Source organism: Nymphalis io, chromosome 11, assembly GCF_905147045.1.
Source record: "Nymphalis io chromosome 11, ilAglIoxx1.1, whole genome shotgun sequence".
NCBI lineage: Eukaryota > Metazoa > Arthropoda > Insecta > Lepidoptera > Nymphalidae > Nymphalis > Nymphalis io.
In genome coordinates, this window is record NC_065898.1 from 1,147,130 (window position 1) to 1,435,487 (window position 288,358).

The 288,358-nt window shown below is 34.2% G+C and overlaps 4 protein-coding genes, 1 long non-coding RNA gene and 1 pseudogene across 13 annotated transcripts; 3 read left to right on the forward strand and 3 right to left on the reverse strand.

Moving 5' to 3' along the window:
• LOC126772028 (odorant receptor Or2-like) overlaps positions 1 to 2,682 on the reverse strand; it is a 3,539-nt pseudogene extending 857 nt beyond the window's left edge.
• Positions 2,683 to 33,083: 30,401 nt separating this feature from the next.
• Positions 33,084 to 33,995, forward strand: LOC126772029 (uncharacterized). Its single transcript, XM_050492206.1, has one exon. The coding sequence runs from the start codon at positions 33,084 to 33,086 to the stop codon at positions 33,993 to 33,995; it is 912 nt and encodes a 303-aa protein (XP_050348163.1).
• A 9,708-nt stretch (positions 33,996 to 43,703) lies between these two features.
• On the forward strand, positions 43,704 to 49,604 carry LOC126772030 (uncharacterized). The gene is made up of 2 exons (XM_050492208.1): positions 43,704 to 43,821; positions 48,901 to 49,604. Exons 1-2 carry the CDS (start codon positions 43,704 to 43,706, stop codon positions 49,602 to 49,604), a joined length of 822 nt encoding a protein of 273 aa, XP_050348165.1.
• Positions 49,605 to 51,918: 2,314 nt separating this feature from the next.
• On the forward strand, positions 51,919 to 55,419 carry LOC126772031 (uncharacterized). The gene is made up of 4 exons (XM_050492209.1): positions 51,919 to 52,036; positions 53,424 to 53,616; positions 54,305 to 54,522; positions 54,716 to 55,419. Exons 1-4 carry the CDS (start codon positions 51,919 to 51,921, stop codon positions 55,417 to 55,419), a joined length of 1,233 nt encoding a protein of 410 aa, XP_050348166.1.
• Positions 55,420 to 59,261: 3,842 nt separating this feature from the next.
• Positions 59,262 to 199,218, reverse strand: LOC126771576 (Ig-like and fibronectin type-III domain-containing protein 2). Of its 4 annotated transcripts, none has more exons than XM_050491529.1 (30): positions 199,061 to 199,218; positions 191,712 to 191,734; positions 143,373 to 143,405; positions 112,089 to 112,150; positions 100,588 to 100,654; positions 79,514 to 79,768; positions 78,587 to 78,733; positions 78,086 to 78,302; positions 77,518 to 77,690; positions 76,727 to 77,060; positions 75,578 to 75,731; positions 75,108 to 75,268; positions 74,507 to 74,720; positions 74,221 to 74,346; positions 73,397 to 73,577; positions 72,894 to 73,028; positions 72,333 to 72,511; positions 71,945 to 72,083; positions 71,541 to 71,676; positions 70,724 to 70,925; positions 69,991 to 70,096; positions 68,626 to 68,766; positions 68,031 to 68,209; positions 64,428 to 64,595; positions 62,896 to 63,019; positions 62,310 to 62,511; positions 61,640 to 61,812; positions 61,160 to 61,332; positions 60,957 to 61,040; positions 59,262 to 60,882 (listed from the first exon to the last, which is right to left on the reverse strand). In XM_050491529.1, exons 5-30 carry the CDS (start codon positions 100,652 to 100,654, stop codon positions 60,691 to 60,693), a joined length of 4,362 nt encoding a protein of 1,453 aa, XP_050347486.1. In that variant the 5' UTR covers positions 112,089 to 112,150; positions 143,373 to 143,405; positions 191,712 to 191,734; positions 199,061 to 199,218; the 3' UTR covers positions 59,262 to 60,690. The 4 variants fall into 4 exon arrangements, with proteins under 4 accessions (XP_050347486.1, XP_050347482.1, XP_050347484.1 ...); XM_050491525.1 differs by having other exon boundaries at positions 75,108 to 75,274; XM_050491527.1 differs by lacking the exon at positions 191,712 to 191,734 and having other exon boundaries at positions 75,108 to 75,274.
• A 2,378-nt stretch (positions 199,219 to 201,596) lies between these two features.
• Positions 201,597 to 214,523, reverse strand: LOC126771704 (uncharacterized). Of its 6 annotated transcripts, none has more exons than XR_007669558.1 (4): positions 214,471 to 214,523; positions 213,879 to 213,988; positions 212,708 to 212,787; positions 207,949 to 208,051 (listed from the first exon to the last, which is right to left on the reverse strand). It is a non-coding gene; the product is annotated as an uncharacterized LOC126771704 (long non-coding RNA). The 6 variants fall into 6 exon arrangements; XR_007669557.1 differs by having other exon boundaries at positions 213,879 to 213,983; positions 214,471 to 214,519; XR_007669560.1 differs by having other exon boundaries at positions 213,879 to 214,005; positions 214,471 to 214,519.
• Positions 214,524 to 288,358: the final 73,835 nt, after the last annotated feature.

The window sequence follows — 288,358 nt, forward strand, 5'->3', positions numbered from 1 at the left end:
GAGGTTTTAGCAAACCTATCTGGGTACCTACGAGGATTGCTTAAATGCGAACTATCAGTTATTCGACTACCAAACATCAATACTTTGAATTTGGACGCTTTGAACGTTAGAAATATATTCATTACACATTTAACACATTAATATTGATCATAGTTTGCGCGATACTGCACATAAAGGCGAAAAGAAAGGCTAACATTTCTAACAGTGCCAATGTTAGTCTACCTGAAAAAAAGTTAGCTTATGGTCCAATGCCTTACCATAAATAATAAACAAGTCGTGTGTAAAATGCCTTCCCGGTAATAGTAAAGGTAGTGCAGCGTACGATATGGCCAGCGTTACGAAGAAACCCCATGTCAGCATGACTCTTTTTTTAATCTTTAGAAGCCTTTTTTGCAAGTTATCATACAAACGAGTACCTGGTATCACATTCCGGTCGCATTCCAGGTATCTTTCTACTATATCTTGTACTGTTTTCCTAAAATGATAAAATACTATGCATATATATATATATATGTAATACAATTGACGTATCACAGCAAATGCCATAATCATTGAATTAAGACTACATATGCTATAAGATGAATTATTTGTGTTTTATCAAAAATAATAAATGATTAAAAACCTCATAACGATTAAGAGAACAGCAAAGAACTGCTGTACGAATTTGTCAATAATGCTTCGATTCATGTAAGTTTAGATTTTAATATAAGGGGCTATCCGTTATATTACGTCAAACGTTAAGGGCGGGAGAGAGTAAACAAAGTGTCCAATTATTAAATTACAATAAAGGATATTGTGACGAGTCATAAGCTTCGCAACGTAAGTGCTAAGACTTCAAACCTCAACTAGAAAGAAAGACTAAAAATATTTGCAAGTCTTACAATATTATCATAAATAAGCCGCAGTTAACATAAGCCAATACTAGGGGCGGTAAAAGAGAAATAAATTCAAATAGAAATATATATATGAATAATTATTAATTCAGTAATTTTTAAATATAAATTTCCAAAATTGATTATATGTCACATTAGTAGGTAGGCACGTAAATTTGATCATGTCTGACAAGGAGGAATGCCTGAAAGGCGCATAAACATATTTAACGCATGAATTTGTCATGTGATGTCGGAAATACAACCAACCGACAAAAGAATTCTTAAGGAGCCAGTGTGCCATACCACGTCTTTTTATGTCAAATAAATAAAATTAGTATATTGTTGTTGTGTCGTCGAGTGAGCATGGCATAATAAAAAGTAGATAGTCTTTACATTAAACTGGTTCATTTAAAAAAATAAATGAACTATGTACAAACTAGCAAAGGAAAATTCTTAAATCTTATATATTAAACCCTTAAAAAGCGCTGCTCAAGAATTCAATTATTACTATTATTTTTAATTTATGTCAATGTAAATATATTAATATTACTTGTAAATTTTCATGAATATAAATTTAGTGATACAAGTTTCGCTTATAAGTCCGAGCGAGAAGACCACAGCTGCCGCTGTGAAGTCACCCGTCTGTCTGCAGCGGACGAACACGAACCAAAACATGGAGAAAATGTATATGTAGATAAAGCAGACTGCAGCTATGACTACGAGTATGTAGCTCACGAATGGTATACCTTGAACAAAAATGTTATTATACTACGTTTCCCTTCGTGCTTCGCATTACTAAAATGTTTCAATGTATTATGTCAAAAGCATACAATCAATTGCTTATATCATTCGGATGTGTCGGAATTATTTTGTTATTAATATTTCTTGGATGTATTTACGATTACCCTCGCTTTTTTTGTTGCGATTTATTTTAATTGGCTTTGTATATGGACTTTGTTTTTTCATTGACGACTGGTTTTGCTGTTTGATAGTAGTTGTTTTATAAGCCATCATTTTGGAAGTAGTGGAAAAATCTATCAATTTAAAAGCGGGCTTGTGGAGGATACCTACCGGCTTCACGAGGAAAACGGTGGCCTTCGTAAAGAAGTCGAGACACTGCAATTAGAGCTAAAAACCCACCGTCGTTAGTCCGCGGAGATGCGAACAACGGTGGCAGCGGCTAACGATAGGCGGCCAGTTCCTTCACGCAAAGGTGCATCATCCTCTATTAGTAGCCAAACTGAAATTGGCCGCCCTTCGAACGGTTGCCTGTGATCGTTGCAGCCAGAAGCGCAAGAAAAGGGTGTTACGTACGCCCACGTCCTGGAGCGAGCCGAGTATTGAGTAAAGTTCTTCAGGACCTCGGAATCTGTGTCCGACTCAAAGTCCGTCGCTCTGTGCCAGGGCGACGTTCGCTCGGGCTTCGAAGGTGAGATCCAAGAATAACGTAGTGTACTTAAATTGTGATGTAAGTTTATATTTGAACAAAATATGTGAATAAATGTTGTCGTGTATATGCATGTATTTCTTTGATTTTATGTTATCAGAGCCTGTAAGTACTAATACTAGAACTTATTTCACACTATCTAGCACGCACAAGAAATATCACGTATTTTTTTTTGTTTTTACGTTCTTTATGTGTAATAAAGTTTTTGTAAATCTGAAATGACTAAGAAATAAGCCGTGACTTACGTTTTTTATAGTGCTTGTCGATGTCGATGGTTACAAAGCGTAAAAAAAATGCGACATTTGAGAACATTGTCGGTAGATCGCAATGCTTCAGTCCAAATTCACCCAGAGAGAACTTCATAATTTCTTAACTTCTATAAATTCTATAACAAATGGATTTAAAAATATTTATCATTTTGCATTAACTATTCCTTTTTTTTCAGCTTTTCACCGTCCACTGCTGGACGAAAGCTTACAAGGACGAAAGGTGATTTTTTTTTTGTTTAGTATAGGTAGGCGGACGAGCACTTGATGGTAAGGGGTCACAAACGCCTATAGAGATAGACATTGTAAGAAATGTTAACTATCGCTTTCATCACCAGTGCGCCACCAACCTTGGGAAATAAGATGTTATGTCACTAAAATAAAAATGCTACTTTTCCTTTATTTAGCGCACAATATCTACCAAGAACACAACAATACCAAGTACTGCTGTTTTGCGGTAGAATATCTGAATATCTAACCTACCCAGACGAGCTTGCACAAAGCTCTAACACCAGTAAAGAATAATATATCTACCTGAGTCAAACTACACTATGGTATATATATTATAATAAATATGACAAAAAAAACAAATGACTCCTGCTCCAGCTTCTTTCACTATAAGAATTGTGGAAAATCTGGTTGAGGCATATGCAAGTATATCCGGTATTTTAACGTATAAAATAAATTTAATTTGTAAGTAAATCAAAAGTCAGACTGTATATGAATGCTAATAAAAATAAAAGTAAATAAATAATGAAATTATTACATTATATAATAAATATCCTTCGATTGGTCTTGTCTTAAGGGTTTGTGTTCGAAACGACACAATACTTGTATATAAGGCGCTTTAATTGCCTTACGTCAACTATTATCGATGTTTAATTATTTCCTGTGAAATTGCTTCAAGCATATTAATGTTAGATTAAGCATTCGAAGACTTATATAGAAATAGCGGCCATGAAACGGTTTTTACCGGATATATCCAGTGACATTGAGTAAGTTTCATATTTGTGTTTTTCGTTTTCTTTTTATATATTATATACATAACTATCGAGAGACTTGAACGGCAACTACTATTTTATTTTCAAATAAATAATAATTGTTAATCTTAGTAAAGGCCTTTACGTCTTTTAGAAAGTTAAAAATTTGAACTGTCTTTGGCTGATGTATTTTATAATAAAAAGAAAGTAAAGCAGTCGAATACAATTAGTTTATTTCTAATTGGTATAAATAGTGATGGTAATTAATATAAGAGGCTTAGTTTCTATTCAAATTAAACATAACTAGCTGTGAAATACTATGTTCCATTACTTGGATAAAAAAAAGTAATTTTTAACTCATTTCTTCGTCCTATTTAAGAGTATTTATAATATATTTATTATTTCTGGAATCCATAATTCATCTACGTTCTGGTAATGAAAGACACCCAATCAAAAATTTTAAAGCATTTAAATTGCAGATTCTTCAAATATCTTTATTTAAAATAATAATAATAATAATGTCATTCTGATCAATCATGATGAGATAGGTAACCGTGGCCGAAATGATCAGAATGATCATATCTATTATTTTCACCTATCTCAAGAGAGATTAGCCAACTACGCATAAGATATTATAGTGTACAAGTGTGTGCGCTAACACAGGTACACTCTCTATTCCCTAACTCTCAAAATCCGATGGGACGGTAATCCGACACGACCGGAAAGAGTTCTGGTTAATAATTTATATCGTTAACTTAAAAAACATATTAATCATTTGTTTTAACACAAATTATTTTATTATTACAACGAATATTATATTATATTTTGTTTACTAATTTAATATACTTTTGTTATTTTCCGACAACTTTCACTGTTTTAAAATTTGAGTCATTTGATATTCCATATTTATATTTACACACGTTTGCTCGCATGTGTTTATAAGTTAAATATGTGTGGACACTTTATTGTTCACGTTGTTTACGAGTTTTTTTCTATGTTTGTACTGTTTGTTTATCAAATAATGAAAAAAAAAACATATCGTAAAGATAATGTTTGTAATAATAGACTGGTGTTGAACGGAATCATATCGTGCTATACTAATAATCTTCAAGTGCTTTTCTTTCATAAATATTAGTGAAGTCGTACACGTTCGCTTCAAAGGGTATGAGGATTTAAAATAGAGCATACTCGTATACGAGATTGCTGCGTACAAGAGCTCCGCCATCACCAAAATTTAACTTTTTTCAAGAATAAATCCTATAATTAATATTAAGTCAAAATTGTGTTAATAATAATATAACATGACATAAGTTTTATAAAAATTTATATTATTAACATTATTATAAAACATAATTGTTATATATGAAATAAAACGAAACTTCCGCTTAGTTTTGTCAGTAGTTAGGTTGCAGGAGTTCTCCCCCACAGATCTGGCTCGCTACGAGCAAGCTACACCTAAAAAAAAAGTTTGGTGTCTAGTTGGGGGTTTTGGCACACGCCCGATCGATTGCACTCGTTCGTTTTCACGTAGCTTGCTCCGTTCAAAAGTTAGCAAAAACCATTTGGTGTGTAATTAGGAGCCTAATGAGCTTATTGTCATTACTAATGAGGGCTGGAATCGAGATAAATAATTATCTCTTTAACAAGTTGTTTCAATCTTCACACAAACCTTTTAGCACGTAGAAATTTAAGTGTATTTTATATAACACAAAATTTATTTCATCAAGGCAACAGATACGAGATAGTTCATTGAATTCAAGTTATATAATTTATTTTAAGAATCCTCGTGATAAAACACAAATTCGTTATGTAGCACGTCAAGTTTCTCCAGAACAACAGAAGTACTTGGAAGATCGTATAAAGATGCTACAAAAGAACCTCATGGTTACAAGGATATAGGATACAGGATACTATGATACAGGATATAGGATATTTGTCGTATAAAAACTAAAATATTTCCTTCAGAAGATAGGTTGTAACCCTAAAAATTTAATTTTTTGGATATTTTAATTTTTATTAAAATATTGTATTTATTTTACCTAACCTAAACGGTTTATAAAATAAATAACGGTTATCGAATCGGCATTCATTGTTTCAACGTTTATTATCTGTGCGGTTTGAGAGATGGCAGCACTAAGATGATCGGGTCCTTTTGATCGTTGAGCAGGCGCCGGTCGCTTACCGACGCCTGTCAGTTTTAAACGATTAAATATATTCCTTTTTGTAAGTATATTCGTTGAATATAGTGGATTATTGGCATTGAATATATTGTTTGTACATTTCGTATATTGGTTTTTAAATTCGTTTCAGATTATATACAAAATTATACTAACGGAGGGTTACTAAGTCATCTTTGTAAAATTTATTTGAGGGGTTCGGGTTACCAAACCGTAAGTAAAACACATTGTATTCGTTTAGTCTAGGCAGATTATTTGTTATTTAAGTTGTATTTAATCGATTCTTCGTTTAATCTTTTTCCAGTCTTTGTATATATCACGCGGTTCATTATTCATTTTTATTAATTTCTTCATATTCTATTCAAAAACTGAACATAGGCTTTGTCAATGTACTAGGTGACCTGGGTCGAATCCTAATGTGATTCAAATTGTTTAAGAGCTTTGTTTCATTAATTTAAATATAGTTCTTGCTTTCTAATATTATTTTATTGCTAATTAAGCAATAATTTTTCATGTTTTGATACTTTAAAAGTTAACTTTGATAACCTCAATTGTCTAGGTTATTACTTGGTTTTATTGACTTATTTTTCTTTGTACCTGTGTCTAGGGCATTCTTAGGACCTTCTTAGTATGTGTGCAAGATAGGTAATAAGTTGTTTTGTTACAGGGAGTGTTTTTTTTCTATAATTTTATATATACTTTGTATATTGCATTACAAAGTAATATAATATTGGACTCAACCGAGGAATTGTTGCTGATTTGGAGCTGTTGGAGGCTCTGCTGTTTTATGGAGGAGAGGCTGCTTGTCCAGTGGCCTGCTGTTGCTGCTGGTGCTATTTGCTGCTTCGTACTGCCTTTATTTGCTTCCTCACTCATTGTGACACTGCGTTCAGGGTTTGCACTATCCTGCTTATTTATTTATTTAAGTCTACAACTAACTTATAATATATTATTGTATAAATGTTAACTTAATTGACCAGATACTGTCAAAGGCCCACCCCCTGATATTTTATGTTGTCAATTTTATAATGTTTATGAGGAGTTTTATTAATGTAACGGTAACTTGGTGGAACGAACCCCTTACACACAAGAACCCCGTGACAAGGTGTTGTACAGTGTATGTACCATCAAAAGGGTTTAAATATGATAAACATCAACAAATATCAATCATTTACAAATAATGCAATTTAAAGACGTATAGAGATTTATTGAGTGCTCTGCATGTCCTTAAACTGAAATATAGAAAAGCTCTTTTGGAATTATGTGATGAATAAATCGTATTTGTGAATGTATTCATAACGTTCTCCAGGGAAAAGTAGAATTGAAAGAGAAAGAAAAGAAAAAACTAAACAAATATAGAAATATACTTCGAAAGTTAGTACGAAAAGGAACGAACCATTTAAGGAAAAAAATTATAATACAAAAAGGGGGTGCATTTTTGCCGATAATTTTAGGTTCTATTCTAAATGGCTTGGTAAGTTCATTAATTTGAGGAAACAAAATGGATAATGCTAAAAAAATGTTGCTGATTGAGCCAAGCTTGCTAGAAAAATTAAAACAACATAACACAACAGCTGATACTCCACTACCACATTTGGATTCAGAAATGCAAAATATATTGTATAGTGACATAGAGGATCGGAAAAAGTGTATTTTGTACTTACAACCTCTTCAACGATACTTAAATTTCATAAAAGAAGATCGACAACCCCTTCACATACCAATTTTAGATACTACTGACGTGGATAATCTTGTAAAACATGAATCCAAGGTGAATAATAAAAATGAAAAAATTAATGCTACTAATGCAATCTCTTCTGAAGCGTCAATGAAAGAAGTTACTATTGAAGAAAAGCAAATTGCAAAAACAAAATCATTTTACACGTCTAAGTACATACTGAGTTTAATTCCCAAAACCTATTCAAAAAAGGGTAAGTTGTTATTGGATTTTATCTCGCTTAATGAAAATAAAATATTCTGGGATGAAACCGGTACAGTAATTATAGATAATCAGAATGGTCCTGGAAGCAATATTGAAGATTTAGTAAATGATTCACTGAGACCACTCAAAAAAAGTGATCCTATAGGATGGGAAAGATTTGCTAAAGCTTTAAAGGATATTAAAGTATCACTTACATATATTGGTAACCCATCACGACATGAATTTATCAACCAGTTGCAAGCAAAAAAGGCCGAGGACAACAACACTTTGATGGGAGAAATATTTTCTACACCGGTTAGCAGCAACAAGCAATTTGTCAAAAAAATTAAGAACAAAATCGACTGTTAGAAATTGACTCCATTTTAGAAATACATCGAATTTATTACGATACATCCAACCCTGCTGGTTATAGTAGTGTTGATAAATTAACAAAAGCAATGAAGGGTAAAATTAATAGATATGATGTGAAGAAATGGTTGCAATCTCAAGACACATATACATTACATAAACCTGTTCAAAGAAATTTTTCTAGAAATCAATACATATTATCTAATATAAATGAGTTGTGGCAGGCTGATTTAAGTGATATGAGAACTTACTCTAAAGATAAAGGTTTTAATTATATTCTATGTGTTATTGATATTTTTAGCAAATATGCTTATGCTAGACCAATCAAAAAGAAAAATTCAGAAACAATTAAAGAATCTTTTGACAGTATTTTCGAGGAGGCCAATGCAACACCTACACATGTACAATCGGATAAAGGTACTGAATTTGTTTCTAAATTAGAATTTAGTTTCTTTTTGTGCTGCACAAGATTTCGGTGTGTCTGCGGTTAATTGCTTGCACCCATTTGAATGTTTGTCTGAAGAGCAGAAGAATAAAGTTAATGTAGTTTATAAAATGTTTGAAGATATTTCATCGGAGAAAAAGGGTTTAGGTAGGACACATTTTATTTCTCATAAGATTGATACAGGAGACGCTGCGCCCATCAAGCAACGATATTATATGATGTCACCAGAGAAGCTTGCAGAGTTAAATCGTCAATTAGATGAGATGTTAGCTATGGATGTTGTAGAAAGCAGTAACAGTCCGTGGAATAATCCTATCACCATGGCTCCTAAATCTGATAGAACCTTACGCTTTTGTTTAGATAGTAGAAAATTGAATGCAGTTTCTAAGCATGATGCTTACCCACTTCCTTATATAACTTATATTTTAGATGATTTGCGTGATTCTCGTTACCTTTCATCTATTGATTTAAAATCTAGTTTTTGGCAAATTCCTTTAGATTCTGAACCAAAAGAAAAAACAGCTTTTACTGTACCGAATCGTGGATTGTTTCAATTTAAAGTTATATGTTTTGGTTTAACTTCTGCTTTCGCTACTCAGCAAAGGTTAATGGATAGTTTATTTGATCCAGAATTTCGTGGCAAACTATTCATTTATTTAGACGATATTATTGTAATTAGTCGGACGTTTGAGGAACATATAAGTCTTTTAAAACAAGTTTTTGATCGCTCGAAGTCTGGTAATTTAACCATTAATTTAAAAAAGTGTTGTTTCTTTCGTAAACAATTAAAGTATTTAGGTTACATAGTTGATGAACAAGGCTTAAGGACTGATCCTTAAAAGATTAAGTCAATTATAGGTTTCCCAACGCCTACTTGTCGTAAAGATGTTAAGGGATTCCTTGGAACAGCTTCATATTATAGACGGTTTATTAGAAATTTTAGTAATATTGCGGGTCCACTTAATGCTTTAACATCTACTCGTAAAGATGCATTACCATTTCATTGGTCACCTAAAACAGACGAATCTTTTAATAAATTAAAGAATGCTTTAACAACTGCACCTGTCTTAGCTTATCCTAATTTTTCCCAACCTTTATTGTTCATAATGATGCTTCTGAGTTTGGTATAGGTGGTATGTTGACTCAAAACATCATCTATGTATGTATATGAAGAACATCCAATTGCATATTGTAGTAGATCTTTAAGTAGTCCGGAACGAAATTATTCAGCTACTGAACGTGAAGCTTTGGCAGTCGTTCATGTTGTGGAACATTTTAGACCTTATTTGGAAGGCAGTAAACCTTTTAAAGTTATTACAGATCATGCTAGTCTTAAGTGATTTTTAAATTTAAAGAACCCTACTGGTCGTTTAGAGCGTTGGGGTTGTCGTTTATCACCTTATAATTTCGTAATCGAGCACCGTCGTGGTTCCGATAATGTTGTACCAGATGCCTTATCACGTTCTGTTCCCGTTTCTAGTGTTGTTTCTATTTCTACCAAAGATTCTTGGTATAATAATATTTTTATTCGTTGTAAGAAGCGTCATCAAACTTGTCCTAATTTTCAAATAAATAATAATAAACTATCGTTATACTAAAAGTAAAACTTCTCTTAGTAGTGATTTTGGTTGGAAGGAGGTAGTGCCGAAAGAGTTTAGGGAAGATGTTATTCGTTCCAATCGTGATTCTTCCTTAGCTGCTCATCCTGGTATAGAAAAAACTTATAAGAAAGTTGAACTTCGGTTTTATTGGCCTGGCATGTATCAGGATGTATCTGATTATGTGTCACGTTGTAGCATTTGTAAAGCTTATAAATGTTCCAATCAAGCTACACCTGGTTTGCTTGGTAGTGCTAAGGTTTGTTGTCGTCTTTTTCAGTGTATCAGCATGGATTTAGTTGGTCCACTGCCTATGTCTCGACAACAAAATACTTATCTGTTGACTGATCAGGGTTCTAATCCTTACCAAATCTGAACTGAATAATTTTTTATAAAATTTGTATCTTTCTTGAATACATTAAATGAAACTTCTAAACTTTAAAATAATGTCTTCTAAAATTAAATTTGAATGTTGTTTACGAAATCCCAATTTAGTAGAAATAGTCAAATATCAGATATGTCTAAGGAAATATCATTATGCTTGTGTTAGTACCATTAAAACATCATATGCTGAACTGACAGAGCATTCCAAAATCTCCTGGCTCTGTCCGACTTGCTCGAGACCTAAGAGCGATAATACAAATACGCCAGTGAGACAACCGGCGAGCAATATCTCACCACAAGAATCAAATAATATTACGGTTAGGCGCATACAAACAAGCAACGCTAGCAATGTATTAAGTGATGAGACATTAAATGAAGTACGAAGCATCTTTCGAGAAGAACTTAAATGTATAATCGATGCATTTAAAGTAAATATTATGAATGAAATAAATGGAAAGATCAATGAGGTACTCGAAAACATGTCTAGCATAACATCGTCTATTACTTTCATGGAAAAAGAATTTGAAGAAGTAAAGCAGGAAATGAACAGTAAAACACAAATTATTAAGTCTCTTGAGAATGAAAATAAGTTGTTACGTTCTGACATTTCAAATCTTCATTCTAGACTCGCATTACTTGAACAACAATCTAGGGCATATAATCTAGAAATACAATGCATCCCAGAATTCAGGTCAGAAAATCTTGTAACTACTGTAAAACAAATAGCTAACACCGTGAAATGTAACTTAAACGATAATGACATACAAACTTGTACGAGGATTATGAAAATCAATAAGGATAGCCCACGCCCAAGATCGGTTCTGGTGAAATTTAGTACAATAAGAACTAGAGATAGTTTTTTGGCGGCTGTCATATCATTTAATAAAAAAGCGGGCAATAACAAAGAAAAACTGAATACGAGTCACCTAGGAATTAGCGGGGACAAAAAACCTGTTTATGTATGTGAACATCTTCCTCCTGACATAAAAGCCCTGCATGCTGAAGCACGTTTAAAGTCAAAACAAATTGGATACCGCTATGTATAGGTGAAGAATGGACGAGTATATATGCGCAAAACTGAAAATACGGAATACGTTTATGTAAAAAATTTTGATATTCTTAAGAATTTATCGTAATATTAATTTTGTATGTTTTCTTAATTAAAAGAGTTGGTAATAATTTGTAAAATACGATTCGTTATTATGTTATTATCAGAATGTTAGGGGTATAAATACTACCTTGCAAGATGTAAATCGCGAAGTATTAAGTAATAATTATGATGTTATTATTTTAACCGAAACATGGCTTAACAGCAATGTCTCTGATAATGAAATATTTGATGATAGATATTTTATTTATAGGCGTGACAGAGAAACATGCAAGTACTCTCATAAGAAAACTGGTGGTGGTGTCCTTATAGCAATCTCAAAAAGCTTTCCATCGCGTCGGTGTTTTGAGCTGGAGACCGATTGTGAGGATCTCTGGGTCTCTATAGAAATCTATTCTGGGAATCACTTAACAAAAATACACTTATGTGCTGTGTATTTTCCTCCTCCCTTAAACCAAAGCTTTTTAGAAGTATTTATTGACAAGGCAAGTAATATAATAACTAATAATTATGGCGACCACAGCGCTACGGTAATTATTGGAGACTTTAATTTACCCGGATTAGCATGGAATGAACCAAATACTGTGCTGATCCCTGACACTCATTCAAATGACTCATCGCTTAAAAATATATTTAAAGAATTTCTTGACTTTAATTCGCTATATCAGTTTAACAACGTAAAAAATATTAAACACAATTTGCTGGACTATGTTCTCTGTGACCGGGACATGATGAGTGTAAATGAGAGCTTATCTCCAATACGTAAAATCGATACATTCCATCCTCCTCTAGATGTAATTATAAAAATACCTTCGAAATCTCCATCTTCAAAAAATAATTCAAAAAACAAATATCAATTCTTTAAAGCCGATTATGACATCATATTGGCATCTCTTAACAATGTTGATTGGCTTCAAGAATTCAAGGATTGTCTCGATAATGTTAATGAAATGGTAGATAGGTTTTATACCATACTATATACAACTATTAATAAATACGTCCCGAAAAAACCTGTGTCACTAAAGTCTTATCCATCTTGGTTTACACCCACCTTAATAAAATGCCTAAAAAGAAAATATAAGCTCCATATTAAATTAAAACAGTATAACAACCCATTGGATAAAATAGAATTTCAATACCTAAGAAAAGACTGTAACAAATTGATCAAACATTGTTATGACAATTACATAACGATGATTGAAAATGCAATCTCGAAGAATCCTCGGTATTTTTGGACGCATTTCAAAAACAAGCGTAAAAATTCTAGCGCCTACCCTACATCGATGGTCTATGGAAATGACGAAGCAAAAAATAAACAAGATGTTTCGAATCTTTTTGCAGCGTATTTTTCCTCCGTCTATGTAAATTACAACACATCAAACTACTGTGCACCTGATCCCAAAACTTATGTTGGTAATATATACCTATCACAAGGCGACATCGAAAAAAAATTAAAGAGGCTTGATCATAATAAAGGCGCAGGACCAGATAACATGTCTCCCTACTTCCTTTCAATGTGTGCGTCTACTTTATCTTTTCCATTGTATCTCATTTTTAATACATCTTTAAATACAGGAATATTTCCACAAGTTTGGAAGGAGGCGAGAATTGTACCTGTGTTTAAAAGCAATGATCCCGCTTCCGTCGAAAATTATCGTCCGATATCAATCTTGTCAGCTGTGGCAAGGGTCTTCGAAAGTCTTGTACATTATAATTTAGCAGATTATCTTAAATCCCATATAAATAGTAATCAGCACGGATTCGTATCAGGAAGATCTACTAATACCAACCTTGTCACCTTTGTTACAGAAACAGTTAGAGCTGTAGATGAGGGTGAACAATTTGATGCAGTTTATACAGATTTTTCGAAGACTTTTGATACGGTTAATCACTTTATATTATTGGAGAGATTGAGATCGTTCGGTATAACTGACACCTTACTAAAGTGGTGCACCTCTTATATTAACGCACGCCCATCTACAGTAGTTATTGATGGATATCAGTCAGTTCCATACATTGCACATTCAGGAGTACCACAGGGATCAAATCTAGGTCCAATATTTTTTAATATATTTATAAACGAGTTACCCTTAATATTTAAACACGTTAGAGCCTACTTGTATGCTGATGATTTAAAAATAACAAAGACTATTAAAACTCACAATGACGTGACAATAGTACAGGAAGATATTGATCGCCTTGAAAACTGGTGCAAATTACATAAAATGAAATTAAACATCAAGAAGTGCTACCATATTCAGTTTACACGAAAAAGAAACACTATAGAAAGTGCGTACAATATATCTGGTATTTTTTTTTTTTTTTTTTTTTTTTTATTTAAGTTTACAAAACTGACTTACAACTAGTGCATACAAAATAAAATCTACGCTAAACAGAGTGTTAATAAGTTGCAGTCTTCTGGATGTAAACCTAGCATGCTTTAAAAAAACATATTTAACAAGAACAGTACTTGTGCAATTACTAACTAGTTAATTATTTAATTATTACATAAACTAATGTGATTTTGTTTTAAGTTTATTCTTAAGAGAACCAACAGATTCACTAAAGACATCTAGGTGTTGACGACTACAATTCGCAAGCGAGCAAATACGGTAAATTGGCGAATGTTGACCAAGATTTGATTTGACATCAGGTAGGCTAAATATTTTACGATTATGTAAACGGCTACCTTGACGCGGAATGTAGAAACTAATTTTAGCAAGTAGATCAGGTGCATCAATATATCCGTGCAATAATTTGTATAAAAAAAGAAAGTCAGCAGCTTCTCTTCTATATTTAAGAGTTTGCACTTTATAATTAATTAGGCGTGCATCGTAAGAGTTAAAATTCTTAGCATTTAGATCTGTGTACGCTAAGTAATATAGAAAACGTTTTTGTACACGTTCTATTCTATCAGAGTGCACCTCATACCCAGGACTCCAAGCAACTGAACAATATTCTAGGATACTCCTTATTATACTATTGAAAACTAATATTGTCAAGCTTGGATCTTTAAAGATTTTCATTAATCTTAACACCAGACCAGATACTTGCGAGGCTTTTGATATGATGTAATCAATGTGATCTCTAAAGCTTAAGGTGTTATCTATTATCACCCCGAGATCCCTTACACTCGTTGACTCCGTAAGGGGCGTACCGTCGATGTAGTAAGTGTGTTTTAGTGGTTTTCGTTTTCTACTAAATGTAATATGAACACATTTATCCTTATTTAGAGTCATACGATTTGCAAGACACCAACAAACAAGGTTGTCGATGTCACTTTGCAGGATTTCTATATCCTCTGGTGATTTAATTTCCCTGTATATTTTTAAATCATCTGCGTATATTTGATATTTGGATTTAAGTACTTTTCCAACATCATTAATGAAAACAAGGAAAAACAAAGGTCCTAGGTGTGACCCTTGCGGTACACCAGAGGGTATATTACATTCGAGAGATTTAAAACCTTTCATGGCAACTAATTGGGATCGATTCTTTAAGTATGACTCACACCAACGTAACAAGGAACCATGAATACCCATACATTCCAATTTGGTTAAAAGAATGTCGTGGTGGACTAAGTCGAACGCTTTTTTAAAATCCAGATATATAGCATGTACCTCATTATTCTTATCCACAGCTTCAGAAATATCAGATATGTAACTAACTAGATTAGATGTTGTGGATTTATGTGGACAAAAGCCATGCTGGTATGAATCAAAGTAAGGTTTTAAATGAGAATACATCTTTTTTTGAATTAGTGACTCAAAAACTTTCCCAAAAGTAGATAGTATGGATATTGGTCTGTAATTAGTTATATTATTAATGTCTCCAGACTTATGAATTGGTGTTATATAAGCAACTTTCCATTTAGCTGGGAATATTCCCGATTGAAGTGATTTATTATATATAGTTGTAAGAGGGTTAACTAAAACTTTAGCACAATTTTTAATAAATATAGGTGGTATTAGATCGGGTCCCGCCCCTTTATTGCAATTTAAGGATAGAAGCTGTGTTTTAACCTCATGGTCTGTTACAGAACATTTGGCGTATGTGTTATTAGTACATTTAATACTAGTTAAATATTTTGGGTTGAAAGGTGGTAACTTATGTGTGGTATCATAGATCGACTGAAAATTATAGGAAAAAAGATTACATATTTCCTGTCCTCCTGTAGCTTTTCTATCATTTAATATCATTTGATTGGGAATCGACTTAGAATTGCATTTTCTGTCTTTAAAATATTTCCAAAAGTATGTAGGGTTGTTACGAATATGGTCTGATATATTTTTTTTGAAGAAATCATAGCATTCAAATATCATTTCGTTTGAGCGATCTCTTAGGAGATCATAAGTGTATTTATCCATAGGATTTTTATACTTCTTGAATACTTTATGATATTTTGATTTTTCCTTAAGAGTACGTATTAGAGAACGTGAATACCATATGGGATGCTTGCCATCACGGGGTTTGGATTTTGGGGTATTTTTGTAAATAGCATTTAGTAAAGTTTCATAAAAAACTTCTATCATTTCATCTACAGAGCCACAATTTTTCCATAAATGTGCCCAATCAATCTTTGAAAGTTCCTCAATAACAGTATTATAGTCGCAAAAAGCAAAATTATATTTAGGTTCAGTGTTACTTTTAAGATAGTGTTTTTGAGTAGAATACTGTAGGTCTATTAATAAGGCTGGGTGATGACAATCAAGCGGAACTAAGGGTTTTTCTTCAGATACCGTAAGAAAAGATGGATGTGAGCTAAGTACTAGGTCGAGAATTCTATCGTTATTATTAGAAATTGAGTTGCATTGATGTAGGTTGCAAAAAAATATTGTGTCAATAAATAAAGAATCCACATTATTGTTTGTACGTACAGGTATTAGACTACGACTGTAAGTGCTATATTCCCAGACAATATTGCTCAAATTGAAATCCCCAATCACCACGTTTATTGTGCCGTCATCTGTATTAGAGTTAATAACTTGTGCAGTATTTTTAAGAAAGTAATTAAGTTCCAACTCCTTTACTGGAGGTGGAATATAGACACCACAAATATTAATTTGAGTACTTTGACCTATTTTAAATGAAACCCAAAGATCTTCACATACAGATTCCCAAGTGATTTTTCTCAGACTCTCAAACTTTTTGTGTATGGCAATTACAACACCACCACCATCTTTCAAATAAGATGAAGTTGTACTACGATCGCGCCTAAATACTGAATATCGAGTGTCAAATAATTCACGATCAAATATTGTATCATTCAGCCAAGTTTCCGTAAGAATAATGACATCATAATCACAACAGAGAACAGATAAATAGAGGTCCTCAATCTTGGTCCGCAGGCCCCTCACATTTTGATAAAAAAATTTAATATTGAATTTTAAAACTAAAAAACACAATAAATGCTTACTCAGGTAGAAAAAATAAATAAAAAAGAAATAAGCACAATAATATAACCAAAAAATTACTTTAGACTATTTAAAAAATCGTTATTTCTTATTAAAATTGCAGGTGAATGCTTATTTTTACGAATATAAATGCGGCTATTTCGGATCCAGACAAACTCGTATTTCTTCTCTTTTGCGACGAGTCTCGTGGCTGCATGAAGTTTCTTGTTCGTTGGGGACAAATGTTCACTGACGTATATTGATTGCTTATCACCCGCGATGCCTAAATGAGTCGAATTGAGTTTGTTGTTTTCATTCTTTTTGTTGAAAATTTTTACCGCTGCAAGTATAGTATCACGGACGCGCGGGCTGGTTAATTTGACTATGATATTGCGAGAGCGCTTCGAGTCAGAATCAACCTTAGCAACGCGATGGAATTCTTTAATATCACTATCATCTATGTCACACGAAACGACTCTAGTGAGTTGTTTCACAATAGTAAGCAGGTTTTCAGACTTATGCTCCGGAACACACTGTATTTCAATATTACAGTCTCGAGCACGTTGCTCAAGCTGTTCCATAAGGCTGGCGACTTTGCTAAGTTGCGCACGTAGAGATGTGCTTTCTGTTTTTAATTGAGAGATATCTGTTTTGTAACGATCGTTAATGAGTTGTTGTTCGTCAAAATTATCAGATAAAAACTGCACTGTATTAGTTACTTGATCTAACTCCTTTCGCATTATAGAAAATTTGGAGTTTAAATCTCGCACTTCACCGCGAATCTCACTTAATTTCGTATTGAAATCGTTTAGGCTTAATTGTTGGTATTCAAATTTTTCATTCATTTCTCTACGAAGATTTCGAATTTCTTGAAGAATAGCATCTTGGGAGTCTATGTTACTTACTAATGAAACTGGTGAATCTATTTCAGATTCTTTAATACTCTTGCCATGATCGGAAGGAGAGCTTTTATTCCCTGTTTTTGATTTCGGCCCTTGACATATTGGGCAAACCCATTTAGCTCGGCTCGATTGTGCCTCATTGAACTTAATACAGTCCGCATGAAAATGACGGTTACATGATGTATTTGAACATTTAACTCTCTTCTGAGTTACAAGTAAATTATTGTTACATGTGTAGCACACAACCATACTTATAAAAATAAATAAATAGAAGAAAAAAAAATAAATAGAAGGAAAAAAAAAAAAAAAAAAAAAAAAGCTCGGTGTATTCAGGATTTGATCTTGGTACCCTTCGATGTCTTTGAATATTATAAACAAGGTGCAAACTATTCGAGATTTAGGAGTTATTTTGGACTCGAAGCTTCAATTTAATACTTACGTCGAACACATTACAACATCCGCATTCAAGTCTTTGGGATTCATTTTGAGATACTCTAAGGAGCTACATAAGTCATATACATTCATAACTCTTTACAACTCCTTGGTTAGAAGTAAACTGGAATACTGTTCTGTTGTCTGGAGCCCTCAATATAAAATTCATATTGATACAATCGAGAGAGTGCAAAAGAAGTTTTTAAAATTTTTACATTATAGATTTAATTACTTGAGGGGCGAACAGTACCAGGACCGACTTAATAACTACCACTTACTGTCCTTGAATTGTCGAAGAAAACTATTAGATCTAACGTTTCTACACGAATTATTAAATAATAAAATTGATTGCCCACAAATCCTCTCTATGATTGGTTTTAACGTGCCTTTCAGAATACCTAGATACAAGTCACCGTTATTTGTAACAACTAAACAAAAAACCAACCTAGGAAAAAAATCACCAATAAACAGACCAGCTAGGACGTATAACGAGCTATCGACTGGTATCAATGAACTAGACATCTTGCATGATAGTAACTACTCCTTTAAAAATAAAATTGCCTCACATCTAAAACACTTTGCATAGAATATAAATAAATAGTTATGATGTTATGTTATCTGCTTTTTTCTGTGTTTTTTTTTATATGTTTTTTTTTTTATATCGTGAATTTTTTTTAAATACTTGTGAACAATTTTTTGACACCATTACTTTGTTACTTTGATTATTCAATTGAATTCTTATATAGTTTTATTAGCTTTTTTTCCTTTTTTACAATTTTTATTTTTTTACATAAATTAAGATAAATCCTGTATTTTGTAAGCATGTTTTTTTACGCAATTGAATATCTATTATTTTTATTAATGTAACTCTGTTAGTCGATGATTGCCTATAACAAATTGCATGCTGTAATTACCTGTAAGTAAAAGAACAATTGAAATGTATTACTAAAAATTACTGCTGTATACGAATTATTGTATCTTTTGTTGGTAGTTCTAAAATAAAATAAAAATAAAAAAAATCTGTTCGTTGTAGTGTGCTGTTTTACTAAGTATTGTTTACTTTTTCTTTTGAGACGTGCTACTGGCAAGGTTATAGCACAACATCTTGAAGATCATGTTTTCTTAATTCCTGGTATTGCCCAAACCGTAATTGCTGATAACGTTTCGCAGTTTGTAGGTAATGAATTACAATCGTTACTGTCTAAGTATAATATTCCGCAAATTCATTTTGGCCCTGTGTATTGTCCGCAATACAATACCGTTGAGCGTTATAACCGTACTGTTATGACTGCCGCTTCTTCTTTAGTCGGTATGATCATCGCACGTGGGATGTTAATATACCGAAAATCCAATTTGCAATGAACACTTCGGTGAATGATGTAACTTCGTTTACTCCTTTTATGTTAGTTCACGGTCGTGAAGCTATCGTTGATGGTCAGGTTTATGCAGATTTTTCTGAACTTGAGAGTTTGTCGTTTGGTTTGCGTAGTGAGTATGTTGATAAGTTAAGTACTGTAAAAGATGTTTTTGTTAGTGTTAAGAATGAGTTGAAGAAAGCTCATGATAAAAATGTTAAGTATTTTAATAAGCATCGTAGGGATATTAGTTTTAAGGTTGGTGATTTTGTTTGGAAGCGAACATACAAACAAAGTTCTGCTCCCAATTATTTTTCAGCTAAGTTAGCTCCTAAATATGAGCTCTGTAAAGTTATTTGTAAATTATCTCCTTTAGTTTATGAACTAGAAGACGAAAAAGGTAAAAGACGAAAAAGTTCATTGGAAAGTGGCATGTGAAGGATTTTAAATGTGCTGATCTCGTTGACTAGCTTTGTTTAATTTTGTTATGAGTTGTTGGTATTTGTAAAGTCCGGGCTGCTGAGAATATTTGAGTGTAACATTTGCCCTGACGGTTGGTATATTTGATTGGTTTTGTAATGTCTTCAGGTTTCGTAACATAAAAAACAAGTCCGGGCAGCTGAGATTATTGAGAGTGAAACATCTGCCCTGACGGTTGGTATCTTTGAATGGCTTAGTATCGTCGTTAGGTTTAGTAACATAAAACATGTCCGGATTGTATGGAGTTTTGATTTGTATGATTTGTCCTGACTGTTGCTATATTTTGGAATGACATTGTATTATTTGTAAGTTTTGTAGTGTAGTGTATATACAAACTATATAATTATTTAAGTTTTGTCTTATTAGGTTAGGAAGATTAAATCTATGGGCCCAAGCAGAGACATGGTACCATAAGCTTTATTTTTATTTTTGTGAGGATAGTTTTTTAAGTAAGTGAATATGGTTCACTAGCAAGGAGCTGTAGAACCATCAGTAAGATTTGTTAGTTTTAAGAGTAAAGTGCTGTAGTCAAATGGACTAGCATCTTTTCACCTGTTTAAGTTAAGATATTGGTAATGTAAGCTATTATTTTTAAACTGTTTACATGTATTGAACTTGTTCACAGTCTCAAAATCATATCGTTTGTTGTTTTGCTATTAGACTGCAAACATGATTATTGTTTTCAGTTATAATTTTAGATTGAATATAGTGGATTATTGGCATTGAATGTATTGTTTGTACATTTCGTATATTGGTTTTTAAATTCGTTCAGATTATATACAAATTTATACTAACGGAGGGTTACCTACGTCATCTACTTTGTAAAATTTATTTGAGAGGTTCGGATTACCAAACCGTAAGTAAAACACATTGTATTCGTTTAGTCGAGGCAGATTATTCGTTATTTAAGTTGTATTTAATCGATTCTTCGTTTAATCTTTTTCCAGTCTTTGTATAATATATCCTATTACACGAGCTGAAGTTAAAGTTTTAACTATACCATCAAGTGTTCAAGGAAAAACTCTTGATAACTTTTTCCTAGGAGAAGTACCTAAAAGATGCATAGTTGGCTTTGTGAATAATGCTGCATTCAATGGTAGCCTCACAAAGAACCCATTCAATTTTGAAAACTATGATATTAATACGTTTTGTTTGTATCTAGACGGACGTCAAATACCATCAAAAGCTTTACAGCCATCATTTGAAAGTAATATTTATATAATGGTCTATCATACATTTGGCATACATTTTCTTAATGAAGGTAATGGGATATTTTATATTCAATAAAGTATATCATTTGAGGTGAGGTGGTCGACCACATGAATCAAAGTATTGTCCAAATCTGTACCGGTTTCATCCCAGAATATTTTATTTTTATTAAGCGAGATAAAATCCAATAACAACTTACCCTTTTTTGAATAGGTTTTGGGAATTAAACTCAGTATGTACTTAGACGTGTAAAATGATTTTGTTTTTGCAATTTGCTTTTCTTCAATAGTAACTTCTTTCATTGACGCTTCAGAAGAGATTGCATTAGTAGCATTAATTTTTTCATTTTTATTATTCACCTTGGATTCATGTTTTACAAGATTATCCACGTCAGTAGTATCTAAAATTGGTATGTGAAGGGGTTGTCGATCTTCTTTTATGAAATTTAAGTATCGTTGAAGAGGTTGTAAGTACAAAATACACTTTTTCCGATCCTCTATGTCACTATACAATATATTTAGCATTTCTGAATCCAAATGTGGTAGTGGAGTATCAGCTGTTGTGTTATGTTGTTTTAATTTTTCTAGCAAGCTTGGCTCAATCAGCAACATTTTTTTAGCATTATCCATTTTGTTTCCTCAAATTAATGAACTTACCAAGCCATTTAGAATAGAACCTAAAATTATCGGCAAAAATGCACCCCCTTTTTGTATTATAATTTTTTTCCTTAAATGGTTCGTTCCTTTTCGTACTAACTTTCGAAGTATATTTCTATATTTGTTTAGTTTTTTCTTTTCTTTCTCTTTCAATTCTACTTTTCCCTGGAGAACGTTATGAATACATTCACAAATACGATTTATTCATCACATAATTCCAAAAGAGCTTTTCTATATTTCAGTTTAAGGACATGCAGAGCACTCAATAAATCTCTATACGTCTTTAAATTGCATTATTTGTAAATGATTGATATTTGTTGATGTTTATCATATTTAAACCCTTTTGATGGTACATACACTGTACAACACCTTGTCACGGGGTTCTTGTGTGTAAGGGGTTCGTTCCACCAAGTTACCGTTACATTAATAAAACTCCTCATAAACATTATAAAATTGACAACATAAAATATCAGGGGGTGGGCCTTTGACAGTATCTGGTCAATTAAGTTAACATTTATACAATAATATATTATAAGTTAGTTGTAGGTGAGTTGGCATCGGTTAAAGTTAAGTGAAAGACTTAAATAAATAAATAAGCAGGATAGTGCAAACCCTGAACGCAGTGTCACAATGAGTGAGGAAGCAAATAAAGGCAGTACGAAGCAGCAAATAGCACCAGCAGCAACAGCAGGCCACTGGACAAGCAGCCTCTCCTCCATAAAACAGCAGAGCCTCCAACAGCTCCAAATCAGCAACAATTCCTCGGTTGAGTCCAATATTATATTACTTTGTAATGCAATATACAAAGTATATATAAAATTATAGAAAAAAAACACTCCCTGTGAACAAAACAACTTATTACCTGTCTTGCACACATACTAAGTGGTAAAAGAAGAAGGTCCTAAGAATGCCCTAGACACAGGTGAAAAGATAAATAAGTCAATAAAACCAAGTAATAACCTAGACAATTGAGGTTATCAAAGTTAACTTTTAAAGTATCAAAACTTGAAAAATTATTGCTTAATTAGCAATAAAATAATATTAGAAAGCAAGAACTATATTTAAATTAATGAAACAAAGCTCTTAAACAATTTGAATCACATTAGGATTCGACCCAGGTCACCTAGTACATTGACAAAGCCTATGTTCAGTTTTTGAATAAAATATGAAGAAATTAATAAAAATGAATAATGAACCGCGTGATATATACAAAGACTGGAAAAAGATTAAACGAAGAATCGATTAAATACAACTTAAATAACGAATAATCTGGCTCGACTAAACGAATACAATGTGTTTTACTTACGGTTTGGTAATCCGAACCTCTCAAATAAATTTTACAAAGTAGATGACGTAGGTAACCCTCCGTTAGTATAATTTTGTATATAATCTGAACGAATTTAAAAACCAATATACGAAATGTACAAACAATACATTCAATGCCAATAATCCACTATATTCAATCTAAAATTATAACTGAAAATAATAATCATGTTTGCAGTCTAATAGCAAAACAACAAACGATATGATTTTGAGACTGTGAACAAGTTCAATACATGTAAACAGTTTAAAAATAATAGCTTACATTACCAATATCTTAACTTAAACAGGTGAAAAGATGCTAGTCCATTTGACTACAGCACTTTACTCTTAAAACTAACAAATCTTACTGATGGTTCTACAGCTCCTTGCTAGTGAACCATATTCACTTACTTAAAAAACTATCCTCACAAAAATAAAAATAAAGCTTATGGTACCATGTCTCTGCTTGGGCCCATAGATTTAATCTTCCTAACCTAATAAGACAAAACTTAAATAATTATATAGCTTGTATATACACTACACTACAAAACTTACAAATAATACAATGTCATTCCAAAATATAGCAACAGTCAGGACAAATCATACAAATCAAAACTCCATACAATCCGGACATGTTTTATGTTACTAAACCTAACGACGATACTAAGCCATTCAAAGATACCAACCGTCAGGGCAGATGTTTCACTCTCAATAATCTCAGCTGCCCGGACTTGTTTTTTATGTTACGAAACCTGAAGACATTACAAAACCAATCAAATATACCAACCGTCAGGGCAAATGTTACACTCAAATATTCTCAGCAGCCCGGACTTTACAAATACCAACAACTCATAACAAAATTAAACAAAGCTAGTCAACGAGATCAGCACATTTAAAATCCTTCACATGCCACTTTCCAATGAACTTTTTCGTCTTTTACCTTTTTCGTCTTCTAGTTCATAAACTAAACGAGATAATTTACAAATAACTTTACAGAGCTCATATTTAGGAGCTAACTTAGCTGAAAAATAATTGGGAGCAGAACTTTGTTTGTATGTTCGCTTCCAAACTAAATCATCAACCTTCGGTTTAAAGACATTTATTTATTTCTCATAAAGAACACAAAAGTTCACTTATAATAAGAAATTACAATAATTTTGCCTGAGAGTACATTTAAAAGTCTGCCTTATGAATTATATACAGTGAGATAAAATGTTGCGGGTAGGTATATTACACAAACATGTTTGGGTAGGGGTTACATTAGCTTATAAATTATTTTGCACATATTCCATTACACGTTTTTTGAATATAGAAAAACTCTTACTATTAATGATTAAGTCTGAAAATTTATTATAAATTTGAACTCCTTCATATAAAATGTTTTTCTTTCTATAGTTGGTTCTGGTTTTTGGAAGTTTTAGTTTATTACGTTTTCTAGTGTGGTATGTATGTGTTTTTTTATGAAAGTGTAATTGTGAATGTGTTTTATTTGTTATTATTTTTCTAATCAACATGCAGGTTTTTAAAGTGTATAATTGATTTATATTAAGAAATTTTGTTTTTTTGTATAATTCAGCGGATGGCGTCATATAATCATATTTATAAAGAACTTTAATAATTTTATTTTGTAAAGTTTGTAATGGCTTTATGTTAGACTTCGCAGCAGTTCCCCATATTTCAATAAGATATTCTATATGAGGTTTTACTAAAGAATTATAAATAATAGGGCGAATTTTATTAGGTATACATAAGGAAATTTTACGTAGTGCTCCTATCAAAGGGGATATTTTATTTTTAAGATGATCAATGTGGTATTGCCAGGTTAACTTGCTATCCATTATAAGACCTAAATATTTTTCATGATCAGTTTTATTTATAGGTTCGTTAAAAATTGTTAGTTGGTCATGATTTGGTATATTTTTATTTTTAGGCGCGAAGATCATATATGATGTCTTTTTGGTATTAATAGTTAATAAATTAGACAGAAACCATTCGCTAATAACATTTAAATCACGTTGAGCTACGTAAATTATATTTTTAATGTTATCACCAAAGTAAAATAAGCTTGTGTCATCCGCGTAAAGAGTTACATCTCCAGACAAATCAATTGTACTAATGCTATTTATATAAATTAAAAATAATAGCGGTCCCAAGATAGAGCCTTGTGGTACTCCATATGTTAACGTTGCGGGCTTACTTTGAAATTTTCCGATTTTAACAATTTGCTTGCGACGATGTAAATATGATTCTAAAATTTTGATTGCCGAACCTGTTATACCTTCTTTATGTAGTTTTTGTAATAATAAATTATGGCTGACCGTGTCGAAAGCCTTTTTCAAATTGATAAAGATACCTAGAACGATTTGCTTACTATCCAACGCGTTTTTAATTTTGGTGACAATATCCACAGTTGCTGAAAGTGTATTAGATTTCGGACGAAAGCCATATTGTTGACTAAAAAAGAAGTTTTGTTTATTGAGGTAATTATAAAGACGGACATATATTAATTTTTCTAAAATTTTTGACAAAACTGGTAAAACAGATATCGGCCGATAATTCCCTGGATCTGTTTTACTTCCGGATTTATAAATTGGCGTAACTTTAGCAATCTTTAGACTTTCGGGGAATTTTCCTTGTGTAAGACATTTGTTAAAACAGTCAGTAAGATTATCTAGAATAAAGTATTTTATACACTTTATATCTTTTACTCCGATGTTATCGATGCCTTTACTTGTGTTTACGTTCAATTTGTCGATTATTTCACTAACCTCTTTTTATGTGGTGGGTGCAAATGACTGAATAGTGTTATTTTGTGAATGTGAAAGACTGGAAGTAAGTTTTTGATGATATGATTGGGGTATTTTACTTGCTAAATCTGAACCAAGTTATTTCACAGTTATTTCCATTGATTTATATAAAGCAGTATAATCAGTTGCCAAGTATTCATGTGTCTCTCTTTTCTTATCAACTTTAATCTGTTTGATATCTAGGTAAATCTGCTTATGGTCAGACAAGGGGGTATCAAGGAGAGCCATGTGGAAATTCACACCTTCCATATTTGTCAAAACGTGGTCTATAATAGATTTTGTTGTGTGTGTTTCTCTTGTACAAAAGTCTTCATTGAGATTGTTAAGCATATCCAGCTTCATTTATCATGATCTTATAGTTATTTGTATTATGGTCATCACTTAGCAGGTTGATATTAAAATCTCCAAATATTAAGCATCTACGTTTTTTCTCTAGCTGTTGACTGTAGCTTTCTATAAAATCTTTTGTTTTTGTATTAGGTGGTTTATATATAGCTCCAATATTAATTGCATATTTTTCTATATATATCCAAATGTATTCGTTTTCTTCTCTATTAATAACTTCAACATTTTCATGCATAAGACAACTATGAATATATATAGATACTCCTCCCCCAATCCCACCCTTTCTATAACTATATATGTACGTATAATTTGGAATCTCAAGTAATGATGCATCTAAATCAGACTTTATCCATGTTTCAGTAATCAGTATTATATGTATAGTGCTTTTTATTGAGTGTAGTATGCATTTTATTTCATCTAATTTATCAATTTTTACAAGACTTCTTATATTTGTGTATAAAAATTTCAGTTTCTGATAGCTAATATTAAGTTCTTCGTTGTATTGACTATTTATTTTGACAGTTTTGGTCCCTGGCGCGTACTGTTTTTTGGGTTGTACTTTACAATTTTTTGGAACATCATTTACATATTTTATAATAACGTCTTTTTCTCCATTTTTTTGTCGGGATATCAGTTCATCTTGTAGTTTATTCATGTGTTGTTGTTGACACTGAGTTTGATCAGCGTAAATTCGGATTTTGTCTAATTTATGTTTGCGTTTATTTTTAAGTATATATTTTGCAGTTTCCTTTTTTTCAAAGCACACTTTTAGAGATCTATCTTTATTAGATGATTATTAGGCTTGTATTTTCCTAGCCTAAAGACTGTAGTAGGGTTTGGGCAGTCCTCATAAATAGTTTTAATTATTTTCATAGCTTCATTCTTGTCATAATCACGTCTGATTGTGCTATTAGGACTTTTTGTTTCGGGAATCCCTACTAGTATGACATTTTTTCCTCGCTGAGAGCGCTCTTGTAGCTCTGAAATGGTTTCCTCGCATGACAGGGGATATTCTTTGGGATAATCAGTTTTAGAGTTATTTTTTAAATAACAAATATCATTTTCAAGAACATGTATTTTTTGTTCTATGGTATCAGTTAGTGACTTCATTTCTTTTAAGTCGACTTTCGTTTGGTTTTGCTCCAATAAAAAGGATTCTAAAGCAGCATTATTAGACTTTAATTCATCTTTTATTTCTTTTATTTCCTTATGTAAGGATAAGGAACATTCCTGGTGCGTTTTTGTGAAATCTTGAAAAAAAGACATCATCTTCTTCCGAAATTCGTTAATCAAAGAGGCACAATCACATTCGTATTTCCTTTTTCTAAGCGTGATATTGTAGTCATCTAATGTTCGTAAATCCGGTGATGACCCACTTCCGCTATCGCTTATGAGTTTTCCGCTAACGCTTAGTGATTGTGAACTCATGTTTACTTAGATTTGCCGATAGCGTAATGAGTCACAGCTTGACGAAGCGACAATTGAGTGAAACGAAAAATAGCAACTTACTCGTTTACTCGGGGGGTGAGGGGAGCTGCATATATTATCAGGATAAAACGCAGTAAGTCCTAATAAGCGAGGCTGACGAATTGTGTTCTTTACGTTGTTCTAATTAGGTGCTAACTTCAATGTCTTGTCTTTTTAAAAATTATTTTATTTTTAGTATAATCGGCAACACGTCAAAGCGGCAGACTAAGCATTACTAAAATTAAAACTAATATCCCTACGATGCTTATTATAATACTTAACATTTTTGTCATGAGCTTTCTTCAACTCATTCTTAACACTTACAAAAACATCTTTTAAAGTACTTAACTTATCAACTCACTACGCAAACCAAACGACAAACTCTCAAGTTCAGAAAAATCTGCATAAACCTGACCATCAACGATAGCTTCACGACCGTGAACTAACATAAAAGGAGTAAACGAAGATACATCATTCACCGAAGTGTTCATTGCAAATTGGATTTTCGGTATATTAACATCCCACGTGCGATGATCATACCGACTAAAGAAGAAGCGGCAGTCATAACAGTACGGTTATAACGCGCAACGGTATTGTACTGCGGACAATACACAGGGCCAAAATAAATTTGCGGAATATTATACTTAGACAGTAACGATTGTAATTCATTACCTACAAACTGCGAACCGTTATCAGCAATTACGGTTTGGGCAATACCAGGAATTAAGAAAACATGATCTTCAAGATGTTGTGCTATAACCTTGCCAGTAGCACGTCTCAAAAGAAAAAGTAAACAATACTTAGTAAAACAGCACACTACAACGAACAGATAAGTATTTTGTTGTCGAGACATAGGCAGTGGACCAACTAAATCCATGCTGATACACTGAAAAAGACGACAACAAACCTTAGCACTACCAAGCAAACCAGGTGTAGCTTGATTGGAACATTTATAAGCTTTACAAATGCTACAACGTGACACATAATCAGATACATCCTGATACATGCCAGGTCAATAAAACCGAAGTTCAACTTTCTTATAAATTTTTTCTATACCAGGATGAGCAGCTAAGGAAGAATCATGATTGGAACGAATAACATCTTCCCTAAACTCTTTCGGCACTACCTCCTTTCAATCAAAATCACTACTAAGAGAAGTTTTACTTTTAGTATAACGATAGTTTATTATTATTTATTTGAAAATTAGGACAAGTTTCAGGACGCTCCTTACAACGAATAAAAATATTATTATACCAAGAATCTTTGGTAGAAATAGAAACAACACTAGAAACGGGAACAGAACGTGATAAGGCATCTGGTACAACATTATCGGAACCACGGCGGTGCTCGATTACGAAATTATAAGGTGATAAACGACAACCCCAACGCTCTAAACGACCAGTAGGGTTCTTTAAATTTAAAAACCACTTAAGACTAGCATGATCTGTAATAACTTTAAAAGGTTTACTGCCTTCCAAATAAGGTCTAAAATGTTCCACAACATGAACGACTGCCAAAGCTTCACGTTCAGTAGCTGAATAATTTCGTTCCGGACTACTTAAAGATCTACTACAATATGCAATTGGATGTTCTTCATATACATACATAGATGATGTTTTGAGTCAACATACCACCTATACCAAACTCAGAAGCATCATTATGAACAATAAAAGGTTGGGAAAAATTAGGATAAGCTAAGACAGGTGCAGTTGTTAAAGCATTCTTTAATTTATTAAAAGATTCGTTTACTTTAGGTGATCAATGAAATGGTAATGCATCTTTACGAGTAGCATGTTAAAGCATTAAGAGGACCCGCAATATTACTAAAATTTCTAATAAACCGTCTATAATATGAAGCTGTTCCAAGGAATCCCTTAACATCTTTACGACAAGTAGGCGTTGGGAAATCTATAATTGACTTAATCTTTTAAGGATCAGTCCTTAAGCCTTGTTCATCAACTATGTAACCTAAATACTTTAATTGTTTACGAAAGAAAACACTTTTTTAAATTAATGGTTAAATTACCAGACTTCAAGCGATCAAAAACTTGTTTTAAAAGACTGATATGTTCCTCAAACGTCCGACTAATTACAATAATATCGTCTAAATAAATGAATAGTTTACCACGAAATTCTGGATCAAATAAACGACCCATTAACCTTTGCTGAGTAGCGGGAGCAGAAGTTAAACCAAAACACATAACTTTAAATTGAAACAATCCACGATTCGGTACAGTAAAAGCTGTTTTTTCTTTCGATTCAGAATCTAAAGGAATTTGCCAAAAACTAGATTTTAAATCAATAGATGAAAGGTAACGAGAATCACGCAAATCATCTAAAATATAAGTTATATAAGGAAGTGGGTAAGCATCATGCCTAGAAACTGCATTCAATTTTCTACTATCTAAACAAAAGCGTAAGGTTCCATCAGATTTAGGAGCCATGGTGATAGGATTATTCCACGGACTGTTACTGCTTTCTACAACATCCATAACTAACATCTCATCTAATTGACGATTTAACTCTGCAAGATTCTCTGGTGACATCATATAATATCGTTGCTTGATGGGCGCAGCGTCTCCTGTATCAATCTTATGAGAAATAAAATGTGTCCTACCTAAACCCTTTTTCTCCGATGAAATATCTTCAAACATTTTATAAACTACATTAACTTTATTCTTCTGCTCTTCAGACAAACATTCAAATGGGTGCAAGCAATTAACCGCAGACACAGCGAAATCTTGTGCAGCACAAAAAGAAACTAAATTCTAATTTAGAAACAAATTCAGTACCTTTATCCGATTGTACATGTGTAGGTGTTGCATTGGCCTCCTCGAAAATACTGTCAAAAGCCTTACCCTTTTTTGAATAGGTTTTGGGAATTAAACTCAGTATGTACTTAGACGTGTAAAATGATTTTGTTGATGCAATTTGCTTTTCTTCAACAGTAACTTCTTTCATTGACGCTTCAGAAGAGATTGCATTAGTAGCATCAATTTCTTCATTTTTATTATTCACCTTGGATTCATGTTTTACAAGATCATCCACGTCAGTAGTATCTAAAATTGGTATGTGAAGGGATTGTCGATCTTCTTTTGTGAAATTTAAGTATCGTTGAAGAGGTTGTAAGTACAAAATACACTTTTTCCGATCCTCTATGTCACTATACAATATATTTTGCATTTCTGAATCCAAATGTGGTAGTGGAATATCAGCTGTTGTGTTATGTTGTTTTATATTTTCTAGCAAGCTTGGCTCAACTAGCAACATTTTTTTTAGCATTATCCATTTTGATTCCTCAAATTAACGAACTTACCAAGCCATTTAGAATAGAACCTAAAGTTATCGGCAAAAATGCACCCCCTTTTTGTATTATAATTTTTTTCCTTAAATGGTTCGTTCCTTTTCGTACTAGCTTTCGAAGTATATTTCTATATTTGTTTAGTTTTTTCTTTTCTTTCTCTTTCAATTCTACTTTTCCCTGGAGAACGTTATGAATACATTCACAAATACAATTTATTCATCACATAATTCCAAAAGAGCTTTTCTATATTTCAGTTTAAGGACATGCAGAGCACTCAATAAATCTCTATACGTCTTTAAATTGCATTATTTGTAAATGATTGATATTTATTGATGTTTATCATATTTAAACCCTTTTGATGGTACATACACGGTACAAAACCTATCTTCTTAAGGAAATATTTTAGTTTTTGTACGACAAATATCAATAGTATTCTGTTTCAAATCTATGACTAAAACCATGAGGTTCTTTTGTAGCATCCTTATACGAATCTTCGAAGTATTTCAGTTGTTCTGGAGAAACTTGACGTGCTAAATAACGAATTTGTGTTTTATCACGAGGATTCTTAAAATAAATTATATAACTTGAATTCAATGAAATATCTCGTTGTCCTTTGCCATGATGAAATAAATTTTGTGTTATATAAAATACACTTAAATTTCTGTGATGACTTCCTTTTGTAAATATGTCAACGATACGACCATCAGACTCTCTCATAAGGTCATCAATAATAAGTAGTTGTGGTTCCTTCCCATCAAACATACTAAGATCGGGTATGCCTTGGAAGTAGGTTACTTGTTTGCGGTTGTATAAGGGCCGCATTTCATCATAGCACCAAGTAATTTGATGAAAATATGTATTACAAATTTCTTTCATGTATTTAATAAAGTTTGTAACGAATACAGATTTTCCACAACCACTTGGACCAGCAACTATAGCGGTAAATGGATGATAAAAATGAAACATCGTGAACATGTATGTCTACGTGCTAAAAGGTTTATGTGAAGATTGAAACAACTTGTTAAAGAGATAATTATTTATCTCGACTCCAGCCCTCATAAGCAATGACAGTAAGCTCATTATCATCAACCTTGTTTGTTGGTGTCTTGCAAATCGTATGACTCTAAATAAGGATAAATGTGTTCATATTACATTTAGTAGAAAACGAAAACCACTAAAACACACTTACTACATCGACGGTACGCCCCTTACGGAGTCAACGAGTGTAAGGGATCTCGGGGTGATAATAGATAACACCTTAAGCTTTAGAGATCACATTGATTACATCATATCAAAAGCCTCGCAAGTATCTGGTCTGGTGTTAAGATTAATGAAAATCTTTAAAGATCCAAGCTTGACAATATTAGTTTTCAATAGTATTGTGGCGAGTGCACAATGCGTCTAAACGCAGCACAAACATCACCTGATCAACCACGTCATGGATCAGGTGATGTTGCAGTGGTCTGATGTATGTCGTCACACGTATGGATACGCCCCTTCGGCAATATGGTCGCATGCGCATCTATTGTCCTCGCAGCGACGTCACACGCTTGACCACACCCCCAGCAAGATGGCCGCATGCATCGCTTTTGTTTTCGCCTAGGAGGAGGTCCCAAAAGTGGCAAGCACGCGTGGTGGTCATCGTGAGAGGGGAATGCCTATATAAGCGCTGTTGTTGTTGTTTATTTTTAATAAATTAATTATTTCAACTATTTTTACTGTGCGCTCTAATGTAAACATTGTTGACTTGTCACAATAAATAATTCTTAAAGTCTGCCGGAGTTTTTAATTGGTGGTTAAGTTGCGATCCTCTTCACTGGTGACCCCGACGTTTGAAGAACGAAGAAGAAGAAGACCTTTCAAGATGTCAATGCCGGACGCTCCATTATCACGTGACGCCACAGCCGTTACCGCCCTTCCGGCCACTGGAGAAACGATGCGAGTTGGAGTGAGAGTACCTGTATTCAACCCAGATGATCCAGAATTATGGTTCGCACAGCTCGAAGGCCAATTCACCCTGTCCGGCATCCGAGAAGACTCCACGAAGTTCTATTACGTACTAGCGCAACTGGAACCACAGCACACGGCGGAAATAAGGGACCTGGTCGTAGCTCCACCTTCCACCGGCAGGTACGACAAATTAAAAGCCGAATTAATACGGAGGCTGTCAGCTTCACAAGAGCGTAAAATAAAACAACTGCTAATGCACGAGGAACTCGGTGATAGAAAGCCCACACAATTTTTACGGCATCTACAACACCTAGCTGGGCCAACTGTTCCAACCGATTTTATCCGTACCATCTGGTCAAGTCGACTCCCAACGCATTTGCAGACGTGTATAGCAGCGCAGTATACGAAGATGAGCCTTGAAGACATGGCAGAGCTTGCCGACCGTATCAACGAAATCGTTCCAGCAACATTGCAAGTGTCCGAGCAAGTAGCCGTGCCAGTAGCCGGTCGAGTAGCCGGGCAAGTAGCCAGTGCATCTAGTTCCACTCTAGGAGTACCAAGTACTAGTTTCGAAAGCCTGAATCAGACCGTAGCTGAGCTGAGCAAGCAGATGGAGATTCTTAGCATGCAACTTAACCGAAGACAGCCACGATCCCGCTCACGATTCGCCATAGACAGATCGCGACGACATTCCCGCGCACGTTCCCGCTCACAAACAAATAACTACCCGTACTGTTGGTACCATTATAGATTCGGCGAGCGCGCACGCAAATGTATTCAACCGTGTAGCTACAAGAAGATGGGAAACTCTCAAGGCAGCCAGTAGTGGCGGTAGACGACTGCCTTACAATTTCGGGCCGCCTGTTCATTACGGATCGCAAGACCAAAGTGCAATATTTAGTTGACACCGGTTCAGACCTCTGTGTCTTTCCAAGATCCGCTGTTCGGGAACCTAGAAACAAAATGGGATACGAATTGTTCGCTGCAAATGGGACTATCATTTACACATATGGCTTCCTCCCCTTAACGCTGGATCTAGGACTTAGGCGCGCTTTCACGTGGCGTTTCGTCGTAGCAGACGTCTCAAAGCCCATCATCGGCGTCGACTTTTTAAGTTACTATAACTTGCTAGTCGACTGTCGCAACCAGCGCCTCGTTGACGGTGTTACCACACTTGCTGTTGCACTCCCGAAACAACGTTCTACGGAAACAATTTCCTCAGTCCGTACGACTTTAGAGGATACATCTTATCATCGCCTGCTTAGAGAATTCCCAGAAATCACTCGTCCTGCTGGAAAGCCGCACATCACCAAACACTCTACGGTGCACCATATCCGTACCACCGATGGACCACCGGTATCTAGCCGCCCGCGACGGTTAGACCCGGAAAGACTAAAAATTGCTAAGCAAGAGTTCGATGAGATGTTACAGAGTGGCACAGCAAGAAGATCTGACAGCCCATGGTCCTCACCGCTACATTTAACTAAGAAGAAAAACGACGGGTGGCGACCGTGCGGCGATTACAGAGCCCTAAACGCCCGTACAATTCCCGATAAGTACCCTATCAGGCACTTGCATGATTTTACGTGCCAGTTGACAGGCAGTACGGTCTTTTCAACCATAGACCTGGTTAAAGCTTATCATCAGATACCAGTATACGAAGACGACATTCCGAAAACCGCTATCGCCACTCCTTTCGGGCTTTACGAATTCCCGTTCATGACGTTCGGTCTTCGTAACGCCGCACAGACCTTTCAAAGATTCATGGACGAGGTACTGCGGGGCTTAGATTTTTGTTATGGGTACCTGGATGACATTCTAGTCTTCAGCAGCAGCAGTACCCTTCATCAAGAGCATCTCAAGTTGTTGTTCCAAAGACTAGCAGAATATGGAGTTCTAATAAATACCAACAAATGTACTTTCGGCAAAACGCAAGTCCAGTTCCTGGGCCACAACGTGTCAGCAGCAGGAATACAGCCGTTAGAATCGAAGGTTGAAGCCATTCAGAACTTCCCGGTACCCAAGACGCTAAAAGAATTACGAAGATTTTTAGGTATGATCAATTTTTATCGCCGTTTTATACCTAATGCTGCAAAAGTTCAGGCACCGCTCAACCAACTCCTCGTTGGGCCTAAAACAAAGGGATCGCAGCCTATTAACATGACGCCTGCCCTATTAGAGTCTTTCGAACTGTCTAAAAAGCAACTTTCAGAAGCTACGCTTTTGGTCCACCCAGATCCTCAAGCAGAACTGTCCATACAGACGGACGCTTCAGATACAGCAATAGGTGCTGTGCTGCAACAGTTCAAGAACAATGAATGGCAACCCTTAGCATTCTTTTCGAGGAAGCTAAGTCCATCACAGAAAAAGTACAGCCCATATGACCGAGAGTTATTGGCAGTGTATGACGCAATTAAACATTTCAGATTTATGGTGGAAGCTCGGACATTTTGTATCATCACGGACCATAAGCCACTTACGTTTGTCTTTGCTAATCACCGAGAGAACAGTTCGCCACGCCAGTTTCGCTACTTGGACTTTATAAGCCAATTCACCACAGACTTCAGATATGTAGCTGGTAAAGAAAATATTGTTGCAGATGCCCTTTCGCGTATCGAGGCAGTTTCTATACCCTTAGATTACCACTCCCTGGTCAAAGCACAAGAGGCGGACAGCGAGCTACAGGACCTGCTGAAAAATGGGTCTGCGCTTAGGTTGAAGAAAATACGATTAGAGTCAGAGCCAGCTCTTCTGGTATACTGCGATGTCTCTCAAAGTAATCCTCGACCATTCATCACACCTTCATATCGCAAGCAGGTATTCGATTCGCTCCACAATTTAAGCCATCCAGGAGCCAAGCCTACGGTCAAGTTAGTTACAGAGCGCTACATTTGGCCTGGTATCCGCAAAGACTGTCGACAATGGGTAAAGGAGTGTCAACAATGTCAGCAAAGCAAAGTGACCAGACACACTCAAGCTCCGCTACAAGCCTTCGAAAGCCCTTCCGCACGTTTTCGACACATCCACTTGGATTTGATAGGTCCTTTACCTTTATGTTTAGGTTACAGGTACTGCCTAACCATCGTGGACCGCTACACAAGGTGGCCAGAAGTCTACCCACTACAAGACATCACCGCCGAAAGCTGCATTGCTGCCCTTTCCAGTGGTTGGATATCACGGTTCGGGTGCCCCGAACACATCACCACTGACCGTGGCCGGCAGTTTGAGTCGGGCGCTTTCAAAGAACTGGTCAAGCTCATCGGTGCCAACCATCATACCACAACGGCATATCATCCGACAGCTAATGGTATGGTAGAAAGACTACACCGTCAATTAAAAGCCGCAATTGCCTGTCATTCTACTCCGAACTGGGTAGAAGTGTTACCTTGGGTATTACTAGGTATACGCAGCGCATTCAAGGATGACATTAAAGCTTCAACTGCCGAACTTGTCTACGGGGAACCACTGCGGTTACCTGGACAGTTCTTCTCATCAGCACCCCCAACCATCGAGGACATCACCGAATTCATTGGTAGAATCCGAACACACGTCAATAAATTAAGGCCACAACCATCATCTTGGCACACAAGTTCTAATCAAACTTTTTACATACCAAAAGACCTTAGGCTTACCTCGCACGTATTTATCCGGCAGGGTCCCCATCGGAAACCCCTTCAAGCACCTTATTCAGGTCCATACAGGGTGCTGCGACGCGAGGAGAAAACCTTTGACATCGACGTACAAGGCAAAACGCAGCGAATCAGCATAGACAGACTGAAACCAGCTTACATACTCGCTGAGGACCAGACAGACCAGAATATCAAAGTTCAGGAGAAGTCTGATGCCATCCCTGCCAGTAAAACCAGGAGTGGTAGAGTGGTCAGATTCCCAAACTACTATCGCCCGTAGTCACGGTCTCGGCGGGGGAGTAGTGTGGCGAGTGCACAATGCGTCTAAACGCAGCACAAACATCACCTGATCAACCACGTCATGGATCAGGTGATGTTGCAGTGGTCTGATGTATGTCGTCACACGTATGGATACGCCCCTTCGGCAATATGGTCGCATGCGCATCTATTGTCCTCGCAGCGACGTCACACGCTTGACCACACCCCCAGCAAGATGGCCGCATGCATCGCTTTTGTTTTCGCCTAGGAGGAGGTCCCAAAAGTGGCAAGCACGCGTGGTGGTCATCGTGAGAGGGGAATGCCTATATAAGCGCTGTTGTTGTTGTTTATTTTTAATAAATTAATTATTTCAACTATTTTTACTGTGCGCTCTAATGTAAACATTGTTGACTTGTCACAATAAATAATTCTTAAAGTCTGCCGGAGTTTTTAATTGGTGGTTAAGTTGCGATCCTCTTCAGTATAATAAGGAGTATCCTAGAATATTGTTCAGTTGCTTGGAGTCCTGGGTATGAGGTGCACTCTGATAGAATAGAACGTGTACAAAAACGTTTTCTATATTACTTAGCGTACACAGATCTAAATGCTAAGAATTTTAACTCTTACGATGCACGCCTAATTAATTATAAAGTGCAAACTCTTAAATATAGAAGAGAAGCTGCTGACTTTCTTTTTTTATACAAATTATTGCACGGATATATTGATGCACCTGATCTACTTGCTAAAATTAGTTTCTACATTCCGCGTCAAGGTAGCCGTTTACAAAATCGTAAAATATTTAGCCTACCTGATGTCAAATCAAATCTTGGTCAACATTCGCCAATTTACCGTATTTGCTCGCTTGCGAATTGTAGTCGTCAACACCTAGATGTCTTTAGTGAATCTGTTGGTTCTCTTAAGAATAAACTTAAAACAAAATCACATTAGTTTATGTAATAATTAAATAATTAACTAGTTAGTAATTGCACAAGTACTGTTCTTGTTAAATATGTTTTTTTAAAGCATGCTAGGTTTACATCCAGAAGACTGCAACTTGTTAACACTCTGTTTAGCGTAGATTTTATTTTGTATGCACTAGTTGTAAGTCAGTTTTGTAAACTTAAATAAAAAAAAAAAAAAAAAAATTATGCTCCTATTTACACACCTAATGGTTTTTGCTAACTTTTGAACGGAGCAAGCTACGTGATAACGGAGTGCAATCGATCGGGCGTGTGCCCCCAACTAGACACCACATTTTTTTTTTTAGGCGTAGCTTGCTCGTAGCAAGCCAGATCTGTGGGGGAGAACTCCCGTATCCTAACTACTTTTGTCTCAGATATTTATTTATGTATATCAACCTTGTAACAAAAACACAACGTTACATACCGTATTTCCCGATAGGTACAATGTTGGTGTCTTCAAATCCAGAGTAAACAGGTTTCTTATTGGCAAGCGTGTTACATCTTAGACCGTGCCGATGCTTAACATCAGGCAAGTCAACGGTCAAACGCTGGCCTATTAATTGTAAAAAAAAACACTATCCACAATTATAATTAAAAAAAAAACAAATCAAATTAAATATGTTTATTTGAGTAAGCTTTACAATAAAGCGTTTTTGAATAGTTATCATTTTAAGTCTACCAATGGTCCGGCAACAGTATTGCTCTTTTTAAAATAAATCAATAATAACTGATGGCAGATAGACTTTGTTTAAGCTCGTCTGGGTAGTACCATCCAGTCATCAGATATTTTACCGCAAAACAGCAATACGTGGTATTATTGTGTTTCGGTTTGAAGGGTGAGTAAGCCAGTGTAATTATAGGCACGAGGGACATAACATCTTATTTTTCAAGGGCAGTGGCGCATTGGCGATATAAGCGATGGCATAGTTGTAGCCTATCCATATTATAAAAAAAACCTAATTTACAGTTTGGGTCGTGTTCAAAATCACTGTTCCTGATCAGTCTTCCATTAAAAACCAAGCTCAAATCCCAGCTTCTTTATCCAAAAAATATTCTTTTAATGTTTCGCCCTGAAAAATTAAGTTAAATATTATAAATTGCTTATTCGTTCTCATAAAAACATATAATGCCGCTCATTATCTCAGTGGATACATAATATTATATTTATAAGGTATTAAATACAATAAATACGACAGTCTTACAACGAAACCAAATACATTTAAAATATACCAATACATGAATACTGGTCTGGTGGTTTAAAATGTTTTTAATTACAAATATATATAACGTAGCAGGTCCTTGAATAGTTTCTATTTGGATTATATACTAAGTTATCTCGTCACTAGATGTCATCGCTATTATGTAACAACGCCATTTGTAAGGACTCAATTGTATTTATTTATAAATTAAATAATATAAAAGGATAAGAACAACAAAATAAATACACACACATTCCCACATTATACATTCACAAATACATACATAGTTTATATTAACTTGAAAGGTCAACTGTCTTGGGCGTCGGGGCCATTTGACACTAACATATTTTTATATTAACTAATAATAAATAATAGAGAAAAGAAATAGTTTGACAGGCATGATATTGTATTGAAAATGTTTTGTTTTATGTTAGAGGAGGGCAATCGGTCATAGAGAATGGAGGCCCTCGTTTAGATGGAAAGGGTATCGCTGGTATTTTAGTGGGTATTACGATGTTAGTGGCGCACACGGCACCTTGGACACCGGCGAACCCCACGCACCCTCCCCACTATTCCCGCGGGGGAAAAGCGTAATGTGTTTTCCCAGAATTAAAAAAAAGCGGCATACGGCCAGGATGCTTGAAGGAAAGTGATGTACATCGGCGGTCTTGTATGTACGTTGCCGACATTTAAGGTATGTGAAGGTATTTCTTGCGGGGTTCGGTCGGGTATGTATGAAACATCATCTATAAACCTGAGTAAATCAAGCTTGTCTGTTTTAAGTTGGGATATTTAATAAGTATATGGGCTTAAGTAGAATATAATGCAACTCGTTGAAACAATTCGCATTCGAAGATGACGATAATGTCCTCCTGACCGATTACGGCTACGGTGGCCTATCTGAAGAGATATTAGCCAACTGCGCAGGACATATTATAGTGTGTGTCTGCGCCAGGACGGGGGTATTCTTTATTCCCTCACTCTTATAATCCAATGGGACGGCAACCCGACAAGACCGGAAAGAGTTCAGGCGCAGGACCAACGTCTTTACGTGCTTTCCGTGACACGGGACTGTACACAAAAGAATGAGTGTACACAATTGAAAGATATATTAGATGTGTTAACTTTGAATACGATGCAGCATTCTGGTCCGGTGTCGTTATTTCATATAACAAGAAATACAGAAATATGTTTGAAAGAAACAAAACAAAAGCTAAGATTGTATCTGGAAGATATTCTTTTCACCTTAAAAGAGAAATATTTAAAAACAACAAACCAGCGCGTAACACAACAAATTACATGAGGAAGTATATTTTAGTATATACAGTTTCTGCCGTCGGCTTCACGCACGTCTATAGGTAGGGCGGCCTCGGTGTTAGGTAAAATTAGTCTCTGTCTTTGGGGCTCAAGGTTGCTGTGTAAAAAAATTCATCAAAATTTGTTTATTCGTGAAAGCGTAACAGACATATGGATTTACTTTCGCATATATAAAATTAGAAATTGAACATTAAAGTATATTTTTTTTAATAAATTAATCTCAAATTCCTTCAATGGTAGACGGAAATGAGGGAATGCCACCATAGTAATTTATTCATGCTGTTTGGTTTTACAGAACAAACAAAACGTGCAAACAACATGCAATAACATAATTCTACCGCTCTGCATCAATTATATGTAGCGCTATTTTTTTGTTATCAGCTTTTCATATTTAGTTGATATTTTAAAGCTAGAAGTATGGACACTTTCGCTAGTTGATATTTTATTTAACATATTTTGTATAAAGACGTTGCTTAAAAAATCCGATAGCATATCCGCCACAACCGGAAATACTTAAGTGTATACCAATGGCTTTACGTGCTTTCCGTGGCACGGGACGGTAAACACTTCCAACTTATAAACAGCGGTGAGGAGTTTACCAAAATTTTAATAATCTTATTATTTCATTCTGTTTTATATTTAAAATAATTTAAATGAAATTGATTTGATTTAAAAATCAACTTCTGAGCTCTGGGCTCCTACTATAATTACGTGTTTTTACTGTTATTTAAATACCTTAAAATTATCTCTACTCTAAATTTACCCTAAATTTATAACACACTTACCTAATATTTAATGAAATAGTGTTATCTGGCTGAGCTAATGGTGCAACTCATAGAATATGCTAAGTTGAAAGGGTCACATGTGCGCCTTATCGAGGTAATAATTTCTAATATATTAGACGCATGTGGCAGAACAGCCTTGTTCTCTTAGGATAGTGTGATTTTGAACTTATAAGTTGTTAGGAATACTTTAAAACTATAAAAAGTACTAAAAATGTCTATGAGCAATATTGTTCATAAGATAATATTGACAGTCCACCACAAGGAAGAACCTATGAGTTAGATCGGTTAACTCAGTGACACTTAATACGTAAATAGTATAAAGTTTTTTTTAGAATACACGTAAAATAGACGATATAATTATTTACACTAAAGCGTTAAATAAATACAAATAAAATTAAAAATAGTTGCTGTCCAAATCGTGACCGGTAGCAAGAATGCTAGCAGCATTTCCTCTTTGAAACGCAATTCTGATTCTCCGAGCGAATAGTGAACCAGCCATGTCACCAGCAGAGGCCATAAGACGGGGTGTAATATTTTTGATGAATGATGATGATGAAAGAACCAAAGAAACAAACACGAAATACTAATGATAACAATAATATAATATCAATTATAATATGTAGTTGTAGCGCATATTAAAAACGGAATAGCGTCACCAAACAACGATATTACTAGAAGTTCTTTTATTACTTCTAAAGGTATAATATAAGGAAAATAGTTATTAATAATTACGCTATTGTTTTTGGAATATCTGCCAATTTGTGATGTCATCATGGTTGCGATATGAGTGTAATGTATTGACGTATGTATAGATTGTGTGCGTTTTTCGTTTGTATTATTGTTATTTAATATAAAACAAAAATAAACTGTCAATAGTTAAAATTGGCGATTTTTAAGTAAATTTAGTACGAATAACGCCTGGAACAATATTTGGTAAAATACCAAATGGACTAGTAACGTTTATTAATTTTTCCCACAGTCATTTTATCCGAATGTAATGGACTGGCCTTACGAGTATAATGTACGGTGTACGGCGTACATTTTACTTTAAAAACTTTACAGAAATTATGGGGAAGCGTTTACAACCTATGCCAAGCATTTTAGACGAACGGCTTAAGTTTCGCCGGCGAATTCAAAATAATGGAGAGATTGTACCAGACTATATAGAAGTTCCTGTAAAACCACTTCTGGGATTATTTGTGGTGCAACAATACGATATGCCCACATAGTATAACCATGTTCGCAATAAAGTTCATTAACTTCTTCTGACGAGAATACCTCAAGCCTTTAACTGTATATAAACTATTACTATACTGAATACATAGACATTCAAAGTTGCCGATTTTATATGATCGTGTGTAATTGGAAAAAAGTCTACTTATTGAATGTAACTAATTACTTTAATTACATCATCTCACTTCGAATTTAAGCATGTCGATAAGCCAACTGCACAATTTTTTCTTGTCGATTCATATTCATGTTATGTCAAAGTGTATTAGGATAAAAGCATAGCCCCACCTTTTCAAGCGTGAGGCGGCCATAACTGGAATACATGACCTTAAAACAAATAACGTTAATGATTATAGTTTGTGATCAGATGCAAATAAAACCACGTTCAAATATTAGTAGACTTTTATTATGACGTCACTATAAACTAGTGGATATATGAACTAGTGTGACATTCATTTTGTATTTAAGAAATATATAGTGAGACTATTTGTTGTATTTTTATATTACTCTTTTTTAACAAAGATATTATTTGTACCAGTAACTACACTGGCTTACTCAACCTTCAAACCGGAACACAACAATATTAAGTATTGCTGTTTGGCGTTAGAATATCTGAAAAGTGGGTGGTACCTACCCAGACCGGCTCGGTTCAAAATAGGTTTAGTAGATCCAGAGATTAACCCCTACAACCTCACAAACTTTACCTCTTTATAATATTTATAAAATTGTAATTAAAAGCATTAGTTATCCAGTGACAACAAAGTAAAATAGTAATAGGTACATTTAATGTTGTATACAAAAGGTAACATACATATAGTCAAGAAACGATGAAAGAATTCCCCAACTTTTTAAACCGGTAAAAAAACTTTAAACGCTTTAATCCGCTGTTAATTTTATATAAACTAGCATAAAAAAATTTGATGTATCATTATTATACATTTGATTATCACAATATATACGTGACAATAAACAATAAAATTAAAAACGAAATAATTAATCATTATCATTTAAGTATCAAAAATCGGAGCGCTTAGATATATTGTAGGTGTCGCAATGTAATGCAATTTAAAACACAACGAATAAAGAAAATATGAATTGCAATAAAGTATATGATTAATGTTTCTTAATTAACTTTAAGATTAAGGAGTTTAACAATGAAGCTCACTCTCGGTAAATTTGGGCTGAAGCATTGCGACCTGCCGACAATGTTCTCCAATGTCGCATTTTTAATGCGCCTTATTACCATCAACATCAACCAGCTTTACGCCAAAAGTAAGTTCCGGCTTATCACTATTTTATTATTGAATGTCACGAGTCATATCAAATATAAACTTTATTCCACAACAGGAACTCAAGGCAACAATCTAAGACAGTTGGAAATAATGTTACACAAAAACTGATTATGCTGTTTAGGGTGATAGTCGGCACTTGCAATGAATTTATAAATGCGGCACGATTTTGAGTTAGTTAGTAGCTATAGCTATCGATGCGTAGCTGGTATACCAAACAACAACAATCTATAGAAATCTAGCACTAAGAAAGAAGACATAACTGCTGACGTAAACATTAAAGATACTTGACGTAGTGTTTAAGAAATGGTCTCTATTGCCGAGGTCTTTAATCACTTTGTTAGTATTTATTGTTATTTGATTATTTTCCTTCGCAGGTATTCCCTTGATTTTCTACATATCGACTGTCATTGCGGGATCGATGTACTTCTATGGCTATATCTTCACCACGGCCTGGCTGGTGTTCTTCCGATACGGCAGATCAAATATAGAGGCAGCATCTGTAGCCCTTGCGTTTGGCACATGCAATGTTACTTGTATAACTAAGTTTATTTACATGAAACTGTACGCGTAAGTTCATGGCAGTTTAGTAATAATATATAAACTCCTCGCATTTATTGTTAATTAAAAATATAAAATAAGCCTGTATCGCTTTCAAATCGAATGTCATGAATCTAAACGATGAAAGGACATGGCCAATTTCTGTATGCATAGGTATCAATGCTCATCAATAAGTTATGGTGTATGTGACGTGAATTTTTGCACATTTAATTGTTATAAATAAAACCGTCAACGAGCTCGGCATAATAACAGACTAGACGTAAAAAGTTTCATAATTTTACTAAACCTTAAATCAGATTTCTGGCAATAAGTGTATAGATAATTATTTTGCTATTAAAAAAATTAAGGGGCTTTAAAATAGCGAACAGTTGTAAGCTATTACAGTTAACTGATGTGGTTTTTAGGTATTAGAAAACAGGAAATAAAATAAAAAGATATAGCTCTCAAAAAACATTTACTATTTGTTACATTATTTAATATTCTTCAATTGTTATTAACATGTTGTCTAATCATCCTGCTGGAGCTTGAATGTTGTTTTGGTGTCTTGGCCAACGTACCGGATTATAAGCCACCAGAATTAAAAGGAACCTAATTAAGTGGTAGATGGTATTAGTCCGTAGAGACAAGCGGGGGTCAAAATTATTAAAAACTAATTGCAAAAATACAAACACAGTCATCATCATCATCATATCAGCCGAAAAACGTCCACTGCTGAACAAAGGCCTCCCCCAAGGATTTCCACGTTGGCCGGTCTTGCGCTGCCCACTCCAACGGCTTTTCGCGACTCGTTCTAAGTTGTCGGTCCACCTTGTAAGGGGCCTGCCCACGCTGCGTCTTCCGGTTCGTGGTCGCCACTCGAGAACCTTTCTGCCCCAGCAGCCGTTGGTTCTGCGACCAATGTGCCCCGCCCACTGTCACTTCAATTTAGCAATTCTTCGGGCTATGTCGGTTACTTTGGTTCGCCTGCGGATTTCATCATTTCTGATTCGATCTCGCAGAGAAACTCCGAGCATAGACCTCTCCATTGCCCTTTGAGTGACCTTGAGCCTTCTTATGAGGCCCATTGTGAGCGACCACGTCTCTGATCCATAAGTCATCACTGGCAACACACACTGGTCGAAGACTTTCGACTTGAGACACTGCGGTATTTGGGATGAGAAGATATCGTGTAGCTTCCCGAACGCTGCCCAGCCGAGTTGAATTCGACGATTGACCTCTTTCTCGAAGTTGGACCTACCTAGTTGGATGGTCTGACCTAGATAGACATAGTTGTCTACAACTTCGAGTGCAGAATTTCCAACCTTGACTTGAGTGGGTACAACATGGATATTCGATATGATTTTCGTCTTGTCTATGTTCATTTTTAGACCCACTTGTTGGGAAACCCTGCTGAGGTCATCGAGCATAGTGCCGAGGTCTTCCAAGGTCTCAGCCATAATTACAATGTCATCGGCAAATTGAAGATGAGTGATGTACTCGCCGTTGATATTGATGCCAAGTCCGTTCCAGTCCAAAAGCTTGAAAACATCTTCCAATTCAGCAGTAAACAGTTTCGGAGATATCACGTCTCCCTGTCTTACACCTCTCTGTAGTTGGTTAGGTTTTGAGTTCTGATCCTGGAGTCGGATCGACAAGGTGACGTTCTCATACAAGCATTTTAACTCCCTGATATATCGATAATCAATTTGGCACCTCTGAAGAGAATTCAGCACGGCCCAGGTTTCGATCGAATCAAAGTCCACTTTTTGATAGTCCACAAACGCTAAGCAAAGTGGCTGGTTATACTCCTCAGTCTTCTGTATAATTTGCCGCAGCGTATGTATGTGGTCTATGGTGCTAAAGCCTTTCCGGAATCCGGCTTGTTCGGGTGGCTGGAAGTCGTCAAGCCTTTGCTCGAGACGATTCGTAATGACTCTCGAAAACAACTTGTAAACATGGCTCAGCAGTGAGATGGGCCTGTAATTCTTCAGAAGGGTTTTGTCACCCTTCTTAAAGAATAGTACCATCACACTTCTGTGCCATGCCTTTGGCATTTGACCTTTGGCTATGACGGAGTTAAAAAGCCTCTGAAGAGCCCTGAGGATCGGTGTACCACTCGCCTTCAGAAGCTCGGCTGTAATACCATCATCACCAGGTGCCTTGTTGTTTTTGAGTTGTTCGAGAGCCATTCTAATCTCGAAAAGACTTACGTTCTGATAATCTTCAGTGTAGTGTCAGGTTAGTCTTGCTCTGGGATCTGTAGCATGTCTAGTGACAGGTGAATGAGCTGTCGTGTACAGCTGACCGTAGAACTTCTCAACCTTTTCCAACAGCTCAGATCTTGACGTGACTATTCTGCCATCTTCAGTTTTCATCCTTGTCAGTTGACTCTGCCCAACAGACAGATCTCTGTCGAACACTTTAGAGCCTTTGTTCCGCTCGATGGCCTCTTTAATGCGCATCCGTCATCAGTCCGAGACTTTGAAATCTGTCTGTTGATCAGCCGATAGCTGGCAGCATCAGCTGGGGACGTCAGAATCATTTTCCGTCTTTCCTCCATAAGCCGTAGGGTAGAGGCAGAGATCTTTTTAGTTTATTTTGTACGGCTGGTCTTGAAGGTCTTAGACCTAGCCGTTCGGACAGTTTCCACAAACCTGTCGTTGTTTGTGTCCACTTCCTCGCAGTCTGCTAGGCAATCGAATCGGTTTTAGAGTTCGAGCTGAAAGGCTTCGGGATTTCGGATTTGAAGAGGTGATCGCCCTCTCAGAAATAGAGAAGGTTACCGGATTTCATAATCATCGTATCCTCCCCCTGTCTTCGGACTTCGGATAATCCGACGATATCCCAGTGTAACCTGCTCAGTTCTTCCTCCAGTTCGATGATCTTCTCGTCGGTCCGCAGTGTACGCGTGTTGTATGTTGCCAGGGCCAGAGGTCGTCGGTGTTGGTAACACGAAATCTGCCGGGGATTCTTCGCACCCCCTGCCCCGCCGTTACCACAGCTGTTACCAAGGCTAGGAATAGCAGGGCTGCCGGGGACTAGGGGCAGTGCTTTAGTTGCGCGAATCATTGAGGGGATATGCCATAATCGCCACGCTTGGCAGACGGGTTGGCGATCGCAGTAAGTTAGTCATAGTACTCAGAGAGACGCTGCTGCCCGTTCTCTGGTGTATATTCCCTCGGGTCGACTTCTACGCCCCCCACGGGATAAGATAGGGTGGTGATATTCGTCGCTGTCACCACACGGCTAACACAGTACGCAACGAAAAATCTGCAATGACTACATTGACATTTGACATAGCCAGAATCGTGAGAAAAGTAAACGCGTTGCGTTTTAAGTTGAGTATGTTTTTGAATCTAAAACTATCTTACGCATCAACATTTATGCAAAGATGCAACAAATACCAAAGAAGACATTTTTGTATATATAAAATGTTCCTAATAAGAGTCGTCAATGTAAGTTTTCTATTTATGTCTATTCGAGTAGTATGTAGTAGTAGTAGTAGCATGGTCTTGAACGTCCATTATTTTATTTATTTTTCTCGATTGTCCATTATGGTGGAATTTGACAAACGGAACTTAAAATTATTCTTGTGATTACATAATATTTTGAAATAAAATCTGCTAATTTCGAGGTTAAAAACTACATAGTAATACATTTTTTAAATTTTTATTATACAATATTATATATATTATGTATGTGTACATGGAATGTACCTTTTGGCCTGCTCAATTTGTAAAGGAATTCGTTACGGAAGGTAGGTGAGCACTGAGAAACAATTTTCCAAAATTCATCTCTTAAGGAAGTTTAATGTCGGATGAAAATTTGTATGGAAATTTTTCACTTTTGATGTTAGAAATATGGGAATTGGTATTAAGGCTATGTTGATGAATTAAAGATTAGGTTTTAATATTCGAACCTTTTAGTGGGTATAGGATGAGTCGATTGTTTTGCTCTTTTGTGTATATTGTTATTGCAAAAACATTACTTACCACTTACCTAATACAATAAAAAAAATGTGAAGCTTGAATTAAAACTATTTCATTTCTGTGAAATAACATTTCATTCATTATTTGATTAACTAATTAGGCTGCCAATTATACATCCGTTTTAGTTTGGCATTTTTAATGTATTTTACAATGAATATAGAAAAGAAATACAGAACTTCGTTGATAAGTATTTGGATTGCGACTCTCATGTAACACCCAACACAAGATTTGCTAATAACCTGCGCAAGAAGCTGAGAATCATTAAGAGACGTGCAACAGTTATTTGGGTGCTTCTCGTCTCCGATGGTGTCATTTACCTCTCAATACCATTTTTTATTCCTGGGAGATGCTTTATTGTTGATGTCTACATATATTACGGTAAAAACATAAGTAAAAATTATAAAATTTAAATAGAAATTTAAAGTCGTTATTATGTATTTTTTTATTAATAACAATTATGAAATTCAATTAGTAGCAAATGCATTACGGAGCTAATGCACTTAGGTATACTAATATTGTGCATGTTTTCCCAGGTCTAGAGCCGATGTTGGAGTCACCCAATTACGAAATAGCAAATTTCGTAACGATTTTGGCCATTGGTTTAGTTGTCTACATATTGGGCAGTGTCGTGGTATATATAATAATTATCGTTGGTTACAACGAAGCCCAATTATATGCTCTCAGCGAAGAACTAATAAACGTATGGGATGATGGTCAAATCTTCTACCAACACATCAAAAATAGAATAACAGCTGATAAAGTACACGCTATAAATATCAAAAATCGAATAATTAATGAATACGTCAGGATGTCTCTTGAAAATATCACGAAATTTCATATTACAAATATTAGTCTTGTACGTGAATTGGATTCCAATATGAGAACAACATTAGTAATTGAATATAGTTGTAAAGTAGTTTCAATAATAGCTGGACTACTTGGTGGTATAGAAAATACATTTCTCCAATTGCCGTATACGATTATTCAAATATTTATGGACTGTTTATCTGGACAGCGGCTGATAGATGCTTGTGATCAGTTTAGAGAATCTGTATATGCTTGTAAATGGGAAAACTTTAATGCAAGTAATCAAAGAACTGTATTTTTGATGTTAATGATGTCACAGAAAACTTTGACACTATCGGCCGGTGGAATGGTGAAACTGGATTTTATTTGCTTTATGAATATAATAAAGTCAACATATTCTATATATACAACTCTAAAATCAGCAGTATAATAATTGTTACATAAATTAAAACAATAGAATTTAAAGTTTATTTGTTCTGTTTTATAGCTAAATAATTCAATAGAAAAACAGTTTTTTTTCCGACGAGCATCCAGTGGATATTTTATTATCTTTTATTTCCTTTCTTTCAATTTCCAATTATGTAAATGTTTTTTATTTACAAAATAACAGCGGAAAACTATTTAAAATTTACCTTCTTTTATTACTTAAACTAGGTGCCCTCCTGACTGATTTAGGCCACGGCAGCGGCAACTGTGCAGGACATGTTATTGTGAACAATTGTGTGCACAAACACAGGTGAACTCTCATGATCCGATGGGAAAGCAAATCTGACACGACTGGAAAGAGTTCAGGCATAGGACCAAAGGATTTACGTGCATTCCGAGACACGGGAGTGTTCACACTTCCGTCCTCCAGACTCCAGGCTGCTACTGAGAATTTCTCGACGGAAAACCATTTACCGTTCGCGTTTTTATTGCTTTTTTCCCTCTTAATATAAAAATTTTCATAGGTTTTTTTTTCGAATCTGGTCTGCTTCAATGGAAGGCTTAAAAAAGACGTTCCTCAAATATTAACCCTAAATTAGGATAATCTAGTGAGGATGAGTGACTGAGTTCCCGGACTCGTAGAAGCTGGAATGAAGTCAGGTTTGTGAACGAGCTGTTTGAATAACTTAGCTGAATACTGGTAACAGTAAGCCGATTATGTGTCAATAAATAGCTATAATGAAAATTTTACAAAATTTATATATAAATATTTAAGGAAATATGTTGTGGGCTTGTTTTAAACGAAGATTTTTTTTAATTACAGTAAATAAATGAAACGAAAGCATTCGCAATTTAAAAATCTCATTTGTTTAACTCAGACAGACGTTTAAGAGATGTCCTTAATTTATTTGTTTAAATTCATTAAAATGTTACTTCACCGACTTAAGATTTCTCGAAGGAGCGTAAAGTGATTCTGTATTAACAAACACAAAAACTTGATAGGCGTTTGTTAATAAATTATACAATTAATGCAATACTTATAATAGTCAAAGGACACAAGCCTATCGCTTGACCACATTGATATTAAGCAAAGACCGCAAGTTAAAATCTGGGCAAGCAATAATATGCTTAATATGTGCTTAATCTCGTACATGGCGAATGAATGATATCGTCACGAATTGCATAGGTGTCAAATAAAGCTTTGCACATATTTATCCACCAACGTGCATTAGAGCAGCATTATAAATACATAAGCTAAAAGTATTATCTTAAGAGGGAGTCTCAGCTTAGCAGTGGGATATTTTGGGGCTATAGACTCGTAGGGCTTAGATTTATATTAAACTATTGTATATAAATAACTAGAACTAGAATCATTAGTTATTACACTTACTTATTGATTGTGAAATTAAAAACTACCACCGGTTTAGAAAAGGAATACCCTGATCATAATATAAACTATAATAAAAATGTAATTGATGCTATCATAATGATGATGAAGATGTATGAGTAAAACTATTATTGGGGGATGAATATACAATTTAGCATAACTCGTTACATTATTATAAGTCTTATCACATTTACATTTCAAATTCAATCGTAATTATATTAATTACCATATATCAGGTATTCAAGGATCGTTTAATGCTATACTAATACATTTCGACCAATTCACTTTAATAGAAAATAAATCGTTGCCAGACAAAAATTGTCACGATATAATAGCCGTCAAAATATTATCTGTTTTTATAAAAAAGTTAGTTATTCAGTGATAACAAAATAAAATGCTTATAGTCGAGGAACAATGAAAGAATAGCCCAACTGCTTAAATTTGGTAAAAACCGATATAAGCAGTTATTTATCCATGTATATACTTTTTACGAAATACCACTCATTATGTGATCTCCTAAAGTATCCGCCCGATTGACGATTGACTTGATATTTGTCACTGTTACTCCTTTCCGGCGTAGACGCTCACTAATGATGGGCTTAACGCAAATCCTTTCCAAACACATTTTTCTTCTTATCTCCCCGTACGAGGCCGGGACGATTAGCTTGTTTTTATATAACTTGCATGAAAATTTTGATGTATCATTATTATACATATGATTATCATAATATATGTAACAATTAACAATGTAATTGAATACGAAATAATTAATCATTATCATTTAAGTATCGGAAATCGGACCGCTTATACATATTGTATGTGTCGCAATGCGATGCCATTTGAAACACAACGAATAAAGAAAATATTAACTGTAATAAATTTGTTTATGATAAATGTTGCTTAATTAACTTTAAGATTAAAAAGTTGAACAATGAAGTTCTCTCTCGGTAAATTTGGGCTGAAGCATTGCGACCTGCCGACGATGTTCTCCAATGTCGCAGTTTTATTGCGCCTTATCACCATCAACATCAACCAGCTTTACGCCAAAAGTAAGTTCCGGCTTATCACTATTCTATTTATGACTGTGCCGAGTCATGTATTATACCGTTCAGGGTGATCTCAGTCTGTACTTGCAATTAATTTTTAAAAGGAAAGTTAAATATTGACGAGCCGGTTGGCGTGGTTGGTAGATACTCGCCTTTCACTATATATGTATATATATATACTATATATATTATTAATATTAATATAATATATATATATTATTAATTATTAATATTTAAATAAATATATATAAATATATATATATATATATATATATATATATATATATATATTTATTTAAAACCATTATATATATATATATATATATATATATATATATTCTATATAAGTATGTATTTACAAAAGTAAAGTAGCATATGTAGTATATCAGTTGTCTGGTTTCCATAGCACAACTTTTATTTATTTATTTTTTTATTTATTTAACACTTTTTGCACAACATATACATAAAATGAGAGATTGGCAGCCACTTTAACTGAGACCGATACTCAGAGACATGATCAAACTTTCGCAGACCAAAAATAAATCTTATGGCTATATTTTGCAGCCGTTCTAATTTATTTAGGAGGTCTTCAGTTAAATCCATGTAGCAAACATCAGCATACTCCAGTATTGGTAAGAGGAACGTATTAGCTAAGCTGATCTTTGCCTTGATAGGCAATAGGTTTTTCCATCGCCTTAAAAAACCAATGATAGCGAAAATCATACGACTCATTTCAGCAATTTGAGGTACCCAGGAAAAGAAAGCATCAAGAAGTAGTCCAAGATTTCTAACAGTCTCTTGCATGTGTAATATTTGGCCCTCAAATAAGATAAGAGGTACATGTTTATCTTGGACCCTCGTCAGAAGCTTATGACTGCCAAATATAGCCACTTGCGATTTGCTCGGGTTCACTTTCAGACCGTAAGATTTACACCATTCAGATGTGTTTGCCAAATCATGATTCAAGGTTGCAGCTGCCTCATCGATACTGTCTAAAGGAGCGGTAACGTAAATTTGTAGATCATCATGAAAAAAGCCGAGATGACCCAGTGATTACCACGCGTGAATCTTAACCGATGATCGTGGATTCAAATCCGGGCAAGCGCTAATGAATTTTCATGTGCCCAATTAGTGCTTATAATTCATTTCGGACGCTGAAGGAAAATATCGCGATGAAACCTGCATGTGTATTCTTATATAATTCTACCACATATGTATTCTCCACCAAGCCGAGTTGGAGCAGCATTGTGGAATAAGCTACAAACCGTCTCCTCAAAAAAGGAGAAGAGGTCCAATAGTGGGACATTACATTACTGAATCACATTGAACAGTTGAACACGGAAAATCACTTTGTTAGTATTTATTGTTATTTGATTATTTTCCTTCGCAGGTATTCCCTTGATTTTCTATATATCGACTTTCATCGCGGGATCGATATACTTCTATGGCTACATCATCACCACGGTCTGGCTGGTGTTCTTCCGATACGGCAGATCAAATATAGAGGCAGCATCTGTAGCCCTTGCGTTTGGCACATGCAATGTTACTTGTATAACTAAGTTTGTTTATATGAAACTGTACGCGTAAGTTCATGACTGTTTAGTAATAATAAGCCTACCAATTAACTCCTCACTCGCATTTATTGTTAATTATAAATGTAAAATAAACCTAACACATTCAAATCGAAATCTAATTAATAAATTATCAAACATGATTGATTGAAATATAAGGCACAGCCGCTGGCGTTTAACAGGGTGAAATTTAGTAATGGAATTCCTTAAGGAACGTTACCTACGTGGTAGAGTTTTTTGCGAACCCCGTCTGGGTAGTAACCACATACTCTACCGCCAAATAGCAATATTTTGTAATTTTATGTTACGATTTGAAGGGTGAGCAAGCCAGTGTAACTAACATGGACAAGACAACAGGGACATGCTCGTATTATCTTAATGTCCAAGGTTGGTGCGCGTTGACGATGTATGGAATTGTTTATATAATATTTCGTACATTGCCATCGCCATGGTCTATTGGCGGTGGTGGCCTATTGCCGCCTACCTAATACTATAAAATATATTGTTTGAATGAAAACTATTCAACTTCTGTGAAAAACATTTCATTCATTATGTATTCGTTTTGGTTTGGGTCAGTTCCCGTTAATAATTTTACATGATCATAAGTTTGTTAATTTATCTTTGCCATTTTAAATAAAAATAAAATGATTAAAAAAATACCTAATTTCAATTAAAATTTAATATTTTTGAATGAATATAGAAAAGAAATAGAGAACTTCGTTAATAAGTATTTAGAATGCGACTCTCATGTAACACCCAACACAAGATTTGCTAACAACCTACGCAAGAAGCTGAGAGTCGTTAAGAAACGTGCAACCATTATTTGGATGTTTTTCGTCTGCGATGGAATGGTTTACCTCTCGATTCCATTTTTCATTCCTGGAAGATACTTTATTGTTGACGTCTACATTTATTACGGTAAAAATATTAAAATTAAATAATTTAAATAGAACTTTAAACAATTATATTTTTTTATTAATTACATTTATAAAGTTCAATGGAATTCAGTTGATGTATTTGCTATTTATGCCTCTAGTAAATAATTAATAGTATGATACATATTACGGAGCTAACGTACTTGGTTATACTAGTATTGTACATGTTTCTCCAGGTCTAGAGCCGATGTTGGAGTCACCCAATTACGAAATAGCAAATTTCGTAACGATTTTGGCCATTGGTTTAGTTGTCTACATACTGGGCAGTGTCGTGGTATATATAATAATTATCGTTGGTTACAACGAAGCCCAATTATATGCTCTCAGCAAAGAACTAATAAACGTATGGGATGACGGTCAAATGTTCTACCACAACATCATAAATAGAATAACAGCTGATAAAGTACACGCTATAAACATCAAAAATCAAATAATTAATGAATACGTCAGGATGTCTCTTGAAAATATCACGAAGTTTCATATTACAAATATTAGTCTTATACGTGAATTGGATTCCAATATGAGAACAACATTAGTAATTGAATACAGTTGTAAAGTGGTTTCTATAATAGCCGGACTACTTGGTGGTATAGAAAATACATTTCTCCAATTGCCGTATACGATTATTCAAATATTTATGGACTGTTTATCTGGACAGCGGCTGATAGATGCTTGTGATCAGTTTAGAGAATCTGTATATGCTTGTAAATGGGAAAACTTTAACGCAAGTAATCAAAGAACTGTATTTTTGATGGTAATGATGTCACAGAAAACTTTGATACTATCGGCCGGTGGAATGGTGAAACTGGATTTTATTTGCTTTATGAATATACTAAAGTCAACATATTCCATATATACAACTCTAAAATCAACAGTGTAATAATTGTTAATTAGAATTGAAACAATAGAAATTAGAAAAAATATAAGAAACCTTATCGAGTTTTTTTCCGACAAGTGTCCAGTGGAGTATTACATTATTTTTATCTTTTATTGCCTTTCTTTAATTTCCAATAATGTAAATGTTTTTTATTTATGAAATAAATTGGCGGAAAACTATTTAAAAGTTACCTTCTGTTATAACTAAAACTTGGAGTACTACTGACTGATTAAGGCCACGGCAGAGGCAACTGAGCAGGATATATTATTGTGCACAATTGTGTTACAAAGACAAGTTCATTCTGCATTCATCATTCTTGCAGTTCATGAAAAGCAAATCTGACAGGACCGGAAAGAGTTCAAGCACAAGACCACACACTTCTGTCTTCTAGTCTCCGGGCTGCTACTGAGAATTTCTCGACAGAAAAACCTTTTACGTTCACGTTTGCTTTTTTCCCTCACAATACAAACATTTTCATAGGTTTCCTTTCGAATCTGGTCAGCTTTAATAAAAGGTTTAAAATAAACGTTTCTCAGATATTTGTCCTTAGGACAATCTAGTGAGAATCAGTGACTGAGTTCCCGAACTCGTAGAAGCTGGAATGCAGAGTCAGGTTTGTGAACGCGCTGTTTGAATGACTTAGCTGAATAACTGGTAAGAGCTAAAAAAAGGGATTATGGGTCAAATTTTTTAGCTATAATGATGGCATGACCTAAATACCTGCTCGCTAAAAAGAACACTGATTTCATGATCTTCACGGCGGATTTCAAGTGTCTAACTTATTTTTTATGTTATAGGTAGGCAGACGTTTAAATGCGCCACCTGATATTAATAGCCAATAGGTATTAGTGATGTAGGTAAGTAATATTAATCATTCCTTACTTTGCCGATGCGCTACCAACCTTGAGAATTAAGATGTTATGTCCCTTGTGCTTGTAATTACACTGGCTCAATACTTTTCAAACGGGAAGACAACAATACCAAGTACTGGGGTAGAAAATCTGATGGATGTGTGGTATCTACCCAGACTAGCTTGTACAAAGCACTACCACCAGTAAATAATAGTACAGTACAGTAACAGCCTGTTAATGTCCCACTGGTGGGCTAAGGCCTCCTCTCCCTTTTGAGGAGAAGGTTTGGAGCTTATTCCACCACGCTGCTCCAATGCGGGTTGGTAGAATACACATGTGGCATAATTTCAATGAAATTAGACACATGCAGGTTTCCTCACGATGTTTTCCTTCACCGTCAAGCACGAGATAAATTATAATCACAAATTAAGCACATGAAAATTCAGTGGTGCTTGCCCGGGTTTGAACCCACGATCGTCAGTTAAGATTCACGCGTTCTAACCACTAGGCCATCTCGGCTTTTTAAAGTAAGTAATAAATATAAGTACGTAAGTAAGTAAAACATTTATTTTATTATTATTTACTTTTTAAGTAAATAATAAATATAATCTAATTTTATAGTATAATCTTTCGTTAATAAAATAAAGGTCAGGGTATTTATTTTTTGAACCGGTGGTAGTTTCTAATTTAAGAGTCAATAAGTTAGCGTAATGACTAATGATTCTATGTTGAATAAAGGATTTTGGTTTAATTTGAAAGTATTTTTTATAATATAATATATATAATATATAAAAGTCATTATTATCAAAAACAAAATAGTCAACAACAAACTTTAATGCAACATTATATATGTTAAGAAAACTTATATTACATTACTCACAATTAAAATGTACAAACATAAAATTACAAAACTTTATTTTCATTACTTTTATGCTTCGAAATCAAACGAAGAATAACCCTAACCGTACCTAACAGCCTGTGAATGTCCCACTGCTGGGCTAAAGGCCTCCTCTCCTCTTTTTGAGGAGAAGGTAAGGCTAAGGTAACGAAGAATAAGGCTTACATTTATTTTCGAATACATAAACACAGTACGTAAATCCCTGTTATAGAAAATAAGTTAACTCATTGAAACACTCAAACTCATCGTAAATTTGAGCAAACAATCATGCAGTCTTGAACAATCGCGTACAAGCATGCAAACTATCATCGAGAGTCCAATCCAATTTCAACAAGCTCAGTAAACTATTTGATTTGAAGAAGCAAAGGGTGCGCAAATGGAGTCGAGCAAATATTGATTTCGATATTTAAACGGGAATTGTATTTCAGAGTTTGTAATAAAAATAATAATGAAATAAGGAGTTTCTATCAAGGTATAATAATTAGACATATTTTTTCATCACAACAATACCGAATGAATTTTTATAAGGTTTTCCGATGGACGGAGCGATATATGATAAAGGTTAAGGTGCTATAATTAATTCGGGTTTTTTGTAAATTATCTGAAATATGACAATGATTGTTAAAGATGTCGAAACAAATCCTTACGACTTTGCGCTTCACTGGCGTGCGCCTGGCAAACCAGTTACGTTTTGTATTACGATGTAAGCATTTTTAATAGTACCTTATTTGACCCTTGCGATGATAATACGGATATCTAGTTTAATGTAAATTAGACAGAAGAATGGGCTATGGCTGTGTTTACAATAAAAAGAATAGTAATGTAGTTAAATATAATTATATATATAGTAATAAGTTAATAGAATTTAAATTTGTGATTTTGTGAGCGAAGCAATTCATACAAAAACAATTCAAATTTTAAAATTATATATACAAATGTTATGTATATAAGCCATTACTTACACCGTCAATACATGTTACGCGTACTTATGAGATATTCAAACAGCAATACTCCGTATTTTTGTGTTCCGGTTTGAAGGGTGAGCGAGCCAGTGTAATTACAGGCACATGGGACATAACATCTTAGTTCCAAAGGTTGGTGATGCATTGGCAATGTAAGTGATAGTTAACATATCTTACAATGCCAATGTCTATGGGCGTTGATGACCACTTACCTTCAGGTGACCCATTTGCTCGTCTGCATACCAATTTTATATATATATAACCATGTTATAATTATAATGGCTTTTCAGTGTATTGTGTTTGTTTTTTAATGCACAATATGTCAATCATATTAAATTTCAATCATAATAGTCAAAATTAAGCTGACGCAGGTCTTTAAATCAAATGTATCACGTTTCAAGTGCTATTGGTAAGCGATTCCACCGCTTTGAAATGCAATTAACTGACAGTTCTTACTTTTTATTTTTAATTTAAATATGTATTCATTACATACAGCTAATTATGTTCTAGTCTACATAGTTATTGACATGTAATGTGAAGAGGTGGTGGAGGAGGTATTGACAACTTATTAGGCTATTCTATACATATTATAGACAGGTTTTTTTTTTTTTTTTTATAGAATAGGAATAAATGATCGCTGTCTGTACATGGAACATATAAGAGTAAAACTATTATATATAATGATTGTTAGAACTTTAGTCGGTTTGTCTCTGCGTTTATGCGCGGTAATCTTAGGAACGGCTTTACTTATTTGAGAGCGGTTTTTGCTAATGTATTGCAAATTTCACTTAAAATGTAGTGTTTGTTTTTATTTAAATCGGTTTATAAATTGAAAACCCGGGACCTGGAACGTCCCTGTCTGTATTCGCTTGTAATATATTTTTGTAGGGTAGTGGCTTATTAAAAAAAACTGTACATATTACGGATTTGAAAAATATATAACAATATATACAATTCACTTTTTTTTTGAAAAAATTCTAACAATCGTTGTTTTGGGTCCTATTGCGTTGATAAAGGCCTAGATAATAGTTTTACTCATATATCTTCCATGTAAAGACAGCGATGAATTACATTTTTATTATATGTATATAATAGATTAAATGGGTAAGCCAAATGAAAGAAGGTGGATTCTTAAATATTTTTTTTTATTAATATTATTTACAAATCTAATCACATCCGTCTTTTATCTAAATTACTTTAATAGAATAGGAAGAAGTTCCTAATAAAAATTACCGATCACATTCTCCTCTGAGCAAATTTTAAATTATATCTTACTGCGTATGTTTTTAAGGAATTTTTGTACCAAATAAATGGAAATGAACCGTAAGTGCTTGTAATATTATTATTAAATATTTTACTTTAATTTACGTTATTTATTGAGGAATTCTCGATATTTTTGGGGAAGACTAAAGTATCCATTATCATGGAGCGATATCTCGAGCATTTTTCGATAAATAACGTAAATTATAATAGCTATTAATAAAATCAAAGAATATTATAAAACATTTTCAAATTCACTCAAGCGACATCTATTAGAGAATAATTAAATTAAAGTTGTTATTATTACTCAATAGATGGCGCTATAATTTTAAATTTTTGCCTCTTCAAATATTATTTTCATGTAAAAACATACGTAGTATGAAAGTAAATTACTCCGAAACATATAAAATGTGTATTTCATTACATTTTCTTTTACAACAAAATAATCATGAGTCTATTCTTTTGGACGATAAAAAAACATCATTCTTTCAAAGATTTAATCTATGTACATATTATTATTTGCAGTTACTATTTAAAATTTTGATATCATTATATATAAACAATAATTCGTTATCCCTACTTAGGTACTTATGGAATGTTTATGTACATTAGTCACACTTTTACATACCAAAAAGTAACTAAGTCTAACCTACATCATATATTGTTCGAAGGCACATTTTTTTTATAGAAAATTTCTAAATTACTTCTTCAAAACTGACGCTACATAACACTAAATACAATTATTTCGCTAAAAACCACAATCGAAACAAACAATAACGACTGTGATATTTAGTAAATACAATATTTACATGATTTTTTTTTGGTTTACATCACATTAAGTATGGTACGTATTGAAAATATATTTATCTACCCTCCGCTCAGACACGGCTTCGTCTCACAGTGTCTAATGTATTGCTCATTTCCCGTACCCGCAAAATTCCTACAAATATATTTTTGGTGGTCACTAAGAGAGTTCCTTTTCCTACAGCGCGCGAGTGAGAGAACGCTAGTCTGACATCGCGCCGGGTATACTGACTGGACGTACATAACACCACGCATTTTGCTCTTGTCTAACAGCTGCTAACGAAATTTTCAATGCAAAACGAATTCTTGTATTTAGTCCCACTCCTTCAAATTAGAAGTAAGAAGCGAAGAGTAGGAGTTCGGATTGAGCGGGACAAGTACAGTTAGAGGGGCGTGACGCGTGTCGCGTGACGCGGCCGGCCGCTCGCGCCGCTCAGTGCGCGGGCGCCACGCGCGCGGCGCGGCGCGGCGAGCGGAGCGGCGAGCGGCGCGCCGCGGGCTATGGCTTCAGGCGCTTGAAGCCCGCGCCGTCGTGTCCAAGTTTCAGCTCCTCGTACAGGGACGGATCCACTTCCCTGGCCGATGTCAACGTGGTCCCGGGGTTTTGAGTTTCTTGTCTCCAGGCTGCGCTACTCGAAATGCCGTTTGCGATGCCGTTTTCACCATTAGCTGTCCCGTTTGGCATCGTGCCCTAGAATTAAAAATATTATATTCTTAAGTTGAGAGCTCTCAAAAATATTTGTGAAAAATGTTAAAATATATTACATTGACGGCGTTGTCAGGATTTGGCTCTCGGAGGTAGCTTGGATTCTCAAATGCGACTCCACCCTGAGCCTTCAGTCTAAGATTCTGAAAAAATAAAACAAAATTGAGGTGATTTTTTGAAGCCATATCAAATATTCCACATAATAAAAATATTATTAATACTAACTTCGAAGGACTTAAATGTTTAATAGTACTTTTAGTACCTTTCTATGCCTATAATACAATCCTGCAGCTAGCAGAATAGCGGCTACTAGTATACAGGCCACTGCTACGCCAACGGCTGAAGCAGTTCCTGAAGACGACACGGGAGCTGCTGCAGCAGCAGTTTCCTGACCAGCCGTTGTAAACATTATTGGCTGGCTGAGGGATGAAGTACCTGGTGATGGAGAAATGAAAGAAGTCTTTAGTTTCTCTTCAGTCCACTTAATGCATGGACGAAGAAAATTTAATTATGAGAATAATTACTTCATTGTTGACTAAAATTTCTTATTTAAATTAAGCGAAATTACAACCAATCGGTATACTTAGGAGATTATCTATTTATCTCTTTATTTTATCATGTACCAAAATTGTTCATAAGAATATTTAACATGAAAACAATGGCGTTAAAAATAACAGTCTATTTCTATGAGCTTTTTTCTAGCCCTAGACCGTCATTAATATGTATATTCTTATTTACTCACCAACATCATTTGCCGATTTCACTACACATTCGTATTTTACATCATCTTGTAGCCCAGTGAGAACAACGCTCGTCTCGCTGGTGTCCAGCTTCTCTGGTACCTTTGCGCCATACGCTCGCCAGAATACACGGTACAAGTACACCGTGTCCGGATTCTTGCGAGGGGGCTCCCAGCTATTAAAATATAGATTTGGTAATTGAGACATATACATAACACTTAATTTGCAAATGAATGTAATGGACTTTTAGAAATTTATTTATTAATCCTTTATTGCACACAATATACAAACATATAATAGAATAAGTGGTACATATAGTATGCAAAGGCGGCCTTATCACTTAAAGTGATCTCTTCCAGGCAACCTCTGTAAATAAAGAAAACAACAACAAAAAAAGAAATTAACAACAACAGAAAAAAACAACAACGGAAAAAGAAAAACAACAAAAAAACAAATATTTTTGTTTTTTAGCCACGAACATTAATCGGTAGTGTGCGAACAACTTATATTTAAAATGTATTGAATATGTAGAATTCTACATATACACCATATTTTTTGATAAATTGTTTTGATAAGTGATATTAGTTGATATGGTTTTTCAAGGATTTCGGAAGATTCATTTTAGTGACCAAAATCGAAACGATCGTTGATATAGATACAATTTTAATGTACCTCAAGAGAACAGCATTGGGGGTAGGTGCAGCATGTGCTTTCAAGTTCCTAGGTGGTCCAGGCATCTTAGCTCCAGAGTCCCTGAAGCAGGCTAGAGCTCGTCTTGCATGTTGGAGGGCGCAGGTTCTGGAGACCGGTCCACCGCGACATAGCTCAAGGCAGTTCCGTGGAACGCCCCAAGATGCGCAGCAGCTTCGGTGATCTGGATGTTTCCGGTCTTGTATTATTATGGTTATTTTTTAAAATTTAATGAACAATAATCTATATGAATACACATTGGCAAAACTACCATTTTTTTCCTCTCTTTGTTAACCGATTTTATTTTTTATTTAAATAATGTTTTATTTATTTTTCATGTTAACATTAAGAGCGCTTGATAGAAGTTATTATGGAAATATAAATAGAACAAAATCAGCGAAGATAATTTTAATTATATAATGATGTAATTACTCCTTAGTCTTCAAATCCAGAGTCAACAGGTTTCTTCTAGGCAAGCGTGCTACATCCTAGACCGTGTCGATGCTTAACATCTGGTAAGTCAATGGTCAAACGTTGGCCTATTAAGGGTAAAAAAACTACAATTTACCTGATCCATCTGCAGCACACTTCATGAGTTTGTCGAAGTCATTCATGCACTCAGGTCGGTCCATGATGTTGTCCATGTCCAAATGGAAGCTGCATGCGTCGATACACGCTGATGATACATTCATCTGTAAAAATGTTAATGCTCTGTAATTCGTCGTCTTCCAACTTCGTGTTTTAGCTTAAAACATCTTAAATTTCAAATCAGAGAATATCACTCATTTCTTTATGAAAACTTAATTTTTTAAAACTTTTATCAAATAATTTTCATGAATTTAGTAACACTTTTAAATATATACAAATAAATAAAATGTCTTTCTGTAATTTCAAAATAAATGATTTTTTAAGTTAAACGCCAGTTATAAAAGCAAAACAACCTTTATTTTTTGTATGTTTTTCCTAGATGCACAGTAACAGCCTATCTTTGTCCCACTGCTGGGCTAAGACCTCCTCTCCCTTTTTGAAGAGAAGATATGGAGCTTATTCCACCACGTTGCTCCATTGCGGGTTGGTGGAATACACACGTGGCAGAATTTCAGTGAAATTAGACACATGCAGGTTTCCTAACGATGTTTGCCTTCACCGTACAGCACGAGATGAATTATAATCACAAATTAAGTACATGGAAATTCAGTGGTGCTTTCCCGGGTTTGAACTCACGATCATCGTTTAAGATTCACGCGTTCTAATACAGTGTTTCCTAGATGGAATGTAAATAATTGAGTTATTATTATAGATTGAATTCTAAGGCACAATTTAGTTTTATTTCACCAAAATCGGTTGTCTAGCAGAAGTTATAAAATTTAAAGTTTAAGTACATATTAATTTATCGTTAATTTAGGTAATTATGATCATGATCTGAAACCTGAAAATTAACATTAACTCATTTTCAGGATTATTTTATCTTTATTTTTTAATAGTTTTATTTACTACTAAATAAATATATAATTCTAAATCTATTGAATAATCTATTGTATAGGGAAAGGTGTCAAAGTTGGAAAGTTCGAAACAATGTCGTCCTTCCAAGTCTTATCGTCTGTTGCCTGTCTGCCGAGCCAGACTACTTATTTTAGGCCGATTTCAATATAACCAAGTAACGTTATTGTTACTTAATTGAATTCGAGACTGTCAAGTTCCATTTGTTTTGACAAGCAACGTTATTGTGTTTAGTCTCGAAATTCTTGATGAGTTTCTCGAAATAGATTCATAAGCGATACCAAATTTCGATCAATTAAAGCTTTTGGTAAATATTTAGAACTGACGCAACGAATGTAAAACAAAAAGCGACGGTCAATCGAAATAAACTATATATATATTTGATCGACGATCAAACCTTTTTCTTAAAGGCGAGAAGACTTTAGCCCAACAGTGGAATATTCAAAGGCCGTTTCTTTACTTTCCACTGTTATATTTTGTTTTCCTAAATTTTGCAATAACGATATGGTTAAATATCCTCGAGTAATACGAACACTAGTATAATTAAAGACATTAAATCATTCGTGCAAGTAAAATTCGCAATTCGTTCGTGCCACTTACTTGAGTACAGCACTCGGTGACGTTGTGGTGAGGGTTACTGGTCCTCAGCCGCACGGACACTGGTCGCAAAGTCTTCCCGAAGGCATTTTCTGCGTGACAGAAGTAATCTCCCTCATCTGCTTCCGTTATCTTCTTGATTATCAACCGCATTGTGTATTTCGTCTGTTCCTGTTTAAAGAATTATATTTAGTCAGCATATTATAACGCAGCGTGGGCAGGTGGCAAGGTAAACCGATGATATGTAAAGGGTCGCGAGAAACCATTGGATGCGGGAAGCTAAGATCGTGGAAATCCTTGGGGGAGTCCTTTGAACAGCTGTAGACGTTTTCCATCTGATATGATATTGAGTACATATTGAATATATTATTTAAGTAAAAGTTCTTAATTTAAAAACTTATTTTAACTAAACGTTATATTAAATTTTTAGTGTTTTATAAAATGACGATTTAAAAGTGCTTGTAAGAGCGTACTCGAATTAAGTGGATTTTGAGTGGGATTTTGAAAAAGTGTAGAAATTGAACGTGGAGACATATAATATATGATTAACTCGTTGAGTATTCATATTATTATCTCATTCCAATCAATATGTATCAATATTATCTCCAGTTTTGTTGTTTGTGGTGGTGTGCAGGTGAGCTAGTGTTGTTTTCTTAAATATGATTAACAGCATAAAGAGCATATAAGCATATATTTCACGATTAAGAACGATATGAAGTGTATTTTTAGTATGAAGCTGACAGACATTCTTACATGAAAGAATTAACTTGAGATTTACAATTGTTATTATTATTATTGGTATAAGAGTAATCGAATACGAAGCATACTCATTTAATGATAGTTCGTATGTGGTTTTCTTAAAGCTCAAAATCTTGTCTAGATGAGATATATTACTCAAAAGATAATGTTAATGCGTCAATAAAAAATAATATTAAATTCTTACTACTTGATAATCAACTCGGTCATGATATACGTAATACACAACTCAGCAAGAATCAACACGCTACATTAATAACGTGGTCTGTGGTTAAGTTTGTTGGAAGCAACAAGAGAGAAACAAATAGAACACACAACTTTAGGCAATTTAATAGGTAGCTGACTATTGGTAACATTACATAAATATTATTATAATAAATTCACATCTTCTTAAATATTGACTTTAGCGTAATGGAATAAAACTTCAAATTTAAATAGAGGAGAGGCCTTTGATCAGCTGTAGGACATACATACGCAACAATATTACATCTTTACTTTACGAGTAAAAAACCAACCACTTAATTATTAAATTGAGGATTAAAATAAGTAAAATATAAGCTAAAATTATAAATATCTACCGTATAAATTGTAATCGCAAGGAATGTGGAATGTTGGCAGTATTTAGTTGAGTCGCAATTACGGTTTTCATTATATCAAATCAAAAATTAAAATATTAGGTCCTAACATATGAAATTGGCGTTTTGTACGGGGGGAATATAAAGTCAAGTTTTTTTTTGTAAAATATATTTAATTAATCAAAGTATGCACCGTTGTTATCTATGAACTTTCGCCATCTCATAGGTAGTTCATTAATCCCTTTACTAAAAAAACCGTGGGGGCGAGAATCAATAAACTCTTTGAAGGTGGTTTGGAATGCCGCATCGGAGTTGAATTTTTTTCCTTGTAAGAAGTTGTCCAATTTCCGGAAAAAATGGTAATCTGTTAGAGCAAGGTCCGGGGAGTACGGTGGATGTCACAGACATTCCATTTGTAGCTCATCTAACTTAGTGGTTGTTTGTTGTGCAGTGTGTGGTCTTGCGTTGTCGTGAAGCAGCAGAGGCCTAGAGCGATTGAACAATCTCGATTGTTTAGCAGCTAGTTCTTCCTTCGTGGTTTGCAGTTGCTGACAATAGATATCTGCCGTAATTGTTTGGCCAGATTTTAGAAAGCTGTAGTGAACGACACCGGCACTAGTCCACTAAACACTCACAAGTTACTTTTTCTGAGTCAATTTTCATTTAGGGTAGCATTGGACTGGGTCTCCAGGATTAAGCCATTGCAACGAGCGCTTCCGATTATCCTACAGTATCCACTTTTCATCACAAGTATTAATTCTATTTAAAATCCCTTCATTATTGTGTCGGTTGAGCAAAGTAACACAGCAGTCGACGCATGTTTGCAAGTTCGATTCACTCAATTCATGAGGTAGCCATCGTTCAAGTTTTTTTTACTTTCCCGATTTGCTTCAAGTGGATTAATACAGTTTTATCACTTACTCCGAAGCCTGCAGCTATCTCTGAAGTCCTTTGTATATATGCACCGGGATGGCAAATGACTCTACTCCACCTGATGGTAAGTGGTAGTAGAGTCCAAACGCGACGACGGCCAGTACAGTCGGATATGATATATATATAAAAAAACATTTGTTTTTTCCACATTATTTTTTTCTTTGGCGTCGCTTATTACCGCACAATGTAAAACTTGAAATAAAACAATTCAATGACTGTTTTCAAAACTCAAATGTATCAGTTAAATGAATTTATAAATTTGAATTTGGAATTTTTAACCAAAGAGGAGATATTTCAGATCAAAGTGGTTAGTACGACAAAACGCTAATTTCATATGGAAGGACCTAATATTTATACGTCAGATAAATTAAGTGTTTTTATCTTAACTTAAAAACCCTATATCGGTATAGCCTAAAGTGCCTTGACCTTCTGTCGAGTTGATAGTGCAAGTTTATTTATAAGAAGAGCCGTTCTAGGTTGCTACTTAGCTTTAACAATAGCGCGTCAATTGCCCTCGAGAAATCTCGCGAAAGCTCGTCTCAGTTTGTATAAGCTTTTCATTTATTTATAAATGAATCAACTTGCCCTTGGATTTCTTTTAAACAAATTTGAGATTTTGCAGATAGCTCCATCTGCCCTTATAAATTTTTGAGATTTTCTCTAATTAAGAGTGATATACATAAGTGTATAGTTAACAAGAGCCAGATTGAGAAATGAGAAGCCTCTTTCTAATTTCTTATATATCTTTTCTATTTAAATTGTATGTACCTGCTCATTATTTTATTTGGTGGTAGGGCTTTGGACAAGCCCGTCTAGGTAGATACCACTCACCCAGATACCAACAATAGATATTCTACTGCCAAACAACAATACTTAGTATTGATATGTTTCTTTTGAATGATGAGTGAGCCAGTGTTACCACACGCACAAGGAACATAACATCTTAGTTCCCAAGGTTCGTGGCGTATTGACAATGTAAGAGATGGTTAATATTTCTTATAGTGCCGATGTCTATGTGGTGGTACACATGTGGTGGTAACCACTTATCAGCATTGTATTTATAAAAACAAAATATATTACTAATTTTATTACTCTCTTTAATCACTTATGAATCGTCATTTACAGGAATAAATTAAGTGGAACATAGGTCAGCTGATTGTTGATGTGGAGGAATTTTCGACACGTCGTCTTACGAATTTTTTTTTCTTTACCGTCGAGCAAGAGATGAATAATTTAAGCAAGTGGTGACAGTATTCAAAGTCACTACTTTCAATAAAAAACAACCTGTATAACTGGGTGACATTAACTATTAAATTTCTAGATACTTCTAGTTTTGTCTTACCTCAGGGTCAGAAATTAATTGTATAGAATAATTGGGTCCATCGATCACAGGCGTCCGACCGTTGGGGTCTCTCCAGAACGCAATGGTGGGCTTGGGAAGAGCCTCAACCCTGCACTCCAGGATCACGGAGTCACCAGCGGCAGCCATCGTGATACCAGACGCTTGGATTGTTGGTATATCTAAAATATAACAAAATATATTTAGACACATTTTTGTATATGCATTTTAGAAATAAATTATTATAGTTACATTAATCAGTATAATGAAAAAGGAAAAGAGGGAAGAGAGGAGATTCAGGGGTTCCAGTATTCAATATAAAAGCATTTCATCAAACGCAATGAAAATCCGGATATACGTTCGTTTGTTGTCCGCTCGCCGTTTGATATGTCAAACGGCGAGCGGACAACAAAACGTTTGTTCACAAAAACTAATAACTGATTGAACTTTTGGTATTGTGTATTAATGTCTTCGTTAAAATGAAAACTACTAATATAGTAATTAGTTTTAGTTTTGTATATATGTTATACTTGGTGGTAGGGCTTTGTGCAAGCCCGTTTGGTCATCACGTATTCTACGGAATACGAAGTATCCTTACGAGATATGTTGATCTTTCTTGATGCCTGCATTGGTGTGCCGTAACCGTTGTCTGCATAGCACGAAATGAGGTCCATGTCTCTGGTCACGTTGTGGACTACTGTCACCATGTGACGTGTCACTTCTTGCCTTACGAGGCGACCTGAAAATGACCAAATCCTTTTAGAATGTGTTTTAGTTTTGACGTATTTTTTTTGTTTTATCTTGCGACCGCACCAACACCGTTTAAGAACATTGGCAACACCAGAACAACGTCGCTGGTTTTTGGGATATATGTTTAATAGTCATATTGCAATTTCGAAGGAATAAAGTTGGTGAAAATTTGTCCAAACGTTTGTAGGTACTTGGAAATTCATTACAAGTATCGGTTCACATTGGAATTATATTTTTAATTGTGTCGAAACTTGCAACATTCTCATTGCTGGATGGTTTGATAAAATCAAACTTTATGCTTACAGTATCGAGTATTTGACGTGAGCTTCGCCAATTTATATGTCATAACTTATGGCATTATTAGTTGTTATATATAATAATATCCTCCAGACCGATTTCGGCCACGGCGGTCAATCTCAAGAGAGATTAGCCAACTACGCATGAGATATTATAGTGCACAAGTGTGTGCGCAAACAAAGGTGCACTCTCTATTCCCTAACTCTCATAATCCGATGGGACGGTAATCCGACACGACTGGAAAGAGTTCACGCGCAGGACCAACGGTGCTTTCCGAGCTTTTTTCACGGGAGCGTACACACTTCCAACTTCCAGACTCCGGGCAGCTGCTGAGAATTTTCTCACAAAAAAAAACCCTATAATTTTTTATTGGCCCGACCTGGGAATTGAACCCAGGACCTCCGGATCTGCGGCCTTACATCAAGCAACTAGACCAACGAGGCAGTCATACTAGTATCACAAATAAACAACTATTATATTGTTTGCCGTAAAAGTAAAAGCAATTCGTTTTTATGTATGTTTTTCACATTATTTCCTCTTTATAACGTTGAAATGAAAATATTATTTATTCGAGAGGGCTACAAACTACCAAATAACCGGCAAGTGGATCAGTAGCTACTCTTTTTATCTAATGAAATATATAGTCATATACAATTGAATTCATACGTCATGTATCAATGAATATAAACGCGCCTTTTTATCTTCGTTATATACTTGCATTGTGTAATAAGCCTTGACTTTTTATGTTTTTTTAACATGATATTTAAGACATATTAACATTAAAGGTAACAATAAATAACCGCCAAGCTTACTTTTTTGAAATCCGAAAATATTTTATATGCAAAACTTGTAATTTAAAAGAATGAATAATAAACTGTTATTATATAGTTATTACCGTGAGATACCATTTACTTACCAGAAATGTACAAGGAGATGGTCGGTGTTGGTGTTCCCATCGCAATACAGAGTATTGTCATGCTGGTTCCTTCTACCACTAAGTTCACAGGGTTAATTGTTGGTGGCTGATAGGAGAATACAAATATTTAATTAGTTACGTAATGATATATTGAAATAAGTATTCTTGATAAAAATCTTTGAAATTAATATTAATATATACTGTCTAAGATTTGTTTTTTCTTTCCATTTACAAAGTAATTTTCTTTCAAATACTACTAGAGTAAAATAGCGAAAGATGCGAATCCGTTTTTACAAATGATCAGGAATAAATGTATTCAATGAAAGAAAAATAAATTGTGAGACGCTGCCAGTATTATTCGTGTCGTATTATATATTAATATGGTGATTGTGGCTTCAATATAGAATAATTATTAGTTAGTCAATCCAAAACCTCAGGAAAGAGGCGGGTTTGACGTGCTTTCCGAGGCACAAGAGAATAAAATGTAATTACGGCTACTTCTCGAATTTCAGGCTGATATTGAGAGTGTACAGACAGGCAAACCAAATTATTATTGGCTTGACCTGGTGTTAGAACCTAGGACCTCCAAATCTTCACTCTCATAAGCTAGCCAATGGGCCAAAGAGACTGTCAAGCTTAGAAATAAGAACAACTTTAAAATGCTGTCTTCCAAATTGGGCAAAACATCGATTTAGACTGTGAATGTAAAAGTATTTAATATATTGTAGAGTACCTCCACAAAAGCAGGATACGCAGGATCAGTCCATGCTAGCAAAGTCTCTGAAGGTAAAGAGTCTCCAGCGTCCGAGTGAGCCTTCACCCAGGCTACGTACTGCGTGTTAGGCGTCAACTTCTCCAGAGTATGCCCTGTCACTGTGGTGTCGATCTTTGTGACATTACCCTGGTTGTTCTGACTTGGCATCTTGTAGTACAAGCTATATTGAAAATAATAATAATCATCATATTATGATATCATACTTTTTTTTCTTTTTGTTTTTATAGTATAGGTAGGCGGACGAGCATATAGGCCTCCTGATGGTAAATGGTCACTAAGTAATTGGTATGTAAGAAGGCATTGTAAGAAATGTTAACCATCGCTTACTTCGCCAATTCGCCACCAATCTTGGGAACTAAGATGTTATGTCCCTTGTTCCTGTAATTAAACTGGCTCAGTCACCCTTCAAACCGGAATACAACAATAGCGAGTACTGCTGTTTAGCGGTACAAAGTCTGATGAGTGGGTGGTACCTACCCAGACGAGCTTGCACAAAGCTCTACAACCAGTAAACCACCACCAGTACTTTGAAAGATAAAACAAATGTAACGGTGATGGAATTCTACATTCTTGTAATTTAGCCATTAATACTATTTTTTCCTGTATTGTGTTCAGGACAAATTTCAATTATATTCGTCGAGTAATTAATGTTATACATATTTATGGCTCTTTTATTGTATGCAACTTAATCTCAAATTAAACTGATTAAAATTTTAAATATATATAATTATATATTTCCTTAAATTCTTTAGACTTTTGCTAATTTCATACTCACGTGTAAGATATCTTCTCATCGGGCAGAGAGAACTGCGGTGGCTGCCAGCTCAGAGCCAGCCATGTTGCCGAGTGCGACGACACTGACAGCGAGTGTGGCGGAGATGGGATACCAGACACCTCTTTGTTTTCTTTGTCTACGGTAAGATTAAATAATTAAAGCCAGACTTATCGTAAGTTAGCTAACTCATGTCAGTAGCTTTATTAGAGAAAAAGTTTAATACAGAAATTTTATCCATCATTTCCTTTGTTGATATAGATTCCTGTTTTTCTTACTCACATACTCTCTATATATAGATAAAAAGTACTACTGGACCAAGACTTCTTTCCTCATAAAGAGATAGTTTGTTGAAATAAGTAGTAAGTTATTTGTAGGTGTGAAAAAATTGTGTTGTAATAACTTACCACCATCAGTGATGTTGATGAGTAACATGCTGGACGGTAGGGAAGTGCCGTGCTCGTTCACCGCTACCACGAAGAGGTGGTAGGTGCTGTTCACTTCCAGACTTTCAATGCGAGCCATAGTTTGTGTCACGTTCATTTGCTGTATAATTTTTTTTCAATGATTCAAGAAATTTGTTTAACGGAAAAGAAGGGTTTCTTATAATAGAAGATAAGTTTTATAATATATAGAATTCACACCATGTTCGCGAAACCTCTGCATTTTAAACTTTCCGATATAAAAGTAAACAGTAATTACAATTATTTGAATAAAATCAATTCGTTAAAGAAGAAAATTCCACCGAACTCAATTCCACATTTATAATATTAAATGGGATTACTTGATACTTACATTGTCCAATTGCACGCTATTGTAGTAGTAAGGTTGTGTGTTATTGCCAACTTTCTGCCAGTGCACGGTATATGACGTGGTATTAGCGCCATCTGTCGGCGCAGTCCAATCAAGGAACAGCTTGTCGTGGGAGACAACAGCGTGGACTTCACGCGGAGGGCCAGGGAGAAAACCAGTGCCTGTTGAATTTGATATTCCATTGAATTATGTTATCGACATAGTAACAACCCATATTATCCGAAAATTATTTACAATCAGCAATTTTCATCCACTTTACGCATAATCGTAAAATAAGTGGTCATTCAAAATAAAAAATACCTTGTGCTCTCAATTGTGTATATGATTTAACGTGACGCGTTATATCATATAAAATATATATTTATAAATGTTAAATACAAAGTTAGTTTGTTAAATTAGTAAGATTTATTTCTTGTCAATGAACGTATAATAATTAGTGATTATAATGTTTTAGTAAAAGTAGCAATAACTTTAGTATATTAAAAATATATATATTGCTTGACAGGGCACAGTGAACAGCTGTCAAAATATAGTATAACTGACCCTCCTCGAAGCACTGCACGATGTTCCCGACGTACGCGATGCAGGTGTAGAACAGCCCGCTGTACGCGCCCGAGCACGCGCCGCGACACGCCGCCGGCACGCCGCGCCGCGCGCAGCACGTCTCGTGGTTGCGGCCTTTGTATTACCATGTTATCATTCATGTTATTCAGCATATTTGACAGGCTATTATAGCGCGTAAAGTAAGTATTATTATTTTATTTAATTAGTTATACTAATCTTTAAATGTCCTAAAGGAGGCCTTTTCTCCTTTGAGGAGAAATTATAAAGCTTATTGCATCAAATTAGCACAAGCACTGAACATTGGGCACGAGATGAATTATAAACACAAACTAAGCACATGAAAATAGCGGATTGAACCCTTTGTCTTTGGTTTAGATTCACGTGTTACAATTATTGAATCATATTTATAACTGGAAGAGTAACAACTTTCAGTATTCTCTTTTGCTTAATATGACTACCATGCATCCAAAAGGATTCCTTACCTCCAGCGCCACACCTCACAAGTTTATTGAACTCCTGCTCACACAACGGCGCGAGGGTCCTGAGGTCGGACATCTTGGCGTCATAAGAGCAGAGCGGCATGCACACACTAGAGAGCTGCACTCTCTCACAACAAGCAGTTATGTTGTATGCGTTTGCGTTCTCTTCTTCTTCTTCAATAACCTTTATAGAATTATTAAATTAGCTTACATTATTTAGTAATTAAATATTTGTGTTAATTGTTTTGGTATATCTACTGATATAGTCATAAATATTAAAGGCATTTTAAATTGCCAATATGCTGCCAATCAAGTGATTTTTGTGATTTGTAGTTACGTAACACAGAATTACTCATTCGTCAATTAAACCTGCCATAATGATTACAATTTACAATAAATCAATTAAATTGTCAAAAAAGTACACTCTGTTATTAGACTTAGGATACATTTAAGATTTTAAGAATATGTATATAATTGTATACTAAATCTTTAAATAGCATCGAAACATGGTAGACAATTGATTATGTCTTAATCTAAAATATATAATAAATTTAAATATAATGAATATTGGTATATATATATATATATATATATATAACCAATATATAGTGAATATATATTCTTAGTGAACCTTCGAGTATTTCGGCAATTAAAGTATATGAATTTGTTAGTGATTCTCTCAAACTGAATTAGTCTTAGTTTTTGAGCTTTTTTTGTTTTAATTTAGCGCGTAACGATGGGGCCGACATAAAGGCTGCCTTTAAAGGCTCCTCAAAAATAAAAGATAAAAAAATAAAAAATGTCTTGAACTATTTTATGTAACTCACTTGACTTTGCGTTCTAAATATAAGTCTTGGTGAAGCTTCACCAACTCCATGTTCATTGACTGCATCTACATAGATCTCATAATCTGCGTTTGATTCCAGATCTTCCAGGATATATGGAGATTGAACCTTTGAGGGATTATTTATAATTAAGTATTTATTAAGTTAATATTGTGGTATACATTAATTGATCAGATGATAGATTAAAATTGACTTTAATTATCTTATGTTTTTGAAGAAGCTTGTATGATATAACAGTAGTAAGCAAATTAGGTGTTTAACGAAATACCTTTCCCAAAGTTCTATAGTCCTCTTCTGATGATAACGACTTGTAGTGCAAGTTATAATACTGTACAGTATCAGCTAGAGCTGCTGGTGGTGCCCAGTGTACCACAGCATAGTCGGTGTCGATATTGGTGAGATGGAGACGAGACGGTGGCCCTGGTAAGACGCCGTAGCCTTGCAGCAGACAATTGGTGTAGGAGTTCATGAAGCGAAGGCATCTGTTACCAGTATTATTTTTTTAAATGGGTATTGAAAATGGTTGAAATATTTTAGTTTTGAAGATATAACCTTGAAGGTTGTATATTAAAATATGTAGTATGGAAGTGAAAATATTTCGTAAGAGCAGTAATATTATCTCTTAAGTGTTGTCCATATACAACGTTGAAGTACTTTTTACTTTTAGATCAGCAGCGCTATTCTGCAAGAATTCACTTTGTATCTGTTTTGTGATTGAAAACCGTCTTACGGTGATACGATACTTATGTGCCTTTAATGTTGTAATTGTTATAGTCAATGTCGCATATTACTTTTTACATTATCGATTCGGCGGTGGTTTCGTGTTTGTTCTTCCAGAATAGCTGTACAGTTTTAAACAAATAACTCACTTGAAATGATTAAAGTCCAATGTCGTGATGTTTCCACTGCATAGTGGCAAGCAGGAGTCTGGTAGACCTCTTGACCGACAACAGGGAGTATGGTCCAAGCCGTTGGCGAGGCAGCCGAAAGTTGTACCAGCCCAGGGTGCGCAAATCATCAAGTCTGTCACCTGCAACTGGTGATTAGAACGCCGTTCTCTGGGTGATTGTGCATTAGTCACAAATGGGTGGTAGTGGAAATGAGTGTGAAATAAGTCAACGCAAATATCGTGAATTTTATTACAAATGTAAGTGCCTGTGTTGTGGTGGATACTGGTATGTGAAAAATGTATCTACAAGTTGAACAATCTGTTCACAATTAAATGAATAATAATAAATAATCATTTTCTATTTCATTAATTTACTTTTAAATATTTGGAAGATTTGATTATGGACGTGATTTGCGAAACACATATAATGCAACGCTACACTAAACTTACCCCTATTTCGAAGGTTTTGGTTGGATCACAAAGCTTATCAACACAGCCGTAGTGGTTGACGCCAGCGTCTATACAACAACCTCTTACATCGGGTAGTTTGGGTGCTGATGCTACTTCTGTCGACCTCCTCTTGCCAGGAGTCAATGTTAACGATCTGGTAAAGGTTATGGAAGAAATTGGTTTGATTATTCAGTTTTTCAATACAAAAGCATTTCCTGGCATTTTTTTGGGAAGGGTATTCGATTTTAGCTATGAATAAATTTAAAGCGGTACAAGGTTATATAGCTGCCCGCTCCGACTGTGTAAGTGTAATCAGAATTATATTTAGTTTTTTAAAAACCTGCATGTCGATTGCAGCGCCACTTACCGATTTTGACCCCCTCATATAAACACAATCAATTTCATCAAAATTAGTCAAGCCGTTTAATGAGTTCAGTGACATACAGACGTACAGAGGAATTATATATGTATATAAAGATTACATTCATTAATTTCCATACATGATATATAAATTTCGTTCTGTATTAAGAGATCCTTAAAAGTATATGATTGATGAAAAAGATGTAGACTAAAGACTACTTGCGGTTCTCTTTAGTGGATCACACACCAAATTGGTGATAGCTTTAAGGTAAATGTATCTTGTAAGTAGAAGAGATGGTTAAATAGACTGATTGACTGAATTTGACTTGACTGATTGACTGATTGATGCTTGACTGATTGTTATGAATTGGTCCCTTCAAAACGGTACATTACAATAATATCTAAATAGGAACGTACAAAATGTATTCACTCATGACTAGAAGAGATCTTTTGCCTGTATGCGACAGACAAAAGACTCAATGCCGAGCAAAGGCTAATTTGCCATTTGTTCCTGATATTATAAAATTGTCTTGTTTTTGAATTATAATATAACTTGATAAAATGACCTTATGTAAAAAAACACATTTTTCTAAATTATATATTAATTAGGAAGGATCATAAATACATAAAATGAAGACTATTGTCCTGAACCAAATTATTTACCAAGAACCGTCTTTTGATTAACAGATGGGATTAAATACGGACTAAATTAATTTTCTTTCAACATAAATCTTAAACAGATTCTTGCCGGAATAAAACATTAATTATAAACGAAAGCATAAAATTCACCTGATTCCGTAACTTGGGAGACTCGAGCCATGAATATTGTATGAAGTGACCGTGACCTCGTACATTGTAAACGGTAGCAAGTCGTTCAACACCAGAAATGTTTTATTCGAAGGTACTTTATATGTAAATGATTGAACCATTTTGCTTGAATCATTTTTTAACGAACTCTCAGAGGGATCTATTAAATGGGCATCGAATGATCGCAAGGTTGTGACGTTGACAATAAATTCAGTCACTGATTCTGTGTTCTCTGTTGGAGGATTCCATGATACGTTTAATTGTTTTTCATTTAGAGGTTCTACTTCGACGTCTTCTGGGGGACTTGGAAGTAGTTCTGAAAAATAAATATGTTATATAAATTTAAGTGAAAGGGTTCTGTCATTTTTAGAAAGATATGTTGACGTTTTGTAAGAACTTAAAACATTGTTCACAAAATGCAAGCAACAAAATACGAAAACATTACTAAATTAACGCAACTGGAAACTATGAATTTTACCTAAATTAAGATATAATAAGATCAAGGTTTCATAAATAATGCCAGCATTTTTTTTGTATTTAGAACTAAAACTCAGCTGTTTGTAAGTATAAATCTCCTATTACACATTGGCATCGTCAATACACCGCAAACCATGAGATCCAAGATGCAATGGCTCAGATGCCCTTTCAAGCCGAAGCCTTAAAATAAACATTATTGATGATTGGCTCAACTGATGATTTGGGGGTAGTAGCTACCTTAACTCTACTATCAGAATGTAACATTATTATACAACAATAATAAAATATGTTCTTACCAATGCCTTCAACTATGCAAGCTAAAGTTTTCTCCATAGATGCAGCGCATGAGTAATGGGTCTTAATATTATCGGTCACAGGCGAGTACTCCCCTCGACAAACGTCTTGACATATGTCAGGTATATGCTCTTGGATACAGCAAGGCACGTGGTTGCGACCATCTGCCATACACCTAAGAAATAAAATCTTAAATAAATACTAATTTTATGCCTAGTGAATGGTCTTTGGATATAATGGGTCAATATTCATGATCATGAACATCAGAATGTTGATTTAAAAACTTCTATCTGAATCAAAAGTAACATGACGTCAACAATTTATACATAATTCATAAGTTATACATAATTATATCTTTAGAATTTTTGACATTAAATATATTGACTCATTAATCTAATTATTAAAAAAAAACTATTTATTATATAATTATATAAAGTATTATATAATTTGACGATGAAAGGAAAACAATATATAATTTGGAAATTGGGATTAGAAATAAATTTTATTTTATTTATCTGAATTAAGGTTTTCAATATAAATTGCCTATCATATTAGGCTACTCCAACTTACTTAACAATAGCAGGGAAATCTACTTGACAGGCCTCCGGATCCTGACCAGGTCCGTCTAAGATACTTTGAATGCTGCAGTAGCCCAAACAACTCTTCGTCACATTCGCAGAGACACAGCAATCCGTGTAATTATGGGCGAGAGCCATGGTGGGTACATTGGCAGAATAGCTGTCAGTTACATTTTGGTTTTCTGGTGGAGTGAGCCCTCGTGATATTACTGGAAATAATAAATATGGTGACTTTTCGTAAGAATATTAAAATGAATACAAATCGTAATAATTATAGAAAAATTCAATAAATTGTACACTAAAATGCTTTAAATCCACTCCAAACACTCGTTATTCTATTGTTTAATTTAATTATAAATATATATTCGATCTATGTAAATAGTATTACAGTGTTACTGTAGTAACAAATGGTTTAAGCAAAATTTCATAACCATTTTCATGTTTGTATATACTGATTACTTCATCAATTAAATATTACGTTCGTAAGACTTACCAGTTAACTTATGAAAACTTCTCACGGGTGGTTCCGTGTTTAACTCACACATGTAGAGGCCTGCGTCGGAGGGTTTGACTGACTTTATGACGAGAGCCCACACATCTCCGCCTTTCATAATACCCGGTCCTTGAAGAGGTTCTTCCGCTGTTCAAACAATGATATACTTGAAATACTAAGAGAAACGATAAATTTGGCATACTTAATAACTTTCAAAGATTTGTTTTGTATATTGTCTAGAAAGGCGAACGGGTCACCTGATGGTAAATAGTCATTTCCGGTATATCTACTCTACTCCAATTAAAAATACTCCTTCTTCAATTGGAGTAGAGTATATATACTCTACTCCAATTGAAGAAGGAGTATACATAAACAGATCTAAGATTTAATATTCCATGCGATTTGCTAATGACTGCTATATTATGCACTATAAACAGTTCTTGATTAATATATCTTTATATATAATAGAACAAAATTCCACTTAACTAAGTAAAATCACTTTAATTTTACTTCCAAATTTCAGATAACAACGTCGCTAATATATAAAACCTCATTTCAACGTGAATCCATAGTGAATATCATAGATTATTTGGGATCTCGACCAATGATATCGCGTCAACCTAATGTGAAGTTATTTATTTATCTTTACTCCATCTGTGGTTGGAAATGCTATATACATGTATTATGTACTCATAATTCTACTACGGATAAGTAACATAAGAACAAATCAAGATAATGTATGTATAGGTAATCTGCAATGTTTTGTTTGTTTTTAAATATGAGAATTTTGACTACTTCGTTGGTCTAGTATATAGCTCAAGGGACTGCAGATTCCGTGCTAATTGAATAATTTAATCAACACTTCGGGCCATAATAAATTACAGTTCAAATATTATTTAAAAAAATATGAATTAGAATAGTACTTACAATCATCGTGTAAGACTTGAATTCTTTCGTCCCGAGTTACTCTTACACCACCAGCTGTTAGAACTTGAAGATCTCTCGCTCTTTTCCATAGAACAGGTTTTCCTCTTGCGCCTAGGACCACGCATGTAAGCAAAGCATCCTCCCCACTCTTCACAGCCACACCGCCCGCTGGTGCACGCATCCAGGCTTCTTTGGGCTCGTCATCCTCTTGGTTAGCGGAACTGCTTGCTGTTTCAACTGTGTCTCCTTTTATTCCTAGAACAAACAATAGCTTATGATGACTATTTTTTAAATTGTGTGCATGTAACTTTTTATATGTACAAATATAGTTTTGTGTGGTGAACGATTGCCGCCTCTAATTCTTCGTAGACAAATTGGTAACGCATTGGACAAAAAACCATGCTTGTTTACAGTTACATATTTTTTTAAATAGACTGTCGCGACTGACTGACTGACTTTTTTGAAAATCTTGTAAAAACTTATAAATAAGAATTTGCGTAGAGTAACGGAGGCGTTTTTGTATTGTGTAAAATTTTATACTTTGTATTTATTTAAGATAGGTCAAAATTAAAAAAAAAATGTTATGTTTTTAAAAATATACGTATTGTTATTGGGTATACAATGAGAAGCGAAAGTCCATATTTTTATTCCTTTAAAGTTAATTCTTTAAGATAAGAACCAAGCGTCAATCGTAAATTGTAAACGAAAAATAACTAAATCGGTGCAAAATAATTAATTTGATTTGCTTTAAGAAACGAATTTATTACTACTCGTTTTATAATGAGATTTCTAGTCTAAAACTTTAAATAGATGGAAGGAAATTAAATTATGTTTATAAATTAAATCTATTAAAATTCAAACATCTGAATAATTTCTTGTGTAAATTAAATTAACGTTAAAATATAATATTGTACGCTTTTGTTACTTATGTTAATGGGATATTAACGTTCTATCATACTGAATCAAATTTATAACGAATAATTGCTGTTACGGTTTTCTATGGCCCCTCGAGGGGTGGCCAGTGGGCAGACCCCCAATGGTCTCAATGAGGAGAGAGGAGGTCTATGTCCAGTAGCGGGTTCCTATTGGCTGGGGATGTTGATGATATATAAATAGTCACCCAGTGAGTTTTAAAACTTAATAATAATGCTAAGAGAAAAGAAAAGCGATATTGTCATTGATTTATTGTTACTCCTTGAATAACACTATTATTTTACGTTTAATTTTCAGCCACCACATTGGATATGATCTTTTCCAGATCTACTATAAATATTAATAATAATAAATAAAAAAAAAATAAAAAAAGATGTTAAATTTCTAAGTCAGTACATGTGTTATTATAGTACAATAAAAATGATGATAAAGAAATAAGGAATCGAATCAAAACGTAAGTATTGATATTACACGGTCCTATATTCAATGTAAAATGTAAAGAAAGATCATTGCTAAAGAAATCGATATCTCTACAATCGTGAATGTAAGTTCATAAAAGTAATGTTAGATGGCCGCCCGCTAATGTTAGTATAGATGTTTCTAAAATTCAATTTAAAAGTCGGTACTCATACAAAAACTTATATTGATATTATTTAATTGATAATCTCTAGACCGAATTAAAAGCGATTCTAAGATGTAAATAAAAAATAAATCGATGATAATGTTAAAATTATTATTCTATACATGATTTCAGTAAACATCAAATGATCATTCATGTAAAAGTTATTTATTTAAAAACATATGTTTGAACAAACCTAGTTCAAAAAGTATTAAAGCGTTGAATATTTAAAGCAGTGTGAGTAGTAAGGCATCAAACTTTAGGGCCGGAGGCTCAAAAAGCAATTCTGACCTACAGGCACACCTCTGATAAAAAGGTCATCTCCTCCCTTCGTGGTCGTTTCGCGAATATAAATGTGAAGATACTCAAGTTTGTGGCCAGATTGTAAACGGAATAGCTTTTTATAAAGCAATGGTATGGTATTAAATTAATTCATCATAAGAATGGCTAGCTGTACGTTTTATCGCATAATTATTTTTAATAATTGTAGATTTAAGTGCATGAAGGTATTATGCCGCATTTTTAAACATTATTAGATCAATGAACATTTTAAGTCCTGGTGTGAGTACTTGGTGGTAGGGTTTTGTACAAGCCCGTCTGGGTAGGTACCACTCACTCATCAGATATTCTACCGCATAACAGCAGTACTTGGTTTTTTTGTGTTCCAGTTTGAAAGGTGATCCAGTGTAATTACAGGCACAAAGGACAAAATAGTTCCCAAGATTGGTGGCACATTGGCGTAGTTTAGTAGTAAGCGATGGTTAACATTTCTTATAATGCCAATGTCTATGGGCATTGGTGACCACTTACCATCAAGTGGCCCATATGCTCGTACGCCTACCAAATCTATAAAACAAACATCGCACAATTACAAGTTAGCGCTTACACTGTCGCCCCACCATCGACTTCATTTACATTCAGTGGAGACCCGCGCTTGACAGGCTCTGGATAAAGGAATCGACGCAAATTGAGCGGCCGCTACCACGTATCCTGAATGAATCAGTTTGTATGATAACAGCCAGCTTTTTATGATTCGCCCAAAATTGACTGATATTGCTCCTAAATTCAATATTCGTATGTGATTTCGCTGAGTGATTGATTCGATAAGCGTTGAGTCCCTTCCGAAATTATTGGTGACGGTGGTACTTTTTACGAAAATCTGGAAGCAATATTCGTCAAGACCATATCACGGTCTTGACGATTATTGTTAACGTTTTTTTTCGATATTATTAGTTTGATAAATGATAAGAAGTAAACGATTAGTGTAGCAAAGTGGGTTCTTCTAAGCGTTACAGAGGTAAGTGCTTTATTTATTTATATGTTTATACATGCAAATTATAAATTATATCAATTTTAAACATTCAAAAGTCTATTAACATTATAAATATTGAGGGATAATGAAGTTTGTTGCGTTGCGTGTACTTATTTATTATTAATGATTGATTTCAGATTATTGGTACGGCCACTGGGCGCCCACTCTTATATAGAGTATTACTGTTCTCGGGTTTCAAGGGTGAATGAGCCAGTTTAATATAGTTGATAGCTTATTGACGGTGTGAGGAATTTTTAATAAATTTATTTACATAACTTATGTGCAATAAAGAATAGAGAAATCCTATTCTAATATATAAGAGTAACTCCTTAGTTTCCTATTCGGCATTCTATCTTTATTTGGCTAAATCTATGGAAGTTTAGAAGCGATAGTTTTTAGGTTTAGTTAATCTTGTGATAAAAAATTAAGTGTTACTAAGTTAAGATAAGAACTTACTTGAATAAAAAATATTTAATTGATTTTGATTAAGTTGAAAACTCCGTGTTTTCAATTTGGTAATAAATGAAAAAATATTTAAAATAGAGAAAAGAATGTATAAAATAGTTTTTTGAAAAAGAAACCTAATATCCCCGAGGGCATACGGAGAGGGTAGACCGTATCACGATATGTGAGGTGGTGAAATTGCACATTGAAAAACCGTTCCGTTCAGTTTTGATTCTTATTGCATTTGCAATAAAAGTTACAATGCAATATCCATATTTAGACATGTATACTGTAAATGAAAGACGCAAATGAGAGCGCAGTGAAAGATCATACGAAAAATACGTCCTCCGCTAAGCGAACACATACAGACTTTAATGATGTCTTACTTGAGGCAAAAATTATATCTTTTGACGTAACGAAGTATCTATTACCACCATTCGTTTGCCATTAAAACCTATCAAACGAATGTCTTATTTATATTTTTTCCATATATATTTATTGGTTTTCTTAATTTTTTTTTGAATAACCATAAATATTGATGTTTCTATTGAGGAAATTCTTGGAGGTCTTTGTACAGCAGTGGACGTTTTCTGACTTATATGATGATGATGATAATGAGTTATGCCTAACATCTACCTGGCTCCCGTAACGGCCATATTTTATTTAAGTGTTTAGTTTAAGTACATATTTGATATATAATAATGTCCTCCAGACCGATTTAGGCCACGGTGGCCAATCTCTAGAGAGATTAGCCAACTGCGAAGGAGATATAGCCAGATGGCCCAGTGGTAAGAACGCGTGAATCTTAACCGATTATCGTGGGTTCAAACCCGAGCAAGCACCACTGAATTTTCATGTGCTTAATTTGTGATTATAATTCATCTCGTGCTTGACGGTGAAGGAAAACATCGTGAGGAAACCTGTATGTGTCTAATTCCACTGAAATTCTGCCACATGTGTATTCCACCAACTCGCATTGGAGCAGCGTAGTGGAATAAGTTTCAAACACTGTCCTCAAAAAAAGGCCGAGAGGAGGCCTTAGCCCAGCAGTGGGACATTCACAGGCTGTTACGGGGCAGAAGATATTATAGCGCACGAGTTTGTGCGCAAACACAGGTGCACTCTCTATTCCCTAGCTCATATTTGATATATACTGAGCGCTTGAAGATTCGGTGAACTAGTCTGACGTGTGTTTATAAGGGATGAGAGGCATCTCATTTCACGGGCTCTCGAAGGCGTGATGTTAAGCTTTACTGAAAATATGCGTTTTTTGATTATTCTAAGCTTATTCAAATTTATATCATAAAATTATCATATCGATATTTGAAGATCAAAAACGTTCTTTCAAAATATCAATTGCTAACTTTTGTTGATTTTGTTTAGAGTAAGGTCCTCTCAATGTCCCACTGCTGGTCTAAGTAAAAGCATACATAGAGCTTATGTGTTAAATTTTCATCCATTTCAATTAAGCACTTGAAAATTTAGTGGCGCGAGTCCTGGTTTGAACCCGCGATCTTCGGTTACCATTTAAGTGTTCTAATCATTAGGTCATCTTCGTATTAAAGTAAAACAATTGAAACTTTAATTTACATAAGTTGCAGTCTTTAATATTTAAATTGTATTCAAAATCTTATATTCCATTTAAGTTGGTTCTTAAAGCACTTTGAACCATATTAAGTATTCTGCGGTAGCATTTTTAATATAAAATCGAATAATTTTATAACTAACGTTAAAAACGTATTCTAAGTTCGATGCGTTCGCGACATTTTATTTTCTAATTATATATATCAATTATACGATTTATATAAAGTAATTAAAATTGAAGGTATAAAATTAAAATACTGCTAAAGAATTAGTTTAATAAGAATTTACTTGAAGCTTATATAATCTTTTGAAACTAACGGTATTAAGTTATTTATAATCTTCCTATAATCAATAAATTGATTTAACGTTCCATCGAGATTTTACTCAAAAGTGCTTTAACCTTTTAACTTGGCGGTAGGGCTTTGTGATGCTCGTCTCGATAAAAACCCACTCATGAGGTATTCTACCACCAAACAGCAATATTTAGTAATGTTGTGTTCTGGTTTAAAGGGTGAGTGAGCTAGTGTAACTACAAGCATAAGGGACATAACATTATAATTCCCAAGGTTCGTAAAACAATAAAAAAAACGAATATTATACTGCATATATCGTATGGAATGGTTGATGTAATGTGCGATATCGTTAATGTCTATTGACGGTGACCGCTCACCATCAGGACCTATTTTATAAAAAGGAACTATTTTAAAATAAATGATATTCAATGAAACATTTGAAATAGAATATTATGTAAATACGAGTCAATTTAATATGAATTGAAAATATATAAGAATGGAAATTTATAAATAGAAGCCGTTGAGAAATAAGAGTAGCATAACGCGTTGTCGTGAATTGAAAAATTGGAAAATTCTCAGCCATGTGCAAGCTATTGTGTTGCTCCAGCAGCTTGAAATGGAGCACCGGGCGTTGTTTCTTTGGCTTTATCCCGTGTGTCTTGTTAAATTCTAGCCGAAATACTGAAATATCTTGTAACAAAAGGTAAGATACGCTATTTATTATGAACTATATTTTCTCGAGAATGCGTTTGTTCACGACACATGTAATCGTTTTTCGATTTTCCTCTGAATTGAATATACCTCAGTTCGTCCGTTGTAAATACATAACCTCTTAAAAGTGTGTTTAATTTGTAAATAAGATCATTATTTAAAATTAAAAGGTCTTAAGTGTTTATTAAAAGGAGGCGAAGGTTCGATATTGTCAATATTGCGAGGCGAATTTGGACTAGATTAGTATGTGATCAGTGAGTCATATACCCAAGAGGGATAAAACAGGCTGTGTATGATGATGATAAATATAAAAATCTGGTCATATCTGCTTCATAGACATTGTCATTAAGAAATATAATTTATTTATTTATACCACTATCTCACTCATAATTTAAATCGGACACAGCAAATCGAAGTATTGATGTTTGACGGTAGAATTATTGACGGTACAATATTTTCTTTTGCAGTAAATACATTTTATATCTACATTAAACTCTAGAAATACATATAATACACATATTTTTTGCGTTTTACGCAGAGTAAGATTAAATTAAGCAACGATTTTGACGAACTTTTCGATTTTAGTTAGCTTCTCAATAACGAAGTCTTGATTCTTCAGTGCCATTTTGCCAGGGTATATTGAATTGTAATTTAATCTTAATAAATAAAAATTAATGTTTTTATGTCTGTCCTTTGAACGTTCCTAAATTATTTGAAGTCAGGTGGGGTGTTCCCCATGTGCTAACGAAGGACTTGTCCCAAAAAAACAACATTTTCTTTGTATGTATATATCAATATAATTGTTATAGTCCCTTATTTTAACCGTGAGAAGTACAAATGCTATAGGTAGTTAGTACAAAATAAATAGCCAAACAAATCAGCTAGTATAAATTATATTATATATAAATCAACTACTCTAAATTTGTTTGAAAAATATTAATCAATATAAAAAAGCTAATATTCCGCTTTACGACGTTGATTTTTTTTATTATTTCGAAAATCACAATATATTGAATATTTCATACATTTTAAGGTTTTCATGAAGCCCATATTACGTTCGTCGGTTGACAAAAAAGCCTTAATGGAGGCTCCGGGTTTTTCAACTTAAGCGGATTTCAGTTTAAGCGGGGTTATTAATAAAAATTAACTTGGCATGTGTTCAAACGATTCTTCATACTCAAATTGAAATTTACTTTTTTTGGGGATGTATATTTTTGTTCCATCTTATACCTTCTAAAATCCTTTCATTTCCTGGGTGGATTATACCTTATAACCAGTAACAAAAACATATGTACTATTATTTTGTAAATTAATTTTTGAAGGTAAACTTGCAAATGGGTTACGTCATGATCTTATCTTCACCAATATACATAAGCACTGAAAGAAATATATAATTTAAGTTTCAAAATTGCTCGTTAGAACCTACATGAATAATAATAATAACGAAAGCCTTTACTGGAGGATTTGTGCTAAATACATATATACACTGGTATCTTGAGCTAGAAATCCCATATCAACCCTTAATTAGGGCTATTCGGGTGGGTGACCCGAGATTTTGAATATACATAAATTTAATTTCCAGTCTATTTATGAGTGGCTTTATTGTTTTAATTCTGGCATCATCGTGATTAATATTTCACTCGTCATAATGTTAGACTTTTTTACAGTTCGGTGTCGAATTTTGGTAAAAGAGGCAGAAAATGTTATTTACCGTAAAATTAAGGTCTAGAGATTTTTTTGTAACTAGTGGACTTGGCAGATGTCGTCCAGCCATGCAGTTATTATTTTTCCTTTGGTGATCTTCAAACCATCCAAGAATACATTGAAATGTTCAGACAAAATTTCATCCAAATCGGTCCAGCTACTTAGGAGGAGTTAGGTGGCAAACACACGTACAGAAGAATTATATATATTAAGAGAGTGGTTTTATTAATGGCTCTAGACAATATTTGTGTGTTTTTGCAAAATATATTTCCTTTTTTTTATTTCTCATAACCTAAAAAAAGAAACAACGACTACACAAGCGTTGTCTAAAATTACATTAAATTGTTTGATAATTGAATTTGTGGTGCAGCACCGTTACTCAGCGAGCTTTATTGCTTGCTACTGCTGACTCCAGCAGGCACTTCCATCATTATTTAATCATGGTCTTTGCCACATATTTCCATTCGTGTTTCGGCTGTCGTCGTGTTTATATCGTAACAGATAGATCGGATTTTGCGTAAAGACTTCCTTTTTTTCGTGATACTCAAAAGACCTAACTTTGTTTATTTATTATTTGCTTTGAATATTATATAATATATATCCAGAATTTGTATTTAATATAACTATATACATAAGTGTTTGGAATATTCAGGTAAAATAATAATTACGATTTTAATTCATTATATATAATTTTGTTTTTAAATACTTGTTACGAATATTTCCAAGGGTAAATTAAAAATAGTTTTTTTAATATTCACACTGCATACTAAGTCGCGAATCCAACTCATATTTAAATTAAATAAATGCACTTAAATTAAAACCTCTTTTCATAGTTTCTTGTGCTCATAATTAAAAAAAAATGTACATATCATGAATAGAATTAAATTAATTCTCAACACTCATGACGACCACTCAAAATACAAAAAAACTTAGTAACGACTTCCTTGAGAAGGCTCTCGAGTGATACAATTTTAATACACTTTTAAAAAGGTTTTAAAACATAATAAAAATTCAAACTATTTTCAACCTTATTTCAATACTGTTAAGCCTAATTATCAAGCGTTGCAAGAAACGCGTTACCTAAAAATGTCCTTGGAACATCAATTCTAAAGTATAATATTGTTTGATCTGGGTAAGGCTCGCATAAATATTTATTGTAGGATGAGACCGCAAGGGTCAAAGATGATGTTTAATGGAATCCATGGAGGCCCGACCCAGATGGAAAGTGACGCTAGAAAAACTCATTAAAATTAAAACAACAAAAGTATTTTAACCTCCAATACGGAGACAAGAGATCTTAGATACAAGTAACATCAACTGTTGTCAGAGATAAATTTTAGTATGTGCTATTTATTTAATTGTATATTATGTGCTTTTCATTGCCGCTAGTTATTCTTTGCTTTGCTTTTTAATATCGAATTAATGCCAATAATTTATCTACTATTGTTCAGCGATAAAACTCCAGAAGAAATATTTACTGTTTTATTTACAAAATTATTTTTCTCTTTCTGTCTTTACTGACTTGACATTAGAAAGAAGAAGACAGCTTTATTTAACTAATCAGATTAACAACATTAATACATATATAAAGTCGTTAGTCACATATAAAGTTCAAAGTAAGTACAAAGTGATTTATATTAAGTTGTGATAGGGAGTCAAGCGCAAATGATAGCACTTCTAAAGTAAATTAATCTGTGATATAAATCACTCTGCGAATAGTACAAGAGCGGACTGCGAAATTCATCAACTCGCGTGAAGCGCTCACTACTTCAGCATTTACTTTTGATATTGCAGTGACAAGGAATTTCATTTTGTGTGACACGCGTTCACGTGTATTGCTCAAATTGCTTAACACAAAGCCACGCTATACACACCTTAACGATGTCAAAGTGTAAAGAGTATAATTTTTAAGGTTAATCTTTTTTGGGTGCAATAAAAATTCAAAATTTACTGTCAAAGTAAATTACAGTATGAGTCTGTGAATGTTTTACTGTTGGGCAAGCCTTATCTCTTTTTAAAGAGTAGGATTACTGCTTATTCTACCACGCTGCTTGAAGCAGATTTTCATCTTCCACATTTAGGTTTTATCACGATATTTTACTATACAACCAACCACGAAATGAAATAAACACAAATGAAACAACTGACCAGTTATGAATCTTAATCTTCGGTTAAGATTTACGTATTCTAGCCACTGGGACATCTCGGCTGCTCACTTTGAATAAGGTAATTTTCTGTAACGCATATTGAAGACCTATTAACTTTTTATCCAATGACTTTATTATTAATTAGAGTTAATGAAACCGATTGAATAAATTTTATGACTTGATTTGAAATTTCATGTATTACAACCTGACAAATAAACGCTGTTTAACGGGTTCTAGATATTACTAATTACAATAATTTCTCTCTTTTTGCCATCATTGATTTGAAATTCGATAGAAGAAGACACAGTATTGTTTAATTTATCACTTTCTAAACAACAAATCCGTTAAAATTGTACTAATTGGTTATAATTAATTCATTATTTCATTATGTATTGTTGAATAATTAACGTTCACGGTATAACAATATACAAGTTTTTTTATTATGAATGCTATTTGTTTATATAAAATGAAAGTTATGTAAAAATTAAGTTTATGTAAGTTAATCAGTTGCATAAAACGTTTTTTATGTATCATACGTTCGGTTTTCTTCTTTCTAGCATTTATTAATTTGTTAACATATATGTATTATTATAATTTATAACATACGTTTTGCATTTTTATAACTTTTAAAACTGCAATTTATTCTCTGCATCGCTTTAAATATAAATAACACATAATATGCTCTATTCAGGTAAGCGCTTAAAAGTGCTTTTAAATCATTTTATATCGTAAACGAAATGTAAAACTAACACTGAATCGAAATATAAGTTCTAGCAATAATAACTGACAAGAAATTCAGTAGTTAATCTTTTAAATAATTCATATTACATATAAGCCAACTCCAGAAAAGAATAGTAATGTAATAAACATTAAAAACAAAAATGCATATTATATAATGAAATTAATATGATTTAAAAGCCTCATAAATGCTTTAAAGCATAGAAAAGGGAGGAAATTATACTAATGGTGGTTGATAAATACTTATGTGTTTATGTTTTTCGACAAATGCCGGTATAATCCACACGGTATTTTCACGGAATGATACAAACAAGTGAAGCTCGTGAAAATTAATTGGTCCTACCCAGGATTTAAACCTCAATATTCGGTAAAGATTCACGCGTTCTAGCCACAGGACCATTTCGTCCCACGTATATATAATTCTACTGATAAAAGAATAATTTTAGCCATCCATACATATGTCCTTGTAAAAATAACACAATAAATAACAAAATTGATTTTGTTTTTTTAATCATAGTATCGTGTATGAAGTCTATAAACGAACAAGTTGCTTTGTTGAGTGCGAAGCGCGCCAAGTTTAATAACGTTCGGTAAATTACAGTCGCCTCTCGAACTATGTAAGCATTCAGCGTCAACATAATTACACGATGCTGTGTGAATTAAAACCCAGCCACACATCACTTTAATTTTGTTTTACACTAAGATTTGTTACTTTTGATACTTATTTGCTGTATATAGTATATATTTTTATTATATAAATAATTAATTAAACATATTATGTCAACTAATTGAACTTATCTTGAATTAATGAGATCGTGGAACTGTGATTTTTGATTAGAAAATGTATACTTTAATAAAGTATTAAAATTGTTTATTCTGACAATACAGAAGGTTATTTTGTAAAAGTAATTTTCGAAAGAATGTGTTAAATAAGAATCAAAATCAAATATGATATAAAACTACATTCTAAGAATAATACTTCAATCTAAATTACAAAAAAAGACAATTAAGATAACTTTGAATAATACATAACACCAATTATTTACATGTATTTTTTTATTATAATAAACTTTAGATAAAAATATATAACAATATACTATAATAATAACAATAATATAACATTAAAACGAATGTAATTCAAAATTACTGTCCCTTTCTTAAAACCTGAGGACCAATTCTACTAATTTACAACAATTGCGAAACGTTTCCGATTCAATTCTCATCCAAGTTTGACTATTAATATTCCATTTCTATTTAGATCTGAACCAAGCCGATATGACGTTACCATATACCGTAATATAAAAACCTGATTTAATTGTAAACTTTTCTATCAATCAATATTATTAATTAAAGAATAGGAAAACCATCGTGGTTCAGAAGGAGACGTCGGAGCGGATATGGGAAAGGGCCGATCCTGCTCGGTGGAGACGACGCCGGCGTCGTCCCTCCCACAGCCCCGACGTCTTAAAAGATAGGGCGTAACCCTGAGGCCGTGGAAGCGTGAGGTGGGGGCCTCGCGGGTCCTATTTCAGACGGCCCTGAGGATTACAGCAACCGGAAAGGCCTCGCACTGCCGTACGCACTGGCGAGTAGTGCGGGGGGACTAGATAACCTTCGCCCCCTGCGGAGAGCTCCGCGCAGCCACGAGCGGAGCAGAGCACGGGAGAACGGATGCGTGTCTACATCCCGCAGCCTCTGCGATCCGTGTCGAGGACGGCCATCGCAGTGATTTTAGTGGATAAGAATCCCACATAATTAAATTTTTATAATGTATCTTTTTATAATTACCATGATACATGTTTATATATTTAAGGCCTTTGGCTTACTATGAAGTATTGTTTTTTTTTTTACTAGTTATTAAGTTATAAAAAAGGTGTCTCCGTGTAAAGGTGTCACCGTAGAATAAACGTTGTCTAATACTTATGTAGAAATCATGTTTTTCTAAATAAAAACGAAACTTTGTTTTCGTTCGAGCCATATTGTCAGGCTAATAAAATATTATTGTGATATTTATTTCAAGATACTTAATAAGTTGATAAAATGACTCTCTCGTGCACTTCAAACCACGTCGAGCCTTGTTGGAAATTCATCACATCTGGGTTAGATACTAATTAGAAAGTGCACCACCGAATCCTTCGCACATGGATTTACGTCGTTGCCAAAATTTGGTCACAATGATATTATTAAGATTTACGTATAAAAATCTGCTACAAATAATAAGAAATGCTTTATTGTACACTGACCAGAACCAGTACTAAGCAATCACTATTATAAAAGTTAAGAGAAATAATATCTTAATAGTAATAATTGTAATTTAATTAATTACGTCGCTTTGTATGTTTTTTTTATAGTATAGGTCCGCGGACGAACATATGGGCCACCTGATGGTAAGTGATCACCAACGCCCATAGACATTGGCATTGTAAGAAATGTCAACTATCGCTTACATCACCAATGAGCCACCAACCTTGGGAACACAACAATACTATGTACTGCTGTTTTGCGGTTGAATATCTGATAAGTGGGTGGTACCTACCCAGACGGGCTTGCACAACGCCTTACCACCAGTAATGTGTGAGTATGTAATATTTTTCATATATGTAAGTTTTCCATGTAATGCTTCTGAAACCTTTGTCTGTAAGTCGTTTATTAGATCTATTAGTCAATAGATTATGTATTTAGTGTCACGTTAACAAGAGACATAGTAAGCAATCCATTAATTTAATATTAGATGCCGTCTACCGCATGTAGATTACTCTCCCATTTTCCGTTATATGATTTAATAAAACTCCCCAAGGAGTTTCGGGTAAGGGTTCTCGTATAAACTATATCTAGTATAATATAACTGATGGTAAGTAAACATATACGTAATTTCTAGTAATTCAACGACAGAATTTAATAAAAGAAATATATGCCATTCCTTATATCGCCAATGCGCATTGGCGATGTAAGGAATGGCATATAGTTACACTGGCTCACTCACCCTTTAAACGGGAACGCTATAAGTATTGCTGTTTAGTGGTAGAATTTCTGATGAGTGGGTGGTACCTATCCAGACGCGCTTGCACAGAGTATTTTTGAAATCTTAATCTTTAATGATTGCAAGGATATTCAGTAATGTTTTTACAAACAGTCTAAGATTCTGATTGATTTTAGTTTCAAATATTATAAACTTCCATACAATTTTTCAATTACAATTTTCTTTGTTGTGAGTGATAAATTAATATTTATTCGATTATCGCTTTGTTTGAAATAATCGCAAGTAGGCGAACAAAAGATAAAATTATAAAGCAAAATTTCAATTTTAAAGTCAACAGTCCTTTCGAAGCAAGGTTTCCCGTAAATCGCGGAAACAATGTTACCTTTAAAGTTTACTTTAATAATCAGAGGATAAGAAAGCTTAAAATTAGTGCACGTTGATTTTCCTGTAGGATATTTAAATGGAATTAAGTAATTAAAATGAAGTAACCAATTTTCTTGGGTATTCTTCTTCATGAAAGTTATATAATTAATCGGCGAAAATTTCAAAGATTAATGGAAAAGCTTAGGAGTTAAATATTTTTGTTTATTTTTCGCTTATTTTTCACTGAATTGTCCTTGAAATTTTAATTGTTTAAAATAGCAATAAATTTATAATTATATACTTGACGGTTACGCATCTGATCATCCTACGCTCGATGGCGGAGGCAAAGAGGAAACCTGCATGAGTCCGGTGAAGTTCTGCTATATTTTTATCTAGCAAAGCTGCAGTAAATTATAAATTCAAATTAAGCACATAAAAATTATTTGGTGTTCGTCTGGTTTTGAACCCGCGATCACCAATAAGAATCACGCATCCTGACCACTGGGCTATCTCGTAAATCTTATCAAAAGAAATACTTAAATTTGAGGAGTGGTACTTTAGTTTAAAGATGAAAAACATTCGTGTGATAAATTTTAATTGGACAGCCTTTAGCGTCTAAGTCGGCCTCTTTGATGTTTTGTTAAACTAAAACAAGATAAGAAAATAAAGTATCTGATTTACAACATATACTTTTAATTCGAGTCTTTTTAAAAAAATTGTATAATAGTAATATTTTAATACAATATTTAATAGTACGTTCAGTTCAAATGTATTTTTTTATTATATACAAAATTGTTTGAATAATATGGATTTATTCCTCGTTGATTTTCAATCAGAATGTATTTCAATTGCAAATAAAATTAATATATGTGTTTGATATTGTATAATTAGCAATATTAAGTTTATAAGGCCACTTAACCCGAGGTCCTGGGTTCAACCTAAGTCGAGCTTTTCTGTGGAACAGTAACAACTCGGAGTCTGGAAATTGGAAGTAAGTACACTTCCGTCCCTTGGAAAACATGTAAAGCACGCACGTTGTACTTGCGCCTGAACTCTTTCCGGTCGTGTCGGATTGCCGTTCTATCGAATTATGAGAGTGAGGGAATAGAGAGTGCACCTGTGATTGTGCAAACTTGTGCACTATAATATTTCCTGCACAGTTGTCTAATCTCTCTTGAGATCGGCCGCAACAGTTTCGTGTCAGTTCCTCTCGGTAGAATCGAGAGTCTCAACTGATGGTAGCTTCATGTATTATTTTAAGTACGATTAAAATGTCAAGCACGTTTTAGAAACAATTTGAATAAAGTATAACTACTGTAAAGTAAGTATTCATTTATACCTACATTATATTTATTATAAATTGATTAATAAGCAAAAAGGTTGAAATTCTATGTAATATAAATTTGATTATAGCTCACTTCGTAGTCTGATCACAAAACTTTAACTTCGATATTTCTGAGTGGTCGCCTTCTGTGATAAGAAATGAAAGATTTCTCTCATAAAGCAAGACTTCTTCGTTTCTTGTTTGCGACATACAGTCCTTAAGAATAAGGAATAGAATATTGTTGACAGAATATAAAACCATGTTTGGTGTATACGTGTAAAGTTTGAGAGGAATACAGAACATTTGAATAACTGAAGTAGCTTTTTTTTATAATATATATATAAATTGAGTTTGAGAGAATCACTAACAAATTCATATACTTTAATTGCCAAAATACTCGAAGGTTCACTAAGAATAGAATATATATATATATATATATATATATATATATATATATATATATATATATATAGCAAAGAAAATGAGTCGCGTAAATGATCACCATTACCCACAAATATTGGCGCTGTTAGAAATATTAACATTTTTTATATTGCCAATAAGACACCAACTTTAAACATTAAGATGTTGGCCATTGTGCCTGTAGTTATATTGTCTCATTCACACTTCACACTGGAACACAACAATACTAAGTATTGCTGTTTAGTAGAATATATTAGGAGTGGGTGGTACCTACCCAGACGGGCTTACAAAAACTCTAGAACAAATTGAATTGACACAGTTTAATTATCGAACGTGATTTCTTATCCCCCATACCTAAAACGCGTCTAAAGAACATTGTATGAATATAAATATATACAAAAACAAAGGATTTATATATACTGTGAGACTTTGAAATAAAACCACCGAGTATGTGTAGTATGGTCAGATAGTGTAATTGGTCTCTCTCATTATAAATTTAGAAAAACGTATTTAGTACTTTAAAAAAAATTGTTATAGCGCGATGTATAATACATCTAACGCCATCTCTTGATGAAAAGATAATTTTAAAATGACATTTGGCATAATGTATTTCGATCTTGAACAGTGATAAAGCCCTTCCATTTTTGATTTGTTTTGTTGTTTGTTTCATATAAAATGGCAGCACTGATTTGATGTTCGTTTCAAATAAAATATTATTATACTTTATGACTGTATGTCAGTCCGTTTGAAGAATAGAATCCATTAAGTTTATTTGCGGACATTTCCCGGACTTTGGGTCGGGTATAGGATGAAGCATTGTCCCTACCCACATTAAGTCTAGTTATAACGGTACGTATTATGGGGCTAGTTAATAATTTATTGAGAATACATTGATTGTCTTTAATAGAATGTTATTTTTTGCTTTGATAGTTTCCTTTTTAAATATGTATTTGGAATGTAAAATGCTTTAAGGAAATATGAAACAGCTGGGTAAGGATAGTGATTTTTTTTCTTTTTGCATTGTATATTGCTGTTTGTTTTATGACAGCGTCAATGGTTAAAGGGCGATATACCGAAATTTAGTTATGAAGATACTTTATCATGGCTTTAAAAGAGTTTACGTTAATAATATTACTGGCATTTTTTATTGTATTAGATAGGCAGATTATTAAGTGGACCTCCCGATGTTGAATGGCACCGTGCGTAGACAGTGGAATTGTTAGAAATACTAACCATCCCTTACATCGCCAATCCGCTAACAAACTTAGGAAATTTGATATTATATCCCTTGTTCCTGAAGTTACACTAGCTCACTTATCTTTAAAGGGCACAAAAATACTAACCATTGCTTTTTGGGGGCAGGTAACTGATGAGTAGGTGGAACTTACTCAGGTTTGTACAAAACCCTACCACCAGTGAAAGTGACTTCTAATTACGGTCCCATTGAAAATGTTAAGTAATTTTATGTGATTTATATTTCATATAAAGGTCTTGTCATATTGTCTTCTCTGGACTCACCTTTTTAAGCTCACTAAGCCATCTTAGCTCACGATCCAGTAAAGCTATAATTACCGTTAGTAATTATATCGTCTTAAAGCTCCTCCATAAATGACACCTAAATCTGACCCCGAATAATTGTGAAATGGCCCGGCACGGGATGATGGTCCATTATCTCGAATGGGTGATATTCTCAAAGTATTCGAGATGAGTTTTAGTGCTGCTTAACGATAATTATCGTCATCGTCGAAGAAATGAAACTTCATCGGTTCTTAGCTGTTATTAAAATAGGAATTTATGATTTAGTCCCCACGACTTATCTTGACCTTTCACGAGTCATCTTAGTTCTTTATGTTTCTTGGGATAAAAGTATTTCTACCTGATAATTAGTCTTGGGACAGGTTTGTTACTTTATAATATTAATTTTAAAGACGTTTCTTTTTCCTCCATTTGGGAAAGTAGTAAAAAGTTTTCAGTCAAAACTTTAAAAAATGATGTCCTTGTCTTCGTGCACTATTACAAAGTTCTATCAGAATTGATTAAACAGAGTTCTGTTCGAATAAACTTGTACCATTGTATTGAATGAAGCAAGGGAAAATAGAACTGTGGATTAGTTATAACATTATTGAGAACACGATTCAAACATTGGTTTCCCTAATAATATAAATTTTCAATATAAGTATTGTGTAAACTAGATTGATATTCAATTCATCTTTCTTACAATTCCAACCTGTATAGAGACTTGTAATATACTCGTTATTGATAATTTATTCAATAGTCAAATAGTAATTGCTTTATATTGCTGACAGAGGTGAAATGAGTAAGGGGAATTGTTTAACAGTTACAAAATAATTTAATGAGTCTTTGATCGAATTGTCGGCTTATTTTACAATAAGATATGATAATGATTACATCATATCCCATGGAGTGGTTGCAATAACACGCAGCACTTCCATATCAAGGCAGTGACGACGCGGCTGGGTAAGTGAAATACAACCTTAGAAAGGCAAACCATATTAGATACATCCATTATGGACAGGCTGGCCGAACACCATCTTAATGAGCCTAGCAATCCAGAATCGGAAAAAGAACAAAATAAAATTCGCAATTCATATTTTTGATTATGATACTGCCTGCAAATGAAAATATGCTGGCACACAAAATACCAGACTATAAACCGGTAGGAAGATAATACAAAGGCACGGACAACACTCTGTGGAGACTACAAGACAACATAAAAAAATATATAATGCAAGTGATAGTCAGTAAATGTTAGAAAGGTTAGAAGAGGGTTAAGCTTCTTTTAAAAAAATGGTGTGCGTGCAAAGGTACTCACGAGAGTAGACGTGTCAACATGTTAGCTCATATACCGATCTCACACTCGTTAACGAACTTGTAAAAACGAATCTTACGCTGACGTCATCTGGTGCTCTAAATCTTACGCTTACTCATTTGATGTTTGAAGTCTCAGTTAGCCCATATTATTAGTATATGATAATGCCCTCCAGACAGATTTCGGCCACGGTGGCTAATCTCTCTTGGGAGTACTACGCAGGAGATATTACAGTGCACAAGTGTGTGCGCAAATACAGGTGCACTCTCTTTTTCCTAACTCTCATAATCCGATGGGATGGCAATACGATACGACCGGAAAGAGTTCAGGCGCAGGGCCAACGGCTTTAGGTGCTTTCCGAGGCACGGGAGATATTATTAGTATGTATCGCGCGCTAAGATCATCATCAAAAACCCATTTTTAATTTTAAAAAATTCCAAAAGGACTTTTATATGTGAAATCTATTACCAAAGATAATTCGTAACAAGTTAATCAACTTACACGATGTTTAATATAAATTAAATTGCGACTCTATTAACTGTAAGTGAAACCAGTCTCTATAACGTGACGGTTAGGGCTATAATGGCGTGTGATAAATTAAGGGGAAAGGGGGTGAAGAAGATTAATTTAACTATAATGGGAATCCTCCGAGCGTTCAGTTTGTAGGTGCTTAAGTAAAGTTTATTATGAAATTAATTTGTTGCTCATGTTATTTAGACATGATACGTGTTACAATTTATATATCTATTACGTACGAAAGTTATAGATAGATAAAACTGTGTTGGGGATCACAAATAAAAGACATACCTTAAAATAGAAAATGAAACTGGTTAAAAAATAATACGATACTGATAATAATACGACTGAAAATCCACATCACACACAAAAATATAGCACACACATAAACGTACACACACACGCACACACGTAAACACAGGTTTGGATTAACTTACAATAATTGGTAATAAGTACTTTGTAATACTTTGTAATACTATGTAATGATTTAATGTAACACCACTTCAGGAGTCAGGGCTACTTTTTATAATATGTATGTAATTGATGAGTATATTCCTAAATTATTATTTATTGGCTTCCATCCGCTTCGCCCGCGTTGTTAAGGTGTTAGGTCAGGGTATAAGCTATCTCCATTTAAAATTACGTCCATATCCGTTTAATTGTTTTTGGTGTTGTTAAGTAACAAACATCCAAACATAGAATCTTTTATATAATATTAGTAGGATATCCAATTACTATGTTTAAGACTTTAAAAATCGCATAATAGGAGTGTCTATGAATCAATTGCTACTACAGACCAGAAGTTTACTAATTACTTACTACTAATACTTACTATTAATACTAGTTACTTAATTTGTTAATATAATTCATCTCGTGCTTGACGGTGAAGGAAAACATCGTGAGGAAACACGTATGTGTCGAATTTCACTGAAATTCTGCCATATGTGTATTCCACTGATCCGCATTGGAGCAGCGTGGTGGAATAAGCTCAAAACCTTGTCCTCCAATAAAAAAGGGAGAGGAAGCCTTAGCCCAACAGTGGGATATTCACAGACTGTTTTTGTACTGTACTGTTATATTATAGTATTATATAGACATATATTACTATCTGAAATCGGCAATCATATAACTGACGTCAATAGAGTAATTTGAGTAAAATTGATTGATTTACGGGCTCTATACATACCTTATACCATGTTTTATCAAGTCTTTGTTTATTATATTTTTTAAGTCTCTTAAGTAGTAAGTAAGACATAAGTCATACGCCAGTCTGCCTGTTTTAAATAAATGAAAAAGCTAAAGAATGTTTTTCTTATGCACGTTTTTTTTCTCCCAACTTATTAATTTTCTTGTTGTTATTATTGTTTATATTATTTTTCTTGTTGGATTTGTCTTGGTACGGGTATATGTAAATAAAAATGAATATTGTTATGTTTGTTTATGTGTCGTTCAATCATTCATCTGACTGTGATAAAGCAGTGTCGTCCCGGCGCTGGCAACAGTGGAGGCGATCCGCCCCCACTTGAGTCGCTGGGTAACGAGAAAAGGCGCCACACTGACCTTTAAACTGACTCAGGTGCTTACATGGGTGTTTCGGTAAGTACCTGCACGGAATAGTCAGGCGGGAGGTAACGCCCTCCTGCCACGAGTGTGGTGCGCTTACGGATACGGCGTGCCACACTCTGATGGAGTGTGCTGCTTGGGAGCATCAGCGCCTTTCCCTTGCGACCCTAATGATTTATGAGATCTCTCGCTGCTGAGCGTGATAAATGCCATGCTCGTCGGGACGGCATGGCAGTATGCGCAAGCGATCCCGTGGCGTCCTCCGACAGGACGGAGTGGTTTTTTACGTTGGTTTTTTAGTGGGTATTTCGGTGCCTTCAGTGCCGGCGAGTCCTACATACTCCCCTCACCTTATGTGGAGGAAACAAATGTTTTTTTCCAGCGGAAAAAAGTGTCGTCCCGATGCAATTTTTAATTTACAAAAAGAAAAGGTAATGTGACAAATTTCTGCTATTAAAAAAACTTCTTATATTAGCTTAGAAACATACATAAATATTCGGAAAAAATCATAAGAATGTGGTTGCGTTTACAACATTTTTTATTACTTATGATATTTAGAATGTTATATTTTATTTAAATGAGAATTTTCTTACCTTCAGATTGGGCGAGTGTCACTACAAACAGCGTGACAACCGTCAAAACGAACGTTAGTGCCCTCATCTGTAACAGAAATACGGAAAAATAAATTGTTGTGATAGAAGCAAAATCCTTATCAATTTTACTTGGTGGTACGGCTTTATGCAAGCTCGTCTGGGTAGATACTACCAATACATCACATATTCTACCACCAAACAGCAAAACTTAATATTGATGGACCAGTGTAACAACAGACACAAGGGACATAACATTTAAGTTCCCAAGGTTGGTAGAGCATTGGTAATGTAAGGAAAGGTTAATATTTCTTACGGCGCCAATGTCCATGGGTGGTGGTGACCATTTCAAGCCTAGTGACCCATCAGCCCGACCATCTACCTATATATATAAAAAAAAGAAATAAAACTAAGTCCCTCACTTAACCGAAGATTTAAACAATGATGTTATGTGTCTTAAGGCATATATTCTGGCGTAGCATAATATATATTATGTAAGTTTTCACCAGCTTCGCTTTATTTGCGGCTTAGTCTGCGCATGAGGAGGTTTTAGGTAAGCTATGACATTTTCTATACCTCTGACAAGTTGTATGTCGAATTTCATGATGATCGATTGAATAGTTAAGATGTGAAAGTGGAACAAATAAATAAACAAACATAGACCAACTATCATACGAAATTATACTATACTGTATAACTAAATATAGAGAGAAGTATAAGAATAAGATTATATATATAAATAATCTATTTGAATTTGAGTATAAGACAACCTCCTATACTATTAATACCATTAAGAAGTTAACGAGTAATTAGAAACTACCCCACCACAAAAGCATTCCTGAGGTAAGTTAGTCCAGCGGTCAGTCTAAGAGTCTGCCAAATAGTATTTCAAACAGTGCTAGTAAATATCAATATCTCATAAGCGTTCTTAAGAAAAGTAAAACACGTTTTAAAGTACAAAAAGGGAAGATAAAATGAGGCAAAACTATTACTTTAAAAAGGAATATTCTTTGACGTAGCAAAAATTCAACCAATTACCAGAGTAGGACTTAAAAAAGGAAACGTACTTTTTAATGGGCTTTTTAAAGTGGAGTATTTAATTCAGTCACTAGATGGCGCTAGGAGCACATAATTACATCCGCAATGATTGCGGCTGACGGTATTTTAAGCTATTTTTTTTTGTTGGAAATCGCACTGAAATAGTAAGCACTGCCTGACCCGTATTGAAATATCCAATTGTCAATCCAACTTGGTTGAAAATGTTTCAAATTTGACCGAAATTCTTTTGGACTATTTGAAATATTTTTTTATTGCTCGCTTTCGGATAGTTGGATTCAATATTGTGAAAATGTTTAAGCTCAGTCATTAATTTGACCTCTGTAATTCCTTATTAAATTCAATGGGCTTAAATTAAAAATTAAAGCGCTTGCCACTTGATTAAATTTGCTTATCGTGATTATTAGATATCGCGATATCATGCAAATTTAATTTCTTAATATAAATAAAAATAATGACTTGATTTATATACACAAACCACAGTATCACATAATAACGATTTACATAAAATAACAATTTTATAAAACACATTTCTCATTATATAGAGAAAACATCAGATATTTTTTACTTAAACTTACATATTTACCTAGCACTTTAATTCGATCTTGAAATTGTATCCTCTAATGATTTATGTAACAGCCTGTAAATGTCCCACTGCTGGGCTAAAGCCTCTTCTCCTTTTTTGTGGAAAAAATTGATTAAACAATGAAAAAAATAATTGAAACTATACATTCTCTACACCGAAACTGCTCTCAAAATAAACACTCTAAATTACATCTCTATATCTCTAGAGATCGTTACTGTTAGAAATAAAATACAATACATGCATCTTTTTCTAATATCCATTAAATATAGGGTCGTTCAAGAGATAAGCTTATTATTATTATTTTTTTATATTCGCCGGGAGGGCAAATGACTCTACTCCATCTGATGGTAAGTGGAGTCCAAACGCGACGACGGCCAGTACAGACGGGAAAAACGTTCTGCACTAGCCGCTTTCGCCTTGCCGGCCCGCAAGATGCCTCTTCACGCCTCGTTTGAAGGAACTCGGGTTGTAAGAGGAGGGGAACACGTGAGCTGGTAAGGAATTCCATTTTTTGGAAGTGCAACAAAGAAAGGAGTTGCCAAATTTCTTTGTTCGCGATGGAATTGATGTCACAGTTAGGCGGTGACATCGAGAACCATCTCGCGTGGACTTAAGAAGGAAGGGGGAAGCAGGAATTAGAGAGAATAATTCCTCAGAGCACTCACAGTTGTTGTGGCGTGAAAAAGCGCCGCACCTTGTTCAGAACTCCGAGTTTCCGTGAAGCTGTTTTTATAACAGCCTCGATGTAATCCCTTGGACTAAGGTCGCAGCGAACGTCAATCCCCAGCATGGCAATTTTGCTTTGCATCACCAGCGGAGTACCACAGAGGGAGGGAAGAGGGGAAAATGTTGACTTTTTCGCCGTGAGAGCGCATACCTGTGTTTTCTTGGCATTAAACTCAACAAGATTATCAGAGCCCCATTTGGCGATGTGCTCTAACGTCCTATCGAGTTCAATGACAAGATCCTTCCACCTCTCCTCAATTTCCGCTCGCCCAGCCACTGCGCGTCTGTGGTATCCACCATGCACTGTACTATCGTCTGCATAGAAATGTATGTTCCCAAGAGAGAGCATATCATTGATATGCAAAAGAAAGAGTGTGGGAGATAGCACAGATCCCTGGGGGACCCCAGCATTCACTTCATAGAATTGTGAAGCGCAACCATCAACTAAAACACGAAGGCTACGCTTGTGTAGGAAGCTGGCAATCCAGGTGCATAGCTGAGCAGGCAGACCATATGCCGGCAGCTTGGAGAGAAGACTTGTGTGCCAGACCCTGTCGAAAGCCTTGGAGATATCGAGGCTGACAGCCAACGATTCTCCATACTTGTCGATAGCTTCACCCCAGAGGTGTGTTACATACGCTAGAAGATCACCTGTGGACCGTTTTGGTCGGAACCCGTACTGTCGATCATTAATTAAACAGTGATCTTCTAAGTAATGGATCAGTTGGTAGTTTAAAATCCGTTCCATCACCTTACAAAGTACTGAGGTGATAGCTATTGGCCGATAATATGCCGGGTCAGACCGATCCCCTTTTTTGGGAACCGCTTGCACATTAGCTCTTCTCCAAGCCTCCGGCACACATCCCGAAGAGAGAGAAAGTTGGAACAGGCGCGTTAACACAGGAGACAGCTCCGCTGCGCACTTCTTCAGCAGTATGGCTGGTATTCCATCGGGACCGCTAGCTTTCCGTACATCAAGTTATTGCAGCTCCGCACGCACATCACGTTGCCTGATTTTAGTGTCAGGCATCGTATGGCCACATGAAGGTATTGTAGGTGGCAGCGCACTACAATTATCGATGACGGAATTGTCGGCAAAGAGTTTAGCCAGGAGATCAGCTTGCTCTTGCGGACTGTGAGCTAGCGATCCGTCCGGATTTCTGAGCGGTGGCAGTGAAGGTTGGCAGAAATTGTTTTGCACAGACTTGGTCAGACGCCAGAAGCTACGGGAGCCCCTAGGATGCGAAATAAGGTCATGACCAATCTGTACAATGCGCTGTGCATCCGCTCTCGTGTATGCCTTTCTACAGGACTTGGAATTTTTATTATAGTTTGCTTTCAGTGAGTCGATGTTAGATGCCCCGCTAATGCAGCCGTTGATCCACTTGCGATATGCCGCCTGCTTAGATGATACAGCATCGGCACATTCACGAGTGATCCAACGGTTACGCGTACTCCTACTGACGAGATCTGAGCTAGGAATGTAGTATTCCATTCCCAACATGATCTCGATAGCAACAGCAGCGGCACTAGCTGTCGGGTCACTCCCACTGAAGCAACGTTCCTTCCAAGGGACCGACGCATAGTAATCGCGCATACCGTCCCAATCCGCCGACTTATAGTGCCAAACGCGACGTTTGCATACCGCTAGTGGCGGCAGCTTGGCCTGTGGCACTCTGGTAGATATAAGGCTGTGATCCGAAGAGCCAAGAGGAGCCTGAACCACAACCTGATATTCCACCGGGTGAGAAGTCAGCAGAAGGTCCAGTAGAGAAGGTGCTTGCCCATCAATGTCTGGGATCCTGGTGGGCTGATCAACCAGTTGGGTCAAGTCATGTGTGAGAGCAAAAGCATGAGCAGTCCTTCCAGCATGGTCAGTTTTGAGGGATTTCAACCATGATTCGTGGTGAACATAGCTTAGCCATCATGCGTCTTTTTTTTTATAACGGGTAATGGTACTGGTAAATGGACAACCTAATAATGGTCACCACAACCTTCGGCACTGTAAGAAATATAAACCATCCTTACATTAACGATGCGCCACCAACTATGGAACTAAGATGTTATGTCCCTTGCGCCTATAAATACTCTCATTCAACCTTCACTGGAACACAATGCCAAGTAGCGGTTTAGTGATAGAATAGTAAAAATATATTACAATTTACGCGCCCGATGATAAGACGATTTTAGAAAATGGCGGATGCTCAGTGAACGCGATTAGCACAAGTCCAGGAGAATTGACGCGCCTGTTAGGAGGCCCATGTCCAGCAGTGGATTAATGTGGGCTGATGATGATAATGATGATGATATTACACTTTTAAAATTGAAATTGCACTTTCTTCATGCTCAGAGGAGTCTTACTTGAAGAATCAAGTGATTGTTATTTTCATCGGTTCTTTATTCCATACATTAATTCAATCTTAGCAAAACGAAATCGTCAAAACTGTAAAACTCAAATGAGACGTCAACGTAATTGGTGAAAGTTTCGGGGCGGAATTTTACGATGTCAATTTCAAAGGCAATTAATATCTATATCAATTAAGAAGTTTAATTGCTTTCAGTGCCTTTAATAGGCAATTTATATAACTTCGTAAAAAAAACGTTTACGTTGAAATTTTGACTGAAAAAGTCACTAGTACGCCGTTAAACTATATCAGATCGATTTGTGGCATATTGTCATATATCCTATAAAATTCATGCCAAATTCAGCTAATAAAACTAACAAACTGTCACTTCTCTTACATATTAAATAACAATCAAACAAGTTAACAAATCTTGAAAGTAATGAAATGATTTTTTTATGATAATCAACAATTTATTATTATATGAGAAACTTACTACACGTGTACAAAGACATATGCTTGTATGCACATATCACAAGTACTATAGAAAGAGTGTCTTGTCGATAGAAATTTTACATTTATTTCGGCTTAACTCTCATTCCACAGGACTCTGAAGTGTAACGTGCGATAAGGAACCTCTTTTAAATAGTCTTTATTCGGCTTTTAAAAAGTTATAATACATGTTTTCTGAATTTATTGTATAGATTTCCACTTTTTTATTATTTGACTATTGCGAAGGTCTTCTCTTCTGGTAAATATGGCAGAATTTCAAGAAAAGTGTTTGTTGTCACGAAGATCGCTTTTATCACAAAGAATGAGATAAACTATAAATTCTCATTAATAAGTTAAAGTCTGTTGTAGTTTCCAACATTATATTACAACTTGGGATCTGCAGCTTATATCCACTACACATAGCCACTAGACCATTGAGGCATTCAGCAGTTCTACTGCTTTATTATATGTGTAGATACTAAGCGCCGCAACAAAACCATTAGACGGTATTATGACATTTTCCAGAACTCCATTCCAAAATTCGTTAAAAAAAACTTTCGGCCGTGTAATTATTTCGTTTTGTTAATTCGTAACTGTCGATCGCAGTGGAAAAATTAAAATTGACGTGCGTCGGCATTCGGCGCAAGCAACGAATTTCACGCTTATTAAAAAGAGACACTGGGTATTAAAACAAATATGAAACGAACATAAATAATATATCTACGTATGTCCGAAAGTTCATTAACACCACATACGTAAATTGACGAAAATGTAAAAATTGACAAATTATAGACGTCAGAAAGTTGATTAAAATGGAGAATAGATTAGAATAAACAAGTAGCAATCTATAAATATTGCCAAACGGCTCCTTTCCTCATGAGGAGAAGATTTGGAACTTATTGCACCACACTGATCCAATACAGGTTGGTAGTGGATGTGAACGATTCGCATCTGACACATGTAACTTGTCTCAGGATGGTTTCCTTTAAGTAGTTGAAAATTTGGTGGTGTTTGCCTGGGTCTTGTCCCGCAATCTTCGATTATGATTCACGATTGGCTCATGTTCATACAAAATACCTTTTTACATATATATTAGGAATTGTTGTTAAAGTTTAAATCCACTTTTAACAGCAATTACTTATAGTTATTATATAATTTAAGCTAACAAATATTTAGTCATTTGGCAATCTGTGTAATTCCATATTATCTAAAGTCAATGCGATGCGAATGGATATAGCAGCTTGACCAAAATAAACCACTCCAGTTAAATCTATCTGTTTGAACTCGCCAGCGGTTTGAATAATTAATTCCATCATATCGTGCACTTTTGCAATGTGGTCATCAAATTAAAAACCGGGTTTCAGCAGTTTTTAATTCTTAACGATCATAAAGAAGTGTAATATATTCACCGTGTTCTTTAAGTAAACGCTAGAATGGATTTTGTTTAATTAAAAATATTTTTAAATTAATAAATCCAAAATAGGTATATGACGTCACACATGAATTTTCGATGTTCGATTCGATATGCCGATCATTACTCGTCTAATAAAATTGTCCATAACTCGAATGACTTTCCAATCGACCAACAGGAATCACTTATCATTGACTGTAGCTGCTCTGTTGTTAGTTGCAAGAATATTTTAGCTTTTTTTGGGCATTTACATATACACAGATTCTTAATTTCGTAGGCATTATTCCTTTGTTATCTGTTAAAAAAAATGAATATATGTTACATTATAATAAAAATAACGATGTAATTAAAGTCGACTTTTAAAAAAGTGTGTGACTTTTAAAAAAGTGGAGTGTCGAAATTCAAGTTAATACAATCGACTGGCGTGCCACATGTGTTCAGCAGTGAGTGTATGTTAACATTTTATTTTATTGTATAAGCTTTGCTATCGACAAATTAATATTTCATTAAATGAACAAAATACTACGTATATTCTATACCATACGTATATTATATATATTATATGTGATATCTCTGAATAACATAATGCTGTCCTAAGTGTTGATTTCCTTAATTTCTTTGATTTCTTAAGTCGAAATATCTTTTTAAATGGAAATCCAAGACAGCTGATAGCTTAGAATAATATGTAGATGTTGGAGTACATGTTGGCGTAGAGACGATGAAAAAAAATACCCACCGAGTCTGTACTTATTTTTAATTATTTTTTTTATTTTTTTTACTTTTGGTATTTAAGGATGCACTCAATATATATATTTTATAGAATTGGTAGGCGGACGAGCAAATGAGCCACCTGATAGTAAGTGGTCATCACCGCTCAAAGACCTAAGAAACCTAAATGTTGGGATGATGTTATGTCCCTCGTGCCTGTAATGAAACTGGCTCAAACATCCTTCAAACTGGAACAAAATAACATCAAGTTTTGCGGTAGAATATCTGATGAGAGGATGAACCTACGCAGAGCTTGCGCATAGCCCTAACACCAGTATAACTCTCTAATCGGCTTTTACTTAACTGAGTTGAAAATAAGAAATATTATTATGCAAAAAAAGAAACACACCGATAATATATTAATATATTTTCCATTTACTTTATACTTTCTTTTGAACGCCTTCCTGGCTTTTGTGTTTAATTATTCATACGAATGTAAAATATTCCGACGAAAGCTGAAAACTTTGAACAGGAAATGTTCGATTGTTTCGTTTCAAAGTTCTTTGATAACTACTGTATACTGGCTATCTAGCGATATAAAGCGATGTTATTTTCAGTTAATATTGTTTGTACTATCAGAAATACCATGACAAACATGAGTATGGTAACACTATAATGTTTTTTAATGACATCAATCAAAATAACCTTAAATTTGTTCTTTTTCTAGAAATTATTAGTATTAGTAAGTAGTTTTTCGATGTTAGGAAGTGTAGTGAAGTGGAAGTGAAGTGTTACACTTATATAAATCGGTAAGAAAATATTAAAGAAGATGCCTGCTTCTTATATCACCTCGGCTATTTCGGATTGCTGACTTATTAAACTATGACAATGGGCAATAGTGCATCTGCGTTTGCGCTCATTTGTTCACTTAAAACCTACTCCGCAGAATACTTGGCCTAAGATTGGCTGATGAAGCAGAAAATCGGTCGGGAGTATGTTATTATTGCCAAAATACTATTCCACACATCTATGAAAGAATGACAATAGTGCTCGACAAATATTGTATTGCGCATTTTAATTGATGAAAGTTATTTCCTTTACATAGTATATTTGTTTATATACAGTGTTATGTTCATAGCTTTATAACCATATTTATTAAATATTATAACATAATATAATTTTAAATGAAGCAATACTTTAATGTACGCTACGATGGCAAAATAATTAATGATCAACGAGATACCGTTAATAATTATGTTGACTTCATTCACATTGAAATTTGATTAGCTCTGCTCTGCTTTTCTTTCAACGGTATTATTAACATTTATTTATCTTATTTTAGTAGATGTCATTAAACAAACCCAAAAACGAATCAAAGATGACGAAAGACTTCAAAGACAGAAAGAGGAAGACCGTATTTTTGTATTTTTGGACTCTATGCGTTCCTTAACTATAGATTATCCGATTGCGTTGACTTTGTTCTGCGCATGCTCGTAAAAATTCCTGGCAAACAAAAAAAGTCTATGGATGTTTGTCCTTCAATATAAACGCTTTATAAAGACCCTTGTTCTATTCATGCTAAGCAAAATTCGGCAGCATAAAGCTATCACCAGTTCGGATTGTAGATTACACGGAGAAGAAACAGCAAGAAACTTTTTATCAATCATTTACACCAAGTTTATTTTATCATTTATATAATCTTGTGTAACATTATCTTTATCCCTTACGATATTTTTAACATGTCTTTCATTGTTAAATGTAAAATGATCCGCGGAACTTTATTATTGAATCGGATACCAATGTTGTGTTGGCTTTGCGAAATTGAAATCTTGGAGTTACATGTTTATTTTCACTTCTCTTGTTTCATCATCATCATAATGTCAGCTGAAAGACGTCTACTGCTGGACAAAGGCCTCTCAAGGAATGTACATTATCTTATTGTAAATATAATTTCACGCTACCGTAAGTATTTCTTATTAAGACATCTTAATTACTATCGTCTTTAAATAATAAATTCAGTTATGTCTTGAGCGATATCACACTAATATAATAACAAAACTTGGAGGCAGGGACTTGTGCACGCCCCTCTGGGTAGCTACCCATTACCACCAAATTATCTAGGAGTCTATATATTTTCTAAGAGTCTAGTATTTGCTCCCAGCCCGATGACGCTGTATAGGCCAATGCACATACATTACTACAGCATACATTCAATAAGAAAAAGAGGACGGAACATTTGCTTAGCGATCGTTGGCACGTTGAACCTTGTACTATCATATTATTAAATTAAGTAAGTGATTTATTATGTTTATTTTACTTGGTGGTAGGGTTTTGTGCAAGCCCGTCTCGGTAGATACCACCCGCTCATAAGATATTACCTTTACTCACCCAATGTGAAGCCAGGCCGGCTAGCTAGTCTTAAACTAAATAATGTGATAAAAAGTAACTACTATATTTTACTTAATCAATATTGGAAAACGAGACTATATATTCATACGTTAACGCGAAGATACAAATATCAAAGAAATAATGTTTTGTTTTTGGCATTCACTTGTGTACAAATTGAATGCCGCCCACATCTGCGAGTTGTAAATGAACAAAGATTATTTAAACTGGATTTGCGTTACAGGCCCGCAGTGAGCTTTCGAGTATAACAAGTTCTTTGTTATAGTGAATGTGTATTGCAAACTCAAATTTAACTTGTATTAGTAAACAGAGGCAAGGAAATTTTATTAAAAGTATTGTTTACTTGTTAGGTATTTATCAGCTTTATTTTTAATATAGGAAAACCAACATACATTTGGGCCACCGTCTCCACTTGATAGTAAGGCTACCACCGTCCATTGGGAACTATGATGTTATGTCCCATGTGCCTGTAGTTACACTAGCTCACTCAACCCTTTTAACCGGAACACAACAATACTTTTTTGGAGGTATAATATTTAATAAGTGTGTGGTACATGTCAAGATACCCTTGCACAAGGCCCTATTACAAAATAAAAGCTATTCTATTCATATAGCTTAGTTTTACTTTGAAGATTGAGCCACCCACTGCCGTTGCAAGAACTGAGACAATTATAGGTTTTTGTTTTAACTATTTCTGTCACTTGATGGTTGGGTAATACATTATATGTTTTCAAGTAGTAGTAGCAGCCTGTGATTGTCCCACTGCTGGGCTAAGGCCTCCCATCCCTTTTTAAGGAGAAGGTTTGGAGCTTCTTCCATCACGCTGCTCCATTGCGGGTTGGTGGAATACACATGTGGTAGAATTTCAGTAGAATTAGATACATGCAGGTTTCCTCGAGACATTTACAGACAGACATTTACAGGCTGTTACTTACTTACTAGGTTTCCTCGCGATGTTTTTCTTCACCGAAAAGCACGGGATGAATTATAATCACTAATTAAGTACATAAAACTTCAGTATTGCTTGCCTGGGTTTGAACCCAAATTGATCTGTTAAGATTCACGCGTTCTTACTACTCGGTCATTTCGGCTTATTAAGTGTTTGCTTTTAAGTTATTATAAAATAATGCGGAAAATTAAACTAATAACGAGGATTATAACGTGATGAATAAAACATTTAATTTACTATTAACGTTAGTTTGACTTGATAACAAACACGTAACACGTAACGTGTATAGTTTTGAAGTAACTGAGTTATGTATGTAAATGGTAATATTTCAGTAGCTTAACGCTCTCTCAATAATTTGTTTCAATTGTTTTAGAAAAAGCATTCTTATTGGATACTTTTGACGTCATTTGACGTTTTATTTTTAAAACTTAACTTTAACTGGTGGTAGAGCTTTGTGCAAGCTCGTCTGGGTTGTTACCCCCCACTCATATTCTACCGCAAAACAGCAGTACTTGGTATTGTTGTGTTCCGGTTTGAAGGGTGAGTGAGCCAGTGTAATTACAGGCACAAGGGACATAACATCTCAGTTCCCAAGGTTGGTGGCGCATTGGTGATGTAACCGATAGTTAACATTTCTTACTACGCCAATGTCTATGGGCGTTGGTGACCACTTACCATCAGGTGGCCTATATGCATTTTACGTATATACATTTTAACGTTTAATCCACGTATTTTCTATATTATATTATAATAAACTTAAGAGCCTAGATTCTTAGTGATATTATTGTATATATACAGGATCAATACAATATGCTTTCAGGAAATTACCTTCAGAGTTAGGGCTCTAAACCCGGTCCGTTGTGTTCTCACTAGCTCCTTGCATACGAAACCTGTAACAAAGGCATTATTTATTAACAATTGCATTATATGGTAACAAGAATGCTTCTTAAATACATCCTAGAAAATTCATCTAATATTTAAAGCTATTATGACGTAATTTAAACAACGAAATCTATTTTAATTATATTAATTATTATAATATATTTTCATTGAAAACCTGGAGTCGAAATCTATGCATAATATAAAGCAGTAGAAACTGTGTGTCTGTTCATTAAATAAATTTACCAGTAAACGAGCGTGGGTGATTAAAAAAAAAGAGTTAAAGAACACGAAAGTGCTTTTTTTTGTCTGTCTGTATGTACTCACTAATCTGTGAAACTACGGAACAGATTATCTTCTAACAAATTGTCACTTTATCGCAATCGAATCGAAACGTAATTGTTTTACCGTTTTCCTATTCTACTAATACAATAAACCGGTTGCGATTCGGTTGAAGTCGAATCGAATTAGAATCGGGAACGTATTGTAATTTTAAGTTCAATTCAAGTCAAGACCAACAGCTTCACGTAACAAGGCTACTGTTAACACTGAAACCATACGAACTCGACGTGTTACTGAGACCATTTACAATATTTTTTTTATATGTTCTTCAAATCCGGTGGTACCGCTGAATTATCATGTGCTTAATTATATTGTCTTCAACGGTGAAAGAACATCATCAGGAAACCACCAACCCGCATTGGAGCAGCGTGGTGGAGTAAGCTTTCAGGTCTCTATAAGAGAGGCCTGACCCATGTACAATATCATTACCACTGAGCTAGGTGAATTGGAACCTAGGAGTCTAAAAACTCTTACTTAGAACTTGAACTCGAAGTTAGAAAAGCTGTGCTATTCTTTTAGAACTCACTTAATTACTCAACAGTGATATGTTGACAACCGACTTATGGTGATATACCATTTTGATGTGGGTATTCATGAAATGTTATGATTATTATGGTCAATGTCGCATATCACTTTCTGACATTTCACGACCGTTTTCTGCGGTTAGTTTCGAAATTGTTCTTACTCGCCCAACAGCAAACTAAGTATCATTCCATCGTCATTATACATTTATGAATTGTACTGAAGCGGAAAGTTTAATTGAGGTTAGTACGACAGCGCCTCTTGACCTAAAAAATATATTCATCCACGTGTCTTAGCTGTGGAGCTTAAAAAGATTAAATATTTCCTTGTATATGTTTTAATTTATCTACGACAAATATAGAAGAGGTTTTCTGTTTTCTTTACATATTTTTTCATACAAACATATGTGTTTGATTTTTGATTATTATTTTTGTGTTAACTTCAGTACAGTTTTTAGTTTGTCACATCTCAATTTTATGGATATTAGTGCCACTGTCCATAGACTTTGATTTTGGAAGAAATATTAACCATCGCTTACATCGCCAAAGCGTCACCAACCTTTGAAAATAAGCTTTAATGTCCCTTGTGCCTGTAATTACATTGGCTCACTCACCTTTCAAACCGGAACACAAGAATACCAAGTACCGCTGTTTTGCGGTAGAATATCTAATGAGTGGATGGTAACTACCCAGGCGAGCTTGCACAAAGCCCTACCACGAAGTTAGTATGTATGTAATGTAATTAATGATATAAAAAATGTTATAAAATACGCTTAAATTTTTTATACAATATAATTTAAAAGCAAAATATTATTGAAATTACAAAATTTCAGCGAAATCGTTAAAGCCGTTTCCGAGATACACGAAATAAATATTTATGTATATACAAGAAATGCTCACAATAGAATAGATTCACAAGTCGAACGAGCTCCAGATTAATAATATATTTTGAATTTAATACGATTTAGCCAAAAAATAAAATACATAATATAAAGTACATAATTAATATTTCCTAAACTATTTTATACACAATAAATTCAGAGCAATAACAATCTCTTCTGTAAAATTGACTTATTTTTTGCTACAAAACTTTTGCGGAGAAGCGACGAAATGTGTAAATATTCAGGGTTAGAATCAATATAAACGTATCAGATAGCCAAGCTAACCATGCCAACATTCAATTCGAAGGAAAAGCTACATCCGCACTTGCCTCGGGGCCGAAGTGACCGATAAAGGGTTACCAATATATTTCAACCCCTTTTCACGCTTAAGTTTACGATACGAGGGACATTGTTAACCCAAGAAGATTGTTATGGTTACTTGAAACGTTTTTCCTTTTGCTTTTATAATAATACCGCAAGCTCGCTTTGTGTATACATGGAAGAGGTCGCTTTTGAGTTTATTTGACGGAATATAAATGCAATGTTGACTATCAGGTTATTGATGTGTAAACATCTTAGCGCTTGGTACACAATAGAGGCTAACTGAGACTTCGAGCGTCGGCAAAAGCAAAAAATTTCGAGCGTCAGATGACGTCACCTTAAGATTTGTTATTTATACATGAATTCTCATGAGTACCTTGTTACCTTGTGTGAGTGCACACAGCAGTTGATAGAGATTTGAAGAAATACTATATTCTATTTATATCAAAATATTACATTATATTTATATCGAATCCGATATCCGATGGTAGCGTTTTCTGAGGCTTGGTAAGGTGGATATCACTCTTTTACGAACTGTACCGTCATAAAGTAATATTTTGTATTGTGATCAATTTATATTAAAAGTTATATAGTGGTAGAGCTTTACCATCCATTAGCTATTCTGTCACCAAACAACAATATTCAGTTTTGTTCTGTTTCGGTTTGAATGGTGAATTAGCCAGTGTAATTACAAGCTGTAATTACAAAGGGCTGAATTGAAATGATTTCTTAAAACCAATAGTTGATGGGATATTGACGAAATGATTTGAGTTGACCGATGACTAACTGAGAGGTGGTACAGTGGCTCGTATACCTCTAGTATTCTTTGTTTAAATGTTGTCATTTTTTTATGAAATAGATAGGTATACTGACATATGGACCACCTGATATTAAAAGATCACCACCGCCCATAGACTTTGGCGATATAAGAAGTATTAACCATTTCGTATATCACCAATGCGCATCCAAGCTTGGAAACTAAGATGTGACGTCCCTTGTGTCTGTAATAATATAATAATACAATATAATAATAAGCTGGGACATTTTTCACACACGGCCATCTGATCCCAAATTAAGCTTGTACAAAACTTGTGCTATGGAAACCAGACAACTGATATACTACATATACTACTTTTCTTTTATAAATACATACTTATATAGATAATTACACCCAGACTAAGGACAAAAAGACATGTTCATACACACAAATGTCTGTCCTGGGTGGGAATCAAACCCACAACTTTCGGCGTGAAAGGCAAGTATCTACCAACCACGCCAACCGGCTCGTCTGTAGTTACACTGCTCACTCACCTTTCAAGCCGAAATATAGCAATACTAAATATTGCTGTTTTGCGGTAGAATGTCTAATAGGTTACCTAGAAGGGTATATACTTAGCTCTACCGATATAACTCTTATATAAATTTGTCTTAAAGAAACATTAGCGTATTTAGAAATATATTACATTCGATTCCATATAAAATACAGCATCAAAAATTATTATTCTTTTCACGAATGAGTTATTTAGTGAAACCGTCTCCTATCAAAAGATAATGTATCCTCGAAAGATATTTTGTTACATAACTTCCGAACATCCGAGACAATACCGCAAGTCCAAAACTTGTATTGATGTAATGTTCACCGGGGTGTGAATGTAGGGTACGGTGTGGGTTTATTTTCGGCCACCAACATTTCAACTCGGATTGTAGTGTTCTGTAAGTTTGTTTATTTTATTTAAATATATGATATAAATGCGAATATCTTTTTATCAGAATTTAATACAACGCGTTTTAAAAACGAACAACAAAAGATTGACAGAGCATTTTAGTTTTAATAAGTAACTTTTGAACTGATTTTCATATTAACAGCTTGACATACTCCAATAGGTAACGACGTGACAGGGGTTTGGGAATATCCACTGCACAAACAGTTATAAAATATTCCAACGCTTATAAGGCCTATTCAAACATTTATTACCATATTACATATTACTTGCGCATCCCTTGACGTACTGCCACATCTATAAATAATCTACAATAATTATAATCAAGTTGATCACGTCACAAGAGCTACATAATTTTATCCCCCTCTGGGGATAAAATTATGTAGACTTTGATTTTGGAAGAAATATATTTTATCCCCCTCTGGGGATAAAATTATGTAGACTTTGATTTTGGAAGAAATATATTTTATCCCCCTCTGGGGATAAAATTATGTAGCTCTTGTATGTAGTAAAAATAAAAAAACCGTATCATAATTTTATTGGTAGGGCTTTGTGCTACTGCAAACCAGCACCAGTACTTGATATTGTTGTGTTCCGGTTTGAAAGGTGAGTAAGCCAGTGTAATTACAGGCACAAGGGACATAATATATTAGTTCCCAAGGATGGTGGCGCATTGGCGATGTAAGCGATGGTTAACATTTCTTACAATCGCAATGTTTATAAGCGTTGGTGACCACTTATCATCAGGTGGCCCATATGCTCTTCCGCCTACCTATATTATTAAAAAATATATATATAAATTGAATATAATGTTTGGAATTCATAATTCATATTAATAAATTCACAATTACAAGGTTACAATTATATAAGGTTATATTGCAAAAATAGCACGATGATAGTGCAATTTAAAATACTACTAACGCTATCTATTTTTGAATATTTAAAAATAATTAATTTAAGAAATAAACATTAATATTGAGACATTAAATATAGGATAAATTTATATCTTTTCGAAGTTTAAATACGCTTCATATGAGTATGATCAAAGATTATTACGTTTGACTCCCCCATTTCATTCATCTTTCAAAACCTGGACAAAAAGATACGAAGAATTCTAAAAAGAACTTTTTGTCGGTGTAATAGCGTTCAAAACTGGATATAGGGCTTTTTGCAACTCTGTCTTATATAAGTAGGGTTCCGGTTTGAATAGTGAGCGAGGTACTTCCTCCTATTTCTAGGCACATGAGAAATTAAACAGCTTAGATCCCATATTTGATTCCCATGTTTATAAATGCGAAAGTGAGTTCGTTTGTTCGTTAAGACACACCTGTGTTTGCGAACACATTTATGCACTATAATATGCCCTGTAACAGTAACAGCCTGTAAATGTCCCACTGCTGGGCTAAGGCCTCCTCTCCCTTTTTGAGGAGAAGGTTTGGAGCTTATTCCACCACGCTGCTCCAATGCGGGTTGGATATGCCCTGTGCAGTTGACTAATCTCTCTTGAGATCGGCCGCCGTGGCCGAAATCGATCTGGAGGACATTCTTATTATTCAACTGATCATCATGAAATTTCATCATGTTAACACGCGGGCGAAGCAGCGAGTGGAAACTAGTTGCTTATATTTCCTATATCGGTAATGTGAAGAAAGTGACCATTTACTATTAAGTAGCCCATTTATTACGTTAGAAAATAAAAGTAAAAACATATTAAATATAGCAATTTTTAATATATGTTGCCAACATATTGATATAAAGTATATGCCCTATAGTATATAGTAGTATAGTAACAGCCTGTTAATGTCCCACTGCTGGGCTAAGGCCTCCTCTCCCTTTTGAGGAGAAGGTTGTGGAGCTTATTTCACCACGCTGCTCCAATGCGGGCTGGTAGAATACACATGTGGCAGAATTTCAATGAAATGAGACACATGCAGGTTTCCTCACGATGTTTTCCTTCACCGTTAAGCACGAGATGAATTATAATCACAAATTAAGCACATGAAAATACAGTGGTGCTTGCCCGGGTTTGAACCCACGATCATCGGATAAGATTCACGCGTTCTAACCACTGGGCCATCTCGGCTTATTATATGCCCTGCAAATAAAATATTCGGTGATTGCATAAATCATAGGTAATCTTTGTTTCATTTATTTGCCTAATTTATATTTTGCGTGGCTTGAATTTTTATTTAATTTAAACTCATATATTTCTGTGGATATTGCAGTAAAATGCATTATGCATCAGCCGCACTTATGGTGGTAATTACATTTTATGTTAGAATAAATTCCATCCATTGATTACCTCCAATATTTGCAATATAATACAAATCCTAGGCGGTTCAATTAATTCAACCACAAGATGAAGACAGCTCAATTTTGGGCGTTTGACGAATGATGGCTGACGTTGTTTTGAAAATCACCAGTCAGATAGACAGTGCAGAGCGACATTAAAGTTTTTAATATTTTTTTATGCGTGTTTCCATGTCGGTTTCAATATTTTTATTTTATTAAGCTTCAAATACAACAATAATGAATTATTTTATTTTCTGTTCATCTGTTCTTTTCCAGTAATCTTTATGTCAAATTTCATTATTTATTATTATAATCGGTTTATTGGTTTAGTCGAGATGAGCTAACAAACAAATGGTTACTTTCCCATTTATAATACTAATTACATAAAACTCTAACACATAAATAATGTTTTAATAATACATTTGTTTTGATTTCGGATTTTTCAGGACTAAGCCACTTTTCCCGAACCATTTTGATTCGGTTGACATTAAATAAATAATTCAATTTTGCTTAATGGTTGTCAGTTGGGCAGGATGTGTCAATTAATATGTAAGGGCTTAATATTCAATGGGGATTTTGACGTTGATATTATTAGAAACGTTTTAAATTGTTTTAAATATTTAAATAAACTTGCGAATTGAATCCGAAAGATCGGCGTTTTACGTTTTGGAAAAATGCTCCCAAAATAGAGTATTTGCGAAACAAATAGAATTCAGCCAGTAAACTTTTACGAGTACGATTTGAATAAATGATTCTGAATTAGATCTGGAAGCGGATCGCTCTATTGTTTCTGGTTTTATGGAAACGTTATGGGTAGGAATTCATACTCTATGATTGTTGACGGTTATTGTCTATGAGATTGGAACTTTAGTTTCGATTGATCTCGTAGGTGGAATTTCGTGTTATAATTTGTAAAGGATTACAATCAGATTACAACTTATTCAACCTACACACAAAATTAGGTTCCGATAACATGGGTTTTATGGCGGGCCGGTTGGTGTGGTTGGTAGATACTTGCTTTTCACGCCGAAGGTTGTAGGTTCGATTACCATCCAGGACAGACATTTGTGTGCATGAACATGTCTGTTTGCCCTGAGCCTGGGTGTAATTATCTATATAAGTATGTATTTACTAAAGAAAAGTAGTATATGTAGTATATCAGTTGTCTGGTTTCCATAGTTTACTAGATTTCCATAGTATACTTTTTATATGATTGCAAACCTCGGGAATGAAACGATCGCCTCTAGGTTATTTCAAATTAAATATATATATATATATATATATGACTGAAATTAGAGCTTTGTGCAAGCTCGTCTGGGTGGGTACCACCCACTCATCAGATATTCTACCGCAAAACAGCAGTACTTGGTATTGTTGTGTTCCGGTTTGAAGGGTGAGTGATTACAGGCACAAGGGACATAACATCTTAGTTCCCAAGGTTGGTGGCGCATTGGTGATGTAAGCAATGGTTAACATTTCTTACAATGCCAATGTCTAAGGACGTTTGGTGACCACTTACCATCAGGTGGCCCATATGCTCGTCCGCTTTCCTATTTTATAATATATATATATATATATTATTCTGCTATTGTTGTATATTACTTATAATTGTAAAGGATAAGATATAAAAAAAATCCCGTTGAATTTCTTTCGCCGGTTCTTCTCAGGTCTGAGGTGATTTCCGAACCGGTGGTACATTTATGATAGTCAATAAGTAAGTGTAACGCTTCTATATTGAATAAAGATTTCTGACTTTTGATAGTACAAGCTAGCTTGTACTATCAAAAGTACAACTGTACTGCTTAGTTTGGGATCAGATGGCCGTGTGTGAATAATTTCCCAGGATATTATTATTATAACCTGAAAAAATACTTTCTTTAATAATAAGTATAATGTTTTAATAACGACATATTTTAAAGTACGAACCAACCTTAAAATACCTATTTGAAAGTACTTGTAAGGGTCTACAGTACTTGCATACAGTATATTTTGATTCGAGTAGTTTTGTTTATATGTTATAATATACTTTTGGAAGAGTTTTACGTATAGTCCCATAAATAATTTAATTTTTGTTATTTTGGAAACTATAAATATCATATGAATTATAAAATGTATTCAAAACAAATATTAAATATTCAAATTACATATGATGACAATTTAAGAACAATTGTTTTTGAGTATGTCTAGAAATTTCGTTCAGCCCTTGACATTCGAACAACGACTCACGACTCGTTTTAATAAAATAAACCTAAGTGTGCCCGCACTCGGTCTGTAGAGTGAATATAAATAGGGTTAATATCCTGAGCCCTTTTAGTAAGGTTTTAAAGGTTTTGATCCACTTTGAACACGCTAAGAGGTTTAAGGAGGGTGATGTTTGGATAAGCTGATCGTTACAGGCGTGTGTCAACTTTGATTTCCATGCTGACATAATGCACATCCAATAACGGAACAGCGTGGTGTAATATGCTCTAAAACTTATTCTTAAGATAGGATGCTTTTGCGTAGCTGTGGAACATTAAGGAGTTACATTACTTTATAAATAATACAAGTCTAATTGAATTAGGCAATTAATCCACACAACGGTTATGCGTGACACAGAAACGGTATAACACAACAGATTATAATATAATGCAAGTATTTGTAAAACAAAATCGATACTAATTTATGAGACATTTTTTTTGTAATGTCTAACCGAAAAAACTACGAAGCACATAAAACTTATACCAATAATATGCAGTATAGTTATATGTAGTATATAATTAAATAACCATCCCGGCTTCGCACAGGTAATAAGGGTAAATAAGGGTGTACATACAACGTTTGTATTGTAATACATATAGCTCTATTGGTTTACGCGCCGCATGCAAGTAAAGTTCCCAGTCGGAATGTTTTTTTTTCGACATCTTTAACAATTTTATTTTAGCGAATTTTTACAAAATCTTAATGTATCATACATCTAAACTTTGTGCATGAATCTCTCCGTTAATTGGTCAAATCCGTTCAGTGGTTTTTGAGTTTTTCGCGTTTAGTAAACAGATAGATGAGACGGGAGGACTTTGTTATAAATTTTTTTTTTATTTATAGAATAGTAAGGAGGACGAATATATGGGCCACCTGTAAGTGGTCACTAATGCCCATAGACATTGGTATTCTAAGAAATGTTAACCATCACTTACATCACCAATGCGCCACCAAGCTTGGGAACTAAGATGTTATGTCCCTTGTGCCTGTAATTACACTGGCTCACTCACCCTTCAAACCGGAACACAACAATACCAAGTACTGCTGTTTTGTAGAATATCTGATGAGTGGGTGGTACCTACCCAGACGAGCTTGCACAAAGCTACCACCAGTAGAATATGTAATGATATTATTTCATAAGTAGTTGCGCTTCGCAGTTTCACCTGCTTAATTTTAGAGCTAATGACGTGACAAGCGTGAATTTTATTTTCTTGTAATGTATGAATACACACTAACTTTTTTATTAATTTTATCTTTATGCAATTACTTATAATTATCTTTATGAATCTTAACCGATGATCTTGAGTTCTAACTGAATCTCACTGAATTTATATGTGCTTAATTTGTGTTTATAATTCATCTCGTGCTTGACGTTAAAGGAAAACGTCGTGAGGAAACCTGCATGTGTGTAATTTCACTGAAATTCTGCCACATGTGTATTATACCAACATGCATTGGAGCATAATAAACTCCCAACTATCCTCAAAAAAGGAGAGGAGGCCATAGCCCAGCAGTGGGACATTCACAGGCTGTTACTTTATTATTACTTTAATTACCATTTATAATGCAGTTTATTTTTATTCTTATCATTAAAACTGTCTGTTAATCTCAACGTTTTACTATATAAAAGGGCTTTTAATCTAAACCGCGGAACTCAATTTGTCCCATAAAATATTCTTTAGTGGATTTATTTAAGTGGACTTTTATGGTGCTCGAAGGGAGCGACGTCGAGTGGGAAATTGCGGTTCGTACATTTCATGGAAAATGTTGTTTTATTCTAGTCAAAGTTTGTTTACAATAAAACAAATATGTAAAATCTTTATAGTATAGACTATATTTGTAATATTTGTTTTTTTTTGTATTTACATAGATATGTGCTTACAAAAAATATATATACAATATCAGGTTTTGTACTCGAAGAATTTTATGCTTCGACTAAGCTGCGATTAGAATTATTTTGATAATTCGAGACTTAAAATTTTGAATTTAGATAAAGTTTACGTGCGATATTGACCATAATAATTATAACGTTTCATGAAAACAAGCATTAAAATAATATATCACAAAAAATCGGTTTTCAATATTATACGGCTAATGAAGTGATTTCTTATAGAACTGCACTACTGAATACCATTCTTATATTTACCTGGTATTTATTAGAGTGTATTATATCTTAGTCATAATTCTTTTTTATTCTATGACATTAATTTTGTCTATTTGTAAATACATTCTGGAATTATGATATTTAAATGTGGTTTATTAATTTGTAACATATTCTTATTGAGATACGACTAGATTTTACATTTAATTAATCAAACAAAATCTCGAAAACTGAACAGCTATCCTTTAAACAAATATTAATAAATGATTACGTCATAAATTATAAAAGCGAACATTTATAGAATTAAGAAGTACGTCTGCTAAATTCTATAAGTTTGCAATAAATTGGCAATTCAAGATATACCTAAATTTACTTATGTTATGAGCATCATCATAGCAGAGTCGCTGGAACAACTCACCGAAATGCTGCGTAGCCTAGGCGAGTCTTCCCGGTGTGTCGGTCTCGGTATAAACTTGGACAAGACCAAGGTCATGTTCAATAGGCATGTCGTGCCGGGACCGATATACGTCGAGGGGAAACCTCTCGAAGTTGTTAGTGAATATATCTACCTAGGACAGATAATACAAGTCGGTAGGAACAGCTTCGAGAAGGAAGCCGATCGAAGAATTCGCTTGGGATGGGCAGCATTTGGCAACCTTCGTCAAGTTCTCAAGTCGTCTATACCGCAATGTTTGAAGACGAAAGTCTTCAACCAATGCGTCTTACCTGCCATGACATACGGTGCCGAAACGTGGACACTAACTGCGGGACTAGTCCACAAATTCAAAGTCGCGCAGCGTGCTATGGAGCGAGCTACGCTCGGAGTATCTTTGAAGGATAAGATCAGAAATGAGATTATCCGGAAAAGAACCGGAGTCACCGACATAGCTTGCAAAATTAGCAGGCTGAAGTGGCAGTGGGCTGGTCAAGTATGTCGTAGGACCGATGGCCGTTGGAGCAGACGAGTTCTAGAGTGGAGACCGCGAATCGGCAAGCGCAGCGTAGGGCGCCCTCCAGCCAGGTGGACCGACGACCTTAAGAAGGTGGCGGGCACCAACTGGATGCGGAAGGCGGAGGACAGGGAGCTTTGGCGCACCTTGGGAGAGGCCTATGTTCAGCAGTGGACAACGATTGGCTGTTGATTGATTGATGAGCAAAAGTAAGCATTTGCGTACCTAACGTTGAGTTGCGTTATAATGCAAAGTCGATAAGATTTCACGATTTTTCTCTTTTATCTTGTTAAATTCTTAAAAATAAAATTAAACATCGATCGAGAAAGCATACGAAATTGGTTATAATAAGTAAAATATTTGAAGAATATATGTGATTAAACAGTGTATCATTAGCAGTCTGTTTTCAACATTTTACACTTAGGTCAAATATATATATATATATATATATATATATATATATATATATATATATATATATGGATTTCAACTATTATCTTATTCTGCTTCAAGACTCAGTAAACAAAACACGTGGACCTGAAAGGAATAACGCGAGTTCGAAATCGGACAACTATCGTAGTGCGCTTAATTGTGCTTATAATTAATTTTGTGTGTTAGTTCTTCAATCTCTTGGAGCGTGGTGAAATAAGCTCCATGTTTTTCCCTTAAGAGGATTTGCTGTAGTGGGTAATAGGGCTGCTTTTTTTTACTTTACATTGTCATCGAGTTCCGATCCTCTTCGTTAGTAATTGATTTTGAGGTCAAAGTAAAACTAAATTTCTGACGAGGGTCACATACCGATATCTGTATCAAAATTCTCTTGGATCAATTCTAAGATTGAGCTGTTACTGTTCCACTTATAAAGATAATGAGAATTATAAGTATTTTTTTCATTGTATAGGTAGGCGGACGAGTAAATGGGCCACCTGATAGTAAGTGATCACAAACGCCCATAGACATTGGCATTGTAAAAAATGTTAACCATCGCTTACATCGCCAATGTGCCAACAACCTTGGGAACCAAGATGTTATATACCTTGTGCCTGTAATTACACTGGCTCACTCACCTTTCAAACCGAAATCCAACAATACCAAGTATTGCTGTTTTGCGGTAGAATATCTGATGAGTGGGTGGTACCTATCCAGGCGAGCTTGCACAAAGCCCAACCACCAGTAATACTACATCTACGTGAATTATTAATAATAAAATTTGCCTATCAATAAATTTAAATCCTATGTTAAAAATTTTAATAAGACATAGATAAATAGCGTGGATAAGGTATTAGTATTGCAGTATAAATAATAATTTAATTGTATCTATGTATATATAAGTGAAATACTACTCATCACTTGATCTCAAAGTCAAAGTTATTTCTTCCCCGACGTAGACGCTCACTAAGAACGGATTTTACGCAATTTTACTTACTTAATTATCCATATTAGTTTTCATTATTATTTTTATTTTACTTTATTAAATTTTTGTTCATTGTTTTTTTTTGTTTTGTAACTTTAAATTTTGATTTGTCTTTTATAGGTTTTATGCTATAATGTATGTTTCCTTATTTTTCATGCAGTTATCACCTGTAATTGAGTTACCATTTCTTATATTTTTTTATGAACTGTGTGCTATCATGTATCTGTGCGTACTTTGTTGGTGATCTAATAAATAAATAAATAAATCATATCCAAAATGCATTTTTCTTCTTATATACCCGTGCCAAGCCGGGACGATTAGCTTGTTTAATTTTTACTAACATATATATGAATATACATATTTAACCATTTTCTTGATTTTAGATTTGTGAAGTTTAAGAGAAATAGGAGCAATTACTTTTAAGCATACTTAATTAGTAACTGAGCGTTAAGCACATAGCAGCAAGCTAAGGGGTGAACCAACTATTAATTGCTAGGCGGCTTGCGAACCTTAAGCTGTCGAGACTAACTTTTTTTAATTAATATTACTTAGGGCTAACATTTAATGTCAAAACGTATTTGTGTTTATTCCAATAGTAGTAGGATACTACAGGCACCTGCTAGACGTCTATATATATGTACATATATAGTTAATAATAATAATAATATCCTGGGCCATCTGATCCCAAATTAATCTTGTACAGAGCTTGTACTATGGAAACAAGACAACTGATATACTACATATTTGTAAATACATACTTATATAGATAATTACACCCAGACTCACAGAAAAACAGACATGTTCATGCACGCAAATATCTGTCCTGGGTGGGAATCGAACCCACAACCTTCGGCGTGAAAGGGAAGCATCCACCAACCACGCCAACCGGCTCGTCATTTCCGTTAGTTCTTTTAAATTATAATTATTAAGTAGTGTGCTAAAAAATATTTTATTCTTTTTCTTAGATACTGCTGTTCGTTTCGTTGGTCGAGTGGCTAGCTTTTTAGGCTACAGAATTCAATGTCAGCGGATGTGATATGTGTGGTATTAATTGAAAAAATGTGGCTTCTACAGGAAGCCCTGCAGCAGGTGAAACGTCATAATCGCGTACACGTAAGGGAATGGAGGGTGGTGGCGGAGAGGGGTATGATGCAATAAGCGTCACGTCATTTGCCGTCACTGCACACGAGTCAATCTTACCTCCAAGACGCGCAAATTTAATCATTTTATTTGCATGAAATGTAGTTTTACGGATGTCATGCTTTCTTTATAAGTATCTAATACATTTCGCGAACGATAGGCAAGCAAATATATTTGTTAACAAATAATGAATATTAAATACAGATCATATTAATAGTACATTAAAATAATTATATTAATATATGTATAAACTGATAGGTATATAAAATAAAATTCGGTTAAAAATTAAATTGGTTAATTGAAAAAAAGCCGAGATGGCCCAGTGGTAAGAAAGCGTGAATCTTAACCGATGATCGTGGTTTCAAGCGTGGGCAAGCACCACTGAATTTTCATGTACTTAATTTGTGATTATAATTCATGCTCGTGCTTTACAGTGAAGAAAAACATCGTGAGTAAGCCTGCATGTGTTTAATTTTACTGAAATTCTGTCACATGTGTATTCCACCAACCCGCACTGGACCAGTGTGGTGGAATAAGCTCCAAACCTTCTCTTCAAAAAGGGAGAGGAGGCCTTCAGCCCAGCCGTGGGACATTCACAGGCATTTAGGGAATTAATTACATTAAATTATTTACTTAAGTTTACATTTAAGTGCATAGTTACTAAATAATGTAATATAAGTACATAATATGTTACTGACACAAAATCAATATGTCAGAATCATTGTCAAAAAAAAAGTCTAGTAAATAATTATTCATTCATTCAATACAAACTTATATTTAAAATATTCATTTATAGAGTAAAAATTAGTATCTATTAATTTTTTTTTAAGTTTATACCTTAATAACCTTAATGGTAACTCTCTTAAGTTTTTTGGTATATTATTAATCGACTGCCTTGTTGGTCTAGTGGCTTGATATAAGGCCGCAGACCCGTAGGTCCTGGGTTCAATTCCCAGGTCGGGCTAGTAAAAAATTATCAGGTTTTTCTATTAGAAAATTCTCAGTAGTAGCCCGGAGTCTGGAAGTTGAAAGTGTACACTCCCGTGCCTCGGAAAGCACGTAAAGACGTTGATCCTCCGCCTGAACTCATCACGATCTCATCGGATTACGAGAGTTAGAAAATAGAGAGTGCACCTGTGTTTGCGCAGACACTAGCGCATTATAATATCTTCAGCGCAGTTGGTTAATCTCTCTTGAGATTGGCCGCCGTGGCCGAAATCGGTCTGGAGGACATTATTATTATATATTAAATATTTTGATGCACATTATGTAGCAATTGGACATGAAGCAAGGGGAAAAAATAAAGAAAACGTTCCTTAATTATTATTTTTTATTTAACAATTGAATATCTTTCAATATTTTAGTGCTGTAATGCGTTTGTATTTTCCAATAAAAACCATTTGATCCGTTTTGTAATTTATCAAAAAAATAACTTTTACACGTCAATGGCATTGCATATATGTTGTTATTTTATAAACAAATGTCTAAATAAAACATGAATTAAGATTAAACGTCCAACTATTTTTAGCTGAATTGAAATAATATAATCGCTTGGAGCGAGGTAATGCGCGTGTTACATAGAGCCATCATTTTCGAGCGTCGGAGACAAAGGCTTCCAACCGAGTGAAGAATTTTATGTTGAAACAATTGAGTTGAAACATATATTTTTAAAAGGGAGACAAAATGCAGTTGGCTGAACGCCAAAACTTAGCCTTAAGGCTTTTTAATACGATTTTAACGTTGGAAATATATTTTGTTCCATTATAACGAAATTTATTTACATATTATTTTAATTATAACTTAGTTTACATAGATATATAGATTATATAATCTGTCACAAGAGTTTTTGTTAAAACAATGATTATAGTATGTATATGATATATGGTTCACGAAAGTAAAAACCAAAATAATATATTTTTATATTTTATCTTGTTTTTTAAAGACAAACTGAATGTTAAATGTTTAATTAAATATCTATCATCCACAGATCCAAGAATAAATAATATTCAGAAATAATAATATCAGAGAAACATTATAATAGAATCTTAAACAAAATTGGCTGGTTCCATTGCTTACGAAAATTTAGTGGTTTTGAAGTAGTTTATTGGTATTTATAATCTTTGATTTGTGCTCAGCGGTGAAGGGAATCTCGTGAGGAAGCCAACGGATTAGACTTTGCCAAATGTATTGACAGTAATCCACAGCTTAGTAAGCGTTGCGAAATAAGGTTCAAATTTGTCCGGTTAGACGTTTTTTGATACTGAATAATATAAATAATGTATTAAAACCTCAAACAAAACGAATATATAAACGGCACTCATTTAAAACAGATTAAGCTGGAACCCGTTTCAAATTTGAAATTCCGATCGGAATAGACAACAGGAATCGATGGCGGGAAACAGAACAAGATGGCCGCCATTGTAATGAAAAAAACAAAAGAGTCAATCCTGAACGTTCTAGCTATAAAAAGGATTCACAATAGGGATAGAAAGGGAGCTCAGTAATCAGGGCTACGGGAAAAACAATGAAGACATTCGAAATGACAGCATGAGGTGGATTTATGGCTATTGGTCTTCCATTTATCGATTATATCATGATTTATACGTTTTCTTTTTTGTTTATTCTAGTGATGTATTACTAGTTATAGTTTTTTTTTTGTCTGTGAAATAGGTCTGATATAGGTTGGCATCAAAAATAGATTTTTACTTATTAATAGTCGATACTATATATTATTTGTCGTTGACAATTTAAACGGTGAAAATTTAATACCTAAGTTCTGCAAACACCGCAAGAAATGGCTATTAACTTTATTTATAGAAGTTCGAACACTCGAGAGTTTTCCTATATTTACTTGAGGAATAAATCTTAGTTTAGTGTTATGCTTAATCTATAAGAGCATTAAACCACGATGAAACGAAGTTTATAAATCGATATTTTTTTCAACTGCTGTCAAGCAGTACATTAATAACGATTTATATTACGTCACTTAAAAGATGGACAAGAATTAACAGTATAATTTTACTGACGCGTCACGTTTAAGCAAATTTCGATACATAAGGGAGAAGAAAGGATGACGACAGAAAGAGAGCTTTTTATTAATAACTTCTATTACTCACCCAGTGTAACACATTTTTTTTAAATATCTATTTAAACTTTGTATATTATGTTGAGTTTTATAAATTAGTATTAATAAAATATAATCTGGGTGTTATATATTAAATGATTTTAAGATCCAGTTTCATAAAAACCGTCGTCTGATTATTAAACGATCTTTAGGTCTTTGACATGCAATTTATATTATATGTTAAAGTATCTGGCTCTCGGGTTTATGGTTTTTAGAAAAAAAAAAACCGTGTTGTGGTATAAATATATTTATTTTATTGACGAAAGTATGTTTGCATATATTCTATGTCGTCGTTATAAATTGGTTTTCTTCAACTATAGAACTCTCTCTAGAATCATCTATTTTAGACCACGTTTATTGTCTCTCTATTTTGGAGATATATCATTTCAAAGAACGTAGGAGTTTCTTATGTAAGAAACTGCGAAAATAAAATTTTAAGAAGATTTTATGTATCTTCATCTGTTATTATGTGACGGTCAAATCATGCAACTGAATTTTAAACCAGGTCCAATCAACCAATTGAGCTGCAATTTTGATCATACAATTTGTGTTGGTGACAATACTGTGACATATATTCTAAATTGCCATAATTGGCAATATCAATTTATTCTATTTTAACTTTGATTTTACTGCTATAAATTTTGTTATATGTTTTAATATGTATTTGGTAACTTAAATCAATTATTTTAACACAATTAGCATCGGAATTGCGATTCAAAGGGGAAATGCAGTGAGCATTCTAGCCACCATTCCATGCGCTTATTATTTATCTGTAAAGTACCTATTTTTATTTGTATATATTTAAGGTAAATAGTTTTTAAATAATAGGTTTCCCTAAATATCTAATTTAAAATTAATATATAATTTAGTATGTTTAGTAAATTGCATAAATAATAGATTCTTTTTATTTGTGTTATTTAATTTGATAACTGAGTTTAGTTTTATTCTTATTACTTACAATTACAGTACTACAAAATGTTTTATGAATTTGAGCGCAGTCTTTGTAACTAGTAATGCTTGTATTTTTTAAATTAGCAGTCAATATGCCGATGCTTCTGATATTTTTTTAATTGTAATTTAAATGTATAAGTTATTATAATTTTATTTTGTTTAAGTTAAGAGTAATCGTTATTTGTTTTTCTTACAATATGTTTTTTTTAAATATTTCAAACATGTTTTTCTGTAACCTATTAAATAATATTGGTGATTGTAATTAAAAAAAAAAAACAAACGTAAAATCACAAACTAATCTACAATTAAAGGAATTATGTCTATCGTAAAATACCATCTTTGGGTCATTACACAATGTATTGTATTAACATCATTCCTCGCGCCCAATAAGACTGGGTCAAGAATAACCTGCTCATAGTGTCTGCAGTTTGAATCGTAAACAATAACGGTTCTTGTAACCAACCTAGTTCGGTATCACCTTCATTATAATGTAATAATATTAAACTATGACACAGTTACGTTTGAAAGACGTAACTTGGGCTAGTTTCATAATCGTTTTGGGATGTTCCTTGTTTGTCTGTTTAAACGCGATAAACTCGGAAACTACTAAAAGGATTTTCGAATGGCTTACACCAATGGAAGGGGTGATTCATGAGGAAGATTTAAGTGTATAATTAATAAATTTAATATGTTTTGGGTAAGCTGGCTCAAATATGATAGTTGAAGATGTCGACAAAAAACATGCCGACTTTACTAGCGTACGCTGCGTAGACTAATTGAGTTATATGTATTAGGATACGAATTAAATTAAAAAGATTACGAAAAAACGAAACAAGTATTGTATTGTTAGAAGATTCCTTTATGCCTACAAAAGCGTTGTAAAAAAAAAGAGACGTGCTAATCTCAAACTGTCATTTTGTTTGTGGACAGAAATTGTAATTAATTATTGGCGCAACTTTGAATTTGGTAAAAGTGTTCAACGGTTTTACGCGCTTTCCGAGGCACCGGAGTGCTCACACTGCCAACTTCCAGAATCCGGGCTGCCATTGGGAACCTTTAATAGGAATACCCAATAACTTTTAACTGGAGAAACTATTAAGTGGTCATCACGCGTCTTCGCTGTTGTTGGTGTAAGATATAAAGTTCTAGAATCCAGGATTCGAACTCGAGAACTCTGGTATGTGAAGCCATATGAACTAACCATTACACAAACGAGGCAATTAATATTGATACCGCAATCATATGTAGTGAAGGTCGACTGCTTTATAAGCAAGCCATTAGCAATTAATGTTTTATTATTGGTCCGCCACTATTGTTGAGTATACACACGAATCATTATAAATACAGTGAAGTAAGAAATCACATCAAAGTTCCGTACATTGGTCTGTGCTATCAAAAAAAAATCTCAATTTTAAAAAGTAACATTTTTTGAAGTTATTTAAAGGCATGTTGATGGTAAAATTTTATGGTCGAACAGAAATGACGTAAAGCAACTTAGTATGTATATACACATGCACAGCACGTAGCACATTTGTGCTACGCACACACAAGGAAATAGGGTGACAGTGGAGAGCGTCATGCTGTTTGCCGTCACGACATACGATACCGGTATAATAGACGTTTCAAGTCAAGAATAGCAATACATAAATATTTTAATTTTGTGAAACTTACATGGCGGAAAGAGTAACTTGGTGGAAGGGCTTTGTGCAAGCCTGTTTGGTCAGATACCACCCTTTTATCACATATTCTGCCGCCAAACAACAATATTGTTGTTATGCTCTGATTGAAAGGGTGAGTGAGCAAGTGTAATAAGGGTCATAACATCTTAGTTTCCACGGTTGGTGGCACATTTGTGATGTAACTAATGGTTAATATTTCTCGCGGTTCCAATGGGTGGTGACCACCTATCATAAAGTGGCCCACCTGCCTATCTGTCTACTTATATTATAAAAAATGTTCTTGCCGGTTCTTCTCGATGAGCATTCCGAACCTATATAAATATATAATTCTGTGAAATGACGATTCAAAAGTGCTCGTTAAGACCTACTTGAATAAAGTATATTTTTATTTGATTTGTTAGTTAATTTATTTCTATGATCATCACCATTTAAATGTGCTTATAAGAATATTTTGACTATTATTATTTTGATTTTGTTTACAAAGACAAAAAATGCTTTGATTATCCTCAAAATTAATTCAATGTGACTCCCTGTGAGTTCAATAAACTGAATGCGATCCGAATTGGATGTAAACAATCGGTTTTGACCTTTGAATATAACTAGTTTGACTAGAACGGTCAAAGAACTGCGTATTGATTGGATCTGCATAATAAAATATGCAAATTTGTAACACTAAAATACTGGACTAGCTATCCTCTCACGGTAAAAAATAAAATAAATTTAGTATATTTTTATTCGCAATTTGCGGATGTATATGAGCCGATGGTCCAGTGGATAAAACGCGTGAATTTTAACCGAAGATTGGCATTCAAAACCGCGTTAGCACCACTGAACTCACATGTACTTAATTAAAATTGGTTAAAATGATAATAATAATAATAATATCTTACATTTAGAATACGAATTCACAAATTTTCCTTCAAATGAGGCGTGAAGAGCATCTTGCGGGCCGGCAAGGCGGGGACGGCTAGTGCAGAAAGTTTTTCCCGTCTGTACTGGCCGTCGTCGCGTTTGGACTCTACTACCACTTATCATTAGGTGGAGTGGAGTTATTTGCTTTCCCGGAATATAAAAAAATGCAATGTGCATATTAATTCGAAATAAATTCGAAATAATTCTTTTCAACGTCATACGTAGATGAAATAGACAGACGAACAAAAACATACCGACATTGATGAGTTTCTGTGCTAAAATAATAATAATAAAAATGTGTGATCGATTTTCGGACACGGTAGTTAAAGATACGCGTTTGTTTGTTACACTATATCCTCTTAACTATTCAATCATTACGATTTTGCATACAACATTTTATTACCTTCTCAGACATAGACACCACCTACCCATCACTAATTCGACCACTTTTTGTATAGTTGCATTCCGACTTGGAGGGTGAGCGAGCTGGTGTAATTGTAGAAGAGAATAAAACATCTTAGTTCCCAAGGTTAGAGGCGATTAAGCGAAGTGAGGATTGCTTAATATATCTTACAGTAATGTCTACGTCTGTGGTGACCACTTACTATCAAGTGACTCAACCATAAATAAAATATGGCTGATCAAGGTATATTACAATTACATTGGTGGTAGAGCTTTGTGCAAGCTCGTCTGGGTAGGTACCACCCACTCATCAGATATTCTACCGCAAAACAGCAGTACTTGATATTGTTGTGTTCTGGTTTGAAGGGTGAGTGAGCCAGTGTAATTACAGACACAAGGGACATAAAATCTTAGTTCCAAGGTTGGTGGCGCATTGGATATGTAAGCGATGGTTGACATTTCTTACAATGGCAATGTCTAAGAGCGTTGGTGACCAATTACCATCAGGTGGCCCATATGCTCGTCCGCCTTCCTATTCTATAAAAAAAAATATTAAGTTGGAATCACGTTTGGAGAGAAATAAAAATATATGAAGTTATAATGCTGTCGCAGAATGAATGTCGTGAATGCAGAAAACTTATGCACGCCCGTGAGGTCAGGGTCAACAGGCATCTCATAATGTCGAGTGTGAACAAATATACCTGCCTATGTTTTTTTGTTTATATGTATTTGATAATGTAACATGTTTACTATCCTATGTATTAAAACAGTATTATATCGTCTGCTTATAAATGAAATTCAATGGAATCATATAATATTTTTTTTAACCTTTTGCCGTCCACTTTTGGACGATCTTGGGCAGTCCATTATATTTGAAACGGCATATTCACTACCAGGTACCACTCTATAATTTATCCTACCGTTGAACAGCAATATTTAGTGTGTATTTACACGAGGCTAATAACCGAGCAAAGCCGCAAAGATTCATCTAAATAGACGAATGTTTCAAGTCAATATTGGAATAGAATCGAGACAGTCCACTACATTGGATCGTATTCTATATCTAGCACGAAAAAGAAGAAAGCTTCATTTGTATGTATGTATAAATTACATTGCATTTTTCATTCGACTGGCTTAATGTATTGGCTTAGTGAATCGGCTATTAGCCTCGTGTAAAAGCAGTATTAGTATTGTTGCGTTCTAGTTTAAATGTTAAGTAAGCAAGTGTAACTTACAGATACAAGCGACGTAACATCTTAGTACATTTCAAAATTGGTAGCGCATTGGCGATGTAAGGGATGGTTAATATTTCAGTGTCTGTGGCTAAGTGCACTGATGAAACTTACCATCGCGTGGTGCATTTCTCAGTCTATATAATAAGTAGTATTATAATTTTATTTATATATAAAAACAATAAACTTTTCCCTTGTTTAAGTCATACAGGGTAAGTTTAAGGTTTGTAAGAAATTCTTAATGTGTTGTCATAACTTATGGATTTCGCTGTTATTGTTAGCCCTCGTTATAGCGAATTAGTGATTTGAACCACCAGTAAATTTTCATGAGCTTAATTCGGTGTTGAATAAAAGCCTCGTTAGAAAAAGTGTGCTCTGAATATTATATACTTAACACAAACATACGTCTTAATATCTCGCATTCATCGGTATTTGAACGAATTTCATAGCAGCTTTGCGGGTCACTGAGCATTTCTTTTCAATTTCTTTGCACGAACCTTTTAATTAAAAACCTAGTATAAAAGTGCATTCGTGAAGGCTTTTTATGGATTATGTGGAGAGCTCAACAGAATTTCAGTCTTATGCGAATGGAATATGGTCTGTTTTTTATGTTTGAAATTTTCACACCTCAGACTAGTGGTGTAATGGATTCGTTTTATTGTTGAAATTCATTCGATAGCACTTCCGAAGCGAGCTCCTAAATTTAGAAAATTTATCGATTTATTTAAAATTCTGCAGTAACGTCAACATTTGTATTCAATTCAGCGGCTACAGTTTATTTAAATGATGAGGACCATCAGTTCTATGGAGTACCACAAGAGGACTTAGACCTTTCCCAATGTACTCACCATGTTCTACATCATGATATCCAATAGGATCGCGCCACCTTCTTTCAAATTTTGTAAATCCTACACAATCGGATCGAGAGCAAGCGCAACCAACTGCTTTACGTGCTTCCGAGGCATGAGGCAGCTGAGAACTTTTCGACAGATCCCAATAACTTTTCATCGGCCTGACCTCGGGTTTGAATCCAGGACCTCAGGATCTGCGCACTTATATTTAGCCACTAGACCAACGAGACAGTCAAGTGACAGACTTGATATAGAATCTAGGTCAATTAATATGCAACCATATTATTAATGTAGTGCGTGTTTGTACGAACGGTTTGTACGAAAGTTAGTTTCTTTTGTTTTTTAAGCGGAGTAAACAATTAAATTAAAATTTAATATAAATAAAGTATTTAAAAACGTTAAAATGATATAAATAATATGGTACTGTTTATGAAATAAAAAACGCTCAAAATTCTGCCGCATATCTTTTAAACACATATGAGGAGAGTAAGCTTTTGCCCAACATTGGGATATTTAAAGACTGTTATTGTTATATGCAGGTTAATTAGACTTAATATTCTGTCAGTCAGTTGTATTACAATAAATTACTGTGACGTCATCATCGTGCGTTGCGCGTCATTGAAATAGCATTATGCATTACGGAAGCATTTATAAATATTTTAATGCTAGTTTGATGAACATCGAATTTCCGTAATGAAATGTGTTAAAATATTTTTTTATATGAATTTGTTTGTAGTTTTTTCAATGTCAGTTTAATTTAAGTCTTAAATGCCTTGTATAAATTTTAGTTTGTATTGATATTACATGTTTGTATTTGTTTATTGTATTTAAAAATGTCTGTCAATCGGTTGAAAAGAGTAGCTACTGATTTCTTTTCTGGTTCTGTAAAGTAGAATCTACAAATCAAAGGTATGAATATTACTATACTCTCATCTTTAAGATACTTAATAGTAATATTTTTGAATACAATAGTAATCTATATATACAAATTAGCTACGCGTCGGTACGTTTTTCTTCACAAAACCTTAATTATTTACATCTAAATCTTCCTTATGAATCACTCATTCCATTGGTAAAAACCGTATCAAAATCCATCACATAGTTTTTCAGTTATAGACAGACAAACAGACGCGGTGGGGAGATTTCGTTTTATAATATGACGGTATTGCTATATCTGTTTGACATTAATAGACTTCGAGAACGTTTAACTACTGGTGATAGAGCTTTGCAAGCTCGCCTGTGTAGGTACCACCCACTCATCAGATATTCTATCGCAAAACAGCAGTACCTGGTATTGTTGTGTTCCGGGTTGGTGGGTGAGTGAGCCAGTGTAATTACAGGCACAAGGGACATAACATCTTAGTTCCCAAGGTTGGTGGCGGATTGGTGATGTAAGCGATGGTTAACATTTCATACAATGCCAATGTCTTAGACATTCTTAGGCGTTGGTGACCATTTACCATCAGGTGGCCCAAATGCTCGTCCGCCTTCCTATTCTATAAAAAAAAAACTACTTATCATAAAAGTAGGCGCATGTACGTTTTCACGGAGAAGCTCTTTATATTTTACGATTTGTTGGAGATCGATTGTAGTTCTATAGTAACTACGCTTATGTCCGAAGCAGTATACACTTTGAGAATCAATAAGCAAGTGTAACGCTTCTACATTGAATAAATATTTCCACCTTGAGATTGATGACGCTGCAGCAAATTAACTTCTATACCGTTCAACAGATCACCATTAAACATTTGTCGTATAATACTACTGGTAAAATATAAAATTTCGGTAGAATAAAAATCATACTCAATAGCAACATGTACTATTATTATATGCTACCATTGTTGGCTTACTAATATTATTCGTATAATTGTAATATTATTCGTATAATTTCGTATAATATTTGTTTATTTGTTAAGACCTGAAAGTCTTATATACTCAACCGATCATGATGAAATTTTGCATACACGTTATCAGGGGTACATAAAAGGTCATATAGTAACAACTCTCACTTATATTAGTATATACTGGTGTTCCGGTTTGAAGGGTGTGAGCCAGTGTAACAACAGGCACAAGGGACATATAATCTTAGTTACCAATGTTGGTGGCGCAATGGCGATGTAAGCGATGGTTAACATTTCTTACAATGTCTATGGGTGTTGGAGACCATTTGCCATCAGGTGACATATTTGCTCGTCCGCCAAAATATTCTATAAAAAATATCTTTCGTACAATTCGAACAAGTATAATTAAACAAGAAAATTGTATCCTACAAAACGAAAACGAAGTTGCAAAGATATTTACGGAGTAAGAACAAAATTGAGATTCATAAGACTGTATTACAGAGAAAATTAGACGATATAACACAATCGAAAAAGTTTCGGTCAAGTAAGTCTTTTTCTAATTGGATGGGAGTTTTATACGGTTTTTTACACTTATTTAAAAAAAAAGAATAATATTTACTTAATATGAGATAACAGGTTAATCACATAACATCAGAATAAAAAAGAGCGCAGTATTACTTATCGTTTAAAATTTCTATGGTAATTACAATTTTATCAATATGTCTTCCAGACCGATTTCGGCCACGGCGGCCAATCTCAACAGAGATTAGCCAACTACGCAGGAGATATTATAGTACTCAAGCGTGTGCGCAAACACAGGTGCACTCTCTATTCCCTAACTCTCATAATCCGATGGGACGGCAATCCGACACGACCGGAAAGAGTTCAGGCGCAGGACCAACGGCTTTACGTGCTTTCCGAGGCACGGGAGTGTACACACTTTCAACTTCCAGACTCCGGGCTGCTATTGAGAAATTTTCTGACAGAAAAACCCAATAACTTTTTATTGGCCCGACCTGGGAATTGAACCCAGGACCTCCGGGTCTGCAGCCTTTATCAATATACTAGCACTCTATCCGCAGCGTTGCTCGCGTCATAATTCATAATGGCTAAATACCAATTTTCATATTTCTTTCATCAAAAATGAAGAATTACACTTTCATACTTTTTATCACTACCTTAGGACATATACTTTTAAAGTATTTTTTTTTTCTTAATTTGGTAAACTATACAAAATAAATTCATTTATAATATAAGGAGTTTACATAACAAGGAGTTTGGTTAACCTTGTTGTTTGAATAAAGTTTTCGTTGAAACCGCAGCTGCCTTTGTCCGAAACTCGACGTGCCTGTGACAGTTTGACAGACAAACGGACAGACGGAACAACACAACGAAACCTTCGACTGGAAAGTGCTAAAGGTGCGGACACATCACGCAACCTCATATCTACAGAAAAAAGCATTGTATCTTGAGAAATACTTTAACATATATATTATTTTATATCCTTAACTGAAAAAAACTGAGAAAATTAGATTTATGAATACTTAAAAATAGACAGATATTGCCAACTAGATGCAGCCTGCGGCTTCGCGTACATTTGAAGGGGGGTTCAGTACTGGTGATATTGGTGATATGGTCAGATTGAAATGTAGAGTATCGAGGATAATCGGCAAGAAACGCGGTAGTTTCTATACATCAGAATTATAATACAAATGTCAAATTTGTATATATATTCCGTATGAAAATCAGCATAAGCTTATTTATATAGGTTATTAAATGTTCAAGTTATGAATATATTATTCTAAAGTTATATCTTGTCATATTTATAGGTTAAATATACACCAATATACATACAAACGAGACCAGCCTCTACGTATTTTAAATTAAAAAAAAAATAACTCAGAACACAGCACGCAAAACAAAATCTTGAATAAACTGTTACATTTTATTGTTATTTATTATTCATTAAAACTAAAGCGCTTTAAATGCTTGAATTCGCATCTGAATAAAATTATAGATAAACTCCATAACGCAGAGACGGTATTGTCTTGGAGAAAGAAACTTCGGTCTTAATAGTTTAAACGGTCTCGTTAATTTCTACAGCGGCTTTGTAATTGCTCTAGAGATACAGATGGATTATGAACAAATGGTTTTACGAGCGCCATTTATTATTACATGTTATAAAACTGTTATGTTTTAAGCTTTGAATGTGTAATTATTTTGTAATTGAACTCATTTGGGTACGATGCGTAGAATGTCAATGATTTTAAGAGAGTGTTTAGAACAAAATCTTTTATTTGATTTTCTATGGATAGATCTACATCAAATTTAACAATGAAATATTGCGTGTGAAATGCATAATTTTTTTAAGGGTCGTATTTGATAAAAACATTAAAAAAATAGATAGAAATAATTGAGTTAAGATTTAATTGTGTTGCCCTTAATTAAATATATAAATTCCACAATATAATTATCCAAACAATACGTTTAATACAATTTAATTGCATCATTATTATTATTATTACTTATACACGTATTTAAGTTATTCAAACTTAATGCATAGTATTTTTTAACTTTCAGTTGCCTCGGTGGGCTAGTGGCTAGCTTGTCAGATCAGACCAGTAAAACGATATTTGGTGTTTTCGTCGACAAATTTTCAGTAGCAGAGTGGAGTCTGGAATTTGACTGTGCTACTTCTGCACCTTGATCTTAATTTCGTCGTTGCGGATTTCCTGTCGCTTAGAAACACACTTGTGCACAACAATATGTCATGCACAGTTCTCCACGGCGGTTATCGGCGGCGGTAGAGGTAGCTACATCATCAGCATCATTCCTTAACTTTGTCCTTGGCGCTCCAGCACATATAGTTATTTATTTATGGAAAATATATGTCGATCCTGGTCCATTGTTGTGTAAAGGAGAACAAACGAATATAATATTCTTATGTGTATTATTAACAAAATAATCAATAGGGAAAAACAGGTATATTTAAATATAAAAAAATTAAAAAAAAATTAAGCACTGGCAATTAAGAGGAGTCGAGGTAGACCCTTTCGCGTCACGAGTGTTTCATTTACAATTTAAATATAGAACGTTGCAATCAAACTTGACCTTGGAATGATATTCGCATCGCGCCTAAAAAAGTTTTTTTTTTATAATAAGGTATATCACTTTTATTAAAGTTGGTTATCAACAGATATATTTTAATCGATTCTGTTTTCGTTCTTTGACGAAAATATTCTAAGTATTTATCGATCGAAAAAAAAACCTTATTTATGCCTTTAGGAGACTTGCTTTAGATTTATGTCCTTACAAAACGTGTCTCATATAGCACATGACATAATTTTTATCCGTATAAGAAAAAGTATTTAATGTCAAGTCTACTGGCTGCTTTGAACACATATGAGTTATTATTTAAAAAACGTGTCTCATATAGCACATGACATAATTTTTATCCGTATAAGAAAAAGTATTTAATGTCAAGTCTACTGGCTGCTTTGAACACATATGAGTTGTCTTTATAAATGCAAAATATTGTATATATTATCTGTGTATTTCATTGGCGATAAAAAGGACATACTAATTTTACATAAATAACAATAATAATGATTTTATTTACGGTATATTTTATAAAATGGTTTAACCGTCATCTTTTTAATAAAAACTCAAATCTCAGAGCTCGAATAATGTCAAGTTCGTTTAAAACAAACTGTACATATGAGTCGTTATATTGATTATTTAATCTGTGTCGTAAAAGGCATTGGCGGGAACAGTGACATATTATTTTACATAACTAACGTCTATTCTGAGCGAACTAAAGTGGAAATATTTGTAACCTTATACAAAGTGCAAATAAATTAAGTATACTGCTGTTAAGCAATAGATAAAAAGAACTTTGTATGAGATAACGTTCAGGAGAATTTTCAAGAAGCGACCTTATCAGTAGAGGTACAAATATATATTAATAAAAAAACCCAATTAAACAAAATATCATATTCACATGAAAAAAAATATCTCTTAATCACAAATACAATTAATGACGTTTTGATATCGATTATATTTTTATTAAATCCGTGACAATAACAAAATATGTAATTATTAGATGTATTCATTCAAGTACATAAAAAAGTATTATTTATACATATATTAATAAATACATATATAATGATGATGGCCCAGTGGTATGAACGCGTGAATCCTAACCGAAGATCGTAGGTTCAAACGCGGGCAAGCACCACTGAAATTTCATGTGCTTAATTTGTAATTATAATTCATCTCGTGATTTGCGGTTAAGGAAAACATCGCGAAATAACCTGCATGTATCTAATTTCACTGAAATTGTGGCAGAAGATCGTAGGTTCAAACGCGGGCAAGCACCACTGAAATTTCATGTGCTTAATTTGTAATTATAATTCATCTCGTGATTTGCGGTTAAGGAAAACATCGCGAAATAACCTGCATGTATCTAATTTCACTGAAATTGTGGCACATATGTATTCCACCAACCCGCACTGGAGCAGCGTGGTGGAATAAGCTCCAAACCTTCTCCTCAAAAGGGAGAGGAGGTCTTAGACCAGCAGTGGGACATTCACAGACTTACGATTACGTTACGATATATAATGATACACTAGCAGAGCAAACGTAATTAGAACGTGCTGTTTTATTTAAAAAAAACAACTTTTAGAATATTTATTGCATCATAAGTATATGAGTTCTACAAACGATTAGCTCAATTCGGTAAAGGCATTAGCATACTGGTGGTATTTACTGGTGGTAGGGCTTTGTGCAAGCTCGTCTGGGTAGGTACCACCCACTCATCAGATATTCTACCGCAAAATAGCAATACTTGATATTGTTGTGTTCCGGTTTGAAGGGTGAGTGAGCCAGTGTAATTACAGGCACAAGGGACATAAAATCTTAGTTCCCAAGGTTGGTGGCGCATTGGATATGTAAGCGATGGTTGACATTTCTTACAATGCCAATGTCTAAGAGCGTTGGTGACCACTTACCATCAGGTGGCCCATATGCTCGTCCGCCTTCCTTTACTATAAAAAAAAAAAAAAAAAAAATACTATGGTTCCGAAATGAGAGGACTTTCTAAATTTTCGGTAAGAATCGGTACAACAACAATTATTTGCTACTATAGGAAACATTTTTTCTTATTCTTATCAGCGGTTCCAACTATAAATACTGGCAACAAAAACGCTGTAAATATTTACAATTAATACTATATGGTCTTTTAACACCGTCAAAAATTTAAATGTGACAAATCAATTAAAGAAATGCTTGATATGATATTAGTTTATATAGCGTTATTTACTAATAGATTGGACGAAACTGTGACTAATGTTACAATTAAATAAATAATTTTAGTTTGAAAACAAATTTGAAGATCGTCTGGTAGTGATAAGTAATTTGAGAAGAATTAAAATTAATAAATAAAACAAAAACAAATTATAGGATTACAGTCCACCTGGGACACAGGGAGTTGTAGATAACCGGTAAAATTAAAATCTAAAATTCTTCAGAACAGCTAATATCTTAATAAATATATTAAAAGTTCTTAAGATTGTAAATATAATAGAAACTTTCAATTCTTAATTTCATGTTATAAGTAATTTTAATAAGAGCAGTAGTGGCACTATCATTTGATATTAAAATACGAAAGCTAAATAGTGTCAAGTTCGTTTGTTCAGACCGTAAACTACGAAGTAGCCATTTAAGATTCTAAAGATGTTCTATTTAATCTGTGTCATTGAAGGCATTGGCGGGAACAATGACATGACATGTGTGTGACAGATTGACAATGGCGCAAGGTCGCTGCGGACTTGTCTAATTATAAGCAAACAATTGGCCGAACATCTGTTGTTTGTTTTTCTGTTAGTGTTCTATTTAAGCTAGCATTATTTTTACCATTGAAATAAATTTACATAAATTAGCATTTAGTATTTAAAATTTATTATATAAATATATGTTTTTTTTCTTTGTTCCTATTGGTTGTTTTGTTGGTTTGGAGGCCTTGTTATATTTAGTTCAATAATAGAAAACGCGCCCCGCTATTACAGCTTACATTGCACACTTGCACTGTAGCGATTGGAAAAGAGAATGGGATGCGTCATCGTTGATTGAACTGTCTAGTGTATATATTCGCCTGAGTTTCGAAGCTTATGTATTATATAGAGTATAAATAAAAAATCATAAAAGTATTATGAAACTATTTTCACGCAATGATAAAGATTTCGATGTGATTTTTCGCACAGCGTTTATTTATTCTCTAATTTCCTAACCATCACCTAAAGAAAAATTTTATTACTCACAGTGGTTTTAAATTGATGAACAGCAAGGTCTATCTGAAATAAAAATAAATATATTAATCGTTAATTAGAATGTAATAATTAAGATATATAAAATAATATTATAATTAAAACAGATAACAAACGATAAAACCAAAATAAGAATAGCAAGTACACGTCCAGAATGTAGATTGAACCAAGTAGAACCGGTAATAAAATCAGCAGATACTGTTTTCCGACAATTCAATTACAAATCTATCGTAAGTTAATGAAATACAAATTATTTATTATCTGTGTCCTTACTTTTTTTTTATATAGACATAGATGCTCAAAAAGAGTTCAATCTATATTGTATACGAGTATAACCTTTTTCTTGGTTACTATTAAAATTGAGATCTGGCAACATTGCCACATAATTATTTAAAGGTTTCTGTTTTGTTATATCTTTTTTATGTAGACGTTTAAAAGATAAACTATTTTGTAATTAACGCGTTATTAAATTCTAATAATTGTAATAGGCATGTATAACCTAATTAATCAAAACACAATAATGTCTACAGCTGTAGGTTAATCTACATTTTTTTTGTTACCAGTACATTACACGCAACCGATGGAATTCCGTAGCAAAAACACACAAACAGACTTACTTATAAGCGTTAGTTCAAATAAGGCTTCTTGTTTACAGTACGGTACAGCATCGCGGAGAAAACAAAAGAATTATATGTAGTAACAATACTGTGCTAGAAATATTTTGCATGATCGTTGATACTTGATTTATAATTATTCAAGTAGCTTCTTCAGCGCTTTCACTTGATTTTTTTAAAATTATAAATAAATTAGATTAGTAATGGATGCAAAACAACGCTTACATACGAGCGCAGTTTTTAATGTTTATAAATATACACCTAAATTAGCGGTAAACATCTTCGTTAATTTTGATATCTATAGAAATAAAATAAATTAAAATTGCAAATTTAGAAGCTATGTCACTTATATAGTTTTAAATCGGTATGGGTTCTATTTTTTACTACCAGTACTTTGGAATAGTCCCTATAATAATCAAACTTAGTTATCATGTACTTAAAATATCTTGGGGCAAGATATATCCATGAGCCGCGATGGCCCGGTGGTTAGAACGCGTGAATCTCAACCGATGATCGTGGGTTCAAACCCGAGTAAGCACCATTGAATTTTTATGTGCTTAATTTGTGTTTATAATTCATCTCGTGCTTGACGGTGAAGGAAAAACATCGTGAGGAAACCTGCATGTGTCAAATTTCACTGAAATTCTGCCACATGTGTATTCCACCAACCCGCATTGGAGTAGCGTGGTGGAATAAGCTCCAAACCTTCTCCTCAAAAAAGGAGAGGAGGCCTTAGCTCAGCATTGGGACATTCATAGGCTGTTACTAAAGAAAAAAGATAAATCCATTAATATTGGACACCAAATCAAATAATCTTCCCTTATTAAACATATTAATTACGTCTTAACAAATTATTTATAAACGCCGTATTTAGTTGTATAGAAAACTTATGAAGTACAATGTTAGTTTTGTGCTACAATTATTGCATAACTTTAAAGGGGATGGCTTTTATAGCTATATAGATCCTTTGCAGATTATAGTTAAACGTTTCTGTTCAAGGTTTGCTCTATAGCTTTAAGTAGCTCTTTAAATCATGAGAAAAGTGAACGGTCAGCTTTATTACAAGTTAATCAATATTGTGGGTACCATGAGGTAGCGCTAATGAATAGCGATCAGATTGCGTCAGTGCACGTGTGTGGTATCAATAACTTAATTGTACTAAGTAAGTCACTTCAATATACCAGCCTCTAACTTGAGTAACATTTGAATTTAAGTTAGGCTATAAACGTATCATAATATTAATTAAACATATAAATTGAAGTATTTTTTAAAAAAAAATAGGTATGCGGACAATCAAATGAGCCACCTGATGGTAAATGGTTATCATTCCCGACTTGGAAGAGATATTGACCATTCCCTATATCGTCAATGGGCAACCAACTTTGTGAATTAAGGTTTAATTTACCCTTGTGCCTGTAGTTACACTGGTTCACTCACCCTTTAAACCGGAAAACAACAATATCAAGTAATGCTGTTTTGCGGTAGAATATCTAATAAATGGGTGGTACCTACCCAGAGGAGCTTGCACAAAGCCCTACCATAACTTGAAACTTATTTTACTTTTCCGGGTTTAAAACCGCAATTATCGTTCATGTTTGACCACTGGGTCATGTCGACTAGTTATACTCAACATCAACATAGCTGTAACACAATTTTATTAATTATTTATATAATCTACATATTATAAGATAATACCTATGTGAATTATGATGAAGTATATAATGATATCCTTTGAGAATATTACGTTACAAATACAAACAGAAAGTGCATTTATTAAATCAATTACTCAACCAATTTTACTTTCTTTTATTATGTGAAATTATGTCACTATATTGTTAACTGTAGAAATAAAAATAACTCAATCGGAATAGAGTATGTGACGTGAGTTCTACCAGAGTTACCACCAGAGATTAGAGAGCTCGTTAATTTCCCATCGAAATCTCAATTCATTAGAGAATTTATACCATTCTTTGTCATAATTCGATGCGTTCATGATTACGTATATTTTTTTATACGTATTTATTTATATACAAATATTAAATTCATCAAATAGTCAATAGCCTAAAAAAGCGGGTGAACTGCAAAACTTAACTGCTATATAATAATATACTCTTAAACCTTTTCCGCTATATCTTTTGGTATAATTCCAATGTTTAGTAGTTTTATCATATCATTAATCATTGTAAACATCACCTAAATTTATATAATTAATATTCTGTATTATATTCCAACGCCAGAAGGAGTAAAGATGAAGAAATTTTAGAGTAATATATTCCATAATATTTGCTATAATAAATCTGGCTTATTATGCTTTACAAACATTTCTTCTATCCCAAAGCTGTCAAATCAACTCAAGGCCAAAGTTATTTATCATTACAACTCTCGTAGTTGGTCGCTATCGTTATTTATATATTTACATAGAAAACAATGTACTGATCTATATAATCAGTATATTGAAACTATTTAGTTCAATAAACTAAGTTTAGTTTATTGAAAGCCGTTCCCAGGGCCTGACAACAAAGATTACCAAGTGTGGGATTTATGCTCAACAATTAAATGAACTCGGAATGTTTAGTTTTAATAAAAATAATACAGTAACAAAACGTGAAATTCTCACTGTTGGAGAAATCCTCTCATTTAAGGGGAATGTTTTTTTTTACTATAAATATTTAACGTCGCTTTCCTAATGCAAAACTTTTCATCCGTTTGTGATGAAACTTGGTGAGTTGTTCTGCATTCATCAGAGAAGGTTTTGGCCCCAAAAAAAAACTAAGTTTTTTTTCTTTGCAATTTTGTCCTTGCATATAAAAGTTTTGTGACCATTTTCCACCCTAATAAAACGTAATGTAAGGTTCATTATACGGTTAAAAATTTATATACGGAAATAAAATGACATTTGTTTTTATTTGTTACTCTGAATATATTTTTTATATAACGAACTGTTGTTCGTATTACGTAATGCTATTTGTTATTAGATAAAAAATTGTCAATATGAAGGTGAACCTACGTTGATTTATCATTTATCTGTAAAGTGAATGCTTAGAACAGTCCTTAAACATACAAACATACACAACACAACTATGGTCCAGTGGTTAACTTATAAGGCTGCAAATCCCAAGGGCATGAATTTCGAATCGGAGCAATAAATGTAACTGGGTTTTTATGTCGAAAAGTTTTCAGTATACTCGGAGTAAGGAAAAATGAAAGCGTATAAAGCGATCCTTTGCGTGATCTCTTTCCCAAACCGTGGAAAGAGATCAACCTTTAAAAAAAAAGAAATAACTTATGTTACTTTTACATTATAATATTTCTTGTATATTAAGCAGGCGGCTGTAACTATTTCATTACTTTTTGGAGACGTCATAATGGGCAGAACTCACTTATAATAAAGCATTCTATTTTTGAATTGAAAACTTCTTAATATATTTCATATTTTAATTAACTGTGTATGTATATACAATTAATGTTAATACGCGTAACAAAACTCTTTCATCTTGATGTAAAAAAATAGTAACTTTTTGGATGTAAAACTACATAAGGTAAAGTCATTCTATCGTAGCGAGTAATGGATCCGATTTAATATCGACTGGACAAATTCCACCCCAAGATACGTCAATCAAAGCAGAATTGTCGATCAAAGGCTACTAAACTAATTCGTTTTCTGTATGTGATGTGATTGATGAATATTAACAATATTGTTTAATGGCTTGGCAATATATTAGTTTGGGTATTTCGCGATTAAGATGTGCTAAGGCCCAGTGGTTTGATAATGTGATTCTTAACCTCAAACTACTGGTTCTTACTACTATTATCTACTATTTGTATTTTTTTTTCATCATTGTGAAGTCCATTTCAAGAATAAACTAAAAGCGCAACGGCTATCATAGAACACAAGTGTATAAGTCAATGCATACTCTTTATTCTATCATTCTAATGATCAACAAATCGATAAAATTGTGTAAAAATCAGGTGCTAATCTAAGGCTTTTCATATTTTCCGATGAAGAGGAAAGTAACACAACGAAATTTCTATCGACTGGCACTTAATGACAATCTTGATTTGAACCTCGAAATCAACTTAAAAAGCATAATGTAGGCATTAATTTAGAAATATGTAAATATATATTTTTACAGAACATTAAAATCTTAACTTTACAAATTAGAATATAAGACAAAGATACAAACTTCTGGTGAGTAAAATGATAAATAAGTGATACTAATTGGACTCATTGGAAGGACAATACAGTAACAGTAACAGCTTGTGAATATCCCACTGCTGGGCTAAGGCCTCCTCTCTCTTTTTGAGGAGAAAGTTTGGAGCTTACTCCACCACGCTGCTCCAATGCGGGTTGTTGGAATACACATGTGGTAGAATTTCGATTAAATTAGACACATGCAGGTTTCCTCACGATGTTTTCCTTCACCGAAAACGAGATGAATTATAAACAGAAATTAAGCACATGAAAATTCAGAGGTTCTTGCCCGGGTTCGAACCCACGTTCATCGGTTAAGATTCACGCGTTTTTACCACTAGGCCATCTGGGCTCTCTCTATCTTGGAAGGCTTTTATAAAAATTAAAAGTTTATTAGCTAACCTAAATGTTCCAAATTTAGATGACACCTTCCAGTTAAGAAGAAAACACTACGTGCCAATTTCTCCACGATGCGATCTTCAACACCAGTGGATAGATTTATACATAATATAATATATATGACATATATAGATAATTACAAACCACTGTGCTGTTAGCCTGATTTTGTTTTGAGGTTAGAATATTGTTTTTGTTAAGCAGTAGTTTATACATTAATTAAAAACTATTTAATAATAAAAATAACGATACTAATTACAAAATAACTTACATTTCAACAACATTGTTGAAATAATAGCAAATCATTGTTCACGTGTCATTAATTTGCGCAGTTGCATCTAGGCTGTGACCCTTAAAGCATTAGCACGCCAAGATTTCCATATTAAGTACATAATAATTGATCATGTATAAATAAATATTGATGCTTTGCATGCCAATGTCGTCGCTATTAACTGCGTTGTATATAAGATCTTAAGACATTATTGATTGTAATATTGGAAGAAGTACTGATGAGAAAAAATTGGATTCTAAAGAAAAAGGACGTGCTCAGACAAAGGAATGTATAGACTGTTTCGAAGTCATTCGAAAATTAAAATTGCCATTTTATAAATTTTATATCGTCGCCTTCACCTGTATACCATAGATAAATTTTAAATTTATTGTAACATGTTTTAATATAGGTAGCAACACTTTCACTCTCTTCTGCACTCGTATTATTTAAACGTAATCCGCTTGTCATATAAATAAACTCTGCTAGTAATTAAATTATCCGTTTTAATTTACAACAATTGGATTATTTTGCACTATTTATAATGTAATAAATTTCAATTAAATCCTAAGTAAAACTATTTTTGTTATATTTCACTGTATGCTTCGAAATTAATAATTAATTTAGTCTCGTAATTTTAATTGAATTTAAGTGCAAAAATCTGCTGATGTAAGTAACAGCCTGTGAACGTCCCACTGCTGGCCAAAATGCCTCTTCTCATTTTTTGAGGAGAAGGTTAAAAGCTTATTCCACCACGCTGTTTCCGTTTCTGTTTCCAATGCGGGTTTGTAGAATACACATGTGGCAGAATTTCAGTAAAATTAGATACTTGCAGGTTTCCTTAAGATGTTTTCCATCATAGTCAAGCACGAGATGAATTATAAACACAAATTAAGCACATGAAAATTCAGTGGTGCTTGCCTGGGTTTGAACCCACGATCATCGATTAAGATTCACGAGTTCTAACCACTAGGCTTTCTTGGCTCCATTTCATCATCATCATCATCCAGTTTTTGCAAATATAGTTGTTTTTCTTTCTGTATCATTGTACATTCCCATACTCCTTTATTTGGAAGAGCATTTCAAATTATTATCGCACTAAAATTATTTACAATGCACGCCAGCAGTTTACTAGTGGCTTTCGGGACATTCAGAACATGTCCTCAGAGTGTCATCCCTGTAGCGGAACCAAAATGAGTGCTGAACCCAGCACGAATTAATTAGGGCCTACGGTATCAGCAAATATGCTCGACCTGAGTAACAGTTGATTTTGCGCAATTGTAATAAGCTTCATTTAAATAATGATTAGAAGAAGCTCTAGAAATAAAGTCATAGCGCGGTCATGTTGCTGGATTTAATCTTAATCCTGTTTGACACAGCTCATTCAAACATAAGGTTATTAAGGGGTTATATAAAAGCCTACGCTTAGCAGATTAACAATTACAGTTTAAATATTATGTATCTTTTCATTCTAGAATTTTCCATGTTTGTTTTTTTAAAGCATATAAGAAATATCTTTTCTAAGAAATCACTAACATTCCTATTTATCAAAAACGTATGGCTTATGGAGGCGAACCTGTAACTTACAGAAAAGGTACTAACCTAACGCCACCCCTAAACCGTCACACATGAGCGAATTCACGGGCGGAAACTATCTTTGAATATTTCAGATAAAATAAATATGTCACTGATTGACGAGCAGAGCTCGCCTACTGGTTGAAATACATCAATCTTAAGGCAAGGCAAGAAGCACTACAATTTTTATGTATTTATAATAAATCTTGGCTGTAAAGGAAATCATCGTGATGAAAACATGGAAACAAACATGTGTTGGATGATCTACGGCATGCGTTTACACCAAGCCTCATTGGGGTAGCGTAGTGGAATAGGTTCCAATTCTTAAAAGCAGAGCATGCCTTAGCCCAACAGTGGGACATTTATAAGCCGTTAAAGTAACCTGTTACACAATAAACATTATTTGTAATATATTTTACTACTAAATGTATTTTAAATTCATATTTATAATTCATATTATTATTATTATTATATGTTTCGGTTTCATATGTTTCAAGACGGAAAGAGCATCTAGGAATACCTAGATGATCTACCTACCTTCGTAGTGTTCATTCTAGTCCCTGATATTACTATTTAATATTCTGGGATATTATTCAGAAACGGTTATCTGATCCCAAACTAAGCAGAGATCGTACTATAGAAACCAGACAACTGGTAAACTACATATACTACTTTTTTTATAAATACATACTTATATAGATAATCACATCCAGACTCAGGACAAACAGATATGTTCGAGCACACAAATTTTTGTCCTGAGTGGGAATCGAACCCACAACCTTCGGCGTGAAAGGCAAGTATGTACCAACCACGCCAATCATTACGTCTGGACTAACACTTTAGGTAATATTAGTACGATTTTACGATTTATGTATATTTTGAATCTATGTACAAGCCGTTCATCTTGCAATACGTATTAATAACGTTCAATTATCGAATACATAAACAATAGTGTGTGGGATTATGGCCATGTATTGGCTGGCGCATGTCCAATGTCGTGGCCAATGTTGTTGGCCGTCAAGCAATTGAGATAAAGAACGTTCAAACCCGGAATTAATTAACTTCATTGGATATAGTTCATTATAATCCTTTATATAATTATTATGATAAGGCAATTTTTTATATAAATGTATACTTATATTATAAATGCGAAAGTAACGCTGTCTCTCTGTTACGCTTTCACAGCTAAACCGAATCGATTTTGATGAAATTTGATATAATGCAAGCTTATTACACCAAACACCTAACCCATACCCTAGTTACGCGGACGAAACCGCGGGCGAAAATTAGTAATAAATAATTTTCTTTATTCAAGTCAAAATATACTTAAAACATCCAAATTTATGGTTATTAAAATAATTTATATACCTATCTATCTATACCTTTAATACAGTTAGGAAAATATGCGGAATAGACACATTACACTTTTTAGACAAGGAGACCAACCAAGGGCGCACGTCTCCCTGGAGAAATGTCAAATCATGTCAACATATATATAATTCAGAATTACAAATAAAAAACGTTAATATGATATGTGTTTTATTGTAATGAAAAAAATAAAGAGAGGTATAAAAATTATATAGGAATAAATTTTGTTTCACTATGTAAAATATATATTTTTTAATCTCATATGTCAGTCAAACGCTGGCCGTATGGCCAGCGTTTGACCGTTGACTTGTCTGATGTAAAGCATCGAAACGGTCTAGGATGTAGCACGCTTGCCTAGAACAAAACCTGTTTAATCTAGATTTGAAGATACCAACGTTGTACCTATCAGGATATACAGACTCAGGCAAAGGATTCCACGGTGTTGCAGTGCGAAATATTATCAGGTCATTGAACCATTTATTGTGAGATACGATTTTACGTATTAAAATTCCGAACATGTAAAATGTGAATAAATTATCATAACACGTAAATTATTTCAAACCGTTTACGATATTATTATAACAGATAGGCCATTGATCTCACAGCTCATGAATATACAAGCATCGATGATACATTGGGATCAAGATCAATTTTTTATTATATCCATAAATTAATAAGACATAATTATGTACCTAAGCAACCATATAGCCATTATGTATTTTTATATAATTATTTTATAAGCAAGGAATTATGGTTTTCGTGTGAAATATTTGCATGATATAACTGGATATAAATTTCATTTTTGATATAAATTTTCAAGAATTTTAAAAAGAAATTACAATACAATCAGATTATTTTTTCTATTATGTATGCTATTTTTAAGTGTATTAGCCGGAAATCCTTTTCTTACCGCTGCAATATCCCGCACGCCTCACTCAAGCAGATAACGCGTGTTCGTACACCTATTGCAAGCGATTAGAATTACGTAAAATATATTTATTTCACATATTACCGTTATAATATTTAATCGAATACCAACTACCTACTTGCTTTGACTCGAAGTGTATTACAATAAAACGGTATGTATAGTAAAAGTTATTTGGAGCTTTTAAAAACATATTGAAAAGTTATTTTGCCAATAATTCATGCATTTGTAAGTTTATCTATACTAATATTGTAAATGCGAAAGTAACTCTGCTGTTACATTTTCACAGATGATAAAATTGGTATGAAGTAAGCTTGGAACCCGACGTGCAACGCCGCGGGTGTAAACTAGTACTATATATAACAAGAATTAAATGGAAGTTTTTGATATAAACTACATCTAACGTAACATTCCTTAACGATCCCTGAAAGGTTATCAAGTAATTCAACAAATGACAACTATTACAAGCACTCGTTCTTCAAATTACATTTGTAATTACGTCACGTGAACTATCTCGTATCTCGTCTCGTTTAAAAGCGATCTTAGCGAGTCGAGGAAATTACACGAAATCTAATACGAATAATTGTTTAATCTATTCGTTCGTTTTGAATTGATTTTATCAAATCTTTCTCATTTTAGTTTGTTCGAAAGGAGGTCAGAATACCAAAATCAAAATGATTTATTCAACATTGAAGCATTACACTTGCTTATTGATAGTCAAACTAGAAACTACCACCGGTTCGAAAAAGAAACACCTGCCTGAGAAGAACCGGTGACAGAAACTCAGAACCGTTAACATTATTGAAAAATTTAGAGATACATATATGAATTTGGATGGTCAGAAATTTTTTGATGAACATCTTAAGGCTACCTGAGGGTGAGATCATGTCACCAATTTTTGATTTGTCATTTTTCTGTGAATTAGTCATAATCTTAATTTATATATATATATATATATATATATATATATATATATATATAAATTATATATATATATATATACATAAATTATATATAATATATATATAATTTATGTATATATATATATATACATAAATTATATAAATTAAGATGATGTCAAAGCTATATGGATTGTCACTAATTGATAATAAGAAGTCGCGATCGATTTAAACGTAATTACAGATACAAGGGACGTAAGAACTTAAGTCCCTTCGTGCAAATGATTAAGGTTTTTCATTAAGTGACAAATTGGCCTTGAGATACTACAAGTCGTATAATGACTACCTTGTTAGTCTACAGGCTAGATACAAGGCCGCAGATCCCGAAGTCCTAGGTTTAAGCCTCAGGTTGGGCCAACAAAAATTAAATAGTTTTTCTGCCGAACAATCTTAGTAACAATTATAAAAATTGCAATAATTAGAGGTAAGATAAAATGATCGTCATTCAGGAACGATTTTATCTTACTTCAAATTATTGTATTCCGGACCGAGCATTATTATTTTCTAGAACAATCAAGCCAAAGATGATTTAGCAGATGATACTGAACTCTTCAATAGATGCTAGTAAGCCCCACATATTTTGTAGTCCTAAATATTATTCCAAGATCAAATTCGGGCAACTACTACAGAATTTTAATATGCTAATTTGTGTTTATAATTCATCTCGAGCGCGGCGGTGAAGGAAAACATCATGAAAAACTGCATAAAAAATTTGCCACATCTATCCATCAATCCACATTAGCAGTGTACTGGAATAAGAACCATACCTCCTTCTCAAAAAGGAGAGGAGGCCTTAGCCCAGCAGTGGGGCATTTACAGGCTGTTATTTTTTACTTTACTATAAATGACACTTGCAAATACATACACAAAAACGTTTTTTGTTTTGTTCTTTTAACTATACCGTATGTATTATGTATATTTGTATGTAAAACATATTGCCAATATCAAGTTTGATGAAGAAGCGGCAAAGAAGATCAATCGCTTGAATAATTTAGTAGGTTTGATTTATGACGCTAGTAGTATAATAGTAATAGTATTCGCACGCTTTTTCGCCCATGTCTTACAAGGTACAAATAATGTCCTCCAGATCGATTTCGGCCACGGCGGCCAATCTTAAGAGAGATTAGCCAACTGCGCAGAAAATACTATAATTCACAAGTGTAAGCGCAAACATAGGTGCACTCTCTATTCCCTAACTCTCATAATCCGATGGGACGTCAATCCGACGCGACCGGAAAGAGTCCAGGCGCAGGACCAATGGCTTTACGTGCTTTCCGAAGCACGGAAGTGTATACACTTCCAACTTCCAGACTCCGGGCTGCTACTGAGAATTTTCTAACTGAAAAACCCAATAACTTTTTATTGGCCAGACCTTGGAATTGAACTCAGGACCTCCGGGTTTGCGGATATCCGACCACTAGACCAACGAGGCAGTCATGGGAGTACAAATATTAGGTAAAAAAATAGCCTATGTCCTTTTATGTTTCTTGACGTTCAAGCTTGCTTCATACCAAATTTCAATCGTATTTGTAGCTTAGTCGTGAAAGTGTAATGGACAGATAGAGTTAATTTCGCATTTATACTATGACTATAGATAATTTTCTAACAATAAGTGAGATTTACTGGTGGTAGAGCTTTGTGCAACTCGTCTGGGTAAGTACCACCCACTCATCAGATATTCTACCGCAAAACAGCAGTTGTATTATTGTGTTTCGGTTTGAAGGGTGAGTGAGCCAGTGTAATTACAGTCACAAGGGACATAAAATGGTCGTTGGTGACCACTTACCATCAGGCGGCCCATATGCTCGTCCGCCTTCCTATTCTATTTAAAAAAAGATTAACATTTTCTGTGTTGTTTTATATCACATTAATATAATAAATGAAACGAATGGTTGTACTTTTGTTCCTGAGACCAAAATGGGAAAAATGTTTAAAAATTGCTAAAAAAGTTTATACAATATTTGCATAATTGATTTTAATAACATCTGTTGTTTGTATTAACAAGATTTCAGTTAGCGAATGTTTGAAAATTAAACTCGATCTTAAAACAAATGAAATTCATTTTTTATAAATATGAAATATTGATGTACCGACCTGAAATTTAAATTGGAATTTTTCAATTTTCTCAACAGGATGTTTAAGCTTCATAGGAACTCAGGACTAATGAGTATTCTATATATACATATAGAAAACAAAGATGGCAGGTTTGCTATGTTTTACTAGCAAATTATGATATCAATCTAGCTTGTTAGCGTCTCGAATATCCGTATTCTGGCTGGGAACTGACGCTCAGGAAATGTTACTATAGAGTGACGCAGGCGAGCATTCCTAAGCGTCCAGGCAGGTGGACTGCGTCATACTTTTCGTGCATTTTAAACAATAAACTCACCTCAATTAAATAGGTTATTCCAAGTTCTTATGAGTGTGATATATGAAGTGTGATTGAGCGAGGTGGAAGCCACCACGCCACCTTTTTATCGCGGCAAAAACGCGTTACGCGTTTCCCCCTTGTTAAGTGGACAGATATGCAGGACTCGCCGGGGTCCAAGGCGCGTAATGAGCCCTGAACATCGGAAAACCCAGCCAACCAGAGGGTATCGCTCTCCGTATTTACGAGGAGCACCGCGGGATCGCTAGCGCATGCTTCCGTGACGAGGTGAAACCATCTGGCTCAATGGACGGTGTCATGAGGAAACCTGAATTTGTTGGACGAAAATCATCACCTATGTATCCATCAATTCTCATTGAAGCGTCGTGGTGAAATAAACTCCTAATCTTTTCCTCAAATGGAGAGGAGAGTTTAGTCCAGCATTAAGAAATTTACAAGCTGTTATTTACTTACTTGTGTTGTACTTCTTCTTTCAAATGTCAAATCAGTAATGATAGAAAGGGAGGAATCAGTATTTACCAAAAAGTCGATAAGCTTCTTTGAATTCATATTTATTTATATTCTTAATAATTATTATGTAATATGAAATAGTCACGGATTATGTGTCCGTACTTTTGTTCAATTTAATTATTAAATTTATGCTTTTTTATATACTTATACATAATAACAATAGCAATTGTTTTCTTATATCGGTACATTGTAAGTATATTTAAAACTAACCGTATATATTAAAATCGTACGGATACCGAGGTCGCTAGTTATTGTAAAACATAAAATAGTTTCGACCTTGACTTTAGATATAATAAGCAAGCCATCAAATATACCTGTCGGAAGAGACAATCAGATACAGAGACAATGGGACATTAAATATGGCGGACAGTTATCATTTGACAGTGCATAGATAAAATATACAAGTGTTTATTAATTTTTTTAAATAACAACTAAGGCCAAGTCCCTCAAAATAAAGTTATTAAATTTATTAACAAATTATATATAGTGAAATTGAAAAATAGATATTACTGTGACTCTCCTAATAAAAAAATATAATATTTATTAACAAAAGCAAAGTTAATTGCCCAGTTTTGGAAACTTCCTATTTTTCTTAATTACAAACAATATATGTAATAATTTTAAAATAAAATCACCTGCCTATAAATAGCTTCTTCATCCTTGACACGCAATCAATGAAATATAGTTGTGTGTACGGCCTTATAAAAATTAACGACCGACATAGCATCGTGTCAATATTCAAAGCGATTACACGAACATATCATTAATTCTAAGATGTTTTGGAAACATGTTATGTAGTGGTATTATAATTTCACGCTATAATAGTACTATATAATAACTGTTTTTAATCTTTGTAAGAATACGGTAAAATGATGGTAAGGGCATATTTTTTCAAACTGCGTCTATGCACGAACTTTCGCTCACGTCACCGAATACTGGCTGTTAAGAAACATCAACATTATTTATTTTATTTATTTAAATATGTACTTTTTTGACCACCATACATTGTGTAGTAGGACAAAAGGTGGACTTAATGCCGGACTAAAGGCATTCTCTACCAGTCAACCAGTATATATATATATATATATATATATATGTAAATTATATATATATATTATTTATGTCAAAGATGTCAAAGATGAAGAGAACTATCTGACAAAATATGCTCACGGAGACTAGTCTTGAAAGTAAATTTTGAAGTGGCTTTTCTTATATGCTCAGGTACTTTCTTCCATAATCGGACAGCTTGAACGGAGTAAGAATTCGAAACAAAACCAGAAGGTAAGAATCAAAGGTAAAAAATTATAGTTATAGAAAGAATTAATAATAAAGAAGAAATAATAAATAAATTTTGAAATCGAATTGTAGTTTCTGAAATAAGCACATTATTAACACTATCCATCTTTATAACATTAAGTATAGTTTTGGTCGGAATGCTTGATATTATGATATTATAGCCCAATTCATCACGAATAACTGTGTGTATAAATCAAATGTCATAGCCGGTATTGCCGGTTAACTATTAAGAGAATAGTGATTATCGCAAGATCAATGAACTGTTAAGCTTCATCTCCGTAAAATAAATTGGATTTTTTTTTCATATTGATAAGCACGTGTAGCAATTTTTCAATAATATATTTTGTCAACAGATATATTCACAATGTTGTGTAATGTTAGTTAACTGAAATTGTTAGGCATCAGATATTGAAATCGTGGATTGTTTTATTTATAATGAGTTACCACCCTGTAGGCGTTAGGTACCTTTCATGCACCTATTCAGATATTCTACCGCAAAACAGCAATACTTGATATTGTTGTGTTCCGGTTTGAAGGGTGAGTTGGCACAGTGTAATTACACGCACAAGGGACATAACATCTTAGTTCCCAAGGTTGGTGGTGCATTGGTGATATAAGCGATGGTTAACATTTCTAACAATGTCAATGTCTATGGACGTTGGTGACCACTTACCATCAGGTGGCCCATATGCTCGTCCGCCAACCTATACTATAAAAAAATGCATTCCTGATAACGTGTTTGCGATTATTAGTATGTAAATTTCATGATGATCGGTTAAGACATAAAAGCGATGAAGCCCCCGATTGCACTCAATGCAACTTTATTTTATATTTCGTTTTAAGTAATACCATCTTTTAATAATTAAACGCTCGTTGTAAAATACATTTCGTCTTAATGCATTTAATGCATCATATATATATATATATATTTATTTTATTATATATATATATGCTGAGGCAAACCACACAATGCATTAATAAAATATATATATATATACCCATACATTTTATAGCTAGGTATACGCATTTTTAATAAAATTCCGAAGTCTATTCATGAGTTGCCACAAAACAGGCTTAAATTAGTTATCAAAAATAATCTTATTAGTAAAGCCTGATACTCTGTTACTTAATATATGTCTGACAAAATGCGTGGATTAAATGATAGCTGGATCTCGTGCAGGAATTAAGTTTAAGTAATTAATAAAAATTTGTATTTTTGTAAAAAAAACTAGAGTAACTACTGAGTTTCTTGCTGGTTCCTCCTGGTAGAATCCATGTTCCGAACCGTTGGTAGAGCTTGATGATTCAAGTACTCGTAAAAAACCTAATTAAATAAAAATCTTTTGATTGATTGAACATTTATAATTAATATAAGAAGTTGCTGACAACAATATCTTTAATAGTAAAAAACCTAATCATTATAATATTATACCGAACAACTTGGTAAACAAAGACATTTATGTATGATTAATAAGACATAATAATATTAACAAGAAAGAAAAAATAATGTAGAAGTCTTTTACATATAGTAATTAATTTGAAAAAAATGCCTCGAAATAAAATATCCGACTATTTCGTGTGTAGCTATGTCACGTTATTTATAACGTTAGTAAAATGTTTTGTGAATAGAAGTGTATTAAAGAATAAATAAATAAGTAAAAGTACGTTAATCTAGACATAAAAAAACAAAGAAAATTTCCCTTTCTATAAAAAGTATGATTTGGCGCTTTAGATGGAGCTGGCAGTTATGCAAATATTTTAAAAAATCTTCTTAAAGTAACATAATTCACTTAAAAACTCAAAGTTCTTAATTTAAACAGAAATTATCAAATTTTTTACGAGTATTTCAATAAGGAATTCTGTTGTTTTTTTATGTACACACTCAATCAATACATGACAAATAACAACTTATAATGATTGGAATATAGTAACGTAATAATTATTTACATTAAGGCCTTAATGACGCCTTAAACGCACTTGGACCCACCCCCCCACTGTTCCCGAGGAGGACACGCGTAACACGTTTTTCCAACGATAAAAAAAGGGTTGTCTGGAAGAGATCACTACTTGAGTGATACGACCGCCCTTGGCATGCATCATTTTACAGACCGCAATTATGTTTATATAGCATTACTATTCTTAAGTTTTATTTTCTTTCTTTTTCTTTTTTACTTGTATTTGTCTTTTTTTCCTTTTGAGTGTGCAATAAAGTTATTTAATAATAATAATACTTTTATGTAAAATTTTCACATTTCACACTTTCTTTCCTAAATGCAATACTGGTTTATTGTCAATATTATATAGTTACATATATCCGCAAGCAAAACATGATATTGCTGACACATATGACATTATGCAATTTAAACAGCGCACGCTTTGGTCGGAAACGGTGTCGGAACTCACGCGCCGCACCCGACCGAATGAAACACTTTCTTCGTTTTTTAGACCAAGTTATAAGCGATTTGTTGATTGATGAGATTGTGTTTTTTAGGTATATGGTAATTGAGATTCCGAGCGTCAGATGGGTAAGCGTAAGATTTCGAGTGTCAGGTAACGTAAGCGTAAGATTTGTTATTGCAAGTGCGTTAACGTGTGCGTGAGATCAGTACACGATAGGGGCTAACTGAGACTGTTACACATGACTTATTTAGATATCAATTCTTGTGATTACTCCAGTAAATAGAACTATAGTAACTTCTCATGATCTTTATATGATTCCTAATGTCAATAAAAATTTACAGTCGTACTTAATTGCAACGTTTCTTTTATGTATCGTTTAAAATTATACTTTCTAATGCTTATGCTTAAATAGAAAAAAAAACATTCTATTACGAGTATTAAGTTAAACGAGTCGTCTTCGCTTCCAAAACAATTGATCACGCGATAAATCAAATACATGTTTTTTTTCCATACAATATGGCCGACAATTCAATTCGACAATTGCTATGTGCCAAACGCTCACATTTGTTCGTGTATTGATACGCGTGACAGTTTCATCCGCTGTCATTTCATCCCTCGCATCTCATACCACATCGTTAAATGCGTGCAACGCGCTACCGCCTCACGCCAATGTTACGTAAACTTCACGTTACACTTCATATTAAGCATGTGTTTGTCCGTCATTTATAAATCTTTACGAGTAATAATGGTAGTGTAAGTTGGCTCGTTTTTTTTCCGTAACAAACTGCTGTATAGCATGCATAAGTAATATTAATGTTTATCGAGTATATTACAGTATCGAAAGATTTATCGTATCAAGTTTTTTTTTAAAATATACAGTAACAAATGTGTGTTTTACTTTTGTGTGTTTAATGCATTCATTTACATAATAATTATTTATTTTAAGGTTTAAAATATATACAAATAAAAAGTGTTTATGTTATTTATTGGTATATTATTTTTATTATAGCACTATAAAAGTAGCTTGTTTCATTTTTTTAAGTTGACATTTCAATAAGAAGCAATAATGACGTCAATGATCGTTGATCACAATTGTTTGTTAAAGAAATGTAATTATGAAAATCTCAAAGAAGTTTTTCCATTGAATCGCAGAATGAAAAGTGAAATTGCAAAACTTTAAAATGTGCTACGTCAGTGCCCGTTTTTAATAACAAAAGGTCGTACCCTAAAAATGAGATGAAATAGGCGCAAACAGGGAGGAAACAGCACAGTCAGGTAATTACTTTGAAGCGTAATTAAAAAGAATTATTCAAGCGTTAATAAACAAATTAAGCAACATTTATTATAAGTACGGTAACCATAAAAAATATAAAAGTAGATAGGTTGGTAATCCTGCAATACTATTCTCTAAGAATACACTTCACTCATCCGTGAAATATTGACAAACGACTTATGGTGATATACTATTTTGATGCTTGTTTTCTTTATTTTGATTCTTGAAATGTTACAATTATTATAGTGAATGTCGCATATCACTTTCGGACATTTCACGACCGTTTTCTGCGATGAGTTTCGAGTTAGTTCTTATAGAAAAGCCCTATAGGTGGTGAGTGATTGATTTATCGATCGATTTTAAGAACTAGAACCGAGCCGTTTTGTCCTTTACGTGCCTCTGATAACGCTTTGAGTATATTGTACGAGAAACTGTTCCATTTTTAAGCACTTCCGATACTGACATATTTTGACGTAACGTATATTGGACTCATGCGGCTTTTATTGTTAATAAAGACTGTTTTACTCTTGTCTATAATTACACTGTCTAATTGACGTTTAAAACCGTAATAATACAAAGAACGTAGTAATAAAAGGTAATGACGTTTATTGTTGAAATAAATAATTACCCCATGTTATACTCCACGTGGACCTGTCACAAAGCCCTAAAATTTAGAAGAAACTTTTCAACGACTGTAAATAACATCCCAGTTCTGGGCTTACTCCTTCTCTCGAAGAGAGAGTTAGGAGTTTATTCCACTACGCTACCTCGACACCGATTCGTATATCCACTGGTGTCAGAATTTCAACTGGTACATGAAGATTATACGAGTTTTTACGCCGTCTGAATTACCCCTCATATACATTTCTATTATCCGTTGAACAGAATGCGGCCATAAGATAAACAAGAAAAAAAATAGGATAAGACATAATATGTATTAAATACTCGTATTAGTATGTCTATATGTATACGGTGTCCCAAATACACTATTGAGCCTACATATGACCTTGGAATATTACTCTCATAGCATCAAAACATTTAGAAAACAAAAAATTTAAATCTTAAAGAACTTTTTTAAATCATACTTTTTAAAATGCAGCCTGCAAATAAAACGATGACGTTCCGTGGCGAAAAACCTTCATGGTCAACATAATAGCACCTTTTCAATCTCGGTAGCCTAAGTAACGAAAAATCTTTTTGAATTTCTTCAAGAAACACCACTTAATTACTTTTCCAGTAAATGTAGATGATGAAACTTCGTTTAATTTATAGTAGTTTTATACAATCCCTTGTTTAAAAAAGATATAATTTAAGCAAAGTTTATGGTGTACACTTATCTAATCTCAAAAATGAATATCTTACTTATAAGAATAAAATTATGAAAGTAGATTGTTATGAGTACTTTATATAATTAATAAAACGCAACCATACATGAAAACATTATTCAAAACGGTACCATGTAGTATATAAGATATTTTTTGTATAAACTCTAAACTTATAATATATTTAAGGTTAAACAAAATAAATGTCCGCGTTACTAGAACATACAGTTCATTAAGAGTTATAATGGTAAGCCAGTGATGTTAATCTTACACCATGTTAATTGAAGAACTATGGCGTTCATTATGTCTGGTTAAAAAATGATCAACCAAAAATAAAGCAAAAGATACGCAATATATTTTCACTTTTATTTTGCAATCAAGATCGCTTTCATTTTGAACACAATTTTAAATACGTTTGACAATTATATAGTATGTGGCTTTTTTATGTTAGTGGTATGAAGGGTGCGCTTCAATCGCAGCTATTAAACCAAATAAATCATTCGCAAAAATAACATCAAGGTGGTGATATTTTTGTAGTCTTTTTTAATTATCCTAATGTTATAATGAGATAAGATTTTTGTATGTTTTTTTTTTATTAATTAAGGCAATGATAATGTTTATAATAGGTTTCATGTTTCGCGACCAAAGACTAAATATTTTTTTATTATAATAAAACAATAAGACGTATTGTTTGATTCATTACTCAAATCGAATGTGTTATATTTGTTTATATATCATTGTTTAAACATTATAATAATAATTATAATATAAATAATATCCTGGGATAGTTTTCACACACGGCCATCTGATCCCAAATTAAGCTTGTACAGAGCTAGTGCTATGGAAACCAGACAACTGATATACTACACATACTATTTTTCTTTTGTAAATACATACTTATATAGATAATTACACCCAGACTCAGGACAAACAGACATGATCGAACCCACAACCTTCGGCGTGAAAGGCAAGCATCCAACAACCACGCCAATCGGCTCGTCAAGTCAACATTATGACATTGTATTATAAATTTTACCCGTGAGAAGTTTGGACTTTTTTGTTTTATAAGCAGCAGAGAAAATTCAATTTTTGTGCGTTATGTATTTTAAATGGGATTCTAAATTCGAATATTCAATAAGATCTAAATATAGTTTATTCAAGTAGGCTCTTACAAGCCCTTCAAAAGGGCTGTTTAGTATAAAAAGCCTTATAATGTTTTTTAGCATGACTTTTAACTTTACATATTGTTCAATATAAAATTATCGATGTTATTTTGTTATTTATAGCATCGAATACAATTGAATCTTTTATTATATGAACAATTCAAATGAAATTGTTATTTCATACCTTTAGCATTTAGCTTATGTTTGTCGTGACAAGCATCATAATATAATCGTTGTGTAAGGATTTATAACTTTGATTTATATACGGAGGTATTTCGTGTTCGTCCTTAATATATATAACACTTAAGGGACCAATCGTGGCATTGAAGTTTTGTTTTAAAACTAGTCTACTGTTATGACTATGAATTAGTTATGTATTTGTTATAAAGCCAATAATCTTATTACCTTAAGACCTATATAAAGATTTAATAATAATAATATCCTGGGACATTTTTCACAAACAAGGCCATCTGATCCCAAATTAAGCTTGTACAAAGCTTGTGCTATGGAAACCAGACAACTGATAAACTACGTATACTACTTTTCTTTTGTAAATACATACTTATATAGATAATTACACCCAGACTCAGGACAAACAGACATGTTCATGCACTCATGTCTGTTCTGGGTGGAAATCGAACCCACAACCTTCGGCGTGATAGGCAAGTATCTATCAACCACGCCAATCGGCTCGTCAAAGATTTGAATTTATCTTAAGTAAGTTTTTTCAACAGTCTATGATTATCTAGATACTTGGTGGTTTGGTTATGTGCAAGCTCGTCTGGGTAAGTACCATCCACTCTTCAGATATTCTACCGCAAAACAGAACTACTTGGTATTGCCGTGTTCCAGTTTGAAGAGTGAGTGAGCCAGTGTAATGACAGGCACAAGGGACATAACATTTTAGTTCCCAAGGTTGGTTGGATACCCTATGCAATTTTCGGTCCCCTAGACAACGCGTAAGCAAAATTTCATGAAGATCAGTTAAGCAGTTAAGATCTTAAAGCGTAACAAACAATTGAGTTCGTTTGTTTTCCATGCGCTTATATCAAGATCTACGAGTTATATTTTAAGTTTTTGTGTTTATTTAATGAATTCAATTATAATTCAATTAATTTCATATTCTCGCCTGATATCTTGATATCGAACTGAACTCCAACTCCGTCTTTACCTGTAAAAATGAAACATATATTAATTTTGTGATATGACATGACATGACATTATATAGCCGGAATTCAATTGAAATATGTACGTTATAGTACTAAATGGTTTCATAATAATTTTATTGTCCTTGGTCTTGTTCTATTAATACATAAATGTGTTTTTAAACGTTTTTTTTTGCAACTGAAAATGATAAAAAACATCATAGTCAAATGTAAATTCTCAAAGTCCTAAATAGAATACCCTTATTTCGATCGAATCCATTTCTACGGATCAGTACGTGCCTTAATGGAATTCTATACAACCCAAGCTATGCCTAACTAAATACGTACTTTATACATTCGGTAAATAGATGTATAAATAATATTGGATACACTGTCGTTGTTTTAAGTATCATAAAAAAAAAAACAATGTAATGGTCTTTGAACAACTTCCAATGCCTCGATCATAACATGTTACGTCATGATAAATAAACCAACGAAATCGGGGAGACTATTAATATCAGTTTCAAATAACTGGAATAAATACAATTCAATTATAATTTCAAGTTTATTTAACACCAACCCTGAATGGATGAGTGAATGAGTTTATAGCCAGTGTCAGGATAATGTAAGGATTCTATCGATACATTCAAATCTGTGCTGTTATTTAAAAATTATGGTGGTACATATAAAGAAACTCACATCTATAAATAAGCCCGGAAATATTTTTTTCACAGTTATGTCAAACTTGCTAAATTATAGCGCGATTCAATGTACAAGCAGCGCCATCTATCGACCAAAAGATAGAATAATGACATTGTTTCTCTCGGGATGCCTGAACCACTGGATCATTGAGACCCTGGCCCTTCGGGCCAAAATAAAAAGACACGGCAAGTGTACTTGCCAGTGAGGAACTGCCCGGGTAAAGGAGGCAACCCCGAGGCCCAAACCCGGACTGGCAAGCAGCCATTTAGGAAGAACCAGCTTATTATATTCAGCTCTCTCTTGGAAAAACTACCCAATAGTCCATACGCCCGTCCGACTACTCATTTTATAAAGGAAAAAAAATGAGTACATGAATAACTAATATTTTTATTTGGATTGATTCATTGCATACCAAATAATACAAAAAACAGTGCGCCGTGATAAACAAACTTGTCTTTCGTGACAAAGATCGTGTGTTCGAGCTCCATCCGTGATTAATGTTTGTGTCCGTCTGAGGAATGTTACTTGCTTGTGGAAATGTTTTAGGAAACTCAATGTTACCATCGCCAGTATTTGATGTGCATCGCTAACAGGAACATCGAATCAGTGTTCTCGGTTTGTCCATAATGGGTTAAATAGCAATCGTTCTGTGCATAACAAATGAGTTGATAGCCTGTTGCATATTTATAAATTATTATTATAAATAGCCTTGCTAGAAATGCTTGGAAGAATACGAATTATACTTTGAAAATGAAAAAATTACGTCGGTCTTCGAAGATTTTAGTTAAGGTTATCAGGATCTCAGAATTAAATATAGTCACAATAAAATGAAATTGCTTAATTATTATTAGAACGACTTTTTACTTAATTTCAATGAATAGAGAGATATATACCCAGTATAAAGAAAACTGTGATGATGATGATAAACTAAAACTTCAAGACGCAAATACCCTTATAGACCCTCTATGTAGAACGCGAACATTGGATAGCGTAGCGAAAACAATTATTTATTAAAGGTGACACGTCGTGCTGACACCAGCTTATGATGATCTATAATAACCAAAAAATATGCTTAAAATGTTCGGTATATTCGCACTCATTTACAATGAATTCTCTATTTATAAATTACGTATATTTTTCGATATTTTCATTGAAAAAAAAGGAAATATTTAATATTATATATTGAAATAGTAAACACTCGAGAGAAGTAGTGAAATAGTAAAACTATATATATATATATATATATATATATATATATATATATATACAGTTTTAAATATATTTTCACGAATCTCAATGAAATAGAAAGTAAGTAAACGATATGCAATCGTCCCGCGTGATGTAGTGAGCTCTCGAAAGACTCCAGTTGATAAATTTCTCTAGACACTAACATGAATATTTCATGACTTAGACGAAGGAACGGAAATAAGTAATTTTCTTCATTCCTAATTCTCCATTTTCACGATTTAATATTTGACTATTACGTGGGAATACTATTCTATTCGATTGGATAAAATGTATTCTATACGTTCTCTTATAATTTTTGGTATAACCTTAAGTATCATTTTAATGTCCCACTGGCTTCTTCTATTAATGAATGACAAGAGTGAAGATTATATTTGTTTATATTATCAAAAAACAAGTCTCCAAAGATTAATAATTTCATTTTGCGTTTCAGTTTTGTAGGTCATTGAATATTTGCACTGAACACATATTGCGAGTTTAAAACGCAAACGTATTACGTTCACGTTAACGGCACTAGTTGAACTAAAATATATGTATATAATTATATATATATTCTATATAGTTTGTGTTGTAATTGTGTTAGAATAGCTTTATCTCATATTTCATCTTAAGAACGTTGTCATTCTTCTAATTTGTATTAAACGGTGTTTTTTGGAATACAATAATGTAAGAGATTGTAACTGTCGAAGTGATGGCCTCTTCTCCTTTTGAAATGGGTTAGATCTTATTGTAATGCTGGTTGGATACACTTTTGACAGATGTACATCAGACACGTGAAGGTTTCCTCAAGATGCTTTCCTTCAGCACCGAGCACGAGATTAATTCATTATAAATATATAAGCGTTTGTAAATAACTGTATGTAAATTCGATGGCTTGTTCGCTTTCTAAATCGCAACCTTTGATGCAAGTACTTTGTACCACTCGATTGCCTTTCGACTCCATTCTGTTTGTAAGTATGCATTGAGTATTTTAATAAATTTGGATAGTCGAGATGGCCCAATGGTAAGAAAGCGTGAATCTTAACCGATAATCGTGGGTTTAAGCCCGGGCAAGCACTACTGAATTTTCATGATTTTAATTTGTGTTATAATTCATCTCGTGCTTGACGATGAAGGAAAACATCGTAAGGAAACCTGCATGTGTCTAATTTTACTGAAATTCTGTCTCGTGTGTATTCCACCAACCGGCATTGGATCAGCGAGGTGGAATAACCTCCAAAAACCTTCTCCTCAAATAAAGGAGAGGAGGTCTTAGCCCAGCAGTGGGACATTCACAGGCTGTTACTAATAAATTTGGAGCAGATGTTTTACAAGGTTTAATGTTTATAATAAGTACTCGTGTAACATATTTCTTTGTGTAATTGTGTAATCCTTATATTTAATTTAATTAGTAAAACAGTACGTACTGAGTTCTTTGTCGGATCATCTAGATTAATTCCAAGCCGGTGGTCCGATACATTTACGTTTAATTAAATCTTGTAAAATTGTTCAAAAGTGTTTTTAATGAATAAAGTATATTTTAGTATCAATCATGCAAATCTGATTATAATATAATACAATAACGGCAGCCAGTAGTGAAAATACGCAATAAACACTTCTAAAACTATGAGTGATTTGAGTTGAGCTCATTTGGTATAGTAAGTGCACTAGTCATCATTGGAAAAAAGTTATTTTTTTTTGTGTGCGTATTAGAGCGTATTTTTTAAATTATAAGCTATATTTAAAAAATGACGATGATCTTACGACTGATTTCGGTCTCGATATTCTCTACCAGCGACTAGAAGAGAGACTAACCAACTGCGCAGGATATATTATGTAGGAGAAATTTATACGCGAACACGAGTGTACTCTCTATTCCCTCACTCGCAAAATGTAATGAAATGATAAAAGTAACACGACCAGAAAGATTTCATGGGCAGGACGTTATCGTGCTCTGCAAAGCTTCGGGGTGCTACTGGGAATTTTTGACGGAATAACCTAATTCTTACTTATAAACGTTGCTTAGCGTGGCATAATTAAGGCCGCAAGATATGTTACTATGCCTGTCGTCAGTGCTCACTCATGCTTCAAACTACTAAGTATTGCTGTTTGGGAGGAGAATGTCTGATGAATACCCAGACGAGGTTGCACAAATCCCTACCACCAATTACACAAACGATATAGTTAGCATTATCATATTATATAAAATGTTTAAATATTCACTAATAGTATGTTGAAGTAATTGAGTCAGTGGGCGATCGTGGTCCATACAAGAGCATCGTATGACGTTATATCTATTTACTGAGTCTATTAGCGCTTCCTCAATTTGCTGCAACCGGACCGTTCCTGTATCATTGTGACTTGTGAGATGTTTAGAGTTAGATGTTTCAACTTTTAACAAGCGGTTGCTTGTAACACCGTTCGTATTAATGACGATAAGATTTTTGAATGCAATAATAATTGTATTTTCTAAGATGCGACATTTTGCGTCTGAGATCTTAAACTATTGTAACATATGATATATGTTCTAACAGTACAGGCATAATAATAATATCCTCCAGACCGATTCCGGCCACGGCGGCCAATCTAAAGAGAGATTAGCCAACTACGCAGGAAATATTATAGTGCACAAGTGTGTGCGCAAACACAGGTGCGCTCTTTAATCCCTTACTCTCATAATCCGATGGGATGGCAACCCGGTACGACCGGAAAGAGTTCAGGCGTAGGATCAACGGCTTGACGTGCTTTCCGAGGCACGGGGGTATACACACTTCCAACTTTCAGACTCCGGGCTGCTACTGAGAATTTTCTGACAGAAAAAACCAATAACTTTTTATTGGCCCGACCTGGGAATTGAACCCGGGACCTCCGGGTCTGCGGCCTTACATCAAGCCACTAACCCACCAACTAAGCCACCAACGAGGCAATCAAGGCATACAATAGCATAGATTATATTTTTATGTATTTTTTTTGTTTTCAATTGATAATTCAGAAGAACCGTCGAAAAAAAACAGTGGATTTATCGCCATCAAAACTGGACTTACAATAAAATGAATAATATTATATATTTAAACATATGGATACATTTAAGTGACGATGCCAAGCGATCGTAACGAAACTAAAACTGGTGGTAGGGCTTTGTGCAAGCTCGTCTGGGTAGGTACCACCCATCAAATATTCTACAGCAGTACTTTGTATTTTTGTGTTCCGGTTTGAAGGGTGAGGGGGGTAATGTAATTACAGGCACAAGGGACTTATAATCTTAGTTCCCAAGGTTGGTGGCGCATTGGCGATGTAAGCGATGGTTAACATTTCTTACAATGCCAATGTCTATGGGCGTTAGTGACCACGTACCATCAGGTGGTCCATATGCTCGTCCGCCTACCTATACTATACAAAAAGAGAATGTTAGTGATTAAATGTTCTTGTGTTTAGTCCTTAGCCTTGATTACGGCCGAGTGACTTTGTGACGTCACACTTCCGTGCAGCTAGGAACATGTATTTGTTTAGTGATACACTTATCATTTCAATTATTTGTACTACTTATTTTTATAATTTGTACATTATTATAAGCTTTACGAATTCAAATATGCTTTATTGCATTACATTTACAAAAGACGGCTTTATCGCTTTAATCGGTTATTTAAGCCACTGAACCGATTTTAACAAAATTTAGTATGAAGCAAGCTTGAACCCCCAGGAACGACATAGGTGACATTTTTTATACCTAAAACCCTTTCTAACATAACGAGCAAGCCAAAAACTGATAACATAACTTTAAGTTAATATTTATTTATATGAAGATAAAACTAAAATCCATTATTCTTATCTTAATCCAATATAAACGCATGAAGCTTATTTTTGATCACAAAGTAAAAACTCCTATAGGTTCTGAAATGAAAATAAAATCCCTGAATTAAGAAGAACCGGCTTTAAGCTAAACTCTGTGTACATTAATATTCTTTACATCTGACTGACTTAAGAATTTTAATTAATTATCTCAAAAATAAAGCCTAAGATATAGTACATGTAGATAATAACAGCCTTCCTTATAAACATTGCTTAGCCTCTATATAGTTACACTCATTTCTCTCTTTTTGTCATTATTGATGTAATATTCGTAAGTTGTATATATATATATATATACAACTTTTATACATATATATATATATATATATATATGTGTAAGGCCAATACAGAATAAACAGTTTAAAGTAACAAGCTGGCTCACACATAAACGCTAATAAACATATGCACCTCCATCCACACAATCACACATACTTACACAATTTCTTAAGATTAACTCATAGTTGTAAATATTATTGCTATTGCTTATATCTTTGTATAATACGTACTTACTTGTGTTGTAAAATATTTATTTGCACTTGAGGGAGGGGCTATCCTTATTAATCTTAAGATATTTAAGATTATTATATATTAATTATAAAGATTTAGCAGGTGATTAGTTAAACAATGCTGTGTCTTTTTTTTTAAATGACAAATCAATTATGATAAATAGAAATCAATGTTTTACTAAACCGCCACTAAGCACTTTTATATGTTAAGCCTAGAGATTAGATTTTAACAAATCTTTTTGCTAAAAAAATTATGATTTAAACCGCAAATGATCATAAATCAGGTTCGACACTTAATTCTTTTTTTTAAACAAATGCATTTGTGTATTGTACCATACTTTAATATGATAATAGAAAAATTCTTAGTCGAACCGGCAGTGCGTTTAATGATTATGTCAGGAATTGTGCAACAAGTTGCCGGACCAGTGTGACAATCAGTTGTACGACTGGTTTGACGACTCGTTGTTATTGAATCAATAGCATTGACCGCATCACCGAGAAAATCTTATAATATTAGGTCAAAGTTTTGGGAAGGCTTTAATATTTGTACTGCTTTATAAAGTAAGAATAGATTATTATTTTTATAATATTATTTAAAAAAAACCCTTTAACATCCTCTAATTACATACATCGTAATTATAATCTTTTAAGCCAGAATTACTCAGTACACGGTATCAGATGTGATTGCTTCCATTACTGGCTTGCCCAGAGCCCTACGAGAATAAAATGCTATTATCACAAACATCTCCAGCGCAAACGCGACCTAAATCAAGAGCTCAAACTATTTATACACAAAACTCAATATTGTTCAATCAATTCCACTCTATATGTGATTAATTCGGAATCACGAAACAAATAGAGTTCTTTTTTTGATTAATCCTCTCTTTAATAAGATTACTGATCGATCAGGGCATTCAAGGCTTGAAGGGTTCCAAACAAATGACTCATGTTTGTTCACTGATAAACATTCTCTGGTCAACCTTATTTGTTGTGTAATCTATTAAATTAAGTGGGTCCATGTCTCTACTTGTCTGATTAATGAGAGATCGTATTTTCTGTCTCACTTTCTCATTTATGTTTGAGTATCAGTTTCATAGATTAATAGGTGAGTCAACTTTGCCCGTAGCCAGTATCACTTTAACTTTCAATGCTATGTTTACATCCTTGCAACGCCAACGACAAAAGTAACTACATTTTCTTGCCGGTTCTTCTCCATAGAATCTACATTTCAAACTGGTGCTTTCATTTAAATAAAACCTTATAAATCAATCCAAAGTAATTGCCTACTTGAATAAAATATCGCTTAAACACGAACACAGAAATATAAAGTTTTGCTGTTTGCACAAAGCTTGCACAAAGTACCACCGGTATAATCTAAATATTAATTTCAAAACTAAATGTGGCCAAACTCAATAGTGTACTCCTACATTAATTGTACCCTCCTTGGTACCGAAGTTGTTTTGCCAATTATTGTAACCTTGTTTTGTTTATTGATAACGTAAGCGAAGTCTAGAAAGAGAGAGTAGATTATCTTTATCTTTCATATCAAAAAATGTACGAAAAAAACGTATGAAACTGTAAATATTATAAAAAATGTCATTGTAATGTAAAATGGAACGTGATTTTGGCTGTAGGAAAACTTCTTAAATTGATATTTAAATTAAAAAAAGAAACACTTTACGTGCATCGTAATGCCTTGTTGGTCTAGTGGCTAGATATAAGGTGCGAATTTTATGTGGATGCGCTAGTGTTAAATACTACCAATTATAATCAGTTATCATAATTATACGGATAACAAGAATATGAAGTTCTCCTTTCTCACGTCAATAGGCTAAATCAAAGCACGTGAAACTGCCAAGCGCATCTATTTATATAACAATATTATATAGCAAAACCTTCCGAAACGCGCAACATCTTCTGGTATATCTTATATGTTACATATATTTTTAATCGTTTTTCAGTTAAGCATTACAATCAAACGCCTCTTCATTTATTGCTATAGTTAGATATTACTTCATGTTTATAAAATAAGCATACATGCTTCGAAATCGAAACATAACGTGGGAGAAACCACGTGGCAAAGTTTGTAATTTATCAACATTACAGCATGAGAATAAGCCTCGAATCTGCTCTTAAGAGAAGAGGAGGCCTTGGCTCAGCAATGAGATAACAGGTTGTTAGCTTACTTTACTTACAGCTTGTAAATTGTAAATTGCCTTTTCATGTGTCTTTAAAGGTCTACTGCTGGGTTATGAACTTTTTTAATTGGTACCACTCTGAGTGATCCTGGGCTCTCTTAGTCCAACGACTTTTCACTGTCTTCCTCAAGTCCAACAATTCGAATTCTCTTTTCCCGGGTCATGGTCTCTATTCGGAGACTTGATCTCCTCGTTACGTTTATGAAAGTTATAATGCAAATGATTTTATTAATCTATGGCAGTTTTCACATTGCCGTAATGATCTGTATCGGGTTTCGATATACGATATGTTAATATTGAGTTACACTTTCCAAGATTCTAGATCTAGTGGATAGAAGACCTGAATCTTAACCTTGAAAGGACTGGTTCATATCTGAGCAAACACCACTGGGATTTATATATTTTAATCTTAATATTTGTATAAAAAAAATGTCCAACTGAGTATATTAAGATAATCTTTAACATCATCCAACTAATGTGTTCAAATTATCAATCTTAACTTCGTTATAGCACATGAAGGCAAATTAATACAGTAGCGTCCGTTTTTAATTTATATTATTTTTATTTTATATAGATTTTTAGCTTTTCGCTTGTGAATTCGTATCGTGGGACCTGTTATTACCTTATTTAAAAAACTCGGACGATATTTTTCTCGTTACACGTCAATTTAGATCTTGAGTTTGAGTTGAACAAAAATTAAAGTCTTACATAAATTACCTTATTCTTAATAAATAAATAAATAAACTTTATCACAATAAGATACTAATTATAAGTGAAGTGTGAAAAATTTACCGTGAACAATAGACCTTGGCATTTATTATTTTCATTATTTGCTTTATACAAAGCAATATGTATTCTTCTGAATATTATTATTATATATTTCGTTTATTAATATATAATACTCATTTATGATTATGAAAAAAAAAAATAAACGAATTAGAAATAGTAATGATACTAAGAAAAATGTACTGGCTTGTAAATTCGAGAGACGATAAAACCTTTTATTCAATAATTGATTTTTCAAACATTATACAGATATTCGAAATTCATCAAGATTTCGAATAAAATAAGCAATAATTCGACAAAACAGAGTAAAACTTTATTTCTAAGGATAAATTAATAAACTGCGTAAATAGCTTATCCTTTTGATTTTGGTTCATTATTAGAGTATATTACTATTATTTACTTGGTGGCTCTAGGCAAGGCCATCTAGGAAAGTGCCACGCTTATAAGGGTGAAGGGTGAGTAAACTACTGTTACTACAGGCACAAGGGACGGCATGTTAGTTCCCATATATGGAAATATTAACTGTAACGCATTAACGATGTAATAATATTTCTTAGAGCTCAAATTATTATGTTTATACTTCATGATGACTATTTACCACCAGGCGACAAATTTATCAGTCTGCCTTCTTTTTTATATAAATAGAAATATAACAATTCTGAGGTGTAGGGCTTAGTGCTCGTCTGGGTAGATACCACCCATTCATCAGATATTCTACCGCAAAACAGCAGTACTTGGTATTGTTATATTCCAATTTGAAGGGTGAGCTAGTGTAATTACAGGCACAAGGGACATAACATCTTAGTTCCCAAGGTTGGTGGCGCATTGGCGACGTAAGTGATGGTTAATATTTCTTACAAAGCAGATGGGCGTTTGGTGACCACTTACATTCAGGTGGCCCATATGCTCCTCCGCTTACATATAGTATTAAAAAAACAAGCTAATAGGATGCCACATAATCTGTATCTAAGTAATAGACGAGCCCAAAAACCATTACAACTACCATTGAAAACAATTACCTTGGAATACCACACGATTATAATTTGAACTTCGAGGTTTAACTCATTTTGCGGTTACCGTGAAACCGTTCTGCGGTTGGTGTTGTCATCTAAACAAAAATGTTTGGCGAAATTATATTTAAAATGTCCTCAAAAAATTTGCAGGATTTATTCAGACATTCTATTATCTCATTCAGTCCTTTAGAAGTGCAATTCGAAACAACCGGATCTAGATTTTTTGAGGCATAGGAAAAATTGCTTTAATCCCAATTCCTAGATGTTACTAGAAATTCCTCAACAGAAAAATCCAACAATTATGCCAATTTTAATTTAAAGTACAGGTCGACTGGTTACTAGATTAACAAAGCGATTTCGTATTTAATGCCCTCTCGAAAGTAAGGACATATAATCCTTCATAATATATCCTAATTGTTTCCATTGGAGGCTCCATTGAAAATGGCCGCTGTAGCTAAGATAGAACGAAAATCAAATTTAAAAATATGACTGGCAAAAAACGCAAATAAAACACTCAAATCGTTAAAATGCTCCTAAATTATCAAAAAATAAATCTTGAAAATATCCCAAATATTAAGAATAATTATATTTAATTCTTAAAATAAAATTATCAAAAGGGCTGTAATTGTTCGTTAGCACGTCGTCTATGAAATTAAATTCCGAGAAGTTTTTTTTTTTTAATTACACGAAAGAATTCTTAGGCGTGGAGTTATTAAGGCGGTTGTACATGAACATAAAAAAGATGAAAATTTAATGAATTTTATTAGTTATGGGTACAGATATAATATTTTAGATTCCATCGTTGACTGCGCATTAACTGAGTAACATTTATTTTATTATACTTAGTAACAATATCTTTGGTCAGGTATAAACGTTTAATATCAAGGGCTTCATTTGCGGTCCTGTTGTAAATTAAAACAAAAGGTGTTGTTTCACTCTTTGTTCTTAGTCTAGGTTATCATCTAAAAAATCTTATAATATAATTAAACTTCAACTTATTTAGGTTTATAACACAATATGACCGTTACTGGCTGGTTGGAAATGGTCACGGTCTGATAGCGATTACCTTGTATAAAAAAGTAACTCGTTCAATAAAAATAAAAATAATTGATTTTTACTTTTGTTATTCTTTAAAATTATTCTATTTTTAAATCATTAAAGTGCTAAAGCAGAACAACCAATATTATTTTTATTTTTTTAATACTTCGATTTTCAAATTTACTTTTTGTTTTATAATATATTTTAAATAACGCGTCTATGAACATCCGTCAAGCTCAATAATATACAATAGTAAGAGTTTATACGAGACTATATTTAAAATTACAATAGGTCACATAAATTGTAAGACTAATAATAACACTATGATAATCCATTATTCATTTATCCTTAATCTATTTGTTTGGGGTCGGGCATTGTGTAAACATAAGAAATAAGATTTGTAAATGACGAGACGGTTATTTGCGTCAGGGATGAGCTTAACGAAAGATCCCGACACCCGTTGGCAGAATCGGAGTGGTTTTACTTTGCCGGAACCTCGCTGTTCTAATAACAACAATAATAATAATATCCTGAGTCATTATTCACACACGGCCATTTGATCCCAAATTAAGCAGAGCTTGTACTATGAAACCACACAACTGATATACTCTATATACTACTTTTCTTTTGTAAATACATACTTATATAGATAATTACACCCAGACTTAGGGAAAACTGACATGTTCATGCACTCAAATGTCTGTCCTAGGTGAGAATCGAACCAATAACCATCGGCGTGAAAGGCAAGTATCTACCAATCAGGCCAACCAGCTCGTCAAACAATGTAATGTAATTTTTAGGCAAATAACCTGACGTCACATTATAAGAGCCTTATAATATAAGTCTCTTATGAGTATTTCTCCTTAAATAACAAACGTTCTGAACAAAAAGGAAAATTTAGACACTTTATAATTTTTCTTACCTTATTAAATTTGATAAGGTGAAATAAAATAGTTTATATTTTAGCTAACAAATAACAAGCAGAAATTAATACCTTAAATATAAAAACGTTAGCAAGATATCGACACAGAAAAGGTTTTAAGCTCCAAAACTATAGCAAAATTTTAAATTTTAACACTTGTTATATTTGCTAGCTCTATTTCCCCTTCCTTATCATTAGATTAAAGACTTTTACATTTGACATTTGACATTTAAAGGAAAAAAACTGCCTCCTTGTAATGACATAAAAAATTTGCCTAACAGCCAGTTTAAACATTAATATTATTCACAATTTGAAATTAATTTTAAGAATTTTCCTCCTCAAACTAAATTTACGGCTTATACTACGAGTCCCGGAGAAAATTGATCAAAGGAAAGCTTCAAACTCTATTCGTTGATTAGTGAACCTGCCTTCAAAGATTAATCTCGTCTATGTAATATAGAATGCTTGAAATTTTGTCATACTAGCTGGCTTTTTTGACATCACTCAGTATTAACGTCATATAAGTAATTTGTTTTTTTTTATTTCATTAATAATTTAACAGTTAACATTAATTTACTTTATTGTATTAAGTATTATATGACATTTAATAAAACCCAAAATAAGATTACACAATTATCTTAAACATATATTAAATTATTAACTTGAAGACCGTAAGTAAAGTAACACTATTAGCAGATGAAAATCTAATGAATAAGTATGCGAGTTCGTGCGTGTGTGAGTGTGTTTTTGTGTTTGTAAGTGTGTATTGTACTTTTAGTAGTTTTAAGTTATAATTTATACATTTCAAGTCATTTCAAAAATCTTCTAGAAATGGTTTAGTAGAAAATTACTTTAAATGCATAGTTATTACTTTTAAATTAAAATTCAATCTATTAAAAAACTGTAGATCACCTCACGAATTGCATCTTAATTCAAAGAAGAGTATGTGAAGGCCATAATATATAAAATAGCTGTTGTATACTGCATGTCGTAGAAGTCAACTAAAATGGCATGAGAGTCTGCGATTGGTTGAAATATAAAATAGCTCCGGGTAAGAAACGGTTGTATAAGTTGCTGGATCCACTTCTATATCGATTTGGAAAAGATACCCAAATATATATATATATATATAAACTAGGGTGCCTACCAGGGTAGCAACCCTGTACACTGTGGTTATTTACTTCACGTGATAAGAAATTAACAAACTCGAGCGCTTCTTGATATCGACAAGAAAATATATACTTATCATAATTCAGACATTTCTCAAAATGCGGTCATCTCGTTCAATTCAACGACAAAGGGCAGGAGATAGACAGGGATAGTACAATGGATGGGTTTTTTGTATTGAGGATAATAAAGAGACGAATATCTACAATGAGCGCATCCTGAGACCACGCGTGCCTCGATCTAACGTCTTACGATTTGTCGTGGCCAAAGATAAAGCGAGCATTGAGTTGTTATGCAAAAAATATTACATCTCTTGATTTAGTGACTTGGACTGGCAGATGATGGTAAGCGGTTACCACAGCCCATAGACATTGGTATTGTAACATATATTAACCATCGATTACATCGTCAACGAATCACCAATCTAGGGAATTAAGACGTTATGTCCCTCGTGCCTGTAGTTACACTGGCTCATTTACGCATTACTGGCTTATTTACACCTTTCAAATTAGAGCGCAATAATACCGAGTATTGCTGTTTGGCGGTAGAATATATGATGATGTGGGTAGTACTTACCCAGATGCGCTTGTACAAGCTCTCGCCACAGACTGTTAAATTTATAAATATAATTTGATATGTGAATTAAATTGTATCAATACTTTTTGCTTGCTGTAAATCAATGTTATAGCTGTTCCAGAAGCTACAGGAAAATGTATAGAATAAGTTCCATCACAATTTTCCATCACAAGATGAGCAATTGGCTAATGAGTAATTTTATATTCTAACTTATATTATAAATGTGAAAGTTTGTTTACTAGTTTGTTTGTTACGCTTTTATATCTCAACCACACAGTAAATCGTTATGAGGTTTTGCATTCATGTTGATAGGGGTACAAATAAGGACAAAGAGTACCTAATATCTGCCACCTCCCACCCCCCATATGCAGACGAAGCTTCGGGCGAAAGCTAGTTATTTTATAAATTTACTTCTATAAAAAGGTTACGCTTTAAAAAATATACCAAAGCTTTATGCACAACAGAACGAATGATATTAAACAAAAGTCCTGAAATTTCATAAACTTTGACACAGAGCCCCAACATTATTGGATTATTTTACAGAAATGCTCCGAAAGACGATGTAACAGGCAATATAATAGGATGATATCTTAATATGTTCAAGCGGCGTGTTTGTGTCACCATCAGCTGTTCTTTTATGTAAATAACTTATATTTCTTTATAAAATAAATATGCACGGACGGGCCACCTCGTGGGAAATGGTCGCCTACCCTTATAAATATTGGTGCCGTTATAAATTTTAACCATTCCTTACATAACCAAAGTTGTTAATATAACCAAAAAGCCACTAATATCCAGAGGCTAAAGAACGTGATGCTTAATTTGTCCACTACCATCGATTCCCGGCTTGGGAAACGGTATGGAAGAGCTGAAAAAAACCCGCGAAGGGAACCAATCATGTTTTTAATAGATATTGTGTCATTTCTAAAGTGTGCTTTCATCTCTCAAGTAATTAGTTTTATAATAGCCATTTAGTACACACACGAAATAACAAAACATCCCTTAACTTTTAGACAATTCGAACAAATTTAAGTAATTTTACAAATTGTCAAGCGAAAGTAAGCGTAGTCGAAATGATCCACTTAACTAAGCCCTTTCAAATCGAACTTGACAATTGAATGTCGTGAATCTCGGTCCGGACCTTTTCCAATTCAGCGCAAATAATGAGTGACAATATAAGACCATATAAACTTTTAAGGTTACCATTAACGTGACGGGTAGACATTTATATATAATAATAATAATATCCTGGGACATTATTCAAATACGGCCATCTGATCCCAAACTAAGCAGAGATTGTTCTATGAAAACCAGACAACTGAAATACTATATATACTACTTTTCTTTTGCAAATACATACTTATATAGATAATCACACCTAGACTCAGGACAAACAGACATGTTCATGCACACAAATATCTGTTCTGGGTGGGGATCGAACCCACAACCTTCGGTGTGAAAGGCAAGTATCTACTAACCCCGCAAAATGGCCCGTCATACATATAAAAGGTGGCTGTTTCATTGGCCTCGTGACCAGTTCATAAGGCTGCAGATAACGAGGTCCTAGATTCACACCCAAGATCAGGTCAATAAAAGGTTATTAGGTTAGGTAGGTAGGAGACTGACTCCGTACCTAAAAATCATAAAAAATGGTCCTGTAACTTCTCCGGTAGTGCCATATCGCATGGGACACATGCGATTATGAAAATCAAGGCTGTTCCTTAATTCTAAATGTTACTTTTAAATAATTATAGAACAACTTCAAAAAACAGATAATAAAAAACACCCGAATTTAATGAAGTTTTGTAGAGACTCTTTTAAGTATTTCTGAATCGTATAAAATGAAATATAAATTCAAAATGTAATTTTCATTGAGAAGAAATGAAACCGCATGTACCTCTTAGAAGAGGCTACTCTTTTTCATTAATCATATATACTTTTAATAATTACATACAATTAATTTTCACGGTGACGTCCGCTTGAGGGACGAGGGGTGTTAGTTACTATGTCTATTTCTATACTCCAGACAACGTGCATGCTAAATTTCATGATGGTCGGTTGAGTAGTTAAGACGTGAAAATGTAACAAACAAATAAAAAAATTCACTGTCGCATTTTTAATATTAGTAAATATTAAATCTATTATTATGTATATAATCTTATATACAATAATAGTTATGTGCCTTATATTAAAAGTATACAAGAAATTTTTAGAGATATATTGTTTGCTTTCAAACAAATATTCGTAGCAAAGAACATAATAAAGGTCTTTCTAAATCAGCTGTCAGGGCAGTGTCAGACGTAACAAAAAATATGTCAACTGATTATCTTAATACGTTCATATATTTGTAGTCATTTGAAGGTTGAAAGGTTGAAGGACATTTGGAGAGCTTACGCAATCAGACAACGGATCAGAATTCGGGTTCTTTTTTTTTATAAAATAGGTAGGCGGGCAAATGGTCCAACAACACCCATGGACATTGGTAAGAAATTTTAACCGATCGTTACATCGTCAATGCCACTAACCTTGGGAACTAAGATGTTATGTTACTGGCAGACTCACCCTTCAAACAGGAACCCAACAACACTTAGTACTGCTGCTTGGTGGTAGAATATGTGATGAGTGGGTGGTACCTTTCCAAATGGACGTGCACAAAGTCCTAGTGATGAACAAATCATTTAGGCGTAATAATATATATGCAATTAAAATAATATTTCACGACCTTTCTTAAAACCAAACAAGACTTACAAACAATAAAAATCAATCAAAAATTTTAATCCATTACGATTTTGAGCGGCACACCAAATAATCAAATTTCCGAAAAAAATGTTATTTATTTTCTAACCATGGCCCGCGATAAAACAAAAGCGGAGTGTTTTTACGCTGATTGAAAACAAACATTCGAAGCGAAGCTTGAAACATAAACAATATTACACTGAATTAGGTACAAACAATAATATCAGCGTTTCATTAAAAAGGGCTTTCTTTATTGTTAGTACTAATAACTTTTATTTATACTGTTTTTTTAAAGTATAGATAGGTGGACGAGCAAATGGGCCACCTGAGGGTAAGACACCAACGCCCATAGACATTGGTATTATAAGAAATGTTAACCATCGCTTACATCGCCAATGCGCCACCAATCTTGGGAACTATGATGTTATAGCCTTTGTTCGGAACACAACAATACCAAGTACCGCTGTTTTGCGGTTGAATATCTGATGAGTGAGTGGTACTTACCCAGACGAGCTTGCACAAAGCCCTACCACCACTACAATGCCCTAGCACCATTAAATACAATGTAAATGATTAATTATTATTATTTATAATTACTATCATTATTATTTTTTATTATAAATCTAGTACAAGTCTTTAAAATGGCAGTGGTGACTGCTTACCATCAGGTGGCTTATTTGCCTACGTAATATAAATAATTAAAAAATAAAAACATTTATTATTCGAAATCTATGTGACGCGACAAACACACACACACAACTCTATAAATCATTTTAATAAATAAATTATTAATTCAAAAGTAGAATCAATTATGAAATCTTCATTTGAAATTAATTATAGATTACAGAAAAAAATCAAATCATATCAGCAGTATCCGAGAGGTTTAATCAAAATTGTAATTTTTAAAAATCGAACCCTTACAATAACTTCACAATGGGAACTCAACCGAACAAAAGGTATCAGACACAGTCTCTGGTCTCACAGTTATTTATTTATCATCTGCTAAACATTGACTACGTGCCAATTTCCGCCTGATCTGAACGGGCACGTTCGTTTATTGTTCATTGTTCAATAGTTATTGTAATAAGGAACTCTTTATTTGTCATATCAAAGATGTTCCGAGTAATTGACAAGAGGCAACTGATATTCGATTTTAAGCTGTACGTTCGATTGTATTAAGACTATTATAAATAAGGTAACTAGAAGAGTTCAGAGGTAATTTCGGATGCGTTTTTGTACATAATACGTTATTTTTGGGCTTAAGCCAACATATAAATTGTATTAAACTGAGTCGAGATGACTCAGTGAACACGTTAATCTTAACCGATCACTGCGGTTTAAACCTGAGCAAACACTCCTGAATTTTCATTAGTTAATTTTTTGGTTGACGGTGAAGGACAACACACTGTGGAAGCCTGCATGTATCGGTGAAAATATTTGTCACATGTCATATATATCCACTAGCCTATAATGGAGCAGCGTGGTAAAATAAGCTCCATATCACCTCTTCCAAAGGTAAGCCTTACTCCAACAGTGGGACAATTTACAGACTGCCACGGAAAGTGTAAACGAAATATCACCTCAATTCTTGAACGGCCGGAAGTAAATAAATTTTACTTAGCGGCTGTTTAGTTGAAAACTAATTTAGCTCTTTCTCTCATTATTGATTTGACACTCGAAAGAAGAAGACACAGCATTGTTTAACTAATCATCAGCAAAACAATGTCTATAAGTAATGACGTAAGTGGTTTAAAATTCAATAGCGAAACTCACACATGCTTACAGGAAAACCTTGTTAAATTGATCAAGTTCGGAATTTGATTGTGTGCTTTGTTTTTTTTTTAATTAATTCTATGTTAACGATAAAAGGTATGAATTTCTACGGAATTTAACTGAAGAGCCTAAAAATGTTATCAACTTCAAAAGATAACGCATAGTAAATATTATATAAGTCTGCAAACACTTTAATTGTTTTCGTAAAATTGTATTAATTTATATACATTTTTCAATTATTCATCTTATGTAAATATTTAATCACTTTTTCTTAAAAGGGATTCGAAAAATAAAAAAGTTCTCAATTTGACTGCTTTTTTTTTGCTTAAACCGTCGATGGCATTTATTCAGGTTGCTGCATTAATTTATCGATTTTGACGACTTTTTAAAGTTTTGCATATCCGGAGGTTATTTTGATATTATCAAGTATTTCTGAGAAGGAAAAGGCCGAGAAGGTAGCCTTTTTTCTATCTTAATAAATCTTATTTAAATTCATTTAAAAATAGTTTCATCAAGAATATTTTTTATCTATTTCTTAAAATTAATTGGTCTTGTCGGGATAGCGCCAAGATTATATTTTTCGTAAAATTTCATAGGAAAATTATCTTTGATGTAATATTCATTTTAGAACAGATCTTTTCATATAAGAGAAAGTTCTTTAAGATAAATGGAAGCGAATTCCGCCATACCGATCCAATACAGATTAAATATAAGGCATAATAAAATTCAATTCTTATGGTTATGTTGAAAACAAATTAATAAAATGTAAAAACAAACTCGCGAACTGCAAAAAATATTTCCATGTCCTCTTCACTCGGCTCTACATATAAAAATATACAAATATAAACACATTTTAAAGTCACGTAAATCTTAATGTGAAGTCGTGGCCTATTTTTTTCAGTGCTAAATGCTATTTACTATTCATACGTGTAGTACAAATGAACGTCTTATCTGAAGGAATAAATTACTGTATCAATTTGAGCGTGAATTTTATTTCCAATCTCTAATTTCAAGAGTAAATAGGTTAATGTTACACTCGAATCTTCTATAACACGCAACCATAAAAATTACGCACACAAGCTCTCATTCTCATTCTCATTCAAGACATTCTCGTAAGCTTCCAAATTATTTCCAATTTCGAATATTTTTTGAATGAAGTTTCAAATCCAAGACTGCTAATAATGTTACGGAAGAGAGATTAATCCAAATAGAATTAAGGTTTCACCGTGAAGCGACTCTTACTATTGAACAGGGTTCAGGAATGAGCCTATATAAGGTTTCGATAGGAAATCGAGACTGATTGAACCCTCGTCAAATTACTCCCCCTTTCTAAGTAACATTTTAGTGCGACTTGCGATATAGTTTCTTGCGACTTCGTCTACTTAGAATTAGCTATATAATGCCCTGGTAAAAGTCCGTTTCAAGTTATTGATTTGCGAATTGAAATTGTTGTTGAACTAAGCAATGTAATGACGTCATGTGTTTAATAATTTGCTAATGCTAGGAAAGGTTTGTTCCAAATTCAAAAATCAGATCACTTTTTTTATCGACGCAGCCACATCGGGATGTGCATTCTTATAAAACTTAATCGATAAGGCTTAATTTTCTCACCTGACTGTGTGTTCTACTATGATTAATTCAGCCTTTATTTTAGCTATATCATTTTTACCGACAGGTGATTCGACCGCTAACTAATAAATTACGTAACTTTTTCTAAATACTTTTATAAAACCTTAAATTGAAATTGATTAGCCCTATCAATCTTAATAAAAATGTGGAAGGGATAATAAAAGCAATGAAATTGTTGAAACCACGGTTTTTAAAGAGAATTCCGACCATTTTTCATTTAAGATAGCTTTCCTAGCTTTCTTATAAGACGGCACAAGATTAAACTAGTAATTCCTTATTGTTTGGGCCAAGTTATTTGTTACGAGTTATACCATACATAATGATGATATTGATTAATACATAAGGCGGAACATATTATTATAGTGCACAAATGTGCGCAAACACAGGTGCACTTTCCATTCTCTCACTCTCATAATTCGATGGGAGGGCAATCCGACACGACCGAAAAGAGTTCAGGCGCAGGACCAACGGCTTTAAGTACTTTCCGAGGCACGGAATTGTCCACACTTCCAACTTTTAGACTCTGGGCTCGTACTGATAGTTTATTGATTGAAGAGTATTGACGTAATCTCCCAAATTGGCTTACGTAATTATAAAAAAGGCATACGTAATTGTCAAACTAGGTTTTAAACTATATATTATTTTAAATATTAAAAAATAGAATTCCACATATCCATGTATTCCAATCAATTGGTAATTTCGGATCTCATTATTATTATTTATTGATTAAATAAATAATCATATTGTTTAGTTTAATGTGATTATATCTTTTAACACATACCATACACCAAAACCACGATCGTATTCATTTTAATTTGTCCCAATGAGGATTTGTGTCCTTTCGACTACTTGCGTTTGATTTATTACGAAATTGAACACGGACGTCGAGTGAGCTATGATTAAGAAGGAAATATAAATGGTATGTTCATTGATATCATTCGTCCCACTTTTTACCATTTCTCTGAGTCATTTGGTAAAAAACTGTCGAACAGTGCGGACCGCTTGACGCATTTGTTTTTCACATTAAATAAAAAAATATCTATAAAACTAAATATTTTTAATACTTTAATTGTAAGTATCTATTGTTACTAATAAACCAATAAAATAAGTGCTTACATAGTTATGTTTCTTTTTACAAAATATCCTAAGGCGATAGCTAATTCTAAGTGATTCTCTTTATGAGAGTAAAGCCTTGATTACATAGACAGTTAAGTGCAACTGTGTCGACACAACGCCTTACACTGTTCAAACATTAAGACAGTTAATGTTATCCAGGTATTATTGTATATGATAATAACAAATAGTCAAACACCATAACTACTTTTTACTAGCAACAAAAGTTAAAATATAATTTAAATACTTAAGATTACCTTACTTTAAGTATATCTTGCTTTACAGTTTATAATAATAATAATATCCTGGGTCATTTTTCACACACGGCCATCTGATCCCAAACTAAGCAGAGCTTGTACAATGGAAACCAGACAACTGATATACTACTTTTCTTTTGTAAATACATACTTATATAGATAATTACACCCAGACTCATGACAAACAGACATATTCATGCACACAAATGTGTTCTGTACACAACTATCCTGGGTGGGTTCCAAAACATCGAACCCAAAACCTTCATCTACCAACCACGCCAACCGGCTCAAAGGTGTTCAGCTCATTTTACTCTTTCTGTCTTCATTGATTTGACACTCGAAAGAAGATGACACAGTATTGTTTAACTAATCGCCCGCTAAACAACGTTTTTTATTTAGACAGTAACGGCCTTACTTATGAACGTGCTTAACATTGCTTAACTAAGCAGCTGTTAAGCAACGTTTGTTTTAAAGTAGAATGAGTAAGTCGTACGCTATTCCTCGATTCAGTACATTATATTTTCATAATGCATATAACTGATGAATAAATTAATAATATCTTATGAATATTTATCTTAAATGTCACAATATAATATCCGTCTGACAAGCCTTGCTTTAAATTTAAACAGGTGACTAAAATTAAATTCGAATCTCGAGTTAGAACGTCGTGAAATGTCAGAAAGTGGTATGCGCCATTAAGTACCATAATAATTATAATATTTAAAAGACATTTTACTATCAACCCTTATATCTAGTGAAACAGTTTCTTATTTAGCTTTAACATAAAATACAATATGATTAAAAAAATACTATTAACAACTAATTAAAATTAAGTTATTTCTAGCATAACCGTTTTTGTATTTTTTTATATAAATACGCAATTTAACTCTATCCTATATTAATTAGGTAATTTTAATTTCCAGGTAAATATGGTTATATATTAAATAATTAATTAAATTTCGTCAGAGTTTTCATATGATGCAAATACAAATTGATATGTATTTATATATTTTGTACAAGCGTCAAAACATATTCAATTTATACTTGGGAGAAATGAAACGATTTGACGTAAATCAGAAAAAAAAAACTCCCACTCCCAAAATAAATGAGTATTATTTATCGCAAGATTTCGCTCACATGATGATGTGACAGCAGATTTTAGGTATATAAATAGCCTATTTCATTCCTTAAGGTTTAAGCTTGCTACATAATAAAATTTTATAAAAATCGGCCGAGTGGTTTAATCGTGATAGCGTGAAATACATACTGATACAGTTAATTTCTATGCTATTTATAATATCAGTATTGCTTACATATAAAACATTGCAATGTAAAACTTATCTCCAGTTTCTGATATGCCGATAAAAGTCAAATTAACTATTTTGGCTTTGTTTTCTATGGTCATTTTTTGGGGCAGTTGTTTACACAATAGGCGACCAATGAACATTTAGCTTGAAGCTAAATTAAATCTGACTTTGACCAACGCTTTCAATTCGAAAGATAATCTCACAGATCAACAAGACGTCCATGCTTTAATTAGATAAATGAATATCTGTATTCCAATCAGCATTCTTCTCAAGATGTCATAAAATTTTCTTACTAGTTGAAATATTTTGCGTCCCAAACTTTGCACATATTTATCTAACGTTACGAATATATATAAAATGTTTTGTCCTGAACTTTTATCTGCTATTTCTCAAAGGATGCCCGTACTTACTAGCATTTAGCGGCATTAAATAAAAGGGGACCCAAAACGATCCTACGAAATCATTATGATCTTGAATTGTATCCTGTCGTGACGTAAGTGATATTTTGTCAATGAAGAAACAGTGACCAGCGGCTTCGATAAAGTTTATATTTTTCAAAGGTGATTGAAACAATTTTTTTGTATAAAATAGGAAGCAGACTGGCAGAAAAGCCACCTGGTGGTATATGGCCACCATCATCTATTGACATTTTCGCTGTAAGATAATATTAACTATTCCCTAAAGCGCTATTGCGCCGCCAACCTTTGAAACTAAGGGAATATCCCTCGTGCCTGAAGTTACACTGGCAACTTGAACAACAATTTAGTTCCATAATTTAAATAATATACAATGACGAATGAACTATTTAGACGTGATATATAAATTATAGAAAAACCATCACAGTGGTTTTAGTGGGTTAGAATCCCACATAAACCAGTTCCCCCCCCCCATGGGGGCTGGGTACCTTTCTGAAGGTTTCTACTACGTAAAAAAAAAGCAGAAGTGTGGACTGGTTTCTTTGTCTTTTATTACTTTTTTTTTGTATTTCGTACGTAATAATCTATAATGCGATTATAACGTTGGGAAATTTGTATATTTGAACGCGCTAATTTTAAAAGCACATATTCGTATTCATTCCGTATCTTATCGCTTTGTTGTTATGTAAAATTACATAATGATAAGTTTAATTTAATTGACATAAATAATATAATTAACTATAAATCATTTATATTGATATGTGATAGGTTCGAAACATCGAATTCTTATAAAAAAGAAACCAATGCGTATTATCTATATAAGTATGTATTTACAAAAGAAAAGTAGTATATGTTGTATATCGGTTGTCTGGCTTCCATAGCACAAGCTCTGCTTTGTTTGGGATCATATGGCCGTGTGTGAATAATGTCCCAGGATATTATTATTTAAATAAGCTTCAGTTAAATGTTTTATTAGACATAAGTGTCCTGATGAAATATAACTTGATAACTTAAAAAGAATACCTTATTGTTATACACTGAATCGTTCACATAAAAGAAAGTAAACAGTATTGTCGCTTCAAACGTCAAAAGAGTTCCACAAGGATCAATTCTTAAGCCACATATCTATCTCACTTATATCACTGCAATGCTGTAAGAACTCACTTCATTATTAACCCGTGATATGTTGACAACCGACTTTTATTGATATATGATTTTGGTATGATATTAATGAAATCTTATAATTATTATGGTAAATATCGCATATCACTTTCTGACAATTCACGACGGTTTTCTGTACTCTTACCCATTGTTGATTATACTTAATTAATAATACTACTCACCCTAATTAGGTATTAAAATGATTTCTTCTCTGATATAATATACGGAAAAAAACAACACAATTATAGTGTAAGTAAACATTTTATCAGTGACTAAAAAAATTAGCTTCTAAGCTATTTATTAATTTCTGTAATATTCACATGGTTAACAATAGTTGTGTATTTGTTTACTAACTTGTCAGAAGAAAGGTCGATCGAATCATAATTAACACTACGTACGTTTTGACATTACAAGACGTATTTTATACACCAATTCTCAACCAGAATATAAGTTGATACGTCTTTTATTACACTTAAATATAAAAATAACGAGTGTTGCCATTTGTTGGTAGAATTACTGGTCGTAGCTCGTAAGTTATTTCATATACAGTCGAGCCAGCACTAAGCTCCACTATAACTTTTGTTTCATAGAATGTATTTAATACAATTCCAATAATTCGTTTTATTTGTTGAATCTGTGTTCGTTCTATCGAAAAAAGCGGAGACAGATTTTAAACTGTATTTTATTCTAAATAATGTATGCAATGTTATCCTTTTTTCAGATTATAATTTGAAATAAGCTTGTTGTTACTAAAAATCTGTAGCATACAAATTTAAATGATATAATGGAAAATGAGTAAAACCTTTGTTGATTATACTTAATTAATAATCTAGTTTGTTTAGATTCAGTATATTTTATAGCTTAATAAAATATAATTATTGTTCTGGCAAGAGGTGGCTGACATTTGCGTAAAATTGCCGCTTCTTGTACGCCACCTACTACATCTTTTGTATTGTTTAATCATTATCTCATTCATCACGTGATCTCTCGATTAATTCAGCCATAAACAAATCGTTAGTGGAAAGATGTACATTAGTAAGTTTAAAGTTTTATCTTTCAGAAATAATTAACGTTAAGTTTGTTTTTAATTTGATTTAGTTCAAATGTAAACAGTATCATTATTTTATTTTTATCTAAATTTAAATCTAAGTTTTTATCTAAGTTTTATTAGTTCGTGAAATGTGTCGTGTTATGGAGGAAATCTTAGTCTTTGTTAAAAGGAGTAAAATCTAAAAGTGTGACACTAAAACGAGTTGTGTCTTAAAACTATCGCTAAAATGATATCCTTTTAGAGATCGAAGAAAGGGTTATTTCGGATTTTTTTACAATAATAAAGCGCCAAAATAAACTCAATCAGAGTATTATTTTGACTCGAAATTATCAAAAAGAAAATAACAAAATGTTAAAGATTTTAAACGATAATTATAATATATATATTACTGGCCAGTAATTCTAACTTTGCTGCTGTTTTTAATTAGACACTTTTATGTTTTATGTTCAAGCATTGTACAACACGTCGCGCGTTATTTTTTCTGCTCCGAATTACAAAGTGTAAAAGGCAATATTTATTATCATAAGACGCTTAAAACTAATACGTATATTATTAATTTTAATAAGACCGAATGCTTTGTGACAATTGTGTAAATAAAATATATATTAACATAAAAATTAGTACTGGCAACTAACATAAACTGATTTTTTATAATATTAGCATGGCATTTGATTAATGAATCGTTTCAAGGCAATCCGTTGAGGTTGATGTTGCTCTTATCGTGTTAAATATTAAAACAGGGCGTCTAGTTTCTAACTTAGTTCATAAAGATTAATGTTACTAAGGGCTGTGAGAGCCGCGAGCCGAGACCCAGTGGTAAGAGCGCGTGAATCATATCCATTGATCTTGAGTTCAAACCCGAACAAGCACCATTGAAATTTCATGTGTTTAATTTGTGATTGTAATTCATCTCGTGCTTGATGGTGATGGAAAACATCGTGAGGAAATCTGCATATATCTAATTTCACCAAAATTATGCCTGTATTCCACCAACCCGCATTGGAGCAGCGTTGTGGCTCCAAAACCTTCTCCTCAAAAAGGGAAAGGAGGCCTTAGCCCAGCTGTGGGATATTCACAGGCTGTTACTGTTGCTGTAAGGGCTGTGATAAATTACCTCTGATCCGAATAAAGATATTCCTGAAACAAATAAAATGTATATTAATATAGGTTATATTTTATAAATTAGCTGAAACTGCAGTTTAATTGGAGTAAAATTTTAATGATACATTATCACTCGTGCAATGTTAATAACAGGCTTATGTCTTATTATACATATACGCTATTTTGATGCTTGTACCTTTTGTGTGTTATAATGATTACAGTCAATATTGCATATCACGTTCGGTTATTTCACGATCGTTTTCTGCGGTTTCGAGTTTGTTGATCTGTTTCATACAATTTTCCATATTGCCAGCTGTATTCGATTTTTTTTTAATCAGACGGAGCGTTTTTACTCCAGTTTGAAGAGGAGTAAGCCAGTGTTACTACAGGCACGTGAGACGACATTTTAAATCCTATGGTTGGTGACGCATTGTTGATATAAGGAGCAGTTAATATGTTAAAATAGCGCCAATGTCTATGAACGGTGGTGACCACTTACCATTAGGTGACACACTCGCCAGTCAGCTGATCGAATACAATAAAAAAATTAAAAAATCTCCACGCATTGAGTCTGCCTTTTGTTCTCATCTATTATGTTTTAAAACTTACAACACAAAGTATCAGAATACCGACCTCGCACGTCGCCCACCACTCCACAATAGATACATTTATTGTAGATTTTTTATGTATAATCGATCTCTTATAAAAAGCGTTAACCTAACTTATTGTAATGACTAATATTAGTCCCTGACCTCTCACGGTTGAAGAATTGTACATGGCCGTTTTGAAAGGTCAATGATAATATTCAATCAAATTTAGTATTTACACCAGTTCAATAAAGATCATTATTGTTTGATAGTTTTCTCAAAGTTATCAATTTTAGTTTACTTTAGTCAAAACTCGATTTATTATTAAAGGATATTGTAGCTATTTTTATTTCAAAGTCTTATTTATTATCGAGTGCGCTGACTTTTAGGAACTAGTGGGACCGGCTTATTTACCGAGAATATATACATATATATATGTGTGTTTGCGTGTGGAAACATGTGGGTACCTTTTATCTTGCCGCGAAACAGTAGCAAACATGTCAATTAAAAACTAGATGTTGTTTATTACTATTTCTATATGAAATTGACTCAGCTTATGAGTTAATATCTAACTAAGCTTGGCAGCGGCGTATGTATGTCTGTCTGAACGCGTGTATTTACCAACCAACCGGGCAGTGATCAATCGTAGGATCACCGGCATTTCTGGCTGCTAATTCCTTGACCGTAAAAACGTATATTCTTATAGAGGTCTGACTTTTTCTTACCGATTCGAACCCAGGACCTAGGAATCTGCAACCGTATTTTAGCCTACACACCAATGAGACTGTTATTTTTTTACCGCGTGCAAATATAAAAGGCTTAAAAAATTATGCTTGGCGTTTTCAATTTACTATATTAGTGTACATATTATACCTGATTTCGATTCCATTTTGTTGCATGCAATGCATCTTAATGCTTTCTATAATGTATAAAGTGTATTACTAAATTTCCTTGAACGAAACGCGTGACAAAGAGGTATTTAGGTCAATGAGTGTCGCTCAGGTGAGGTGCGCGATTGTTCCAAAGATCTCGCTCCCTCTTTATGAGGAAATGGGATGGATACTCTGCGAAACAGTAGTGTATAATTGAGAACTCTTAGCCTCAATAGTTGATAGTTCCTTCATTGGAAGCGAGTTCATTACTTAGCCTTTGGACCTATATTAACTTTGTTATAATATCAATGCTGAGTAATACTTATATATATATATATATACACTAAAATACACAAATATATATAATCCTTGGTATATATTGCTTGATAATTTATACGTTATTCTTATTTCAAACTAGCTGCCCGTTCTGATAAAAAATACAAGGTAAATTCCCCACCCCCGGTAAAAATTTCCAGATATTTTTTCTTACTAGATGCTCACATAATGAAGTACATGTTTTTACACAATAAGCTGTGCATGTGCAAAATACTTTGAAGTTGGTCGAAATCGATTAGAACACTTACTGGTGGTTACGGGCTTGTCTGGGTAGGTACCACCCACTCATCAGATATTCTACCGCAAAACAGCAGTCCTTGGTATTTTTGTGTTCCGGTTTGAAGGGTGAGTGAGCCAGTGTAATTACAGGCAGAAGGAACATAACATCTTAGTTCCCAAGGTTGGTGGCGCATTGGTGATGTAAGCGATGGTTAACATTTCTTACAATGCCAATGTCTATGGGCGTTAGTGACCAGTTACCAACAGGTGGCCCATATGCTCGTCCGGCTTCCTATTTTATAAAAAAAAAACACTTATATTTATTTATTTATACAAGATACCTTCAATAATTATAGAACTATACTAAACTAAATTATGTTTACTCTTGATCGCACCAGAGGCTCGCAGATAATCATAAAAGTTACATGGAATTCAAATAAAGTTCAAAAACTTTGTAAGAAATATTTCATAAGAAAATTCTATGAAAAATTTAAAGTATGTCTCGTATATTACTTCATATGTCGTATAAAATTGCTTTCAAAAATGCATCTAGCGTATAAGTGAATTTTCTTACGCGACAGCTGATGCTCGTCACAAAGCGATTGCATTTAGGTCAATGAGTAACACGCAAGTAACGTATTCGATTTAACTTGAGAATTTTAACTCCAACAGATTAGTTTGAAAAGGACAATTACAGTTTAAACAAAACCTTTAAAATATTTTAATAAGTATTAATTTAATCCAGTACTCTGAAATAGTCAGTGACTCTTTTGTGGGATGTATTCAATTTTACACGGGATTCCAAAAATCATTCATGCCTCGGCTGCTAAATTTAAAATATTTGGGAACGCTTGCGTGCAAAAGGTTATCGTAAATATCGTAATTTTTAGTGAGTCATAAATGAAAACACTGGAATGAAACGATTATGTCCTGGCTATTTATCTACGTAACGTTTGAATAAAGAAATGCGACTATGCCAAGTTTTAATAAAGTCGATTAGTTCTAATTTCTAAGGCCGGATATCATGAGTTAGCCCACGTGCTGACGAGCTCATAAGCTCGTCTTCCTTAAATATGAAAAATAGTTTACACTAACTATCCTTCATTTACAGTACAGTAACAGCCTGATAATGTCCCACTGTTGGACTAAGGCCTCCTCTCCCTTTTGAGGAGAAAGTTTTAAGCTTATTCCACCATGCTGCTCCAATGCGGTTTGGTGGAAAACCCATGTGGCAGAATTTAAGTAATATTAGACAAATGCAGGTTTCCTCACGATGTTTTCCTTCACCATCAAGCGCGAGATGAACTATAATCACAAATTAAGCATATGAATTTTCAGTGGTGCTTGCCCGGGTTTGAACTCACGATCATCGGTTAAGATTCACGCGTTCTTACCACTGGGCCATCTCGGTTTTTTATCCTTCATTTGTTTACGACTAATTAAAAACGCATATGTGATAAAAACAATTATGGTAACAACTAAAATATTTTCGCTATCTTAATTGTTAAGATATGAAGGAAACGACTCTTTACCTTGAACGCTAAAAAAACTTTAATGAAGTTATTATATTATATAATTATCCATTTTAATACAGTTATATTTATTCTTATAAATATATACAATATATTTAACGCAGCGTTTTAATCTATAGTAAGAAGGAATATTTTAAGAAAACCAATAAATAAACGAAACATGGAAGTTTCGTGAATAAAATCATTTTTTTATTATATATTACATATAAATAGCAACAAATTATATAGTATACAAGTGAGTAAAGAATGGACGAGATGGGGCACAATAGCATAAGAAAACGTCACGCCGCATGACGTCGCGGCATGCGAGTCGGTTTTAGTACGGGAATTCGATAGATTTTTCACATAAAAAATTAACGAACTTCAAGCAATGCGCTTAGAAACTGAGTGAATCACGATTTTAATTTTATATCCATAATAGCTACACGAAGCTTCGAGTTCAAGTTGTGTAATAAACATAAATCATTGGGATTTTTAATAAAATGCGCACTACGAAACTGTATTCATATAAAGACAACATTATCATAAATTGGGCGTCAGTAAGTAAGCATTCATTTAAACTAAAAATTACGTTATATAAACCAATCTGGATAATAATTAAATTAAATTAAAAATTTAAATAACACAAAAAAAAACTCTAAAAAATCATCAAATATGTCTGTTGATCCTTTAAATGTGTATAAGTGTGCAAGCGTCGTCGCTTCGGTCGAGAAACGCAATTTCAAATCAATCGGACCTGTGAATCTTCAAACGCCTTTAGATCTTCATCGTGTATAAATCATCTCGATCGCATCAGTTTTCAAACAGAATAAACCGCATCAAAATCAATCCATTAGTTTGCTTCCCACAAACGAAAGATCACATGTAACCATTGATAAAAACAAAATCAATTACCAACCGGTCAGATCTGGTATACACTTTTTACTATTTGAAGGTCAGTAGTGCGATTCTGTAAGAACTTACTTCATTATTCAACAGTGAAATGTTGACAACCGACTTATGGTGATGTACCATTTTGGTGCGGGTATCTTTGAAATTTTATAATTATTGTGGTCAATGTCGCAAATCACTTTCTGACCTTTCACGACAAATTTCTATGGTGAGTTTAGAGTTGGCTCTGGCAGAATAGTAATGCAGTGCTTTTCTATTAAAACTGACTTCATTACTCAACAGTAAAATGTTGACAAACGACTTATGTTGATATACTATTTTGATTCGTGTATTCTTGAAATGTTATGATTATTATGGCCCATGTCGCATATCATTTTCTGACATTTTACGACCGTTTTCTGCGGTGAGTTTCGAGTTTGTTATTACAGGATAGTCCTACAGGACTCGGGTTAACTTGATGGATCATTTTAATTGACTTGCGTTTTACCTAATAAATTTATATTTTTTTAAATTTCTGTTTAGTCATTATTTATATGCTTGCTGTCTCCATCCGTCAAGGTCTCCTTTAATTGAAGGAGCACACATATTTTAAAATATTATTCCACGATGTAATGTACTCGTAAGTGTGTCTTTTGTTGGAGATCCTTAATAAATAAATAAATTATTTTTTCATTATCTTCTTTTTAGAATTTCCATTTCAGTATAATACTCGTTGTTATTCAGTTTTACTTAGTGGTACAGCTTTGATCAAGCTCGTCTGGGTAGGTTACCAATAAATCACCAGATATTCCTTCGTAAAACAGCAGTATTTATACTTTGTCTGCTCAAATGCTGGCTGAATTACATATAAGGCAGATTTTCGTACAACACATACAATTTAATTAATTTATTTTTTTATTTTATATTAATACAGGTTTCTTCGTTATAGTAAACGAGCACGTAAAAATTTCGAAGGTTCGAATTTAAACCCTCAAAAATATTCGGTTAAGATTCACGCGTTAAACTTTAACCAAGTGCCAACACATCAAATTAAACAAAATCACTCGCAGCCGTTAATTGTGAAACTCGATTAAATAAACGAAATGCAACAAAAAATTAATTACAAGAGAATTCTTGTTTTTTTTTTAAATTAAAATACCTTTATTATTGACCAAGGAAATTGTACATTTGGAACAAAAAGCGCACTTAATGCTTGAAGGCTCTACCTGTTTTAGGCTAAACAGAAATTATACAATAGTTTTCCAATTAATATAACTTGTAGAATTACTATACAAAATAATTTCTAAGAGCCGACTTGAATAACGTATATTTCGATATTAGTTCATCAAGACGAAATAAGAAAAATATTTAAAATACTTCAGTATAAATTTAGGAAATATCCAAAATATTTAGTATATGAATTCCGAAATAACAGAAAGTTTATTGTCTCTTCGTATTTCTCATGATTTCAGATTGAAATAATTTTCAATTAAAATAATTCAAGCTTTTAACACTATTTTATAAAAATTCAGTAAAAAAATTAAATAATATCTATATATTCCCTATTTTTTAATACAAACAATATTAAAATATTAATTATATAATTAATAAATAAAATAGAAGTAAAATAAATACTTTAAAAATGTTGTCTTTTTCTTAGAAAGTTATTAGAATTAATAGTTTTAGGTTAACTTTTGCAAGGTATGAATTACATCGAAATCTATCCATGCAAAACTGTGATATCTCACAGAGAAAGATATTTAAAAAAGAAAAAAAAATTTTTACTTTCTATAATACTATTTACTGCATTTAATCTAAATAGTTTATCAAATTTTAGTAAATATGAATACAATAAGTTTAAAGACATTTGTAGGTCAAATATAAAACCTCCTTTTTATACCCATTAGAAATTATATGTTAAGTGTGCGTCCGTCTCAACAATCGTCTCATTGATCAAGGTGACAAACGTCTGTTCTCAAGTTTCCCGCCAATAATAACAATAAAACAATGCCCCATTCAGTTGTAACTATTTGTATATAGAACGAATTGTTTATTTCTTTTTAATTAAACTAAACAAGGATGATAATAATTATTCTGCCTTATAATTTTTATTCGACAAATATTTAAAATAATACACAAATTTACAATCGATTTTTTTTATATTTCATTCTATATATTGATTTTTAACAAAAAAAAAACATAAACAATGTTTTTTTTTACAAATTCGACTAAAATGACATTGAATATGTGCAATAAATAATAAATATCTTGCATTTATTTATTATCACATTGGTTGTATCGTGGATGTTTTTACGAGCAGTTTCCGAGTTTATAATGACATGTTAAAAGCAAGTAACTACAGCTTAACATTTGTAGGACACTTGTGTTGAAACATAAATTATTTACGACCTGTTCAGTACTTATAAATTTAATAAAATAATCAAATAGTTTTTATTATATATCTTAAGCCGCTACTCCTATTATTATTAAACATATATTTTTTTATTCAAAATGAATTTTCTTTAATTTTTTTTCGTTATATAATATTCCTTTGCCACTAATAAGATGTAACAATAAAAAAGCTGCATTAATGTTTACGTTAACAACAACTTCCTATATAACAAGTTATTTTTTTTTACTCTGCTGTTAATTACAGGAAACGGAAAGTTAAAGTGAAGCCAGTTGACCGAATCAAGAAAAAAAAACGCAACAATGAATCAAGAATGATTGTCTAATAAAGTAATAGATTATTTACAATTAATAAATTATTAGAACTCACAAAACTCTTAATCATATATTAATATGATTAAGAGTTTTGTGTGATATATACAGAATTTATCAATACTCAATCAAATCAAAGCACAAAAGCGAAAATACTGTAATATGTCCCTTCATTTATAATCCGCTTAAAATAAAGCAATTTTAAAAAATAAAATCGCAACGAACCTGTTCCGTCCTGTCAAAATAAATCCGTGCACAAATCACAGATAATTAAAATAAAAAATAAAAACACAAATGACGCGCACTCGCGACGTATTGTTCCAAATTCAAACAGTAGCAAGCAAACTCCGATAGAGTCTGCGCCGCTGGGCCGACGCGAGACGACTGAGCGCGTCAGGTCGCTAGCTAGCCGAAGAGTTTTCCTTCATGCGATCAGAAAACAATAAATCTTTACGGAAATGTATACATATAAAAACATAACTTATTCTGACGTAATGTCCAACAAAATTTGATTTACATTTGTTAAAGCTGTAAGCTGATATTTTTTATTAGTAGTGAGATTATGTTTTTTTCAATTTATAACAAAGGAATTTTTGATACAATATGTAGGCGGACGAGCATATGGGCCACCTGATGGTAAGTGGTCACCAACGCCCATAGACACTGATATTGTAAGAAATGTTAACCATCGCTTATCTCGCCAAAGCGCCACGTACCTTGGGAACTCAGATGTTATGTCCCTTATGCCTGTAAGTATACTGGCTCACTCACCCTTCAAACCGGAACACAATAATATCAAGTACTGCTGTGTTACATTAGATATCTGATGAGTGGGTAGTACCTACCCAGACGAGCTTGCACCAAGCCCTACTACCAGTGAAGTAAGTATTTAATTATAATATTGAAATAAAACTTGACATACGCTTTTATCAGTGTTGTATATACTTACTAGGAACTGTTGAAGAGTTCTGCTGTGTATGTTATAGCGCCATCATCAGGTCAGCGCTTGGTATTAAATTAGTGTCACACTTCCAAAATTTCAAATTTACGACAATTATAATTATATTAAAGTCAACTTCCTAGACCGAATTTGTTAGTTACACTAATAACACATTTGATTTAAAAAATTTTATTTTTTTTTTTCTTTTATTAGGGAAGCAAAAAATGTTAGTCATTGTTATATATAGATAAAGTTACTATATTTTATTTGTACAAAAACTATACTCAATAAAATATTCCAAAAGTACCATTCAAAGTTTCTCTTAACATTTATTCGGATTAAAAAGATGATATATTAGTAAAATTTTGAATATACTACTGCTGAACAAAGGTATGTGATAATTTCTTGCTTCCAAAGAGAGATTGAAAACTAATAATAACTTACGTTTTAGTTGTATGATATTCCTATTATTATGCATTACCTTGTTCATCTAGTGGTATATAGGGGTGCTGGTAATAATGACAATGCCTGCTAACTAAGCTAGCTATGTTCGTGTATACTTCTGTTTTTTACTTATATAATGTCGTGACTTGATTATGTAAAGAAACATCGTGTTTATGACGTAATGATAAAGTAAATGATTTGATTGTATTGCATGCGGCTTCGTTGACAATGTCAGTAATATATGCATCGGAATGAAATTTTATAAGTTATTTTTATTATTAAAATCAGAAACTCGGCATAATATCATCATATGCATTGTCAGTGTGCGCCAACACAGATAGCTACTGAGAATTTTCTGACAGAAAAACCCAATAACTTTTTATTAGCCCGACCTAGGAATTGAACCCTGGATCTCCGGGTCTGCGGCCTTACATCAAGCCACTAGACCAACGAGGCAGTCATTTATTATTTAACATAAATAAACTGTGTTCAAACAAAAAAACTCATACATTACATTTAAAATAACTATATTTTAAACTCATGTAAAAAATCAGTCTTATACTTCAGAGGATTATAAAAATAATAGAAGAACATAGTTAGTATTCGTTGATGTTACTACTGATTATATCCATTATAATGTATTATATAATATATTGAATGATTTTTAAGCATTGCATTTCTTGACTACGCATATAAAAATATGGAAGTTAGATGAAGACAGGCACTTGTTAACCCTCGCTCTTTATAAACATCCTACAAGTGCAAACAAATAACAATACTCATCTCATTTATTCGTCAGAATAAAAAAAACTTCGTAAGAAAAATGATTAAACTCACGAACCGTAATAATACTAAATTGTTTTTGCTAACACTTAATTTACTTAATCTTAAGTAAAAAATTAATGTTATTGTATAATTATAAAATATTTTGTTTAAATTTTAACTGACTAAAGTTTTTCTTTAGCTTACGCAATCGTTATTACTAAGGTTTTTAAATACTAGTTTTTGGCGCGTCTTGACCCATGTCAAACGTTACTGCCTCTTACGTCGTAATTTAATAGTCTGATAATGATGATGCTGCTGGCCGATTTCAACCACGGTGGTTTTTAATCGGCACAAGGGATACCAACTAAGTAGGACATATTATAGTTTACAAGCTTGTGCCCAAAGACACAACATAGCCTCAGCAATTCCACCAAATTTATACATCAATCAAATTAAATTTTATAAGAGCAAGTGCCTCTTCCTCTTGAAGAGGAGGATGACTTGTTCTCAGACATAAAAATGTATACGACTATCTGTATTATTCACATGATCACCATGAGTGTATGCAAATACATATTCTATGTATTTTCATCGATGATTATTTTGTACTGACCACTTTGATAGTCTCGTCGCTGAATAACGCTGCAGCACAAATATACTTCATCCGATTGCTACGACAATAGACAAAGTCAAAGTCAAAAATCTTGATTCAATATAGAAGCGTTACAGTTACTTATTGATTATCATAACTCTACCACCGGTTCGAAATAAACATCTCAGACCTGAGAAGAACCGGCGAAAGAAAATCAGCGGTATAACGTCTGCCGGGTTTTGCTGGTTATAATATAATACAATAGGTTTATCAAAGATGGTTCATTCTGTAACATCGTAATAGTTCCCATACAGGCACTGGTACCGAAAACATGACGGAGGCAAGTTTATAAACCTACTGTCACCTACCTTGGCCTCCATTCACTTCCTTGCACCCATACGACAAAAGTCGATATCAACGATACTAATATAAAAGGACGTAGATGATTTTATATGCAAATAATAATATGGCCTTTAGTGACCTGATTTTGAGGTCAAGCAGATGTTAAATAACCTTCCTTATTTGGAAGGCCATAAGGTTCAAATTGGATGATCATGGCAATATTGCTAGGTCCCCGACTTACAGGCGAAATTGGCCTTGTTAAGCCCTGAAATTAATTATAATATTCTCATAATGTCATGCAAGATTTTGGTTCATATAAGCGTAATTAAAACTTTAAGTATAATATATTAGTTATTGTTATAACTTAAATATATTTAAAGAATATTTATAGTATAGAGTAACACAACTTGGTTTAGTTTACTTGGTGGTAGGGCTGTGTGCAAACCCGTCTGTGTATGTACCACCAATTCATCAGATATTTTACCACCAAACAGCAATATTTATTCTTGTTGTGTTCCGGTTTAAACGGTGAGTGACTCAGTGTAACAACAGGCACAAAGGACACAACATCTTAGTGTAATAGGTTGGTGACACATTGGCCATAAAAGTGATTGTTAATAATTCTAACAGTTCCAATGTCTATGGGTGCTGGTGGCAACTGACCATTCCGAAACATTGGTCAAAGTAAGATAAAGTAAATCAATGTCATTTACATGTTTCTATGTGATAATTGATTTTAATATGATAGTCAATCATATTAAAATAAATTATATTTATATTGTATAAATAAGGATTGCTGTAAATGCGTTTCATAGAAATTTCGATTTGCTGTGTCTAAAATTAATCACCAGTACCTAGTTGTTAATACACCGTTAAGCTGCTTATATTTTTATTCACACTATTAATCCAAGTCCTTCAACTGTAACAGCCTGTTAATATCCCACTGCTGGGCTAAGGCCTCCTCTCCCTTTTGAGGAGAAGGTTTGGAGCTTATTCCACCACGCTGCTCCAATGCGGGTTGGTAGAATACACATGTGGCAGAATTTCAATGAAATTAGACACATGCAGGTTTCCTCACGATGTTTTCCTTCACCGTTAAGCACGAGATGAATTATAAACACAAATTAAGCACATGAAAATTCAGTGGTGCTTGCCCGGGTTTGAACCCACGATCATCGGTTAAGATTCACGCGTTCTTACCACTAGGCCATCTCGGCTTTTTCTTCAACTGCAAACTTATATATTATAGTATATCGCTTTAGTTAATTTACATCAAATACCTAACACTGATTTGGTAAAACCTAAGAAAATACAACGATTACACCGAGTTTTTTGTCAACGTGTCGGTTTGCGGGTTTTTGTTAAAATTAAAAGTGACCAAATTTGACCGTTGTTTCATACAACAACAATGTATTTAGTGCTATATTCAATTTTTAATCTTCTACCAGGTTTTTGAAGAGAAATGAGAAGAACAATACAATAGGGGTCTTTATTGAGGTTAGACTGCGAATGCAACATGTATATGTAATTGTACTGCCCTAAGATATTTTCATTCGCCAGTAGAAATATTAATCATTTTATACATAGCTAATGTGCCACTAAAAGCTGAGATGGCCCAGTGGTTAGAACGCAAGAATCTTAACCGATGATCGTGGGTTTAAACCCGCGCAAGCACCACTGAATATTCATGTGCTTAATTTGTGTTTATAATTCATCTCGTGCTTGACGGTGAAGGAAAACATCGTGGGGAAACCTGCTTGTGCCTAATTTCACTGAAATTCTGTCACATGTGTATTCCACCAAACCGCATATTAACAGCGTGGTGTAATAAGGAGGCCTCAGCCCAGCAGTAGCACGTTCACAGTAACTAAGATTCTATGTTATGTCCCTTTTGCTAGGACACACACAAGTTTCTGACGAAGCGATGTTTTGTTTCGCATTTCCTAACAGTGGGATATTTCAAAATGTCACCGTAGTAATATTTTGAATTTTGACACATGTACCTATATGTAGAAAATATGATTTCTTTGGATTTACCTTTCGATCACGCTCATATTTGGAATTTACCGAAAATTGGTAGTTTATTAATAGTATCTATACCGTAACAGCCTGTGAATGTCCCACTGCTGGGCTAAAGGCCTCCTCTCCTCTTTTCTATACGAATGTTATAAATTCGATTGTAACTCTGTCTGTCTGTTATGCTTGACAAATAAACTACTGAACAGATTTTGATGAAAATTGTTATGAAGCAAATTTGAACCCCAAGAAACGGCATAGGTTACATTTCGGCATAGGGATTTCAGCCTTATCCCTGAACCCCCCCCCCCCCCAACTCGCGAAGTAAGACGCGGGCGAAAATGAGTACTCAATAAATCCTTTTTTCTAATATATTTAAAAATATCTCGTGTAATGGTTTTCTGCCTAGTGTTGCGGGCATTTGTCTCAATAATATTCGTATTACTCGTGTCCTATTAATTCCGGTCGGCGGAGTGTAAACTGCATGAAAAGAAAATTTCTCAGATTTTTACGGCGGGTCTTTATTCAGCTCTTACGACACTCATCGGGGTTGAAGTGTAAACCTTCCTCGCATTTCCTGTTTGAGAAAAACCTGGTCCCTATTTTAGGTTGCCCTCGAGCTGCAGTAACCAGGATGAGTTCGAGACATGAAAAAACTGTTTTATATTTTTTATTAGTTTTTACAAAATTATGGAAATCAGTATAAAATATTTCTCATATGTGAAACTATACTGTGACGTACATATATTTTATTTTATTATCTATGAATCTAAATACTGTACTTTTTACAAAATTATTATGATTGCGAGATATAGACTATCACAGTTTTAAGAATAAATTGTTTCTAATAATAATATGTTATTTGTAATTTTTTTCATTATATCATTTTGTATGGACTTTTATTGCTTGAAATAAATATATTATTAGTATAATTCCTTTGATAGAATTAATAAATAAATCATTTAGACATTGATGAGGTCGAAGGCATTGTATTTAGGCAAGCAAAGGTAGTAAAAATGGCCAGTGAAGCAAATCAGAGATGTGTCGACTTGATTGTGCGCGCGCCGTGACGGGCCGATTTCACTTTACAATTCATTGCCACCTTGGAAGGGAATGTAAATTATTAACTTAACAATAAGACCTTTCTCAATAAAGTAATATTTTTTAATTATTATTTTTTTAATTTTGATAATTATGCACAAAATATACAGCCAAAAATAAAATGAAGTCTGGTGATACATAGTAGAGTATATATATTATACGGCTATGTATTTTATGTATCAAAGTATTGCAGTGCATTTTTATTAAGACATAGGACGGTAGAGAAAACAGAATTTATTAAAAAATAATTTATGAAAAAGAAAAAAGAAACATTTTCGTTTTCATTATGTACTATGATATATTTAAAAAATAAGCACTCTTTGTATTAGTAGAATTTTGATTAAAAAATATTTATTTGGTTATAAAAAAAAACACGTGACAAAAGTTAAGCTACTTCGAAAACGTTCTACAATCTCTCTCTCTTGAAATTTATAAATAAAAAAAATAGTCAAATTCAGCCTCGGAATATTCTCATCACGCCCAAATAAACAATTCAACAATCGACATGACAACAATCCCTAAGATTTCTAATACCCAAATATGTTATGTCATGTCATGTATGACATGGATTACGAGACATGAATGTAATTGTCACAGAAATCATGTAAATTCATCACGTCACAGTCACTTTCGATTGTTCCGCATTATCTATCGCATTAAATGTTCGTATTCGCGTACGTGCATCTTATTTTAGGTTTTGAGGTGATCAGGGCTGGCAATTTTACAATTTAATATATATTTTTTTTTCAATATATAATCAATGCATCTTTGGTAGTAGTTACTTCTTTCTATACCTGTGTTTTCTGATATTCAATAATACATTGACTTTGCTGAAAACGTATATAGTTATCATGATATTAATTAAACATTTTATAACAAACGTCACCTACGTAGGGCTTTGTGTAAGCCCGTCTGGTTAGTTTTTTTTTTTTTTTTTTTATAGAATAGGAAGGCGGACGAGCATATGGGCCACCTGATGGTAAGTGGTCACCAACGCTCTTAGACATTGGCATTGTAAGAAATGTCAACCATCGCTTACATATCCAATGCGCCACCAACCTTGGGAACTAAGATTTTATGTCCCTTGTGCCTGTAATTACACTGGCTCACTCACCCTTCAAACCGGAACACAACAATATCAAGTATTGCTGTTTTGCGGTAGAATAGCTGATGAGTGGGTGGTACCTACCCAGACGAGCTTGCACAAAGCTCTACCACCAGTAACCCCACTCATCTCATTTTCAACTGCCAATCAGCAATACTTAGTATTGTTTTGTTGCGGTTTGAAGGGTGAGTAAGTCAGTGTAACAGCCACAAAGAACATAACATCTTAGTTCCCAAGGTTAATGTTGCATTGACGACGTAATAATAATATTACTTACAGCGCCCATGTCTATGGACGTTGGTGATCATTTACAATCAGACATCCCATTTCCCCGTCCGCCTACCTATTTTATAAAATACAAAAAAGGTAAGTAAAGTAACAGCCTGTAAATGTCCCACTGCTGGGCTAAGGCCTCCTCTCCCTATTTGAGGAGAAGGTTTGGAGCTTATTCCACCACGCTGCTCCAATGCGGGTTGGTGGAATACACATGTGGCAGAATTTCGATGAAATTAGACACATGCAGGTTTCCTCACGATGTTTTCCTTCACCGAAAAGCACGAGATGAATTATAAACAGAAATTAAGCACATGAAAATTCAGAGGTGCTTGCCCGGGTTTGAACCCACGTTCATCGGTTAAGAGTCACGCGTTCTTACCACTGGGCCATCTCGACTTCAAAACAAGGTATAAATTCTGAATTAAAAATATTTTTGTGTCTTAGATATTTAACTTACTTCTGTCGGTACAAGCTGTATTCTATAACCAAAGTATTTACATTTAATGTAATCCTTTTAATTTACGTTTTAATAATTCTTTTAAAAAAGAGACAGTCATTCCCTATGATAGAAGTGAAAACTTAAAACTGTTAAATATATTTGTTCAATTTCCACATCTATTGGCACTCCAAGTAATAATTCCATCCCTTTTTATTATATAGTTATCGCAAACTTGGTACAAAATATTAATACTGTTTAATTCAAATATATAATAGTTAATATACATATATTATTTGTATATACTGTTAGTATTTATATAAATTTCAATCATTATTATTCTCATTTATTTACACAATACTTAAATTATTTCTACTTTCAACATAATATTGAAATAAGCATGTCGGTGATCCCCTACGATGAACAGCGCAGCGCGCCTAAAGAAGGTTTCACTTCAAAAATCTTCAATAAAGTATTTTGAAATAATAGCAGAGCCAATTCCCAAGCAAGAGATTAATAAAAATATGAACACCATATGACTAAGTTGCACGTCGCCTCTGTCCTCTTAGAAAAAACTGTGGTTTGTGGTCCTTATGTTTTTTACACAATAAAGAACCACCAAATAAAAAAAAAACAATAACGCTACATCCATTCAAGTATTCTAATAATATCTTGAGAGGTTATAGAGGTTATAACGAGTCATGTATCTGACTGAAAGTATAGATGTGACAGAAAAAGTTGCACGCGAATTTTTTTATATATAATCAAAACAATATTTTCCTTGTTTGATTGGAGGCTAATATACTGATATTCATATAGCATTAGGATCATTTTGTCTGTAGCCATTCAAAACCCTAAGAACAGGGAATTATGAAATCAATATACATAAGATATACGATCGTATGTTTTTTTACTCTTAATATAAAATATAAATACTTATTCATTTATTTTTAAGCTAAGTACAGTCATTTAAAAAAAAAACAAAATCCGCATTACAAATTTATAGAAAAAACACGCCGTCTAATAGATTGTCCTGTAGCATTGTACAAAAGACGCTGGCACTATTGCCTCTCTACACCGCTAGACTCTGACTTTGGGCTAAATAAGCGCTAGCTCTTGGGTCGCCAGAAATAGTTTCTTCAAAGCATTCAAATGTCTACCGTAAGACTAGAACCCCGGGCATAAAAGTATTTCCACCCCTTAAATTTAAGGAAAATAACGAATTTTATTGTTAATTATTTGGGTTAATTATGAATACATAGGTAACTAATAATGAGTTTTGGATAACTTGTTTCATGTTGATTAGGTAGGTTATTCAAGATCATTTAGAAAAGTCAAATAAAAAAGTAACAAAATTGGCTAACTATTATAAAAGACGATCCAGGCTGACGCCCCTCCAAGACCTGCTGCCTTGGGCACGAGTCCCCTCCCCATAGTGTAAACACGCCTCTGTCTACCGTCACTAAGAAGTAACATCGTACACAAAGAAAAGGACCATAGCTAGTAGGTAACCGGATACAGGTAAGTGGTCACCATTACTCATAGACTCATTATAAGATATATTAACCATTCCCTCCGACGCCAATGTGCCACCAACTTTGGGAACTAAGATATTAGGTCCCTTGTAGGTAGTTACACTGCCTTACCCACCCTTCAAACTGGAACACAACAATACTAAGTATTGCTGTTTGAATAGTTTTTAATGAAGCTTGGTCTGGTGTGGTAAACTAGGTGGTACGTACCCAGACGGGCTTGCACGAAGCCCTACCACCGAGACCACCTGTACCATTTCCAAGGTACTATTTATTCTTAAAACCTGGTAATATAGACAATCGATAGGTCAAAAAAAAACTGGTGCTGATGCGAAGGCCGTCTACTTTTTTGTACACTATTGTAATAATAACATATCGGCAGTATATTTTTTCGTCTTACGAATTATGTATGTAATTTAAATCTGTACCATTGCGAAGAAACAAATATTCGTCTCTTGCTTTTACTTTTGCGTTTATAATTCATCTTATGCTCAGTAATCAAGAAAAAAAATTGATTTTGATTTGCCAAATTGAAAAAAGTAACCGTCAGGGGACCCCCGACATATGAAACATTGATATTTATACAATTTATAATTAAAGAAAACCACTAAATAAATATGGATGAATATATATATCATAGTTATGTTACTAAATTTTTCTTTGAGAGATGGTATAATGCCATAAGAGAGCGTCGTGCTGTTTGCCGTCACGGCACGAGTCCGCTTTACATAGAAATTATGGAATAAAATATTGCAGATGAATATATCTCGATAAATTCTTTTAATCCTGAAACTTTGATTGTGATGTTGCCTTGTAATAAAAATGTAGGTACATTAAAATAACATAAAAATAAATGAAAGATAAGATACACCAAAGGCACGGAGAACACGTCTGTGAACAAATACAAGGATATACAATCAAAACTATGCAACATAATGTCAAAACTTTACGTCATATGATATAATATACGGCACGAGTTTAAAATTAAAGGTAACAATGTAAGTGACGTAACAGCTTACATTATCAACTCTAGAACGTGTTGACTTCAGGAACAAATTCACTGAGACTCAAAGTTGTATTCCGTGGTTCAGACATGTGTCCAAAGCATATGCACATGTATTTGATTCTCGTGGTAAAAGTTTGGTGCTATTTTTTTAGATTTTGAATAGCTTTAGATTCGATGGTAGTGAAAATATTTGCCATCTTTCATAGCAAGACTCAGCAATGCTTCTGTAAGAACTTCATTAATCTCGCATGAAATGTTGACAACCGATTTCGATTCGTGTATTCTTAAAAATGTTATGTTTATTATGGTAAGTGTCGATTATTACTATCCGACATTTCACGACCATTTTCTGCGAGTTTAGAGTTTGTTCCTACAGAATAGCCTAACAGCTTTGCTGTGATTAGGAAAGTTAGACAACTACCTCACATAGATAAATTCGCTAGTCCACTACAGTCGTCGTTCAAATAATACGAATAGTAAACGATATCGGTATTTGGCATATACCATAGACTAAACTAGAGTTAAGTGTATAAAACCTTTGGTTCGAACTTCGAAATGAGTTATCGATTTATTCTCATAGTAAATTTATCTAGTAATCGCCCGCGGTTTCGTCCGCGTATTAGGGGGGAGTATTTGGTAAAAAAAGAAACCTGTGTTCATCCTTGGGGTTCAAGCTTGCTTCATATGCAAATATTATCAAAATCAGTTCAGTGTTTAGCCTTGCGTAGCGTAACAGATAAACAGAGTTGGTTTCGCATTTAGAATATTAGTAGAGATTACTTAAAAACAAACCACCTTGAAAAAAATCTTAAACTTGGTAATTAACTAAATTAAATTCTCCTAAACATAAGTTTTAACATTAACTATGACAAAAATAAACTGAGAAACAACATGGTTTACCATAAGATACACTAATCGTCAATCAGTCAGTAACAGCCGGTGAATGTCCCACTGCTGGGCTAAGGCCGCCTCTCCCGTTTTGAGGAGAAGGTTTGGAGCTTATTGTAACTATTCGTAATTAATGGTAATTGGAGCTAAAAGCTATGAATAGTCAAACTATTGTTTTATATTATTGTAAAATATAACTGTTTTGATTGCCTCGTGCAATAGTTCGGGTATTAATTAGTTCGCTACCGTCAAACAGCTATGCAGTTGCATTAGAAATTAACCAACATAGTTGCATTACGTGTATGTTATAATATCTTCAAAAAATATTAAATTATTGCTATTTAACAAATTATTTCATGTATAATAACACGAGTGGCACTAGTTGTCAATTAAATCGCGCTTATGTATGTATTAGCACACGACTACCTCTTTGGTCTACTGGCCTAGTGTAAAGCCACAGACCTGGAGGTCCTGGTTCTCATCCCAGGTCGGGCCAGTATAAAGTTATAGTGTTTTCTGTCGAAATCGGAGAGCAGACAAACACGTTGGTCCTGCGCCTAAGCTCTTTCCAGTTGTGTCGGCTGTTGATTTTGATTGGGATTGCCATCCCATCGGATTACGAGTAGGGAATATAGTGCACGTGTGTTTGCGCACACACTTGTGCATTATAATATGGGCAGTTGGTTTATATTTCTTGAGATTTTCCACCGTGGCCAAAATCGGTCTAGAGGACATTATTATTATTAGTATTATAGTCCGAATGTAACGATGCTTACCATGTTTGTGTTAGGAGTGGGGTCAACAATTCGCTTAGGGATCAGGATTGAACAATATAGTACAGTACAGTAACAGCCTGTGAATGTCCACTGCTGAGCTAAGGCCTCCTCTTCCTTTTTGAGGAGAAGGTATGGAGCTTAATTTACCACACTGCTCCAATGCGAGTTAGTGGAATACACATGTGGCAGAATTTCAGTGAAATTAGATACATGCAGGTTTCCTTACGATGTTTTCCTTCACCGTCAAGCACGAGATGAATTATAATCACAAATTAAGCACATGAAAATTCAGTGATGCTTGCCTGAGCTTGAACCCACGATCATCGGTTAAGATTCATACGTTCTTACCACTGGGCCATCTCGGCCCGTAAAAAATTGCGCTATTTACGTTTGTATGTACACTACTAGTAGTTTACTGGTGGTAGGGCTTTGTGCAAGCTCGTCTGGGTAGGTACCACCCACTCATCAGATATTCTACCGCAAAACAGCAATACTTGATATTGTTGTGTTCCGGTTTGAAGGGTGAGTGAGCCAGTGTAATTACAGGCACAAGGGACATAAAATCTTAGTTCCCAAGGTTGGTGGCGCATTGGATATGTAAGCGATGGTTGACATTTCTTACAATGCCAATGTCTAAGAGCGTTGGTGACCACTTACCATCAGGTGGCCCATATGCTCGTCCGCTTTCCTATTCTATAAAAAAAAAAACCATTTCTTCTATCATTAAGTTTTCCCCTCGAGTGGATTTCATTTGTTTTTTTCTCTTTAAATACAACAAATGTGTGTGTTCACTTACGTAACTATTATATAATTAGATGTATAATGTCCATTGTTTTTGTCGTGATTGTTGAGTTGTTGTTTTTTGTGTTATATATATATGCTTTGTTCAACTAGATACGATCAAAATTCATCATTATTGAAAATTGATAAAAAGCATCTGAATTTGCATGTTTCGAAACATGTTTTTACTCAAATACCCATTTTTTTTATTTAACCGTAATAGCTACTAAAAGAAAGAGAAGAAAATCGATTATAAGCAGAGTACAAAAAGGAACTATTTTGTCTTTGCCTATTAACCAATGTACATATATGTATATGTACATGTCGGATATAACTTACATGAAATTTAAGATGATAATAGATTAAAAATTATTGCGGCTCCAATTTTGTTCTACAAATATATTAATTTCCTTCTCGAGAATTATATTTGTTTATATATGCAGATACACGCTAAGGGTGACCGACATTTTTATATATATCGACAAGAGATAAAATTCCCGATGAGTGATTTGATTTGATTCGACACATCACTAATTCGATATATTTTCCTAACTTATTTCTATGGGGTTGTCTGGGAGAGATCCTTATATCATAATAAGTATAAGATTATTTTTGTTTTTGTGCAAAACGATGTTGGCCTTATATAATTTCGAATTGCACATCCACAAACATATAATAATAATAAAAATTAAATGAAATAAGCTTACTTGAATACATATAGATATAATTATAAGCTTATATATTAATTTAAAATATATATATATTAAAAAAAAATCGTATTCAAAATTTAGTTCTTTGACAATATGCATTCAAAACAGAATATTTCAAAATAGTCTTTACAAGCTAACAGAAGTGGTTGAAAATTCGATTTACCTGTTAAAACCGGTTTTAGCCGATTCAATCGAGTTAAATCCTCACTTTTTCAGTGCAACCATCTGTAAAATGCTGAAAAGCTAACAAAAAAATGTTTGTAAAAAATATAGTATGAAAACAGAGTTGATTTGAAATGAAAACAGGACAGTGTACTACGACAGGAGTTGTAGAATGAATAATATATTATTAATTACGATTATTATATTGTAAAGACAATATTGACATCACATATATTATCTGTGGCGTTTAAGTGCCAAGTAAACGTACCTTATATAGATATATATATATATATATTAATAATAGGTAAGTAGATTGGCAAATAGGCCACAGTAGAGAAATTTAATATACAAAAAAATATCATTAAAACAGTTAAAATTAATCTTATAATAATAGTATAGTTACATCCTGTTAATGTCCCACTGCTGGGCTAAGACCTGCTCTCCCTTTTGAGGAGAAGGTTTGGAGCTTATTCCACCACGCTGCTCCAATGCGGGTTGGTAGAATACACATGTGGCAGAATTTCAATGAAATTAGACACATGCAGGTTTCCTCACGATGTTTTCCTTCACCGTCAAGCACAAGATGACTTATAAACACAAATTAAGCACATTTTTTTTTATATAGAATAGGAAGGTGGACGAGCATATGGGCCACCTGATGGTAAGTGGTCACCAAACGCCCTTAGACATTGGCATTGTAAGAAATGTCAACCATCGCTTATAGCCAATGCGCCACCAACCTTGGGAACTAAGATTTTATGTCCCTTGTGCCTGTAATTACACTGGCTCACTCACCCTTCAAACCGGAACACAACAATATCAAGTATTGCTGTTTTGCGGTAAAATATCTGATGAGTGGGTGGTACCTACCCAGACGAGCTTGCACAAAGCCCTACCACCACATGAAAATTCAGTGGTGCTTGCCCGGGTTTGAACCCACTATCATCGGTTAAGATTTACGCCTTCTAACCACTAGGCCATCTCGGCTTCTTATACTTTTTCTCTTATATTTATCTTATAATTAATATACTATATTTTACAATGTAATGAATTCTATAGTACAATATTGTATACAATTTAATGTGACTTGAATATAATATTTTTAATTTTCCTTTAAATTTCTGTACTGACAACATTTCTCAAGTATAATATGTATAATATCATGTGCTTACCCATTCCGGTCACGCAGCCATTGTCAACGGAGGCTATCCAACAGCGCAGGAGATTTTAATAGTGCACAAGTGTGTGCGCAGCCACAGATGTGGTTTCCATTCACACTATCCTTATTTAAGGGGAATGCTGCTATGAATATAATGAAGTAAATGATAGAAGTTTAGGCGCAGAGCGAATTTTTTTACGTGGTTTCCGAGGAACGGAAGACTAAATACTGCCCTTCTAAACCGAGAATTTCGTGACAAAACCTGATCATTTTTTATTTGCATCGTCCGGGATTTTACTTTTAAGATCTGCTTTATAAGCTATACGGCATATAACATATAAGGCAGTGAACATTGAAATGTTCATGTCTACTGGATATATACGACTTCCGACTTCCAAATATACGACGAGTAATTCTATTTTAGCGTTCATGATATTATGCCTTTTTTGGGTAAGAAACAGCCCATTGGTAAGATGTCACCTCTGTCCAGAAACTGACACCGCAAGAATCTTACAAACAACGTAATAAAATTACAATAACCGCATATTTAAATTTCTAAACAATAACGATCATACTTAATTTTAAATATACGTATTTTTCCTTACATCAACAATATCACGTGTACCAACGTGAGGAAAAAAACGTGGAATAAAGTGTGTACTAATCATACAAGAACTCGTATTATTGCATTTTATGTATATTTCTTTTACGATGCATTTAAAGATTTTTAATCGCTTTGTTTTTGAGCTATTTTAATTAAAAATCTATCACTATGGAACTGCTGTACAAATTGTAAAAATTCTCCTATCAAAATCAAAATCCCTTATTCAAGATAAGCATTCAAGCATTACACTTATCGAATCAATAGATTGTGAAATTACGAACTACCACCGGATCGGAAACACACTGACATAATAAGAACCAGAGAGTGAGTGAGTCAGTGTAATTACAGGCACAAGGGACATAACATCTTAGTTCCCAAGGTTGGTGGCGCATTGGTGATGTAAGCGATGGTTAACATTTCTTACGATGCCAATGTCTATGGGCGTTGGTGACCACTTACCATCAGGTGGCCCATATGCTTTCTATTTTATAAAAAGAGAAGTTCCACCGAGCCATAAGCACAAAAGAGGTCGCGGATACGGATACGTAACGTTCCTTGAGTCTACGATTTATATCGAAACAAATTTTTTTCGCAATAGATGCTTCCTGCGAAAAAAAAACAATCGTTCATTTCAAAATAGTGTATTACATAACCCTGTACCGTATACTGAATCGATATACAATACGTACAGAAAGATACTACTATACTAACCTTAGGAACTAAGATGCTATGTCTCCTGTGCCTGTAATTACACTGGCTCACTCACCATTTCTTACCGGAACACAACAATACTAAGTACTGCTGTTTTGCGGTAGAATATTTCATGAGTACCTACCAAGACGAGCTTGTCCTACCACCAGTAAAAGTCCTTAGAGGGTGAAAAGCAGTTTCGAACATATATATATATATATGTTCGAAACTGCTTTATTGAAATTAGAAACAAAACCATTCTTGACTCATATAATTAGTTAAACAATAGTTATTTTGATCGAGATTAAAGTTTTATTATTTATATTCAATTTTATATAGCATGTTTGTTTTTGAATCCAATTTGTTTTTAGTACAAGTAAAAAAGGAAAATGTTCTGTGTGAAAGAGAAAGTGTATATTAAGTATAATATTTTTTTTCACTTTTATCAATATATCAACTCGTATATAATCCATTGTCGTTCTATTCCTTCACTGGCAACACTCGTCGAAATATTTATACCAAAAAATTAAATACTAATCTTCATCATAATATTTCCCAACTTATGCCATAATCACATAAATCAACCCTAGCAATATCGCAAACCACTTGTCACCTCTGTTCAGTCAAAAAAACGTAGCTATTAGTTCAGATGTTTGGTCACGTGACCGTACAGAGGATCGACTAAAATCTTCTACGTAAGTTCTACAAGTATAAACTTTAATCATAAATCATGGCTGCGTCTTATGAAAGTGTTTTTCCAAGCTTGACTTATTGAGATGTAGTGTTTGGTTTATTGAGTATATTTACTTTGAAGATTCTTATGGAAAAGTTTCATATTATTTTAGAAGAATACTTCACTCCAAGATTGTTCAATTGTTTGAAACATAATGTTTGCATCTGCTTAATTTGTGTTTACAAGTCGACCTGCATGTGGCCGACAAGAATGTACTACATGCGCATTATAGGGCTTGATCCTTCTATAGGTGGCAGCCTCGCTAGTCCTATTTCAGGCAGCCCTGGGAAGCAGATGATAGCGGGGATGAGCTCGCGATACAGTACGTAGTAACGAGAAGTACAGAGCTTCGAGATGGAGCACGCCGCATGAGAAGCCACGGGCGGAGGACGACTCGGCATTAGGCAGCGAATAGCGGATGTGGTCCCTATAAATTTAATATGATCCTGTAATATGACAATTCAAAAGAGCTTGTACAATTCTACTTGAATTAAGTTCACTTAGAAATATAGAATAGAATTTTGTTTACACAAGGGACATAACTTCTTAGTTCCTAAAGTTGGTGGCGCATTTGCGATGTTAGCGATGGTTAACATTTCTTGGGGTGCATGTCAGTCACCTCCACGTGGTGCACCCTGGGCAACGGGGTCGACAAGTAATCCGATGTTTTCTCGGAGTGCCTGTCGACCGCGGCTGAGACTGACGCGACGGTAATGCCACGGGCCGTTCCTGGTACTTTTCTGTTCAGCAGACTGGACTGTACGAGCGGCTTTGTGGCAAATTGAAGGTGGAAGGAAGAAGCTCTCTGCTTTCTTTCTTTGTTTTGTTTTGTTCTTCTTCCGTTTTGTTTCGTTTCGTTTTCTTTTCTTCTGTCTCATTTTTATAAATTTTGTTTTGTTTTATTTTCTTGTTTTATTTACTTTACTTCTTTCATTTATTTATTTATTGGAGGTTACTCCCAATGGTGGAGTCAGTCGAGTTAGAGTTGGTCTCCGGGGTCTTTTTGGGCTGCCGGAGAAAGGAGGTGGGAGAGGCGGGTTCGCCCAGTGTCGGTATCGATGCTGGGTGGACAGACTAAAAGGTCACCGCCTCTCAAACTCGTTTCCCCATCCGGGTGTTGTGGACATGTCTCGCAGCCCGTGGTGGGACCGAGGGCCTTGCCTTAACCGGCTGGACCAAGAGGAGACAACCTCAATAAAAAACATTAGTTTGTAGATCCCGTGATACCACCCGACCTCACGGTGTATATAGGGTTACCAAGGTACAGGGGGCACTGCCTTGGTGGACTTTTTATTTCCCCCATACTCGTGGGATTATACATGAATAAACAAAACAAAACATTTAAAAACAACGGACTCGGCGATCATATGGACAAAGATAACATGGCGGTGGAGGCGGGCGCCCCAATAGCGCGCGCCGAAACCAAAGACACTCTCGTGTCCAAAAAACTGGTGGTCCGACTGGAACGACTCTCAGAGTCCGACTCGTCGGCCACCAGCATGGTGATGGTCTCTTCGAGAGACCCCGCCTGTCGTCGGCGGAAGGGCGAGAAGCGGCCCCGTCCTGGGCCGGAGAGCTACTCCGGCTCCGAGAGCGACGCGGGTATGAGCGAAGGCGGCTTCTCGGGGTCAGGCATCAGCAAATGGCTGAAGCCCTCCCCCAAAAGGGGGCGTGGTCGACCGCCCACGACGGGCGAATACGTCGGCCTCGGGCGCTCCCGCGAGGAGCTAAAAGCCGCTAAGGCAAAGGAGCGGCGGTACGAGGCGGAGGACGCACTGGCCGCGTACAGTGCGGCGGCCAAGGTGGCCACTGAAGAAAGGGCGGCCCGAGCAGAGAAACGCCAACCCGGCGCGACCGTGGACGTGCCGCAGACGTCTGCCGCGCTGGACGCGGCGGTGAAGGAGGCGCTCGACGTCGTTCTGCAGGTTGCCGACAGGTCGGGCAACCTGAAGGGCACGTTCGTTCGGGCCCTGAAGTCCGCCGCCGTCACCATTAAAGGTGCGGTGGCGGATCTAAGGGCCCTCACGGTGACGGAGGAGGTGGCGCGGCTGGAGGCGGCTAACACGCGACTCTCCGGCCAACTGGCTGAGCTGCGCCGGGAAGTCGCCGAAATGCGCCAGCGGCCGGTAGCGGCAACGGAGGCGAACCTCCAAAACGTCATGGAGGAGGCGCTGCGCGCGAACCGCGAGCAGTTCAGCACGATGCTGAACGCTCGCCTCGAGGGCCTCGAGGGCCGCCTCCTTCCGGAGCCTCGGCTGCGGCCTCCACTCGCCGCTGACCGCCGTAGGGTAGCGCAGGCAGCGGCCGTAGCCGCGGCGGGAAAGGAGGCTCCAGCCGCCTCCCACGCAACTGAGGGCGTCGAGGCCAGCGCCGCCAAGCCTGCTGCTGTCAGGCCGAAGCGGCCTAAGAGAAGTATGGCTGCCCAAGAGGCGGCAGCCAGGAGGGTGGCTCCTCAGTCGTCAGCGGAGCCGGCCGCCACTCCGGCCACGTGGAGCGCCGTGGTCGCTAGGAACAGGCCAAAGAAGGCAGAGAAGCCGGGCGCCAAGCCAGCGGCGGCGAAGCCGACTTCTTCCGGGGCCACCAAAAAGGTCCCGGTTACGAGGAAACTCCGCCCCCCTCGCACCGCAGCGATAACGCTGACGCTGAAGCCCGGTGCTGAGGAAAAGGGGTGGAGCTACGAGAAGGCTCTGGCCCTGGCCAAAAGCCGGATCAGCCTCCGGGAGGTCGGCTTGACGGCGGTACGGTTCCGGACCGCGGCGACGGGAGCGCGGATGCTCGAGGTGCCGCCGGGCACCAACGAGGCCGAGAAGGCGGCGGATGCCCTGGCGGAAAAGCTCCGCGAGGCCCTCAGCCCGGAGATCGTCCAGATCCATCGACCCACAAAGTGTGTCGAACTAAGGGTACTAGACCTGGACGACTCCGTGACGGTGGCGGAAGCCGTGGCGGCGGTCGCTGAACAAGGCGGCTGCCCTACCGGGGCCATTAAAGCGGGCATCATCGCTCGCGGCTCGAGCGGCTCGGGCTCTCTGTGGCTGAGCTGCCCCGTTTCGGCCGCAAAGAAGGTCGTGGAGGTAGGTCGCATAAGGGTCGGGTGGGTGTCGGCGCGAGTCATGCTGCTCGACCCCAGACCGCTGCACTGTTTCCGGTGCCTCGAGCGGGGGCACATGGGGGCAAAGTGTGACCGGGACGTCGACCGAAGCCGTCTGTGCTTCCGCTGCGGTCAGCCCGGTCATAAGGCTCGGGAGTGCTCCGCCACCGTAGCCAGCTGCGTGGTCTGCACTGCGGCCGGTAAGCCAGCTGCCCATGCCGCCTGCAGCAAGTCGTGCCAGGGCGGAAAGGGCGCCGCGCAGAGAAAGAAGACAGGGAAGGTGGCGACGAAAGGCCCGGTAGCCGCGTCTCCACGCATAGAGGCGGAGCCGATGGAGACCGCGCAGTGATGGCCCTGCGCTGTCTCCAGGCCAATATCAACCACTCAGCCAGGGCCCAGGACCTCCTAGTCCAAAGCATGGCAGAGTGGCAGATCAACGTGGCGGTGGTATCGGAGCCCTACTTCGTTCCCTCGCGGGACGACTGGGTCTCCGACCACGAACGGGTCGTGGCGATTGTCGCCCCTGCGGTCGCTGGCGCTCCGGCCATCGAGGGTGTGGCCAGGGGCAGGGGGTGCGTGCTGGCCGTCGTCGGCGGTGTGATGGTCGTCGCCGTCTACGCCTCGCCCAGTCGGAGTCTCGCCGAGTTTGAGCAGATGCTGGCAGAGGTCGGGACTCTGATAGGGCAAGCGGCGCCCGCACCGGTGTTGGTCGCGGGGGACTTCAACGCCAAATCAACGGCTTGGGGTTCTCCTGTGGCCAATGCCCGGGGCGAGGTGCTCGAGGAATGGGCGGTCTCATTGGGGCTGGCGGTCCTCAACAGTGGGTCGGAGAGCACGTGCGTGCGGCGGCAGGGCGAATCGATCGTGGACATTACGTTCGCGTCCAACGCCCTGGCCCGCCGTGCTCAAAACTGGAGGGTCGAGACTGGCGTGGAGACACTGTCGGATCACCGATATATTCGGTTCGATGTCTCTGCGTCGGCTCGTTGGGATGTTCGGCCCACTGTTGTCGGAGGAACGGAAGGTCGTCCGCGTTGGTGCCTGGGCCGCCTCGACGGACAGTTGGCGAAGGAGGCGGCCATCGTCGAAGCTTGGGGGGCCGGTTCCGACCCGGTCCTCCGGATCGACCAGGAGGCCGACCGGATCGACGGCGCCCTGTCCCGAGTGTGCGACGCGGCGATGCCGAGGGCTAAGCCGCACCCGCAACGTCGGCGGGTGTACTGGTGGCGTCCGGAGCTCCGTCGGCTGCGCAAGGCGTGCGTGGCGGCACGGCGCCGTTACGTTCGGTGTAGGAGACGAAGGGTCCGTGATGACGACGCGGAGGAGGTCTTCTACACCGGATATAGGACCGCCTGCCAGGCCCTACAGAAGGCCATAGCACAGGCCAAAGAGACGGCGTGGGAGGAATGGCTGGAGACGCTCAACGGCGATCCGTGGGGGCGTCCGTATCGGGTCGTGAGACAAAAGCTCCGACCCTGGGCTCCTCCGCTGACCAGCAGTCTCCAGCCGCAGCTCTTGGCGAGGGTTGTGGACACGCTCTTCCCCGAGCGGGGAGAGTTCGTGCCACCGGCCATGGCGCCGCCCGCGAGCAGGCCCCAAGAGGAGGACGACGGGTCACCGGTGACTCCGATCACCGAGGCGGAACTGCAGGCGGCTGTCATCAGACTAGGGTCGAAAAAGACAGCCCCTGGGCCCGACGGAATCCCCGGTCGAGCCCTGAAGATCGCGTCGGAGGAACTCGGCGAGAGCATGCGGCGCCTCTTCACCGCATGCCTGTCTCAGGGTAGGTTCCCGCGACGGTGGAAAACGGGCACGCTCGTTCTGATCCGCAAGGACGGGCGTCCGTCCGATCAGCCGTCAGCCTACCGCCCGATCGTGTTGCTCGACGAGGTGAGCAAGCTCTTCGAGCGGGTGCTCGCTGCCCGTCTCGTCGGCAGTATGGAGCCGGGACTCGACGAGCGGCAATACGGGTTCCGTCCCGGCCGCTCGACGCTCGACGCGATCGCCAGGGTGAGGGGCCTGGCCGAGGAGGAGGTGTCTCGGGGCGGGGTGGTGTTGGCAGTGTCGCTGGATATTTCTAATGCCTTCAACACCCTGCCCTGGGAAACGGTGATGGAGGCCCTGCGGTTCCACGGTGTGCCGGGCTACCTGCGGCGTACCGTGGCCGATTACTTCTCGGGCAGGGCGGTGGCCTTCCCGACTGCGGACGGATGGGCCGTCAGGTCGTTGTCGTGCGGTGTTCCGCAGGGGTCGGTACTAGGACCGCTCCTGTGGTGCATCGGCTACGACTGGGTGCTGCGCGGGGCCACGTTGCGGGGGGTCAGCGTCACGTGCTACGCTGACGACACCCTCGTGTCGGCCCGCGGCAGTTCATACCGGGAGGCGGCCTATCGCGCCACGGCTGGGGTGGCGCACGTGGTCCACCGAATCCGCGCGTTGGGCCTCGAGGTGGCCCTACACAAATCCGAGGCCCTCGTCTTTCACGGGCCTCGGAACGCGCCACCTCCGGGGGCGGCGATAACGGTGGGCGGAACTTCCATCGCCGTCGGGTCGACGATGAAGTACCTGGGACTCGTGCTCGACGGCAGGTGGAAGTTCGAAGAGCACTTCCGGCGCTTGGCCCCAAAGTTGGTGGCTGCAGCCGGGGCGCTAGGGAGGATCCTCCCGAACGTGGGTGGGCCAGGAGGTGCCTGCAGGCGCTTGTACACCGGCGTCGTGCGCTCGATGGCGCTCTACGGGGCGCCGATATGGGCGGACGCTCTGAGCGCCCGTAACGTCGCCTCGCTGCGACGTCCGCAGCGAGCGATGGCGCTCAGAGCGGCTCGGGCGTACCGCACGGTGTCGTACACCGCGGCGTGCCTGCTCGCCGGAAGCCCGCCATGGGACCTCGAGGCCGAGGCTAACTCGAGGGTCTATTGGCGGATCAAGGCGTTAATGAGAGCGGAGGAGAGCCGGCCCCACCCACGTGAGGTTCGGACGTGGCGAGAGGAGGCCCACGAGAGGGTATTCGCCGAGTGGTCGGAGAGACTGGGTGTCCCGGGTGCTAGCCGGGACCTCGTTGCGGCCATTCGGCCGGTGCTGAGGAAGTGGGTCGAGCGCAAGCACGGCCCACCCACGTATCACCTCACACAGCTTTTGACCGGCCACGGTTGTTTCGGCCGGTACCTGTGTGAGGTGGTCGGTAGGGAGCCGACGGTGGAGTGCCATCATTGTGGCGGAGGAGCCGTGGATACGGCGGAACACACGCGCGTAGAGTGCCCGGCTTGGGCGGAGCCTCGCGCGGTCCTATCCACGGCTGTAGGTGGAGACCTGTCGCTTCCGGCCGTCGTCGAGAAGATGGCCGGAAGCGAAGAGATCTGGGCGGCAGTGTCCCGGTTCAGCGCATGCGTCATGTCGCAAAAGGAGGAGGCAGAGCGGGAGCGGGAGGACGACGTGGACTCGCTCCCGCAACGAAGAAGGAGACCTCTTCGACGGCGACGTGCCTTCGCAGGCCGGACGCTGCCGCAGAGTTAAGGTGTGGTTGGCGGCGGAGTCAGTCTGTTGATCCGCCGCGGGGCTTGAAGCCCTGACGCCCAGCCTCCAGTGGCGGACTCGGGGGAGTCCGTCACGTAACAGGACGGAGGCACAGAGAGGAGGGATGCGCGCCCTAACATCCTGGCGCGCTCTCGAGATGGGTCGCCTTATGGCGACGACCGCTGGCGGGGTTGCGGTTGTAAGTCACAACGTTCCCGTGACCCCGCCGCCTTGCGGAGAGGCGGAAATCCGGGGAGGTTTTAGTGGGTAGGACGGGGCCTTCTGCCCCGTGAGTCCCACATACCCGTCCCGGTCCCCCCGGACCGGGCGGCAGGCGTAAATGCCTTTCCTCCCCGAAAAAAAAAAAAAAAAAAAAAAAAAAAAAATAAAAAAAAAAAAAAAAAAAATGGTTAACATTTCTTACAATACCAATGTCTATGGGCGTTAGTGACCGCTTACCTTGTGGCCCATATGCTCGTCCGCCTATTTATCCTAGAAAAAAAATGCGTGAATTTTAACCGATGATCGTGAATTCAAATCCGGGTAAGCACCACTGAATATTCATGTGCCTAATTATTTAATAATTCATCTCGTGAATCATTCTATAAAAAAAATATATATCAAAACAATCTCGCAGCCTCTTGGTCTTTGTCAGTTTCAGTTGGTAAGAATCCGTTGTAACCCTATCATCCAGGACGCTGCTATCTATCAAAGAATGGGAAACAGAATAGCAGACAAAATGTCCTAAACCATAGCAGATACATGCTCACCACACCTTTTTCGCGGAAAATTTTTACACAATGCTTTTTTTCAAGCATGAATTGTTAACAAAACGATAACAATTGGATTATAGCTCTTAATTTAATCCTGTTAATTGATTCAAAAATGCTTACAAAGGCTCTCCAAATAAAGTTTATTTTATATTTATTTGATATGTCATCAAAATAATAATTTGAATAACATAAAATATCGTTCAGCGTTGTCTGTATGATTTACGCATATGGTTTTTTTTTTATTACGTCGCAAATAACATCACATCTAATATTGAAAATCGCTATGCATTAAAAAACAAACAATTCCATTGTTTTCTCATTAAAACCTCCTAATGTATCATAAGATATAATCACCCTGTAATTATATTTATTCTGCGATGGCACGGCCCGGTACATCATACAAAAACTCATGACGTCAATACTTTAGTGTTCATCTGAGATCTTATAATTAAATCATTGCAATTATCGACCTTATAGTAAACGTATTACGGACACCTTGTTATTGTATTGTTTTCTATTACGATTTGCTTAACTGACTGTGACAGTTGAATTTGTACTCTATTTTCATGGACATATAGTTTAATTTCGATTAACGTACTTTATTATTGTTTTACCCCACTGCTTTATTTCCGTTTTTACAACGTGCTAAAGAATTAAGGTTTTATTACGTGTGCTATACGGAACATTTATGGCAATATAAAGTACTTCGTCGTCTAAGTTATATAAACCTGCGACTGTACTTGACTTCTAACTTAACTTGATGAACGGGTACAGTCAGTGACATAATAAATAACTAATATATGAATACTATAATAAAAAAGCCGAGATGGCCTAGTGGTTAGAACGCGTGAATCTTAACCGATGATCGTGGGTTCAAACCCGGACAAGCACCAGTGAATTTTCATGTGCTTAAATTGTGTTTATAATTCATCTCGTGCTTGACGGTGAAGGAAAACATCGTGAGGAAACCTGCATGTGTCTAATTTCATTGAAATTATGGCACATGTGTATTCTACCAACCCGCATTGGAGCAGCAGGGTGGAATAAGCTCCAAACCTTCTCCTCAAAAGGGAGAGGAGGCCTTAGCCCAGCAGTGGGACATTTACAGACTGTTACTTTACTTTATGAATAAATCTTAATATCAAATTAAAAAGTATATTTTTTCTTATTCCCAATACATAGCCTCATATAGATTAGTTAAATAGCTTCCTAGAGACTTAAAAAAAAACATGATTGCGAATTTTCAATAGCTAAAATACTTGGAAGATTTGAAAAGACACCCAAACAGACAAGAAAGCGGTTTTATAATTACATTTGAATTTGAAATGCATTATAAATTTAACAACAAAGTATTTTGTATTACGAATAGGCTATACTGAAAATTATTTTATATTCTTATATGCACTTGCCACCACAAGCTGACAAATGTCAGGTCATATGCTTAGGAAAATATAGAAACAGTTCGTTGAAGTCTCTTTGTGAATTTTCATGTTTTATTATTTTTTTTATTATTTCTTTAGATATGGAGGTTTTGTTCAAGCAGGAGTAGATTAACCATTTATAAATGATTAGCAATTTTATATATTATTTAAAATGTTTGTATTAAAACATTAATTATCGTAACTTTATAAGGAAATAACACTTTTTTTTTTAATATTTTCCATTCATGTCTTTGGTATTACGATAACGGAAATAATGTCGAATAAAGCCGCAATGGCAATTAATAGTATAGTTACATAAGAATTAAACAAATCGTGTCTTAATTTCCGTGTAACAATCAAACACGTTTTTGAACGCAATTGTATCTAAATTAAAAAAATTGATCCGGTTGGCGTGGTTAGTAATTCCTTTCATGCCGAAGGTTGTGGGTTCGATTCCCACCCAGGACAGACATTTGAGTGCATGAACATGTCTGTTCCATAGCACAAGCTCTGTTTAGTTTGGGATCAGATCGCCGAGTGTGAATAATGTCCCAGGATATTATTATTATTATTATTATTATAATTCAGATTTTAAAAATTAAATATTTCTAGAATCTCTTTCTATCACGGCTGTACAAGCGTGAGGGCTCGAAGGTCGGTTCATGCAATGCGACGCAATCACGACTATTTAATATGCACAACAAACTAAAACAATTATAACCCTTAATCCTTGAATGATAAAGACTAAATTTGTAGGATATCAAAACAAAACAAGTACTAAGAGGTTCTAAAACAGTACGTATAATAATTGAATTTAAAATATGATAATTGTATAATTCAATTTATGTTTATTAATTAATTATTGCTTGTGTTATTGTTTTAATTGAATATTTCTAATTAAATTTCCCGCAATGAAATATAATTATTTGGATAAATAACTCTATAACTATATTTGTTATTAAATACTCCTTTAATTCCATTTCTTTTGAGAAAAATATTTATATTCGAGTTAGAGCGTACAAAGGTTTCTATAAGCAATCTTTTACAGACATAAATAAGGTTTTCTGTTCAAATATCGAATATCACTATTTACTAATTTTACTAAAAGTTATTAATATACATGTATAGCTTTATCTCCTTTACAGTCTGTTGGGATTTGATATTCCACAAATATGTCCGCAGTAATTGCATATGTATTCAAGGAAACATCCCCACCCCCCGTGTTTCAATTCCGTAAATCATGCAGTTCCGTTGAATTCATGATTAGTGTTCTCTTATATATCAAACTAGTTGTGCACCACGATGTCACCGGCTTTAATCTGTATTCTAAAGCATGCTTCATGCACATGATGATTACGTAACCAAGTGCATCTCATAAAGATAAAACCCATCGCAGGTGTCATCTGTCGTTTGTTTTCGCTTCGCATACATTGTTTATAGATGAAGGAAAATATCGTTAAAAATGCAAGTTTTGTGAGAAATTCTGTGTCATGTGTGTTCTCTAACTGTTGGTGAAATGAGGCATAAAACATCTACCTCTGATATGCAAATTTGCCTCGCATTGCGTCATTAACAGGCTGTTACATTTTACATTACTTAGCTTGCGAGATTTGCTAAGAGGTATTGTAATAACACTGATTCTTAAAGTCGTAGCATAAGGTTAACCCTTGCTCGATGAACTATTTTTTTTATTTCACTAAGAAAAGGCATTTAGACGTTTCCCCCACGTAAAGTGAATATGTGGGACTCGCCGGCTCCCCTTTCAATGACCGAACTAACCCTAAAACTTAATCTGGGCTGGGAGTTTCAAAAATTGACGTATTGAAATATATAATACTCATTTTTATAGATAAGAATTCGGTATAAAAATATTGTAATATATTTTATTAAAAGCATAATTATCTTTCAAATATATATATATATATAAGCGAAATACCACTCATCACGAGATCTAAACTATGCGCCCGATTGACTTGAAATTTGTCACAGTTATTCCATCATTCCGTCATAGACGTTCCCTAACAACGAATTTTACGCAAATCCTATCCATTCCAAATACATTTTTCATATTATCTACCCGTGCGAAGCCGCGTCGATTAGCTAGTTTATTTATATGAACAATAATCTCTAGAGATTCAGTTTAATAGCTAATATTTTATTTGTTTTGTATGGGTAAATCCAATAATATTCAATTGAAAATAAAATATTGTATGTAATCTACAAACATAAAATGTCAAATCAATCAATCAACAGCCAATCGTTGTCCACTGCTGAACATAGGCCTCTCCCAAGGTGCGCCAAAGCTGCCTGTCCTCCGCCTTCCGCATCCAGTTGGTGCCCGCCACCTTCTTAAGGTCGATAAAATAAAATAAAGAACATAAAATGTACCTATCGAAAATAACTTAGAAATGTCCTGCGTAATTTTGCAATATAGAATAAAAAAAAAAATTAAAAAAGTTGCTTTATAGATGCCTCTTTGTCTCTTAAACAGCTTAGAGGATCTCAGCGGATTAGCAAATTTGAGGTGGAATGTAGCCAACTTTTCTAAAAAATAATCCTCCATTTCTTAAAACCGTCCTTAAAATTATACTAACTTTTTATAACTATTACAATTATAGTACAGTACATTACAGTACAGTAACAGCCCATGTGTTCATTACTGTCCCACTGCTGGGCTAAGGCCTCCTCTCCCTTTTGAGGAGAAGCTTATTCCACCACGCTGCTCCAATGCGGGTTGGTAGAATACACATGTGGCAGGATTTCAATGAAATTAGACACATGCAGGTTTCCTCACGATGTTTTCCTTCACCGTCAAGCACGAGATGAATTCTAAACATAAATTAAGCACATGAAAATTCAGTGGTGCTTGCCCGGCTATGAACCCACGATCATCGGTTAAGATTCACGCGTTCGAACCACTAGGCCATCTCGGCTTTTTGGGACAGGGACATTCACAAGCTGCAATTGTAGTACTAAATTTAAATTCTGGCTTAGATAAAAACAAAATATTACGTTCATCATAAATGACAAGGTCGGGTCAGAGAAACTGTGCCGGCCTCAGCATGCGATACATGTTCCTGTTGCATAATTTAGCATGATTTATCTCGCGTGTACATCTGTAAAGCCAGATTAGAGGATAGAATGATTTAACACGGTTACTGGTTAATTGTCCGTTTGTGTTGAGATTAATTCAATGCTGTGAACGTTTTACTGGCTCTAAGTACTCTCATGATGTAAGTCACACAATGCTATCATACTTCATAATATTTATTATAAAGAGGTAGTTTTTGTTGTAGTATGTTGATATGTTACATAGGTTTTTTTTTTAATTTACTTGATAGTATATTACATGATATAGGTTTGAGCAAGCCCGTCAAATATTTAATGGCCAAATATTGTTGTGTTCCGGTTTAAAGGGCGATCGAGCCAAAGTCTAAGAAAATAAAAACCAAATTTGCCGACGTAGTTGTACTTTATATGAGAAGTAGGTCTACAAAGTGTGTGCAAACCATGTGCATGTAATAAATGAATATTATACATGCATAGTCTATATAAAAACAGCTACAGCGTATACAATTTATCTATTAAAATTTATTTATTAATCTATCTATTAAAGATAAGAGTATGAAAAATGGGAAAAAACACTAAAACGTATTAACATATAAGTACAAATAACATTTTGAACGTTACATGTGGACAAATATTCTCTCTCACAATTCGAGTCAGTAGGTATAGAAATATTACGAGGCTTAAATAAAAAACGCGTGAAATAAATAGAACGGGATTAAAGTTATACGTACTAATAATTTACGTACGAATTCAGATCGGGTTACATATGCTACTGATTTGCAAATAGCAATAATTGGAATACGATAATTGTAGTGTTTGCTCTTAAATTTATAGTAGGCGCAATTGTTTTACTTTAAAAAAACTTTAATATACACACAAGTAAATTATATTTATAATATTGAATTCATCTTTAATTTATCACCTTTATTTAATTTTAAATAATATTAGAAATTTTATAACCAATATTTTCTGAATAGTTGCAAAATATTGCATTTTTATAAGACAAGCCCTTTCTCTTTTTCTTCCTTTTTCTATAATCAAATTTAGGATAATATATCTAAAAAGTTTTTAGAATCCCATAGGTTATTGAACTCGAATGCACATCGATTCACAGCAAAGTTGTTGTCATAGCAACCAAAGTGAAAACAGTAGTCGGCACACCTATGCAATTGCATTTTTTTTAGCTTTAACCCTCTTCGCCGTTTAAATATAAATGAGGCGACGAGTATGTTTTTCGTATTGCAACGTATAATGAACTGTATTTATATTTTTAATTATATTTGCAATTTGTTTAATACTTCAAAATTGTGTTTTGTTAGTTTCCGCCGGAAAACTTTCTTTTTTTTTTATACGGTGATATTAAATTAGTATATAATAGAGCCGAGATGGCCCAGTGGTAAGAACATGTGAATCTTAACCGATGATCGTGGGTTCAAACCCGGGCAAGCACCACTGAATTTTCATGTGCTTAATTTGTGATTATAATTCATCTCGTGCTTTACGGTGAAGGAAAACATCGTGAGGAAACCTGCATGTGTCTAATTTCACTGAAATTCTGCCACATGTGTATTCCACCAACCCGCATTGGAGCAGCGTGGTGGAATAAGCTCCAAACCTTCTCCTCAAAAAGAGGAGAGGAGGCCTTTAGCCCAGCAGTGGGACATTCACAGGCTGTTACGGTACGGATATTAAATTAACTTTAATGCTTCGTTGGTCTACTGACTAGATTATCCGGTTCAAAGCCGGAGTCGGACCATTTAAAAGTTATTGGGTTTTTCTCTCGAATAGTAGAAGCCTGGCGTTTGGAAGTAGGCAGTTATACTGCACCCTTCGCGCCTGAACTCTTCTAAATGTAACGGAATAGAGAATATTATTATTACGTGGCCATTATCAACCTTAATGCTCTGAAAGTGTAATGTTATATAGTCTTCAAGCTTATGCAATAAATGGGTTATGTATCGAATTAAAGATTTTTCAATTGAAATTGGTAGATCCTGACTTTAGCGAGTTCTAACAAACAAATGACTATGATATTCGTAGTTATATAGTATTAGTAAATACATTATATAATGACGTGCACAATTCATGATCATTTTCCATAAACTTAAGGATATTCCAATGGAAATATAATAAAAAAAACAAGTAATTATATATAATAATATATTATACAAGTAGAATATACGTTAATCTGCATAACAAATTACATGCATATCTATATACTTACTATGTTAATAAAATATACATGATATTAATATCGGAGTAATCTTCACCGTTTAAACTATAAATAGCTCTTGTTTTATTTTTAAGTATATAAGATATATAGTTGGGGTATTTAATATAAGCTATAATTAAATTCGAAATCCGTTTAATGCCTGAGTTACAGAGCGACTGAATATAATTACACATCGAATTATTACCGCTTATAGATTCCAAATATGAATAAGATAATTATTTTAATGCATGTGTGCACAAGTACTTTGTTGAAAAACAAACGCACAATACTTTGAATCACATTATCGACATTTTTTAAATATCAACAATAACAATAATTGTATATAATCAAATTTTATTAAGAAATTGATGTATTTCATTATTTGTTTTTTTTTTTTTTTTTAATAATAATAATCCTTATTAAAAGTAAAATAAAGTACCAGGCTGTGGGCTGGGCTAAGGGCTTCTATCTTTTTTTTGACGAGAAGATTTGGAGCTTATAACAGCACGCTGCTCCAATGCATCAGATATTCTACCGCAAAACAGCAGTACTTGGTATTGTTGTGTTTCGGTTTGAAGGGTGAGAACAACATAAAAAATGCTCTGTTAAAGAAGCCAAATTAATAATTGTTTCCTGGCTCACTTCTTTATATTGTGGCTCAATTGGTAAGCCTAATATACCATGCCGAATATACCATGAACTAAAACATTTCGTAAAATACAAACACAATGTTTTTAATTAAAAAAAAAAATTATATCTATATATATATATATATATATATATATATATATTTCATATTATATAGATACCTCAGTATAACTACATGTATTGCTAAATACTAAATGGCTATTCAGTATACAGGATTACCTAATGTACATATGTACAAAAAGGGAATTTAACGGAAATATTATAAGTAGCATCATCTACGTAAACATTATTCGTATATTATGAAATCGTACGCCCAGTGCTCGAAATTCGAACATAATCATTGTTAAATACATTCCACGTTTTAGCCTTTTTTTTACTACTCTTAATTTCTCATTTTTTTATTGCTACCATTAAAACTCAACAGTTAAAAAACAAAAAATAAATCGATTGGCAAACAGACAATAAAAACGTGCTGAACTGTTTTATATTTGTTTATTAAAATATATTATTAGAAGTTCCGTTAATGGTCGATTTTGTATGGGTTTTTAATTGATAGGGCTTTGTGCAAGCCCATCTGGGAAGGTATAACCCACTCAACACATATTCTACCGCCAAACAGCAATACTTAGTACTGTTCTGTTCTAGTAGCAAGGATGAGCCAATGTAACTAACAGGCACAAGAAACATCTTACTTCCCAAGGTTGGTGGCGCATTGATGACGTAAGGACTTGCCAAGTTGGCCTATCAGCCCGTCCTACTTATATTGTTTTTACAAACTTTTAATGATTATAGAATAGGAAGGCGGACGAGCATATAGGCCACCTGATGGTAAGTGGTCACCAACGCTCTTAGACATTGGCATTGTAAGAAATGTCAACCATCGCTTACAGCCAATGCGCCACCAACCTTGGGAACTAAGATTTTATGTCCCTTGTGCCTGTAATTACACTGGCTCACTCACCCTTCAAACCGGAACACAACAACATCAAGTATTGCTGTTTTGCGGTAGAATATCTGATGAGTGGGTGGTACCTACCCAGACGAGCTTGCACAAAGCCCTACCACCAGTAGATTAGCTCCGATCTTCTATTAGAAAGGTTATAGTAAAACGCTTTATAGTAAAGGCAATAAGGTGTATTCCAATAAGAATATTTTGGTAGTTATTGCATTTTTTATTAAAAATTATAGACAGGTTTTCGTATATAAATCTCAGGAAGTAATATCACACTAGCAATAAATCTTCTAAACAACACTACTCATAACCGAACTTGCTAAAGAAAACCTTACAGTGCACTTATCAGTTTATTATATTAAGAAGTAAAAAAAAAGGATGTAGTGGTACTAGAGATTTGTAGTGGGACAATATACCACAGTATACATTTTTCATTGTCTTATTTATTGGATCTTTGTAATAAATACTTTTAGGAGGCTTTAATAGATAAATATTCTGCATGGTGATGATGTCCTCCTACCCAAATGTGGCCACGGCGTCCAGTCTCAAGAGATATGTGCTAAAGGTGTATGCTCTCCGGGGTGCTACTAAAATTAAAATAAAAAATAGGTAGGCGGACGAACAAATGGGCCGCCTGATAATTACCACCGCCTACAGACATTACCGTTGAAATAAATGTTAACCATCGCTTACATCGCCAATGCGACACCAATCTAGGGAACTAAGATGTTATGTTCCTTGTGCCTGTAATTACACTGGCTCACTCTTCAAACCGGAACACAACAATACCAATTACTGCTATTTTGCGGTAAAATATCTGATGATTAGATGTAACTACTCAGACGAGCTTGCATATACTCATAAAATGCAAAGAAATCACGTAACTGGTCGAATATTAATATTACTTAACTATATACAAATAACTTATAAAAAAGTTTTTTTTTCTAAACTAAGACTAAATAACTACCTCGCACCTGTCTTCATTCTAAATACTTGGAATTGTGATACAGCATACATTATGCATTCTTGGCATATTTCCACTCGGCCATATAATTGCACTGCGTGTACAGAAATTACTTGATAAATTCAATTAAGTTTCTATAATTTGATAATATGTTGTATGTTATTAATAATAAAAGGCGATATCGCGCATTACTTATAATAATTCATTTTCTCTATATTTTTCTTAATTCTTACTGTACTATGACAAAAATTCAGACTATGTTGCTGCCTGGTAGTAATATAACGCAGACACAAAAATTTCTTAAATTTAAATAAGTTACACCAAAAGCAAGATCCACACACACGTCTGTGTTAAGGAAACACGATTCTAAAAAGAAAAATATTCAGTTAAAATTAATAACAATATATATTGTTTTTTTGAAAACTATTGTATGAATTGACATAAATGTCGTAACTTAATGATACAAAGTGAGTTCTTACAGACTGGTGTTTCTAAAAACTTAGTATACGTTCATCTTATTCGCGCATCATTCTCACATTACATCTAGTTTTATGTGCTGTTTTTTATCGCCTGCTGCGAATTTCCGAGCAATCTGCGGAAGGGACGAAGCGCTTTTATATCTAATAATGTATTTTTAAGATATCCATTGAGCTGTACAGGTAAATACCATCGTGTCCAAAGTAACTATCAAACTATAGTACCAAAAAATTTGCCTTTACACGTATGGTTTATTTTCACTTAACATTATTGCGACTTCAGTTTAAGAATCGATGACATTATAAATTCTCTAAACGTTCCAACGTTCTCTTATTATATTTTAATGTGGAACACATTAATATTCTCTGTTGCTAAAGTTTTTCTATTTTTTCAAATTTGTTTTTTTTTGTGTACTTTCCATTTTTTTTTTTCCTCAGTAGCAGCCCAAGTTGGAAGTTGGCTGTGCTTTCATCCTGTTTTTTAGAAAGCAGGTAAAATTTTCCCTAATCATTCCAAATCAGCGTACCAAATTATAAGAATGAGGGTAACACAGTGCATCTGTTTTTGTACACCTCATGAACCAGTGACTGTGTTCAATGTATTCTGCGTTAATTTTTAAGGAAATAATTTTATCAAGCTATTTAATTTTTATGTTTGAATAATTTCTACGGAAATTAAGTTGTTTTTCAGATTGTCTTTTCCTTTTCCATGAAATCAAAATTGTATTAGTTATTTCGTGCTAAAAGGAAAGTATGTTTAGTTTAATGGAAATAAACTCGCTTTTCAGGTAAACATTAAAAAGATTTTCTCAAAAGGAAAAAAATAAAATATAATGCCGAATTTAATGATTGAATTCGTCTCTTTTCTATGTTTCATTACGAAAAGGCTCTTGAAGTCAAAGACAAAAATCTTTATTCAATATAGATGCTTCAATAGGGAAGAATTTGACAAGTGTTACCCTTGCTTATTGACTGTCAAAAATCTTTTTTTTATAGTATAGGTAGGTGGATGAGATATGGGTCACCTGATGGTAAGTGGTCACCAACGCCCATAGACATTGGCATTGTAAGAAATGTTTAATCATCGCTTACATCGCCAATGCGCCATCAACCATGGGAACTAAGATGTTATGCCCCTTGTGCCCGTAATTACACTGGCTCACTCACACTTCACATCTACCACCGTTTTCTCGTTTAGGGATTAGATATAGTAACTTCCACGCTGTTCTAGTACAATTTATCGAAACAAAACAACGCTGAAAACATATAGAGTTTTTAATAATGTATTTTTTTACACATTAAAATAAAACGATGACGCTTTCCTATTTTTACTATAGCTTTCCAAAACAGTTTCCATAAAGTATTACGGTATACATTAATATTCGATTCGATCATATGCTATTAATCCTCAGTAGATAATTATTATTATTATTATTCATTAAGTATTCTAAGATTAACTTGAAATGATTATTATATACAGAGTGATTTTCCTAATTTACTTGGACGGCTAAATCAAAAATATATGGTTTATTGCAAAAAAAAATATCAAAGGATAAATTCATCAGCTAGGGTTCCCGGCACAACCACGTTTCTTTTTTTTTAATGAGCATTTTAAACGAGAAACTAATACTAAACGTTGCTGTTTTTTTTTGTTCATAGTATCGTTTCCTATGGTATACAGTTGCGTATCTAGACAGATAAACCGGGCCGGTGTGGCGTAGCATTGTTGTCATACAAAAGTATGGTACTCTTATAAAAATATAGGAATTGTACATAACTTTCTGATTACATCTACGAGCGCAAAATATTATAATAATCAGTATGAAATGTTACTACAATTCTATGTACTGCCAACAATATTTCATAAATAAGTCTCATCAAATATGTGGACAATTTTGGCCCCCTATGCGTAGGGAGCCTGGGTGCACCGCACCGTCTTGCCTAGATGTGCCACTAACGATATGTAACTTTTAAGTGACGCTTCAGACATGAAAACTGTTTTCAGTATTAAAAAATTATCTGAACGATCATAATGGTAATGATTTCCAATTTCGGGACACACTGCGGGATTTTTTCAAAAAAGTTGAATTAATTATAATTAAATATACCGCGGAGGTTTTGCAATTCATAAATTATAATTTTTATATATTTATTAATTTATAATAATCATAAATGTTTATTTACAGATAGATGTCCATAGTGTTAGTTACAAGCTTAAAAACAATTTTAGTAGATAATTGTTAGTATTATGTAGCATACATAAGAGATGTTAAACTAATTGATAAACTATTTGGTAGATGTTTTTCGATTATGATTTTTAAAAACAACCAATCAGACCAAAGCTATCGATTGTAGTGGGCCTAGAAAAAAAAGTAAGGGTTGTCAAAATTATACATGGAGTTTCATTAGTTGAGGCAGATGATTGTGAGGTATTCGAGATTGAACATAGTCTGCTGTTAGGAATCCGCTTTGCTTTGTTTAGTCAAATATATTAATACATTTTAAATATTTATTTCGTTATAAATATGATTACACTACGTTAGATACAGAAAGTTTTTTTTTAAAAGTTATAAATACAACAAATTTTATTCCGATTTCCAGCATTTATTTCAAATAACAATTCCCTCTCTTCTGTTACTCTGACTTGTCACATAAATAATAACATATTTATTATTATGAAATGTGCCATTTTATTTTTTTTAAGTAATAAAACAAAATGGCATATTTCAACAATATCTAAAACAAACACAATAAAGAATATTATTTATGTTTTTTTTTCTTGTATAAATATATAAATAATAAACCACATATACATATGTTCATATACTATGCAGTTTCTCAATCACCATGTAATTGTATTAAATGTTTAATCTTCGTAATCAACAATTAATTAAAGTAATTAAACATTTTTATTATGATTGAATAAATTCCTCATTTTAGTAACGAGTTATATTTTATACAGCTATGAAACAGACTTAATGCTATTTATATATAACTTGCATTTATTGACTTACTGTATTTATTTGACATTGATAGCACAGTATTGACCGTTTACATATTTACATATATTATCCTTATATACCTATCATAAATGAACATAACCTATTTCAGCGTGCGTTCCTTTGAAACGCCCGGATCGGCAATTTCCTCTCTAACTACGGTGACGTAATTACTTACATAATATAATATACTAGTCCATAAGATCCAAATTGACTGACTCTTTAGTATAGTAGCTGGCTTGTAAAGCTTAGGATCTCGAAGTCCTGGTTTCAATACCCAAGTCGGAATAAAAGTTGTTAGCTTTTTCTATCAAGAACTTACCTTGTGTTTGGGCTTTGTGCAAGCTCGTCTGCCAACACAAAAAAAAGGTGGCAGGTACGGGATGGATGCGGACTGCCCATGATCGGGATGGTTGGCGTTCTATGGGGGAGGCTTTCGTCCAGCAGTGGACGGCAAAAGGCTGAAAAAAAGAAAAAAAAATCCTACATAAAAAAGTAAGTACAACAAGATTTCGATTTATCCAATGGAATCCTTAATAATATTTAATATCTTAAAAATAATTTTATTCCTAATGTAAAACAATTGAAACAAATTTGATACGACTGAAACATATATCCCAAGCGCCATGAAAGAGACTATTTGAATCCTCTCATTACTGTGAGGTAAACAGTATTCGCTCGTAACTTTTGTGTTTATTCTGAAACCGCCTTTGAGAACGTAATTAAAATATTAACAGAAAGGGCATTGCGAAGGGGAAATAGAAGGGTAATTTTGAATATGTTAGCAATTATCGAATGTATGCACAGCGTGGAGATGTCACTTCAATGAATACAGCTAAAACTTTATTTAAATTTAACCTAGATATTTATAAGTATACAGGGTACCATTTTAATTATACCGTTGAAATTATTTTTATTAGTCAGGATCATGCCAGGAACATTGACAGTTACGCTTATATTAAAGAAAATAACTTTTGTCTTTTCATTTAGATCGGGACGATGCCTGAAAACATACAAGAAATCCAATCATAATAACGTAAATCAAAACAAAAGAGAATATAGACCAAAGGCTTGAAAAAAAATCTGTAATTGTGATATTGAAAGAAAAATATTTGAATTATTATAATATGTATAACAAATACTATAAAAAAATATTTAATCGCTTCATGTACGAAAAACGATGATCTTTTATATAATGTTTGTAAATAGTGTGAAATAAAGACTTAGAAAAAAAAAATGAATAAAATTATCCATAGTAGTATTGTTACCAAAACCAATAGTTTCTCTCAAAACTTCAGCTCAATCGTATACTGCAACATGGAACTATTATCAAATTCATTAAAATAATTGTACATGTAAGGTAAAGCGGGAAAGCAGCTTGTATGGAACCCAGAACCTGGGTATCGTATAAGCTACAAGAGCAATGAGGCAGAAACTATCACCATATCTATTATAATAACACAGCATTCACAAGATCACCGTTGTCCCAATTTAATCCATATCCTCTGATCCGCGGGACATCCGTCATCCTGACGCGCTGATAAATGGAAGTTTTATCGGAGTAAGTTTGCGGTTCGGATGCTGATGTTACAAGATAACACTATTTGCGAAATTGGGGCTTTGCAAGGGATAGTTCGGTTAGATAGGTAAATCTGTTTGAACAACAATAATTCCTGATTTAAGATACGACGTATTTTGACATTTGGGGTGTACTTCCTAGGGTATTGTCGCCATATTTACCATCATTTGGCTTTATTTCGCGTTTAACTGGACTTGATAACTGATCTTATCAATGTTATAAATAACGTTTACTTGTTATATGTTTGCTAAACACGTGATAATTCCTAAACGCATTCAAATATTATTTGTTAAGTAGAAATATATATTTTATTCATTTTTTATTCAGAAAACATCGCCATATTTATATATTTACGCCAAACTAAGGATTCGTATAACAGTTATTAACAAGACGTTTTGATAAATAAATAATACAATTTAATTTATAAGGAGCCACTTAAGAATATATCGAAGGTAATCGAAGAACGAAAATCGACCCATCGGATTATGAGAGTTAGGGAATAGAGAGTGCACCTGTGTTTGCGCACACACTTGTGCACTATAATATCTCTTGCGTAACTACGCAACTGGCTAATCTCTCTTGAGATTGGCCGCCGTGGCCGAAATCGGTCTGGAGGACATTATTAATGTTACAATTATATATTAAATATTATATAAAACGTTATATGTCAAATAGAAAATACTTATTTCTGAAATACTTATTGTATTCATTGAAAATTGTATCAAAAAGTTGACTGAATATCGTTTATGTTATTCTTATAAACTTTACTAATATTATAAATGCGAAAGTAATTCTGTGTGTCTATTACGCTTTCAAGGTTAAACTACAAAGCCGATTTTGATAAAATTTGATACGAAGCAAGCTTCCAGCTTCAGGAACGTACAGGCTGGTTTTCTAAGTTAATACGCGTCTTTCTCTTACAAACATGCAGGCAACGCCGCGGGTGAATACTAGTAATTAATAACTTTTAAAATATTCGATTTTTATATACATAACCTCTTAGAATATGAATGCTAATGCTAAAAAAATATACGCAGATGAGATCCATTAAAATATCATTCCTATAAAATTACACTTTCTTCTGTTGTTGACATGACAATGTAAATTGAAGGTGAAATATAATAATAATAATAATATCCTTGTACTATGGAAACCAGACAACTGATACTATACTACATATACTATTTTTTCTTTTGTAAATATATATTTATGTAGATAATTACACCCAGACTCAGGACAAACAGACAGCACACAAATGGCTGTCCAACCAAACCAAATAAATATTGCTTTAATCCAAATAATCAGTAATGTGACAAATCCAAAAATCGTCTACCATTATCACTTAGAGGAGGACTTTTCTCAATTAAAATCAACAAAAACTTGAAGTATGTATGTGAAAAAAAAATTGGACGATTTTTTTTTTTTTTTTGTTTAACAAAAGACATTAATAAACATGGTAAAAGCTTAAAGTTTACGGCTGGAAATAGCTGAAAATAAATTCGACTTCGATTAAACTCTGGGCTGGCTTAGACCTAAGTTGTAAAGTTTATGTGCCGATCATTGTTCAAATAGATGTTACTTTTAGAGGTTACGTTAACAATATACATACAAAAATAGCACCTATATTTGTTTTTACCTAAAAATTTTGTATGAAAAAAGTTAGTCTTTTAACTGAACAAAAATATAACTAGCATGAAATGAATGGATGTCTAATGCTAAAAAGCCGATATGGCCTAGTGGATAGAACGCGTGAATCTTAACTGACGATCGTGGGATCAAACCCGGGCAAGCACCACTGAATTTTCATGTGATTAATTTGTGATTATCATTCATCTCGTACTTGACGGTGAAGGAAAACATCGTGAGGAAACCTGCATGTGTCTAATTTCAATGAAATTCTGCCACACGTGTATTCTATCAACCCGCATTGGAGCAGTCTGGTGGAATAAGCTCCAAACCTCCTCAAACGGTGAGGAGGCCTTAGCCCAGCAGTGGGATATTAACAGGCTGTTACCGTACTACTGTACTGTACTGCCTAATTCTTGTCAAATATACCAGATTACTAAGTATAAAACGTTGTTTTATCATTAATAAAATTTTATTATTCAACCAATATACCAAAAATAAATGTTTATTTATTTGTTACGCTTTCACGTCTGAACTACTCAACCGATCATTATGGAATTTCGCTAACACGTTGTCAGGTGTACATATAAGGCATAGAGAAAATGCTAAGGTTATACATACAATCAGTTTCACTAATACATTAAAATATTTTAAATATAAACTTATTTTAAATACTTTAGTCTATATATAGAAATTACTTAAAAGTAAAAACAACATACGAATAGATATTTATTTAGACTAATATATAGTCTAAGCTAATATTATGAATGCGCAAGTAACTCTGTATGTCTGTTACGCTTTCACGGCTATGCCACTGAACCGATTTTGATGTAATTTGGTAGCTTGAGTCCCCTTTTACCTAATACTAACAAAAGGGCGAAGCTGCGGGAGAAAATTAACCTTGATTAAAAGTGACGTCAATAATTCCAACCACATTTAAATATAGTGATGATTTAATTCCTTGAATAATCATTTTATAAGAATTAATTGCTAATTACTTTAAAAATATTTATTGTATCTAACGTTACTTGGGAAATTAAGAGCATAAACAGCACCCGGACGGTTTTTTCTTTATCAATTCCCAAGCTCTGCTAGCTTATTCTTATAAGAATCAACCAAGCGATAGAGCTGACAATTTCAAGTATTTCCGTCGTACAGCGCATTTCCTTCGAGCGAGCAACTCTCAAACGAAAATTTCGTCGTTCTATTTACTGGCAATAATAAACTTTAACGTTAAACTTATGATGCATTTTTATTTTTATTTTATAAAGTTAATATCGAAAATGTTATATAATAAATGGGCATTCAATTTTTGTATAGCATATTACATAATAGCTTCGACAGAAAAACTAATTTTTTACTGGTCGAACTTGGAATTTGAAACCGGAACCTTGGGATCAGCCGCCTTATATCAAGCCACTAGACCAACGGGGCTAATATCGATAGTGGCCTCAGAGTATAACACTCAATGTCTTTATATTGTCTCTAACACGAGCAACATGTGACTAAAATTGCCTTAGAATAATATTCTGTTTACACAACAAATAACAATTATTGTACCAATAAACAATTGAAATAAATCACAAAATAACAATTCTGCCATTATGATCGTACTTAATGGCTTACGTTATCATATACATACAATTTTCACGTGCGTCTATATGTCAAGATTTCTAAAAGATCCACGTATTTCGCGCCTCCGGTCTCCGTATGCCCGATAATGGCCGTGCGACAGACTATTTGCTTTCAACGTATATTCTATTGATCGAAACCTTTCAGGTGATTGGCTGTCATTTATCACAATATCGCATATCACGCCGTGTATTGAATTAAAGTAACGATAGTGGGTTATTATCATTAAATGCTTTTTATGATTAATTTATATACGTTTATATTAGAGTACAAAATGGTACGGTTTTGTTAAAGGTTAAAATAAAAAATACGTTTCCAGCTCAACACGTTTCTTTAATCTAAACTGTTATAAAAGCCGAAGAATTTGACTCTTTGTCTATAGTCTAAGGATCTAATAAGTAACAAATGAAAAAAAAGATATCTAACTTTTTACTTGTGATTTAAGTAAAGATTAAACAATATGTTTCAGAAGATGAAATTACTCAAACAAAGAGATGTCGAATAAAAAATGTATAAATTAAAAACTTAGTTAATATATATTGGACATATATAAAATAAATCTAATCTAGCTAAGTCTAACTTAAAGTACAGTAACAGCCTGTTAATGTCCTGGGCCTCCCATCCCTCTTTGAGGAGAAGGTTTAGAGCTCATTCCACCACGCTGCTCCAATGCGCGTTGGTAGAATACGCATGTGACATAATTTCAATGAAATTAGACACATCCAGGTTTCTACACGATGTTTTCCTTCACCGTCAAGCACGAGATGAATTATAATCACTTAAAACACCTTGCTAATTTATAAATAAAACGCTAAAGACGTTCATTAGAGCGGAATTTAAACCAATTGTCAAAAGGAAACCTGTGAACTCTTAATACCGTCTGAGCCGTCATGCAATTGAGAGTTGGAACTGGGATCAAGCCAAATAAATGCCTTCTCCCGCTCAGCTGTGCCAAATGACGCGATAAAAAGTTGCAGCCGTACTTGTGAGCGAATTAAAAGTGATTATTTGTTTTAATCATTATACAAAAAAGTCACAAAAAGTTTTAAAAAAACGGTATAACTAACCTTTGATGAATAAAAACAATAAAAAATTAACCAAAATAAAAATACACTTTATTTAAGCAGCTCTTGCAAGCACTTTTAAATAATTTAGATAACATTTAATGTAAAGTACGATTGGTTCGGAATGTGAAGACTTGTAGGGTGCATGTAAAAAATTTAAGGATTCTCTCACCCTCAATAACTATATCATCTTCGGGCCCTCCTGTTTCCTTGAACAATTCTCGTCAGCATTTAAAAGAAGAATGCATAGGTTGGATCGAATGAAATGAATGCGCCCATTACTTAAAGAAGGTGACAGGCCACGACGCAGAAGGTAAGAGCTGGGTAATGGGTCAAGTGGACTATGATTAGCTTAGATGTTAAATAAGTTTAATTATTGCAATATTTTTTAGCTTATACTTCATCAAACGAGATAGCAGTATCCAGCTTTTCTGACATAAAAATTCTGTACAACGTCCTAAGGACAAAGCCTCACGATTATAATATGACATTAGATTAAAAAAAATCGTAATTAATATAAAAAAAAATGTTGTCCTAATTAATGTAAAAAAATGTTGTCCTAATAATACTTCTAAGGCCCGCCAATTAACTAATTTTTTTATTAAATTTAAGGTATGTAGGCCTCTCAAATTGTTCACGAAACTTAAGTCGACAAATCCCCTGAAATGCGGGATCGAGCCCGCATTAAATAAATGGGATTAGGGAAATATGAACAATATATTTTGTTTGTATCTCGTTAGTCCGGGATCAACGCGTAGTAATTTGTGGGGAACGATTTCATCCCCGGATCATCCATTTGCCTTAGTGTGATGAGACATTATAAAATAAAAACTGAAAAGTTATAGCAGCGTGGTGTTGTAAGCCTTCATTAATATTATAGAAATAAAAAGCCCAAAATTATTTGTTAACGCCACAGTATTATTTTTCTGTTGTACGTTAATATAGGTTTAACATATTTGTTTAACTAACTAATAGATGGCGTTAGTTGTATATTAAATCGCGCTATCGTTGTATCTTTTGAATAATATAAGGTGTAATTGTGTTTTTGTTAATATGAATTTAATAAATCCAACACACCATATTCAAGTTGTTGCACATACCTGGTTTTTCATACGCGCTTTTCTGGACATAAGTTTATGAAGATTTAGGTGACGCGTTCGTGGCTCATTGGTTATTACTATTTTTACTATTATTGCTATTTTTTTAAATTAATTAGTCTGTAAAAAACATATAGTATAGTAATAATATCGTTGTGTTTTTGTTTGAAGGGTGAGTGTGCCTGAGTAACACACACAAGAGCACAAGGCAGCTCAATGCACAAGGGACATAACGTCTCTGTTCCCAAGGTTGTTGATGATTTATGCGATGTAAAGGTTGATATTTTCTAAAGTGGGAAGCTTAATAGGCGGTGGTGACCACTTACCATCAGGTAACCCATTTTCCAGTTTGCCTACTTATTTATTTATTTATACAGATAGAACTTCAACAGTAGTACATACACAAATACAAATCTACAAATTAAAAAAATATATATTTTTGATACTACTACCATAATTAAAAATAAATGCCAAATTAAAAAAGTTATCAAAAAGTAATGATTGTACATTAATTATCCTTCCAAATTTAGATGCACTTCAGTTTCTAGATCAACGTAAGTGCCCCATATTATATTTTAATGGGTAAGTCATAAGCCAGTTCAAAACTAGTTCGAAAGTCATATCTTTTTATTGCATTGAACGAGAAGCTTCCTAGAAAATTAATTTGAAATAGTAATAAGGACTGCGAATAAATCTACTTCCTGTTTTAACTAAATATGGAATTTTCATTACTTATATAATATATATTAATATAAATTATATATAATAAATTGCTAATTGGCTAATTGGCTATCTCTTCAAGACAACCCAATCTACGAGAGATCATACAGCTATAAGGTAACACAAAAATATTTACACATCAATACTTATACTTAATACATATTTACTGTTGGTAGGGCTTTGTTCTAGCTGTTCTGGGTGGTAGTGGTACCTACCACCCACTCACCAGATATTCTACCGCAAGAATTACTTGGTATTGTTGTGTTCCAATTTGTAGGATTAGTGAGCCAGAGTAATTACAGGCACAAGGGACATAACATCGTAGTTCCCAAGGTTGCTGGCGCAATGGCGATGTAAGCGATGGTTAACATTTCTTACAATGCCAATGTCTATGGGCTATATTCAATAAAAAAAAAACCAAATGAGACAATATTTTTCTTGTATGTTTGTCCTTTAATTAAATTTAAACGTTTTATTTACTCCAATCCTATACGTGCGAAGCCGAGTCGGCGGGTAGTTAGTTAATAAATCTAATTCAATAATAATGCTAATTGTATGAAAACAGTGTATTTCTGTTAAAGTCACTCTGTATTCAATATTGAATAATGATTTCAACTTTTATCTTTCATTCTAAAGAGCAAATATTTGATGTTGATATAAAAATGATATTCTACTTGAATATTTTTGATTGAATATCGTAAAATACAGAAGCGGGGCTAATGTTGCAAAGGTAACGTTTATTACACTTTGTTTTACTACAGCACGTATATAAAAATGTAATAAATAATACATACTTATAAATACATATATACTATTTACAGAAAATACATTTAATTTATTTTTAAATCAATTTGAAAACCTTGTTTTTTCAAATTTTTATTTCGATATATTTTTCATTTTAGTATTACGTGCTTTTCATTCGAACATTTCTTTTTTGCACAGCTAAGGCGTCGAAAAATGTTTTTTATCATTAATCTTGCGTTTTGTACAGTTTTATGTAATAATTGTTATTAATTACTAAATAAACGTAATAACCTAACTGAATAATAACATTATATAAATAGAAAATGTTAAAGCTTCCTGTGATGGCTTTGAGCAAGATTAACTGAAGATTGTTAACTTAATTTGAAAGATAATTTTAGTATGTGTATATATAAAAATATAAGCATTTTCATGTACAGGAAGAATTTTAAACTTTTTGTCTTGATTACCATCACTCACATCACCGCCACTTATCTTAATTTTAATAATAACAATAATAATATCCTGGGAATTTTTTCACACACGGCCATCTGATCCCAAATTAAGCTTGTACAGAGCTTTTACTATGAAAACCAGATAACTGATCTACTAGATACACTATTTTTCTTTTGTTAATACATACTTATATAAATAATTACACCCAGACTCAGGACAAACAGACATTGTTCATCATGTCATGTGACACAAATATCTGTCCTGGGTAGGAATCGAACCCAGAACCTTCGGCGTGAAAGGCAAGCATCCACCAACCATGCCAACCAGCTCGTCGTCTGTTTTAACTGAATAGAAACTAATAATTAAGGTTTTGTCAGCAGAACCATTAACTAGTTGTATACTAATATGCTCGTTTGTCTAAAATGCATACATGCTAGAATATTTTTTGTTGATTCTGTAACGAATGCAAGAAACTGAAAAATGGCGATACGACTACAACGCAGAGAAGTAGACGAAGTCGTGAACGGAATGTGAATATTGTTTTTATTATTTATTTTTTCTGTAACTTTTCAATTTTCGTAATATGGTAAAACACGTAAATGTACTAAGCTTTATAATGTAAGCTCCGTTTTATCTCCTTTTTCATTGTGTGAGCTATTCTCCTTAATAGGTAATACTAGTTTTAAGCATTTATGTTGTTTTTGATTTATTTTATATTGTATTGAAGTAGTTACTCTTGAAGAACCTTAATAAATAAATAAATATATCACAGTCAATGTTTTTAAGAATATATAAGCAATAGACGTAGATGAAAATAAAACTATAAATTGTTAAAAATATAAAACAATTAATACTAAAGTTTTTAAAGAAAAAATTTTTTAGGCACGTTTCGCTGGTTTATCGTAGGGAATATCTTAGAGCGTCACGGTAGCATGCGAAAGCGATCCCGTGGCGCTCCTCGTTAAGACGGAAAGGGTACCGCTGGTCTTTTAGTTGGTATTCCGATGTTCGGGGCGCACTCGGTGCCTTGGACACCGGTGAGCCTTACATACCCACCCCCCACTGTTCCCGTAGGGGAAACGAGTAAAGCATTATTCCAGCTTTAAAAAAAAACGTTTATCGTATGGGATAGACTCGTAGCTCGCGTCACCGACTAATGTTAATATAATGAAAACGTTGAAAGTAAAAATAATTTAAGTATTGTGGAAATTAATGAGGATAATAATGATTGAAATTTATGTAAATACTAACAGTATACACAAATAATACATGTGTATTTTAACTATTATTTATTTAAATTAAGCTGTATTAATTTTTTGTACCGAGTTTGCGACATAATGTGTATTTGCTGAATAAAAATCTATATAATAAAATGAAGAAATTAGACAAATATATTTAACAGTTTCAAGTTTTTACTTCTATTGACTATGACTGCCTATTTTTTTATAAATATAACTATGAAATTATACATTTGTTCTGTCGATATATTTTACATTCTTTTACACATATCATTAATAGCAATATCAAACACATTTGACCCGTCATGAAACGGTCCAATGTACCGAATCAAAATTAATCGACGCCTTTGAGGTGCAAACGAGTTAAATTCAAACAACTACCGGTCTTTTGTACCGTTAACCGAAATCACCTGAAAGCCTTTGCAGTAAGGGAGGGTTAATTAATCGTCGTTCATGACCGGCCTATTTTAGCGGTGCACAATTTTGTACTAAAAATTGTAGTTCATTCATTCAAGTTGATCAATATAACATATGACGTTTTCTTGTAATTTAAACTAAAAAAAATTGCAAATTTAAAAATGTGAATGTTCTTTTTTATAGAATAGATAGGCATAATTATGGGCCACCTGATGGTAAGTGGTCATCAACGTTCATAGAAATTGGCATTATAAGAAATATTAACAATCGCCTACATCGATAATGTGCCTACCCATTCTATAAAAATTACAAAAGTAATATGTAAATTATTATAAAAGTCACAAACACCCTTGAACCTTTACAATTGCATCGTGAGATAGCAGCACTGAGCGCTTTCTATCGACTGTATCACGGTGAGTGCTCTGAGGAATTATTCTCTCTAATTCCTGCTCCCCCTTCCTTCTTAAGTCCACGCGAGCTGGTTCTCGATGTCACCGCCTAACTGTGACATCAATTCCATCGCGAACAAAGAAATTCCTTACCAGCTCAGGTGTTCCCCTCCTCTTACAACCCGGGTTCCTTCAAACGAGGCGTGAAGAGGCATCTTGCGGGCCGGCAAGGCGAAGGCGGCTAGTGCAGAACGTTTTTCCCGACTGTACTGGCCGTCGTCGCGTTTGGACTCTACTACCACTTACCATCAGGTGGAGTAGAGTCATTTGTCCTCCCGGCGAATATAAATATATATATATATATATATATATATATATATATATATATATATATATATATATATATATATATACATATATGAGGTACTGCTGTTTTGCGGTAGAATATCTTATGAATGGGTATACCCAGACAAGCTAAGTATGATATATTATAATGAGCAGATGTTTATTCTCAAAATCAGATGGGACGGCAATCCGACACGATCAAATCTATCTAATCTCATACTTCTCCCCAGGTTGTCTGATTGTCTGGAATCGCGCTCTTAGCGATAAGACCATACATACATAACATTAATTTTATATTTTTCTTATTAATGTGTTTCCTAAACCCTTTTAGGTATACAATAAAGCATCTCCTATTATATTTATTTTGACAAAAATAAAGTAAATTGAATAAAGTCTGACATAAATCAAGGTAAGCCCTATTCTTTTAACGTACGCCCATTTCGCCACAAAATCGCTTTAAATCGACGTCTTTGAGACAAACAAATGTGAATCAGACAGCCACCGGTCCTTTGTGCCGTTTCAGGATATTATCATGCTTTGAACCGCAGCAGTGAAGGGTTAAAGGTCATTGAATGTTAGTTGCTGACTAGAGAACCAAACATTAGTTCTCTATAAATGATTAATGATTCTAAAAGATTTGATTTATATAAGAATAATTTACATTAATAATATAATATAAATCAAATATACACAACAATTATGTACTAATCAAATATGTACAAAAACTTACGATACAAATGAAATGAAACAATGCTAGCAGCATTTCCCTGTTGATATTTTGCCCTTGCAATATGTCAGAATAAGGCTTTGTCTAGAGTATTTAAAAAGTATTAAAAATACTGGCACATTGCAATCACTTGGAGGAATAATATTAAATTCAACGCAACTAAACCATATAATGATACAATAGTACGCTTAAATTCGCAATTAACGGAGCGAAACAAGAGAAAGAAAATAAAACGCAATAAATGGGCGCAAACGCAAAAGTCTGCATCTAATGCATTTATTACATTAATTTAAAAAAAAACTTATAAGGGTACGTGTTTTTAACGATAAAATGCATTTATTTTGGAAAATATTTTATCTTAGAATATAAAAAACTTAAAATATAAGACACACGTAGCGTTATAGCATGCTTTTGGATGTGAATGTGTAATTATATGTTACTATCACAGTATGTTACCCGGTATTTTATACAATACCTAAATTGTTCAGTACAGTACAGTACAGTACAGTAACAGCCTGTTAATGTCCCACTGCTGGGCTAAGGCCTCCTCTCCCTTTTGAGGAGAAGGTTTGGAGCTTATTCCACCACGCTGCTCCAAATTGTTCAGTGAATATATGAAATAAAATATGTTTTATAGATGATCTAGGCATTGTCTACAATGACTATCGTACGTAGAGCCTTTGTATAAAATATAGTTTTAATTGCTATCAAACGTTAACATGTCAAATGTCAAGAAGTTAAACGTCAAAATGTATAACGTAAAGATGTCAAATGTCAAGACGTTAAACGTCAAAATGTAAAACGAAAAGATATCAAATGTCAAGATGTCTTCATCTATTTATGCTAGAGCCCTGACACTTGATAGTTCATGATAAATAAGATTATTCATTTGTTAAAGTTCTACCGACTTGTGCATCCAACAATTTCAAAAAGTTATTGTGTAATCGTTAAAAATGATAGCTATTTTATACATTAATGGCAACATATATAAAAAGAGTTTCATCATATACAAAAACACATATGTAAATCGAGTACATTATAAGTTGTCTCGAAGGAAAATTCAAAGAAAAGTTAAATTCAGTTTTACATTCAATGAATGCATGATCTTTTACAATTTCCCCTAAAATTCCCAGCGCCATCTTGCAAGACAAATCTGTAGGGGGTACAAAAGCCCGCGACGGTAAGTCGTTAGCGTCATACTAATGCTATTTATATCTAGTTTCAACTTTGCTACGGACATGACTTTATATAAAATTCTAGAAGTGATTACCATTGAAAATAACTTATACATTCAAATCAAAATTTTATTCAACTAATTTTAATAAAAGATTAAGCTTTTACTTTAATATTTAGAAAGTTAAAGCCTGTGAAGTCCCACTGTTGCGCAAATGCATCCGCAAATCTTTTAGAAGGATCGTTTAGGATTTCACATGCAGGATTCCTTACAATATCGCTCCTCACAGCGGGTAAAATAAATTATAAATACAAATGAAGACATAAAAGCTCACGGTGCTTGCTCGGATTTGTATCTTCAGTTAACAGCCCGCCTATAGCCAACTTATTTCTCTCTCAGGCTATCTTATTTCTATATATTTTCTGTCTATAACGAATATCAATATTCTATTTAATTACTTTTTCGTGTTGCACATATTTTAAAAATTATTGTAAAGAATATGGTATAGTAGTAACTTTAATATAATAATTAATACAAAGCGCTGTCAAAAATTAGAGGACATTTCGTGATTTTTTTTTCTATCGAGAAAATGTTATTATTTTATGTTTTGATCAAACACAACCCTTTAAAATACAAAAAAAATATTTTGTTTTAAGCTTTGAACTGAATTTACACCTACTAAAATAAAAAATAAAAAGATTGCCAATTTTGCTTTACTTTCCTCGTTTTTATTGCATCGTTGGTCTAGTTACTATATAAGGACCAATAAAAAATATTATATTTTATTCTTGTATTGAATTTTTCTGTCGAATTTTCACAGAAGCAGCTTGAAATCTGAAATATGGAAGTGTGCAGGTAAAGCCTGTGCTGTGCCTGAACTCGTGTCGAATTGGCGTTGGATTATGAGATTGATGAAATACAACGCTATAACCGAAATCGGTAAGGAGGGCTGCATCATCGTTTTCATCATCCTTCTCTTAGATTTCCGTATTCAATCCTCTGACAAATCTCGGCTCTTTTATGTAAAACAATGTATAATCTGAAGCACCTTTTCCAGTTACAAATGATCCTTGTAATAATTTGCAACGATATACATGTCAACGTAGCATCATAAATTCATAAGCTACGCAGTAAAATTATATTTACTCGTATTGCAACGGCAAAAATGTTCAAGAAATTGTAACACTTTGAACCGGTATATTTTTAACTTTTAAAAGAGAATAAAATCATTGTTGGATTATATACAACTGTTATGTACTAATCTTTTTTTTATAGAATAGGAAGGCGGACGAGCATATGGGCCACCTGATGGTAAGTGGTCACCAACGCCCATAGACATTGGCATCGTAAGAAATGTTAACCATCGCTTACATCGCCAATGCGCCACCTACGTCGGAAACTAAGATGTTATATCCCTTGTGCCTATAATTACACTGACTTAGTCACCCTTCAAACCGAAATACAACAACACCGAGTACTATTGTTTTACAGTAGAATATCTGATGAATGAGTGGTACCTACGCAGACGAGCTTGCACAAAGCTCTACCACCATTGTTATTACTTAAAATATTGGAGGAACATTAACAAGTTAAAGTCGCGTACCGCTTTATAAAATATGAAGTAAGGTAAGTAAGTAACAGCCTGGTCCCACTGCTGGGTGAAGGCCACATCTTTTATTGTTTATTTCACTCAAATCAGACACATGCAGGTTTCCTAACGATGTTTTCCTTCGCTTTGTCTGTATGTATGTTACGCTTTCGCGGCAAAAAAATTGGTCCTGGATTCAAAAAGAAAAAATCTTAGTAGCAGTCTGAAAGTTGGTAATCTTTACAGTCATGCCTCAAAAATCACGTTAATCCGTTAATTTTTCGTTTCAACTCTCGTCATCTCCAATAGGATTTGCAATCGTTTGTTCGGTTACTTAGAGATAGGACTATGTGCAAGTCTATGTTGGTAGTTACATGCCAAATTGACGATAGCCCATCAGTTGGCCAGTATGCCGACCTGTCTCAAATAAAGAAAAAATAGAATAAGGTAAATATAGAAAGCGTACTACGCACACAGTTGTGTTCTTAATATGTTCGGGACAATTGACTATTTTGAGAAATGCCGCCGGGGCCGGAAGCGATCCGGACGACATCCTTTTGAAATATTATTAATGTTAAATAAAGAAATATTACAAGACCGTATTTTGTGAATAGCTATAGATATATTTGTTTGATAAAGTCGAAATAAATCGAGTCGAATTATAAATATATAGAAAAAAACGATACGTATTCAATAATTATTTTCCTACTATATATATAATTCTTCTACTTTCTTAAAAAAATCTGTATGTGTTTGAGTATATACCCATGTCACGTCAGTAGTTCGAAATTTAAAGCGTTTGAAACTGTCAAGCATAAGTACTTATGTAATAGTATTATATACTTAAACTTTCTCCAAAACGCGCTGCATCTTCTGATATCTGATAGATTTTATGTCTACAGCTTCAGTTGCTGTTTACAGTTTGGGATTAAAAAAAAACTTCTCCTTATTTATTAGTATAGATAGAAGAACAGATATATAATATTTTCCGCATGAATGGCGATTAAGGAAACAAAATGGCGATTTAGGGGCAAATCGTAATCGCGTTCTATGAAATCGCAATATAAATATACATATAAAAGCCTGTCATGGTTCAATAAATCCTTTTCACGATGTTCTTTGCCTTTGAAAAATTATTTGTATATTCTGTATGTTTGTGTATCGTGAGGTAGAGTTGATTGTGACTAGCTTAGGCATCTGAAGTCTGGATTCAAAACAGTGGTCGATAAAAAAATTGTTTTCATGTAGAAATTTTCAGTATCCCAATAGCCCGGATTTGTGAAGTTAGTATAAGAAGTAATTATAAATTAGAACTGAAATAGCCCAGTGGTTAGAACCCTATACACTTTATGGATAACCAAACGTTATAGCGATTCAGAATGTATTTTTCCATACAAATTTTAGTACTTCAGTATGTTCAATATCTTTTGAAGTTTTACATAATTCGAATATAGATTATTACTGTGATACGTTTATAATAAACGCGATTTATTTTCAAATATCACCAAATCTTATTATTTGGCGCTATTTTATTTCAATTTGACATAAAAAAGAAATAAAAAGCAGCTACAAATATAACATATTTCTAAACAAGAAAATGTTATAAAGCTTTGATCAATAAAAATATCTATTGAACGTAGGAACACAGGAATTGTTCCTGTGACTTGTACGTAGCTACAAAATTATTCGCTACAATTTGAATGTACGAATATCCACCCGTAAAATGTATTTTTATTAACTATTATCAATTTATTTTTTTATTTTAAATGAATTGAACTGTAACGTGTTATATTACGTTTGATATTAAAGATAACGTTGCGTATTTAAAAAAATAAAAATGAAACAAATGTCGTTTCACCAACCATTTCATAGTTATTAAAAATATATATAATTGAAAACCAATGAATAATTTGCAGTAAAACATATTAAATATAATTTATAAATTATGTGATAAAATAAGTATGTTTTTCTTGTTAAAAATAAATAAAAAATATTATCAAGTTACATTGACACATCAATACCGGAAGTGATCACCGACTTGTACGAGGCACTCTAAATATTGACTACAAGCTCGAGCGCGCCCGTCTAATGAAGTCTACACTCCGATCAAAATTGCTCCAAGCCGTGGAGTCTAGTACATTTCAGTTAAAACTGGAAAACCGATTCGCTGCCTTGGAAACCAACACTGACGTTGACATCAACCAAGAACTCGACCAAGTGGTGGGTCTCCTTAGGGACGAGGGGACGAAATTCTATCCAGCGCAAAACACCGGCAAGAGGACCAAACTTTCGGGAGAGTCTCTAGAGTTAATGCGAAAACGACGTGAAAACCAAAGTCACTTCGTCAGATCTTAATATAAAAATATCAAAGCTAGTAAGACGCGACCTCCGAAACTCCAATACACGCTCTATAAAAGAAGCGATTGTGCAAAATCGGGGGTTGAAAGTCTTTGTTCATAAACTAGGTCGAAGCCATCTGATGAAGCTGACCACTTCAAAGGGAAAAGTCGGCGCCTCTAAGCTCGAGATTCTTAAGGAAGTTCAGGACTTCTACGGTAAATTATATACATCAGTAGCACCTCGTCCTCAACCCGACCCTGGGGATCCTAGAGCCACTTTAGCCCCCTTCACAGAAGAGTTGCCAGAAATAAGCCAAGACGAAATCGTGATGGCTTTGGGGCAGCTTAAAAATGGAAAAGCCCCCGGGGAAGATGGAATTACGACGGAGCTACTAAAGGCAGCTGGAAAACTTTTACTAGCGCAGCTCCAACGAATATTTAATTCTGTCATATTCTCGGGGAGAACTCCAAAGTCATGGAGCAAGAGTGTTGTCGTAATGTTCTTCAAAAAGGGAGACAAAACCTTTCCGAAGAACTACAGACCTATTTCCCTCTTAAGCCATGTCTATAAGCTGTTTTCTAGGGTCATCACGAATCGTCTCGTGCGTAGACTTGACGAGTTTCAGCCCCCGGACAGGCCGGATTTCAAAGAGGATACGGAACCATAGACCACATTTACACAGTGCGGCAGATTATACAGAAGATCGAAGAGTATAATCAGCACCTGTGCTTAGCATTTGTGGACTATGAGAAGGCTTTTGACTCTATTGAGACCTGGTCTTTTCTGGAGTCCTTACAACGGTGCCAAATCGATTGGCGATACATCCAAGTGCTGAAAGGCCTGCATGACGCTGCTGTTATGATCGTCAAAGTACAGAATCAGCAGTCTGACCCTATCTTCTTGCATCGAGGAGTGAGACAAGGGGATGTCATTTTACCGAAATTGTTCACTAATGCATTAGAGGATATGTTCAAGACGCTGCACTGGGAAGGGCGGGGCATAAACATAAACGGCGAGTACCTTTCGCACTTGAGATTTGCAGACGATATCATCATCGTTGCAGAAACCGTGCAGGACATACAATATATTCTGAGCAGCCTGGCTGATTCTTCTGCTCGAATTGGTCTCCGGATGAACTTGGAAAAAACCAAGATAATGTTCAACGAACACGTCAGTCCGGAACCAATAGCTCTTAACGGAGTTCCTCTCGAAGTTGTTCAGGAGTATGTGTACTTTGGGCAAACTTTGCAGTTGGGTCGAAACAACTTCGAGGGGTAAGCACGAAGAAGAGTACAGCTGGACTGGCCAGCGTATAGAAAACTCGGTCAAGTCTTTTCGTCACGAATACCGCAATGCTTGGTTATGACCTACGGAGCCGAGACGTGGACACTGACAGTGCGTTTGGTCCACCATTTTAAGGTTGCTCAACGAGCTATGGAGAGAGCCATGCTCGGAGTTTCTCTGAAGGATCGAATCCCAAATGTGGTGATCCGACAGAGAACCAAGGTTATCGACATAACCCAAAGGATTAGTAAGCTGAAGTGACAGTGGGCTGGACACATATGTCGCAGAACCGACGACCGTTGGAGTAGACGCGTTCTGGAGTGGAGACCACGCCTTGGCAAACGTAGCGTAGGACGCTCTCCAGCTAGGTGGAGTGACGATATACGCAAGGTGGCTGGCAGCGGTTGGAGATTAAGAGCTGAAAAACGAGCTCAGTGGCGTGCCATTGGAGAGACCTATGTCTAGCAGTGGACGCGAAAAGGGTGATGATGATGATGACACTGACACAAAAGCATATGACAGCGTCATGCCGTTAGCCGTCGCGAAATATGAATCGGTCTTCCACCCAAAGGGCGCTAATGTCTGCCACCGCTCTAATTAAAAACGCACATTTGTATAATGCTGACTGCTGCTGTGTGCTCCTCCTCTCCTTTTAAGAAGAATATTTGGAATGTATTTCACCACGACCTTATCTGTAAGCGAATCTATGGAAATAACATAATTAACCCCTACCCTAAGCAAAGCAGTGTGAAATCAACACCCTTCTAAATAACAAGAGTTGCCCATTGGAGGCACATTAACGAGCGGTTATATATTTTCGTACCATAATATAAACAAAAATACTGTATTTTATAAAAATAAATTTTCAATATATCAAAATGATATCCCTAGAGTAACTTTTATTTTGTAACTACAAAGAATCTGCGAACGCTTACGCGTCACGGATCAATTTGACATCATGAATTCGTATTCGATAGTCGTTTTTGATATTTCTCTCGATATGCAAGTCCAGAGTTGTTTTTTTTAATCTCAGGCTGAATAAAGGCTTTATTCATTCGTCCATATTTTTACGTATTGTGCAAATATTCGAAAAAATATATAGTATTCAGGTAGAATCTACAATCGGAAACGGTTTTAGTTTGAAATTAAATTTGTAAAATGATGAAACAAAAGTGCTAGTGAAAAGCCATTTGAATAAATTATATTTTAATTTTGACTTTCACTGTGAGTAGACTTAAAAAATAACGATATGTGTTAAATAATCCCGCTTTAGAGTTGCAATAAATAATCAATTAAAAATATTATATACAATAAATTAATACATCAGCCGAGATGGCCCAAAGGTAGAACACGTGAATCTTAACCGATGATCGTGGGTTCGAACCCGGGCAAGCACCACTGAATTTTCATGTGCTTAATTTGTGATTGTACTTCATCTCGTGCTTTACAGTGAAGGAAAACATCGTAAGGAAACCGGCATATGTCTAATGAAATTCTGTCACATGTGTATTCCACCAACCCGCATTGGAGCAGCGCGGTGGAAAAAGCTCCAAACCTTCTCCTCAAAAAGGGAGAGGAGGCCTTAGCAGTGGGAAATTAATATACAGGCTGTTACGAAATTAATATATAGACGTCCATTGCGTATATTAAATTAAATAATACAAATTTCACATAAGCCTACCAAAGTTAAAGTTAGTATAAATATTTAAACTAAAACACTATGTTATGTACATTGTCTAGTTCGGTTTAGGTAATTTGAATGGCTGGCTGAACGTCCTGGCCAGAGGATTGGGTAATTTTATGGGCCATTGCGTCAGATCCATATTACTTCTATAACATATACATATATCGGGTACGAGATTAGACCGTGATTTTGTACTTGATTTCTATCTATATCAATGTACATATAAATAGACAAAGAAAAGTTCAGTATCTTTATCTCCTCTGTTTGTCAATCGATTTTCTTTTTTTTTTTTGGTATCTATTAATAATAGTGTTCATTGAAAATAAGATTAGAAATAATGTTTGATCTGAAAAATTATAAAAAACGACTGCCCCTGAATAATTTTCAATTCATTCTATGTAAGTTAACACGACAAAAGAAGGAAATATGATAAAAAATATATGTAATGTAATTAAAAATGTAATAATGATAGTTACTCGCACTTTTATCACAACAAAATTTACTTCCCGTCACATCATACATTTTTCAAACAATATTTACAATCGCATATATAATATGTTAAATATATATTATCAGTAAACTTATTATAAATTTAAAAAAGTTGTAATAAATTGGTTGCCTAGCTTAAATCATGATCACACTGAAAAATTACTTCTGTTTACTCACACACACACATACTCACACTCACACACAACATCCATTCAACATAGCTACATAAAACATTCTAAATTAATAAGTATATATACCTATGAATTCTTCTACCAAATAAATATGAATATTATTTTGGTGACTCGCTATTTGCAAAGGACTATTTGTGGACTGACTAACATTCTATTAAAAGCTTGTTAAATGTTTGTGTTAAAAAGTTTGAGTGAGCTTCAGGAACGAAAGAAAAATATTTAGCTGTATTTGCTTAATTTTCACTATTTTAAACTAAGTAGAAACTTTGGACGGTAAAGCTTATAAGCGGTGTTAGGATCAACTTCGTTCTAAGGACCAAATACCATTTAAAAGAACCGGTCTTAGGTTAGATAGGTAGAAGACCTTTTTAGTGCGCCTTACTTTTTCATTTCCTTCTCCACATTCTTATGTCCTTACTAATTAGTATTTTTTTATCTTTTACGGTACTTATACATTTTTATGTACATTATATAACATATAACATTATTAGTATATATAACAAGCTACCACCAATTAGGACCATATAAAACGTTAACGTTTTGTTATATAATTTTTGCTAAAATAAGTTTGTCCTTACAGAATATGGACAATAGGGCTATTCTTTAAATCTGAAAACTCATCGTAGAAAACGGTCGTCCAACGTCAGAAATTTATATGCCACATTGACAATAATAATGATAATATTTTAAGAACACACGCATCAAAATAGTATATCACATAGTCGGTTGTCAATATTTCACGGGTGGGTAATGAAGTGAGTTATACAGAATAGCACTGCTTGCCGACCGAGGTTCGCCCAGCTCTAATAACACGTTTTTTTATGTGATATTATAAGTTTTTTTTTAGGAAATACGCTTATATAGAAAAACTTAAAAAGTAAAAACTTATTTAACTTAAACTTGAGCGAAATCATTCGAGCCGTTTCGAGACGAGTTAGTCTTTAATAAAAAAATTACTTTGTAACGATTGGACATGATTATAACTTTAGGAAATTTTAATTTAAAAAAACAGTTTTTAATGATATTTTTAAATTGATGATAACATATCATTTTATATTACGTCAACTTTTTGTTACATATCTTATTTATTAAAAATAATCGATATTTTTAGTTCATAGTGTAATTTTGAGCTATATTTATTACACTCAATAGAAGGTCTAGCGATAGGCCAAGATAGGTATTCATAAAACCCAATATGTAATATAATATGATGATATAATATAATTTGATAACTGAAACGTTAAATAAATAACGTAAGTAATGCGAACATAAAATGTAATATTACATACAAGCAGAGGATTAATAGTAGAGGATTTATTCATCACCTGCGATAGCGTGTTAAGACGTAAGGACGGCTATAATAAAAATTGCGAACGACCTTCGCGCCCTTCGGGGTTTTTTGTTGTACGTCGTGAATTTTAACGACGCCACGGCCTGATTTTGGCCAACCGTTCTTTTAACCTTAACGTGCCGGAACTTGGTTCACTGCTTTCAATTTTGGTTACAATATTATAAATAATGACGTAATACAATTCGTTTCAATGATTTTTAATTAAGCTTTTTAATAATGGAAGAAAATTTTGGGTTGAATTTCAGCGCAAACTTGTTTTAGCACTTGGCTACGCGTTAAGTTGCAAACGCTTAATTTTTTTTGTCGTACTAAATAATAATATGTACTAACCTTTTTCATACTATTTTCTATTATAATAATTCAACAGTTACATTTAAGCTTAAATAATTTAAATAGCGTACTAATTTTATTACTCTACCGCGTAATATTGATTGCCAAGAAATTCTCAGTAGCATCCCGGAGTTTGGAAGCTGGCAGTGTTTAGTCTCCCTTGCCTCGGAAAGCACGTACAGCAGTTTGTGCCGTCCCATATTCGCGCACACACTTGTGCACTATATGTCCCACGCATTGGTCCAGTCTCTCTTTAGAATGGCTACGCCTGCATGCATTCATGATTTGTCTTACTTATTAAAGTTCTCAATGTAAATAATTCTTGTGTAAATAAATGTTCCTGAATCATGAAATGTATGTTATAATGTTATACATACAGATTACGTCAAAATATCTCTTTTATATTACGAGTATAATTGAAAAAGCCTTCATGTCGTGATGTATTCGTAATAATTGAATTTTCTGGTTCAGAAATTATCGCTACTGCAGCGCAACACCGCCAATTACGAACGTTATTAAAGTTTTAACGCATTATAATTAAATTCAAACTCTTTTGACTTAAGTATAATACAACAACATATAAGTATTAATACATAAAATATACAATACATACGTATAATCAAGTAAATGTGCACAGATTATACATTTGCATAGATTATACTTATATATTTAAACTTAACAAATTCAACTGCGTTGACACTTTGTGAATGATCTGACACGACAGGAAAGCGCAGGACCAACAGGTTTACGTGCTTTTTGAGGCATTTTTGAGGCGGTAGTATTAACACTTTGTAAATCCAGACTCCACGCTGTCACTGAGAATTTTTCACCAGAAAAACCCTATAACATTTTATTGGCTCGTCCTGAGGTTTATTTGGGACCTCGTAATTGGCTGAATCTTATATCTAGCCACTAGAACAACGAGGCAGTAAAATTTACACATATATAAATATTTAAAAATATATATACTTTCGGATAAAATAATAAATAAGTTCCATAATCTAGACGGGCTTGCGAGCCCTAACAGCCCTTCCACTAAACTTAGTGGTGGCTGGATTTGAACACGTGAATTTCAACATCCACATGTTCAATTCACTGAGCTCTCAGCTCCATAACGTAACAAAAGTAAACTTTATTATTCAAACGTGTATAACATGCACAAAGAGAATATTTACATTTAAAACGTTGACTTCGTCTGTATTTAAAAATGTTAAAATTTCGTTCTAAAAACTAATAAACCATCAAGTTTTCTCGGTATCAAGCGCACTACGTCTGTCAGTTTCGTACCGGGTAGCTATCAGATGCTAACCTAACGAGTAAGTGCGAGATCACTGTGCGACTTTAAATATAAGTCTTTTACTGATTTTAAATAAATATTTTGATATTTTTAGAAAATAGTGGTAATATTTTTAACTGAATTAACACTGGGTGGAAATTATTCAGCGGAAAAAAGTACACCATACAAAACAAAACACGGATAAATTGAATCACTTGCTCACTTGATGCTATTGTACCTAAGTACAAGATGTCACGAGATGGCCCAGTGGTTAGAACGCTTGAATCTTAACCGATGATCATGGGTTCAAACCCGGGCAAGCACCACTAAATTTTCATGTGCTTAATTTGTGTTTATAATTCATCTCGTGCTTGACGGTGAAGGAAAACATCGTGAGGAAACCTGCATGTTTTAAATTTCACTGAAATTCTACCATATGTGTATGTGGAACAGCGTGGTTGTATAAGCTCCAAGCCTTTTCCTGAAAGAAAAGGAGAGGCGTCCTTAGCTCAACAGTGGGACATTCACAGACTGTTACTGTTACTTACCTAAGTACCTTTTTTTTCTCGCTGGAAAAAAACATTTACGTGTTTCGCTGAGGCACTAAGGCCCCAAGCGGCACACTTCATCAGAGTGTGGCATGCCGTGTCCGTAGGCACACCTCACTCGTAGCAGGAGGGCGTTACCTCCCGCCTGACTATTCCGTGGAGGTACTTACCAAAGCACCCATGTCCGGTAAGCACGTGAGTCAATCTGACAGTCAGTCTGCCGCCTTTTCTCGTTACCCAGCGTCAAGTGGGGGCGGATCGCCTCCACTGTCGCCAGGCCTGCTGATGAGGACCTCAGATCCTCCTTCCACCTGCGAATCAAGTCTTGCTGGGGAAAGTCCTGATTCGCAGCATTACATAATAAAGCAATACATCTACGAGTTCCTATGTGGAGCAGGAGCTTAATAGTTACGTGTGAAAGAGAATAAAGTGTTAAGTTATTGTGAAGTTTGTGTACTGGGATAATTTTACAGAACATATATACAGATGCTCTTATATATGTTTGAGAATGACTGTAAGGATATGAGCTGTAATAGTTGGTGCTTAAAGATATTAAAAGCTACCGCTTAGAACTTACAACTAGCTATAGTTTCATCGCAATTAGTTGGTTTAGCACGTAGTGAACAATTAGTGAAATAACAAAATGATATTTAATTAAAAATTTAAAAAAAAATTAAATTATCCGCGTCCTCCTCCGCTTCCGCCATTACCGTTTTAACGCCTAACTGACAACAGAACGTCAATCAACATACGCAGAATGTTCTAGAAAAATGTTCATGAAACTTTTCAAATGTCGACATCATCAGGCTGCTACGGGAAAAATTTTTACCCCTAGACTCGAGACTGATACATATTTATTCGTAGAAGCTACGAACTTATATTGTCATTAATAAATCTAAAATTAAATTTTGTACATTAAATGTAACTTTTTTTTTATTGCGGTAATAGACTTACAAAAAAACAACATACACACACACACACGCACTCACAAAGACTCATTCATTAGATATCATATCTATCATAAGATACATCTCTTAATAGTTTTAATTTACTTACTGTTCTTAGTAATTAAATATATATTGAAACTAATCCTATTTTGGTTTTTGTTACACGTTATATAATACTGCCTCGTTGGTCTAGTGGCTTGATGTAAGACCGCAGACCCGAAGGTCCTGGGTTCAATACCCAGGTCGGGCCAATAAAAAGTTATTGGGTTTTTCAGTCAGAAAATTCTCAGTAGCAGCTCGGAGTCTGGAAGTTGGAAGTGTGTACACTCCCGTGCCTCGGAAAGCACGTAAAGCCGTTGTTCCGGCGCCTGAACTCTTTCCGATCGTGTCGAATTGCCGTCTCATCGGATAGCTCTCATAGAGTTAGGGAATTCACTCTATGAGTGCACTCTCTGCACTTGTGTTTGGGCACACACTTGTGCACTAAAATATCTCCTGCGTAGTTAGCTAATCTGTCTTGCCGCCGTGGCCGAAATCGGACTAGAGGACATTATTATATAATACTTATTATAATAAGGTATGTATGTTATTTACTATTGTATTACCAATTTATAAATAAATAAACATTAGCATGTTTTTTTAACCGAAATCATTGCGAAGAATTCCGAGGTTTTGTCATCATCAGTAGTATTATAATATAAACATAATTACATAAAATTCAAATTAAATGAAACTTACATAAACGTTATTTTCAAAAGGATACTTTTATCTTCGATAGATAAATGTTAATATTAAGAAATAATCTTTCTCTAACCGTATATTCAGACCAGAATAAACCGATTTACACTTGTTATTATACAAACGCAAATTCATTTCGACGATTCATCCCGGCGCTTCAGTTCGTTACTCCACAATGTTTGAACCTCACTCATAATTAATTAAAATAATACATATTTTATTCATAAGCGTTTTTTGTGGGTTCAAACCTGCCCGGGTTGTGGTAGCACCACTGAATTTTCATGTGCTTAATTTGTGTTTATAATTCATCTCGTGCTTGACGGTGAAGGAAAACATCGTGGGGAAACCTGCATGTCTAATTTAATTGAAATTCTGCCACATGTGTATTCTACCAACCCGCATTGGAGCAGCGTGATGGAATAAGCTCCAAACCTTCTCCTCAAAAGAGAGAGGAGGCCTTAGCCCAGCAGTGGGACATTAACAGGCTGTTTCTGTAAGCGTTTTTTGGCTGTCGTTTTAATTTTTACTTAATACATAAATAAAGAAAAACGTTTAGAAAAAAAAACATACAATTTTAATAACAATAATGACAATATCATAATATTACTAGTTCAATAAAACAGCAACACGTACGTTTTAAGACATATATCAATAAATAATATGAAATATCTTGCACTTAACAAACACAACTCAGAAACACACACACACAAAACTTATAACATACTACCAATTCAATATCTCAATAAATGCGAAATTCGAGCATATAATATTAAGACCACACCAAGACCTATCACCAAGTAAATATATATTTCCTTTTTTATATATATTCCTTTGGCTGGCGAACACGCAAACGGGCCATCTGATAAGTGGTCACCCATAGACATTGGTGCTGTAAGAAATATTCAACATTACATCGCTAATGCGCCACCAACTTTGGGAACTAAGATGTTATGTCTCTTGTGCGTAATTCACTCACACTTCAAATCGAACCTCAACAATACTAAATATTGATGTTTGCCCTTAATTATAACAATAATAATAATATCAATACTGGTGGTAGAGCTTTGTGCTAGCTCGTCTGGGTAGGTACCACCCACTCATCAGATATTCTACCGCAAAACAGCAGTACACAGTATTGTTGTGTTCCGGTTTGAAGGGTGAGTGAGCCAGTGTAATTACAGGCACAATGGACATAACATCTTAGTTCCGAAGGCGCATTGGTGATGTAAGCGATGGTTAACATTTCTTACAATGCCAATGTCTATGGGCCTCGATGACCACTTACCATCAGGTGGCCTATATGCTCATCCGCCTTCCTATTCTATAAAAAAAACCTGAGATATTTTGCACACACGGTTATCTGATCCAAAATTAAGCTTGTACAGAGCTTGTACTATGGAAACCAGACAACTGATATACTACATATACTATTTTTCTTTTGTAAATACATATTTATATTGATAATTACACCCAGACTCAGGACAAACAGACACGTTCATGCACACAAATACCTGTCCTGGGTGGGAATCGAACCCACAACCTTCGGCGTGAAATCAAGCATCCACCAACCACGCCAACCGGCTCGTCATCTTAATTATGATGAGTGACTGGTCCCTACCCAGACGGACTTAAAGAAAGCTATACCAAATAAAGTTTCTATCGAAAACTTTAACATCAGTTTTCCCTGTATAAAAAATCACGTTAAAACATGAAAGCGTCGGAAAGCCAATAATAACCCTCAAACAAACAGAGTGAAGTCTAGCTCGGCGTTCAGACTTTACTTGATTTCGGTAATAATTGAGATATGATAAGTGAACGAGTTACGAACCCGCACCAATATATACTGGAAGGGAGAATTACGTTCTTCTTTTTAGTTATTTGTATAGTAGCTATTTAACATTTTAATTTACATATATTTAAGGCTTTAATGTAAATAATTCTTACATTAAATGTTTGAATGCTTTTTTATAGAATTATGAGGTGCGTTATAGTTTCCAGTTCACCTTACAATCCTTATCCAGGATACATCGGTAATCTAGAAGTAGCGTACTGAGAATCAATTTTTCTTATTTAATTTTAACTTTTTTTTTTTAAACAATTAATTTAAATGGATGAATTATTATAATTTAATTTATTAATTATCTAATTTAGTAATTTATTTTATTTAATTAATTATTATATTAGAAGCTATAATATTATTTTTATGAGCACACCGTGTACACATGTTTTGGAGTGTAATATTGCTTATTTTTTTACATTAGTAATTTTAATGCGCGTCCTGATTATATTATGTTTTGTGTAGCCTACTAAAACTACGATAGATTAAAATCGTTTCGAGCTTTATTATCCTTACCAGTATGTCCTATCCTTCGCTCAACCTTTTCCCGCAGAACTTTTATAATAATAACGCCTCGGGTGCAAGCCTCGCTTATTCTTGGTGATTATTATCATAGTTCAAAGCGGTTAATCTTTAACTTGCTACAGCCTGCTTAGCTACGAACAAACGTGTCTTAAATAGAAAATCAATTTTTAATAACAATTTTGATTTATAGATGTTATTAGATATTAAAGACCTTTAGTTCCGCGATATATTAAATAATATACATTTTTAATAATATATTAGTTTTTTATATAAAACATTTATTGGAGAGCCTAGACGGCCGTGATTCTTATGCCGTGACGGCTATCAGCAAGAGGCACTTTTACGACTTCATGCCTCCTCTATATGCCGCCGCGTATACTTTGTTGCTATTAATTATTATAATAATAAGTGTAGCAACGCCACTAATGATGGTTCTTCCATATTAAGGCAGACGCAAGGTCCAACAATTAACGATACCCAAAGGATTTATGCAATAGCAATAAAATGTACACATGCACGCACGTACCTAGGCCTGCTACCGCTCTCGATGATCTCCACCAGCCGCGATGTTCTCGTCGCAGAACTCATTGTACAAATGCACTACGATTTAATTTGCGCGTGCGCTTCGATTTCGATTACGTCCTCGTTCAAAGTCAGCAGTGACGGCTGTCACATCGCGAGAGCGTTAAATTTCTAACAACTCTAATGATAATTATAAATACGCGGTGTTGACAGCCGACGACGGTCCATTTGACAATCTACCCACATAATACAAATAAATTACTTACAATTCCAATGTCTGTTTAAACATATAAAGTAAGGTTTTGAAAGTTTTTGGTTTATATTCTAGAGAATATTACATTTAGATAAAACATATTGTCAGATATTATATGGAAAAGAAATTTGCAAGTCACTTCCAAGAGCTATATTTTCTAAATGAAATTTCAAAATGGGGAATCGATTTTAAATTTAAGTTGATTTCAAAAGACATTTTCTTCGCTATTCTATTCGATGAAGTGCCATAAAAACTCTACTAACCGATCACATTTATATTGAAAGCCGAGAAAGCGAAGTTCATAGCACACGTGGACTGGAAGCAAAGCTCATGTAGGTAGTCAAAGTCAGATAAGCCTATTCCTTTTCAAGTTGTACATCTATTAATTAAATAAAATTGAAGTGTCTGTTGTTTTAACTTGATATGGCTAAGTAACGGCCTGTAAATATCCCAATAGTGGGCTAGGCCTCCTCTCCTTTTTTGAGGTGAAGGTTTGGAGTTTATTCCACCACGCTGAACCAATGTAACCCACGAGATGAAATTTAAACACAAATTAAGCACATGAAAAATATAAAAACAAATAATTTAAATATTTTGTATTATATTGAATTTATTTTGAAGGATTGTCGTCACGAACTGAATTACACGCAGGTGGAGCTGCGGTAGTTTGTTATAAGTCTAATAAAACCGGAATATGTGGTTCTGTGCAAATTAAAAAATATTTTAAACATAATTTTAATCATAGATTAGAAAAATATTAGTAGATAAGGCTGGCCGTAATACAGGAATACATAGATGATGAAAATATCTTAATTTATGTGGCAAAATATTATTCCATATAATTTTATAATATTACATGACAATAATGCGTAATTTTTTTTTTATATTATTAATTTAGTTTTTATTATATAGAAATCGTATGCGGACGAGCATACGGGCCCTATGGTAAGTGCTCACCAACGCCCATCGCCAAAACTTTACATCGCCGATGCGCCACCAACCTTGGGAACTAGGATGTTATGTCCCTCGTGCCTGTAATTACACTGGCTTTCAAACCGGAACTGCAATACCAAGTACTGCTGTTTTGCGATAGAATATCTGATGAGTGGGTGGTACCTACCCAGACGAGAACAGTAAGAAATATAATATCATTCCGGTTTTTCTCGAAAAATCTACATTGCAGACGTAATAGTTTTACTTTCAATTTAATCCTGAACATGACCATTTAGTTGCTCATAAATTAGGCCTTTAATTATAAACTGTTAGCGCCTATAGAAGTTTTCCTTTGATAAGGCGTAAAAGACCAGACGAACTTGACGCGTTTATTGAAGCTGTTCACTTAATAAAAAAATATAAAACACGCAGAAAAACAATTGTAAATTAAGAAAACACTTCAAACCTTTTAATTGTTATCACTATAAACAATTTGCACCGAACGGTAACAAGACGTTTTCTACATTTTTTTAAACTAACAAGAGTTTGAACATTTGAATGGACCGATACATTTGTCGTCACTGCTGGACAAAAGCCTCCCCTGTGAGAGGAATATTTGAAGGACGTTCTACAAGTCTCCTCAAATACCTGTTGAGCCTGTCCTGATACCTGTCAAATACCTCAAATACCTCAAATACAAATACCACATCACACATGGAAACTTTGATCAGACACATGTAAATTTCCTTAAGATGTTTTCCAAATTAAACACGTGATAATTTAGTGATTGCTAATCCGGTTATGGCCTCGCTATCTTCGGTTAAGATTTACGTAATCTACGACCATCTCGGGTTCGTCGTAGCGTCTTTATTTGTATGTACTTTGCAATCGCCATAATAATTATAACGGGGTCTTTCCAACCTAATTTCTACCAAGGCGTGCAACAGAGTCCCCGGTTTTAGCTAACTAAATTACTCATAATCTAGGACTAAAAAACTAGGCAAGATTTCTGAGCCACAAACATTCTTATTTTGGATGGTACGGAAAATATCTTGAGAAAGAACCTAATAACTTTCGTTGACCTGAACCGAGAACTGACCTTTAGATCTGGAAAGCAATGTGTAACCAGTGAGAACCGACTGACAATCGACAAAATGTAGACCCGACTTAATGTGAACCAGCTCTTAAGGTGATATTTTACCATGAAGGAAAAAATGAAAGAAGTTTTAACGAGTTTTTCTTTGTACTAAGAACAATTAGTTATTCCTTTCAACGCAATTAATGTTTTTCGTTAGACAAAGTTGCACTTGGAGGGGCTCTTGTTTCCAAGTTTAATTTTTCTCGTTTATAAATAACGTCCTAATAAAACATCAGACGTTTTGGAAGTATGTTTAATTAGAACCGTTTTATCCCGTTTATTTAGACAATGTTTTTTTTTATAAAAAATTTTAATTATTTGTGATTCCCTTCATTTATATTATCGAGGAATTCCCAACATGCTTCAGAAAGTATATGTTTCCGCTCATAATAAAAAGGAAAAATTTTTTTTATTCAGCGCCGCCTTTATACGAATTCGCTCCAGCAATGCTATTCTATAAGGTCTTCGTTCTCAAGTTCAAAACGTCGAAAGACGACTTATGTTAATACGCTATTTTGGTGTTTGTATCCTTTAATTATTATACTCATTCTCGCATATCACCAGCTACAACTGGTTGAATGAATCTTATACATCCAGCATGAATATCATATTAATAATATGAACAGCGCTACCAAAATATTTTAGAAGTCCCACTTTTAAATTTGCAAATATATTGATACTTTTCGATGTAAACATTTTCCTCCACAATAAGCACTGAGAGATATTTAATTCAAAAAATGATTGTCAACAACGGAAGCAATTGTATAACTAAAGAAATCTGAATATATAGAATGATTGTATATATTATGTTTAATTATAAATTTGCTATGATATATTAATTAATGATTTTTTTTAAATAATTTTAAGGTCATTGACTTGGATTTAAGTTTACAATTTACATGATACAAACTTCCACATTATGAGTTCCAAGAAGCTCTTGCATGATATCTATCTATATTATATAATGGTGATATAATGATTTTTATATAATGAACATAAATAGTTATGTCAACTCAAAACCAATAATATTTCACGTTACACATTTATATCATAAAATTATGACTAAGAATTAAGCCCAATCGACGATAAAGAATATCGTGGAATATGAACTTTATTTGGTCCCAACGAAATTCAAACCCTGAAGCACAGCATCGACAGCCGTACAAGATAGCCATTAGACCATCAAGGCATGTGACAACCAACACTCCTAACAATTCGATTTTAGCTACAAGTAAATATATTTTTATTCCCTGAATATTTAAATACAATTGCCCAAGAAATGATAATGTCACCAATACGCAAATAACCAAATTTCACGTAAAATTTCACAAAATCCGTCGAAACCGAGGAAAAAAAACGATACGAAATTGTTTGAAAAAAAATACACAAAACACGCAAAGCTATATTTATTGCCATTATAACCGGAGTCGTAAGCATTTATTGCGTTCCTCGTGTCAACGCTACACCCCTTTTATCCTTTTAAATGTCAAATACGTACGCGTATCTATTGAAAGGTTTTTGTAATATTATATTTAACAATTTCAGTAACTTGGTTCGTCGAAGAAATATTTAAATAACTTTATATTGAGAAAATTTTATACTATGATTAATTCATCCTGCTGATATAGATCGACGACCATGAGATACTAACTGCATAGGACATATTGGACAACTGTTTGAGTAAACAGAATTGCATTCTCTTATCCTTTGTTATAATTCGATTGAAATTCAAGTGAAATGCAATAAATAAAATACTTTCAACCACCCCTTGTGTCAAAACTAATCTTTGTTCTCAATCTACTATCGCCCGCATGTGTTCAAAAACAATATTATTTCTAAGGCCTCATCAGAATTAAATATTATTCATCTATATATCATAGTGCTTTTCTAAAACTGCAACTTAAAGTCGATTTATTTTTATTTTATTTAAAATTATTTCATTTTTAAATCTTGTTAATTTTGTTTTTTTTTTTATCAAAAACTAATTAATAGCTTTTTAATTGTCGTGGTTGTGGGTTCGATTCCCACCCGGGACAGACATTTGTGTGCATGAACATATCTGTTTGTTCTGAGTTTGGGTGGAATTATCTATTTAAGTATGTATTTACAATAGAAAAGTAGTATGTGAAGTATATCAGTTGTCTGGTTTGCATAGTACAAGCTCTGCTTAGTTTTGGATCAGATGGCCGTGTGTGAATAATGTCCTAGGATATTATTATTATTGTAACATTATGTAATTGATATGGCATACATAATATTTTTAAAAATTTATTGAATTATTTTAACATGTGTATTATTAGTATGCTTAATAGTGAATAAATAAAATGAAAAGATTTCAGACGCACGTTGGAAACACTGCAATGGTTCAGACTCCGGCCTGCACTAAATTATTAAAAAAATCTCAACAGATAATAAATAATTTTTTATCGTCTTAAATCGACTCCGAATTTGAACCCAAAACCTCGTTATCTGAAGTCTATAGTTGTGACTAACTTAATGTTGCCTCGCCGCGTTATAAAAGGCATTTTAATTAAAACATAATAAAAAAAAATCTAAAAAGCCGAGATGGCCCAGTGGTAAGAGCGCGTGAATCTTAACCGATGATCGTGGGTTCAAACCCCGGCAAGCACCACTGAATTTTCATGTGCTTAATTTGTGATTATAATTCATCTCGTGCTTGACTGTGAAGGAAAACATCCTGCATGTGGCTAATTTCACTGAAATTCTGCCACATGTGTATTCCACGAACCCGCATTGGATCAGCGTGGTGGAATAAGCTCCAAAACCTTTTTCTCAAAAAGGGAGAGGAGGCCTTAGCCCAGCAGTAGGACATTCACAGGCTGTTACTGTTACTGTACTAAAAAAATCCTTATAAGCTTAAAAATGAGAGAATTATTAAATTTTGAATGAAAAACGAAAACAATTCCCACTTTCTTTAAACAGAAGTTGAATAAATGATATTTCTCGTAGGATTATTGTGTGACATCTTTAATCTTACGCATTGTTATTAAAACTGTTTCGTGTTTCATTTGTAACAAAGGCCGGTAAGGAATATCTTCATCGTAGGTCGTTTCAGTAAAATTAGCAAGTTTTTTTTTATTCAAGCATAAAATTAAACAAGGGAAGCATATGCCAAGGAAATATTCGCGATGAACTTTCGAGTAACGACAATTTATTCATAAGCAATTTGGAACTGTATATGGAGTATATACAAAATGATGTGAGTAAATAACAAATCTTACGCTAACGTTATCTTACGCTCGAATTCTTCCTAGTTAGTCCCTACCGTGTACTGAGCGGTAAGATGTTTTTTGAGTTTAAGATCAAAAAATATTTTATGTTAACATAAATATAAAAACTAACTGATACGCTCAGAAGGAATTTAGAAAAACGATCCACACATAACTTATTATCCTTCAAGCTCCAATTAGTTCACGTCCTTTCCAACCAACGGATGACTCCCGAATGGCTGAAGGTCAAGATTCATCGTATACATTTTTTTTATAGTATAGGTGGGCGGACGAACATATGGGCCAGCTGATGGTAAGTGGTCAACAACGCCCATAGACATTAGCATTGTAAGAAATGTTAACTATCGCTTACATCGCCAATGCGCTACCAACCTTGGGAACTAAGATGTTATGTCCCTTGTGCCTGTAATTACACTGGCTTACTCACCCTTCAAACCGGAACACAACAATAACTTTGTTTTGCGGCTGAATATCTGACGAGTGGGTGGTACCTACCCAGACGGGCTTGCCTGTCTGGGTACCTGGGTACCACCAGTAAATATTGAATGTAAAGAGGTGAATGAACGAATAATGATGCATGTACGAATGATCGTAACACTAAAAGAAGGCATTTTGAAAGGGAAAACTTCTTTTGGAGATGGTTTATCTTAGGGGATAGACTCGTGGCTTCGCGTCACCGACATGCTAATGTTAATATAATGAAATCGTTGATGAGTACAAATAATTTAAGTATTGTGGAAATTACTGAGGATAAAATAACTGTATATACAAATAATATGTGTATTTCAACTATTATTTGTTTAAATTAATCTGTATTAATATTTTGTACCGCGTTTGTGACATACTGTGTAATTTGATGAATAAAAAGCTATATAATAAAAAGGGATAGAATTATTACTTGTAGTGCTAATAGATGTGGAAAATGGACAAATACATTTAACAGTTTCAAGTTTTCACTTCTATCAGCAGTTCTTATGAATGCCTGATTTTTTTAATACATTATATATTTATAAGTATATATAAATGATTGTCTTTCTATTTCCAAGTAGGATTTTTTACTTATTTATTTATTTTAGTAAGTTAACGAGCAAATAGGCCAACTGATAGTAAGTCTAAAATAAATTCTGTAAAATGAAGATACATACAAAGCTGTCGAATTTTTTCCGTAATCTCTCGTCTCAACAGCGCTACAGCGCCTGATTTAAGAATCAAATATATATATGTTTGAATTAAGGGTGAAACGCGACAGGGGATGTGATTTTTCGCAGAAACATTGTGAAGTAAACTCTAAAAGCTTTTCATCATTATAAAAATAAAATTAGTTCTACAAGAAATCCCTACCAAGATTATTTCTAAATATAATTAATTATCCAGTATGTCTCAATAACCCATAACATTACAAGTATAAATAAAAGAAATGTAAAGATTAGAGGACATTTCGTGATTTTTTCTATCGAGAAAATATTGTTTTATGTTTTTGATCAGATGCAACTCTTAAAATATAATAAAGTTTGCATACAATATTTTATTTTTAAAAAGTTTGGCAATTTTGCTTTATACCCCATTTTACCGAGACATTGTTCTAACGCAGTACCATCACAGCACAATAGAAGGTGCGTTGGTCTTATCGGGTAATTGAATTTTCGCGAGCAAAGCCGCAAAGGAGCTTACTCGTAGATTATAAAAAAAGAATGGAGCTAGTTAATGTTAATGCAGGATAGACAAAAATAAATATATACATGTATAGCTGACATAAAGCATGCCGAAGTGCTATTGGCAACGTTTTAGGACCTTGAAAGAAAACCACGGCACGAAAAAAGGACTATGATTTATTTGATAAGATGGTGATGAATAAATTACTATAGTTATCAATACTAATACTAAAATACGAAAGTAGCTTTGTCTGCTTGTCTGTTACTCTTTCACTAGACCACTGAACCGAATTTGATGAAATTTATACATTTTTATCACTAACACCTGATATCCAAATAGGTCTGTAACAGTACGTTTTATCTCGGAAGACAGAAAAAAAAATCAAAATGTAACACTAACCTCTTTTTAAGAAACTACACTTTTGCGATGTATATTAGCTATTTTATTTATAACATTCAAGTTTTAAACGTGATAATATCTTTAAATATTATTATTACCAGCTGCATTAGTCGTGGTCACGAGCTTTACAAAATTATGATCACGTTTAAAATAATATTAAATCAAATGCCACTTTTTGCGTCAGAAATATTAATTATTATTATAAATCTTATTTTAAATAACGTTATTTATGCAATCTGCAACTACGAGTATGTCACGTTTCACATTTAATTGTTTTATAAAACTTATAGAATACAATTTATTTTCCCGCTTAATTGACGCCATTTTGTTTTCTCGTGTACTGTTCATGCGAGACGTATATTCTCTAACATATAAAAAACTCGTGTCACGGTGTTTGTGGTCGAACTCCTCCGAAACGGCTCGACCGATTGTTATGAAGTTTGTTATGTGTATTTGGGAGGTATGAGAATAGGTCATAAAGTATACTTCATACCGCTATATATATAAGGGTCCCTATCCAGATTTTTTTTCTATTTTTTTGACATTTTTTTTAATATTGTATTTTATTTCGATTAAACGTCAAAAAATACATATAACCCTAAATTTTCACTCTTCTAACCCATCATCCCATTTTTTATCACGATTTTAGTATGAACAATGTCCAAATAATTTAACCGTCGTTTGTATTTCAAACAAAACGAAATTATTCATAGTGTTGAATGACAGATGGCGCTACGTCCGCCTAATTGAACTTCATCCAGACATGCGCAAGTCATTCACGAGAAGCGTCGCGTCATTTTGACATCACATACTACATTTTTGTTATGTATCACAAAGCAGTGTGTGCAAAATTTTGTACTATCAATTTTAATTTATAAGAAATATTATACACGTATTTTATGATTATAATAATTAAAAAAACAGACACATTATCGGTATAACGTTTTTCATCAGTACGTACTATTTGCGTGTGTTTGTTATAGTGAATAAGGCATGCAAGACGCAAGATATGGGCCGTCGAACGAATAAAGCAATAAACGTGAGAAATAGTAGAGCAGAAAGAACAGACGTACAAATCCAACAAGATAACGAAAATGTGCGTGTGTTGTGACATCACCATTATTTTGCTGATTGACACGTATCCGTAGTAGCACGGCTGTTCCTGAAGCCCATTCGCACACGAAAAAATATCGCAAAGGACTACGTTCCTCCTCAGGTCTCTTCGTCCCCAACCGCACAATTTTTTTTTGTTATCGTTTTAATTTACACGGGACTTATATCGTGTCTTCATCTCAATTTTATGGAGGAAAGTCGAGAATCTGAAATTGTAGCAGGTGTAAATAATCCAACCTTGAAAAATAAGTTAATAATGTAAATTAATTCAAGTATATTACAAACATTCAATAAACACATGATTCGGTGTTTACTATTAACATGCATTACAGAGAAATGATAGTATAATCATATGCTCAGCGTCAAAAAAAAAAAAAACAAAATTAAAGACCATTATTTATCAAGCAATTATAGTAATATTAAATTTATTGTACACTGTTTTGATTGTTTGAAACTTTTAAAGACATTTTTGATATTTAATTTATCGTTAAAGGGTTTAATATACTTTGACAATATTCAAAATAAAATCCTTTAGAATTAATATCATTATTCTGAATCAAATTTAATTATTTTATGTAATAAGCAAAACTTAATTTCCATTGAATTCTCTTAGCAGCACCACCTGAACAGACTGTAGTTGTTTATATAGTTTGTGTAAAATAAATCAACTCGATTTGTGTAAAATATTAAACGATATTTCAAAAAATATTTAGCAGTAATTCAATTTGTCTGTTTTAAAAAAAACTGTTAGTTGCTAATAGTGCGAAGTTTTGAATCGATTGAAAGGCAATCAAAAGACGCGTTACCTCACTGGAATTATAAAAGAATTAATTTGAATATCTTAAGTGTCACGGCAAAAGTAAATTCTCGCGCAAGAAGAAAAATTATGGTGCCAATTAGGTAGCCAGCGCAAAGATTTCGTATGTTCCATTCGTATGTACTATGTTTATCACATATTCTACCGCCAAACAGCATAATTTAGTATTGTTGTGTTCCGGCTTAAAGGACGATAGAGCCAGTTTACGTACAGGCACAAGGAACAATTTAGTTCCCAAGGATAGGCGCATTCGCGATGTAAAGAATAGTTAATATTTTTATAGTGCCAATGTATATGGGTGGGGGTGACCATTTACCAATATTAAAAAGAAAACAAATAACGAACCACCTTTTTCAAAAGTTCTGTCTCATAATGTGGGACGAATGTATGATGAGCCACAAATCACACACAAAATTCGTAGACAGAACCTAAGAAAAAATAATAAATAAAAGCATGAAAAAATTCGCAGGGTTTTTTATGCATATATATATATATATATATATATATATATTGACAATCAATAAGTCGCAGGGCCAAACGATGTCCATTTGTGGCTTAGATTTGGGCACACCATGTTTATCACACGAACAATTATACGTGGCATGTTCTCGGGTAGGCAAACCATTGAGCTAATTTGTGTTGGCTAAAGACGGACTGACAAATTGCTCTTCGAAATTAATTAACTACTTTAGGATAAAAATATATTACTTTTTTTACTTTACATTTAACTTTTAATCAAATAATGAATATGTCCGTTACATTAATGAAATACATTGAATTGAGAAAATGAATGGTTGGTGTTTTTTTGTTTTTATCGGCGGTCATCGTCTACAGCGCTCCTTTCCTTTTTCTGTCATAGATCCCATCCCCACACACTTACAATAAATTCGTTACTTTTTATTTAAAAACCAAAATATTCAGTAGATATAATTTATATGGCAGAACAACGTTTGCCGGATCAACTAGTATATACTATATTAATATAAAACTATATGATGTGTCGTGTCTCTGTTTGGAATATTTTTATTATGAAGATACCATTGAGAGAGTAGTGGCCGAAATTAGCTAAAGGACATTATTCTTTTATTATTTAAATCCTCTTCCGAATAGATAGACAAAAAGATCGCATTTTGCCATGACGCCCCGGCGGTTAGCACGCCTTATTTCAATCCATTAGACAAATGCAGTCAGTCATCAATAATATGATAATGATCATCTGACACGTTTCGGTTTATTGTACAACAGTAGACTCTAATTCATTTTGGTTACTTTCATTGCATGTTGTTTATTTGTGTTTCACACAATAACGAATAGAAAAAGTCACTTCATTAGCCACAGACATACATCCGCTGGGAGCCAATTAAAGTCAACTTAAACCACAATGACAGCGAGATCGGATATTGAACTTGAACGAGCAAATACATAAGACCTGTATATACGTTTTATATTGGTATTCAATTCCTTCCTTTGAGTAACTTGATATATTTCAAGTGTTCAATGTAAATATTGGCCAATATTAATTTTTAGAGGAACATGCCTTTGAATGTTTCCTTGATGAGCGAAGGCCTTCTCTTCTTTTGAGGAGGTGGTTGATTTGCATCCGAGACATACAAGTTTCCTGACGATGTTTTTCGCAACCGCTGAACACGAATTAAATTATAAACACTAATTAAGCGCGTGAAAGTTCATCGGTGCTTGTGGAGGTTTGCTTCTAACCACTGGGCCACAATTTGTAATAGTTTAAATGTATTAAAATACATTATGTATGTGATAAACTACGAGTTAATTTTTATTATATCACGCACGCACTTACGATGTCCCGTACGCACGCATATTATGTTTGTTTGAAAGTGTGTGTACGGGGCAAAAAGATAACATTTCTGAAATTAAACAAAGGGGAAGTAATAAGAAACAAACTTAAAAAGCAATCTAATTATTTCACGTAGCCCGACAAAACATTAGACGTTCCGACAATTATTAAAGCGTTTTAAACAATTTATTTTCGAATTATTCTAACGCCGGCCGCCGGCTTCAACGCTGGACCTTCATCTGCATATAAATTATGGATTTGAATAAAACTCTAGCGAAATAAAGGAGGGATAAAAAGTGGATTAAGGTAATGCGAACACTTTGACAATATTAAGAGATTATGTATTTTACTTTTAAAAATAAATAAATTCATGTAAACAATTTTATTATGTATTTGTTAAGTTGCTTAACGAATATTTGTCTCGAATATAATTATATATTTTTCAATATCTCTGGAAGATGTCAAAGAAGTTCATCAGTAGTTGTCGATATATAAGGGTAGGCACCACAAACCATTGTTGTGTTTCGGTTTGTAACAAAAGAATAAAAGACATAATATCTTAGTTCCCAACGTTAATGGCGCATTGGCTATGTATGGAATGGATAATGATTAATATGTCTGGCAAGATCATGTCTATCGGTGGTGATCGCTTACCATGAGGTTGCAAATTGACCGGCCCAGCCCAGTTTTATTTTATATAAAACAAAAATCTTTAATCAAGTAGTCACACAAACACTTTTGAGTATTTTTCATATTATTTGAGTAATTTATTTTTATATAATTCAATTTAATATAAAGATAACATATACATATATATATATATATATACATACGTCTTAAAAAAGATGGCAGGTGCGGAATGGATACGGACAGACCAAGATCGGGATGGTTGGCGTTCTATAGGAGGCTTTCGTCCAGCAGTGGACGGCGAAAGGCTGAAAAAAAAATACCGTATCGGAAAATAAATTTGACGGGGAAAACCGGCATTAAGGTCAGTTGGTACATATATACTTATCATTATATATGATAAAATATTTATTTGTCATGAAGTATAATTTCAAACTTACTACACTATTCGTTGGGAGGTGAATATATTTGTTGATAATTTATGAATATTGAAAAACTTATTTTATAATTAAGAAAATGGTGGAACGTGTTATTACGTTTGAATGTTTGAATTACTTATTTTTAGTTTATTTATTTTATATTAATTGTTCTTATTTAAATTGAATTATGTTATAAATAGTCATTTATATGTTTATTTCATTGCATTATTAATTTATATTTTTAGATGTAAAAAATAATTGTTATTACATTATTTCTTCTGTGTTTCCATTAAATAAATAAAATAAATAAGTATTAATTATAACATATAAAATAGTAAGTAATTATATATAGTGTTTAACTTCTACGTACCAAATTAAATGCGAACGATTTTTAATAAATCTATACATAAATTACCTAAAAGTTTATATTTTAATTAATTTATCGTATTGTGCGCTATCCTTAACTTTGAGACGAGTAATAATTTTAAAAGCAATCAAATTATCTTACACGATTTAGTTCTTGTGGTATATTTGTTAACGATTACCAAAACATCGGTTAATTAAATTACTTAATGTAAACGAAATCTTTAAAAAAAATGAGCAATTTTTTTATAATATGTATAATCCTTACTAATATAATGAATGAAAAAGTGACTTTGATTTCTTATTTACTTATTTCTTTGTTCGCTTGTTACGTTTTCACGTCTTAACTACTCAACTTATTATCAAGAAATTTTGCATACACGTTATCAGGGGTACAGAAAAGGACATAGGGTACCTAACATCTCACCCCTTCGCGTTTCGCATGCGAGGAAATACGCGGGCGGAAACTATTGTTAGAATAAAGTGCTAGTAATTCTTTAGATATTACGAAGTTAGTAGTTTGCCAATAACTGTCACTAACCTACAATCAGGTGGTCACTTATCAGATGTTCATTTATCATAGCTATTTATCACTATCTAAATCAGCTTGTCCACTCTTTCCCATAAATAAAGCCACTGAAATCCAATTTTCTCACCACAGCCCGTCCCCCGCCCTTCTAACGTAACGTTAAAATATTGTCTTATTGCCCTTCGGTCCCGAATTTATTTGGCCAACGACAACGACATTTTAGTTTTATTGTTTTTGTAACGAACACTACGCAATTTATTGTTGCGTTCTATTTTTTTTATGAAGGAAAGAAATTCGTTTTTTAAAATATGTTTTAAAAAAATAATCTAATTAAATAGAAATCAGTAAATGAATGTAGCAAAATCAGAATGCGTAGACTGCCGCGTTAAAAGTCAGAATTCCGCGCCTTTTTTAAATTCATCCTAAACCTTACATTATCGGGATACGAACTCGGTTTGCGTTGTCGTGGCTTGTCTAGCCATGTTGTTACGAAAAGCATAAACTACGCTATCGGTAAATAAGCGTACCTACAACAAAAGATTCTATCGCGATAAAGTTTGTGCTAAGGGCCACTCTTCAGGTGTCATAAGTTCGAGCGCAGACTTCGCACACATCGGGAGTCTAGTAACGAAAAAGTTATCGAATTTATTAACAAATATGAAACTGAGTCAATGTATATATTGAATTCATTCATTCTTTGGAACAATCACAATAAAGCATACGCGTTGCTTGGGTTAAAATAATAAATAATCTAATTTGGTCAGCTGCATTACAAAAGGTTCGTATTAGGTTTTTTTTTCGGAATGTTCCCAGAATCGCAGTTAATATTAATTATTCACTGACATAAAACAAAGGAAGCGCTACGTCCATTGCCAGAATACTCGTCCGAAAGACAAATTTTGTCGAGCTATGAGCGTAATGTAGCCACACAGGTTAGCTTTAGCCGAATATGAAATTTTCATAACGACAGACACATTAACATATTGCCGTGGTATAACACAACATTATACGATATATATACCTATATAATAACATTTTATTGACTCACTTGACTTAATTTAAGATAATTCTCCCTTAGTTGAGCTAAGCTTCACGCATCACAACATTCCACGTTTATCACGACTTTTTTTTCCTTTTCTTGTGGGTTTTTAAAATGTATTGCCATTAAAGATTTCCAACCCACACTGTACTCCGCTGCTCAAAGAATAGTAGTTTTAAGTGCAAATACAGAAGTACTAATTACGACTGAATTTCAATTGCTGGCGACATTTGTAATTTAATAGCGAGTCAAAATGACCGTAAATACGCGATCGCGGAGCGTATGATTTTGTCAATACTCAATTGTCTATCAATTAGTTGGTCGTTTTTGGCCTTTGATTATGGTATAGTAACAAAAGATAACCGAAAATCATGATCAATTCTGTTTCACTTGCACACTAAAATTGTTTTTAGTTCTCACTTTTAACCCTGTCATTTTGAATATAGCTGCTTACATTCGCTATGTTTTGTAATAAATCCTGTTTAAATAATTTGTTAAAATGTAAAAGTATTATTTTGAATTTTTATTATTGAGGATATATGGAGGAGGGTTACAATGAATTCTGGTTCCATGATAAATGTGCCGCCAATAATTTATTCCAATTCAAGCTTACATTACGATAGTTCACAATCGAATGATCCGTATTCCTTTTTTTTAATAAACGAATCAATCAACCAATAAAATATTTGAATGATAGAATAAATACGATTACAAAATAAAATATATAAATCATAATGGAACATTAATTACAATAATGTAACTTATGTAAAATATGTATAAATCGGTTTCAAATAATTGATTGAACACTTTAATCAGTGTAATTTATTTACTACAATTGATTTTATTATATTTGCGCTATCATATATGTAATTGCTCGTATACATTCGGAGGTGTAATTTTTAACAAAATAATTCGAGTTAATTTTTTTTGTTTTTATGTAATTAACTTTTGCTAATTAAAATTAATAACAGAAACGATCTCAGGAATTTTTGGGGTATATTTGTAGTAAAAACATTTTAAATCAACTTCTCTTCCATTTCGATGCTATTTTTCATTTCGAACAATTGTATTAGAGATCGGTTGACAACTTACGTATTGCAACGATGTATGGGAAAACCACATACCTTTTTTAAAGCATTTGATTATGCAGAACACTGAGCTTAAATAAAAAAAAAATATATATTTTTTTATGGAATAGGTAGGCGGACGAGCATATGGGCCACCTGATGGTACGCGGTCACCAACGCTCATTGACATTGGCTTTGTAAGAAATGTTAACCATCACTTACATTGCCATAAGATGTTATTTTCCTTGTACATGTAATTACACTAGCTCACTCACCGGAACACAACAAAACCAGGTACTGCTGTTTTGCCGTAGAATCTGATGAGTGGGTGATACTTACCCAGACGAGCTTGCACAAAACCCTACCACCAGTAAAAAATAATACGGTATTAAAGGTAAATCACGCAAATAAATAAGTCAAAGACTTCAGAATTTTTCCATTAATAGAACAAAGAGGCTGATGACTTACTACATTATACATCTGAGTTTACAGTAAAAGTTCTGAATTATTTGACTGCCTCGTTGGTCTAGTGGCTTGATGTAAGACCGCAGACCCGGAGGTCCTGGGTCCAATTCCCAGGTCGGGCCAATAAAAAGTTATTGGTAATCTTTCTTAAGATTGGCCGCCGTGGGTGAAATCGGTCTGGAGGACGTTATTATTCTGAATTATTAACGATTTGCTTAGTTATTCGTTAAGAAACGTCAGTTCAGATCATCCGTAACAGCCTGTGAATGTCCCACTGCTGGGCTAAAGGCCTCCTCTCCTCTTTTTGAGGAGAAGGTTTGGAACTTATTCCACCACGCTGCTCCAATGCGGGTTGGTAGAATTCACATGTGGCAGAACTTCAGTGAAATTAGACACATGCAGGTTTCCTCACGATGTTTTCCTTCACCGTAAAGCACGAGATGAATTATTATCACAAATTAAGCACATGAAAATTCAGTGGTGCTTGCCCGGGTTTGAACCCACGATCATCGGTTAAGATTCACGCGTTCTTACCACAGGGCCATCTCGGCTTTTCCAGTTCAGATCATCGGTCCATCTGATTGGAGGGCGCCCTATACGTCTCCATTTCAGAATGGAGATAATAGTAGTTCTGGATCAGGCAACTTTAATGAATAACAGTACTTCGACATACGTGACCTGGTCACTTTTACTTCACTCTGTGTTTAAGATCATATGACATTATGCCAAATATTATTTTATTTGTTCTTTTCATTAATAGATGGCGTTAGTTCTCTTTTATATCGCGCTATAACAATGTTTTATGTAACTAGAGAACAAACACAAGGCTTGGCTTATTTAAAATGGAAGAGAACAATTACACTATCTGACCAGGAATACATACTCGGTGGTTTTATTTTAAAATCTCACAGTTCCAAAAATACCGGGTAACCCCAAACACTGGCAATTTTGCAAGCTATGTCAGTAGCTCCGTTTCCTCTCTGGGTAATCTCATTTCTGTATCCTTTAAAGATATTCCGAGCATAAGTCGCACCATACTACGTTAAGTGACTTCATCACAAATGGTATTTATTATTTTTATTACACATACATATTTTCTACCTTCATTTAGACATTTCTAATATGTAAAAAAGTATTAAGAAATTAATTTACTTAAATAATAAAAAAAATTGACATAGTTATATTTCTTAAAATTATTTAAAAAAATTACTAATATATAATTTTTATATGGCACATTAATTTTACACAGATAATAAATTCATTAATAAATTAGATGTTAAAATATTTAATAAATGAGAGTGAAATTTATATCGCCAACAAAATCCATTTTTTAATTATCGCTGCTGCAAATGTAATAGAAACTTTATAACTAGTAAACATACAAATTGGTAATTAAAACTGCGATAGGATAATTAGGCTTGTCTTAAAAATTATATAAAAAACTCTTAATGTTTAACTCGATTTTGTAAACACGGCATGACGAAGTAAACGACGTAAATAAATCCACGTAGCAAACGAAGCATTCTCAACTCCGAGCTATGAGAAGTTAAAACTAACTTTTTATTTCATAATAAAACATAACTCGACAGCGATTTTGTAAGTAGTTTTTCAAGTGTATTGAATCAACCTCTGAAACTCCCTTGGCGTTTTTAGTCGTAAGCAAATGCGTTTACCGCTAAGTTTTACTCGAACGTAGGAAGTAATTAATGTCATGCGTTTTAAGTTGCGTACTTCATATACGTGGCAGAAATATTTTGCATCAGATAGATTTTATTTTAAAACGTTTTAAAAAACAACGTTGCCAATAAAAATAATGATGTGAAAGCTTTCAAATATTCATTCATAGTAATAACATAAATGAACTTAAACACTGGGGACGGATAAAGACCGGTTACTTCAAATATTAAATGCAAATAATCCTTGGTTTTATCTAGAAACAATTTGGTTTGTTTACCGATAGTACTATTATTATACGAGACGTTAAACAAAAGTGATCGTATATAAAACGATTCGTAATCAAAGCTACCGTTACTACTTATTGATTGGTTGTTAAGTCTTGGATACATAAATCATTTGCAAAGACATATTGCGTTACAACAACTACATGAAAAATCAATAAAATTAAATTAATTAATTTCCCGAGAGAAAAGACGCGGACATTTTGCCAATCATAAATCCTTGGCTCCTATCCTATCACTAGTCTGAGTGATGTCAAACATCGTGACTACTCTCAGTGGTACGAGCAGAAGCGCCGCTTACCCCACCGACTACGCCGACTGAGCCGACGTGCGATGTAGGAGACATATAGGAGATGTAGAGACCCTTAGGTTTGACGTCACTCCGAGAAGGTAGGAACCCGAGAAGGTTCAAATTTCAAGGCGCACTATACTCATCCCCAAGCCTGGTGTCGCTGTAATCTTAGTTCCCAAGGTTGGTGGCGCATTGGTGATGTAAGCGATGGTTAACATTTCTTACAATGCCAATGTCTAACTCTGACTATTACGCTTTCACGGCTAAACTACTGAACCCATTTTGATAAAGCTCAGTACACAGTTTAGTACGTTTACCTAAAATCTGATATGCTCCCTCAAACGCAGGCGAATCCGTGGGTAGAATCTAGTAATAATATGTCCTTATAAGATTGTGTCAAAATTATAAAGCACATTTTGCGACCATTTTAATAAAATAAATTATCAAAAGTAGTTGCTGAAACATCTGAATCTACACGTATTAATTCAAAAACAATCAAAAACCTTTTTACTGCCATATATATTGGTTATTCGTGAACATAAATACTCAAATGAAAACTAGGTTTCTATGAACATCTAGAACAAACGTTATCCTTTCATTGAGGACGAGGCGCACCGTTTATTTAGTTAAGGTTTCTTTTATGAAATAGATTATAGATAGGTAAATGGACCACCAGATGGTAAGTGGTCACCATTACCCGCAAAAATTGGCGATGTAAGAAATATTAACCGTTCCGCACATCGCCATTACGCCAACCTCGAGATTTAAATTCTCTTGTGACTGTAATTATACTGGCTCGCTCAGTCTTCAAGCTAGAACACAACAATTCTAAATATTGCTGTTTGGCAGTAAATTATCTGATGAGTGGACGGTACCCACCCAGAGGGACTTGCAAAAAGCTCTAACTCCGAGTAAATTATATAATTACGTTCGTTTTAGTAACTATTTAATAAGAAACAAAGCAATCCATCATATGAAACCAACCTACATTTAAGAAAAGCAACTTTTATACATATTTTCATATAAAACAACTATATTAATTAAATATTTCTTAAATAATATAAATGGTGTAACTGGTCCTCTTTGCAATCTAAAGTTCAAACCAACTATGAATAATGTTGGAGGCGCTAAACCAATCATTTAAACGCAGATCATAATAAATATTTTATTTGTCGCATTTATTTTTTATAATAAAATTAATTATTCTTCTTAGAATTCATAAGAATTTAGAAGATCGAGTGTACGAAGGCACTATTTTCACGCATCCATTTCACGGCCACCTTCTGCGACATGAGTATGTCAGTACCAATATGTTAGATTCCTTTGCACTTTTCTTTTTCGGGATCACTATGCTATTCTGTAAAAACTCACTTAGTATCTCACACGCTATAATTACTATAGACAGTATAGCATTATTACTCTCTACATTTTACAATAATGGTCTGCGGTGAGTTTCGAATTTGTTCTTACAAAACAGCTGTACTGAACTTAGATATAAATAGCTACAGATATTATTTAACACGGAAACTGCATTATCTAAATTCGACAAAGCCTCTACGAACCTAAAACATGCAATCAACTTGCTGCAAACTTCAAATGGCATAAATATTGATAGTTGCAGTTTGTAAATATAATATAATCTATAATATAAATTAAATAATAAAGTCTATTATATATATAAAGGAGGAAATCCCCCGGAAAACTTTATGTGAGAGTCAAAACTTGATTTTATTTTCTGGTTATGGCTATCTGTTTTATAACTTAAGCGTAGTGGCGAGATATTTGTTTTTTTTAAATGTCACAAGAAAAAATAAATCACAACAGACCAAATATGAACAAAAATCTCAATAAAATAATAATAAATCAATACAAAGTTATTGTACCGCATCATGTAAAACCTTCATTAAAAAACCTTCTTCGTGTTAACTTAAATACAACACTCCGTATAACTCATAATTTGAATAAATCTAAATAAACGATAAGAGCCGACTATTATTCACTTTAAAATGTATCATAATGAGTAAGAAACAAGCGCTAAAATTACTTAAATGTGTACCCGTTATTTAATGCGTATGACCGCAATATGCATTATGAATATTTGAATAACCCACACAATGCTTCGTGCTGTTTCCCATGCAAATAGCCTCACGCTGTCTGATGGCGTCTGGTCATATACAAATGGAAATGCAATTTAAATATAAGTACAGAATATTTTTCTTTACAAATAATATTTTAAGAAGTAATTTTTAGAAAAAAACGTTACCTTTTCATCATGTAAACAAAACTTGCCAATATATTATTTATCTGTAACAAGATAGAACGTTCGTTCTTAAAATTATATTCCAAATTATATCCAGTAAAAATATTTTAAGCATTTATTTAATAGCAGTTGTATAAATACTTTTTATATTGTAATTCAACTATTGTGTACTAGATGGCGATACAAAATAATTGTCATATTTCTACATCGCGATGGCAAGATGTAAATATAGTTGAATATAGGTTAAGAAAATTTTGATGACAGTATGGAAAACACAACTCTTAAGTGTTTTATTTCACAATAGTGTCGACAAGTAAAGTACATTCATAGGATCTAAGGAACAAGTTCCGTTAGTAGTTATTAAATTGTTAGAGAAAAAATTCATGATGATCGGTTAAGCACGTTATTGTTTTGTGTGTTACGGATATTAATGATGTTAATAAGTGCCTGACGCAGAGGGTAAATTAACCAGATATGTGAACGCTTGTTGTGCGATTAGAATTACGTAAATTGTCGATTGTCGTTATTTTTTACGCCTGTACAGCTGCGAAAGTCTAGCCTCAGCTTAACGCGGTTCCCAAGATTGTCGTTATTTTGAAGGGATAAATAAGATTAATAGTTATTACTTCTTATAGCGCTATAAGTTTCTTTTATGCGGTAGCTTCTATGTAAAGGTGAAACATTTGCTCCTCTGCCTTACTAAAATAAAATAAAAAAACGTAATAAAGTCGTTTTTTAATCTATATAATCTCATGTGGAATTTCCTTACCCTTAATGGCTTATTGTTGTTATTTTTTTTTATAAAGTTGGAAGGCGAACGATCAAATGGACTTCCTGGTGGTAAGTGGTCACCACCACCCATAAACATTGACGCTGTAATAAATATTAACTGTTGCTTGCCGATGCGCCATCAACCGTAGGAACGAAGTCGTTATGTCCTTCGTGCCTATAGTTACACTGGCTAACTCGTCCTTCAAACTGGAAGACAACAATACTAAGTATTGCTATTTAGCGATAGAATATCTGATGACTGGGTTGAATCTACCCTGACGAGCTTGTACCAAGTCCTACCAACAAGTTTTTGTTTTTTTTTGACATAAACTTTAAATTTACTAAAGTGACAATTCATTCTTTAATAAAATCCCACAGATACGTTAATAATTTTATCATTATACTTTTACACAGGAAATATAATGGCCTTGAGATCATGTAAATTATAAATTTTATTGTACAAAATGATAATGTTACCATTATCCAAAAGTAATCAATACCTAGTAATAAATAATTTAATCGCCATCCTATTCCATTACTTGTTTCTAAATTTAAGGTTATCGCTCAATCATTGAAACATTTCCCAGATCAAAGCTATAACTTCTGATAGCATTCATAAATTTGAATACACTAAAATGACCGCAAATTTTCAATACTCTCTATTTTAATCACTTGACAACAGTTATTAGTTTGAGTTGCTTTATATGTTTATCTCTTAATGAGTATTTTGAGTATTTTATAAATATAATACAACATTTACATATACATATATGTAAGAGATATAAAAATATAAATTTAAATGTCATGTAAAAAATAAATTTAAGTGGGTATACGACGTCACTTATTTTATTAGAATAGCAACACCACACAAGGTGATTGACATCTTATGGGTTACTGGTCGGTTGTCAGACGTCAAGTTGTGAAAATATAAGACGGGTGCCTATTTTATTGTATAGCCGAATAATGGAAATATAAAATATAATGGTGTATCTGTCAGTAGCGCGTATGATAGTTTGTCTAGCGACCCCCTTGGTCTCTTGCTCTCAGGACAGCGCCAGCGCCAGACGTGCGCATTGACTGATTTAATAAAATCAACATATTGGGTTGGCGGCCATTAAAATGGCAATCCTTTTGAATCCGCGACATATATATACACTTACATAATATCTACATACAAATACATACTTTAAATTTTGGCGTGTTTACGTAAGCCGTAGAATCGAATTAGTGCTGAAGGTCACTATTGGTCGATATACGTGAAACTGCCATCTGCTTGAAAGTGGTCACCTGCGCCCATAGTATATTTCTTGAAATGCCGATGTCTATGAGCGTTGGTGATCATTTACCATCACGTGGTCCATAAGCCAGGCCGCCCACCTATTTTATAAAAAAAGTAGACATTGCTTACACATTTTAACCATCCCAAAAAATAATTATCTGACATGTCACGTGATCAAAACTTTACAAAACAAGATGTTGTTATTCGCATCGACTCGACTCAAATCCATTTGTCATCCATGGTAACACCCTATCTTTTAAGCCCCCGGCGCCGTGAATGTGGAAAGACACTCCATCATCGACCTCTGAATCGCCAGCAGTGAGCACCACGATCCCCAAATTTAACTTAACCTACATAAAACAACACCATAGCACATAACCCATGTCAAACGTCCAGAAAATTCTCATTACTGAGTCATTTATTCATAAGTCATCATGACATATATAATTAACATTTAGTTTTTTTCGGCTCTTAAACATGTCCAACAGATAGATTGTTTAAAACAATTTTAAAAAAACAAGCCATTAATTTATGGAAAGACAAACGCAATATGACCGCAAGGTGGCCGTTAATTCGTAGAAAAACAAGTCTTAAAATCTCGTCCTAAATCAAGTCGCAGAGACTCGTAGCTTACTTCTAACTGTGAACTAGACTTTTCTTTTCGACCTAATAGCTACTTCTATATAAATATTTATAGTCTCCAAGCAACTCTAAAGGTATAATAAAATCGTTTGCAACCGCAGTAAATTGAACAAGAATTACCAATTCAAGGAAAGAACCACATACACTCACGTCAAGTACTTCGAAGAAAATACTCAAAAAAAAGTACCTCTTAGACTAACCACGTAAGATTCTTTGACAGAAAATCTAGATAGCATTTTATATATGGGGCTTAAAATGTAATATGAGTTTTACAATATAACTGTATATAAAATATAACTGTATATAAAAGTATATTTTCTTTAAATAAACTTTTATAATGTGCCTGATTTTATATAATGTTACTTGACAGACAATTTCGACCCAAATTTAAGTGCGTTAGATAAGAAAGAGAAAAAAT

Excerpts from the sequence above, each read along its gene's own strand:
- LOC126772029 (XM_050492206.1), top strand. The coding sequence starts at position 33,084 with ATGTCAATGCCGGACGCTCCATTATCACGTGACGCCACAGCCGTTACC.
- LOC126772030 (XM_050492208.1), top strand. The coding sequence starts at position 43,704 with ATGAAGCTCACTCTCGGTAAATTTGGGCTGAAGCATTGCGACCTGCCG. Across the intron at positions 43,822-48,900 it reads CAACCAGCTTTACGCCAAAA|GTCTAGAGCCGATGTTGGAG; the intron begins GTAAGTTCCGGC and ends ATGTTTTCCCAG.
- LOC126772031 (XM_050492209.1), top strand. The coding sequence starts at position 51,919 with ATGAAGTTCTCTCTCGGTAAATTTGGGCTGAAGCATTGCGACCTGCCG. Across the intron at positions 53,617-54,304 it reads GTTTATATGAAACTGTACGC|AAAAGAAATAGAGAACTTCG; the intron begins GTAAGTTCATGA and ends GAATGAATATAG. Across the intron at positions 54,523-54,715 it reads TGACGTCTACATTTATTACG|GTCTAGAGCCGATGTTGGAG; the intron begins GTAAAAATATTA and ends ATGTTTCTCCAG.
- LOC126771576 (XM_050491527.1), bottom strand. The coding sequence starts at position 100,654 with ATGAGGGCACTAACGTTCGTTTTGACGGTTGTCACGCTGTTTGTAGTG. Across the intron at positions 72,512-72,893 it reads CGTGCAGTGCTTCGAGGAGG|GCACTGGTTTTCTCCCTGGC; the intron begins GTCAGTTATACT and ends CAAATTCAACAG. Across the intron at positions 61,813-62,309 it reads CCCAATGCTGTTCTCTTGAG|CTGGGAGCCCCCTCGCAAGA; the intron begins GTACATTAAAAT and ends ATATTTTAATAG.